At 42.6% G+C, this 244,791-nt stretch overlaps 5 protein-coding genes across 11 annotated transcripts; all 5 read right to left on the reverse strand.

Annotated features, from left to right (window-relative positions):
- Nucleotides 1-27,976: 27,976 nt before the first annotated feature.
- Nucleotides 27,977-63,634, reverse strand: mpp2b (membrane palmitoylated protein 2b). The gene is made up of 13 exons (XM_041067210.1): nt 63,332-63,634; nt 55,491-55,570; nt 43,631-43,731; nt 37,294-37,446; nt 36,884-37,039; nt 35,889-36,116; nt 32,900-33,031; nt 32,631-32,733; nt 31,495-31,563; nt 31,213-31,374; nt 30,605-30,807; nt 30,039-30,167; nt 27,977-29,490 (listed from the first exon to the last, which is right to left on the reverse strand). The coding sequence occupies exons 2-13, from the start codon at nt 55,519-55,521 to the stop codon at nt 29,314-29,316; spliced, it is 1,644 nt and encodes a 547-aa protein (XP_040923144.1). The 5' UTR covers nt 55,522-55,570; nt 63,332-63,634; the 3' UTR covers nt 27,977-29,313.
- A 261-nt stretch (nt 63,635-63,895) lies between these two features.
- LOC121201405 (peptide Y) lies at nt 63,896-66,808 on the reverse strand. The gene is made up of 4 exons (XM_041067229.1): nt 66,750-66,808; nt 66,258-66,445; nt 64,726-64,806; nt 63,896-64,091 (listed from the first exon to the last, which is right to left on the reverse strand). The coding sequence occupies exons 2-4, from the start codon at nt 66,443-66,445 to the stop codon at nt 64,067-64,069; spliced, it is 294 nt and encodes a 97-aa protein (XP_040923163.1). The 5' UTR covers nt 66,750-66,808; the 3' UTR covers nt 63,896-64,066.
- Nucleotides 66,809-71,818: 5,010 nt separating this feature from the next.
- tut1 (terminal uridylyl transferase 1, U6 snRNA-specific) lies at nt 71,819-78,279 on the reverse strand. Its single transcript, XM_041029541.1, has 10 exons — nt 78,091-78,279; nt 77,507-77,697; nt 77,118-77,324; nt 76,761-76,875; nt 76,507-76,634; nt 76,172-76,398; nt 75,931-76,040; nt 74,902-75,024; nt 74,354-74,446; nt 71,819-74,227 (listed from the first exon to the last, which is right to left on the reverse strand). Exons 1-10 carry the CDS (start codon nt 78,164-78,166, stop codon nt 73,092-73,094), a joined length of 2,406 nt encoding a protein of 801 aa, XP_040885475.1. The 5' UTR covers nt 78,167-78,279; the 3' UTR covers nt 71,819-73,091.
- Nucleotides 78,280-79,017: 738 nt separating this feature from the next.
- Nucleotides 79,018-89,909, reverse strand: mki67 (marker of proliferation Ki-67). The gene is made up of 17 exons (XM_041066510.1): nt 89,742-89,909; nt 89,213-89,315; nt 88,698-88,779; nt 88,291-88,406; nt 87,881-87,950; nt 87,697-87,772; nt 86,872-87,516; nt 86,507-86,739; nt 85,653-86,409; nt 85,232-85,347; nt 84,812-84,989; nt 84,578-84,718; nt 83,327-84,369; nt 82,948-82,984; nt 82,752-82,829; nt 81,602-82,354; nt 79,018-81,278 (listed from the first exon to the last, which is right to left on the reverse strand). Exons 2-17 carry the CDS (start codon nt 89,299-89,301, stop codon nt 79,501-79,503), a joined length of 6,192 nt encoding a protein of 2,063 aa, XP_040922444.1. The 5' UTR covers nt 89,302-89,315; nt 89,742-89,909; the 3' UTR covers nt 79,018-79,500.
- Nucleotides 89,910-91,414: 1,505 nt separating this feature from the next.
- On the reverse strand, nt 91,415-230,553 carry raraa (retinoic acid receptor, alpha a). 7 transcript variants are annotated; one of them, XM_041066514.1, is made up of 11 exons: nt 230,295-230,553; nt 212,277-212,346; nt 190,807-190,925; nt 167,086-167,890; nt 107,823-107,971; nt 100,698-100,839; nt 95,202-95,362; nt 94,907-95,083; nt 94,578-94,782; nt 94,141-94,299; nt 91,415-93,914 (listed from the first exon to the last, which is right to left on the reverse strand). In XM_041066514.1, exons 4-11 carry the CDS (start codon nt 167,237-167,239, stop codon nt 93,718-93,720), a joined length of 1,344 nt encoding a protein of 447 aa, XP_040922448.1. In that variant the 5' UTR covers nt 167,240-167,890; nt 190,807-190,925; nt 212,277-212,346; nt 230,295-230,553; the 3' UTR covers nt 91,415-93,717. The 7 variants fall into 7 exon arrangements, with proteins under 7 accessions (XP_040922448.1, XP_040922447.1, XP_040922449.1 ...); XM_041066513.1 differs by having other exon boundaries at nt 190,807-190,928; XM_041066515.1 differs by lacking the exon at nt 212,277-212,346 and having other exon boundaries at nt 190,807-190,928.
- Between the last annotated feature and the right edge of the window lie 14,238 nt (nt 230,554-244,791).

The following is a 244,791-nucleotide window of genomic DNA, read 5'->3' on the forward strand; positions in this document are numbered from 1 at the left end:
AGTATGGCGTTTTTTTCGGGCAAAAAAAGTCAAAATTTTTTTCGACCTCCAAAAGTCATAAAAAACGTCATAGTATAGTATGGCGTTTTTTTCGGCCAAAAAAAGTCAAAATTTTTTTCGACCTCCAAAAGTCATAAAAACTCATAAAAAACGTCATAGTATAGTATGGCGTTTTTTTCGGCCAAAAAAAGTCAACATTTTTTTCGACCTCCAAAAGTCATAAAAAACGTCATAGTATAGTATGGCGTTTTTTTCGGCCAAAAAAAGTCAAAATTTTTTTCGACCTCCAAAAGTCATAAAAAACGTCATAGTATAGTATGCCGTTTTTTTCGGCCAAAAAAAGTCAACATTTTTTTCGACCTCCAAAAGTCCTAAAAACTCATAAAAAACGTCATAGTATAGTATGGCGTTTTTTTCGGCCAAAAAAAGTCAACATTTTTTTCGACCTCCAAAAGTCATAAAAAACGTCATAGTATAGTATGGCGTTTTTTTCGGCCAAAAAAAGTCAACATTTTTTTCGACCTCCAAAAGTCATAAAAAACGTCATAGTATAGTATGGCGTTTTTTTCGGCCAAAAAAAGTCAACATTTTTTTCGACCTCCAAAAGTCATAAAAAACGTCATAGTATAGTATGGCGTTTTTTTCGGCCAAAAAAAGTCAAAATTTTTTTCGACCTCCAAAAGTCATAAAAAACGTCATAGTATAGTATGGCGTTTTTTTCGGCCAAAAAAAGTCAAAATTTTTTTCGACCTCCAAAAGTCATAAAAAACGTCATAGTATAGTATGGCGTTTTTTTTTCGGCCAAAAAAAGTCAACATTTTTTTCGACCTCCAAAACTCATAAAAAACGTCATAGTATAGTATGGCGTTTTTTTCGGCCAAAAAAAGTCAACATTTTTTTCGACCTCCAAAAGTCATAAAAAACGTCATAGTATAGTATGGCGTTTTTTTCGGCCAAAAAAAGTCAAAAATTTTTTCGACCTCCAAAAATCATAAAAAACGTCATAGTATAGTATGGCGTTTTTTTCGGCCAAAAAAAGTCAACATTTTTTTCGACCTCCAAAAGTCATAAAAAACGTCATAGTATAGTATGGCGTTTTTTTCGGCCAAAAAAAGTCAACATTTTTTTCGACCTCAAAATGTCCTAAAAACTCATAAAAAACGTCATAGTATAGTATGGCGTTTTTTTCGGCCAAAAAAAGTCAAAAATTTTTTCGACCTCCAAAAGTCATAAAAAACGTCATAGTATAGTATGTCGTTTTTTTCGGCCAAAAAAAGTCAAAATTTTTTTCGACCTCCAAAAGTCATAAAAAACATCATAGTATAGTATGGCGTTTTTTTCGGGCAAAAAAAGTCAACATTTTTTTCGACCTCCAAAAGTCATAAAAAACGTCATAGTATAGTATGGCGTTTTTTTCGGCCAAAAAAAGTCAAAATTTTTTTCGACCTCAAAATGTCCTAAAAACTCATAAAACACGTCATAGTATAGTATGGCGTTTTTTTCGGCCAAAAAAAGTCAAAAATTTTTTCGACCTCCAAAAGTCATAAAAAACGTCATAGTATAGTATGGCGTTTTTTTCGGCCAAAAAAAGTCAAAATTTTTTTCGACCTCCAAAAGTCATAAAAAACGTCATAGTATAGTATGGCGTTTTTTTCGGCCAAAAAAAGTCAAAATTTTTTTCGACCTCCAAAAGTGATAAAAAACGTCATAGTATAGTATGGCGTTTTTTTCGGCCAAAAAAAGTCAACATTTTTTTCGACCTCCAAAAGTCATAAAAAACGTCATAGTATAGTATGGCGTTTTTTTCGGCCAAAAAAAGTCAAAATTTTTTTCGACCTCAAAATGTCCTAAAAACTCATAAAAAACGTCATAGTATAGTATGGCGTTTTTTTCGGCCAAAAAAAGTCAACATTTTTTTCGACCTCCAAAAGTCATAAAAAACGTCATAGTATAGTATGGCGTTTTTTTCGGGCAAAAAAAGTCAACATTTTTTTCGACCTCCAAAAGTCATAAAAACCCATAAAAAACGTCATAGTATAGTATGGCGTTTTTTTCGGCCAAAAAAAGTCAACATTTTTTTCGACCTCCAAAAGTCATAAAAAACGTCATAGTATAGTATGGCGTTTTTTTCGGCCAAAAAAAGTCAACATTTTTTTCGACCTCCAAAAGTCATAAAAAACGTCATAGTATAGTATGGCGTTTTTTTCGGCCAAAAAAAGTCAAAATTTTTTTCGACCTCCAAAAGTCATAAAAAACATCATAGTATAGTATGGCGTTTTTTTCGGGCAAAAAAAGTCAAAATTTTTTTCGACCTCCAAAAGTCATAAAAAACGTCATAGTATAGTATGGCGTTTTTTTCGGCCAAAAAAAGTCAACATTTTTTTCGACCTCCAAAAGTCATAAAAACTCATAAAAAACGTCATAGTATAGTATGGCGTTTTTTTCGGCCAAAAAAAGTCAACATTTTTTTCGACCTCCAAAAGTCATAAAAAACGTCATAGTATAGTATGGCGTTTTTTTCGGCCAAAAAAAGTCAACATTTTTTTCGACCTCCAAAAGTCATAAAAAACGTCATAGTATAGTATGGCGTTTTTTTCGGCCAAAAAAAGTCAACATTTTTTTCGACCTCCAAAAGTCATAAAAAACGTCATAGTATAGTATGGCGTTTTTTCCGGCCAAAAAAAGTCCAAATTTTTTTCGACCTCCAAAAGTGATAAAAAACGTCATAGTATAGTATGGCGTTTTTTTCGGCCAAAAAAAGTCAACATTTTTTTCGACCTCCAAAAGTCATAAAAAACGTCATAGTATAGTATGGCGTTTTTTTCGGCCAAAAAAAGTCAAAATTTTTTTCGACCTCAAAATGTCCTAAAAACTCATAAAAAACGTCATAGTATAGTATGGCGTTTTTTTCGGCCAAAAAAAGTCAACATTTTTTTCGACCTCCAAAAGTCATAAAAACTCATAAAAAACGTCATAGTATAGTATGGCGTTTTTTTCGGCCAAAAAAAGTCAACATTTTTTTCGACCTCCAAAAGTCATAAAAAACGTCATAGTATAGTATGGCGTTTTTTTCGGCCAAAAAAAGTCAAAATTTTTTTCGACCTCAAAATGTCCTAAAAACTCATAAAAAACGTCATAGTATAGTATGGCGTTTTTTTCGGCCAAAAAAAGTCAACATTTTTTTCGACCTCCAAAAGTCATAAAAACTCATAAAAAACGTCATAGTATAGTATGCCGTTTTTTTCGGCCAAAAAAAGTCAACATTTTTTTCGACCTCCAAAAGTCATAAAAAACGTCATAGTATAGTATGGCGTTTTTTTCGGCCAAAAAAAGTCAAAATTTTTTTCGACCTCAAAATGTCCTAAAAACTCATAAAAAACGTCATAGTATAGTATGGCGTTTTTTTCGGCCAAAAAAAGTCAACATTTTTTTCGACCTCCAAAAGTCATACAAAACGTCATAGTATAGTATGGCGTTTTTTTTCGGCCAAAAAAAGTCAAAATTTTTTTCGACCTCCAAAAGTCATAAAAAACGTCATAGTATAGTATGGCGTTTTTTTCGGCCAAAAAAAGTCAAAATTTTTTTCGACCTCAAAATGTCCTAAAAACTCATAAAAAACGTCATAGTATAGTATGGCGTTTTTTTCGGCCAAAAAAAGTCAAAATTTTTTTCGACCTCCAAAAGTCATAAAAAACGTCATAGTATAGTATGGCGTTTTTTTCGGCCAAAAAAAGTCAAAATTTTTTTCGACCTCCAAAAGTCATTAAAACTCATAAAAAACGTCATAGTATAGTATGGCGTTTTTTTCGGCCAAAAAAAGTCAACATTTTTTTCGACCTCCAAAAGTCATAAAAAACGTCATAGTATAGTATGGCGTTTTTTTCGGCCAAAAAAAGTCAAAATTTTTTTCGACCTCCAAAAGTCATAAAAAACGTCATAGTATAGTATGGCGTTTTTTTCGGCCAAAAAAAGTCAACATTTTTTTCGACCTCCATAAGTCATAAAAAACGTCATAGTATAGTATGGCGTTTTTTTCGGCCAAAAAAAGTCAACATTTTTTTCGACCTCCAAAAGTCATAAAAAACGTCATAGTATAGTATGGCGTTTTTTTCGGCCAAAAAAAGTCAACATTTTTTTCGACCTCCAAAAGTCATAAAAAACGTCATAGTATAGTATGCCGTTTTTTTCGGCCAAAAAAAGTCAACATTTTTTTCGACCTCCAAAAGTCCTAAAAACTCATAAAAAACGTCATAGTATAGTATGGCGTTTTTTTCGGCCAAAAAAAGTCAACATTTTTTTCGACCTCCAAAAGTCATAAAAAACGTCATAGTATAGTATGGCGTTTTTTTCGGCCAAAAAAAGTCAACATTTTTTTCGACCTCCAAAAGTCATAAAAAACGTCATAGTATAGTATGGCGTTTTTTTCGGCCAAAAAAAGTCAACATTTTTTTCGACCTCCAAAAGTCATAAAAAACGTCATAGTATAGTATGGCGTTTTTTTCGGCCAAAAAAAGTCAAAATTTTTTTCGACCTCCAAAAGTCATAAAAAACGTCATAGTATAGTATGGCGTTTTTTTCGGCCAAAAAAAGTCAAAATTTTTTTCGACCTCCAAAAGTCATAAAAAACGTCATAGTATAGTATGGCGTTTTTTTTCGGCCAAAAAAAGTCAACATTTTTTTCGACCTCCAAAACTCATAAAAAACGTCATAGTATAGTATGGCGTTTTTTTCGGCCAAAAAAAGTCAACATTTTTTTCGACCTCCAAAAGTCATAAAAAACGTCATAGTATAGTATGGCGTTTTTTTCGGCCAAAAAAAGTCAAAAATTTTTTCGACCTCCAAAAATCATAAAAAACGTCATAGTATAGTATGGCGTTTTTTTCGGCCAAAAAAAGTCAACATTTTTTTCGACCTCCAAAAGTCATAAAAAACGTCATAGTATAGTATGGCGTTTTTTTCGGCCAAAAAAAGTCAACATTTTTTTCGACCTCAAAATGTCCTAAAAACTCATAAAAAACGTCATAGTATAGTATGGCGTTTTTTTCGGCCAAAAAAAGTCAAAAATTTTTTCGACCTCCAAAAGTCATAAAAAACGTCATAGTATAGTATGTCGTTTTTTTCGGCCAAAAAAAGTCAAAATTTTTTTCGACCTCCAAAAGTCATTAAAACTCATAAAAAACGTCATAGTATAGTATGGCGTTTTTTTCGGCCAAAAAAAGTCAACATTTTTTTCGACCTCCAAAAGTCATAAAAAACGTCATAGTATAGTATGGCGTTTTTTTCGGCCAAAAAAAGTCAAAATTTTTTTCGACCTCCAAAAGTGATAAAAAACGTCATAGTATAGTATGGCGTTTTTTTCGGCCAAAAAAAGTCAACATTTTTTTCGACCTCCATAAGTCATAAAAAACGTCATAGTATAGTATGGCGTTTTTTTCGGCCAAAAAAAGTCAACATTTTTTTCGACCTCCAAAAGTCATAAAAAACGTCATAGTATAGTATGGCGTTTTTTTCGGCCAAAAAAAGTCAACATTTTTTTCGACCTCCAAAAGTCATAAAAAACGTCATAGTATAGTATGGCGTTTTTTTCGGCCAAAAAAAGTCAAAATTTTTTTCGACCTCAAAATGTCCTAAAAACTCATAAAAAACGTCATAGTATAGTATGGCGTTTTTTTCGGCCAAAAAAAGTCAAAAATTTTTTCGACCTCCAAAAGTCATAAAAAACGTCATAGTATAGTATGGCGTTTTTTTCGGCCAAAAAAAGTCAACATTTTTTTCGACCTCAAAATGTCCTAAAAACTCATAAAAAACGTCATAGTATAGTATGGCGTTTTTTTCGGCCAAAAAAAGTCAACATTTTTTTCGACCTCCAAAAGTCATAAAAAACGTCATAGTATAGTATGGCGTTTTTTTCGGCCAAAAAAAGTCAACATTTTTTTCGACCTCCAAAAGTCATAAAAAACGTCATAGTATAGTATGGCGTTTTTTTCGGCCAAAAAAAGTCAAAATTTTTTTCGACCTCAAAATGTCCTAAAAACTCATAAAAAACGTCATAGTATAGTATGGCGTTTTTTTCGGCCAAAAAAAGTCAAAAATTTTTTCGACCTCCAAAAGTCATAAAAAACGTCATAGTATAGTATGGCGTTTTTTTCGGCCAAAAAAAGTCAACATTTTTTTCGACCTCAAAATGTCCTAAAAACTCATAAAAAACGTCATAGTATAGTATGGCGTTTTTTTCGGCCAAAAAAAGTCAAAAATTTTTTCGACCTCCAAAAGTCATAAAAAACGTCATAGTATAGTATGTCGTTTTTTTCGGCCAAAAAAAGTCAAAATTTTTTTCGACCTCCAAAAGTCATAAAAAACATCATAGTATAGTATGGCGTTTTTTTCGGGCAAAAAAAGTCAACATTTTTTTCGACCTCCAAAAGTCATAAAAAACGTCATAGTATAGTATGGCGTTTTTTTCGGCCAAAAAAAGTCAACATTTTTTTCGACCTCCAAAAGTCATAAAAAACGTCATAGTATAGTATGGCGTTTTTTCCGGCCAAAAAAAGTCAAAATTTTTTTCGACCTCCAAAAGTCATAAAAAACGTCATAGTATAGTATGGCGTTTTTTTCGGCCAAAAAAAGTCAACATTTTTTTCGACCTCCAAAAGTCATAAAAAACGTCATAGTATAGTATGGCGTTTTTTTCGGGCAAAAAAAGTCAAAATTTTTTTCGACCTCCAAAAGTCATAAAAAACGTCATAGTATAGTATGGCGTTTTTTTCGGCCAAAAAAAGTCAACATTTTTTTCGACCTCCAAAAGTCATAAAAACTCATAAAAAACGTCATAGTATAGTATGGCGTTTTTTTCGGCCAAAAAAAGTCAACATTTTTTTCGACCTCAAAATGTCCTAAAAACTAATAAAAAAGGTCATAGTATAGTATGGCGTTTTTTTCGGCCAAAAAAAGTCAAAATTTTTTTCGACCTCCAAAAGTCATAAAAAACGTCATAGTATAGTATGGCGTTTTTTTCGGCCAAAAAAAGTCAAAATTTTTTTCGACCTCCAAAAGTCATAAAAAACATCATAGTATAGTATGGCGTTTTTTTCGGGCAAAAAAAGTCAACATTTTTTTCGACCTCCAAAAGTCATAAAAAACGTCATAGTATAGTATGGCGTTTTTTTCGGCCAAAAAAAGTCAAAATTTTTTTCGACCTCCAAAAGTCATAAAAACTCATAAAAAACGTCATAGTATAGTATGGCGTTTTTTTCGGCCAAAAAAAGTCAACATTTTTTTCGACCTCCAAAAGTCATAAAAAACGTCATAGTATAGTATGGCGTTTTTTTCGGCCAAAAAAAGTCAACATTTTTTTCGACCTCCAAAAGTCATAAAAAACGTCATAGTATAGTATGGCGTTTTTTTCGGCCAAAAAAAGTCAAAATTTTTTTTGACCTCAAAATGTCCTAAAAACTCAGAAAAAACGTCATAGTATAGTATGGCGTTTTTTTCGGCCAAAAAAAGTCAACATTTTTTTCGACCTCCAAAAGTCATAAAAACTCATAAAAAACGTCATAGTATAGTATGGCGTTTTTTTCGGCCAAAAAAAGTCAACATTTTTTTCGACCTCCAAAAGTCATAAAAAACGTCATAGTATAGTATGGCGTTTTTTTCGGCCAAAAAAAGTCAAAATTTTTTTCGACCTCAAAATGTCCTAAAAACTCATAAAAAACGTCATAGTATAGTATGGCGTTTTTTTCGGCCAAAAAAAGTCAAAATTTTTTTCGACCTCCAAAAGTCATAAAAACTCATAAAAAACGTCATAGTATAGTATGGCGTTTTTTTCGGCCAAAAAAAATTAAAATTTTTTTCGACCTCCAAAAGTCATAAAAAACGTCATAGTATAGTATGGCGTTTTTTTCGGCCAAAAAAAGTCAAAATTTTTTTCGACCTCAAAATGTCCTAAAAACTCATAAAAAACGTCATAGTATAGTATGGCGTTTTTTTCGGCCAAAAAAAGTCAAAATTTTTTTCGACCTCAAAATGTCCTAAAAACTCATAAAAAACGTCATAGTATAGTATGGCGTTTTTTTCGGCCAAAAAAAGTCAAAAATTTTTTCGACCTCCAAAAGTCATAAAAAACGTCATAGTATAGTATGGCGTTTTTTTCGGCCAAAAAAAGTCAAAATTTTTTTCGACCTCCAAAAGTCATAAAAAACGTCATAGTATAGTATGGCGTTTTTTTCGGCCAAAAAAAGTCAACATTTTTTTCGACCTCCAAAAGTCATAAAAAACGTCATAGTATAGTATGGCGTTTTTTTCGGCCAAAAAAAGTCAACATTTTTTTCGACCTCCAAAAGTCATAAAAAACGTCATAGTATAGTATGGCGTTTTTTTCGGCCAAAAAAAGTCAACATTTTTTTCGACCTCAAAATGTCCTAAAAACTCATAAAAAACGTCATAGTATAGTATGGCGTTTTTTTCGGCCAAAAAAAGTCAAAAATTTTTTCGACCTCCAAAAGTCATAAAAAACGTCATAGTATAGTATGGCGTTTTTTTCGGCCAAAAAAAGTCAAAATTTTTTTCGACCTCAAAATGTCCTAAAAACTCATAAAAAACGTCATAGTATAGTATGGCGTTTTTTTCGGCCAAAAAAAGTCAAAATTTTTTTCGACCTCCAAAAGTCATAAAAAACGTCATAGTATAGTATGTCGTTTTTTTCGGCCAAAAAAAGTCAAAATTTTTTTCGACCTCCAAAAGTCATAAAAAACATCATAGTATAGTATGGCGTTTTTTTCGGCCAAAAAAAGTCAAAATTTTTTTCGACCTCCAAAAGTCATAAAAAACGTCATAGTATAGTATGGCGTTTTTTTCGGCCAAAAAAAGTCAAAATTTTTTTCGACCTCCAAAAGTCATAAAAACTCATAAAAAACGTCATAGTATAGTATGGCGTTTTTTTCGGCCAAAAAAAGTCAACATTTTTTTCGACCTCCAAAAGTCATAAAAAACGTCATAGTATAGTATGGCGTTTTTTTCGGCCAAAAAAAGTCAACATTTTTTTCGACCTCCAAAAGTCATAAAAAACGTCATAGTATAGTATGGCGTTTTTTTCGGCCAAAAAAAGTCAAAATTTTTTTCGACCTCAAAATGTCCTAAAAACTCATAAAAAACGTCATAGTATAGTATGGCGTTTTTTTCGGCCAAAAAAAGTCAACATTTTTTTCGACCTCCAAAAGTCATAAAAAACGTCATAGTATAGTATGGCGTTTTTTTCGGCCAAAAAAAGTCAAAATTTTTTTCGACCTCAAAATGTCCTAAAAACTCATAAAAAACGTCATAGTATAGTATGGCGTTTTTTTCGGCCAAAAAAAGTCAACATTTTTTTCGACCTCCAAAAGTCATAAAAACTCATAAAAAACGTCATAGTATAGTATGCCGTTTTTTTCGGCCAAAAAAAGTCAACATTTTTTTCGACCTCCAAAAGTCATAAAAAACGTCATAGTATAGTATGGCGTTTTTTTCGGCCAAAAAAAGTCAAAATTTTTTTCGACCTCCAAAAGTCAGAAAAACTCATAAAAAACGTCATAGTATAGTATGGCGTTTTTTTCGGCCAAAAAAAGTCAACATTTTTTTCGACCTCCAAAAGTCATAAAAAACGTCATAGTATAGTATGGCGTTTTTTTCGGCCAAAAAAAGTCAACATTTTTTTCGACCTCCAAAAGTCATAAAAAACGTCATAGTATAGTATGGCGTTTTTTTCGGCCAAAAAAAGTCAAAATTTTTTTCGACCTCCAAAAGTCATAAAAACTCATAAAAAACGTCATAGTATAGTATGCCGTTTTTTTCGGCCAAAAAAAGTCAAAATTTTTTTCGACCTCCAAAAGTCATAAAAAACGTCATAGTATAGTATGGCGTTTTTTTCGGCCAAAAAAAGTCAAAATTTTTTTCGACCTCAAAATGTCCTAAAAACTCATAAAAAACGTCATAGTATAGTATGGCGTTTTTTTCGGCCAAAAAAAGTCAATTTTTTTCGACCTCCAAAAGTCATAAAAAACGTCATAGTATAGTATGGCGTTTTTTTCGGCCAAAAAAAGTCAACATTTTTTTCGACCTCCAAAAGTCATAAAAAACGTCATAGTATAGTATGCCGTTTTTTTCGGCCAAAAAAAGTCACAATTTTTTTCGACCTCCAAAAGTCATAAAAAACGTCATAGTATAGTATGACGTTTTTTTCGGGCAAAAAAAGTCAACATTTTTTTCGACCTCCAAAAGTCATAAAAAACGTCATAGTATAGTATGGCGTTTTTTTCGGCCAAAAAAAGTCAAAATTTTTTTCGACCTCCAAAAGTCATAAAAAAGGTCATAGTATAGTATGGCGTTTTTTTCGGCCAAAAAAAGTCAAAATTTTTTTCGACCTCAAAATGTCCTAAAAACTCATAAAAAACGTCATAGTATAGTATGGCGTTTTTTTCGGCCAAAAAAAGTCAAAATTTTTTTCGACCTCCAAAAGTCATAAAAACTCATAAAAAACGTCATAGTATAGTATGGCGTTTTTTTCGGCCAAAAAAAGTCAAAATTTTTTTCGACCTCCAAAAGTCATAAAAAACGTCATAGTATAGTATGGCGTTTTTTTCGGCCAAAAAAAGTCAACATTTTTTTCGACCTCAAAATGTCCTAAAAACTCATAAAAAACGTCATAGTATAGTATGGCGTTTTTTTCGGCCAAAAAAAGTCAAAAATTTTTTCGACCTCCAAAAGTCATAAAAAACGTCATAGTATAGTATGGCGTTTTTTTCGGCCAAAAAAAGTCAAAATTTTTTTCGACCTCAAAATGTCCTAAAAACTCATAAAACACGTCATAGTATAGTATGGCGTTTTTTTCGGCCAAAAAAAGTCAAAAATTTTTTCGACCTCCAAAAGTCATAAAAAACGTCATAGTATAGTATGGCGTTTTTTTCGGCCAAAAAAAGTCAAAATTTTTTTCGACCTCCAAAAGTCATAAAAAACGTCATAGTATAGTATGGCGTTTTTTTCGGCCAAAAAAAGTCAAAATTTTTTTCGACCTCCAAAAGTGATAAAAAACGTCATAGTATAGTATGGCGTTTTTTTCGGCCAAAAAAAGTCAACATTTTTTTCGACCTCCAAAAGTCATAAAAAACGTCATAGTATAGTATGGCGTTTTTTTCGGCCAAAAAAAGTCAAAATTTTTTTCGACCTCAAAATGTCCTAAAAACTCATAAAAAACGTCATAGTATAGTATGGCGTTTTTTTCGGCCAAAAAAAGTCAACATTTTTTTCGACCTCCAAAAGTCATAAAAAACGTCATAGTATAGTATGGCGTTTTTTTCGGGCAAAAAAAGTCAACATTTTTTTCGACCTCCAAAAGTCATAAAAACCCATAAAAAACGTCATAGTATAGTATGGCGTTTTTTTCGGCCAAAAAAAGTCAACATTTTTTTCGACCTCCAAAAGTCATAAAAAACGTCATAGTATAGTATGGCGTTTTTTTCGGCCAAAAAAAGTCAACATTTTTTTCGACCTCCAAAAGTCATAAAAAACGTCATAGTATAGTATGGCGTTTTTTTCAGCCAAAAAAAGTCAAAATTTTTTTCGACCTCCAAAAGTCATAAAAAACATCATAGTATAGTATGGCGTTTTTTTCGGGCAAAAAAAGTCAACATTTTTTTCGACCTCCAAAAGTCATAAAAAACGTCATAGTATAGTATGGCGTTTTTTTCGGCCAAAAAAAGTCAACATTTTTTTCGACCTCCAAAAGTCATAAAAACTCATAAAAAACGTCATAGTATAGTATGGCGTTTTTTTCGGCCAAAAAAAGTCAACATTTTTTTCGACCTCCAAAAGTCATAAAAAACGTCATAGTATAGTATGGCGTTTTTTTCGGCCAAAAAAAGTCAACATTTTTTTCGACCTCCAAAAGTCATAAAAAACGTCATAGTATAGTATGGCGTTTTTTTCGGCCAAAAAAAGTCAACATTTTTTTCGACCTCCAAAAGTCATAAAAAACGTCATAGTATAGTATGGCGTTTTTTCCGGCCAAAAAAAGTCCAAATTTTTTTCGACCTCCAAAAGTGATAAAAAACGTCATAGTATAGTATGGCGTTTTTTTCGGCCAAAAAAAGTCAACATTTTTTTCGACCTCCAAAAGTCATAAAAAACGTCATAGTATAGCATGGCGTTTTTTTCGGCCAAAAAAAGTCAAAATTTTTTTCGACCTCAAAATGTCCTAAAAACTCATAAAAAACGTCATAGTATAGTATGGCGTTTTTTTCGGCCAAAAAAAGTCAACATTTTTTTCGACCTCCAAAAGTCATAAAAACTCATAAAAAACATCATAGTATAGTATGGCGTTTTTTTCGGCCAAAAAAAGTCAACATTTTTTTCGACCTCCAAAAGTCATAAAAAACGTCATAGTATAGTATGGCGTTTTTTTCGGCCAAAAAAAGTCAAAATTTTTTTCGACCTCAAAATGTCCTAAAAACTCATAAAAAACGTCATAGTATAGTATGGCGTTTTTTTCGGCCAAAAAAAGTCAACATTTTTTTCGACCTCCAAAAGTCATAAAAACTCATAAAAAACGTCATAGTATAGTATGCCGTTTTTTTCGGCCAAAAAAAGTCAACATTTTTTTCGACCTCCAAAAGTCATAAAAAACGTCATAGTATAGTATGGCGTTTTTTTCGGCCAAAAAAAGTCAAAATTTTTTTCGACCTCAAAATGTCCTAAAAACTCATTAAAAACGTCATAGTATAGTATGGCGTTTTTTTCGGCCAAAAAAAGTCAACATTTTTTTCGACCTCCAAAAGTCATACAAAACGTCATAGTATAGTATGGCGTTTTTTTCGGCCAAAAAAAGTCAAAATTTTTTTCGACCTCCAAAAGTCATAAAAAACGTCATAGTATAGTATGGCGTTTTTTTCGGCCAAAAAAAGTCAAAATTTTTTTCGACCTCCAAAAGTCAGAAAAACTCATAAAAAACGTCATAGTATAGTATGGCGTTTTTTTCGGCCAAAAAAAGTCAACATTTTTTTCGACCTCCAAAAGTCATAAAAAACGTCATAGTATAGTATGGCGTTTTTTTCGGCCAAAAAAAGTCAACATTTTTTTCGACCTCCAAAAGTCATAAAAAACGTCATAGTATAGTATGGCGTTTTTTTCGGCCAAAAAAAGTCAAAATTTTTTTCGACCTCCAAAAGTCATAAAAACTCATAAAAAACGTCATAGTATAGTATGCCGTTTTTTTTCGGCCAAAAAAAGTCAAAATTTTTTTCGACCTCCAAAAGTCATAAAAAACGTCATAGTATAGTATGGCGTTTTTTTCGGCCAAAAAAAGTCAAAATTTTTTTCGACCTCAAAATGTCCTAAAAACTCATAAAAAACGTCATAGTATAGTATGGCGTTTTTTTCGGCCAAAAAAAGTCAATTTTTTTCGACCTCCAAAAGTGATAAAAAACGTCATAGTATAGTATGGCGTTTTTTTTCGGCCAAAAAAAGTCAACATTTTTTTCGACCTCCAAAAGTCATAAAAAACGTCATAGTATAGTATGCCGTTTTTTTCGGCCAAAAAAAGTCACAATTTTTTTCGACCTCCAAAAGTCATAAAAAACGTCATAGTATAGTATGACGTTTTTTTCGGGCAAAAAAAGTCAACATTTTTTTCGACCTCCAAAAGTCATAAAAACTCATAAAAACGTCATAGTATAGTATGGCGTTTTTTTCGGCCAAAAAAAGTCAAAATTTTTTTCGACCTCCAAAAGTCATAAAAAACGTCATAGTATAGTATGCCGTTTTTTTCGGCCAAAAAAAGTCAAAATTTTTTTTCGACCTCCAAAAGTCATAAAAAACGTCATAGTATAGTATGGCGTTTTTTTCGGCCAAAAAAAGTCAACATTTTTTTCGACCTCCATAAGTCATAAAAAACGTCATAGTATAGTATGGCGTTTTTTTTCGGCCAAAAAAAGTCAACATTTTTTTCGACCTCCAAAAGTCATAAAAAACGTCATAGTATAGTATGGCGTTTTTTTCGGCCAAAAAAAGTCAACATTTTTTTCGACCTCCAAAAGTCATAAAAACTCATAAAAAACGTCATAGTATAGTATGGCGTCTTTTTCGGCCAAAAAAAGTCAAAATTTTTTTCGACCTCCAAAAGTCATAAAAAACGTCATAGTATAGTATGGCGTTTTTTTCGGCCAAAAAAAGTCAAAATTTTTTTCGACCTCCAAAAATCATAAAAAACGTCATAGTATAGTATGGCGTTTTTTTCGGCCAAAAAAAGTCAACATTTTTTTCGACCTCCAAAAGTCATAAAAAACGTCATAGTATAGTATGGCGTTTTTTTCGGCCAAAAAAAGTCAACATTTTTTTCGACCTCCAAAAGTCATAAAAAACGTCATAGTATAGTATGGCGTTTTTTTCGGCCAAAAAAAGTCAACATTTTTTTCGACCTCCAAAAGTCATAAAAAACGTCATAGTATAGTATGGCGTTTTTTTCGGCCAAAAAAAGTAAAAAATTTTTTGGACCTCAAAATGTCATAAAAAACGTCATAGTATAGTATGGCGTTTTTTTCGGCCAAAAAAAGTCAAAATTTTTTTCGACCTCCAAAAGTGATAAAAAACGTCATAGTATAGTATGGCGGTTTTTCCGGCCAAAAAAAGTCAACATTTTTTTCGACCTCCAAAAGTCATAAAAAACGTCATAGTATAGTATGGCGTTTTTTTTCGGCCAAAAAAAGTCAACATTTTTTTCGACCTCCAAAAGTCATAAAAACTCATAAAAAACGTCATAGTATAGTATGCCGTTTTTTTCGGCCAAAAAAAGTCAAAATTTTTTTCGACCTCCAAAAGTCATAAAAAACGTCATAGTATAGTATGGCGTTTTTTTCGGCCAAAAAAAGTCAAAATTTTTTTCGACCTCAAAATGTCCTAAAAACTCATAAAAAACGTCATAGTATAGTATGGCGTTTTTTTTCGGCCAAAAAAAGTCAACATTTTTTTCGACCTCCAAAAGTCATAAAAAACGTCATAGTATAGTATGGCGTTTTTTTTCGGCCAAAAAAAGTCAAAATTTTTTTCGACCTCCAAAAGTCATAAAAACTCATAAAAAACGTCATAGTATAGTATGGCGTTTTTTTCGGCCAAAAAAAGTCAAAATTTTTTTCGACCTCCAAAAGTCATAAAAAACGTCATAGTATAGTATGGCGTTTTTTTCGGCCAAAAAAAGTCAACATTTTTTTCGACCTCCAAAAGTCATAAAAAACGTCATAGTATAGTATGGCGTTTTTTTCGGCCAAAAAAAGTCAAAATTTTTTTCGACCTCAAAATGTCCTAAAAACTCATAAAAAACGTCATAGTATAGTATGGCGTTTTTTTCGGCCAAAAAAAGTCAAAATTTTTTTCGACCTCCAAAAGTCATAAAAACTCATAAAAAACGTCATAGTATAGTATGGCGTTTTTTTCGGGCAAAAAAAGTCAAAAATTTTTTTGGCCTCAAAATGTCATAAAAAACGCCATAGTATAGCATGGCGTTTTTTTCGGGCAAAAAAAGTGAAAAATTTTTTGGGCCTCAAAATGTCATAAAAAACGCCATAGTATAGTATGCCTTCAAAATCGGCCAAAAAAGTCAAAAAATTTTTTGGCCTCAAAATGTCATAAAAAACGTCATAGTATAGTATGGCGTCAAAATCGGCCAAAAAAAATCAAAATTTTTTTTGGCCTCAAAATGTCATAAAAAACGTCATAGTATAGTATGCCGTTTTTTTTGGCCTCAAAATGTCATAAAAAACGTCATAGTATAGTATGGCGTCAAAATCGGCCAAAAAAAATCAAAATTTTTTTTGGCCTCAAAATGTCATAAAAAACGTCATAGTATAGTATGGCGTTTTTTTTTGCCTCAAAATGTCATAAAAAACGTCATAGTATAGTATGCCGTCAAAATCGGCCAAAAAAATTCAAAAAATTTTTTGGCCTCAAAATGTCATAAAAAACGTCATAGTATAGTATGCCATCAAAATCGGCCAAAAAAAGTCAAAATATTTTTTGGCCTCAAAATGTCATAAAAAACGTCACAGTATAGTATGGCGTTTTTTTCGGCCAAAAAAAGTGAAAATTTTTTTGGGCCTCAAAATGTCATAAAAAACGTCATAGTATAGTATGCCGTTTCTTTCGGCCAAAAAAAGTCAAAAAATTTTTTGGCCTCAAAATGTCATAAAAACGTCATAGTATAGTATGGCGTTTTTTTTCCGGCAAAAAAAGTCAAAAATTTTTTTGGCCTCAAAATGTCATAAAAAACGTATTTATATATTTTTTTCACTTTATTTTTGTCAGTTTAGCTGTAATTAATTCATTGCGTTAAACAGAAAAAAACTTTCAAGTTCAATAAAAGCAAATTCTAAAATCAATGAATAATTGTTTTGTATAATCGTGATTTCATATATTTCAGATTTTAATTGTGATTATGATTTTTGCCATAATCGAGCAGCCCTAGTACAAACTGAATTCAAGGCTGCATAGAGTTTGGATAAAGTGCCATGGGTAAACTTAGTGAATGGCTCCACACTTTAACATTTCAACCTTGGGTTTAGGACTTTTAGTTAATTCTTTGTTTAAATGGCTAGAGCTATCTGTGAGGACTGTCAGAGTGTAAATGTAGTTGTAATATTTTGAGTTGTAGGGAACAGAAAATTTTTAGACAACTAGTTAATATACAGATGAAACAGCACAGGCTGTGCTGTGTGGATGCCAGATTCTTAGGCTTTAAACTTTGAGGTGTTAGATGTACCACTTAGGCTTGACAGTTTTACAAACTCTTGGTTTAAACAGACCAAACCTGTGTCAGAGAGCTGTATTCTTTGGCTGTTGGCCTGTGGTGTCTGGGTGCCTTAGTGCAAGAGTTGTTGGATGCAATAGTAAGACTTATGGGTAACTGTTAGCTGTACCACTTTGACTTTATAACTCCATGACACTCATTTGGTCTTGTGTGGCACTGCGTGGGCTGATGTACACAATAACACATCAACAGTATAGTGGACTTTCAGTGACGGAAACGTACCACCCGTTTAAATTAATCATATGGTCGTTTGAATTGATTCATCTTGTAGCAGTGTGTATGTGGTTTAAACATTCTGCCAAACTCACAGATGAAGGAAAGCACCTACATGGGCTCCACTTTGACCGTGATCACCTCAATGGAAAAAGTCAAACTTTAGTATGACCTCAAAATATGCCAAAAAACGTCATAGTATAGTAAGGCTTAAAAAGAGGCCGAAAAATACTTAAAATAAATACTTTAGTATGTCATAAAAATAAAAATTTCATAAAAATGGTCATAGTATAGTAAGGCGTACTATACTATGACCGTTTTATGACCTTTTTTGTCTATTTTAAGCCTTACTATGTATAGTATGACCTTTTTTATGACATTTTGAGGTAATACTGAAGTCTGACTTTTTTTGGCCAATTTTGACGCCTTACTATACTATGACATTTTTTGTCACATTTTGACGTCATACTAAAGTATGACTTTTTTTGGCCGTTTTTGATGCCTTACTATAGTATGATGTTTTTTGACACATTTTGAGGTCATACTAAAGTACGAATTTTTTTGGTCGATTTTGATGCCATACTATACTATGACGTCTTTTATGACATTTTGAGGTGAAAAAATTTCTGACTTTTTTTGGCCAATTTTTATGCCATACTATACTATGACGTTTTTTATGGCATTTTGAGGCCAAAAAAAATTTTGACTTATTTTGCATGAAAAAAACGCCATACTATACTATGACGTTTTTTATGACATTTTGAGGCCAAAAAAAATTTTGATTTTTTTTGGCCGATTTTGACGCCATACTATACTATGACGTTTTTTATGACATTTTGAGGCCAAAAAAATTTTTGACTTTTTTTGCCCGATTTTGAAGGCATACTATACTATGACGTTTTTTATGACATTTTGAGGCCAAAAAAATGTTTGACTTTTTTTGCCCGAAAAAAAACGCCTTACTATACTATGACGTTTTTTATGACATTTTGAGGCCAAAAAAAATTTTGACTTTTTTTGCCCGAAAAAAACGCCATACTATACTATGACGTTTTTTATGACATTTTGAGGCCAAAAAATGTTTGACTTTTTTGGCCGAAAAAAAACGGCATACTATACTATGACGTTTTTTATGACATTTTGAGGCCAAAAAAAATTTTGACTTTTTTTGGCCGAAAAAACGCCTTACTATACTATGACGTTTTTTATGACATTTTGAGGCCAAAAAAAATTTAGACTTTTTTTGGCCGATTTTGATGGCATACTATACTATGACGTTTTTTATGACATTCTGAGGCCAAAAAATGTTGACTTTTTTTGCCCGAAAAAAACGCCATACTATACTATGACGTTTTTTATGACATTTTGAGGCCCAAAAAATTTTTGACTTTTTTGGCCGAAAAAAAACGCCATACTACACTATGACGTTTTTTATGACATTTTGAGGCCAAAAAAATTTTTGACTTTTTTGGCCGAAAAAAAAACGGCATACTATACTATGACGTTTTTTATGACATTTTGAGGCCAAAAAAATTTTTGACTTTTTTTGGCCGAAAAAACGCCTTACTATACTATGACGTTTTTTATGACATTTTGAGGCCAAAAAAAATTTTGACTTTTTTTGCCCGAAAAAAACGCCATACTATACTATGACGTTTTTTATGACATTTTGAGGCCAAAAAAAATTTTGACTTTTTTGCCCGAAAAAAACGCCATACTATACTATGACGTTTTTTATGACATTTTGAGGCCAAAAAATTTTGACTTTTTTTGGCCGAAAAAAACGCCATACTATACTATGACGTTTTTTATGACATTTTGAGGCCAAAAAATTTTGACTTTTTTTGGCCGAAAAAAACGCCATACTATACTATGACGTTTTTTATGACATTTTGAGGCCAAAAATTTTTTTGACTTTTTTTGTTGATTTTGACGCCATACTATACTATGACGTTTTTTATGACATTTTGAGGCCAAAAAAATTTTTGACTTTTTTTGCCCGATTTTGATGGCATACTATACTATGACGTTTTTTATGACATTTTGAGGCCAAAAAAAATTTTGACTTTTTTTGCCCGAAAAAAACGCCATACTATACTATGACGTTTTTTATGACATTTTGAGGCCAAAAAAAATTTTGACTTTTTTGCCCGAAAAAAACGCCATACTATACTATGACGTTTTTTATGACATTTTGAGGCCAAAAAATTTTGACTTTTTTTGGCCGAAAAAAACGCCATACTATACTATGACGTTTTTTATGACATTTTGAGGCCAAAAAATTTTGACTTTTTTTTGCCGAAAAAAACGCCATACTATACTATGACGTTTTTTATGACATTTTGAGGCCAAAAATTTTTTTTGACTTTTTTTGTTGATTTTGACGCCATACTATACTATGACGTTTTTTATGACATTTTGAGGCCAAAAAAATTTTTGACTTTTTTTGCCCGATTTTGATGGAATACTATACTATGACGTTTTTTATGACATTTTGAGGCCAAAAAATGTTGACTTTTTTTGCCCGAAAAAAACGCCATACTATACTATGACGTTTTTTATGACATTTTGAGGCCAAAAAAAATTTGGACTTTTTTTGCCCGAAAAAAACGCCATACTATACTATGACGTTTTTTATGACATTTTGAGGCCAAAAAAAATTTTGACTTTTTTGGCCGAAAAAAAACGCCATACTATACTATGACGTTTTTTATGACATTTTGAGGCCAAAAAAAATTTTGACTTTTTTTAGCCGAAAAAAACGGCATACTATACTATGACGTTTTTTATGACATTTTGAGGCCAAAAAATTTTGACTTTTTTTGGCCGAAAAAAACGCCATACTATACTATGACGTTTTTTATGACATTTTGAGGCCAAAAAAAATGTTTGACTTTTTTTGGCCGAAAAAAAACGCCATACTATACTATGACGTTTTTTATGAAATTTTGAGGCCAAAAAAATGTTTGACTTTTTTTGGCCGAAAAAAACACCATACTATACTATGACGTTTTTTATGACATTTTGAGGCCAAAAAAAATTTTGACTTTTTTTGCCCGAAAAAAACGCCATACTATACTATGACGTTTTTTATGACATTTTGAGGCCAAAAAATTTTGTGACTTTTTTTGCCCGAAAAAAACGCCATACTATACTATGATGTTTTTTATGACATTTTTAGGCCAAAAATTTTTTTTGACTTTTTTTGTTGATTTTGACGCCATACTATACTATGACGTTTTTATGACATTTTGAGGCCAAAAAAATGTTTGACTTTTTTTGGCCGAAAAAAAGGCCTTACTATACTATGACGTTTTTTATGACATTTTGAGGCCAAAAAAAATTTTGACTTTTTTTGCCCGAAAAAAACGCCATACTATACTATGACGTTTTTTATGACATTTTGAGGCCAAAAAAAACTTTGACTTTTTTGGCCGAAAAAAAAACGGCATACCATACTATGACGTTTTTTATGACATTTTGAGGCCAAAAAAAATTGTGATTTTTTTTGGCCGATTTTGACGCCATACTATACTATGACGTTTTTTATGACATTTTGAGGCCAAAAAAAATTTTGACTTTTTTGGCCGAAAAAAACGCCATACTATACTATGACGTTTTTTATGACATTTTGAGGCCAAAAAAAATTGACTTTTTTTGCCCGAAAAAAACGCCATACTATACTATGACATTTTTTATGACATTTTGAGGCCAAAAAAATGTTTGACTTTTTTTGCCCGAAAAAAACGCCATACTATACTATGACGTTTTTTATGACATTTTGAGGCCCAAAAAAATTTTGACTTTTTTGGCCGAAAAAAACGCCATACTATACTATGATGTTTTTTATGACATTTTGAGGCCAAAAAAAATTTTGACTTTTTTGGCCGAAAAAAACGCCATACTATACTATGACGTTTTTTATGACATTTTGAGGCCAAAATTTTTTTTGACTTTTTTGGTCGAAAAAAACGCCATACTATACTATGACGTTTTTTATGACATTTTGAGGCCAAAAAAATTTTTGACACCACAGGCCAACAGCCAAAGCATACAGCTCTCTGACACAGGTTTGGTCTGTTTAAACCAAGAGTTTGTAAAACTGTCAAGCCTAAGTGGTACATCTAACACCTCAAAGTTTAAAGCCTAAGAATCTGGCATCCACACAGCACAGCCTGTGCTGTTTCATCTGTATATTAACTAGTTGTCTAAAAATTTTCTGTTACCTACAACTCAAAATATTACAACTACATTTACACTCTGACAGTCCTCACAGATAGCTCTAGCCATTTAAACAAAGAATTAACTAAAAGTCCTAAACCTAAGGTTGAAATGTTAAAGTGTGGAGCCAGTCACTAAGTTTACCCATGGCACTTTATCCAAACTCTATGCAGCCTTGAATTCAGTTTGTACTAGGGCTGCTCGATTATGGCAAAAATCATAATCACAATTAAAATCTGAAATATATGAAATCACGATTATTCAAAACAATTATTCATTGATTTTAGAATTTGCTTTTATTGAACTTGAAAGTTTTTTTCTGCTTAATGCAATGAATTAATTACAGCTAAACTGACAAAAATAAAGTGAAAAAAATATATAAATAATATATATGCAAATAATAAATAAATAAATATGAAAAAAAAACTATGTGGTAGTGTACTCAGTGCCACAACAAACTCCACTGCAAGAAGATTCAGCTTCTTCTGTGTCTCGGTCAGCTCCCTCATTTTTTTCCAGCTGTAGGAGAAGATGCTGACCAGTTTCTTGCAGAGGCCCATTGCATGGGTGATCCTGGGATCCCTCATTGCATTCTCTAAGATTACAAAAATATAAGTATTAACACATTATCACGATGATCAAAAAAATGTATCATGATGATCATTGTCAATTTATCATAGCTGTGAAGTACAAAGATTTGACTGTAATTTGGCTGTGTATGGAGGTATGACAGAGAAGCTCACATGTAATAGCCTAACACTTGTCCAAAGTAGTCACCAATTTCTTGAAACCCGGGTTGCTAACAGTGTTGATTGGGCTAAACTACTGTTTGTGTTCAGGGGCAGGGTGCAGCACACCGCTGTAAAAGGTAGTGTGCGCTTCTACGTTTACATCACAGAACAGAATAAGAGCAACACGGGAGCAAAGCATATGGCACAATGATCATTTTATGTACCGTAATCGTGGGAAGCCAAAATCAAAAATGTAATCGAATTTCAATTAATCACCCAGCCCTAGTTTGTACATCAAAAAATAAGCACAGACAACAAACAGACAACTGCCATTGGGTACAAATCAAGCCTTTATTTGCAAACACACCCTCCACAACCCCAACAGGAGACAAAGCTCTATACAATTATTCCTCTTCATGGCCCAGGACACACACCAACTGCCTCTGACCCAACGCTTCCTGAACTGAAGACAGAAATGGTGACAGTGAGACAAATAAACCCTCAAATGTAAAAAAAAACAACAAGACTGAGCAATGTTGAATAACATGCTTGCTCTCACCTTGTCTCTCATGGTCCTCTTGATCAGCTGCTCCATCCTGCACAATGCACAAAGAAACTAAACATGAGCCACAGGAAGAAAGAAAAAGTCTAACCTTGAATTTTGCACTCAGCTACACACTTCAGCCCACACTTCCAACAATATCTGCCCAAAGGCTTCCACACATACACAGTTGTGTCTGGATCATAACTGCGTATATGCTTCTACCTACAGACAACACTGACAACCATAAACACTGTAAACCTACACCAACCCCAATGCTTTTCACACGCACTGAATCCATCCACAACTAAGCCCTGACAATACTCAGCCAGACCCAAACTCCAATGCACCTGGATACAGAACAAAGACCATCTAAACTAAGTTGAAGACAAGCCTGCACTTCCAACACTCAGACACACACAACCAAAAACATAAAGTGTAAAATTAGTGCATGCATAAATGTAGAAAGACTACAATGTGGCTCTTGCTCACCTGGTCTCAAATGGTCCTCTCACTCAGCTCCTCCCTCCTGCTGAAAAACACAAACACATTGGTTCTGGATACTAATCAAGTCAGTGGTTGAACTTGTAATATTTTGCTTCACTTCCAGCCGCAGCAGGGGCCTTACCTGAACTCCACATTGCCCATAGCCTCAAAGTTGGATCCCCACTCAGCCAGAAGCAGCTGCACCCAGAAAGAAACAAGGATACATTAATGCATGCACAAGTTTTACTCTATATCAAGCACCAACTATGACTCACACACACTAAAGCCACACTGACCCCAGTGCCATCCATATAGTGACAAATACCCACAACTAAGCCTGACAATATTAAACTACACAATACAGCCTGTGCTTCCAACACTACCTGCTGATAGGCTTCCACACATATACAGTTGTGTCCAGATCACAACTGCATAATGTGCTTCCACATAATGATGCACTGATGCAGCAGCCTGAAAATAGCAAACCCACACTCCAAACCTAGTTTCACCCCAGTGCCCCCCCCCCCCCCCCCCCCCCCAAGAACTAATCTAAACCCCATCTAAAGTACATTGAAGACAAAAGCAGGCACTTCCTTCTTTCTGATTTTAATACACACATTCTCACACTCAGACATGGATGCATGCATGCGTACTGGTAGAAACAGTGCACAATGTGGACTACATGCACCTGGTCTCAAAGGGTCCTCTGGATCAGCTCCGCCCCACCTGCAGCAAAAAAAAGAAAAAGATTTTGGATACTAATCTGGCCAAAACTTTTTTTTTTTTTTTTTTTTAAGATTTTCCAACAGGGCTACCTGGACTCCACATTGGCTACAGCCTCATTCAAGCTGGCACCCCACTAAGCCAGATACAGCCACCAGCTGGACACAAAGGGACACAAAAAAAAAAAAAAAACACAACACAAACGGCAAGATACAACTGAGTCCTTCAGTGCAGAAACATTGAACAATATTGGATAACATGCATCCTCTCATGGTCCTCGTGAGCAGCTCCCCTATTCTGCACAACTAGTGATGTTATGCTGGACACAGTATCCATCTTTTGAAGCAGAAGCATTGAGTCAGTGGTTCCATCCCTGCTTCAGCAGGTCTACAGTCACATGACCACTGTGATTGATGAGTGCTTGAGGTTCTTTTCCCCAGGTCTTCCACTCTGATGCAGTACACACACAGATGCTGGGAGTGTACACAAATGAATCCTTCAGTGTAGAAACACTGAGCAGTGTTGGCCAACATGCATCCTCATGGTTCTCTGGATCAGCAGCTCCTCCATCCTGCACAACACACAAAGAAACACACTCAACATTAGCCATAGGTGCTAGACAAGTCAAACCCTTACAATTCAACATGCAGCAAGGGGCCTTCCTGGGCTTATGTGCTTTCTCTTACCCTCTGATGATCCTCGATACTCGTGTGAGTACCCCAGGTATGTTGTAATTCTCACAAAAAATTTTTGAATTTTCAGAAATAGTTTATTACACACAAAAGGCTTTGTGTGACTCTGATATCTAATATTGTTTGTAAAAATTACAGTCCTTTAACAAGCTTTAAACAAAATATTTCCTTTTGGCTTGCAGTTCTAACAAGCAAGCAGTGGATGAGGCAGTGGTGAACATGATCATCAAAGACTGTCAGCCACTCACCATTGTTGAAAATGAGGGATTCAAGGAGCTCCTGAAAAGCTTATTGCACCCTCATATGTTTTACCAAGCAGGAAGGTCTGTTTAAGAAATGTATGGTTGAATCAATTAATGAGTACTGTCATGTCATATATGTATATATATTCATAGTGTATTACAGTATTTGTATGGTTATTTTTAGACCATCAAGGACTTGGTGAGACAGAAATAAGGAGAAAACAAAAAAGGACCACCAGAGCATTGTTGCTGTTAGTTTAACAGCTGATATGTGGACATCCATTAATATGGAGGCATATCTTGCTGTTACTTGCCACTATGTGGACAAACAAAGCCATGAACTCCATTCATCAGTCTTGGGAGTGCAGCATTTTTCTCAGAAACACACTGCAGAAAACATGGCCACGGTTAAAAGGAGCCTCATGGAGGAGTGGGGCATAGCGGGCAAGGTCAGGTGTCTTGTCACTGATGCAGCAGCAAAAATGATTTCATGTGCTTGAATACTGCAAATACAGCAAACCATTTGTATTGCCCATTCCATGAATTTAAGTGTAAGAAAATCATGTGGTCAAATAGCAACACTAACAGAAATATGCAACAAAACACAGCAAATTGTGACATACTTTTGATCAAGCACCACAGCCAAAGAAAAGCTCACTCAAATGCAGCAACAGCTGGGAACACAGTTCCATTAATTAATAAATGACGTGCCGACACGATGAAACAGCACCTACCATATGCTGGAAAGAATGACTGAGCAGAAGAAGGCAGTCTGGGTGTCAATGGTCTCATTAAAAACTGATATCAATCCACTGACTCCTGAAGAATTTGAAATAATTGAAGAAATGCTCAGGGTGCTCGCTCCTTTTAACCAAGCCACAATAGAACTCCCTGAGGAAAAAGCTGTCAAGAGACTGAAGTCTGAGTGTGCTGCTGAAATGAGGAGCCATGAGCCTGACCCAGCAGAAGAAGAGCCTAGCTCTTCACATGGATCAGAACCCAGTTCAGGTATGAAAAACATGAACTAACGACTAACAAAGAATTGTTTCTAAAATATTTTTAGGGCGCAATCTCTGGAAACCTCTTGATATGGAGGTTGAGGAGAACAACATGAACTCAAATACTACATCCGATACCATAATTGAAGTCCAACACTACCTGGCTGAAACCAACACACCCAGAACACAAGACCAGTTACAATATTGGAAAAATAACCAGAAAACATATCCACACCTTTATCAACTCATACTTAAATTTTTATGCACACCATCTTCATCTGTACCCTGTGAAAGAGGTTTTTTTTCTAAGGCAGGAGAACCAGTGTCTTAGACGAGAAATCACCTTGGAACAAAGACACTACAAAAACTTTTGTTCCACAATAAAACTGTATGAATGAATCCATTTAGTCTTATTTCATATGATTGAACACTGAAGTTACAGAAATTCCATACGCAAGCTAAAAATTTTAATTCTGAATTTTATTATAGACAAAAGTGCTATATTTTACATACCAACTCATTTTAGCATTTACACAAGCAAGGTTTTAAGCAAATTTTACACTCTTCTCATAAGCAACTTAACTCAACAAATTGAGCAAATGAAATTACAATGATGAGATCATATTTTAAGTAAACGACCAGCAATTAAAGATTAAATATTATTGCACAAGCTGATGTTGGGTTTACAGCATGTAAGTTTTTCCATCTTATTTTCATTTCGTTTACCTGCAATGATTTTAGAACTACTGCAGAGGTCACTATTGAGTGACCAACACGGTGTCAAATATTAAATAAGAATTCAAACTTAAATTATCCACCTGCATCAAACCAAACTCTGCTTCTGTGTCCTCATTTTATTGCGTGTACTGAAGCGTGCAGTCAGCTGTCAACCTTAAAATGTTACCGCCGGGTGTCGGCGGTTGTGACGCATATTTTGAGCGACAAAAAATTTAAAAAGTTTTATTTTAATGTTACAAGATCACCATAATCTTCAAATTTAGAATTGCATTAAAAACGAACGAACTAAAATAAAAATATATTTGAAAGAAATATTTACTTTTTATTTTCCAAAGTCACAGGGAGCCACAGCAGAGGGATGAACGAGCCACATGCTGCTCTGGAGCCGCGGGTTGCCGATCCCTGTCCCAAACGGTCTCGGCTGCTCCGCTGAATCCCTTTGACCGTCCTACAGAAACCCGGCACATAACCAAGCATGTTAGCCTCTGGTCACAAATCAACTCACGCTTTGCATTTTAAACGTTCTGCGTGGGCCTTACCTGGCCTCCACGTCGGCCATTTTTACTCTTGATTGCTCCGGACACGGGAACCGCCTGTCTCGGGGCCACGCCTAAGTTCCAGCTCCTCTAGGCCTGAATCGTCGAATCTCTGCTCTCAGCCACAGCTTTCACTGTGCACCAGAAAGTACAGTGACAAATAACCCGTTAAACATGAACACACAGGCTTCCTCTGTCTACAGGTAACGACTTCAGTTCAATCCACTTATGACAAAAAGAGCTTGGACAAAGCAAAACGTTAGAGATATCTTGTATTCCACGGGAGACCCGATCCAGCGTCACCCCGACTCCTTATAAGCCGCACCTAACATAAAATTCTGCCCTGCTATTGGCTGAGCCCTCTCACGTGGTCACATGGGTTTGGTTAGCGCATGGGCAGGGACAGGTGCGACTGATTTTTAGCGCGGCTCAAACTGGACTCTGATTGGACGGGACTAACAGGTTGAGTGGTAGGAGGGACCTGCGGTGACCGCCCTCATAAAGCAGCAATAACGTCTCAATGGGTGTTTGAAATGATCACAAATTGCCAGGGGTTCACTTTCAGTCTGACTCCATGGCTTTATGCATTAAAGACTTCAATCAGAATCAGTTTTATTGGCCAAAATTATGCATACACACAAGGAATTTGAGGAGGAGGATGAGAGGAGGATGTTAGCCAAGCTGGCATCCATTATGGACAACACCTCTCACCCCCTTCCCCAGACTGTGTGTGTGAGTGTGTGTGTGTGTGTGTGTGTGTGTGTGTGTGTATATTTATTTATTTATTTACTGTCCCACAGGATCATACTCTCTACCCAACCCCATCGCCCTCGATCACCACCCACGGCCGCCCACAGCCTCAGAGGTTACCGTAGACATCCACGAACTAAACGCCATCTTGTTATTTATTTAACATAACATAACATTATTTTAATTAATAATTTGCATCAATATTAACTGTAGACAATGAAGCGAGTTCCTGAGCATTTTCAATTTTAATTTTTATATGAACATCAAAACTACAGTGTGCGTAGTTGTCCAACTGCATCTACTCACTGGCAGAATCATTAAAGCACCAAGTGTTTCTCTGTTATACTATATACTCTTTATTACAATACAGTACTTACAAGTTTTAGGGAAAATAAAATAAATATTAAATAAGTTGCCAGTATTATTTTTTTTCCTATTTTCTAAGAAGGAACATGTACAGTGACACAAGTGAAATGTTCCATGATGAAAAAATAGTAGTGTTTCCTTGGCTTTTGAACCATGTTAAGGCAAAAGTAAGTATGAAGAAGCCACTGAAATATTTTTACTGGTTGTACTTCAAAAAACAAAACAAAACTAACAAAAAAAGTGATAATCTCCATCAGTTGTAATGTTAAGTAATATGTTTGCCTTCATTATACAATCAGTGCATACTGTAGGCTACTTCTTCATTTATTTATTTTTTTTAAACTAGGGTTTAAGTGTTCTGAGTGCTACAAATACAACTCCAACAGAACCAAGCAGGCAGTAGTTGGACACTGTGACCGATCTGCTGGATCTTCTCACTGTCAAACAAACCAAAAGATTCACCAGCATAGGACAGGAAATGTACAACATAACCAACATTAAAAAACAAAACAAAACAATCTGAGACTGGAAGATTAATCCAAAATGCCACAACAAAAGACAGTTTTCCACTGCTCTCAGTGTTTTTTTGTGTGTACATAAATCAGTGTGTGTGAGTAGATGTATTGCATGTATATGCATTTGTTTATAATTATCTATTGCTGTTCATTTTTCAAATGAGTGAAGACAAGATACACATACAATCATACTGTATGATCAAATGGCAAAATATAGAGAATTTAATACAAATATGACATTTGGTATATTTCCTTAACCAATTAATCCTACCGATCCAATGTAAACATTACACTACATAAAGTATTTAAGATTTGGAAAGGCTAAAAAGTTTAATATCCTTCAACGAAAACCTCCAACAGAGCACTGTGATCTGCAAAACATACGCATTAATCTAAGTCTATTTCCACGTTTATGATAACATACACGCACTCACTCACACTATTGCACTAAACCTCATAATCAACTCTAAATCCTTCTCAACATAACAGAATTATTCCAGTTCTGACAAATAAAAATACAACATGACGTTAGGCTCAACAGAGGAACACTAAGTCTGTACAAAAAATGCTCTACATGAGGCTGGTCATCTGCACTGAAACACGACGCTTGGCCCTTCACACTAGGTCTCCGCCGCCAATTACTGCATGGACACAGCCCCTCTGGAGCTGCAAATGTTAAATCGTCCTCCGACCTTAGACCTGCGGCTCTGGCACCCTGTTGGTGAGCTCTTGGTGACTTTCAGAAGACCCAGCTGACAGGCACCCACTGCTGCTCCGTTGATAGTTTCTCCAGTGCCAACCGCAGATTTCGGAAAGCCGCCTCCAGGCCGTCGTTTACGATGCAAAGGTCAAAATAATGTCCATAGGCTCTCTTAATGCGCTCGCTCTCGTCCACCGTCCTCTTTAGTTCAGAGTCCTGTAGGGAGCGTGACGGGTAGGTGCAAAACGGTAAGATGATTAGGTGAGAATAAATGTAATGAGAAGGCAATTACTTAAATGGAACAACAGAGTAAACAGTGAAATTGGTGCGCAATTGAAATCAAATTAGTCAAATTAGATGAGAAGACTGATACCACTCTCATGTTTGTACAATAAATATGTAACAGCCTAACAGTGTAGAGTCTCCGCTGGCCATGTGGAAAATGGTCCATAGTCCCCCACATAAAGCACCATAAAACACTGAGCTGTCTTTTTTACACTGTGGTGTTTGTAGAGATTAAACAAAACAATTAGTGAGCTTTAGAGGTGCTGGTAGGTGGATTTTGTTACCTCTGAACAGAGCCAGTTTAGCTGTTTCCCCCTGTTTCCAGTCTTAATGCTACACTAAGCTAACCAGCTGCTGCCTGTGGCTTCATGTTCATCGTACAGACATGAGAGTGGAACCAGTCTTGAAGAGAGAAAGACAGCGAATAAGTATTTTTTCCCGAAGTGTCCAGCTATTGCTTCAAGAGAACACACACTCACCGTTAACTGTTTTGTGACCACCCCTGACTCAATTGCTGACCGATTCATGGCCTTAAGAACTTCAAAATCTGGGGCTTCGATGAACACAACATAGGGCAAGAACTCTGATGTCCGCAGGACTTTGAGAGCCTTTAAGAAAAAAAAAAAAACATATATAAAAAGGAGGTATAGGAGGTATTACGATCACTGCATCTCTGCACAGCAATCAGTGGCAATAGCTGAAACTGACACACAACTATAAAGCTGAGAAAGTGATTAAAATGCAACTGCAGGGTCTTCATCTAACAAATTTATCAAGCTAATGTGTGTAAATAAGATTAGCTGAGTGTTTCGAGCGAGTAATGCTGATCATTAAGAGATCCTTTCTGATGAATATTGATGATGTGCTCAGCCTGAAAATAGTTCAGTAGCAACGAGCTGTACATAATTGGCTTGAATATAGAATTTTATATTTCATCCATTTACAGTTGAAAACGTGACAAGTATAGATAGATGGGTAACAGAAACAAGAAGTGACAGCAGAGGGAAAGTGAAGGAAGATAAGAGTGTGTGTGAGCCTCCTGTACCTGTGGGTTGACGTCCAGGATGCAGATCTTTCCCGTTTCTATCACCTCGTGTATGGAGTTGATCTTCGTCCCATACAGGTTCCCGTCATACTCGCCATGCTCCAAGAAACGGCCGTTTTTAATGTCACACTCCATTTCGTTGCGGGTCATGAAGGAGTACATCTGGCCATCCCTCTCATCCACCTTTGGTTTCCTGGAGGTGACTGAGGGATAAAGATAAATCCAAATAAAGAGATGGATCAGTATCTATTTTAAACCAGTCCCACAATGTAGCACTTAAGGATGAAGTTCACTGAAGAAATTGAAAAAAACAAAACAATGTAATGTGAAGACTTTGATTTGGTTTAGGTTGTTTGCATAGTGCAAACACAGACACTAACTGGTAGAAATATGGTACAGTGCAAAGATAAACTGACAAAAAAGAGGGAAAATATATTTGAAGTGAATGAAAAATCCATTTCAACTTGAACAGTCAGACAACGGAAACCAAAATGACAAAGGAAGACATTAAAGGCAACAAGAACACTAAAAAATAAAACCACTGCATGATGCTGAACGATGATGGATTCTGTATGTGGTTTAGCATTATGATGAATGGCTGCACTCACAGGGGATGGTGGTGCCATACCGCTGGGGATCTGACACCAACAGCTTGTTCTTCAGACTGCGACGGCCGACGCCCTGTGCACCAATCAGAACCAGTGTCTTCCTCCTGAAGGGCGGGACCTTGGCAACTTCTTCATAGATCCTTAACTCATGGCGATCGAATTCTAAGAAACCGGTAATTAGGGAGAATGACACAATAAACTGCAATACACTGAGTCATTCTATCCAGTTCAGTTAAGCTGTGATGTGTAAAACTGTGATGTTACAGGGTTTTTTTTTTATACCTGCATTCTTGGTGGTCAAATACATCATCTTTTTTTTCTTCTTGCCTCCCATCCCAGCACACAGAGGACCTGAGACAGACAGCAACACAATAATATCTCCAACCTTGGTGCTTGTCTCTGCCATCAACTTCAACAAAGTCCCTGTTAAAATGATATACTATCAAGGTGAAAGCTCTGCTGCGTCTCAGGGAGTTATAGGGAGACAATACCACTAGATGGCACTGTGCATTGACTGAGCAGCCTGTGCAGCCAGTCTGCTGCCAGAGAACACCTGTGACAGCCTGATCTGCTGACCGTCTGTTCAATATGGCAGATTATTTGGCTGCTGGGGGAGAATCTCATATGTACAAAGATGTGCACAGAAACAGTGATGAGCTCGGCTGCTCAGTTTTGTGATGAATTTCAACTCAAGCTGCGGCAAGTAACAACGGTGACTGTCAACCTTAAAGCCAGACTGCTAACAATGAAATATTCTCCTCAATGTGTGAAATGGATCGACAATTTTCCGACCTCACCATCCAAAAGTATTGTGTTCAAATGTTTTATTCAAACCATACTCGCAGTTGGTATAATATGTGGAACACGTGCTAGCAGACAGATGTGTCCTTCCCAGCTCCAAGGGCAGTACAGTTGGGCTGTCATCTTCCTCTCCTCCACAAGTGAAGGGCATGCGGCTGGCTGTGACTCACCACCTGTTTTGTTGCTGCTGAGGACACTGTACGGAGCAGATAAATCTAAAGGAACAGAGCCTCTATTCACTCTGCATCTCATAAGAGATGATTATTGATCAGGCTTGTACTTATGGGGGTCTTATCACCGCTCCTCAATCAACACTCTTTCTCAGGGAGGGCTGTTTGTGAATGTCAAACCCTGCAGCTTAATAACCAGCAGATTGGATCAGGCCGCCTGAGTCACGCCGATGCTCATTACCAGTTCTCCAGTGCTCACTGACGGAATAACAGACTGGAGAGGTGAGAGCAGGATGAGTGGCCGGCGCCAGATGAAATGCTTGTATGATATGGAGAGGAACAGATGTTGTCTTTGTTGCTGGTATGTTTGTGCAGTGAGGAGCCTGTGTCGAATCTGCATAATGAGGAGTGCTTCTCTGCTCTGTTGTGTGGCGCTGCGAGGTGTACCTGTGGTAGCGAGCTCCAGATCTCTCTTCACAAACGCTTTCCTTTTCTCCTCCAGGAGCTGGCTTGGAATTAGACCTGCACTGCCTCCCTCTATGTGACAGGCCTATGAGGGAAACACACATGAACACACACACACACACATACATACACAAAACAATGAGTGATCAAGTTAACAAGCCAGTGAATAAAAATAGAAATGTCCAAACTACCTTATTAACACAATCTTGTTGACTCCCTATGTGTCTGGAAAGGCAGGGGGCTATGCTGACCTGCCACCAGTTGAGGTCCTCCTGGTTAAAGATCTGCAGAATATCTCCACTGCTGAAGCTTAGTCCTGCCTCCTTACAGGGAATCAGGTTGTCATGAGATGGGTCGTAGTCAAAGTGACACTTTACAAAGGCCTAAAAGGATCAAGACATTGAAAAGAGGAAACGTGTCAGCTAAATGAGCGAGTTAGACTAAATAAATACACATTTAATTGGAAAAACTGGCTTTGTAACATGCTTCTGCTGTGATGTATGAGGCCCGTGGTAGATGGATTGGGTGAGTAAGTGTCCATCACTATGAAACAAGCCTTGCCCACTTAAAGCCTACTCCATCTCTCAGCTCACTTTCCCGACATGTCACGGCTACAGGATTCAGCTCATAAACCAAGCCCTGCATCCCAACCCCCACTGACAGGACAAGGAGCCTGAGACACAGACAACAGAGGGAGAGAGACAGAGAGATAGACAGAGGAAGAGACACAGAAATAAAGAGAGAAAGAGAGAGTGCCAAAATCTGTAGCCATGGCAACCATCCCCTCCCCCCTGCACTTGACGCCTTTTCTCGTACTGAACTGATGCATGGACATAAAAAAAAAAGCCTGTCAGCCTTTACTGTACTCTGTGTGTGTCTGTGTCTCATTCCCCTGTAAGGACACGACGGACAGACAGACGGACACAGACACACAATTACAGTCTCCATCAGCCAAAGGGAGCTGTCAGTTGAGTTTAGTCACCATGCAAAGCTCCAGGCGTGAAACACAGACAGCTGGATTACATTCAGAGAGAACTTCTGGGAACGTCTCTAATCATCGTAACTCCTCGCACAGTACAGCATCTACCCACACACACTCCTAACTTTGTGAGCATCGCCAAATCACTCTTTAATATCTCTGACAGACAGCCTCTTTTAAGTGTTCAAGTAGGCACTTTGGTATCTGGAGCTGATATTACCAAAAAAAAGAGAAAAGGAAAACCAAGCACTTGTACCCTCTGGTTTCATAAAGCAAAAGTCTTACGACAATTTACTGTAGAAATGTCTTTTTACAGAAAGTCTGCACCTTGATTTGTATCATGAAGCCAGAGGAGACTCTTTTCAGTGAATAACCCAAAAAAATGAGAGGGTATTAAGTTTTCTTACATGAAAGCAATTTCTGTAAGATTGGCTGCTGCCCTCAGTTTCCGCAGGTCTAACCAAAGTAAAGGGAAAAAAAAGCAACTGGAAATGCGAGTTGTACATCAGCCACATTACGCAATCATCCCAGCTCCAGTTTTGATATTTTGCATGCTTTCATTTATTTTCATTTCAAAGATCACAGTGTTCCTCTACAGGCTGAATGAATTCTCTCAACTCTATGGCTAATTTAAAGACAAAAAAAAAATAACATAACTACAGCAGTGCTGGTGGCTCTGTGAGGTTATACATAGGCACAGTGATGCTTTGAGCTAAATGTTAATGCTAGAATTTTTATGACAATCTGTCTAATAGCTGTTGAGACATTTCAATCAAAGCTACAAATGTCAACCTTGCTGGCGCTGGAGGAAAAGTCAGGGGATCGCCAGTGTCAGTAGGACACATCCTCTGGGCACCGTGGATGTCTGTTCCACATTTCATGGTACTCCGACCTACAGGGGCTGAGATGTTTCTGTACAGACAAAGTGGGGGACTGCTCGTGTGGTTACACATGAATTCTGATCCAGTGGTTCCTCAAAAAACAGCAAAATCCTAACAATCCTGGCACACACAAAGCCTCTACGTCATTTCTTGTAGATTGTGTTCTAGTGTATTTTAGTCTGGTGTAAGGAATGAATTTTGCACGGCTTCTTCAGGTTCGACTGTTCTTCTTCTCTTTGGCTGAGACCGATCAGTCACAGAGCCTTGTGTCTAACACTTCTCCAGCTGGATATACTGCACCCTCCGATGTGCTCCATCCTCCCATCCTGTTGGCATTGCATCACCAGGCGAGATAACCCTTCTATTTCCCCTCACTGTAAACTGGGTCACATTTTCAGTGTGACTAGCCTCCTCTGGCTCTTAGAAAGCTAGTGTTCATTAGCCAGCATAAACCTACAGTGTGACAGCCAGAACACCAAGTACTTTTCCCCATGTTTCTTTCAGCTGTTAAAAAAAACAGAGTAATTTCCTACAAATATTTGATAATGCAACAAGTGTTGTGAAATTGTAAACAAAAAGAATGGACAATGTCTCCAGGGTCATGAGCTGTCTATGGGAGCACTCCTTTTCTCTTGTTCACGGAGGCTTCAGTTTTTTTTGATCCATTATGCATAAGCAGAAAATTACTCTGCATTTTGGATGAGTGACAAAACTGGAATGCAGGTATCATGGCCAGTGTCATCTACAAAGTTCTGCTGTAGAGATAGATATATGATTCTTGGCACAGCAGGCAAGGTTACAGACTGCAGGGGAGATGTCAGTGAGTGGTACTTATTGACTGATGAAAATGGCTATATCCTTTTAAGCTAATCATAACCTTTTGTACAAAATTCATTTCAGGATGGGTGTGCTGTTTGATAGAGTGTGAGATTCAATGGGGAAAATCACTAAAATATTTCAAACATAAGGGGATGCACACCGAGGGAATGAGAGATATGTATCCATTGTTATGAATAGATTTTACACATTCAAGTCTCTTGGGGTCTTCAACTCAAAGGAGGGTAGGATGAAGTGTGAGATAGGTATGACATTGGTGGTAGTGTTTGCAATACATATAATGAATGAACATGAAAATTTGCTTAACTAAAGTGCAAAAGTCATGATTGGTGGCTCATCACTTTAGAACTGTATTTTCTTACAGTGTTTTATTATTTCCTGTTTTTTTTGTAAAGCACTTTGTATTGTGCCTTGAAAAGTGCTATATAAATAAAGTAATTCATCTTATTATTATTGTAAGCTGATATGAGTTTAACAGTCTGTGCAGCTGTGCAGATATGAAGCACAGCATATTGGACTAAATTGTGTATTCGCCTGGCTGACCTGTCTTGGTGTGTGTGGCTCCTGGTAGCTGGGCAGGATCTTCAGCACCACACTGCCGCTGGCCTCCTTCAGCATCTCCTGGAGCACCTTGGGGTCGTTGCCCACCTCCTTGCCGTTCACCTCCTTGATGATGTCACCCACGTGGAGCAGACCTTGCTGGTCGATCATGCCGCCGTGGAGGATTCTGGCTATCACCAGCTCGCCGCTCTCTACTCGAAACGTCACTCCCTACACACACAGACACAATTGAAATATAATAATCATTTATTAAATGAACTAACTAGACCTGATCAACTGAAATTTGAACTCCCAAGAACAATAGTCTAACTTTAACAGGTGAGCAAAAACTTTAGAAGAAGGTGGGGGTGAGGTTCAGTGTTGTGAACAAGCAGCCCAGCAACTGTCATGGCTGAGTGGTGAAGCTCATCCACACATGTCTTAAGCTAATTACTGTAATGGTCACTAGGGGCTGACTGCAAAAATATCCAACTGTTCTATTAAGAATATATTTAGGCTTAAATAAAGATACACTTCAGGGTGCATTTGCTTGTTTGACAGGCATCCAAGGCTGTTACAATCGGTCGGTGTTGCTGCTCCTTATTTGTCGCATTTAGACTCCACTTACATGGAGTAATGACACTTGAGAAGCCTGAGAACGACTTCACAGACAGGTGGCAGAGAGTTTGAGGGTAGAAAAAGTGGGACAATAGAGGATCTGGAAAAGTTAGTATAGATGGTATAAATTAACAACACTTTACAACACAATTACTGTGGATAAGTCACCCCTATTTTGTGCTATAAAGCAGTATAAATCTGACGTATTCCTCTTTTGAACAATGCAACTAAATGATCTAATTACACTGAGTGCATGTGCTTCTTCCAAGGCACAAATCATACCATTTATTGCGGAGTTTAAGATTTACAGGAGGAGCTCTGTCCTACTCGAATGATACAATGTGCACAATGTGCGATGTTTCTTAACTGAGCAGACTCACCAGGTGCTCACCAGACACCTTACGGATCCCCACCATCCTGACTGCATCTGGGGGCACAGGCTGGTTGTTGAGAGCTGCGTCCATGAAGGAACAGGGGCTGGGAGGAGGAGTCTCATAATTTTTGGAGGCCACAGAATCATGGGTCTCCAGGAGGGACTGTGAGCAGAACCACAGGTGACAAAAGCACAGACGAATAAGATGATCTTGCTCTGGTCTGCACATAGCTATTGCCAGACAGTGCATGGACTGAAATACACAAACTACTGTAGCTCCAAATCAATTAAATCCATGCTAGCGCAGCATGAATCATTAAGCATAAACATCACTTTAAAAAAATAATCAGAGGTTTAGCTTGAATGCCTGTTCATTAAGGTTACAGTTTGCTACGAGGTAAGCCCTGTTCTCCAAACCTGGAAGTGGGGCTCTTTCAGGATGCGGACCAGCTCGTCGGCTGCCTGGCTCCTCTGTGTGAGCGGGCTGAGCTCCTTGAGAATGTCCTGCACCAGCTCCACATTGTTCTCCCTCACGGCCTCGAGCTTGGGTTCCTCGAATCGCTCATGAGCCTGGGATTTCATGAATAAAAAATACATTTTGCTTAGGGTGACATCTCCCATCATAAATGCCAGGATTAACTGATTACCTGATAACCTGTCTTTATAAATTCCTTATAAATTCCATTGTCTTATAAAGAAAATTTTACAAGACAAAGAATTCTTTTAGTTCCACAGGTGAACCTTCTCAGTGAGCAGTCAATGCAGAGTTATACTGATATGTTTTCCAACTTTTGCAGGTCTAGTTGTTTTGATTCACTAACACAGTAAAGGGCAGAGTAACAAACAACAAAAACAGCTGCATGAACACACAGCGTGCACTCATAAATCCTGACTGAAAGATACAAGAACTAAGAACACTAAGCACAAACTTGAGTCAAATCTTTTGCTGCGTAGGTTTGTTGGTGTGTGCTGTGAAGCATAAATATTTCAAGGAACATTCATTTTTCACTTTCTCCTCCACTGCAGCGAAGGACAGAGGAGTCTCTGCTTATTGGACACGGCGTCCCACACCTCCAGTCCAGGGTCACAAATACAAATTGAATGTCTTAAGTCATACATGTTTGATTTTGACTCATTTTGGAACCTGTACCTGGATTGTTGTTTCTGATATTTCTCCTCTATTTCTGTGGCAAATATACTATTTTTCCAAAATAAAAAAACACTACACTGTATAAACCTGTCAAAGCCCACAGAACTTAAATACATATCAACAGTTTTTCCAAACCACATGAAAATGAAATCATTTACAGTAGCACCATTTGCAACTGCACACTGAGTGATCTTGTATTGTGTTGGAAGATTCACATCCGATCCCACGGAGGATTTGTCTGATGGGACTGACTACTACTCTGGCAGCCACAATGTTTGTTTGTGGAGGAAGAGAGGAAGAATCCCTGCCAAGAGACAGGACATGGTGCACGTATACACACACACATACATATATACACACAAGGATATTCACAAATGCCTGCACGTACACTCTTCCACACACAAATCCTCATATGTACTTTAGTACATGCATACTGCACACACAGTCCACACACCCGCATAGACAAAGTTATTTGCACATGGATTAAAAAAACACACACACACACACACACACACACACACAGAGGGAGCTCTTCAGCCGTGTTCAGTGATATGGTAGCAGGACTTCGCTCATTTGGCGTTTTGGCAGAATTCTTTGTAACCTGACAGAGCGAGCTGTCAGTGTCTGGCCCTTGGGCAAACCTGCCAGCATGGACACTGCTATATGATTACACTGCTTTGAGGGCCATGGACATGACCTATAAAGTTTCTGAGTTTCTGTGTTTTTTCACACCACCTTAAATTTGTTCATTATATGTAAAGAGATAAAATGACAATGCAAAAATAACTAAGATGAGCGTGTTTTGCACAGTCCTATCATGCATTAGACAGTGTATCTGCAAGCAGTTTCAGGTTGTTGATATGCAGTCTATCACTGATACCAATTATTCAACAATTGTTCTGCCAAGCACTGACATTTTCAGGTTTTCAAAATTCCTTATCCTTTGTAATTACAAGACAGAACTAATCTTCCTCCTCTCCACCTAGACATTTCAACTTTAAAGGGTAATGAGCACTGCTGTTCTCAAGGCAAAAAGCGGATGACAAAGCTGTTTTACACTTGTATTCTGCATCTGTATTAGATATTTCTGATGGATTTTTCTGGTTTAGGAAGCTAATCTTCTCTTCCCCATTGTGAAAATGTAACATAATGTGACTACAAAGTGATTACAAGCCGCCAAAGCTCAGCAGCTTTTATTTGATCAATGTAACTCCCACTGGTCATCAAAAGAGGCAGATAAAGTTTACAGAATATTTAAAGTGAGACTTTTGAAAAAAGTACAGGTGATGCTACTGCCGTTCCCGCCAGTAGCATCACCTGACCTCCTCCTCTCCACTCACCTGTTCACCATTCCCTTATTAGCTCCCTGGCATATAAACCGGTCTGTTTCCTTTTGCTCTCTGCCAGATTGTGTTTGTGCCATGAGCCTTAACTTTCCAGCTCGCTGTTCTTTGCCTGCCTGTTTTGATCCTGATTGTTTTTTTGACCTTGTATGTGAGTTGTTTTTTTTTATTTTGCCTCAACCCAACCCTTTGCACTTTGTTTGTCTGCTTGGATTTTTTTCGTCTAAGTAAAGACTCTTTACTTCTACATTCGCCTCCTCAGTCATGCTCTCGGCTCCCTTTTCTGAGAACCATGACATACAAACCAACATACAAATAAGATGTACTACAGAATGTGAACACAAGCTTTTATGCATGATTTCTGTTTCCACTCTTTCAGCTAAATGTCAATAGCTGGCAGGAAATGGGATAATAATTGTCAGGATTTGACCCCTCGGCACATAATGTTTTGCACAAGCTGTTTTGTATAACACCAGAATTTATTGTTTTGGGAAGCCAAAAGGCATTATTTTACAAAGACCCTGGAGTCTCATTTACAGTTTGAACAGGGAAATGTGACAGAAACTAGGGTCAAAAGCACAGGGTACGGAACTAAAAGCAAGTGTCAGGTCATTCAGTCGTCCTAAAAGCCTCAACAGTTCTGACTGCTCAGTTAGATTCAGAGCCAGCCATTCGGTCTGTACCACAGTCACAACTGATAATAACTGAGCACTGTGGAAGCTCAGTTATCAGTGTCTACTCATTGTGAGCCTAATCATCATTCAGACTCATTAAAGAATTGTGGGTTGTGCTGATTGCATCATTCTGCAGTGAATGTGGTGCAATCAGCACAATTCACTGAAGTCACTACGCCATACATGCACATGCCCGGACCCTTACTCTGCCCCTCTGTTAGCGTGTCCTTTCTCCTCACTCAGCACATTAAATTATAGCTTGTTAAGTGTTTATAGACCAGCGAGGGGTCAAGAGTAACTACTGTCTTTGAAATCCTTTTCACATTCTTCGGGGAAGCATCTGAAGTCAAGGCTTGGATCAGCACATTAATCTTTTATGTGAACGCTCATCAATACAAAGTCCCTCAGACACAGGGTACAAATACTGGTGTGATGCTTCTTTGCACACTAGAACGCACTCATACATATGCAGTTTTCTTCAGAGGAAAAAAAAATCCATCAGTCCTGTGTGAAAAAGAAACCAAAAAACAAAGAGAGAGAAATAGAAATCAGGATGGAAAGGAGCAGAAGAGGCGACGTTTTCAGCAATATGGGAGGCTTTTGATGTAGTGCTCCCCACTGTTCCCCGTGGATAGTCCATCTCCAAATTTCCTGAACAGAACTGCCTCTGTATTACTGAACGATCCTGTGAAGCTTTTTACCTCCGGCTCTGTCTGGGTCTCAGTAGTAGCCTGCAGACCAACGCATCTCCCCGGACAGAGGAACCTCATGGCCACGAGGAGCTTCTGCCTCAGTGCAACTCAGCTAACACTGACTGTGCAATGTTAAAAAGATAAATGTGGTTATCCATATTAATGACTGTTGTTGGCATAAAGATAAAAGAAAAGAACGACTTTCAGTATATGGCGTGAAGTGCAACTACATTGTTTTTCCTTGCATACTATTGCAGTGCACAGCAGTGTACTTTTCCCTCCTCTTCCTGTTGCTTTTGAACAAGTCCGCATTTTTTAAAAGGCATGTGAAACTGTGCTCTCGGCAAGACGTGACGGGGGAAGACTTCGACAGGAGGGAAAGCACATGAGACGCAGTGGGATGAAACTCTTAAAAAGACTCTCTGCCACTGCTAAGCTCTTTCACTTCACTTCAAAAAGCTGTACTCTGTTACGGCGACATCACTCTCCTCCGTGTCAATATGGAGAACTGGTTGGGATTGGTTTCATAAAAGGGACTTTGCATGAAAAGTGAGGAATTTTATTTAAATGTCTATTTAAACCTGCAACATCTGAGCGCTGAGGTTATTCAGCAGAGCAGTCTGATACACAGATTAGTCTTGTCTACATCAGAATGGTTGAAAATTTCCAGGGATTTTGAGGTCGAAGTCCAGACACAAGCTTCACAGGGAAGTTGTGGTGAGGCCACAGCAGATTGTCACTGACTTAAACCAGCTCAATGAAAGAATATTTAATTATTACATAAATTGCTGGTTACACATATGTTTGGTTTAATCTTTTGGGTCCAGTCAAAACAACAAAAAATGACTGTCTGCCATGTCTGAGTTTTCTTGAAGAAAAGTATAATGTCCTTGGAATAACTTCACTCATTTGCTTCCACCCAGGACTCACTTTAATCCAAAGTCTGGGCAACTGTCCAGGAGAATTCTGGACAAATGCAACACGGATTTGAAAAATTAATCTTTTTCCTCCTTTTCCAGATATACAGGCGATGGACAACAAAGAACAATACATGTACAGTGTCAGCTACATCTTGGTGGTATGGCAAGCCTTGTAATCCTTGTTGAGTGCTGTAATACATGCTGTAATGGTGTGGATTTGAGTATTACTGTGCTGAACTACACGGTGCAGCTGGTTCTGTATATTCTCCTCTGCCATGCTGCTATAAATGCCAGTTTTGTAAAGCTCCATATGGACAGTTTTTTTGGAGATTGTTGCCTCAGAGGTACTGATTAAAATCTGTGATCACTTCACTCTCCAGCTTGTATGTTTGTGATCTTTAAAGTGACATTTCCCTGAATAACTTGTCTCCCATCTACATGAGTAACTATATACTACCCTATCTACTGTATCAGTTTGTGTCTTGGAGCAGGACAGCTGTGGTCCTTTTAAATGCCCATAATGAAAATATGTCATAGTGGAAATGTGGATTAAAACATTCATAAAAACACAAACCATTCCTGCAGCATAATGCACAGAGAGCATGGAGAATATGCAAGTGAGTTGTTTTTAATGAAGAAGTTCAGTTAAGTATTCAAACAGGTTTTTGGAATAAATAAATAAATAAGTGTAAAACCTAATGACTGCCATCCATCTCTGTACTCCACACTGATGCACAATAGCTGCTGCTCCACCTGCACTTGTCAACTTGACAACCTCAACCTTGTCAAGGATAACTGTGCAGCTGGCTGACTGCTATTTCAATCTTTTTCCCTGATTGGGAAAAATGTTGTATTGCCTCGTTAAAATGACTGACAGGTGGGAAATGCAGTCCAACAACAACAAAGACGTCTTCGTTGCATTCTTCCACTTAATATTCTTATATGCCAAACACATGGTAAAAATACATTTCCTTGAATGTCTGTGTCAAAACTCTTGTCAATATTTTGAGTTGACATATTCAACAGACCACTCAATGAACTGACCCACTGGCAATCCATCCAACCTGTGCCATCACACAAACCCTGTGGTTCACCAAGATGCCAGAGGTTTGTATCATCTGGGTTTAAGTTTGCACAGCATAAAAATATTTCCATCCTCATCTACTTCATCCACCTTCTCTGAAACTGGGAGAGATGAGCATCATTTCACGGCTACCATTTTGCCTCCTAAATCTAAACTTCAAAATCAAAACCATCATGACATTAATGTCTCTAAAGGCTCTGAAATCAACACTGCCAGGTAAAAACTATGCCAGTGATGGGAGGGAGCAGCAGGACAGGAGGGGACGGGAGGGGAGGCGTCGTTTGCCTCTTCACATTTGGGTTTTTATCTGATTTTTGCTGCCTGTGCAGCACGACACTGAACGAAAGTAAAATACCAGATGCCTCTTTAATTTGCATTTTCAACTTATGAGAAAACAATGAAGCAAGACCATTAAAATGGTAATGTGATTGCACTTCATGAATTTAAGCTGTGTTTTTGGGATAATTACTGCAAGCCGAAATTTAAATTTTAAATGTAATAAGGGCTGTGAATTTCCATTTTGGAGAATCGTTTTAATAAAGATTCTCATAATGCATGCAAAACATGTCACTGTTAAACACATTTTTAATATTTTAATCTTAAGGCATATGTACAAAATGCAAGATTGCACTGCCAATTTAATAATACTTTTAAATTGTAAATTGTGCATGCATGGACATATTAATCAGCATCCACATTAACATAAGCAGCCTGTGTTGTTGCAGTCTAATTGCGATTTATTTACATTAAAGTTGAAGTCCTTTCTCACCGACCCATCCATCAGTCTGTCCCTCCCTGGTCCACTTAGAAGCTCTGAATGTCCTATATTGCATGACACACACACATATTTCATCATACATTTAACAGTGTACAGCATAAAGTTGTTCTCACCACTGGACTCTCCATGATGCCTTTGAGGAAGATGAGGTCCAGGTCATTGGCAGTTGTAGAGCTTGTGCTGTCACTCAGTGTGTCCAGGGCCTGATGCATGGCTACACACACACACACACACACAGAAAAAAAGAAGAGAAAGAACAGAGTTTATTTCACTCCACTCTCCTCCCTATCCTACAGTTACCCATGGGAAATAGACTGAATAGATCACCTCAAAGGAAGAGAGAGAGGGTGAGGGAGTACATTTACAGTAGTTCACACTACTTGGCTGAATGAGAAGAGGCTGAAGGAAAAGTGATGGAGAGGGAGGAGGAGAGAGAGAGAGGGGATGAGAGCTGCCTCACATCTTTTCCCAAGCAATTTCACCTCTGTCAGTCACCCTCCTCTAAAGTCTGTCAGAAGCGACAGTATCTTTCTCCCAAAACTCCCAACTTCCTCTCTCTCCCCCTCCCACGCACATGTTCATATACACAAACACATTCCATCAGAACAACAACAAAACTGCTGAAGCTGCTGAGAGAATAAACATTTTTACCATTTTATATGTGCTTTTGTTGTGTGTGTCAATCGATGTTGCAGTTTTTTTTTTTTCTTCTTTTCCTGGTTCATGGAGCAGCCCACACTCATCCCTCAATGAGATGACCAATCAATCAGCAGCTGCAAGGTGACTTCAACAGTTCAGTGGAGGTCAGGGAAGGTTGCATCTTCAGGGACTATGACAGGGACTATGACGCATTAAGGTACCAAAACACACTGACATCAGGCTTCTTACAAGCAGGCATTAATTACAGCAGACTGTCTGAGGAGTGGGCATTTTTATTCACTGGGAACATTTGTCTGTTGTAATTTACTCAACAGACACCCAGGCCTTTGTTTCCAAAGCTAAAAATACAACACTGGCTTTTACTTTTCACAAAGGAAGCAGACTGGTGGTCCACCACAGTCCCTGCACGGCCCACTTCATAGAGCTTATGCCCTAATAAGGGCATAACAGAGCATTAAGAGGCTGCTGGTTAATTTTGTCTTAGAAGACCCTGTCCCAAATGCTTTCTATGGACTAGTTTTAACCATGTTTTACACATGTAGCACCTTCACTAAAGGAAAATGACAGGATGAAGTATAATCTACATACCCAGTGTGCATAATAAAATAATACAGTCTCAATTACAATGTATTAAGTACATTGATTTCTTCTACTGTGTACTACTAAAACTAATAGCTTGTGAAACTATTCTTCGGCACAGTGGTGCCTAGAGCTAAACGTAACACCAGCACGGCAACAAGCCCACAATAATAATGCTAACATGATGATGTTTAGCAAGTATAATGTTTACCATGTTTACCATCTCAGCTTAGAATGTTTTTTTTTTTTTTAAGGATGAAGGAACATGACAGAAATATGTACCTTCTTTTCCAACTTAACCTCAACACAGAACACATTCTATAAGAGAACCAGAAAAAGACCAATAACAAGAGCACAAAAAAGACCCACCAAGAAAGAAGGTTTGTAGTTAGATGTAATAAGGGTAATCAAGCATAATAACGGTGTAATGGTATATTAACCACTAAGACTTGGAAATGTACCTAAAGATCTCAAGCCGTGCTGGTCTGTAGAGACCACTTCAAAGAGCCTGGGCCCCATCATCTCCAATACAGTCCAGAAAGGGGTTTAGTTTAGCATGTTAACTTTCTAACATTTTCAAATTAGTATGACTACAAAAAGTGGCTCAGTTTTCAGTGAGCCACAGAATATCATACAGGGAGAATTCACATTTTTCTTGTGGAAAAAAAAAGGGACATGTTACTATTTGGTATAATGAATAAGTCTCTCAGAGGATCATGATTCTATTCAGTGGTTTCATTGATGTGAAGCCTGAAGCTGCGCTATTGACAATACACAACAAAATTACTTTGTAGACTCGAACACTTTCAACTCCAACCGAAAATGTTCTGTAATCCCTGAACATTTACTGCTACATTCACATTACATTCACTGCTTTTTATCACCGAGCTGTCTCAAGTTGATATGCTTTAGACTGGGGTGAAAGCACAGGTTAGGAAAGAGAAACTAATAAAAAAAAAAAAAAAAAATGCGTGTCCATTGATGCTGTGTATTTGAACAATATGGAGTAGGAGTTTCAGTAGTAGCCATTGTTAACATACAACACACAAGGTGTGCAATTCGGTGTGCAGTTCAGGTCTGTCGAGAACCTGACAAATAATGTTTCTATTGCTCAGCAGAGCGCTGTGGGAGGTTTTTTTTGTCAAGGTGCTTGAAGGGGAATTATGAGGTAATAGATATTTTGAGAATGAGTAGAGAACTATTTTTGGTCTACTTCTGTGGTGTTCTGAAAGTATTTCTACACTCTACACGGACACTTACTGTACAGACAGTCATAAAGACAAGACACTATCGTCCTCTCGGCTTTTACTCAGAAGAAAGATTAAAAGATAGGAAGCTATAAAGGCAAGAAGGCCAGAGGAAGATGACCCCCATGATTACCCAGTCCATCTGCCCACTCTCTGAATAATTTGATAAGTAAATTAAATAAATAATTACACAAGTCTTCCGCAGCGAAGCCTTGTTTTTCTTCTATTTTCCCTCTAACACCAGCTCTGATCCGTCAGGGGAGTTGCCAGATTTGTGCCTGGCAGGGAATATCAGACCAGCAGGCTCGGCTTACAGGTCCTGCATAATTCTGTTTAATCACCACAACTGTATGCCGGTGTTGTTGCCACATCGGCACTTTTCCCAATGTCAGCTTGTGTCTGCTTCACCATGTGTAGAGTTAGATTTTTTTCTTACTCCGTTTCTCATTGTTTTCCTTCTTTCCACTGTGGAGTTCTTGTTTGGATTCTTCTCATACTGTCTTCATATGTTTACACATGTCACTAATCATTTGTTCTTTTTCTCCTTGTACTCCAGCCCCCGTCTGACCTAATAATCCTTATGAAATTGACAGCTACTTCTCCACGGTGTATCAAGGATGTTGGACAAAAACATCAGGGGACAGAAATGTGCTTCACTTGCATTTAGATGCTCTGCGATATTGCCATTCTTTGGACGTCACAGAGGGATCAAGAGACGGTGTGAAAGGAACTGGAGTATAATACCCATTTTTCCAGTGCTGAGTATGCCTGGGGTCGTTCTATTATTCATAGAGATTATTAAAAATCCAACTTGTCCTCTTTCTTGGTTCTTGCTGCCTTTCTTCTCTCTACACATACAGATAAATAGGGTTGCTTTCCTGATTTTCCTCGGCATGCATCAAAGCTAGCTATGAAGGTCAAAGGTTCACACAGGCAGAGGTCTGAATGTCACGCTAAGATCAAGTGCTTTTTTCTTTCTTTTCAAACTGCTACTTTCTTTTCAAAATAACTTCCTCTTTAGCATTCAGGTGCAGTATTTCATCTTGTATACTGCCGCTGTCAAAGCCATCCTCCCTTGCATAAACCTGCATAAACTTCCAATAAAACTGCACAGCCAGGACCAAACAGCCATTTTTTTTTAAATCACTGACAGCATTTATCTTTCTCCTGCTCATGTCTCATATCAGCTCCAAAGTTGCATGTAGACATTTGCGTAATAATATACTCAGCTTTTTTTTTTTCATCCTCTGAGCCTTTACAGGTGAGAACTCAGTTGGAAGTCATTTTTCGCTTCAGTGAGTCCAAATTCCCTGTACCATGCACTGTAACTTGATACCATTAGAAAACTCCATTTAGCAGGGGAGAGCTTAAGAACACAAAAAGGGACTCAGGTGTGTGTAGACAGACTGAACCAGAGACATGTACATCATGTACTCTACAGAACCTACTCTTCCAGGGAAAGGTTGTAAACTTTAAAGCCCATTTCATACTTAAACAGGTTTTGTTTTTACAGCATTTCATTACTGTGTGTCTACGGGATTTAAGGAGAAAGAGGAGCCTGAGTAAAGCAGATAAATAATTATGACAAAAATCATAAGTTCCCCAGAGACTAAGAGGACGCATACAAAAATTCACGACTAAGAAAACTGACATTTAAGGCCAATAAACGTGGTAATGATTAATCTAGTTTTAATACCACTTTAGAGAAAACCTTCAGGTGAAAAGCTACTGTGTCAGCAATGTGTCACTCAGCTGAAATTTTCAATAATACCACTTCATGGTAGCCCTCCGCGTCACCTCTCGACAAAGATTACAACAATAACGGCTTCTTCGCCAGGCTGATAGCAGAGGACGTGTAATCACAAGGAAACCAAATTAAAGGTTCTTTTGTCTGTTAAAGTCTCATCTGAGCGCCAGTTCACCTCCAAGGAGAGTTACAATTAACTCAATGTCATGGAGGCAGCCAAACAATCTGTGCTGTTATTGTTTGTGGTTAGAGCACAGTGGGGGAACATCAACCTCTTAGCCAGCACTTAGTGAAGGTTGTTCTGTTGCTATGGAGCAGCGGTTGGGGGAAACAGAGAGAGGGTGGAGAGGGGAGCTGAGGGAGGGTGGAAAATGGAGGAAGAGACGTGGGAGATGCAGTTATGTTGCTCTTTCTCCATGTTGAAACCTCATGGGGTCTTATACCCAGAGGAGTGCAGCTGACTCTTTCCACTTCCAGTTTCTGGCTATCAAAACATTCTGGTCTGCTGAAATTTAATGAAATAAACAAATCGTCTTAAAACACAGATACATTAAATGCTCCACCGTGGAAAAATAATACGATGTAAAAGTTGCACTATCAGCAACAGGTAACCGATATAACCGATATGACCTTACTTCCAAATACAAGGGCTGGATTTCCAGCCGTCACTGCTGTGAGTTCATTTTTACCTTTAGCTTAACTGTTTCAACTGTTAATTGTTTAGTCAGCACAGGACAACAACATAATTTTTAATGATTCTGAAGAATAAAACAAAATTAATAATAAATTATTGGTGAAAATTATTGGTAAGCATTTATATGTATACACACACACACACACACACACACACACACACACACACACCAGTAATAAGTCTTTGCTTCTTACTATGACCTCATGTGTGTTAATTGATAACTGAAGAATCCTCTTTCCCTTGTGGCAGACGATTTGCCTTGTGTGTGTTTTGCATTTCTCATGTACTGATGAAGATAAATACATGGGAAGGATGCGATTTTAAACAGGTGAAGATACTTTTCATTGATGTTATTTTTGCATCCTGCACCTTTATTCTTGTGGATGTCTGCCTTGACTCTAAATATGCCTGAGCTGAAAACAAGTTTCTGACCCTAGTTCATTTTTATTCTGTTTAACATACCCAGAACCTCAATTGATTTGGCACCTATTATAAAAACACAATTCTAAACAACAGTTTTGGTTGCTAAGTCTAAATCAAAAAACAGATTTCCAAAATCCTGGATAAATGGATAAACAGGACAAGATCAACATGTCTGTTGTGCTCTACAGAAGAAAGACAACAGCTTAACACAGAACAGCTTTATCAGAGAAATGTCATTATTATTCTAGCACTGCATTAAAAGGCACCTCTAAACTAACCATGCAAACCAATTTAGTCAAAAGTATCTGATTTATGTTGTCTTGTTTCTAGTACAAAACATATTTCAATCGGAAAAATGGACTTACTATTCATTGTATAGCCAGAAGTACACTTTAAAAGGACACCTGAAAGACCTGGTGGTGATTAATCAGGGGACTTTCAATGGATAAGGTCAATGTTAAGCTTTTCAGTGCTGAGAGTGATGCTGTAGTAATAAACCTTGCTTTGTTCTGTGAAAACACCAAAAGATTTCGCAGCAGTCTTCTCCTCAATGATAATTTCAACGATGCTTTCTTAGAAACACTGCTGGAAGTCACTGCAGTCTTATTTCCCCAGCAGTCTATTAAAATGACAGAAAACAGCATGTTGAGGATGACACTAAAACTATTTCAAATTGCCAAAGTCACCTCTATATAATAAAATACTCATGGGTCTCGACAGACTTTATTAAACACTTTAAGGTTTCTCGTAGATTTGATTCTGATCCCTGCTCTCCAGCAAAATATAATTACTATCAGTCCCTCAGGCAGTGAAAGATGAATGCCTAAGACAGTGGTGGTGAAGTATATTGGATTGGTGTATATTCCATGGTGGTGTGTACCAGAACCGATTATTCATTTATGACTGACGCATATGATGACAGGATTCTTCATTCTTTCCATCTCAGTACCCTTGCAGAGTACAATCAGTATTTTCATCTCCTATTCAGACAACCACACTGAGCATACAGAAAGCAACTGCTTTAGCTAAAATGTGAATCCTGCTCTGGTCTACAAATGCTCAACTGAGGGTAATTAAGTCGACATCCTCCTCATGGAGCATCACTGAAAAGCCAAGCTGGCTCATGACAAGTTAAGAGAACACTGTGTGAATCATGTGTGGGCACATCCATTGTGTAATGTACTTTTGTGGTCAATCTGTGTGTGTGTGTGTGTGTGTGTACTTGTACAGGCTTGTCTTCAGATAAACAGCTCTCCTCATCTGGTTAGCATACAATAATTACAGACAGCTAAAAAAAAAAAAAAAAAACATACTGTAGGAAGTGACAAACAACAGTCCTGCACACCCCCACAGATATTTCCACTTGTGGCTGATGAGGCATCTGTTCAGGTTGAGGCTGGGTGGATCTATGCTAGAAAACATATGAGGCCATTAAACCCGTTGCACTAACACAATTTCTAAAGATGTAATTTTCTGGGACATCAGGTGCAACAAAGCTAACTGAGGAGTGAGGGAGAAGATGTCAGTCAATTACGATCCGTACACACCCCCACAGTCCTGAGAGGACATCTACAGTAATCAGCCAAAATAAGTGAAATCACTTGTGTGGGTGTACTATGAGTGTGCAGGGCTAGGGGCATAAGTTTAGTTTCAGAGGTGGGCGGGAAACAATAAGCATTATTCATTGAAGACATCCTGGCATGTCACAATAGAAAAAAACTAAAATTAATTATGGCTGAATTCCATCTAGCTGCTTCAGGGCCCTGATATTGTCACTCTGTCATGAGCACTTGTGAACAGAATGGACCCTTTGTTTATGTTATCAGCAACACTTGTGCTTTTCGTGTTACATCAAGTCAAAATGGTGTGAAAAGGGCCACTGAAGTCAGATGTTCTTCAACCAGAAGTTAAATCTATTTCCTACAGTTACATCAGTCAATAACCTAATCTGAAATCGTGTTGTCCATAATAACATCAGCGTAAAAAACAAAAATACTACAGAGATTTCTGCATTATGAATGCATTAAACCTATAATCATGTTCCTTGATAAATAGTTGATACTTCTGATAAATAATGCAGTTTTTGCTATTCTTACTACTACTAAGTGTTCTGTCTTTTCCTCTTATCTTTTATCTTTCTACTAGAGTATTAACGGTACATAAAAACAGATTAAATGTTTTTTTTTAGCTGAAAAACATGCAGAGGAAGAGGCAAAACCAGGGCAGACTGTAAAGCTTAACTGCTGAGAGTGCATGCCTGTACACTGCTGATCACCAGTATTCACTTCATTAGGTCATTAGTTACACTGGTAGTAGTCCGTCGTCACAAGTTAATGGTGCAGAAGAACTTTTTTGAGGGTTTTTAACTAATCCACATCACTGAAACAAAATCACGCAGAGCTAGTTTTCCTGGATATCATTGAAGTACACATGGAAATATTTCTACTTTTCTTGATGATGATCACAATTTATCCTTTTGTTTTTTTTATGTTAGAATAACTAGAACAATATCAGCAGTGTGACTGACCATCCCGTGAGAGGCCACATTTCTGGAGGAAATACTGTAACCCTGACCTCCTCTCTCTTGGGTAGCCAATCAGCAGGGCAAGGCACTTTAGAGCTGCCATTTAAGCCACCCCATCACCATGGTGATGCTTGCTCCGAGTTGGCATGGTATGGGTGCGAGCTGGATCGCCTTGTTAGCTGGCTGAAGGTCAACCACTGGAGACAACACTTGTGATATTCGTTGACATTTTGCAAATGGACAGCAGCTCCCATTACACCTCACACCCCGGCCACAGAGTGCCCAGGCAAGAGAATATTTCAAGCGAAGTTTTGTGGGAAATTAACATGAACGAGTTTATCAACTGAACCTGCTGTCGGGAGGTAAACATTTTGACTCTGTGCTGTACATCTGTTTTCCATAGAGCAGTTAATGAAAGAGCAAACAAAGATTGTCAGGGTGCGATATGCATGAAATAATTGCCAGTGTCACTGCATTATCGAATACCCTCAGCCAGAACAGAATTAAATTGTCCCATTCTCTTGAAAACCAGCGATTATCTTTGACAGCCTAATCCTACCAACACACTGTACTCAGTGATCCATCATCTGTGTTTGAACACTGCTTCATTAGTCCAGCAGGCACACAGAGTATTCCTGTGATAGCATGTGGGTTAGGTGGGAAGAGATTCTGTGTATTGTTCAGTGCAGAGAGTGTGGTGGGTATGTGTATGTGTGTGTGTGTGTGTGTGTGTGTGTGTGTGTGTGTGTGTGTAGAGATGGGGTGAGAGTGAGAGACCCAGAGAATTATTTGAAGGTTGCGAGTCTGACACTTTCAAGCGTGCTGTCTCTGATCAGAACACCGCTGCATATGAATGACCCCCTACTTACTCACCTTGAATGTACAATGTACTGGAGGTCTCTCTCTCTCATACACACAAACACACACACACACACACAATCTGAACTGACACACAGGATGCAAAAGCTTTGACAGAAAATGAGATTCATTATGGCTGTCACTGCTGTCTTGTCAAGCTACATTACAGAGCAGAAGATATCTTACAACACAGTATACTGTGTGACATGCACTAGACTTGGCAATGATGTAATCATGTTGCCCCTAAACTTGACTAATTAAACATGACACCGTCAAATCGTTGCTTTAATTCTTCTTGCCTACAATCCAAAAGTGTTTTTTAAGTGTGTGTGCATGCAACTGGCTGGTCAAAGCACTCATATGAAATGATGTTGCCAAATAACAGTACATAAATAAATATGGACACACACTCAGAAAATATAACTGTGTAGAATGTAACTCTATGCAATATTAATGAACTCCATTAATTATGAATCGGATGTATGGTACTTTCCACTCCATGCTGTGTGAGCAAACATCCTCTGTGCATTATCATTCAATACAACAAATACATACTTTCTTTTACACCGGCTCTTGCTCTTATCTTTATTTGTTTAGCTCAAAGTGCATCCCTCTCTCTCTCAATCTCTACTGCTCTCAATTTAACAGGCTTCTCATTGTGATATGAATAAAAGAAAATTTGGTGTGGATCTAACATCCTCTAGTGAATATTCTGAAGCACCTTGCTGTCTTTTCACGTCTCCTTTCCTGTCTTTGTAGTCTGCTGCCACAGATTCGTGTACATCACATGCTGCCCTGGGTCCTAATCTGTCTCTGACCATCTTCATCACACTCTGGAGGTTCGAACCAGCACATCAGGAGCAGGTGCAATGCGAATTTAAAACAACAGATAGCCTTCAACCGCCAACATGTGCATGAGCACACTGTCGCCAGCTTAGTTGTATTTTAAGTCAGTCAGTCTCAGATTTCAGCTTCTGTCCAGTATACGTTCCCTAACTTGTAAAAAAAAACATTTGTTTTTAAACCATCCTGCGTCCTTCAAACAACCAGTAAGTAGGGACCTGTGTTCTTACCTTCTCCCCCCAGCTTGATTTCCAGGCCCTCAAGGGAGTTGGCTGAGTCCCCCTCCTCTAGGGAGAGCCTTCCAAACAGGCTGCCAGCCATGGTGAACAACACCTCACTACAGTGCACACACTCACAGTAACACACCCAATACAGTATCTGAGGCAGACTGAGAGATCTCCCTCTCTCTCTCCCTCTCTCTCCCTATCTATCCCTGATTCTCTCCTCTTTCTGCCAAAACAGCTCCTCGCTCTTTCCCCCCCTTTACTCCACCTGCTCTTGACGTGAATGTGTATAAGCTGTGCCTGGCTGAGCGTCTTCTCCTCCGCATGAATGAATGGAGACGAGAGAGGGTTGTGTGCATGAGCAAAGGAAGGCGGTGGGGGGTGGGGGTGGGGGTGTCTGGGGGGAGAGGGAGGGAAGTATGATGCTTTCTCTAGGAGGAGGGAGAAAAGGAGGCAGGAAGATCTTCCCTCCAGGCTTCCCTGTGGGGGCTAACCGAGGGAGAGAGAGGCAGAAGGCTGGCTTGTAGGAAGGAGGATCAGTCAGGGAAGCGGTGCAGAGGGAGCAGACACGCATATGCGTGATGACCCTCCTATATCTGACACCACAGACACAGGTACAAACACAGACAGCTTTGCACATGTACTTCTATTTGTGCTTTCTGCTCATATCTCGAGGAATCGCACATCTGAGCTACTTCGCTGATAGGAGCTGTAAAATATCTCATTGCTTCAAATCAAAACTGACCCTTCGCTAACACTTCTTCCAGCCTGTGCAAAAAATAGCCTTGCTGAAAATGCTGCTTTCCAAATTAAAAAAAAAAAAAAAGAAAAAAGACATGAATTGGTTTGGAGAAACAATTTACTGTGTTACTAAAAACGCCAGTCATCCAAACTCAGCCCTCGGCTAGTGTACAAATCAAGACTGACTGACAGCCCATTACAAAAAAGAAACTCCACACACATTTTAACTCTCCATGGAACTGCTTTTCTCCCTCTATCCGGCAGCTGACTGCTGCAATTTATTACAGTACTATAAAGCTTTGAGTTTTAGATTTGGCCCTCTCTTAACTAACATACTCAGAGTCTAAATTTACCAGACATCTGTGGTAAGCTATGGCTTTTCAATCTTTTATGTCTCTGGATCAAGTGTCCTTTGCACTGAGTGAAGAGAAGATGCACTGAAGCACAGTGATGTAGCAGGTTAGAACTGACATAATTCATTGTGGGCTCTCAAACAGGAAAATATAATTCTGCTGTTCTCAAAGTATCACAGTTTTAATTTTGATCTCATGCCAACAAGAGACCAAGTCATCTCACACTGGCAACACATGCCATGCCAAATTTGACTTGGATTCCAGCAATTCCATGGAAACTTTTGCAAAAGGGTGTAATACATTTTTTTGTTATTTCAGGCAAAAATAGCTACATATTTTCATCCTGGGATTTTTTATATAACTAGTTTTAGATAGTCTGGGATTTATTGCAAGACAGTGCACTGTTTGAAATGGTTGCCATGTTTTCAATAACTGGAGTTCGTTATATTCTGCACTGACTGCTCTGAAGTGCCAAACTGAGCCTTTACAACGTCTTTACTTAAAATTTCCTCTTTCCCAGCAGCCTTGAAGTGGTGCCAAACTGTTTTTTATCTTGGGACTTTATCTTACTACTGAATTCTATTCTATTAGAAAGCAAACACCGGTCTTTTTCAAATAAACATCCTTGTATTTCAAAAACTTGAATTGGGTAAAAAAAAAAAAAAATCTATAATAAAAGACTGACTAATTGTTTCCAAAGAGAAATTTGAAGTTGTATGTGTGCATATGAAACTGGCCACTTCTGCAGATCTGATGTGCACGTGCATGAGTGGAGGACTGTGAAGGATACAACAGCAAATCCTCTGAGGCATGACTGATCTAAGACTGGAGTTTTAGCGCTCTATTAGCCAGCTCATTAAGTCACATTAGAACTCAGGAGATGAGATACATGTCCTGAGTGCTGGAACAACCAGAAACCGTTCAGTATCTCCTCCCTCTTTTCTCTCTCACTCACACACTCACACACTCACACACTCACACACACACACACACACACACACACACACACACACACACACACACACACACACACTTAAACACACAAAGATGCCCTCATCATAGCGAGACCAAGCCACTTACCGGAGTCAGAGCTGGATGTTGCCACGGGCATTTTAAAAATTGGTTCCTCCCAGTGTCCTCCACAAAACTTGTTAGGTCAACTGCAATGAAAGAGAGTGGAAAAACAATGAAAGGATTTGCATTGAAAACATTAATGAAGTATTGATTGTGAATATGAAGGCAAAATCCCCTGGCTGTCAGACCGCTGAGGCAGAATTAAGGCTGAAACAAGGGAAGGAGAGCAGAGCTGTGCTGTTGAGGGTTGAGGCCCTTCAAGTAAAACACAGGGATCAGTGGAAATCTTAACGCAGCAAAGACAGAGAAAACAAATCCGTTTCTTTCATAAGGACAGTCAGTGGACTTGTGCACGCTGCTTCTAATTTCTCTGAACAAGCTCCCACACATGACAACTGCGATCTAACTTTATTAATACCCAAAAATAGAATAACCAGTTGCTCTGGTAACACCCAAACAGTTTTAGCCACCATGTCCATCAGGAATATTATTATAACAGTTGGAAAGACAGAGTGAGCGGGTGAGCCGAGTGGGCAGGCCAGCTTACATTAGCTTAGTGAGGATCTCTGTTGATTCTAACTGATCAATTTAACATGAGGCTGCAAGAAAAGGCAACAAGCCTTACAGACAAAAGAGTGGGAGATGCAGCATCTGTTGTCCTGAGATCCAAAATTGGTTTCTTAGGTGAAGTGGAATTTGTGAAATACACACAGAAAATAGCAATTAGGAGCTACAGAGGGTGTGTTGGGAGCATAAACAGAACAGGCAATCAATGCTCATGGGGCTGAAGAGAGACAAACAGAAGAAACTATAAGAGGGATGTGGAGAAAACTGTGAGGCAGGAAGGTGGAAACATAAGGGGTGTGTGTGCAGGGGGTGGGGGTGTGGGGCAGACAGAGAAGGAGAGAGAGAAGGGGGAAGGAAGAGATCAAAGAAGAACAATGGTGAGGAAGAAAAAAGCGTGGCTGATGAGGGAGAGCCTGTGCTATCCAAGGATGCTAATTCCTGGTTGCCATGACAATAGCTATCCACGAAGGAACCTGTGCTGTGGTGGACAAAACCCAGCGATATCACCACAGGGTCACTGTGTGTCAACGCGTGCGTATGTCAACAGATGAAACCTGTTTCAGCCTCTTCATCATTGATCAGGATTGCAGTGATGAAGAGTCTTCACAAAGCAATCCAGCGTTTGAGAAAGTACATTAAATGGCCAAATGGGGGCGCTATCCCTCAGTAATGTTAAAAATGACTGTTACATTGTAAATGCCTTTTGTCTGGCTTCCAGTGTTATTTATTTAATGAACTGAATGAATAAATTTCTACCCTCGGATGGAATCACACTCCCTTTCTAGTCACTCAGTTGTCATTAAACATAAAAATGAAGATGTCTTCAAGCTCGGTGGTATGTATTTTTAATAATTGGATTCTCTGCGCAGGGATCGAAATATTCCCAAATCCTATTTGTTCACAGATTTGGAGGCTGACAACTTTGTGTCTAAGCATTTCATCAGCACATCCTGGTGCACCAGTTAAAGATTCATCCTATAAACTGTTACATGTGAACCCACAGGAGAAGATGTTTCATTTATAATCAAAAAATATTGATCCACCAAAATGAGGGATGCCTGGGGATGCTTTGGAGATTTTACTGCTTTTTCACACCTCTGAATACAGGCTGGAGTAATTCATTTCAAGATATTGCGAAGACTTCATCACTCTAGTGACAGCTTGGCTTTAAATTTATCCCTCTGTATCTATTTAACATCATCTATTAATCCTCGCAATAACCTGGTTTATTCTGCCATATGTCTTGATCCCGTCCATGTTTTTTGGTCTTCTATATTTAACTCCCTCTCTTTGTCTTGTGTAATAAATCTATTTCTCTTACCCCACAGACATGCCATATCATATTAGGAACAGCACCACCTGAACTCAGTGTAACTGATTCAGAGAAAAGCCGCATTTTTCAAGTGCTTTTTTTCTTTGGGTTAAGTGTAGGCGGCTTTATGATGTTTTTGAGGTTAGTAAATGTTCTTTTTTTCCTCTTTAAGTTAAACTGTTTCATTTCACTATTCTGTGATGGAACCATATGTTTACTCGTTGAACAGCTGCAACCGCTGCTACCGGTGTGACACTGAAGCACATTCTTATTTACTGAAGGACCAAGAGGTTTAGTAAAACTCTGACCTATGCGGATCCGTTCCTTAATACTGCATACCAGTCCCCCTGGCTTATCCGTGGCATCCTGTGTTTGTGCTCTGAAATGAGCTTGTTAAAAGTATGCAGAGACCACACGGCAGCTAAGAAGTCAAAGCTGATTGCAGCAGGACTTGGCTGTTCTAGAGCTGCGCTGACACACTTGGGGTAGGTGGGAATCTTTTCTGCTCTCTGCTGGCTCTTTTCTTATAATACTGATGGGGTAAAAATTGGCCAAGATCCGATCACTGATCAGATGAACAGTGTGTAAATAAGTGATCCTTCAATGAGGTAAATGTTGGCATTTTCACACTAATTATCTTACTGCTGCAGATGGAAACGACCCTGCAGTTGTGCACATTGTTTACATACACAAGTAATACCTTGCATATGTAAACTGCCCTGCTCTCTGAGTGATGTTCACTGTCTCTGTTATTCAAACCACACACACACATGCAGTTACACTCATCCAGCTCTCCATCTTCCTCAGTCTATTTCAGGAAGAGAGCAGCTCAATAGCACAGCTGCCGTGACATCACATTCGCAGACCTGCTATCATCTCTACACTGTCAATCTGTTAAAACAAGGGGCCAGCTGGGTGTGTCTTTTTAGTGTGTGGGGTTTGTGTGCATGCACACTGATCTACAATTATGTTTTTAGACACTTCTGGTGCCTAATAAGCCTTCCCAGTGTGACAACAAGCTAAGTTTAAATTTCTGCATCACCCTCGTCTTACATAACCAATAACGAGGGCAAAGGTCAAGGTTTTAGTGCCTTTAAAATATCCCTGAAATTCAAGATAATAAGCACTTCTTCCACCTTTTTTTTTTTAAACCGACAATAGACGGTTTCTTTCTACTACTCATTGAGGATTTGTGATTTATTTCATTCAAATTACTTTTCCTTTGCTCCTGAAGAATTTTGTCTGCGAGCACCACAAGCCTGCACTCTCACATGAAACCCATGTGCTGTGTGTATGTATTCTCTATCACTAAAGATCCCCAGCAATAGTTGAGGGAAGTATGTATTTCGTTATGGTAATGCTTGCAGACATATCAAAAGTACAACTGCACATGGAGCCTGCATCCAAAAATGAAAATTTTTTGAAACTGCATCTTCCAGCACATTTTGGCCTGGAGCGACAGCACAAGTGGTGGCCCAGGTGTTTGTATGCCAAGTGTAAAATGCCTTGAGCTGTTCCCACAGTGAGGCTGCATTAAAGCCTGTAAACATGCTTACACACACACAGACACGCACGCACACACACACACGCACCGGCGACCAAACAAGTCTTAATCCACACATGCAGCCTGGCGTCAGGCCTAAAAATAACCCTGCAGCTCCCACAGGTTCAGCTCCTCTCATTACTTTACAAGGGAAAACTGTCGTATCCAAGACAACCATGAGCAGCTCTTTGCCGTTTTCCCCGGCGCTTTGCCATGGCAACAAGGGAAAATGCGTAAAATAATAATAAGTTAGAGCTAAAATTGGATCTATTAGAAGGTTTGAGCTACGCTTCCATACAGAGTAGCTCTTTATCAGAGGAAATTATTTTCTACCAGCAACATGTAGCATTCACGCAACAGACAGGGGATCAAGCCAAAACTAATGATTTAACTGCACTTTCAGAATGACGGTCTATGATGACACATGAACAGCTGAACCTGATCCCACTGTTTCTACAGCTCTAAAAATCCCGAACAACAATGTCACCAGACCTGAAGAAAAGAAAGTGTGCAGCTATAAGGCGGTTTATTTAAGAAAATTAAGAGTTTCCTCAGAGCAAAATGCAATCCTCTCAGAGTTTATACTATTCTTACAAAGATACTGGAATGTCACTTAAGAGGCTTCATGGAAACTATCATAAGAGCTTCTTTTGATTATCTGCCCTCAAGTATCTTGAAGAAAGTACTAGTATGTTTATGCTTCCCCGTTGTCTATGTTCTAGACTAAACTCTTTCTCAAAAGATATTAAAGCAATTCATTCAATCTTGCCTTCTGGGGCTCACATCATCTTCCAAGTCACTACAAATCCAAACACGGTGTTGAGGTCTTTTGAAGGAGAGCATAAATTCAAACGCAGTTTAAAGCAGTCAGCGCAGCATGGTTGAATGATTTCAAAAATCAAGGTTACATTACGTGCATATTAATACACAAAATGTGCTACACCATGGCAGCAAGAGGAAACGGCATGGAAAAGAACACTCGATTTGTTTTTTCGTGGATACAGATATTAACTTCATCTTAGCGTGCCTCAAAAAATCTAATCATAAATGATTAACCTTCAGCAAACAGCTTTGGGACTCATTAGCCACCTCAGCCACATGAACTACTCAGAGGTTCTCAAACAGTAAGAAATCTAGGGTCAAGTTCATTATCTCCTGTGTAATTATTATGGGTTTTTTTTTTCTGTATTCTACATAACTAAAGGCCAGCCAGTTTTCTTCCACCATCAACAGATACATTGAAAACAAGACATGTAATACATCCTGATGATGTTGCTGTTGAGTCTTCCTTTTCCTCAGTCCTGTACACGTTGTAATTGGTGTAATTAGAATTAAATGTCATGTACATACCACTGAGAGGCTAAAGGACTCAGGCAAAGTGCTGAGAGCCACCTAGGGGGAGCATTTACAATCACCACCCTGCCTGGATTTCATTAAAGGTCCCCACTCCTTCCATTTTATTTATTTATTTATTTTTTGGAGAAAGCAGCCATGATGGAATAAACAAAATGAACGTCACTATTTCAATGTCAAATCTCTCTTGACAGAAACTCTGGGGATTATAGCACAAATATTACAGGGAGAATCTGCACTTTAAGTGATGAGCTAAGTGCTGACATGATCATAATGAAAACATTAACATTGCTGAGGTATAGTAGCTAATGTTACCATGTTCAGCATCTTAGTTTATCATGTTAATGTGCTAACACTTGTTAATTTGCTTTAAAAACACTACAACAGTACAGCTGAGGCTAATGGGCATGTCTTCAGTTTTGCAGATTTTAACTTGATGATACTGCGAAGAAGCCATTAGAATTCATTCTGAGTTGGCGATGAATGTCTGTATCAAATTTCATAGCAATCCATCCATTTTTTGTCAAGATATTTCAGTCTGGACTGACTGAAACTGCCACCCCTGGAGCCACATCGCTAGGCTAAAAATACCTTGTTTCCCTATTAAAAAGAAAATCCATATATATGAACGCAGTGGAGAAAATGAAATTATGCAGTCGTCACTTCAATGGCACTGTCTCTGTATGTGGAGATCTGTGCCGACGGGGGTGAGGTGGCAGGTGTGAGAGTAAATGAGCAGGTCATTTTTATGAATGACACCACAGAGGTTGGGGAAAAGATGCTGAGGCTGAGTGAACCGCTGCTGATTAATCTCCCTGTGGAATCGAGTGTGGACGGGCTCTACGTCTAGAGCCTTTCTCTCTGCCAGCTACAGCTGATTACAATTACTGTTTGATGCAGTAATTAATCACTCAGTCCATCAAAGCAGTAAAACTGAACAGTGCCATGGTCCGGCAGCCACTGAAGGTGTTCTTATGAAGGGTATTCTGTATGAGACATCAAATAAGCAGGATGTCCTCTGACTTATTCTGTATAATGAGATGTAGGCAAGGATCAGGGTCACACAGCAAAAGCTCTTTGAATTTTTCTGAAAGTGTGACCAATATTAAAGGATTTGTATTAATTTAACGTCATGTATGCATTATTCTGATGCTCAGACAAGTCGTGGTTACATCGTCTGCACCACCATGCTGCCATTTTTTTTTTCTGATTTGATCCAATTTCATGTCTCTTACCAAACATATTCAAACCTTCCTAAGAGAATTCAGAGTGAAGGACACATCACATATTATTCAAAGTCTAAGGAGCCTGACTTCAGGCACAGTTCTTAAATCGTTAAAGAAGTGCTTAGACGATGTTTCTGTCAACGTCAAACCAGACCTGCTGATCTTTCAGCCAATCCCCAAAGTTGTCAAAAGCACGGAAATTTATGGTAAACCTCCCACTTCCAAAACAGAAACTGATAAAGAAGGCTTAAGTTACTTTAATCCTAGTCAAAAACTCTTTGAAAATGAGACCTATCTGAATGTGGTTTGATATGAAAATCCAGCAGAGGGATTTTCATTCTAAGTAACTATAAATTATGCATCTTTTAGAGAGACTGTACTGAATGTCTATCGTGACAAGAGCTTTGATTTCAAAAGACTGTTCCAAAATAACAATATCATTATCTGCACTAAATCGGTTCCTTTGTGTAACAGATGGTATACAGACCAGTCTGTGTAGACGTGTATAGACTAAATAAACTCTTTATATAGTACAGAGTCTGTGACAATGTTTAAGAAACATTTTTATTTATGGTTTTGTTATTATTCCTGGCTGCTCTTTTGTCTGGGGCACAACTTTAAAAAAAAGTCTTTCTTCTCTTTCCCAACCAAGTACGATTGGACAAGTAAGATTTTTAAAGTTGAAATAGCTAAGGTCTGATGCTGTAAGTTATTAAATAAATTTAAATGTAAACCAAACTTGTGGTATCATAATGACCCTCAAATATTCCCATACCCCTCCCTGCCTAAGTAGTCACAACTGGATAGTACATCTCAGCTATCACTGAAAATACAATAACTTCTCTCTCACTGGCAGAGAGATATTTCCTTCACAGTGATAAAATGTCCTCACACTGCGACAGTTAAACATAAGGCTAAACAAAAAAAAAACAAAACAAAACAAAACAAAACACCATAGACATTTGAGAAAAACTGTTAAGCACAAGTTCAGGATCCTCTTGTTTTGGTGAGTGCGACTTTAACCATTTCTAACAAAAGATATAGAAAATGAAAATCATATGAAATGGATTTCCAATTAATTACAATATCAACACAAAACCAAAGCCTTTCATATTTCCGTCATTTAGGCGCAAATGTCAGGGAACAATATTATTGTGGATCTCTCTCTCTCTCACTCACACACACACACACACACACACACACACACACACACACATATAAAGAGAGAGATGTACTCTTATTAATACGCTCATCCTAACTACATTTCAGACACCTGCCCGTCTGCTGGTCCGCATGTGCTAAAACATCTGGGCACTAAAAAAAATACGTGGGCATGCGCAGTGGCAATGAACAGGTGAATGACGTCCATCCACTCTTTGTTATCAACATTATTCTTGGGTTTTATTTCCCACACTCAGACTGCCCACAGACTGTGATCATTCTAAGTCAGGCTGCCATAGATATCGTAGCTATGTTTTACCTGTAACCGCTGTACAGGTGCAAATAGCCTGGGGTCAATTAGGTTAGTTAAAAAAAAAAAACCTGGCTAATGATTGAGGCACAAATGATTACGTAGCGCTCTCGTGCCTGAATGTGCATACGCCTCGATGAAATGATGCACGAGGTTTAAAAATAAGTGGAAATGAACGTATTTTTAAAGGTAATAAGACTTCATCTCTTCAGGAGGTCTTACTCGCTCAGGAGGGATGAAATAACTGACTGCGTGTAGCCTATCAGTAGCCACCTGGCGAGCGGGGAAGGCGGACTACGTCTCTGGAAATGCTTTACTTGAAAACGGCATAAACGATATCCACGTTTCCTCCATGAAAAAAAAAAACCCGCTCACCTGAGATTCTGCAAGACGAGGTCTGAGATGTCTCTGCCGGTCGGCTCGCAGTTGCTGAAGCACGGCAGGTCTTGTTTAATCTATGCAGTCACTTTCACAACACCGAAGCCAACGGCAACCCACACAAACTGCTATCTTTAACCTAAAACGGCTCGCGTGCTCTCACAAATAGCTCCATTGATTAAAAGCCTATTGGCTGTTCTGCACGCGATGATCCGCTTTCCCCAAAGGATGCCCTGCAGGGTTTGGTGATAACAATAAATAAACGCGTCTTTTCGTGTGGTAACCCCTGTGTGAAGTTGAAGCCCGTCCGCTGCTGTCGATGTGAATCCATACAACACCAGCAATAGGATGGACCAACTTGCAAACGCAGGTTTCCTAATGATACAGTGCCATCTAGTGGCAATAAGAGCAGGCACAGTTTGTAAAAACAGAACAGCAGAGCATGTCTGTTTAATACTTTAATTCCATTCAAGTCTTCATTGTAAAGTAATTTTGATTTTGTTACAAATTATTTACATTTTTGGCCAACGAACAAATAGATATACGGAGAGGAGCAGACAAACAGAGAGAGAGAGAGAGAGAGAGAGAGAGAGAGAGAGAGAGATTTGCATGCACGTTAAATAATTAAACATGTAGAGCCACAAAGTCCAGTGCAGGTTGTCTTTTGAGAATCTCAGTGTTTTTGACCGTCGGTTAATCAAAGGATCAGGGAAGGGTTAACACTGGAGTCTTTTACCACTGATCACTGTAGTCCGAGCTGTAACATTAAAACAAATGAATTAATTCATTAAAAAAAAGAGAAAATAACTTATAACTTGATGGATCCTAATACACCAGCTCTGACAGATCACTAGCTAAACTGTCAGAACATGTGGCTGTGACATTACAATGCTGGCACGGCCAATAACCTTTTGTAGACCCAAGGTGAGATAAGATGCTCGTCAATACTCACTTGAAGATTAAAGAATATTAACATGGAGCTAAAAAAAAAAAAAAAAAAAAACACTACACTACACATCCCCCTGCAGTAAGGAATACAGCAGTAAAGCAGTTTGATAATATGCTGGTCCAACAGGACTGTGTCTTAAAGATTTTAAATAAGGCTGAGGGCAGCCAGAGGTATAGACTGCTGCTATGCTACTGTGGATGGCAGTTATAATGTGTTATCTGAAACTCAAACAGTTTGCTAATGGGAGATGAAATATTGGGCCATTTTATGCAGGTCTTGTCTCATTAAATTGCACGTTCTTCTTCCTTAATTAATGATGACAAACAGATTACTGTCACATTTAATATCATAATTTAGGACACAGTGTTTTTGCTGATCAGACCCCCTCCCCTTCCCATCCTGGTAATGGAGCTTTTCTTAACTATAGTGGTGTTTCCCTCACCGTGGTTCAGTATCTTGGCTTGAATCAGCCCCAAACAGCAGCCACGCCACCGCCTGCTCGGGGGTCGACCTCTTCCCATACCTGGAGAAAGACAAACACCAGCATGTAATGACTGCAACTCAACATTAATTGGAGATTCTCATTCATGTGAAGCTGTACACCAGCAGTCACTCAGTCAGCATTTCACCGGGTGCTCTGATGTCAGCCTTGTTATTAATTTCAGGACATCTTTTTTCCAAGACTCATCCAGCTGTGAACAAGGCAAGTTAGGCTGCATACGCCCCGTTGAGTTTTTATCAGCACTACATCTCTGCTCGATCTCTGCGGTCCAATCAAAACAAAAATCAGCTGTGCAATTATCTGAGAGAAAAGGAGAATTTTCAAGTTCACTGCCCAGTGTCCAGCGAGGCAGCCACAAACAAGCTCCTCCGACTTCAATGCAAAATCAATGCCTGGCCACTGAGGAGTAAACCTTCCTTTTGTTTGAAGATGTGAGGGGCTGCACCCTGTGGCACACAGTCCTTTGAGTCTAATGACAGATCCAAGCCTCTTTAATTACAGAGCAGGAGGGTTAATGATGAGACTATACTCAGCTGCCATCACAGGAAAGCTGCACACCCACCAGTTTCTCTAGATGGAACAAAAGAAATGTATGTGCCGCACCGGGGGGATGGTGTATTTGATGCAGTTACCTTGTCAAAACAGTTGTCGTAGCCATATTGTAGTTACAACCCATAAGAAAACACTGAAAACTTAAATATGAAGAAATTTCATTACAGGTTGACAATAAATAATAATAATAATAATAATCATAATAATAATATGCATTACATTTCAAAGTCTGAGAGGTGTAGAAAACCTACAACCATGTAGATATTATACTGTGTTATGATCCAATCTTGATTCACCTGCTATGAGTCCAGGCTGTCTGGTGTTCTCATATGTCTATTACAAGATGTGGGGTCACAGTGGAGCCATTACAGGCTTCTCTCTGGTCTGAACTTTATATACCCATCAGAGGAAAGCCAGGCTCCAACCCTCTGCCTCATTATTTCTTATAACAAGAACAGCAGTGCTTTGTAACTTCAGCGAGATGACGCAAGAGTTCTCCTCGGCTTGCCGAAGAAGGGCTGAACTTTTGACCAGCAACTAAAAGGTCTTGGTTGAGAGTGAAAAAGAGGCCTCATATGAGTGAATTCAAGCCATAACAGGAGGGCTCCATCCAGAGATTTAATCCCCCACATCAAAGGAGGTGGACTCCCTGTCCGACCCAACCCCAGGATTAAAAGTTACCAAAGCAATGCATGTTGTTCAGAATTTATTAGGTTGCTCAGAACTTTAATATTAAATAGACTCTGAAGGATCATGTGCAACCAGATAGTCTCTGTTCCCTTCTAACACTGGAGAAATTCCTGAATTGTCTAGTTTGTTTTATTAGAAAAAATAAAAAATAGAAGAGCAGGGAGATGTTTGGAAAAAAAAACACACACACACACACGCATTTGTAATGTAGTTAGGTAAAGCTGACTCACCTCTGCCTGGTGATGAGGTTAACATAATGCCTGACAGCGGCGTGGTATTTGGCCCACTCCTCCGGTGAGGCGTTGCTCCCCGGGCTCTCCGGTTTGGGAGGGTAGGCGTCCGCAAAGCTGCTCAAACACAGCAGCAGGCAAACGACGAGCGCTGCAAGCATCATCCACGATCTCAGCATGTTGGCCATCTGAGGGGAAGGAGAAATACCGTGGTAATGTAATACTGTTCTCCAAAAAATAAATAAAAAATCGAATTAAACTCGAATTAAATTTCCTTGAAGCTAAAATATTATTCTTGTGATCTTTATGGTTCTGTTCCATCTCCCATAAACACCTCGACGCGCAAAAAGTCTTTAAAGTATTTCAAATATTATATAAAACACATGAACTGATATGAATTTCACATGAAATTACTCGCAAAAACATTTTTCTTGTGGGCGCAGTTGGAAACTGAAGGTGCAGCAAAGTAAATGCAAAAGTAAGCAGACTCACTTTCTGACAGTTGTCTCCTGGTGTAGTCACCCCGGTGGTGCCCCTGCCTTGCTGCTCTCCTCTCGGTTCACAGGGTTATATAGTGTGCGATGGATACCTGATGCGCACTGAGTAACACTTAACCACACCCCTCGCTTTTCCCCCCGGCACCATCAGCGGGTCACTTATCTCTGGCAAAAGCTGGAGGACACACTCAGACCTGAACTTCACTCTCTGCCTCGCTGCGGGTTAAACGTGACACATATGCATAATCCTCCCAGTATTTCTATATTTAGTTTGACATTTGTGGTTAATGGCTTTCCTTGTGGTTCTGTTGTGTTGTTTTGAAATTTGATTAGTTATCGATTTGCATTGATTGTAAATCATAGTAATCAGTACATGAGATTGTACTCTGACTGGAAAATCCGGCTGCTCTTTCAGCACCACGAACAGCGCCATGAGACGGCAGCCGTGGTCCTGGGTCACACAGGTTAAAGGCACTTGGAAATCACACCTGTATTAAAGTTAGAATGCCTCTCAGCAAACAGGCTCATTGAGCTGACCCAACACACCAGCCATCAGAAAATAACACCACCCGGGCCTTCACACTTGAAACAGTAATGGCGGGTACAGCTCTTCAGAAACCTTCAGTGTATCAACAATTGGAGAGAGATGGGATGAGTGACCGTGCTGTCCTCCCCACATACAGCTCAGCAGCTGGGAAAACACATTATAGCTGCTATTGTCCTTTTTTTTCCACTATAACTTACCTGGAATGTGTCATTAGAGAAGGGAAGTAAGAAGTTCTGTGTACGCTTATTGAAAATATGTCACTTTCACAATATTAGCTCGATATTTATTACCTGAATATAAGATATCAACTTCAAAACGTTTGTGGTAATCTATAAAATGTATAGCTTTTTTCTCCAGTTTTACAAGTGTGTGTGTGTGTGTGGAGAGAGAGAGAGAGAGAGAGAGAGAGAGAGAGAGAGAGAGAGAGAGAGAGAGAGAGGCAGTTGGGGGGATTTCTTGCAGTGCATACAAGGTTGTAATCAGAGCCATCCAATTGTTTTATTGACTCCGGTGTACTCTGTGCATGGATACTTAATGAACAAACACATTCATCTTCAGGTAGATACACAGGATATGGGATGGGAAACACCACATTATAGACGTGGGTTCATTTAAAACAGCTTCACAACTTTTTCTTTGGAGAACACAAACAAAAAAACGTAACAGATTTTATGAAGCACTGGACAAATGCACATTAATTCATACTAATTCATTAATATGACCTGTACCTTCTCCAAGAATGATGCCGCCTAACGTGTGATCATTAGCCCGGACACCTTTAGCCTTCTATGACTCATCACTCCTGCATGCATTATTCAGATGGTGATAAGGCCTTTAATATGGTCTGGAGGTCATAGGCTACAGTGTCCACAGATCAATAATGCTATTGTGTTTCACACACATGGAAATAGTGGCAGCAGCACGCTTCAGGGAAAGTCATTTTCAGCACTGTAATCCTCTGTATGATTGAATTAAATGATTCACTGAGGTGTGGGTGGATCAAATATCACTTTTATTAACCCTTACATGCCGCCTTTCCAAATTCATATCACCACAGAGGCTCTGAGGGAGGACGTGGACCTGATGGTGCTGATATGACTGGCAAAAAGACACTGAGTACACAAATACCTTTCAGGTCTCAAGTGCTGAGACTGAGTCTAATGTAATCAGCAAAATTTATGATCGGTGCAGCGGCTCCTGTTTATCTCGGATCTTCACGGTCTACTGTTCAGTTCATAACGCCTGAACTCATCCCTTATCCTACGGTGCAGGTGCAGCCATGTCTTTGGCACTGTGTGCACATGTTGAGGGGATCTTTTATTTTCTTAATTTTTTATAGTTAACTGTTGACTGGAGTTCTGAGGTGGCTTCTTCATCATTTAAAGGCCAAATCTATGCCAGTGTCTCCTGTCACCATTAGAGACACAGTGGATGACACCTGCCATTAAGAAGTGTTTGTCTCAGGGTTTTGTGACATTGTGTGGTCTAGTTGCTTCAGAAGTTATTAACTTGGGAGGGGGATACTCAAAATTCATTGTTGTTCTTGTAGCGTTCATTTACAGTCTGTGTGTGATTGACTGATGCTGAGGAAGAGCAGTGTGTGGGTTTTTAATCATATAGCCACAATAATAGAGGCCTTTATACTTTTTGCATGTGGGAAAATCCATCCTGTATATAGTATGAGTCACAACCTATGAGGTTGAGGACTTATTAATTAATAGCTATATTAATATAGCTGCAGTTTTATTCTGCAGCTGATAAAATTGCATAAAGCAACTGGTGCAAACATTTTGTTCCAAAAAGTTTAGATGGAAAGTCAACATGGAATTACCTCTGTAATATTAATTCAAGCAATTGCTTTCCTTAAACTTAATTTGTGGGCGTTTTAGCATTTAATGATAGAACATTGCTGCAGATGTGAGAGGAAGAAACATGACGGAGACATGCTGCAGTTATCATTTCCTGTATGGTACGCATCTTAGCCATTGAGCAACATAGATACTTCAACAGTTCATTCTCTAGAGAATGAATGAACAGTACAGGCTTGTACATTCAGAGAACGCACACCAAAAAGGAATCCTTCATGATAACATTCCACAGACGTACTGTTAGATACTGCAGCAAAGAAACTGTCAGGTTGCCACACAACATAACAGCACACTACATGTTGTTCTGCTGGGCTCCCTGGGGAAGCCATGACAACTCCTTGCATGTGTTTATAGAGTCATAAAAAAAACCAGTGGGTTTTCTTTTGTCTGTCCCTAAACCCTTGTCAAAAACTTGATTTGGACATAAATCTCAACTGACAGCCTCAGTAGAGCTGCTGCTGCTGCTGTTGACAATAAACAGGCAGTTAAAGTGTATATGACCACGCCATAAAGGCTGTAAGTGGATTGTGGTATTACACATTGATTGCACTGACCATTTCTGAGCAATTATTGTGTCATAATTCAAACTGGTATTTGTGGGACAATTTGCTTTTACACACAGTGACGTCCGAAACTGATGCAAAATAACAAAACACAACCTAAATTGGAAAACTGTGGCTTTTAACACTTTTGATGAGTTGAAAAAAAAAAGATGGGGAATAGCTTGAAGTGATTAAATAATGAATAAATTAAGCCCTCTCTTGTTTTAATCACCCATTTCCCACAGCTAACGGTGGCCATCCTGAACATTTAGTTAATCCTACTCCAGTAATCAGCGTCAATGCATTCACTCCCCTGGCCATAAAAGTCGATGGCAAGAAACAACACTATGCACAAGACAAACTCATTAGCTCGCTCCAGTGTTTGTAGGTAAACACAGAGGAAGTAACAGCCCCCAGATAAGGGAAAGGACAGACAGTTTAAAGTTTTCACAGTCCAATAAACCCCAGCTAATGCTCTCCAGAAGAGCAGTTTGAGCCCCTACAGAGGGGAAAAGTGTTTGAGTTGTCATCAAGGCAAAGGTAAGAGGACCAGTAGGAGGCCACTGATTGTCAAAACATTTTTTCTCTCATCTTATTCAGTTTTACCAACTTTTCCAACCGATGTTGGTGCTAATGATGCCTGCGGCTGTGTTAGGTAAGATGTGGACAATTTACACAACTTTCTTAGCTGAGAGCAATAACTTGAACAAACCACGGCTCTGGAAATTTACTTACTGTAGGCACCTACGTGTACAACTCAAATGTAGCTCTAAAAGCTTTTCTCCTGAACCTCTGCCTTCCCTTTAGATAGTAAAGCCACCTCCGTTTCCATTTGCATCACACATGCTGCCTAGTCCAAATATGAAAGGAAGATTACACACACACAGCCGCGCACAAAAGTCCATCCTGGTGTAAGAGCAATCTCCCAGGAGAATGTCTGACTCCTTCCTGCCCATCGCAGACAGAAAGGGGGAAATGATTATGCGTTTTTATTTAGCCTTATCTCCAGAGTGGGGGAGCCACTAATATGAACAGAGTGCTTTTCAGGCAGCCAGGTCTGTTTGCACAACTCAGGAGACAAAATGGGGGGTTGATGACTGCCCACCACCACGGTGCGATAAGTCAGGAGCATGCAAATGGCTCTAAAAGGAGCCACCGAGCGTCAGCCAGAGGCGAGACACACGACTCGTTAGCAAACAATAACATATCTCCTTATAAGTTTCAGATTTTTGACTCGCACAAACACGCACACAAAATCAGCTTCTTCAAAACAGCAGTCATGTCAGCGCTGAACGACGGGTGCAGGAGTCCTCTGTGTTGGTTTCCAAAACAGAGGACTGATGCTACTCTGCCAGCATCAGCATCACTTAGGTCATTTGTCTTTCACAGAAAGCAGAGCGGACCAATTACAGCAATATCCCACCAAATGATGAGTTTATGAGCAAGCTGGCAACGGCAGCTTCAGGTAACTCAGATGGATGACAAGGCAGGTGTTAGAGGGCTCGGGAAAGGTCGACGACTTGATGGAGAGCATGTTCTCAAAGTCACAACGCATTGGTGTGCTAGTTAGGTATTTAAATGATCCCCTTGAAATCCGTAATGGCAAAATTAAGCCAGTGTCTTACTCACTTATGCTCCATATTCTACGCGTCAGACTATGGAGAGAGAGACTCGAGACTACAAGTGCTGTAAACTTGCATGACGTCATACTCAATGTGACTCAGTGTATTTACGCATCACAGTGAACTGGACAGAAGCTGCATACACATGATACTGCCTGCAAGCTGGCAAGATTTCAGGTCTCTAGGGAGTGGACTCAGGATCTCCTCCCAATGGACGCCAATTACACAAAACATGAAATTGGATTTTTTTTTTCCCTTTTATTCCTCAGGATCTCTAAATGAAGAATAGGCTCCACGGTCCGACAGACACAGGGCACACACAATTGCCCACCAGAATCAATTCTTATAGTAATTACAGCAAATGAGCTACATGTATTTGAACTGGCTGGCCATCAATACCTGATGATACCATGTCCAGTGTGTTGTGTGTTTTTACATTACATTTTTACAATACACTGAGCTTCTTGATGAAGGGAAACTTGAGGAAAAAAGGTTTCTTATGAGATAACGGTTTATTTTCTTGTTTTTGGCCAACGGCAAACACACCCCCCAGTTTTGATATCAATCACTTTGACTCTCTGGCTTAGAGGTGTGTGTGAGAGGCCATATATCAGGAGCACCGGCTGAAAAACACAGGATGGCGATATTAGAATGGCCTGGAGTGTCAGTGAAAGAAAATGGCTGATGCTCAAGTAGTATGCCATCAAAACCTCACAAAAGTAAACACAAAAACAAACCCAAAAAAAACAAGACTAAGAGAGTACAGCCATGCCGACAGCGTTGCTAAAAAGCTATGTTTTGATAATTTTTTATATAACCTTTGGAGCAGTTACTTAGATTTTGCTATTTTCTGATTATTACCGAGAAATACATTATGATCTCTGCTGGACCACAAATGTATTGAGTCCTTGGGTCATACACCACAGTTTTATCTTTAATTTCGTGGCCACAGCAAACATCTTATCAGTGACGTGGACCAGCATCAGATTTAACATGAACCCAGCGGTCTCAAACGTCTTCATCACCACAGCCATCTCCACCAGCCTCTGCATCCCCATCTAAGCTGCTGGCCATCTGTATCTCCCTTTAAAAGTGAGATGAATGATGTTAATCAGCACATGGGAGCTCTGTGCATCCCTCAGCTCCTGCTTGTCCTGCTGTAATAAAGCAGTCTGCCTGCCTGAGTAATTACTCTCATCTGTCTCAGTCCTATGAGCGAAGACCTGACTGGATAAAAGCTCCACTCCTGTGGACCTTTTCTGGCAGCACGTGACACAAGCTGAACCGAAGCGTTGACCCCATTCCTGCAACTGTGCGTCATGAAAAATTGACTGTTACAGAAAGGATGATTGAAGGAGAAATAAATGTACATATGGTCCTGACTGATCACAACTACAGCAGATAGTCAGTGTTTTACAAAGACTTTTTTTTTAATTAATTTGAAGACAATATCAGATGTCATGTACACCAAATGCCTGCAGCTGCAGTTTCTCTTCAGAGCTTTGTCATGTAAGAGCACTAGTTTCAACAGAAACGCACTAAAACCAAGCCAAACCTCATACGTTATACACAAAAATATTACAAACTGAAATTTCTGACAAAACCCATAGATACAATACTACTGGCAACGGCCAGTTGGTGGCTGGTAATATAAAGACGCCGTAAAGCTCTCTCACTCTTAAGAGTTTCATTCATCCTTGACTGAAAACAAAGAAAACCCAAATTCTTTAACTGCAACTTATGTGAAACGGATCCTATTCAAACATTACCTATTTCACTCTTTAGCAATGTCTCTACCATCTTAGGTAAGAAGGCTTCCAGGAAATGAAAGAAGTCATGAAAAACTCCTGTCTTATCACTGGTTGGCTCTAATTTGAGCACTGCCCTTGTGCTTTCTGTCCCACTCACAATCTGGGGCTGAACCTTGAACTCCAAGGGCTCCTTGAGCTCTGGCTCTTTTTCAGTGATGTGAGCTGTGACCTGGGACTCCAGCTCCATACAGCTGCCCTCTGGCCTCGAGTCTGTATCTTTGATCAGCTCCCTTCTCACTTTCCTCCTGCCAGCCCACACTACGTGCTTTTGCAGGCAGATCCAGTGGGGGAAATCAGGCTTGCCCCTTCTCGCCATTCTTGGTTTTTTGCCTTGAGGTGACATAGAAGCATCGCTGCAAGAAGACAGCCGCCTCTTGGTGCCAACCCCGGCTGTACCCAGAGGGCTGGCTTCATTTTGGGATTCAACGCTGTCACGGCTGTCGTTCATTGTTGTGTTGAGGGAAGCCGAGGCGCTTTCCATTTCCTCTGCAGCATGGACAGCCGAATCCTCACCGAAGGCGGCGTCTGTGGAGGGAGCAAGGTGACACCTGAGAACACTTTTGAGTACTCCCTCCACAGCGGCGCAGACCTTCTGAAACCACAGCAGATGGAAACCATCTCCCGCCATGTACAGCTGATTACGCAGCACTTCAGGGAGCGACGCTGATTTGAAGGGGATGCTGATGGTCAGCTGCTCTGCTTTGGTTTGTGGGACATCCCCATGGGGGGTGAATAAGCGCACCAGCCCCCATGACTTCCCCTTGGTGGATTTGCGCTGGTACTGCAGGCTGCGACAATACTTCTCAGCCTCCCGGCACTCCCTCTGGAAACAGCGCTGCGAGCGTTCATTCAGGTTTCCAGCTACGTTGTGGGAGAGTTCAAAGGGGTCCAAGAGATTTAGTGGACCCAGTTTAGGACTGTGGTGAGAGGTCGTGGTGGGTTGCTCCTCTTGCATGGCCTCCTCCTCTTTCTTCTGACTGAAGAAATCAGTGATTGGGAGTACACGCCCCTCCCTGACAGATATGACACTACTGGCAAAATCAAAAGATGCATAGAAGGAGAAGAAGCCAGACAGCAGGGTGCCTATACAGAGAAAACACACATTCGATAAAGTTGTATTTTAAATTTACGAAGAAGCTCAGTTACATGTCACAAAAAATCACTGAATAACAAATCACACATTGTCCTTTTTTAATTACTCTCACTTACAGAGGTCCTGTGTGTTCTTGCTAGGGGGCACAGAAATGGGCTGACTGGGGAAGGTACAGTTCCAGCCCTCAATCACACACTCTTCTTCCTCACCTGTAAGGATGTTAAATTAACAAACAGATGTAAAGAAACGGAATCTAACCGACATGCTAGTATAACAGACAAATCAACTTGCTAAAACAGTTTTACTGCTTGGGATTCTCTGAATTGTCTATAATATGAAAATAATCTGACTTTGTCCCAAAAAGCTGTATGATAAACAATGATCTACAGTATTTGGAAACCTAGAATGCAGACCTACTGAAATCTGACTAGTCATATCCAAATGTCCTGTAAGAAAACATATATAATGTGCATGCACTTTAAACGCTCTGAAGTCTAAATTACACTTTTGCTTTCATCTATTTTAACAGTAAAAACACATCAACACCAAAGTAAACCCTATTTTTGCTCATTAATTACTGCTAAGCAAACCTTTCAGGGTGGCTAAATTGTACAGTAATGTAGCGACAGGGAGCAAACGAATGTCACAGCAATACAGCACTTACAGGCCATGTCTTTGAGTTGGTCCACTGTGGGGAGGACAGGAGGCTCACAGTTTTGCAGGAAGAAGATGATCAGCAGTGTCAGAGCATAGTTGTTGAGGAGTGAACCGGCACCACTCGGATTCCCTACACGTCACAACGCAGAATGTGTGTGTGACAGGATGGTAATTACAGAAAGGCCACTGACAGGTACACAGACAAGAGATGACAGCACTAACATCTGCTGGGAGCTTTTGCAGCATGAGTTTGGTTCTTGTTGCCAAAAAGGAAATGTCAACGCTAAGAGAAAACCCTTAAACACAGTTTTTTTAAACCAGCTTGGTTATTCACTGTAAATGTAAAATCTCAGCAAAGTAATGTGGGAAACTGACCCTGGATCTGCCACAAATGATCCAGCCACATCTCTGGTGAGATCTCACGCAATAGTCATTGTTGCCACTTACAACCTCTTATAAACTCTTTGAGAATATGTTGCAGTTTTTATTTGGTTTAGTTGTCAGACTGTTTTGTTCGGTTATGTAATCCTTGAGTTTTGCAACCTGTTTGCATATTTTACACATTTATTGATTTGTGTGTCTTGAAGCCTGAAACACCGGCTTGTAGTCACTGCAGTAAAAAAGGTCTATTTACATTATTATTTGATTACTGGCATTTGGCAAGACAGTTCTTTACAGTTATTCCGGGTCTTCAGTTTGGATAAAAACCTCAGCTTTATGTGTAACTGATCCTATCACCCTCTGCTAATCACTGCACAAGGAGATATGCCCCAGGAGTAGAGGTAATTAGTGTGCCCTTCAGTGAAGAACACGCTCATTAAGATTTGATTTTATATCAGGACAGACAACCTGTACCATAACAACACAAAGGGAGCTGCTGCAAATCAGTGTGTCCAAACAGATCCCAACATGATCATAAGGGACAAGTGAAGTTCTGGTGACATCTGTTGACCAAAAAATGAAACAACTACCTAAACACACACATTTTAAGTTAAAGAATTGCACCTGGGCTCAGGTGCAAGTATTTTCATTTTACCAGCCAGCTGTTTCTGCTTGGCCCAGTAGCGGATGGTGTACACCAAAGGTCTCAGCCTGTCCTCCATCCCTGAACACAGCTGGAGGAAGCGGGTGTTCCTTACTGCTAGCCTAGTGAGGGATAAAGTTTTAAAAAAGAAATCCGTACAGTAATTCTGCTCACTGTACAAGATTAAACCTTTCTCACCACACCTAAAGACTGTACGCGCCACGCCTCAGCTTCCGAGGAATCATGGACTGACCTGTTGTTAATGGTGATGTCCCCCTGCAGGTTAAGCTCACGATGATGGAACTTGACCACAGGGAGACGAGCGCTGCTGACCACGTGGACTTTGTGCACACCGGGGACACAGCGCTTCAGGATCGCCGCCACAAGGTCCAGGACCTGTGCCGGTGAGGCTGTGGACAAGTCAATATCAGACAGGATGGAGTCCTCAGAGCAGCCATCATCTGACATGCCCTCCCCTGCCTGAAGACAGAGGGAACACATAAAGAAAAAGGAGAATGATTAAATACACAGAGAGTATATTTAGTGTATTTATGGTCACCAATTATTGTATATTTAAAAACATCAGACCTGTTCTGATGTGGACTTGGCACGAGCCTGGAAAACCTTGGTGTTTTCCAGGTCCAGGAAGAGGTCTAAGTCACAGGAGTGGATGCCGAAAGTGTTGACAGATGAACCAAATGGCAGAATCTGGCTGTCTGCAACCCATCCAAACATAATATTAAAAGTGAATAAAGTGATCTATCACAATGTTCTACACAATCAGCATCATGAAACACGACTTTAAAAAAATGACTCTCAGGATGTGTGTTTACAAAGGTCACCTGGAAAAAACTCTACGAAAACCTCTTGCAGGAGCTGAACCAGCAAGCCTCTGGCCTTCTTTTCGTTTTCTCCCAGCTGAAATCGCTCAACAACAAGCTGCATCTGTGCATTCACCTGGAGTAGAACAAAGGATGGCAAACAGTGCATATTTATTTAACATTAAACTACACGCTTTATTGCTAACATAAGATATATTGTTGTGTGGAACTAAACAAAGACTAAAGAATCTAAAAGGCTCCACCAGCAGCCCCTAGAGGCTTTAACACTCCTTACAACGAAGTGTACTGACCATTTTTACAAACCCACACTTTCATTAGCATAAGCCACTTATTTATATTTAACAACAGAATACTTACAGACATCAACTGACACAGCTCAGGTTTGAGATGGTCGAGAACACGTTGGAGGTTCTGGGAGTCACTCTTCTTCTTGGGAATGAACTTGAACTCCTTCTTTTCCCGGGGTTTGACACGGAGCTTCAGGCCCTTCATCTGATGCTCAACAAAGGACAGGGTTGCCTCTATACTCTTGGTGTCACTGAACTGCACGATGGCGTACACACCCTGTGAGTGCAGAGTAACATATCACAGTCAGACTACACTGGGGTCTCAGTCACTTTCCATTATGCTGCAAAGAAACTGGCCGTCAGTACTCTTGGTATGGACACAAACTGTAAAGACGGGCACTGTGAGGCTATGGACATAAATTATGATGTGAGGTGTTTCATTGTGAACAGCTGTCTGACCTTGTCTTTATCCATGATGACATCTGTGACTGACCCAAACTTCTGGAAGTATTCAGCTATGTCAGTCTGAGAGATGTCAGGCTTGATACCACTGACAAACACACTACGCTCCTCCTGGGTCTTCCTGGAGGCCCGCACGGTGCTCAGTGTCTGGTGTTTCCGCCCTTTGACATGCTGATCCAGACTTGGCACTGTCGGACATCAAAATATGAACAATGCTGAATCAGAAAACAAAAATAATCAGACGCACCAGAGTTCAGAAAATCAAAACATACAATACAGCGGTTACCAAGCTTGCTGTACAGATTTAGTAAACTATGCTAATCATGACAAACTGATCTAATGCGTTTAAACTCTGTTACTATAATATAACATAAGCTAACCGTTCAAACATTAACCTTATGCCACAGCGTTCAACCCCAAACGAAGACACAAGTTTCGAAGTAACGGGAACATCGTAATTGTGTGTAGCTTTAAGCTAACTGGGATTTAGCATCCAACAACACCAACACCAAGAAAAATGATGCGTCAAAAGTTTACTCGATTTGACTCGCAGGTGGCTAAGTTAGCTTACGGTTACTTACTGTTTGGTAAGTTGACATTGCACAGGACGCAGTGAAACCCTCTCGACGTCGTTTTTATGTCACTGTCCGATTCCATGATGGCAAGAAGTCAACTGTAACGACAGCACGGAGAACAAATCAACCGCCACGGTCCTCAGCGAAGTTCGAGGCCGACCGTTCCCCACGCGCCGCTCAAATCTCCCTCCAGCGTCTCTTCTGCGTTTGTTACCAGTCCGTCTCCAAAATCTGTCCGGGTTATTCTCCTAATTTTTTAACAGTTCCCCTTGATGAATTTCTAATGGATTAAAATATCCCGCGATAAAAAAAAAAATACATTGCAGTACTAAAAGTGAAAACACCAAAAATAAAATTATATTTAAACTTAATAGAAAACAGCCTTTTTTAAGCAAATAATTTAATTGGTTCACTTACAGCTTTCCTGCATCCGTGTAATTAGATAAAGCTTTTAAGATTAATGCAAACAATTCTTATAGGTGACCCAGCTTGCCCTCTGCACTGCCGGAACAGACTGTTAATACACTCTCTGGTGCATTATTAGGATAATACTGTACCGTAATACTGTCAAAGCAAGTAAACAGACGGGTTGGTCATCATCCTACAGCGAGACAATGATCTGAAACATAAGAAGAGAAGGAACAGATGGTGGCTTCACATGATGAAGAGCAGCACAGTCTCCGGACTTAAACCTCATGGAGCTGGTTTGGGATGAACCAGACAGAAGGTGAAAACCAAAGCAAACTACAATTGTAACACATTTGTGGGAACTTCTGAAACAGTGTTGGAACAAACTTTTTGGGCAATATTTGATTTCCACCGAAGAAAGAATATTAAGAGTGTGTTCAGCTGCTGGCTGGGTTTAAGATTTACATTAAATTCAGCTCAATAAACAAATTCCATGATTCCTATCTTCAGTTGCTTTTGTTCCATACTTTAATTTCAGAAACAGATTGAACTGTGTAAATTTAAATAACAGCTGGAAAAGTGGAGGTGCTTTAAAACTTTCAACTGGTCATGTATAAACTTCAGGTGTTGGCATCTTCATGTTGCCTCTAAAGCCATTTTGTGAATTATCATCCAAGTCATTTTAACATCACACATGAATGAACTGAATAACAGAACATTTTAAACATTCAGACTAATTCAGACAGGTTTTTCCATTGTACAAAAAATTTAATAACCACTTTTTTCCACCATAAAAATATTTGTAAAATGAGTAATGAATAACATACAGCTTGTCACAAAATAAAACAAGATTCCCTGCTGTCTTCAAGAACAAAAAAATTAAAAAAGCAGTGCTCCATTTTCAGTCTAATAAAACTACTTTCTAAAATGCCTTACAATCTAAAACATGGCAAGTACAAAATGGTTAAAGGAAAAAGTAACTGTAATTAAGAATATATACAAATGCTTTTATTTCTTTGCTGTTCTTCCTCTTCTGGTTTTTGGTTGCGCCTCAGCTTCAGCACCTTTCTTAGGGTCTACTTTGCTTGAAGACTCCGCTTCATCAGCAACCTTTGCCCCTCGCCTGGCTCTCTTGATGGGCTGAGCTTCAACAGCTTCATCTGAGAGATCCTTCTCTTCAGTTTTGTTGACGTCCTTTGACACATTTTTGCCTTCAGCTTCAACTTTGTCTCCAAGTTTTGACTTCCTGCCTCGAACAGCTTTTACAGGTGTTTGTTTTGGAATGTGAATGATTTCCAAATCTGCTTTCCACTTGACCGATCTTTTGGACATTCTGGTGTCCTCAACAACAGCATTGCTTAAATCTTCAGAGGTATTTGCCTGGTCACTGCTCACTGTGGATTCATCTGTTGTGGGCTTTGCTGCTGCCCGCCTTCCCCTTTTAGCTGGCTCTACTGAGGACGGAACAGACTCAGAAATCTGGACTGCGGTTTCTGCACTGGTCTCCTCGAGGGAAAGAGCGGCACCTCGACGTGCTCTCTTGGCTGGAACTGCTTGCAAAACCTCATTTTTCACAGAACTTCTCACCCCCCTTGCCCTGCTCGGCTTAATGACTGGAGTATCTGGCTCAGCATTTTTCTTCTCTTCAGGATCCAGCTCATGGTCAGGTTTTACCTCTTGTACTTCAGCAGTTACTCCAGCCTCTTCAGTTACTTGTTTTCCTCTCCTACCCCGTTTGGGTTTGTCTGTGGAGCTGACAGCAGGGACCTCTTGGATCTCTGTGGACTCAACAGGGACATCCCCCCCAGTGTCCTGTTTTGCTTTTCTTCCTCCTCTCCTGGGTTTTGCAGCCACAGGAACCTGTTCATTCATTTTAAGTGATTCAGCAACAGGTGCAGCTTCAGACTCCTCTGGGACAACCATTTCAGCAGGTTGGATTTCTTCTCTTGGTTCTACATGGTCCTGCTCAAGCTTCTTGGTTCTCCTTAATTTTTTAACTGGCTCCTCGGCCTTAGCAGTCTCATCCTGTTTGGCATTTCTTCCCCTCTTGGCCCTGACTGGAGGCCGAGACTGCTGCTTGGTCTCCACTTCTGCGACCTCATTTTGTTCAACAGTGTCAGCTTTTGCCTTTCTCCCTCGTCTGGGTTTTCCAACAATGGGAATGGGCTGCTGAGGCTGAGGTTCAGCCATAAGATGCTCATCACTCACAACTTCATTTTTCTCTGGCTCTGGCTGAGGTGGCTCAACAGCTGTTTTAGTTTTTCTCCCTCGGGCAGGCTTCACGACAGCTTCCTCTGCAGGGGATGCAGAATCATTTTCTTGTGGACTGGTATTTATCAGTGGAGTCTGGTCACTCACAGCTTCAGAGGGAATCTCGGTCACTGGTTGTGTTTCGACGGATTTCTCTGGCACCATTTCAGGTTTCTCATCAGAGGTGCATCCTCGAGATTTTGCATTTCTGGTTCTTGTTGTTTGTCTGACAGCGGGTGGTGCAGTAGCTTCGGTTTTCTTCCCTCTTCTTCCTCTGACTGGAGCAGGGACAACAAGATCTTCAGAACGGTCTGTTGCCTCCTGTTTATCTTCAGCTGTTTTAGATTCCAACATTTTTGCCCTTCTGCCTCGAACAGGTTTCTTCTGAACGACTGCTGCATCCGTTTTTGTGTTCATTTCAGGTAAACTCTCAATTACAGGTGCCTGGGGGACAGTGTCCGGAGCTTCTAATGATTTATTTTCCTCATTTCCACTAGGCACCATCTCCAGCTGGTCACTGCAGACTTCGCTTGCATCTAAAATCATAGGAGAAAGCAACGGAGAGACTTTATCATTTACAGCATTTAACTATCAAACAAATGATAATTAAAGTCAAGATTTTTGCTTTTTTCTTGTGAAACTATGGTAATACATGGATAAAACTGTTTCTTAAAGCACAAACTAGTTACTTATTTAGTCAACACTTGTTTGTAAATGTCCACTTAAATGTGCCCTTGTCTTGCTTTGGTAAATGACATAAATATAATTGCTAACCCAATCAATTAAATTCCTTCAATTTTACAAGTATTATATGGAAGAAATAATGAGAGCAAACACACAAACAATAAAGAGGACATACCATTTGCCATGTCAGCTTGGGGAACATCGTCACTCTGAGCAGAAGGCACATCTTGTTGCTCTGGCACTGACTGAGACTGCTCAGATTCCTGTTTAGCTTTTCTCCCTCGCTTGGGCTTTGAAACAGCCTTCTCCTGAGGTGCTGCGGTGTCATTTGCTTTGTGGTCGACATCAACTGGAGGGATCTGTTTCCTCTCAGCTTCAGGCGCTATTTCCATTTCAGTAGCGACCTCTTGCACCATTTCAGCTTGATCATCAGAAGCTTTTCTGGCATTTCTTCCTCTTCTAGGCGTAGGGGCAACTTTAGAAGACTGAGGGGCGCTTTCCTCCATTGTGAGCTCAAGATCCTTGCTTCTGGTTCTTGTCGTTTGAGTAACAGTGGATGGAGCTGTAGCTTCAGCTTTCTTCCCTCTTCTTCCTCTGACTGGAGCCAGGTTGACAGGATCATCATTATGTTCTGATGCCTTTTGTTGATCCTCAACTGCCTTAGATTCCACTCTTCTTGCCCTTCGGCCTCGAACAGATTTCTTCTGATGGTCAGGATCCGCAGCAGCTGTATCCATTTCTGTGACTTTGCCAGGAGCAGTCTCCACTTCTGGCTGTTTTTTGGATAAATTCTCGTCTGCAGCAACCACTCTGGTTACTACAGCTGCCTGAGAGAGAGTTTCCATGGCATCTGATGATTCATTATCATCATGACCACTTGGCACCTCTTCAGTGTGGTTATGAACAACAAGTTCATTTGCATCTGCTTCTAAAATGAGTAAAATAAAAAAAGTTGTGGTTCAGTTTTTAGCTCCTGAAATACTTGCATCAGGTTTCATACATGTTTTGACAGTAAAATTCCACAGGAGGGGTCATACACAATCAAACTTTCCTTAACGCTTTGAGTGAGATCTTAAATCTTTTTGCACTTGTGGCATTCAGTGTGGACAACCTGAAAGCTCCTTTAGACAATCCAAAAATCTCTACTATTTTATTTATTTATTTGTTTTAAGACGTGACAATCCATTTCTTATGTTATATCAATATGCAAAATCTCCAAAACTCCTCTCAAAGTCCATGTACTCAGGTTTTGAACAACATAAATATCATGATAGGTAATTTTAACATAAACCAATTAAAAAGGGGACAAATACTTGTAAATTTACCTTTTGCCATGTTAACTTGGGGAACATTATCAATCACATCTGATGGCGTATCATCTTGTGGCTCCTCAAAGTGTAGTTCTATGTGGAAAAACAGAGGACAAGAAAAATAAGCAGCTCATAAGTGTAATGCAGCTGATATAATCACTCCAACATCATGTATTACTTGTCTAACTCACAGTAAATGTGACCAACTAACCTTTTTCAACGACTACACCGCAATCTGGATCTTCAACCTGTTAAAAATGAATCAAAAACATTTCAGACAATGGGCACTCACTGTGAAATAAAGCAAACTATGCAGTCAACAAAAGGTTAGGTTTAGTGAAATTCAATATTGTTAGTCAATGGCTACACAGACAATACTGGGACAGTAGTAAGATAAGTTAAGACTTTACGGAATATGAAGAGTTACTAATATTTAACAATCCCAATAAGAAGCTTTTTACCATGTTCAGGTCATTGTTTTGGTGACTTCCTTGTCTGGCATGAATTTCTTTCTGCTCTCAAATGCTTTTCTCAAGCTTATCCTTCCAATAACATAATGAGAAGGTCGACGCAAGCGCTTTGATTTTTACCTCATTTGTTTCCAGTTCTCCAGAGGGATCAGTCAGGGGCTCCTCCATGAGCTCTTGAAGTCCCTCAAAGTCTTCCACTGGAGCATTACCCCTCAGCCTTGGTGACTTCATGAGTGCCTTGATGCCAAAGTTGTCCTCAACGGGTTCACCCTTCTCTCTGGGAGTTTTCATGAGCCTCTTCACACCAACCATATCTTCAACTGGAGCACTTTTCTCCCTGGGCATCTTCATCATTCTCTTGATATCCGTGAGACGCACTAATGGGGAGCTCTTCAGGTTTATAGTTTTCATGTTTGTCTTTTCAGACAGGTCTTCAGATTCTTGCACGTGTGCTGGTGTCTCCTGAAGTTTCTTCACACTGTCCACACTCACATCACCAGCCTCTAAGGTGCTGGGAGTCTTCTGAGGTTTTCCTCGAAGCTCTTCAAGAGGTTCAGCCTCCTGTTGTGGGGTCTTAAAAATTCTCTTCACTCCAGTGAGGCACTCTTGTTGTTCAGGCTTCTGTTTGGGAGTTTTCAGAAGTTTCCCTCTGAGGTCCTCAACAGGTTCAGCTTTATGTTTTGGGGTCCTCATGATTCTCTTCACTCCAGTCAGACACTCCGGCTGTTCAGGCTTCTGTTTAGGAGTTTTCAGAAGCTTCCCTCTCAAGTCCTCAACGGGTTCAGGCTTCTGTCTTGGCGTCTTCATGATCCTCTTCACTCCAGTCAGACACTCCTGTTGTTCAGGCTTCTGTTTAGGAGTTTTCAGAAGCTTCCCTCTCAAGTCCTCAACAGGTTCAGCTTTTTGTTTTGGGGTCTTCATGATCCTCTTCACTCCAGTCAGACACTCCTGTTGTTCAGGCTTCTGTTTGGGAGTTGTGACAGGGGTTGCCTTCACATCTGTGCGCTGCTGTTCACTGAGTTCAGAGTGAATCACCAAGGCAGGGATCTCACTGACGAAGCTAGATTCTTGATCATTATTAAGGAGGCGTTGCACTGCCTCCCTGTTGTATTTTCTGCCCTTCACCGTAGATGCCACACTCAGTGGAGACACCACCATTTCCCCTGTAAAATACATCACATCACATTTCATTCGTTTATGCTGGTTTAAAAACCAAACGGGTCTAATCTGCCACAGCTGTTAGTCTTAGTGAGTATGCAGAATAATAGTTATTGTGTCATGCACACACAAATACCAAGCCCACAGAGATGTTTTGGATTTGTAAAAAACAAATTGAGTTGCCCTCACTATCAATATTATCACACACTTTACCTGTCTCTTCTGGTGTGTTTAAAACTGATGGCTCTACCACAGACGTGCTCAGAACTCCCACTGGTGTGTTGGTGCCACTGTTGTCATTGATGACTGATCTCTTCCTTTTATTTACAGGAGTTTTGAACATCTCAGAAATTCCTGAAACCACAAAGCAAAACATAAGCAGGTACTGTAAAGAACAATGTCCAAAGTCCAAATGGTTCAAATGTTAGGACAGAAAATAATAAATACCAGTCAAGTCCTCATCCATTTTCATGTCCTTTTTGAAGAATGCAGTATTGGTGACCACTCTTGGTGCAGCACCAGTTGGATGTACAAACTTTTGTTTGTGTGCTCTGCCCACAACAATGGTAACAGGTGAATCTGCGTGTCCAGTGCTGACATGGCCGGTGGCTTTTCTTGCAGGGGTCTGAGAGATTGAGAAAAACGATCAATGCAAAAAAAAAAAAAAGCAAACATCACAATAAGTTATAAACCCATTACCGTGATAGCTGACAGGCAGTATGAGTTAACACGTAAAAACATGTTTACTTGGTTATAAAGCTCCTGTATTAAAGAATAATAATGATTTGTCCTTAGCAGCTTAGTTATAAATGAGTCTTTGTTAATGACAAGCATAGGCTATGTGGTTGATACAGTATCTTACTTTACCTGTGGTTTGGACACAGTCTTCTTTGTTGTCTTTTTGGTGACCACTGTTTTAGTTGGCACAGCCACTTGAGCCTTAGTTTGACCAAATTTCACAATGTCTGCCCAGGTGCTTCGGGCTGAGAGGAGGAAAAAAAAGTTATTCCATCATCTGTCAGACATAGACAGAATTATCCATTTACTGTTTTGATTTTAATAATTATAAACAACCCTGACAGATGAAACAAGTCAACCCATTTGATAAAAAATTGAATGGTAAATGTAATAGCTGAAAGACTTTCAGCTCTGTTTTCACACCTCATTCTGGTAAACACACACGCAAACCACTGACAGTGTTTGCAATTGACAAAGGTTCCTATTGTGATAAAATGCTAAGAACAAAGACATGGCTTCTAATTTAAAACATTTTCAGGGTCTGGCATACCTTTCATTGATGCCCGTGAAATGCCACTTCTTCTGCACATTGCTTTTACAGCACTCTTGGCCACAAGTGGGGTTTTCTTTGAGGTGCTCTTCATGCTCTTCCTCTTCAGAGGTATTTTAGGGGTGACTGTGGCTAGAGGCATCTGGGCAGGAACAGCATCTTCTGCAACTGGAGATGGAGTGCTGATGCGTGACACTGAGAAGCGCCCTTGCACTGTGGGGGTCAAGACTCCCGAATTAATGGGGGTTTTAGCTGGTGTTACCCCAGCAGTGGAAGCATTTTCCTGACCTGGGGTTGTAGACTTGCGTTGAGTTTTAGGCTGCTTGGGAGTTTCCATTTTGTTTGAGGGAGACCTTCCCGTTGCAGGAGATGGAGTTTTGGATTTTGGTGACTTCTTTCCAGGAGATGCTGCCTTTGGAGAAGGAGACTTAGATTTTGGTGAAATCTTCGCAGGAGTTGCTGCCTTGGTAGGAGTCTTGGACTGTGGTGACTTCTTTCCAGGAGATGATGCCTTTGGAGAAGGAGACTTAGATTTTGGTGAAATCTTCGCAGGAGTTGCTGCCTTAGTAGGAGTCTTGGACTGTGGTGACTTCTTTCCAGGAGATGCTGCCTTTGGAGAAGGGGACCTAGATTTTGGTGATTTCTTTCCAGGTGTTGGGGTCTTAGGAGAAGCATTCGTGGCAGCTGATGACTTTTTAGGTGATGGTGTCGTCTTTTTTGCAGGACTTCGCACATTTGGACTATCCTGTTCAAACTCCTATGTAAAACAAGATACATTTTAAATGAGATTATATGAGTCAAAGCAATAATATTATGTCTTGATACTTGAGCAATCATCTTCATTAAAGTCTTACCTTTATGAAGCCAATAACTGACGCTCGTCTAAGGAGTGACTGTTTGGGTTTAAACAGACACAGGCTTCTCCGCGGAGTGGCCCCTTTACGTAATGGAGAGTCAGGGGGCAGACGTTTGTCAAATAACTCTGGGCTCAGGTAACCTCCAAAGGAAACACGTTTCTTCTTCATTGATGGTGAGGACAAACTGGCCGCAGGTTCTCCACTTTTGCGGTTTTTGGACATCTCTTTCACTTAAAAAAATAAAAATAAATTTGTCACTGATCCACCATACATATTTTAAATAAACATGCTCGAATAATTACTGTAATTTGGTTAAAATGCTTCACAAATTGAAAAGAGAAACAACAAAAAGTGTTTATTACCTTTTTCAGCTTTCCCTGAGTTTCTTGGTGATGCCTTTCGAAGATGCTCTGTTTTGGGAGCAGTCATTGGCTGCTCTTCCTTTGTCCCTGCAGGTGTGGCAGGTGTGGCCTCCTTGCTCCTTCTTCTCATTGGTGACTTTGGCGTTTGAGCAGAAACTTGCTCAATAACCTCACACGCAGTGAACCTCTGCGGGGTCACACGATTTCTCTTCTGAGGTGAAGTTGTTTCAGACTTGGTTGCATGTTCAGCTTCTTCAGCTGCAGGTGCACCCATCTCAGAAGGAACCTGGAAGGAGGTCCTCTGCTTCTTAACAGACTTTGGGGTCCCATTACTGATACTTTCAACTTCCCCCTTGCTTTCGTCAGCTCCAGGTAAGATTTTAGCTTCATCTTTCTTAGAAATTCTTTTGTCTTCTGTGGAAATGGCAGTGCTTTTCCTGACTGAACCAGGTTTTGGAGTACAAAACCTTGAGGCTGGTGTTTGAAGCAGACTTGCAGAAGATCTCCGAGGGGTCTTGACATCCATGGACTTCTTGATCATTTGATACAGGTCATTGAAGGGGGAGCTGATCTTGTTTTCTTCCTTGGACTCCACCTCCACAGTTTTCTCCAGGGCTCGCTGGATGTTGTCATGATTAGTTCCATCTTTAAAACAAATTTAAAGAGTTATACTAAAGAAAAACTACAGGCAACAAACCAGCATCAACAGGACAAATTGTATAAAAACACACGTATGCCATTCATTCTTGAAATCATCAGATGCCATGTTCAAATATAATGCCCCATAATGGCTAACTCAAAATAACCACTATCATACAATCTCACCTGCAAATACTTCAGAGATCCTCTTTTCTCCTGTTTCAAAAGTGACAGAGTCCACCACTTGTTGATCTTGAAGAACCTAAGCATTTATAAAAGAATAGAATTTATCAGGAGTGTAGGCAAATTCAAGGCACTACAATGGCTGCAGAGCTGTAGTGATAAAAGCTGAATAAAAAAAATAAATTACTTTGAAGGTTTCAGCTTTGCCTCCTGTGGAAGACCTCTTCTTTGGTGTGGGGGCTGGAGGGTACTCAAACCTGAAATGACAAAGAGAGTAAGATGCATTGGTTATGAAAATTATTAATCCAAGGGCAACAAGACCTTTTTTATTTTCACTGCACCCAGTATATATTTACTGTATATTTAGGGAGGAAATTTGTCTTGTGACTAGGGTACAATACAAACAGCATTTACAGCTGTTGAGCATGCATTTGTATGCATGTAAGGTCATATTACTTAACAGCAAATGCTATAGTACACAAATCATTTTGTGGGTTTGTAGTGAAAAAAGTCTCAATAGGAACAAGAATGGTAAAATGTCTCTTCAGTCCCACAGAAAACCTCAACCAAAAGCTTTGCAAGACACCTGAAACTCACCTGAAAGAACGGTCAATAATAGTTATCACATCTCCGTGCTTCAAACGCTCAGACTGCTGCAGAACCTCCCCGTTGACACGGGTTGGATTCACTGAGCTCAAATTTGTCAAAATGATCTGAGAAAGAAACAAAAACAAATATTGACTTCAGTCTTCAGACTTCAAGTCTGCAAAGTAGCTAAAGGCAGAATATGTCAGCTAGGCTTTTTACTTCAGTCTAGGTCAAGACCTCCTGCTGTCAATTCACAAATGATTTAAGTAATGAGCTTTTTTATTGTCTACAAAAATAACACTGAGATGATCAAAACATGAAAGACAGTAATGTGACTATTCAATCACAATTCCTTATTATCCCAGATAATCACTGTGATACGTTAATGCCGTTATGTTCAGTATATGTTGTGTTACCTCTTTATTTTCATTGAAGTCAATTCTGCAATGCTCCTTGGAGACTTGGGGAAGTTGAATACGAATGTCACAGTCAGGTTTCCTGTAAAATCACCAAAAAAAGTGCCAACAAAAGAGACATTTAGCAACATGTTACGTGAATGTCACCATGTTTATGTGTAGCTGATGGGTGTTCGTATGAAGGGAATAAAGGTAAGGAGTAAATGTGTGAACTGGACATTGGAATTTACAGTATGGAGCCCTTTGTTCTTAGTGTAAGAAAAGCAGACATGTATTCATGTATTCTGACGTGAGCACCTCATGGCCCGCCTCCAAACCAGAAGCGTTTTTACAGCACCTCTGTCAACCCCAACATGAGGCCACATATATTGATCCCAACATAAATTTTGGAATAAATACACTTTCTGTACCTAACAAAAGTGCCTCGAGGTAAAAACTAGTGCAGTTTCTGAAATCTGTAAACACGACATGGCAAACTAACATCATCGCCACCAAATGCACTTTAGTGAGCTCACCTTCCAAACAAGCATGTTGCAGTAAGGGGAAACTCAGTCCCATCTCCTCCACTCCTCTTGATCACGACTATTTTTCCATGCAATGGCATTTTCTTATGGTTACCTGGGAACGCCAGCAAACACGAGTGTCAAAACTGCACAGAGCACTAGTTAAACAACAAGGAAGAGTTATGTGACCAAATGCGGACTTTCAGAGAACATAGTATTTTAACGTCAGAAAGAGACCAAGCAGCAAACTGAAGGCAGGGTGTGTGCTTAATGATATTTCATTGGCATGTTGGCTAGCTGACAAGCTAGTAGTATCTTTACTACTCACAATTCTGCGACAACCCACGTGCAATGTCGTCTCGATAGTAAGGTTATTATCTTACCAGATATAGATGTGAACGTAGAAATTACTTCAAGTGACATTAGAAACTACACTACAAACAAAATAAGTTTGTCGGTGAAACAAATAACACTAACTGATAAAACCTGTGTCGCCAAGATTATACGAGGGATCGAAAAACATACGCTGTAAGCCTTTTACCTGTACGTCCGTTCAAAGACACGTCAACTTCTGGCAATCCATAAACATCGACCGGGACGTAGCCAAAATGAATCAGCCTAAAATATATCAAACTAAAAGCACAACTGATATTCTACCATACTCTACCAGGAACATCAACGAACGGCTAACGTAAGCTACCTTAAACAGCCGTCCCTTGTCGTCTCTCGCCTCTTCCAGAGAGGTACTGTGATATCACTCCGCCAAATTACACATACGCAGTAACCCCCCGAAATAGTCGGATTAGCCGATGTCTTGGAATATAATATATGTCTTATTTTGTGCTGCTATGTATGTAAAGGTCTTTTGTTTGTCCGAATCAAATGTAACTTGCATTTACATAAAAGGGACTATTTTGTTTATGAACTTGGCGGAACAACCCCACTTCGTTAAAGGGATGGTGATTTGAAAATGTTTGAAATTCCGCGCGAAGGATTGTGATTGGTTGAAACGTCACGATCACTGTCAGAGGGCGGAGCACAGTACTTCGGGTTTTTTTCCAGGGCCCAGACAGACCAATCACTGGATTCCATTTCTGAAAATCACTAGTCCAGAATTAAAAGTCCAAATTAAATACATAATATTTATTAGAATTATAAGGATAAGCATAATTCTCATATTGTTTCCAACATTGAAAAACAACAGACCTCAGCTGAATGGAAAACGGCCACAGACACATCCAAATTGTCAGCTAGTTTATGGGTTTGACAGGAAATTGCAATATTTAGTAGCCATTATTTATATTACTGTACTTGCTGCACATAATCATACTATACTTTTTTAAATTCAAGATATTTTAACATTTTATTGCAAAGGCATTGTTAATAAAATTAATAAGGGCTATATTCCATTTAGGTGTTCAAGTTTTATGCCTTCAGCTTCATTCCTCAGACCAAGTGCAGATTTGTCTCCCTGAGCCTAGTGCATACCATCCAGTAACTTACTCTTTGATCATGGTGGTACCTTAGCCTAGACACCAAATTGTGCAGTGGGCATTACATATTGAGAAAATGACCAATATACTGTTGACTACTGCTGATAAGTAGAGGTAGAGAGTTTATATTTGATGTCATATCCTCCAATACATTCTGGCATTATTTTTAACGTGAGTCTGTGTCAGTTTTGCTGAACAGCAGCCACTGTGGCCACAGTTGCCAATTACAGGATGATGAATATAATAGCACAAGTAGAGAAAGCCAGAAATTTAGCAACCTCACTCTGTAAGGTCCCTTATACAGCAGTATATCCAAACTTTGTTAACATTAGGCTTACCATAAATGTGGTCAAACCAAACCAGCAAGGATGTAACTGCAAAAGCCCTGAGGCTGTTGAATTGAGCATTTGTGTGTTTTATTGCTTATGAGTTGAACTTTTAAGAGAAATAATGTGTTATTTCCAATTTAAAACTTACAACGTTTCACTTTAACTTTAATGCTGATTTTGATTTAGGTCACTGTCGTGTAGATTCTTCTGTCTCTTCATTGCTATGCTATTGCTACACATGAGTAAAAGGGGTTTCAGGGCTTCGAGAAAGTGTCAAGAAAGCTAGTGAATGATGTCTGATCTGTCTTTCTATGGATTTAAAACCTGCTGAGGGCACCCCAGTAGCAGAGAATGAAAAGAAGGACACACGTGAACAACACAAACACATTTAATAATTATTAAATGTTGGTTTTATTTTTTAATCTTTTTTTGTTGTTTTTTTTTTTTCAAAGTCGCTTGATAATCTTGACAAAATTGCAACATATTCCATACTTCTCAAACTGACGGTGTGTCTGTTGCTATTCCAGATTAGCTGTGGAGGGAAACGTTGTGCGCCGTTCTGGACAGGTTAAGTCTTAAATGATGAAAGCAGCTTCGACCGTACAAATAAAAACACACGAACGACTCAGAGAGACTCCACACTGGCATCCTACGTCGTAAAGCTGCGGGGTCAGTGTCTCTCTGCGCAAGCCCTGGTCTGCCAGGCCTAACAAAAGTGAGTGATTGAAGAAAAATTGAGGGGCTCAGTAGCAGAAGTGTGTGTATGTGTGCATCTGTGATTGAAGGGTTAAGGGGTGCAGCACAGAACATATACAAAGAACAGGCCAAGCACAAAAAATGATTCCTTCCTGAGACATTGGCGTGTGTACAGTAATGAAGGTCTAGATGACTTGTGTTAACCGTGAAGGCGTTTTGGCGTAAAGTGAGTCACAGGGTGTGAGGTTGCTCTGGATCCCGCAAAAAAAGTCACATATTGGTTTCTACCACAGGGAGATTTGTGAGGATTTAGTTGACAAACATCACATTTGGGACCCTCACTTGCCTGACCACTGACAGAGTAGAGGCATTACTATAATCTAGTCATTTCCCCATCTACTACAGATTCTTGATCCATTCAGTGACTACTGAGAATCACTTGTGTTTAATACAGTGTGTATGCACACCATTCTTCACATTTTAACTGTCTTTGAAGCTGGGCTGCTGTAGCTCACTTGACTCTGGCATCTAGCTCACCATTTTTTTCAGAAACGCCATCTCTTTCTGCTACATGGCCAAAAAAAAAAAGCTATGCCCCAACTGGAGTGCTACTTTTGTTATCTACTGTACGTAAAAAACATGTTTTAAAAGTGAAGGGGGGTGGGGTGGGGGCAAAGGTTGAAATTGTTTGTGAAAGCTCATTCTGAACAGCCAGTGATTGGTTAAGGGTCTGTCCAGTATTTAGTAAGACACAAAACATGAAAGAACGTCCTTCAGTAAAATGTGCTCAAAATGTCTTTTCTTGAATCACAAACCTATAAACAAAACACATAAAAGGTATTCTTAAAAAAAAAAAAAAAAATCAGGTGAAGCCTAAAACTCTTCATGGTTTCAAAGAAATGAATACAGCTTATATACACAAACTCAAAGGCTACTTAAAATACACCTTAATAATGAATCTTCATTAATTTGATTTGATTTCTTGAAAGGACCTGTGACCATATCATACAACTGGGTTCATACAATCATTTTTTTTCCATTCTCTTGGAAGCACAAAAAAAAGAAAAAAGGAAAACAAATCCAACCTGGAATAGTAGGTGATATTCATTGCGACTTGTTTTCTGTGCACATTTGTGTGTGTTTATGTGTCTGTTTGCGTGTGTTTGTATGTGTCGACTGGAGAGAAATTTCAACATCTTTTGCTTTTTGTTAATTAGAATGATGTACAAATGTGATAAAACTGAAACATCTCTCTCAATACTCTTGATGGGTACGAAAAGATTCAAACAGTGAAGCAGTACAACAATTTCTAATCTCAGAAAACATGTCCTCATTTCAACCTGCCATTCTGTTCTGGACATGTCAATCACAATAGTTCCTTAACTTTTCTATATATATTTATATATCTTTTGTACGAAATCTGTTTTTTGAAGTTGGAAAAAGAGAAAAGACCCAAAGTCTTTGAGGAGGGGGGTCTTTTGACAAGTCCCTAGCTTGCAGTCTGCCTCGGAGTACAAGAAAAAAAAGTGTCTGGTGTTTGTCAAGTCAGTCTGTATGCATTGTCCTTGTCCATATGTTTGTCCCACGATGCCCCCACCCAGTCTCAGTTCCTTTCAAAACTGGTCTCCACTGCATTTCGATTTGTTTCCATCAGTCTTTTGGAGAAAGGTGGAGAGGGGAGGAGCAGCAGTGGAGGGGAGAGTGGAGGGAGAAGGGGGAGGAGTCATCAGCAGTGTTTACGGTGTGGTCTCTCGGAGGCATCCTGTTGCCTCGGGCCTGGCCCGGCCGTACCTCCCCTCACGTCAGGACAGTGCTCCAGAGTGAGGGAAAGTAGATCAGGAGGTGGGGATTTGTGTCATAGGAGAGGAGGAGGTTGGCTCTGCCAGTCTCCTGTGTTCAGCAGTCACAGTCAAGGCCCCCCTCCTTCGACCCTCCCCTTCAAAACATCGAGGGAGGAGACAGAGAGCATTGTGAGGAAAAATAAAAAGGTGGGCCGCTACTACGGCGATTGTGTGGCTGGACTGCTTTGGGCAGAGCTGGGGGACAGACTGGGACTGCAGCTGCCTGGGGGGGCACCGCTTGGCCGGCCGCCTGCTGCGCCGCTTTCCAGACCTTCTGAGTTCTCCAGCATCTCCTGGATGAGAGGGGGCATTGAGCCAGGGATCTCCATCTTCAGGGTGATGACACGCTCAGCTCCTGTAGATGGGGTTGAACAGAGACAAGAAACTATAAGCTACCAAAGTACTGACAAAATATATTTTAGACATTAATTCACTCATTCTCTTGTGCTGTGTTTGAAATGATATGAAATGTAAAAAAGCAAGAACATTTTCAGAAGCATATCTAAAATGTCAAGATTAACAAATTGACCTTTTAAGCACAATTCACTGATAACCACTAGTGACTTGTTTGAACCACAGACCTTTAGCACTGATGCTTCTCAGATCAGTGATCTTCATCAGCATCTTGGGGAACATGTGCGGTTTGTGGGGCCTCCTCTTCCTTACGTAAATCTTCAGTGCCTCCAGAAGGGGCTCCTGCAGGACGTCCACCTTCTCTGCCTCTTCCAAATCCTGACGATCTGTGGATAAACACACACAAAGTACAGGAAAAAAAAGTGTCAAAAACTCTCCTTCTGTCATGATCACAGATAGCCACTAGGTGGTGCTCAATGAAAGAGGACAGCATTGATCGCCAGCTGCTATTTCATCTGTAGTCAGGGGTGACACTCAGTCCTTGTTTACAGGTCATAGCTTCAAGAAACTGTTGAGAGTATTTCAGTGCACGATTTTGGGCTTTTTCAAATTTTCAAAGTTGACACTGAGAATGTGCAGTGGGTTTTTAAGAAGCTTGTCATACCTCCACACAGCAAACAGATGGCACTGAGCAGCCCTGTCTCCGCATCGTCCATCTCCAGAGGAAGGAGCTGGTTGGCGAAGGCGAAAACCAGGTCAGTAAGGGGACCGAAGCCAGCGTTGTGCATCTGGGTTCGGTTTAGCGTGAGTCCATCTGAGAAAGTCATGGTGTCTTGCTCTGGTGTGTAGCGTGTACAGATCCGCAGTATCTGTGGACAGCAGAGACAGAGCGGGTTGGTCAGAGTTTAATGTGGTAACTGGTTATAAATTTGAACCAGCCCTCTACTCCTTTTTAAAAACCTGAGTAATGTAACACTGGGCTGTCGTTCATACCAGGATGTCCAGACAGGCGGCTTTGAGCAGAGTGATCTGGTCGGCAATGGAAAGCGTTGTGAAGCCAGGCAGCTGCTTAGCAAACTCCACTGTCTTTATGATGCACTTGGTGGACAGTTCACTGAACTTGTCCCACAGGTCCACGTCCAAGGACACACGTCGTTCTGAGCTGTTAGTCTGCAGGGAAGGGAAGTGGTGGCGAAAATTTTAGATGTTTGCAGGTGATGGTAATGTACAGGTAACAAAGGTGAACAAATAAAAAGGACACACAGAGCGTCAGTGTCACGCTACTGACCGTAGTGTATTTGCCCAGCTGGCAGAGAGAGGGGAAAGTATCCTGGTGTGCCTTGCGAACCCTGTCAATCATCTGCTCTGTGTCGGGACTCAGCACGTAGCTCTCTGTGCACTCCTGCTTCTTCTCATCCTTTTTCTTTTTGTTCCGGTCGTTCCTCACCGCTACAGAGAGACAAGGAGAAGAACAGAAGTGTTGGTACGGTCAAACGTAACATCTAAATTTACGTTTACATAGAGTGGTTCACACTGTAAAAAAAAAAAAAAACAGGCAACGAACCATGGATGCTGCACAGTTTGCAATAATTGGGTACACATTGCCTGAAAGGGTGTTGCAACATGCTCTCAACCTGGTCACTTTATGTCCTGCATTAGCACCACCTGACACCACCTCAAGGTAAACTGAGACCAAGTTCAAAGGCAAAGTCATAAGCGGGAAAGGATGTTGTGTCTGTAGCAACAGCAGCAGCAACCACAGCTTCACTTTTCTTATCCGATTTTATAAGACAAATGTTGTGAGACAGCTCCATCGACGAGAGCTATGGTAATGGCGGGGGGGGTGCTTGAAATAATCCAGTGTCGTTCCCCTCTGGGCGATGTGGCTGAGAATAGTCTGCTCACCCCAAATGACAAAAAACACTAGGCAAGGTGTTTAGCATCGGAATCCCATTACAGGCTCGATCCATTTCTCCTCGCCCATCCACACTGGGGTGCAGTTTAGCTATGACTGGGTTGTGTATGTGTGCGTTGAGGGTGGGGGCGGGTTAGGGTGAGATTGGGTGCTACTTGATAAATAGTGGTGGGGGATGGAGCTATCCATAAGGCTGACAAATTGCCACAGCTTTCATTAGGGGTCCCGGCTAATCTAATAACATAATATGACAAATATCCTGCCTCTAATGGTTTTAAAAGGGCTCTGCTGCTCAGCCCATGCCGGAAAAAAACCTTCCAGCTTTCTCTCTCGCTCTGTCACACATTTCTCTCCCTCTCTTGGTTATACAACACACTCTTGCTTTCCTTGTTGTCCCCTCAGTTTATTTTGTTCTCGCACACTATCTCTCCTTTCCAAAACTGTATTTCTTTTGCTTTAAATCATCCCCCCTTCCTAAAGCCATCTCGATCATTTCTACAGTGTCTGCCTCCCATCAAGGTACCAGAGTTTCCCCTAGCCGCTGACCTGAGATCAGATTTTCCTTGTCTTAATCCTAACCTTGACCATTAAGGGCCAGAGCGCTCAGGCTGATGGGAGATCAGTGTCTGTGGCAGAGGGGCCTGGCCTGGGGCCAGGCAGGGATGCACTACTCGGTGCTGCTGCTCATTCATCAGCCCACAGACAGGCCTCCCTGCCTGGGAGAACATGAAGGGAAGGAGGAAGGCGGGGGCTGGAAGTCTGATGCTGCACTATGTTATTGCTAACCGCTGCTCGCCACAACAAGAAATGAAGAAGATCCCGCTGTGCAGATAGAGCACGGCAATGCATTATTTGCCAGCATTTTATTGGTACTCATGAGGCACGCTGGTGTAACCATAGTCACCAAAACACGCAGACATGTTATGATGTGATTGTTTTATTAAGCATATTACTGAAAACCAGAATTAGCACAAAGCTTTCCACTTCCATTTCCTTTAACGAGCTAATTATGACTCAGTGAGCGAAGAAACACCCTCTTAAACAACCATCGGCTTTTGAGGCCAGTTGCATAAAACTATAGTGAGCTGCTGAACATATCTGGGCCAGCCCTGCTTATGGCACTGATTAGGAATCTGTGTCCTGTCTGCCATGAGGGGAGGGGCGGAGGGCTGCAAAACAATCGATGTCCAATTAATTCACAAATAAAAGTGGGGCATCCCTAGCGCCCAGACATTACCCGCGCTGACAAATTGGCAGCGCAATCATAAGCCGCACAACACAATTTAATGAAGTCATTAAAGAACTATTAGGCACGACTGGCGATCTGTCATGGCGAATTGCCACATGCAATAACTTGGAGGAGGGGGGACTGTAGCAGGGGAGCTCAAATGAAAGAAATACTGCCTTTCTTTTTTATTGTGTGTGTGTGTGTGTGTGTACAAACGTGCATTTTGTTGTTTGTGTGGGTGTTAACTTCAAGCAATGCATCTTTCAAAATGTATTATGAGAATATGAATGCTAATGGGGGAACTTGCATCCTGAATTGTTTGTGGTTACATGTTCATTGCATAAAAATGATTTACAAGAGCCGGTGTGTAACGTGTGCAGAATGCTGTGATAGCAAATAAACACACGCACACATACACACACAGCTATCACTCAATCATTTGTTCTCATAGTGGATTTCAGCTGCAACGTGCAGTTAATAGACAATTTCTGTTAGTGCCTCAGTGTGTACGTATTTGTGTGTGTGTTGTGCGTTTGTGTCTGTGTACAAGACAGAGAGGTGGGCAGACAGGGATAATTCGTGTGAGGAAAATTAAAGCACTGGCAGCTCGTCCATCACACAGATTAAATTCAATGGAAAGATAAAAATGTCAATGTTCGCCCCGCTCCTGCTGCTCACAGCGCAGAGCCACCGTCGACAGTGATGAAACTTTCTCCCTCCCTCTGTCCTTCATCCTCTTTCATCCCTCCTCCCTCCCTCTGCTTGCTCAACTCTTGATTTTCATTCTCCCTCGCACTGGGTTCAATACTCTTCCCTCTCTCAGCCTTCATCTTGCTCTACTATCCTGCCTTTCTGGCTGATGTTATCCTCCCCTTGCGCAGTTCTCCATCATTCTTTGCTTCATCTTATTTTACTTTTATTACTTTTTCTATCGCTGAATAACACCTTCCTCGAAGGAAAATGTGGGTGATAGTTTTGAGAGCTTGACAGTAAATGGGGAAGGGATGATAAAGGGAGGGAGACACTGAGGGGTGGTGGCTGCTGTGAACTGTAACATAAAACACATTGTGGAGATACTGTGCAACTGAACCATATGATCATCCCTAAAGCACAAAAGAAATGGAGAAGTACCAGCAGTGGGAATTAACTTTCTATAGCTGAACTGTGCTTTAAATATGGCTTCATATCTGCATACTATAACTTCTGCTTCTCATTTTTGTTTCACCTGTTTAAAAGTCTACTGGGTCAGTGTTTCCCAATATTTGTGGCTTTTGTGACCTTTGCAAAGTCAAAGCAAAGTCAACTTGCAACCTCCTGTCAAAATGTACATTTATCTATGAGCTCTTAGCATTTCATGCAAAATGATAAAAAAAAAAAATCATTTTAGAGGCACAAGGAAGTAAAGCTCTCTGGTATTTAAGGATTTAAGTATAAAAAACAAAGAAAAACATGTCTGTCTGTTTTCTGTAGCAGAAATGTTTATTTCTTTCTAATCTGTTAATCATTTTATGAACCTATGGGGTCCACTCCATAGGTTCATAAAATGATTAACAGATTTCTGACCCCCCTTGCTGTGAACCAGTGTACTAGTTTAAAGGCAAAGTATGCAAGAATGAGTCAAATACTTCCAAATATAATTCAGATTTTAGATATGATTTTGAACTTTATTTATACATAAAAACTTGTGTGGTTTACAGGATGTCGTCCTTCATTTTGGCCATAATCTTGTCTTCTTCGTTTCCTTGTAACTGTCCGCTTGCTCCCGACCTCCCACCCCCCCCCCCCCCCCCCAAGCTCCCAACGCCATCTTGCTTGGCATTGCCACCTGGCAGCAGGCCTGGCACTGTCATCTGGAGCTGTCTGCCGGCAGACACAAGGTCACCCAGACGTCCCCCCAGCACTAGCAGGGGGGTCCACCTTCTGTGTGTGTATCTGACAGAGACTGTGCGGTGCTTAAGTGGAGCTGTCTGAGTGTATTTCTGTTAAAGCTGTTTTTATTCATACCGGTTTGTGTCAGTCGCCTTATAGGTGCATAATTTGAGCGTGCGCATGAAATTATGCACTAGCATGCATTTTTATGTGTGTGTGTGTTAGCGTCTTCTTGTGTCTGCGTGTGTGTGAGAGGCAGAGAGACTCCCTGCTGGCCCCAGATGGCCAGCCTCTCCTTCCACACCAACCCAGACCAGTTTCACTAGCCAAAGTCACTGCTGAGGACACAAGACAAGAGCAATCTGCACACTCTGCACAAAATGACCACAGTCGGAAAAAGGCATAACTAAAACCAAACTAAAACCAGCTGAGCAAAGGTGGGTCAAAATGTGTCCCATAATAAAATTTCCACTCTGGAATCCTGTCAGAAAACCATTCACCGGTTTTCTTTCAGGCAGTTTTACCTCTTCACCACTAGATGGCTCTCCAATTCCAGTCTATTACTCTATTGTGTGCTGTGTGTGTGCTGTGTGTGTGTGTGTGTGTGTGTGTGTGTGTGTGTGTGTGTGTGTGTGTGTGTGTGTGTGTGTGTGTGTGTGTGTGTGCACGTGGGTGAGTGTGTAAAAGAGCTGGCTGCTGTGATCCTTCTAACCATGATTAATGGCCCCATTCAAAGGTAAGGAGCTCGGAGGATAACTTCTTTTACTGTAAACCACAGTGCTGTGGCATGGGGAGTGCTCTCTGCACTCGCTGTGCTAGAAAGATGAGGTAAATAGCGCTGGGAAGACGGGAGGCAGAGAGGGATGAAGCAATGGAGGTTGTATGCATGTGTGTTTTAACAGGTGTGAGCCTGCAAGAGGATGACAGGTGCTACGCGTTGATGTATACGCCTTATTGATATATGCCCTATTATTGAGTATTTATCTTTATGTATGGGTACAAACGTATCCCATAGACAGAAGTGAGTGTTTGTGTCTGTGTGTATAACAGATTGTGTCATGTGATCTGGCTGAGGTAAAAACCCTGCTGGCCTCTGAGTTCTCTGTGGTCAACACCTCTACCAATTACTTTATCAAGTCTGACTGCCTGCACGTATGTGTGTGTCTGAGTGTGAGTGTGTATGTTCACACAGTCCCCGGGGTGCAGTGATGGGAGCAGACGCCTGCTCTTTCACTCTCTGCAGGTGAGAACATATTCATCACAGAGGCCTGCCAAGCCTGGCGACACCCTGACTGTTACTGCCAGTCTGCATCACGGCTGCCCTTTGTCTCGCTTTTACAGGGGAAATTCTGTTCGAACTAAAACTTCAAAACCAAAGATATCACCTTAAAAAAAAAGGCAACAGCTAACAGCTAATAGTAACAGCTTTGATTTTACTCTGACAAGATGGGGTTTCCAGCTAACAACAGGATAAAGACACTGGGTATCTGATTGGACCTTTGAATACTAAGTGCAGTGGTGAATTAAAGACAAAATAAGTGCATACATTCACGTTTGAATAACTAACAAACTGACGCGTGTGCATCAGTAGTGAACGCATATACGTCAGGAGTAGAAAAAAACGTCAACAAACGCTCTGGCTTAAGGCTTCCCGCAGTGGAAACAATCATGCTAACCCCTCTGGGATTAAACAACTATGATGAAATCTGTGCTTGGCCCCGGGAGCCCTGTGGGCGCAGGGCATTCTGGGTAACTTTGGTTTTTATACTTACACTCCTTGGACATCCCGACTTCCAGGCACTTCTGCAGCCGGCAGTACTGGCAGCGGTTGCGGGTGACTTTGTTGATGATACAGTTCTTCTCCCGGTGACAAGTGTACACCATGTTCTTCTGGATGCTTCTCCGGAAGAAGCCCTGTGTGACAGAAAGATGGAGAGATGAGGTGATGAGGAGAGAGGAAAGGGTTTGGAGGAGAGATGGTTGGCAATAGAAGAGCAAAGGAAATTGGACTGAGAGCAGCAAACAGCTAAATTACTTAGCAAATACAGATACACTGTTTGCTCTTAGGAATCTGCCTGTCATATGGTTATCTATTAACACTGCTGCTTTTATTATGTGCTTTGGTTGCCTGCTGCAAATATCTTGCCCATGTTTACATTGTCCCTTTTCATTCAACCTCCGTAACAACTTGCAAGGTTAAAAAGTATTAAATTGAAAGGAGGCCATGTGGAAAGGCCATATGCAGCTGCAATTAAAAGGCAATGAACTACCAAACAGTTAAGTCCTTAAAAGGCTTAACCCTTGACATAATCTGGATGGAGACTAATAGTCAGTGAACTGTCACCATTTCATGAGGTCGTCCACCTGTTCGGTGAGGGCCACTCGAGAAAACAACAACAACAAAAAGGCTTTTCGAGATGTTTCGGGTCGGAAGTTTTTTGGGGGCAAAAGGCACAGGGTTACTGGGTGCCACAAAACCGTGGCCTAGTTTAAACAGTCAGAAACAAGCAATCCTAGATCCAGGCCAATCATATATTATTAGAGAGAGGAACACTTCACTTCCATAGGCTGGAAGTGATGTGTAAGAACAAAAAAAAAAGGAATCCCTCTTTTCCTGCATTTCCCTAATCAATCTAACTGGATCAAAACAAATCAGAGAATGAATTTAAAAAATTCAGTCCAAGCATATGAAGCGGAAGACAAATTATAATGAGCTCATCTTTGGTCACTGGGCTGAGATGGGGGATCTCTCGGGAGACAAACTATGTTTTGATTGCCCAAAAGCAAGACACAGAAACAGAGCAAAATACAGTGTGTCTCCCCCATGAAACACACATCCCTCAGTAATAATTTAGATCCTCTCCCTATGAACTTGAAGAGTGGCTGTAACTGCCAAAAATAAGTGAAGAATATTGGGTCATAAACTAACTGAGAAGAAACGTCTAAAACGAGCTATCTATGTTTTAAATAAAAAAAGGCAGCTGGGATTTCTGAAAAGAAGGGAAAAAAATGGCCGTATATTTATGACAAAATTTTGAGCTTTTGACTAAAACTTCTCAAATTATGAAATCTGTGTTTTGTGATTTTCTGATTTTGAGTGATACAAACACAGATTGTGCTTTGGAGTCAACAATGACAAACCGGTTGGAAAGCCAAGCACCTTATGCAACTTATAGTCTCCTTAATTCCATTCAGCCCCAATAAAATCAATGTTAACCTCTGTGCCCTTATTGCTTAAACATTTCTTGTGTGTCAGAAAGATAAAAAGAGGTTAATGCAAATCAGCCACAACTGAATGAATACTCAGCAAGTGCGGCTCGGGACAAAAGCAATACAGGTCAATGTCGGTATTGATGTGACGCAGTGGGACATGCGTTATATTTTGTTGGGTATGAGGGTGGGGTCAGCCACTGGGTGGGAGGGAGGAGGGGTGGGATTGGGTGGAGTGTGGTTGCAGTGGGGTAGCTGCCAAGGAGCCCCATCCCATGCCGAGGGATTAGCTTTGCTAGCCGACAGATGGCTGGTGGACCTAAGCCTGCAATTTGTCCTTCCCGGATCACCAGCCTCTTCTCGTGTCTCCCGTCCGCTACCACAGAGTGGAAGTGATTCAGGCTTCAGATGAACTACGAAGAGGAAGTGTTTACACTTTGTCATGTATCTGTTTGAGCAAGGGACCACCAGCGCGTGTGGCAGTGCCGATTACACGACAGACTTTGGCTGGAAGAGGAAGTGTTTCAGTCCTCACAAGGTCAAGCCATCAAACCTTTGTCCTGACTTCTATTAAGGCTCCACATTTGCTTTACAACATGTTGTCACATAATATACATCAGTAATGTTGGAAAACAGCAGAAACCTACAAACTCTCCTGAGAAGACCTGCTGTCTCCAGGACAACAAAGTGGACAGAACAAGACTTGTGCGTTGACATTAATTCTAGCTGCTGATGCTGAGGGATAAGTCTGTGGTCTTTGTGTGTGTCTGTGTGTGCGTGTATCATGTCTGCTTTGATCTGACGGTGCCCTGACCCTGACCCCAGTGTCACCAGGGGATTGACCCACTCCCTCCTGACACCATGAGGCTCAGGTACCCTCTCGCAGCACCTCCTGATTGGCTGTTGCTGCTGCCCCCCCACCCACCATCTCCTTTTAGGAGTCATTGCTTCCTACGGCCTTTAAGCCTCTTTTTGTATCACCGCTTAATCCACGCGGCGACAAGAGCCCACAGCAGGCCTGTCAGCCACCCTGCAGCGTTCAGAGGAGATGAGAGCCGCAAGAAGAGGGAGAGGAAGGGAGGGATCAAAAAGAGGAGCGAACGGTAACAGCACATACATGATTGCATGTGCCATGTGTGCTTCAATTCACAGCTGTCTTCCTGGTGAGCCCTATGAGCCTCATGCATTTATGAGGGTGTGTGTGCGTTCTGCTTTGCTTGTGTGTGAGGAAATGCTTTATTAAGAGGGAGGCAGGTGGGGGGAGTGTGGGGTTGTGGAGTTCACAGGGAAGCACAGGAATCCTCTCTTACGTGACTTTCACACTGTGCCCAGATTAAGAGTGCGTTCCCAGCCTCCTACTGCGTCTGTGCATGTGCGTGTGTGCCTGTGCCCCTGCCACTATTACTAAGCAGCTATTGCTACAGCCCACACATTAGTTAAGACGGATGCTTGGTAAGAGGGCCGTCAGAAATACAAAGCAAATAGGGGATATTCATGCAAGAAGTGGCGGTTAAGGATTTTGAAAATATGTTCGCTTCCCTCCCATTGCAGCTGGTAACCAGGAGGAGAGGTCACCTACTGCGTGCTAGCATGCCTCCAAGACAAAAACATAAACATGAGGGGGTGGGCATGCAAATTTAATGTTTAAGTGTTAATATCTCCAGGGGGAAAGAAGTGCAATGTCGTCGAGTATGCACGGGCGGCAGAAGTTAAACAACAAACGAATGAGCTGTCTTCAAGTAGCAGAGCTCAACATCCCCCTCCTGTTTCCTCTGTTCGCTACAGCCCCCAGGAAATGACTTTGTAGTTTGGCATGCTGCAGCAAAGCAGACGCTGCTAACCCTCAACTTACCCCAGTCTCAGATGAGGCAACCATATACATTCAGATGCCTGTAGTGTTGAATTATTGAGTATGCTATGCCAAGTCATCTCCTCTGAAGTCAGAGATACGGAGAAGGCATCCTGAATTTTTCAAATTAGCACTGCGGCTGTTGAGTGGGCAGGCAGCTGGCTCACGGACAGAAGACTAGCAGCTCTCTGTCTAACCAGGGATGTTTTCATAGTTTTAGCCAACATATCTAATGATCACACCTAACGAACTCTTTACTAACTAGCAGAGCAGGGTGCAGAGGGCGTGAAAAGAGTAGTCAGAAAGGTTAACAACAAGTCCCCAGCTTGAAAACCTCTATTTGGTGATAAAAATAAAGGTTAACATGACAATCATCTACTTTCTGGTTCATCTTTCACCTGATGCACTCATCACGTTGCGTGCATGCATTTCAATTGCAAAAACAACAAACAATTGATCATCCAGAGTTCAAGCCTGAGACCTTTGCAAGTGTCCCAAAAAAAAGTTGCCTAGCTGTTAAAAGGTTTAATTAAAAGTGCAGTCACTTCCACCTCTGCCTAAACGTAAAATCGTTTCCCTCTGTAATAAATAGATGTATCTGATTATATTGAAGTGAATGTGTTTCCCTTTTCTGGTGTTTGTGCTCAGCTCAGTCTTTTTGCATGTGGCTCCTCTCTCTGGTTAAAATCAACCTCAATCACAATATATCTGGGAAACTGATTATACCGAGCCATGGAGGTATGCACAGCTTCATGAGTCAGGGTGCAGACGATGCTTCATCAACTGATGCTAAAACCTATGTGTTAAATTAACTTGTGTCATTGTTCTGAAATAATTTGCACTGCGCGTTGTCTGTTGGCTGGTAGATTAAAACATCAGCTATATCCCCAATGTACAACAGCCTCAAAACACTAATTACAGTGTCAAATCTGGCACAAATTTCTGTGCTGTCACAGATCACTAAGGAGAAACAACTAATTACTCAATTTTACAGCTCGTCTATTGTTTGCATGTCTTTCTGTGTTTATCACAGTGTTACAGAGCTTTTTACCTACAATTATTAAGTGTCATATTGTTGTGTGTACAGTATAATATGCTGTAAATATTTCTTTTGTCTAGGAGAGACCTTTGGGATAAAAACAAATGAGATTTCACTTCTCAACACTTCAAGAATGATGAAACTTCCTGCCTCATACATTTCTACTATATGAACAATTACTAATTAATCCATCATGCACATGAGGTGTGTTTAACACTGAGCACGAAACAATCATACTTTTATACTAGTCTGACACAACCACACACAAACTCTCATCAGGAGCTGTGATTTAGCCTTATTATTCTACTTATTACCCTATTTACTTGGGCGCTCTCAGACAATGGGGGGCAGTGTTAAGTGGACACAGTAAAAGCAGATTAGGGCTTGAAATGGCTGCAGAGTTGCTGCGCACCTCCTGAGACTAAAGTCAATGCTTTTGAATACAGGACACATAAAGTAGTCAGCAGCTAGTTTGGTGGTTTCATCTGAGAGGAAAGTTTAGAGCACAATTACATAAAAATCACAGCTTGTACCAACAGCTGGAGCCTGAGCATTGAGCAAAAGGTGGGTAACATCCTGTCACAGGTTTAACACATACACACACACACACACACACAAACTAGGAAGGTTTCCCATGGCCAAATCTCTCACCTGAGCTGTGTTTCGAAATATTGAAATTGGTAAGTGTGAAGAAACACTTGTTTAGAAACATTGAACAATTATGAAACTTGATTTCATTTTCAGGACAAAATTTGGTACATCACACACTGCACAATAGTATCTCCACACTATCTTCCTTTTTCTCTGTCTTTCACACACACACGCAGAATCTTTCTCTCTTTGCGTCATAAAAATACACAGCACACACACACATATCTACTGCTGCCCAGCTGTTTCCCCCATCTCTCCTTTCTGGCTGTACTGTTATGATTTGACTGGCCTTGACAGTCAAGGATGTATTTCCACAAGCCTGAATAAAATATTAGATTTTATATATTTAACCTCATTATGTGACATAGGTTGATAGGAATCTGCTTCAGTCTAAGCATCATTTTAAAACATTTTCAACACATTTTCAACACACTTTAAACGAGGAAAAACCTATTTTACATTTGACATATTAAACAGCCACAGGACCCACAAAGCAGCACAGTCTGCAGCAGTTTGCTCACCCCTATAAAACAGCACAGGGGTCAGCTTTTATTTACTTTGTTAACTTTTTATAAGTCGCATTTGGGGAGCAGGTGAAGTTTCATAGAGCGCTCAGAGGGTTCGTGTTAAAGGGCAATGTCTTTGCATGTACGTATGTGTGTGTGCCAGACTCCTAGCTTTGCTGCGCTCTCCTCCCTTTGTGCATTCTTTATGCATTTCTCCCCCACACCCCGTGCTCTGGTGCGCTGACCGTCTTTCTTTTGGTGTCAATGAGTTCAGCTGTGGCCCCTGTACCCCGTCCGCCTAATCTGTTGCCCCTCCAACCATACCCACTTCTTTCTTTTTCTCTCTCTCTCTCTCGCTCTCTGGCTGTTCATGCCTCCCAGAGCACAGTGCGCTCTCTCTCACTCCCACTATCTCACTCCCTGCAGTCTCTCGCATCTTTGTATCGTTTTGTCTGCATTTCTGCGTTCCCCCTGGGTTCCTGCCCTTCCTTACTCTTTCATATTGTTTGTTACTGCCTCTGCTCCTGCCATCTTCAGAGTGGCTTTTTCACCCTGCTATACCCCCTGCCCCCGCCCCCGTCCCCGTCCCGCCATCCCTCCACACTACTCCTATTCCTAAAACACGGACCACAGTATTGGTTCCACACTCAATAAGTGAGAGGATACAGCAGGCACCTGTCACCGTTGGCAACACCCTGCCTGTCTTCATCCAGCCACTTCCTATCCCCTCTTCAATACACAGAGCTGTTGACACGAGTAAACCTTACACAGAGGGATTTACACACTCCTATTTTGGTTAAGACTCTTCAACTGTGTAAATCCTATTAGGTTAATTCAAGAATGTATGATTGCAAGGCACACAAAACAAGGAGGTTTCTGAAATACTGACATTGTGGTGATATAAGGTCTGCACCTGGCGGTAACATTACATTAGATTCCACAGATCCCTCCTCCTCATCCCTATCCTCTTCTGAGCTTACACAACTCTGGCTCCGAGCCTTGGGAGCAGCGAGATAAAGAGGTCTGTGTGCTCACACTAACAGGAGAACATGTATGCATGCACACAGCAAATATCAACTGATAACAGAGCAGATGGGGGTTATGAGGCCTCTTCAGCACCTGTGTAACATGGCTGTATTGATAACAGACGGCCAATGTGGACACGTCAGCAAAGATATGAGTGGAAACAACAGTCAAAAAGAGAAAAAAACCTGCACGGATGACAAAGTTTCATAAACTGTACATGATACGAAGCAGGCCCATCCTATATGTTATCTTTCTTTTTTTTTTTCTTTTACAATGTGCATAGGTGTAAGTGTTGAAAGAGGCAGCTGCAACTTGTTCAGGTCACAATGATGATTTGGCAGCTCAATAAAGCAAGCAATAAGGTTAGTGAATGATTCTCCAGAAAGAAATAGTCAGTTTTGACTTGTTACACAAAATTCCAAACATTTAAACACTGAAAAACCCACAGAAGATGCAAAATATTTCAAATGACGTGCCTCGTCCTTTTCATCGTCTAAGCTTTGGCTGTAAAGACGGCTGTGTGTGTTTCTATTTCCTACTGCAAATCACATGAAGGTTACAAGACTGCCGAACATCTTGCTTTACTGGCAGATCAGAGGGAGGCCGGGAGTCTCACCTTGCAGCCCTCGCAGGCGCTGACACCATAGTGGTACCCTGAGGACTTGTCCTGGCACACAAAGCAGGGCTTGTAGACGCGGGGCGGCGGGGGAGGTGAGGGCGGGCTTGGCACTATCTCCTCTGAGCTGGTACTCTGGGTCTCTATCGCTGTGGAGAGGAAAGAGCAACAAGAGGGGTTAGTGAGCACTATCAGATGGAGTGCTGACAGACATGGAGAATTAATCGATATCAGTGGGATAAACACACAGCCTCATGTGTACACACACACACACACACACACACACACACACACACACAGATCTTAAACAACCCAGTCCAGACAGATACACTGCTGACGACATCCAATACAAATCACCAGAAGGGGAACTATCTCACTTTCTAACAATGTGTTTAAGATTTAAAAAAAAAAAAAAAAGCTGCAAATGCGAAGGCATCTTCTTGATGAGGCGTTTTCAGATGTGCCACAGGACAGAAAATGTCTTCAAAGAACAAACATTTTCTAACACACATTCACACAGAGATCATCAAAGCTCCAATGAAAGCATCCTCTGCTGTATTCTTGTATTATTGCCGAAATTTTTGTCTTGTATGTGTGTGTGTGTTACAGCAAAGAGCTGCTTCTCTAGCAGGGTTCAAAGGCAGGTTTTCTCCTCTGATGCAAGGCCTGGAGTTGTGTTTGTATTTATTTTTAAATTGTGCGGTCTTCATAAGTACGAGTGCTTGAAAATATTAAAGGACAAATTATCATATCACCCTCACCAGTCGAAGAAGTAATGCATGTAGGCTGAGCAATTCTCTCTGCTTCTGACCAAGCAAGACAGGTCTTTGTAACTTGTTTACTGCCACCCCCCACCCCCCGAACACACTCTGTCTTCATCCAATAAAGGCTAATGCGACAAACCAAAAATATGAGCACTTTGCAGGCTCGCATATTTTGTGTGCTTGTACATAATAAACAAAGTGGCCTGGGATTATGGGGAAGTAACCTGCTGTTGCTTTCATGTAATATGTATTGGACTTTGACCTCAATATCCTGCGTGTTGCAAAACAAGGCTCTTTAATCAAATATAAAAACACACATTCACAGCGCAGGCCTGCACCCTGTGGCCTGTAGCTAACCAAATAAGTGTATAATCCCTGGTGCCTTTATGAGCTAAAGTGTGTTCTTCTTGTGAGTAAGCTGTGTGTAGTTTGTTTTTTTTTTTCATACCGACGCCACTTTAATGCCTGAGTTTTGCTATCCAAATCCAGTTTTTCATTTAAGACACTAAGTTTAACTCGTCAAATCCATAAATGATAGTGGTCTTAACAGTAAATCTACTTTATAGAACAAAATTAAAATGAAATAATCATCATTTATATCATAAAAGATCTGATATTAATAAATATGTAAAGCAGAGTATGACTAAATAATCTTTGTCCACTTTCAGTACTTGACCTGACACTTGACACAATACACAGTTCTGTTAGCACACAAAAATATATACCTCTGTGATGTATATTTGTCCTGTTCAGTCCATATTCATGCTGGTATGTTATGTGCATGTGTGCATCTTTGCAGCCCCATTGCTCCACCTGGCATCATCAGCTCAACAGAGGAGGGATTGAGGAGGTTGACAAGCAGCTCAGGAGCTGTTGTGTAAATAAGCCATCTATATTTAACAGAATGGGCTGGTTCAGCAGGACGGTAGTACAGCCGAGAACATGCTCCATGTGACGGCACCGCAGACAAACACTACGCTCGCACTGGATCCCGACATAACACACACAAGTCTAACTGCATTGCACATTGGGAAATGTAAAGCAAAGATGAAGTCTTTCCTCTGATACACACACATGCGTGTGCGCACACGCGCTTTCCGCTCCAATTATAGTGTCTGTATGCGGGTCTCAGCTTGCCAATCTCCATGCGCATACAGCATATGGTGCAGGGGAAGATTACATTCAGAACAACCAAAATAAACCAACCTGATGCCCAGATATGTTCAAGGCTTCCTGGAAAAGAATAACAGAAACAAGCAGAGTGCACCAAAATCTCGCCTCTTCAAAGCTCGGCTGTTATCTCCGCCGTCAGGAAAACACGCAGCATATCCAAGTGGGTTTCAGATGACGGGGACAGTTAAGCTAAACAGCAATAAAGCTCGCATTGCAACACCTAACAGTGACACCCAATCAGGCCTGGGATATTAAGAAGACGTTTCATTTATCAGGCCTGGATGCCATCTGTCACTTTCACACCAGCAACAACCTTTTAAATTGGTTAAGGTTGATTAAGGGTTCAGACAGTATTGATTTTAAAATATTTTTGAAAGAAATAAGAAAAAGCGTGACAGGCAACTAGTAACTGCAGCCTGGAACGGCTCGAACTTATTATTTATTTCCAAAAGCTTCTTTGTTTATTGAACAGATATGTTAGGACCTTTTTTTCTTTTGGCAGTAACAGGGGAAATGTGAAAAAGGAGAAAGAGAAACTTTTGAGATGACAGAGGGTGTAGATAAAGCGAGGAAAGCAGTGAGGGAAAAAAAAGATGTAGAGTGACAGAGAACTATGACGTGCTTGAGCAATACACAAAAATACAAAAACAAGAAGTGATAAAACTGGCACAAACACACAGGGAGAAGAGGCAAGGCTGCATTACTTTTTTCATGTTCCTCCCTTGGGTTTTTAAGATTCATTTTTACATTACACACACACACACACCTGTCAGGGTTTAACTTAAAGCCTTGAAAACAATTACAAAGTTTATTAATTTCATATGAGAATACAGCAAAGAAGCGATTCATTTTGACAGAACATGTGGACAGAGCTGCTCATAATCAAGAAATATACTTCTGTTTTACTTTCATTACTTTTGCAGAAAAGAGAGAGTATATCAAACAGCAGCACTTTTCTTTTACTGCGGAGGAAAAATCGTGAAGTGATTTTGTGCAAAAGAGATAAAGGATTCGGTGACAAAGTGTGAGGAGGACAGACTGTGGGCAGTGTGCGAGTCCGTCCTTTGCTTCTCAGTGCCATTTTATTGGTGTCATTACGGGTCATCTTTGCTCATGCCGCTGGGCCATGCCATCACCACGCTCATGTCAAACAAATTAAACTTAAATAGAACAGCCCTTACGTAACATGGCATATTTTCTCATTAGCAAAAAATAAAAAAAAAACAAAGGAAAAAAAAAACCATTCACAATTTCAGCGCTCGTCTGCCTCTCTTGATGTGGACTGATTACAGCTCTGCATTATTAGTGTGACCACAGAGCTATTCATCCACATTAAAGATGCTTTCATTAGAAACGCATAGACAAACAGATGTGCCACCCACACGCATGCACATAAACTTAAAAATCGTATCTGTACTGACATTTACGCATGCTGGAGCTCTCCCAGAGCCATTAAAAAAAGCCTCATCGGTCGGACACACGCACACACAAACACACACACCGAATGCACAGTCTTAATGAGAGCACCCATGGAAATCTGGGACACAAGGACAAGAGTCTGTGAAGGGGCTGGCGACTGTAATTAAATACAATGGCTGGCTTCTGGAGCCTTGTCAAGCTGAGGCATGGAGCAAAACAATGGCAGGCCTGTGGACAGAGAGGCAGAGAGGCTCAGCAGCGAGGACGGAGCTACTTAGCCCTTCAGCAGTCCTCACCCAGGCATTATTCAACACCAGCCTGCATCCAAACTCTGATCAACATCAACCATCATACAAGCCTGCCTATTGTGCGAACCACGAAATCATAACGCACAAACATTGGAAGAAATGACTCACACTAGCCTGGAGAGCTTCCCTCGATATCATTGCAACACGTTAACACTGGAAATTTGTGTGTCGGGCAAGGTTTCCAGGCCGGAGCCCCTCCAGTGCCTGAAAAATCACCACAGTAACTAATACATGAGCTACAGATAGAATATCATTCTTCTAGCCAAGAAAGAGAGGGAGCATAAATAGACAATAACACCCTGCTTTGCTTGGGGATACAGGCGCCGAAACCCGCAACCCTGAAAATAATGTTTAAATGAAAAACAGTAAGTTCAGTAAGGAGTTACTGATAAGGAATCTATTGTACTTTGGTGAGGAGGTGAAACACAAACCACACCAAACATATGGTCACCGCTATTGTTGTTAACCACACACACACACACACACACACACACACACACACAAGGCTGGATTCAAGTCTGCAGCCTGGTATGTTGTCAGACCAGTCCCAGAAGTGGGAATAAACAGCACAGGCTGTCAGGTGTAACCAGCGAAAACAAACCTGACACTGCACTGCGTTGAAACAGCAGAGGAGGTTGTGTCTGTGTAACATCTGACCACTCATTATGGCTGAAAACAAGCCTCGCAGCAAACTCTGACACATTTAAAGCAATAAAGTACTAAAAATGATTATGCTTCTCAGTGAATTAACAACAGATTTAGCTCATAAAACCGTTTCTGAATGGCCAGTATGTCAAAGCCCCGAGATTTCGTTTAGATTTCTCCTTTCATATTCACGCTCACACACAAGAATTACAAGCACACTGTGTGTATGTGTGCAGCCCCCAGATGTCTTAACACTGTAATTCCTCAAATAGTGACGAGGGACTTTATTTGCTCAACTGCAAAAAGTAACAGGCCTTTGTTTCTAATTCCCTCTGTTTGATAAGTATAACACACAGTTAAGACAAACTCAACACTTCCTGTAACCGTTCGCAAATTAAAAGCTCTCTAGCTTTTTAGTGGACATAACCCCTTCATACAGTGTTGAAAAGCTATAGAAATCTACATTATGCTCCACTGGCATGCACATTATTTGACAGGCATCAGGTTGCCTGTGTTTGGGGGCCGGTCTTTATCTGTCCGAGTCAGCCACGCCCTCCTGGCCATTATCGGAGACCCGGCTTTTAATTGACTCGGTTTTTATTTCAGGAAATACGGTAGCTTAATGTAGCGCGGTGTGGTGTTCTCAAACTCAGAGCCAAAGCACCGGTGATTTAATTAAGTTCAAGTGTGAGTGGTCTGTAATGCCGCTCTTCAGATTCACTTTGCATACATCATGAGCCACAAGTGCACTTAGAGCGAAGCCGCGCCCTCACAGCCACATCCTCCATAAGCAATTACCGCATGACTAGACTTAAATGGACAAATATGCACAAGACTGAAATAAAATCTATTCTGATGATGAACTAGCCTGAGCTGTAATACTGACATAAGATAGCCTGGCTAACATCAGCACTTCAAAGGCATCAGGACCAAAAGACCACAGACTGAGACACTCATACACACACACACACACACACACACTGGCATACACATAGAAGCCTACTGGCTATTATCAAGCCTCCAGACCCCGGGCTGTCTCAGCCCAGCGCTACTGAGCAGTTCTTGAGGTTCAGCTCTAGGTTAGTCCTCTGAGATTTGATTACCTTCATCCCCACTGGTTACTGGGCCCAGCTGTGAAGCATATTAATGAGATTTCACCATCATTAGAGGGAAGCTAACTACATTAGCAGGCTGGCTGGTTGGCTGGCTGGCTGGTTTGTGGTAAAGGGAGCTGGAGAAAATGAAAGCAGAGGGGATGAAGGAGGAGAAGGACGGCTTTGACAGTGTCTTTCACTTTGTTGAATCCCACTCAATCACGGCCCATTGTGTTCCCCTGGCTTCTATTAGGTTATATGGACACACTCACATGCACATGCACACACACACGCTCGCCATGTGTAAGATACATGGAAGAACATATAGAGGTCCATTTGTCTTTCCATGCAGTGAGTGTGCAGGAGAAGAGACACCAGACAGACCACCATGCCACAGGCTGCTGCATTAAGGCTTGCTTTGAAGTCTGCTTAAAATGAATGAAGTGGGATGGCCAGTGGAATAGCCCCAGGGATATAGACCGCCTTGCAAAAACCCTGGGAGTTGTAGGCCAATGTATCATGCATGTCCATAAAAACGACTGGCAGCAACTTAAGCCCTTTTATGTGCAGTGGAACAGACCAATAAGCGAGCAGAGAAGGACATCGCTCAAGCATTGTGCCTGACTTCTGCTAAATATTCAGGCTTTATTTCTGGTTTCCATGTCAGAAATGTGGGTTAGCAGCAGGGGAAAATGACACACACACACATACACATACACATACACAAACACACACACAAGAATGCTTTGTCAGCACTCTTCAATTACTGAAGAGGGAAATGGGACTATTTCCTTGCTTACAGGGAAATCCTGCCATTCTCTAACAAAGCGTCATAACAGCTCTCCACTGAAAATGGATGGGGTTGCGTTCGCTGCCTTCGCGCTGATTACTGACAGCTACGCCACACACGCCATCTGAATATAAACTGGGGTGAGGCTGGGCGTGTGCGATCACACGCTAGCAGGCACACACAGACTGACAGCTGTAAGGAGAGCGACAGTGGGCTGTGTTTGTGTTCAAACACAGAGTGTGAACAGTTATTGGACGGGAGAGGGGGAGGAATCTGGCGGCAGGGCAGACAGGCATAAGTGAAAACACACACACACACACACACACACACACACACACACACACACACACACACACACACACACACACACACACACACAGGGAAAGGAGAGCCAGTGGAGGTTAACATGGGGCAGGAGAGCAGACAGCGAGCCTCACGCCTCGCATATTCACTGTAACTAAATCCAGCCTTTCCACCCCCATCTCCCCCTTATTCCTACCTGTCCCCATTACCGAATCTGACATTCTTCTCTTCCTTGAGCTCTCTACAACTTACATCCTGTGCAAGGCGGCAAGTCAGAGGAAGTCCTCTTTCACTCACCGAATCCTTCCATCTATCCTTACCAAGGGTGACTGCTCATCACGTCGGCCACAGCCAGCTAAAAACCTTAAAATCTGACGGACAGAGCATACCTGATTCATCAATATCTGATTCATGCTCCAGCCGAAGATGCAAACAACAATTATAGAAGAGGCAAAATTATTTACGACTACATATGGTATTTTATTGCCTTGCACACTGTTGATGGGATTTTGTTTCTGAAGTTTGTTGTCACTGTTTCCACTCACATCATGCATAATATGGAAGCGTACAAATCAGCGTATATGTGGGATTCAGTGAGGACGAGTTAGGAGGATTACTGAGGATCCTCCAGGCTGGTTGTGCTCCACCTAAGCTGCTGCATGTCGATCTTGCAGTCTACCTTCTCAATGCAGGGAGAGAGAGAAGGGAGAGAGGAGGGGTGGGGGGTTGGGTGCCAGGAAATACAGAGCACTATCACTAATAATGAGTTTCCATGCAAAATAAAGGGAACACACTTGCAGTATTGCACAATAACACCATTTTTGGGGGAAAAAATCAGTCTGGTATGAAATGTGGTTTCTAACAGTCATAATATATTTCTTAATTCATACATCTGACGCGATGAGGCTTCTAGTGTAAAGGAGGGATGTGAATGGATCAAGCCGAGAGCTAAATCTGATTCTAATACAATTTTCTGTGGCAAATGATACATCACTTCCACTTAAGAGAGTATGTTGTGGTCTACATTTCAGAGAAATGACAGCCTGCTGTTTTGCAACCATTGCAGCTATTCAAATTTTGCAGCGAGAGCAGAAATGGATGGGACAGCTCGAGTTCTTTAAGGGCTGAGCAATACATTTGAAAGCTACACTGACTCTGAAACAAAAATTTTGATGGATAGTGCTCCAAATTGGGGCCAAATAACTCCCCTGTGTAGAGCGTTAGGGCAAGAAAAACACACACATACGTGAGTGATAAATGAGGGTCCGAGCAGAGGCTGAAGGGCAAGGCGGTGCAGAGTAAGGAGTCTTTCTTGCCTGCTATGACGATCCCTCCCTCGACACCAGGAAATGGCGGTGTTTGTCTTGGGCCAGAAGTGGGGAAAACACCAGGTTGTGTTTTAGCAGAAGTAATTTATGGCATCTTTACATCTGGGTGAGGTGAGGGAAGTTAGGTGTGGCTGGTTGTTTGTGTATATGGGAACATATGACACTTAATGCATACATTTTTTTTTTCTGTCTGACTGCTTGTGGAAGCACAACTAACAGAAATGTAAATGCTTGTGCAAATGAACGCATCTGCCTGTTTGTATATCTGAGTGAACGCTATGTGGTGTGTATTGTATATGTGTGTGCGTGATAGCCTGTGCGTGTGAACATCAGCATGTTCTTGTCTAGGCGAGGCCTGGTTTTTATCAGCCCAGCGGCCCCCACCATGTTCCCAAGCCCTTCTCCAGGGGCCCAAGATAACTTCCCTCTCCACGCTGCCAGGCCTCTGAAATAACAGCACACCAGGTTTTCCTATCACTGCAGCCCCGGCAAATGGAGACGGAACTGAGAACATGTGTGGACAAAGTGGAGTGCGGGGGAGAGCGGGAGGAGGGGCAGCAAATAATCAAGCAGATGGCAAAGGTGAGGTCTACAGGGGGCTAGACTTTGAGCAGCAACTTCATGTTAACTATAGTAGCTGTTCTGTGCTGCCGCATGCCTTAAGTACAGTTAAGTCTCCTAACAAAAACAGAATGCACAGGACATCTAAACCACATATAAATTTCATAAATGCAATGAACACAATGTTTATAGGCGTAATCCCAAAAAAAAAAAAAAAGACATCTGAAGACAGTTTTATTGCAGGAAAGAACTTCAAGTTCCCTGGCAACAACGCTGCCTTACAACCCCGAGTAACACGGTGTAACTCTACCCAGCAGCTGTCTGTGCCTGCTGACTGACAGTGGCACTATGTGAGTTGGCACTTGCTCTTGGGTGACTGGAGATATTTGGCATGAGCTGATGGTGTGGGACATGGTGGTGGGCACAAGGGGGCAAAAGGCAGCCTGTGTTGGCTAGAGGATGCCAGAGGATGTGGACAGGCACAGCAGTGAGTTCCAGCGGCCTGTAACACATGTCATACCAGGGGGTGGGCACGAACACTGCACTGTAAGAGTGTGTGTGTGAGAACGTGAAATTGTTTGTGCAGGTCTTCAGGATTCAGAACATGCAGTTGGCACATGGCAAGTCTATTAAGATGGTCTGACAGGCCGTGGTGTCAAAGAAGATGTGCTTTTCTTGTGCAGAGATAAATGTTGTGCATTAGGAGCAGCCCTAAAGCTTCATCACTCCGAAAGATCTTAAGACAGGGAGTATAACAAAATGGGAGATGAAAGTCTATGATTAGCGATCCTTTTCTGTGGCTCATCCACACGATGACTACATGAATACGGATCTGCCATTAAATATGAATTTTTGTTATACAAGCTGATTACACGCAGGTAACACCTGTATACTATCAGCTGAGTGACACGACTGACCCACATTAAGAGACAGAGGGAGGGCAAGAGAGAGGAGCGGGAAGAGACAAGCTGCAAGAGGAACAGGGGCTGATAAAGACAGAAAGAGTGGAGGAGAGAGCATCTGAGGAGAAAGAGGAGCTGAGCTGAGTGACAGGACTGGGGGAGGACTGTGACACCCAAGACAAACAATTCAAAAGCAGGCCCCAAATAAAAGCGGTGCATGCGGGGATGTTTGCTCTGAGACACAGCGTTCAGAGCGAGAAAAGGGAGAAAGTGTAACCACAGTGTAACCTCCCTTTGTCAACGCACTCAGAGTGAATTAATATGCCCTTCCTGGAGCATCTTACAGTCGTGATACCTTATGAAACATAATTCAAGATCAAGGTCGGTGAATCAAGTCATTGGATCATAAGACGAACACACACGAGTGAAACCGCAGCCTTTTGCAAACTGGTCTTTAATGTTACCGCTCTGACTGTGAAAATGGCTTCATGAAACATTAAGCCTTTTCCAGAGTGCCGGCATTAGTTAATTATAGAATTGTGCATGAGTGGATGACTGTGAGTGGATGATTGTGTGTGTGTGCCCTTCCCCCTCTGCGATAACAAACTGCACTCATGCATACTAGGAACCAGGAGGGTGCCAAAGCAATACTGAACCTGGGCCTACCCAATCCACAAGCTCGCTGTGTGGTCTAACAAAAGCCTTGACGTTTAACATTTTAGTCATCTGGCTGATGCTCTTTCCCAGAGCCACTTAGAGTGAGTGCAACAGACACATAAGCTTCAATTCCCTCTATTCCCGTAAAACCCAAGGTCAGCGACATTACAAGCAACCAGTAATAAGGAGCCCAAGGATGAGAGGCCTGGAAATATTCCTGTGTCTTTAAAGTTCTGGACATGATTTTAAAATGGTGAAGGAACTGAGGCTGTGAATCACAAAGTATGTCTGTTAGGAACACTGTAGTTGAAAGCTTTGGGACAGATGATTTATATTAGTGGAGAAATCACAAACACATTTCTGCCCTCAGCATTTAAAAACAATTACAGGTGAAGAAACACTGGAAAATGCTTTGAATACACCACGATTTTGTCCGACGGCGCTGAAATTACATCTATACACATTAACCAGACCCTATTCATCTTTATTGGGCTGAGTGCCACACACAGTGCCTCTCAGTGTTTGAAGGCCAAAAGACCATCATGAATGCTTATGCTCGAGTGTTTGCTCTTTACTCACTCTAACAGAGAGGTTATCTGCCCATTGATACTCGCTAATCCAATGTGACTGGCAGCATTCAAGGCCCTCCGTTCTTAAGCGCATATTCAACAGTGGAGGAAGCAGGTCATAAATATGGAGGGAGCAAAGGGCTATTTGCATTAGAGGGCTGAAATGGACTTGGAGTAGCTAGGAGGAGGTGGAGAGAGAAAAGGGGGGGAACAAGGGATCAAGAGAGAAGGGGAGAAAGAGAAGAGGCTCATGAGGATCCGGGGAAAAGAAGAGAGGATCACCAGGGACAGGCTTTGTCATGTTAAACTGCATCTCTCAACCCATGTTCTTTTCCCTCCTTCTACTTCCCCCCCCCCCCCCCCCCCCCCCCCGCCAGCCCTCACCCCTCTGTGGATAACACAATAGTCAATCACAGGGGAATAGATTACGAGGGTTTGATCTCCTCAACTTCAGAAAAGGAGCATGACACTGGAAGTGGGGGAGAGGTCGCGGGTGCAGCGTGTGCGTGACTCGAGTGAGTGTTCAACGATGCTAAATAATGTGCCTTCTCACCAGGCCGTTTCTCCTAAAATCCAGAGCCCCATTTGGGTTTGTCACTTCATGTACTCGTCAACATGAGTTAGAGCTAATAGTTAAACTCGCTTGTAATTTACCTCTGCCTTCAAGCCTCAGCAGGCTGACGCGCATTCCTCTACTGTACATGAAACCCATAATGACAACAGTTTCCTTCATAAATTAGCTCCAAGAACCGATGTCAGGTTTCCAGTTGAAAGCATATTATTGTGGGTGTAAGAGGAGGTATTTGAAAGGGCGTGGAGAAAGAAGATGCAGCACGCTTGCGATTATCCCGTCACTAGTCTGTTTAACAGCTCAGTGATGCCAGGACTCGAGGGGGTTACTAGGTCAGCGCAGGGGTTAAAATGGTCCAAAGACCCCTAGGAGACAGCTGACATATTTCGAATAGGCGGACGCAGAGGAAAACAAGCGAGCTGCACATTGATGAGACAGCAACTTACAAAACAACCACCCTGACTGGCCGCCGCTCATATACATATGGACGTTATTCTTCCGATTCAGAGGCTGAAACTAACCAAAATGGCTGCACACCTGATCAAAGTCCTCTGCATAATGTGAGGTGGCTGAATCTACCAAAGATGACAGTGGTAGCTTTGAACACCTTAGCCTCAACACTGCAAGGCCAGCCCCTGCTCTCCTGCTCATGCCCCCTAATGATGACTGATGACACACATTTGATTCAGCTGTCTGATGTGCGGCGTCGGGGGGCTCCTTAGTAGAAGATTTGGGCAGAGCGAGGGGAGAATGGGTGGGCGGAGAGAGGCAGACTCATTTGTCTTTAGTGACAGCGCTAATGCAAAAAAAAATTAATAATAAAAAAAATAAAAAAAAAGTGAGGTGCTTGTCGATAGCACCGGGAGGTTAAGTCAGCTCCGTGCTTAGGAAAAATGGCTGATGAGAACAGGCAGAGTCATCAAGGGAACGCAGTGGGATGTTACTAGAATTTAATGAAGGACATGTTTAGCTTCCTCGGGTATGATTTGTGCTTTTTCCCTTCTCTCTGTGTCTTTGCATGTGTGTGTGTTGTCTATGCCTCCACAGACAATAATTTCCTGCATGGATCCCTGACCTTTCAATGTAGCCTGGGGGGAGCCATTTGATCATGACACACACACACACACACACACACACACACACACACACACACACACACATACACACAAACACACCGTTTCCTGTGATATGGCTGCCCACCAGTCAGTGGACTGATTTTAGTGAGAATGTTGAGCTTCCCCTACAGTATGGATCTAAAAAGAAAAAAAAGGTGGTCTCTTTTATAGAATAAACACATTTTAAGGATACAAATATTTTTAGCTGACTCGATTATTGGTTGGCTTGCTCACAGACACAGCACCCTGTTCTGATATATTGGCAGAGCTAAAAATATCCCTGTCTTATTAACTTTGTCACGGTTGCCATTTATCACTGCATTTTTTGGGGGGGTTGCATATTATGCTTAATTTCTCCTATTTATGTGAGCTCAAGATCATTACTACAGTTTTGTTTTGGCTTTTTTTTTCTATGTGCAAAACAGCAATACGATGCTTCAAATATAACCCTGATATATAGGTGGGTAGGTATAGATTTATGTTTTGTTTGCAAACATAAAAGGCTACAACTTTGTTAACTGCCAGAGCAGATTATTATTTATAAGGAACACTTGAGTCAAACACTCTGTGTGTCCATGTGTAAGAGATACGCATGCCTCCACCATCTGTAAGTGCATCTGTGCGTGAAAAATACTAGTGTAAAAAGACAATGTGTGTGTTTGCACGCATGTACAGGACCATGCCTGCTGTTTATGCACACACTGGTAAGCACGCCTGCCAGAAACAATGAGTAGAAGTAACCTGAGCTGAGCCCTCAGGTGAGCCTGGTGTTAATGCTCCGACCACTTCTCCCTCCTGTCCTCTTTCCCTCTGGGGTCCAGTTAACCCCGGCTGGCCTCTGCTGACTGCTCCGTCTCCCAGCCTCGTGACCGGAGCCTCATTATGACCCTAGGGGTGACTGGGTGCTGTTTATTGCGACCTAGTTCCACTGTAAGTAGGAACGCGCGCCTCTCACAGTTAACTCTGTCCATTAAGCTAAGTGGGGCCCATTAATTATTCAAAAGTTTCCAATGTATAATTCAAGGGATAAAGGGGACTGTCATGAATAGCGACGTACACAGGTGAGGACAGAGCGCAGTGCTTTCAATTCAAAGTTCACTGTCATATTACACATCTGTAAGGCAACACGATTAGTGTGGTGAGAGGTGAGTTGGGATGGATCAACAATATTAATGTCAATCTGTGATGAATAAGTAAACAGCCGGGTGTAAGAAAGCAGAGGAGAGTGGGCTGCCACGGGTATCATAAGAACACTAACGGGTAAATACTGAGACTGCCACGCTGGAGATGTCCTGAAAGGCAAGTATTATGAGTGCAAATGGAGGCAGCCTCGCGAGAAAATGAGAAATGTGTGGAAAAAAAAAACAACAACAGTGTGATACAGACGGAAAGGACAGAGAGAGAAAGACGTAGAGTTTTATTTTGTTGCTTTAATTATGTCGATTTCTAAATCACACAGAATTGACAGACTGAGCTTAAAAGAGAGCAGGAGAAGAGAAGAAAATTAGGGCAGAGCATGAAAAGTGAGAGAAGGCAGCTTCACAGTGCTACCCCTCCGCCCCGACCCCTCCCTCTGCCGTGTAGGCGTAGGTCCTGGGGGAGCCACCGATGTTAATACAGTTATTAAGCCTCTCCACTGAAGACTGCTCCACCTCCCCAACCCTCAGCATCAAGGAGCTCTCTCTGCCTGCCAGGCAGCGGGCAAGCTCGCCTGCTTCCACAATGAGATCAAACACTCCCAAGCAGGCCCAGCTCAGGGGAAGCCGGTGATGAAGCTTCCCGCAGAGCGGCGAGGCCAGGTGGGTTTGGGTATGTCAAGCCCAAGGAGCATCCCAGCATCCCAGAAGGCTTTAGGGAACTGAGGGTGGGGGGGGGGTGGGGGGGGGTGGGGGGGGGGGGGCTGGTAGGCTTCAACATCGCTGTGGTTCCTCCTTCCATTCCTGCCTCTTTAAAGTCAGCTGACCAAGATTCCCATGCATCTCCTCCTGGTGTTGGGGATTACACCCATGAAAGGCTTTAGCAAGCATATGTGCGAGAGCGGATTTCTTCTGTTGGAAGCTTCAGGATGTATGTAGCTATAGAGGTTGATTAGAGGTGAGCAGCGCGGAGGGGAGGCTGACTGGGTGGCCGGGACAGGGAGTAACACCGTAGGCTAGACTTTAATGTGCAGCCGGGGAAACCCTCTCTCAGTGCAGGTGGGAACCTAAACGGTCACCGCTGCGGCAGAGGGACATGTGTGTAGGTGCGTGTGTCTAATCGCTGCATTACATCCAATCCATAATTCACACTGGGGGAAGGAAGACTAGTGTTGCCACTCATGCCTGTAGCCAGAAGGAGCGAATTTGGGCAGCCATGCAGATTGCACGCGAGGTACTAGGTAAAAAAGCACTAGTTGGCTTTGTGTAAGCTGCCATCCATCTGCCCTGCACCATTTAATGTCGCTATAGCTCAAATGTCTCAATCCTCAGCTAAAAACTCATGAGCCCAGACAGTCGAAACAGGTTTTGCCAAGACAACAGGGCGATACACATTAAAGTGTCATTAAAAAAAAAAAAAAGTTGAGATCATTGAGAACATTGAGCTTTTTGTCTCATCTTGACACTTGATACAAAATAAAGAAATGAAAGAGCAAAGAATGGATAAAGAGATGGGAAAGATAAAGACAAACACTGTAATGTGCTAAATAGGACGGGGATATAGGTCATTCTGTACCAGACTCGGTTTGCCAACGCTGGTCTGTTGGCAGCCACTGGATGCAGGCCAAGTCTCCATCAGTCATACTAGAACACTAATAATATCAGTCACCCAGCCAAGCAAGCTTTTCCCTCTCTCCCTCTCTCTCCCTCTCTGTTGTCTCCCTTCAAATATTTCCTCGTTCTTTTCCTCCCCGGTCGCTCTCCACTGCTTTTTGTTCAAAGGAGAAAAGGGCAAAAATCCAGAGGCCAAAAATGACATTAAACCCCCTAAAAGGCTCCACAGAGATTATTGTTTGAAAATGCCAGCTCTCCTGGAACCCCCCCACCTTTTTACTCTCCTGGTGCCTGAGATCTCTTTCTCTCTCTCTCTCTCTCTCTCTCTCTCTCTCTCTCTCTCTCTCTCTCCCCCCCTTTCCCTCCCTCTCGTTTTCTTTCAGCTGAGAGGTGCTGACAGACCAGACACAATAATCCAGCTCTATTGTGGAACCGCCACTGTGGCAGCAGTGCTGTGCAAAGGTTTCCCACGTATGGTGCAAGGGCAAAGCACGGTGTCACGTTGTGGCAGTGGCACAGGAAAAAAAAAAAAAAAACCACTGCCACAAGCAAAGGGGCTGGTCACAGTTACTACGGGGCGCCACGCTGTGCCACTTGACAACTCTGGTTCAAACTCTTGCCACCTTTTCCATTAGTCAGCTCTCCAGCTGAAGCAGAGACGCAGAGGAGCAGAAAGCCTCGCTGTCAAAGGGCTCCTGTACTTGCAATTTTATCTGTACAAAGCACAGTGGAGGCTTCTGCTTTGTTCAATCTGCTGCTATTTGGAGAACCAAACTATGTTTATGCATGTAAAATGGTAGAGTATTAAGACAGTAATGCGACAACTGTTACTCTTTGGTCAATTAAACAACTTATTTAGACGGCTCCATCATGTCCTTTAGCAGAAGTAGAGAACAAATGCCTCTCTTCATACTCTCTTTCCTACCCTGCCTTCATCTTTTTTTTTTTTCACCCACTATAAAAAGCTTTCCTCGGGTTACTGTTAAAAATCCCGTGGAATAACAGAATGTGCCCTCTCCGCTCTAAGTGCTGCATGGCTGCATATTTCCCTATCAGCCCGCCCCCTTCTCCAATCTGACGGAACATCCAGGCCAGCGGGACTTTTTGAAAAAAAAAAAAAAAAAAAAAAAGATGACTAGGAATGAGGAACAGACGAAAATGTATGCGTCAGGTTTCATCCACAGAGGAGGGCCCGTGTCATCCTGAGGGATTCATCCCTGCGTCTTTCCCAGCGATTTGTCTCTGGATATGAAACGTACAAAAAACAAACACCAGCAGGCCACTAACTTAACCCTACTGTGGCCCTTGTTCTAGCCAAGAGGGTTATTTATTTTTCACAGAACAATGAGTGCTCCTCAGCATCTGACACAACCACTTAATTATTGTGATATCTACCAAGCAACTATCTCTCTCTCTCCCTCCCTCAGCCGATGTACTCCACTAACAATGGCCCAGATAAGACACTACAGGTCGCGGCAGAGGTTAGACAATACGTCTCTCTGAAGTGAAGGGGCAGCTTGATATCCGGATACCTCCCTTTTAACACACAGTGGCCCTATTCATAACAAACAGGATCCAGTTGATTCAGTCTCTTCTCATTCACCTCTCTTAACCTACACGTGTTGGGAGCTGCTCGGCTACAGGGCATCTCTCAGTTCACACAATGCTAATATCACAAATAGGGTTACAGGGAACAAGTGGCCTGTAACCTGAGCCTGTCTGCCTCCTTCAGTCTAACATGTTGTCCTATCCATCACTATCCAGCACTCTTCCTTCCCACCTCTGCTTCACTGTTGGCAGTCTATTTCATCCCGGTCCCAGGTGGGCCTTTAAGAGTCAAATGTCAGAGGCCGGGCTCCAGCCAGACACTTAATGAGTATGAAATGATTCAGAGGGGCTGTGGGAAAGAGAAGATAGCGGCATCCAGACAGGCCAAGCACCAAGTCATCGAGTGGGACCTGACTGAGCCAGGCTGAGTGGGGCTAGGCCAGATCAAAGAGGAGAAGATACACAATATGGATTTCTAAAGTTACTTTAGAAAGAAGCTTCCATAAATCACAAAACAAAAAACTGAAAGGGCTTGTCTCCCTCCAAAACTTGTCCTGTTTGCACCCTGGGGACACTGTTAAAAGACACCAGCACCAGGTATTATGAAATCCAAGCAAATGAGGAATAATTATTAACCACAATGAGATCATGTGAAAACAGTGAGACGTCTTATTAAAAGCACAGCTGTAGCTGAAGCGACTTTTGTTTCAGTAAATAAGGTAAGTTAAGGTGATTCAGAGCTCCCGCCTCTTCTTTCTTGCATAAAACACAAACACTAGCTGGGGCAGAGCATTCTCCTGCTCCTTAGTTAACAACGCTGACTGAGACGGCAGCAACACGGTGCTATTTTTTGCCCAGACAGCAGGAGAACTGCCAGCCTCTTGTATTTTTAGCATACTAACCTCTACCCTATTTTCTCGGTTGTCCCGCTCTCTAAATAGGCGGGCATTCCATTGTGGTGTATGTGTGTGTGTGTGTGTGCGCGCGCGTGAGCTGCTTGAGGTGTGCACAGTTGTCATCCATGTGATGTTAACACAGTTCCCCAGAGGGAGACTGGGGATGAGTGTGTTGGTGGAAGCAGCAGCTCTGTGCTTTTGCCTTGAGCTAGTGGCCTGAGAGAGAGAGTGTGGCTGACTGCACAGGAGAGGCAGAGGCAGGCCGCGGTCCTCTGCAACTGATGAAACAACGCAACATTCCATGTAATCACTCTATATATAGAGGATGCTGGCGAAAGGGGGGTGGGGGGTGGCGGTGTGTTGGAGGGCAGGAAATCTTGTAAAATATGAGGAAAAATTAGGGCAGGCCAGCATTAAAGATTAATCGTGACGCTGACTGCCCGGCTCAGGCTTGCCATGCGGAGAATGCCACCATGGAGATGGGAAACAGAGAGGGAGATAGAGATAAAGTGGGAGAGAGAAAGGAGACACTTTGGGAATGAAAATGGCTCGCAGATGAATTCTGGGGTGATGAATGTCCCTGGTTCAATACCCAGATGAATTTATGTGTGTTCCATTATGAGAGGGAGGGGATGAAACATGGAGATAGAACAGAGAGATGGGAAGAGGGGGGAGAGAGGGAGAAAGAGAGAGGGAGACTGAGCCCTCTCTCAATGTGCTGGTGAGCTAGCCATGCAGAGCCCATTGCGAACAAGCCATCTGTAGAGATAAGTAAAGAAGTGATTACAACAGGCCCAGCTCAATTTCTGACAGTTGATGCTTGACTGCCCCCGTAGAGCCGAATTGATTTAAATGAAGAAGCTATGAATATTTTAGAGAGTAGAACCCCCCCCTCCCTTAACCTGAACTGTTTCGATCTCCATCCTACTCCTGTGTGTGTGTGTATATACACATACACACATGTATATATGTAACAGGACGGACACAGGAGAATGTAATTATTGATAGTGAGATTACAGCCCTATTGTGACAATGTCTGCAATCAGCTGCCTTCTTTAAGCCCTGATGAATCAATGACACTGCCTGGATCTTTTCTGTCTGCCCCGCTTTGTTCATCAAAGTGGGCTTTGCAGTGTACACCAACCCTTGTTTGGGGATTTAGCGTCAAACCAAACTGGTGTACAGTACTCTCCGACTGATGCCTCTGGCTAATTCTCTCTACAAACAAGCTGGGGCCCCATCGGTGGGTCTGAGCGTGTGTTCATGTGTGCACACAAAAAAACACTAAACAAAAAAAAAAACTGCCCAGACAAAAATATGCTGAATTTCTGACATACTCAATATGGAATGCCACGGCAATATGCCAACCCTAGGAGAAAATAAAAGTTGCCAGTCAGCTATAGTATTGTTTGTGTGTGTGTGTGTGTCCAAAAGGTAGCTGATCTGCCAGTGTTCAAGGTGATGGACCACACCCACGTACTATAAAGGAACTGAGTGATACAAGGGTCCCTATCAGACAAAACCATGTCTCTCTGTTGCTCCTGGTAACCTTGTGGCACATTGAACCATCCAATTCCGAGGGCATCTCTATTTAGTAAACGATGAATCACATTAAAAAAGGCAGCAACCGCTCTCACAGTTGGTGGCAAGGTGCCGTTTTGGGAGCGAGTGATGGCAGGTTGTGAAATGCTGCCCTGCGGCCTTTCCCAGGAGAGCGGTGGTGGCAGCGCTGAACTCCCTTCACCCCTTCGCCATTACAAACATACCTTGATGACAAAATGTGTTATGGATGTTCACCTGAAGGTGAAAGCAGACGTGTTATTGTGGACACCCTGATCCCTCTCCCTCTCTCTCTCACACACACACACACACACAGACTTGATGTGGCGTTCCAGGCATTCAGGCCACTAAATCACTGTCGCCAATGGCTGAAAGGGGGTAGGCAAACGTGGTGGACGCAGCCTGCCTGACGCTTCCCTCCACTTGAAGAACAAGGCACCTTGCCTCGGTTCTTTCTATCCATCCTGCCAGTTCCATCAAGTTGGGATCAACAAAACCCCGAGAGGAAATGTCCATTCACTCATCAGTCCGTATACAAGAGCACTGCGGTGCACACATGTTAAACAGCATGCAGAAAACTTTCTAAAGCTCAGGGACTTGGTGTAGACATAAAGGACAAACACTGCAGTGTATTGTAAGCAGCTTTGCCCCCCCCAAAAAAAAAATCCTGAGTGGATTGATCAATTGATAAATAAATACTTTATGCTCTGCCTTAATAGGTGACCCTTTTGTTTATGTCAGAAAACCCACAGTACTCCAGCCAGTTCTGTTAGGGGACAGGACGGGCCTCTCTCTGTTTATTCTCTGTTGTTCGTGTTTTTCCCAATTCTCAGCCGCACACTTGCCAAATAAAATCTGCATATATAAATAAAGAGGGGGAGGAAGTGATATCCTCAGTTCTTTCGCAAGGCCGACATCATTCTGCTGGCCTGCACGCAGTCCAAACGCATCACCCACAGTTTTCCATGTTGCTGCCTAACAGCACAAACAATTAGGGACGCTCTTGCTGTGCTGTCTGCTGCTGCAGTCTCTCAAAAAGCCAAAAGAGAAACCACATGGGTTTGCGCTTCACCAGCAAACTTTCTTGTTTTTTTTTCTCTCTTTTCAAAAAAAATAAATAAATAAAATCAACTCATTGCCTAAAATTGCTCCTGCTCTTACAGTCTGTTGCACCGGAAAACAATAAAATACCATCTGTTTTTTCTTGGCCCTTGTCTCGCTGCTAGGTAAAACAACTTCTGCACTTAAATACCACGAGTCAATTTAAGCTGCCAGTCACTCGCCCCTCAGCCACACAGCGTTCGTGTCCAGTGGCCCACTTGGCAGGCCCTGCCTTCTTAAGACAAACTAGCTAAAGCTCGCCTTTCTCTCTGCCTCGTCTACTCTCTATGGAAATCCCTGGTGACCGCTTTCTTTCGTACTGTGGACAGCCTGGGAAAAAAAACAAAAGAGCAAGAAGCCTGTGGGCTAGCGAGCATTTGAGCCCACCGTGCAATCTCTCTTTCCTCCATACCCCCATTTTTTTAGTGTGTGACAGTCATGTGAACAAGGCCATGCACATTCTTTCATGCATGAGCCCATAATTGCTGTAAGGATTCTGACAGGCGCTCAGCGAAAAAATCAAGTGCATTTAATCTGCAGGGCCAGGGCCTTTTCACCATAAAGATTCAGCATTCTTACTCCGAATATAACCAGATTAGAGGCAGCTTGCTGACACTGCCTGTGACTGTGCAAATCTGCACTGAAAACAGCCAAAACAATTAAAGCAGCAGCATCTTTGAGGAACTTATAACATCAGGAATGAAGCGTCCATATGATCTGGACGCGCGCCCAGCCACTTAATGGGTCCAGGAGGCTGTTTTAGGCCAGATTCACTTCAGCAAAGATGTCATTGAGTGCACTCTTAGAGCCAGAAGAGCTCGTCTGTAAAGCCTATAATGAATAGTTATATCCAGTGTGGAGAGGTTGAAAAAACAGAGGACCAAAAAGGAAAAGCACTGAGGGGGTAAAAAAAATGTTTAACTCCGCCAGCAATCTGTTTCTAAACCCACGTGCAGAGGATAACATACCATGAGACTACTGTCTGTGAAGCTGGTATTCTTTTAAAAAAAAAAGAAAGAAAAAAAAAGGTCAGAAACAGATAAAGCCGGCAGATGTTTTTGGGATTGCCTTGTGCTTTTGAGCCTGGTTGGTTTGGATTCCAACTGAAGAACAGGAGGCTAAAAAAAAAAAGAAGAAGAAGAAATTTTGCTCTGTTTTGAATGTTGTGTTTTCTGCCCCTATGATCCAATAAGCCTCCAAGCCACGTGATGACACTAACGGATGCTGTGCCTCTCTACTCTACAACCCCCCCCACACCCCTCCCCCCACCACCTCCACCACCACTCCCTGGTTGTGCACTAAATTTTTTATTACATTCAAGCAGTAAGGCAAAGAGCAGATATGCCACCGCCGTCCACACTCCACCTCCCACCCCCCCTTGCAACTCCTCCGTTGAGCAAAACAATGTGGAGTCGCGTAAGGGATCAGAGGTCTTTTCCTGGGCCTCCCCCAACTCCACCGCTCACCCCCTCCACCCCCCTCCACACCCGCCCCAGTCTCCCTCAGACAAGCTCACATGGTTTGAATCAATGCTGCCACAAGAGCTGTTTGGTGGGCCAGTTTGATAAATACTATCAAGCTCGCTGGATATCTGCTTTGAAAAATGTATGTGACCTGTCCTTTTGTAGCCAGGAGGATTTTCTAATCTCATCTGACTTGGAAAAACATTTAGTCAAAAAGAGAGAGAGAGAAAGAGAGCGAGGGAGAAAGATTACATCGCAAACAAAACCATTTTGAGAGCTTTTGTTGTTGCTGCCAAACATCAGAAATTCCTGTTTAAATTTCCCTTTGTCGTGTGTTTCTATAGTCTTGAGACGAGGAGGAAATTGGCCCTTAAGAGCCTGTGGAGATTCCTGCCTTTTACGCTCCTTCAGCTGTGAAAGACAACAGAGCTATCTCTTCTATAAAGGCCTGCTTGAGCTTTGTGCAGTGCAGCTCCTTTGAGGTAAAAGAATGGGAAGGGCCTCTGTGATACTTTGTTGTTGCAATAAAAACTCTCTCTTATTGCAGCCGATACAGTATCGGTGGACTGAAATCTCACATGGCTGGCAGAGGTGGGAAACCATACACCAAACAAACACATGCACAGACTAAATCACTTATCCAATCCGAGTTTTACTAAGATTTTAAAACCACCATCAGACACTGACATGCTATTTTTAGACATGACAGAAAGCCTGTCATCCCCACTCCTTGGCACATGAGCCAATGAATATTATTTTCTGGTAACGTTTATTAGAATTTAAATTTATTCTGATATTTTAATATGAATGACACAACAAAACAAAACAAAGTGAAGATATTAAGATGAATATATGACTTAAAAATCAAACTGTAAATCTAATTCTCAGAGTACAACCTGTTCTAATTGTTTCCCCTGCTTTACTAAATATAAAATCACTGATTAAAAATACATTTCATTAGCGCAAGACACTGGTTGGAACATTTAACAGGTAGCACTGTCCGGTTAAGGCCGTGCTGCTCAGGAACTGTGTGGCCTGTGGGTGCAGCTGTCCAGACTGCCAGAGGGACCGAGGGGATAACACTGGCAGGAAAGTTTGATCTGATTAACGTTGGCATGGCTTGCAAAACCTTGTTTGTATTTAGTGCATATTTTAGTAACGTGGCCTGGATCAGAGCGCCGCAGTCTCACTGAGCTTTGTTAGAAAAAAAAAAAAAAATACCCAACCTGGGCGCATACTGAGGCAGAAAAGAGGGAACCGAAAGTGGGTCAAGTATATATTATGCAGCCATGAAGCTCAGTGATGGTGATGACATGCAACGCTGTTTGCCACATATTATGGGCTTTAAATTATTGAAATAAAACAGGCTGGTGACATAGAAATCAAGGCCTTATAATAAAGATTTTAGTCGCATGATGAAAAAAAAAAAAGAAAACACACTATTGATATAGGCTATGAATACACACACACACAAGCAAGCACGAACATAGAGGCTTTAACTTTAACACCAATTAGTGAAATGAAGTTGGGGAGGCAGGAAAAGACACCTACAATGATTGGAGCCGTTCCAGTGCTGGTTCCTGATGGACGTGCTGTAAGGATGGGGCGCTCCGGGCACCAGTCCTTTCTCTGGGATCAAGCATCCTCTGCTCTGGTTGTAGTAATCCATCATTAAAAACGGGTTCGGGCTGGGATTCAGTCCCACAACGTCCACACTCTCATACATCATACGAAGCAGGACGATGGCAGGGGATTATTATAAAAAAAAAAAAAAATGAAATGAACTATTATCGCGGACGCAGGAACACACGAGCCTTGGTGGGTTTCAGCTCGCCACCAGCAGAGGTAGAAACCGAGGGAGGGGGGACCAAAACGGGGTGGGAGAAAACTGCATTAAAAAAGGGGGAAAAGTGATAAATCCAAACCCAGCGGGGACAGCTGAACATTTGGCATCTTCTTCTAGCGCTGTATTGATCAAAGACCAAATCGAGGAGTGAACCAGTGTCTGCAAAAAAAAAAAAACCTAATCGGCTGCGCTCAATTTAAAAACATAATTCAGAAGAACAGTATGCATAGTGTCCAACAGAGGAAGCCGACACACAAAATAAAAACATCTATAACAACAATAATAATAATAAACCGAAAACGACCCGAATAACTTCAGCAGAATGTATCGGTCCTGTCGGCCTTGCTCAAACACAGAGCAACATTTGAGGCTGTATCCACGCCACAAAGAGAAAACAACCCGAATAAAATCCCCGAAAAGAGAACACAAATCTCCAAAGTCCGTGTCGACAGCACAGGAATAAAATGTTTAAAAATCGACGGGAAGAAGGCGCAAATATCAAGAGAGGAAATTCCGTCTAGTTGCAGTTCGTCCTTCGGGTTTACGGTCGGTTGTCCCGTTTGCGCCCGCCGTGGGTGGACTCCTGTCAGCAGCGTAAATGAACCGGTCTCCCTCCGTGCGCTCACAACAACCGGCGGCTTTCCCTCGGTCTGAGCCCTGCTCCCTGATCCGATATCCAGGTTCGCACGAAACACGCAGCAGCACCGCCTTGTTTGTATTTGGAGAGAGGAGCCTAAATCATTCCCACACCAAACCGCGCGGCTATCATGTTCTGCAGAAATGTGACAAGGCACAGCAGCTGAGGGCTTTGGCTCCACCTCCACTGGGCTCTTTTTTTTTTTTTTTCAGCCTTCCCTCGATCTCCTTTCATGCGTTGCTCCTCCTACGTTTAACCCCTTCAGGGACGTCACCATGGATCTCCCTCTCTCTCTAAACACGGGCCATTGCATGGGATGGGACTGCGAAGAGAGAGGGAGAGAAGGGGAGGGGGAGCCCGCCGCCCTCTCTCAAATTTAGGTGCGGGGGCTTTAAATAGGCATGTATTTGAGGACAGGATGGAGTTATATAAGCTCAGTAATGACTCTTTGATATCTTTACACAGAGTTCATGGACATAATGAGTGCTGCACCACACTGTATCTCTCTCTCTCGCTCGCTCCTTTTTTTCCTGGAAGTTTCCGTCTATGTTCTCACTCTTTATTTGGGCTCCTCCTTCCAACTAATTTGACCCTTTCCCCCATGCTCTCATCAGTCCCTACCCCTCGATTTTTTTTTCTCCCCCAGCCGCTGTCTCCCTAATTTGCCTAATGCTATGCAGCTGAACTTTTCCTGAACCCAGGGAAGTAGGCAGCCTCACCTCCTGGTGACCCACTGGCTGACTCGGATTCGCCTCTCTGGTTCACTCTCATCCCACATTATTCAAGGTTTCCCACCTTGTACACTCAGTGTAACACCATTACACTTCTTCGAGTGCTGCCCACAGAGGCTCCTCACTTCACCCAGCATACATAAAGTAAGAAAAGCAAAGTCACCCAGTCACGGTAACTGATGCTTAACTTTTCTCACAGCGTCGCTACAGCTGGAATAAAGTCCAGGAAGTTGTTTGGCTTCAGAGTTGCATCACCTCCCCGATAAAAGGTTACTCCACCTTCACTCTGCAGCATTCCATGCAGCATTGCTGCAACTTGTTATGGGAACATGCAACTGTGTCACCCACAAGGCCCTGGGTCTGTGCCAGAGCTGTCACAACACAGCCATATAGGTATCAGTGTTTCCTTTTCAGAGTCATGTGATGCAAATATCAGTGCTGAGAGAACATGGTGGCATTTAGACTCAGAGTCCCAAAAACACATCCACATCAGCAGTCTCATGTTATAATTGTGACAGAGAGGTGTCATTTTGTTGGAAGACATATCACATTATATGAATATTTTTTTTTATAACAGACAAGGTCAAGAGGAGGAGAGGGTGCAGCGTCTGAGCCGACAACTTGTTTATGGCAGCAAAATGACCTGTCCCGTCCACTCACATATAGGACATGCAATCTTAAGCCTTTTTCTACTGTTGTGGTATCTCAGTGTGGTATCTAGCCTTTTCAAATATGTGGATTTGGCTGAAAACCCGTGTGACTTGTGTTGTAATCTACACCACTGCCTGAACAATACCTCTCCTCCCCCGCTCTCCCTATACCTGAGCCACAGGCCACAGCTGGGTCTGACCAACACAGTTTTTGAGAGGGATTATCTTCATGAAGCCTGGCGGGGGGTGGGGGGGTTGGTCTGCTCCGCCCCCACTGACTGTGACATTTATTTAATGCAGACCCCCGTGTGTTTACCCTGCCTGATAAGAGCCCAGTGTGCAGGCCTGGGCCGGGGCGACCCCTTGCCTGCACTGATAGCACAGCCACACATTCCTTGACAGGATTAGCCCTATGAGTAATGGCTGTCAGAAAATGCTAATTTTCCAGGCTCTGTTTTCTTCTCCGAGGGGAGAGCATTCATCCTCGGGTAATACCCTGTGATTGCATAAAACAAGCTGAGAGATAACGGATTGTTGATCATTGCTTATTACAGAGGGGGAGGGAAGAATACAAGATTAGACTTGAAAAATGTCCTTTTCCCACAGATTTCTCACATTTACTTTTGAACAAAAAAGTCAATTTTGGATATATCAAGGCTTCTAAGATCAAACAAATATGTTGGAACTGGAATAGGGTGTACTACATTACATCAATGGAAAAATGAGCACTGGTTTAGTACCAGGTGGTGTCCAGTCTGTATATGAGCTGGACTCATCACAAACATGCGCACACATAATATGAAGTGTTAAGGCATACACTCGAGAACTGGTGCTATAAATATGGACATGAGGGAAGTGGGAGTGGTCGGTGATCTCTATTGCACATCCATGAGTGTACTTTCCACAACCACGAGTACGCAGGGGTGTGCGAGGATCCGAGTGACGTCGTCATCAGAGAGTGTATGCAAGGCTCTGCGCAGACGTCTGTGTACCCACCAATTTGTCATTGTGACCACGTGGGCTTGTCTGTATGGACGCTGTGCTACAAGGGCACTAACTCTTAGCAGACTAGAAGATCAACTACCTGTCCGTGATTTCTGCTGCTGTATGTGTGTGCGTCCATAAGGGAGTATAATTGAGGCTTAAGCAGAAAGAGCGTCACAAGAGGTTCAGCCCACATTAACGTACAAGTCCAGGTGGCTGTTGTTGTTCCGGCATCAATAAGCGCCACAGTGCTGAAAGCATGGAAAAGTACTCTGGCCCTAAGCAAAGCCAGAAAGAATGAGATTTTGTCTCGATCCCATAGCTTGTCACCAAGAGGCGAGTCTCGTTTTCGCGGCTTGAGCTTCAAAGTATTGTTGCATAAAGTCCAGGGCAAACTGATGGAGCGGCCTGATTAAAGCACCATTCAAACATGGAGGCCTCGCAGAAATAGATGGTTATGTAAGTGCAAATAATAGAGGGATACCACGAGCAGTAAACATTGCGTCCTTGATTTGGAGAAAAGCTGGAACTTAGAGTCCAGCAGAGGGATGGGGGAGGGAAAGCGGGAGAGTGGGGGAGAGAGGGGAGAAGGATTTTTAGGAGGGAATTCAAAGAGTTTTATGGGCAAGGGCGGAGGGGAGATTGCTGGCTGGACCTTGAGGGTGTCAAACTATTTTTACTGCCCCACTCTCCTTCTTTCTTAGCCCAATCAAGGGTGTTAGGAAGCAGTAAAAGGTGCTTCCCCTGCCATTCCTCCCCCAAGGAGATGAGCTGACAGGTTAGAACAAACAATAGGTCGTTATGTCATTTGGATTATTGGATGTGATAAAAAAGAGGAGGAAGAGCGCCTTCTCTGTAAACGCGCAAACGGGAGTCCACAGTGTCAGAGCAGATCTCTGTTTAGCTAATGAGCAAGAATCTTTGTTGAATGTTAAGCAGATTCTGGAGACGATCCACCAACATCTGCAATCAGCTGTCCCTGGAGTCTTGTGTTCCTGCACTCTGGAGATCTTTTCTTTCTTTTTTTTCTTACCCCCTCCATGCCTATGAACATTTCCTGCACAATGTGTTTGTTATTGGAGTGGACGTTGAAATCAAAACACAATGAAATCAAATTGTCTAAAAGTCACGGAAAAGTCGAGCGAGCTCTGGTTGGCCTGGAGACACTAAACAGGCTAAAAGGCAAAGGAAAAAACAGATCAGACCTGCCGTATCGCTCAGACAACACTTGGCCCGGGTAATAGTTATCTCCTGACAAGATAAGGCCAGACATGTTCAAGTTAGAATGGCCTGGGCCTAATTTTAGAGTTCCTGTCTGCCTTAGCGACTACTGCACAAACACAGGCGCTCAAGCTACGCCCCCCACCCCCCACCCCCAAGCCCTCCTGCACATGTGCCAGCAGATGGCTAATGCCCTGACGATAAAGAAGTTGGAAACCTCGGCAAAGCTTTCTATCTTTCGTAAATCTTCCTAGCGACCTAATAAAGCAGCGCAGCAGGGAAAGACAGAGAAGCGAAATTCAGAGGGGAAGTACTTTAAGGAGTTGAAATGTGTCTTAATTTGAGAGACAGCAAGGGACGATGCCACAGTGATTGCATCTGTCCAGGTCTCTGTCACGCTGTGGGGCAAAACATGCTGTCTGCATGTAAACACCATTATCCCACGACTGTGATGAGCACCATAATCCCCCCCACCCCACTCCAACCACTGGCATGGTCCCAGCAGTAAACTTCCTCATGCCACTCTCTGACCGGGATCACATCTCCCTTGAGTGTATTTCTGTGCATGTATATGAGTGAGTGAGTGTGTGTGTGTGTGTGCCTAGGTGCATGTTTGCTTTTAAGTCTACCTGAAACCCTACCGACCTGTCCATTGCCACTCCGTTCCCCTTACTGTCATTACAGTTTCGGTGTGTGTGTATGTGCGTGTTTGTTTGCACAGCTGGTTTTGTGCAGCCTGTACAGGCAGCACCAGCCAAACCCAACAGCTGTGCTCCCCGACAGCGAGCCAATGTGTAATGAGGGGCCGACCCTTCGATGTGAGAACAAGCTGCAGTTATCGATGAGCACTGCACCACTTCCACCTCCTTTCTGTCAATCTACTGGATACACACACACACACACACAACCTGACCCAAAGTTAAACTGTTCTATAGATCTCTACATTGGTGCTTTGCTATCCTTAGTGTGTGTGTGCGTGTGTCTTTTCTAAAAAGACCCTCTTAGTGGCTAGAGGGATCTTTGTGAAAGCTACCCCCCCTCTAACCCCCCCGTCATTATCCCTTTAATGTCCCTCCGACAGCAGATTCCAGCATTTATGGTACAGGCCTATATCTGCCCATAAAGCCTTTTATTGTTTAGCCCGGCTCTATGGTGGCCGTAACCTGGTTTTCCCATTTTTTATGGGACCTTCACTATATCACTGGGGGGAGGGGGGACAAAACTGCCCACCATCGGTGTTTACCAAAGTATGGCCTAGTCATAAATCCATCATGGCCGGCGGCATTCTGGAAATACCTCAGCAGAGGGAGAGAAAAAAGAGAGAGGAGAGGGAGGAGACATAGCTTATTGTATGGCTTGTAATTGTCCACACTCTACAGCCTTGACTTAGAAAGCCCATCTCCGCAATGATCATTAGGTCTATGTTCTTTTGCACTGAGTCCATCACTCAGCAAATCAAGGGAAAATTGCTATGGATGTTACCCTGGAGGAAGGATATCCCTATATCCGTCATCCCGGACTAAGAATGGCCCCCATTAGCTGTCAGGAACAGGGAGATGTTTAGTACAAACGGATGGACACGCCACTAATTCTATTAAAAAAGACAAGAGGGACAGAGAATGAACATAGAGTATAGTATGATATGGGCTGAGGAAAGAGGTGATCTCCTGCAGGAAAGCAGAGAGAGAGAGAGAGAGAGAGAGAGAGAGAGAGAGAGAGAGAGAGAGAGAAAAACATGGGGCAGAAATGAAGGGGAGAGCAGGAAGAGGATGGAGGAGGCTGGCAGAATGAGGAGCTCAGTCCACATCTCTGCTCTGCCAAAACTCACACACAGAAATTGGCATCACTGATGCAATTACTACACTCTGTTTATCTATGTATGATATCATTAGTTTCTCCATTTCCCGCATCCAGGTTCTTGGCCGCAGCCTCGCCCTTGTGGCCTTAAGTCAGAGTTCACAAAAAAAAAAAAAAAATAAAAAGGAAAAAGAGCCATCTTCCCGTCAAAACAGGCCCGTTTCATCTCCCTCTAACAGAGATCTTAGGCGCTGCTGTCTGGGTGTCGAGGCACTGTGTTTAAAAAGCAGCTCTGGATCACTCACCCCCACCCCCCTCGCTGCTTTCTCTGTCCAGTATCTGAAGTGCTGCAGAGGGCCAATTTCCCGTTTTCCATTCAGAAGTGTGATGCTCGGGGTGGCCTGGAAAGGATATGAGAGGAGGTGGTGGTGGTGATGGTGGTGGTGGTGGGGGCGGGGTGGGGGTTTTGGTGGTTCGCTTTAAGTGGATTGCCCTGTCTTGTTGTGCCCAGCCCAAAGCATTATAACGCCTCTGTAAGTGACCTCCACTTGAGTGGTGCCCCTAACACCGGCGCCGGACAGGGCACGCTGATTGTTGTGCTTAGTACAAAGACGGAATGTGTGCCACGAACCGCGCAGAGGTTGGAGCACTGCAGGCTGAATGTGCAGTCAACACTCATGGAAACGGCTGTGTATGTGTGTGCACGCCTGTGTGTGATACAGCTCTAATCTTGCCCTTGCTCTTTCATAAAACTGACTGCTCTCTCCTGGGCACATGTGCTCTTTGCATCCTGCCTTTTATGTTTCAAGTGCACTTATGTCTGTGCTCATGCACGTTCCCGCCAAGCGATGTCGAAACGTTCAAAAGTGCCGAGCTGGTTCAGATGTTAATGAAACATGTGAAATCCCCTGCTTAGCCTGCTAGTTGGGAGCTGGGGACAACAAAGGGCCCTCGGGAGAGCAACAGACTGCCGCGGCTCAGAGCATGACAAATGCCCCTGCCATCGTCACCACTGTGGCCCCTGTTGCCCTGTCTTTTATACAGGGGTGGGAGGGGAGGCCGGCGGTGGGGGATCTCCCTCATTCTAACCTGGGGAGGGGAGCAGGAGGAGGGTTAATGGAATGGATGACTCTGCCACATTAAAAGAGAAGGGAGTAGAGCGAGGAGGGTGACGGAGGAGGAGTCATCAGCATTTCAAAAGGATGGGGCGCAGGGAATGTAGATGGAGCAGCTACTCCCCTTTCTCTGCAATCTCTCAGCCTCTCCGTAACTGTCCACCACACAACCCCAACCCAGCCCTAGTATATGTGTGTGTGTGTGTGTGTGTGTGTATATATTTATGTGTATGAAAGAGAAGAGTTAATTGGATGAGAGGCAGCGCTTTTTACCCACAAGTCCCAGAGGAGCGTCTGGGTCAGCTTCATCTGAAAGCCGAGGACAATCCTGACGGTGAAAAGTGCCCCTGTCAGGGGCACAGATTTTCCCTGTGCTGTGGTTGTTTCTGCAGTTGAAAGGTTTTCTCAGCTCAGCCACAGGCAGCGGGGAAGAGGCTCGTCCTTTGTCAGGCTCAGACAACAAACCCAGAGAACTGCTGCAAGAACTGATATCAGTGTCAAAACTTTCTGCCCTCAGGCCTCGGCTTGTCCTGCCCTTGATATTTAGTCAGTAATGCAAAAAGCAAACAGTGGAAAATGGGGAAGTACTGAAAACATGACCAGTATCACACGGCTTATCATATGCCAAAATATGAATGTGCATCTCTGTTGTGTAACACTGTTACTCGTGCCCTGTGCAATCTCAAAGACATGACTGACACTGACAAGAAGACAAGTATTGCTGTCAAAAAATTGTTAGAAGTGGAGAGGTTTGGACAGAGGTGCCCTTAATCTCTTTCCATCCATTCGATTTCACAAGGGAAAAGTAAAAGGAAATACTTATCCCTCCTCTATCAACTCAGCTTTATGTGCTAAACCTAAAATCAAAAATACTTTAAATGATCCAACTTTGCAGTCAGGGTCCATAATTCGAGCACTCCATCTGTGACAAAATTTCCAAGAGTTAATAACAAAAAAGGCACAGAGGGGCTTTGGACTGATATAAATAAAGCTCTGCAGTCACTATGGCTACCCAAACCATCTGTGTTGTGAACCCATAGAGAGGGGAGAGTCTCAATAGTAAGTAAATAGGATAATACAAAAAGTGAATGGCTCAGAAGGGCAGATCATTAGCTGGCCACATCCTACCATTCTCTGTATGATACCAGGACGGGGGGGGGGTTGTTTATACATGGTAAAAGAAGCCTGATAATATTTAACCAATGGAGATCTATCATCAATCTGGACTCGCCACCCCCCCACACATCATCAGTCCTCACCCCGCCAGCTCTGGCCTATTGTCATTCAAACCCTGGCTCCCTTTCACTCCTTATTCAATATTTTTGAGCCATTGTTCCACCTTACATGCTCCCCCTGAACTACATTACTTTTCCCACTCGGTGGTGAAAGGAGAAGGGCAACAGCCAGAAAAAAAAAAAAAAAAAAACCATAATATGTTATAGTGTCAGGAGTAACAAAAACGTCAGCCGGCCATGGCAAAAGTCTGGGTGTTGCATGCATTCTCAAGCCCAAACTCACACTGTCACGCTTTCTCCCCTCATACTTGTACACACACTCTTTCTCTCTCCTTCAGTCTCACACACACACACACACACACACACACACACACACACACACACACACACACACACACACACACACACACACACACACACACACACACACACACACACACACAGTGACCCCTGTGGGCTTTCCTGGGCTCTTTGAATGAAAAAGAGAAGTCATTTATCTGACTCATCTCTGCTGCACCTCGCAGCACCTTTTAAAAACACTCTTTATTCCTTGTGCTAAACGCTAAAGCTGCACCTTACTGACAGCATGATGGAGAGATCCATTCTGCCACCCTTTCTTATTCTCTCTTTCTCTCTCTCTCTCTCTCTCTTTCTCTCTCTCTGCTGTCTCTGGAGCTTCTCCTGTCTTTCCATCCTTGTTGCCAACAATCCTTGCAGAAAAGTGAAGGCTAAGCTTCACTGACAATGTAAGAAAGTGGAAGTCTGTGTGCATATGTGCATCTGTCTGTGTACGAGCGTGTGTGTGTGTGTGTCTCTTGGGGTTGTTTTGGCATGGATCCTTGTGTATCAGCGTTTGCATGTTTAATCGGGAAAAAAGGTGCCACAGTAAAATGTGTAAAAAGGTGCAGGGGGAGTTCACAGATGAGCTTGCTCATGTAGAGGTGAGAACAGGAGTGCCAGGGGCTGCTGGGAAGCCTGGCATGTCAGAGCTTATCAGGAGTTAACAAAATCATCCTCCAGAACCCGTCATTACTCAGTTCGCTATCCTCTCCTGTCTTTCACTGTTTCCTCCTGTCCTCCCTGTTCTGTAGCTTTGATAACGTGAACAGCGAATATTGTACATTTGCTCAACCTACAGAGATGCTATAGTGTCAATGCCCTGCACATAATGTATACTCCTGTCAACTGTATTGTTGTTGTAGTTTTACATCCAAGTCTTTTCTGTTAAATTCAGCTGATAAATAAAGCTCATCTTAACTTTATTATTTCTCACTGAGGTTTAAAAAACTGTTACACTTTGGTTGTGACATCCACATTTGTATTTTTCTACCTCTCTCTCTCTCTTCGCATTTTACTGTCAGTTTCTCCTCTCGGCTGTCAAATAAAAAGAAGAAACCGCTCAAAAATAATCGAAAAAGTCACTTTACAATGTTTTGCAAATGCATCTTCAAACATTGTTGTGTTTGCTGTGAATAAACAAGGGATGATGCATATTTCAGTTTGAACACAGCAAAGCGTCAGGCTGTCTAGACTGTGTTTGACCAGAAGTGTGCACGCTCTCAGGTCTGTGTGTATATGTGAGGTAGTCTCTATGCAACCAAGCAGACATCAACAGTAAAACCTCTAACCTCATTGGCCAGCAGCCCATCTCTTTCTATCTCTCTCTCTCTCTCTCTCTCTCTCTCTCTCTCTCTCTCTCTCTCTCTCTCTCTCTCTCTTTCTCTCTCTCTCTCTCTCCGGACAGATCATTCATCACACTCTCCCTCCCTCTTTCCCTCCATACAGTGTCCTGGTTCACAACATTAGCCCCAAAAATACAGCTGTTATTAGAGATAAGGGTCACAATCATGACAAGTTTGATTTTTTTTCCTATTATATGGAGTAAGAAAAATAAACAAGTGGAAAACAAAACAGTTAAATACAGAGTGGGCCTACAGAGGAGGAGATAACTTCAGCAGCACCACCAACAAAAACAAAAGAAAACGAATAAAGGTTTGCTGTTTCAAGGTCAAAAAAGGGAAAACGTTAGTTGTGTAACAGACTTGTAACAGTTTTAATGCTGCGATCCTTACGTGACATCAGTGAATGGATTTGTCTGTGTTCAGCTGCATCTAAATGTACTGGATGCATGGTCCCAAAACAGACTACTGATGCAGCAGCCATCTGGCTATATGAAGGGCAGATCTGATATTAAAGGGATGCAGGCGGTTCCATCATTACGGCCATTAGAAGTATTTTAGTAGTTGTTTGAGTAGGAGAGGTATGCAGCTTTAATAGTACAGAGATTAAAGAATGTACTGCAGGAGGATTGTGCTGTGGGTCTAATTCAACCAAACATCTGTGATGGGAGGTGCTGCCCCCCTCCCCCCTGCCTGAAAACCATCACTCCTTTGCCCCTAACAACTAGACTGGATTCCTGTATCACTGCTTGACTTATCAGGAAGAGGGAGTGGACACATCTAATCTGTATTTGGGGGAAAAAAAAGCATTTTGAAATTGATTTTGCAACAAAGTCCTGGGAACTGAAGAAACCCTGACACAACAGTGTCCACAAGTAATACACAGTAAGTGATGTTAAAAGACACGTGCATTCACAGCGATGACTAAAAGGTTTCTACACTTCCCTCATTTTACTGTAACTTCTCCTTGTTGCAAAATGGCTGACATCCATGTGTCGTGTATTCGCACGCAACTGCAGCGCATGTGCAGTTGTGTGGTTAGATGTGAAAACGGGGCAGCGTTAGCGGGTCAGCCGCAGTGTCCTCTGTGTTTACTGCCACTGCTCTGTTGCTCTGAGAGGCCAGGAGCTGTGTTGAAGATCTCCAAACCCTCTGAACATCTTTCCATTCTACAGTAACACACACTAATATACACTCTACATAGTGCAGTACTGCTGTCAATATATTGATAACAGTCCGTTACTATCCTATCCTTGGTATATATATATAAAAAAAAAAAAGAAATATAAAGTCTGAGGTGTGTGCGAGGTACTTCTTTTCTAATGGAAGAGAGAGCAACCATGACACGAGTGAAGAAACTGTGGGTGAATAATTCATGAAGGACAGAAAGCGACAGTTAACAGGAGTGTGCCATAGGACACCGACATCCATCTGTCCATCCATCCAGCTACTGAACCACCTTCATCCACTCCGCACCTCTCGCTCTCTCTGTTGTGGGAAGTTCAGATAAAGGATAATGGATCTGCTGACATTCAGCTGTCCCCCCCAAAAAAAAAAAAAAAAATTCAAATGAAATATCCCTATTAGTATGGGGCAGCATGCAGGTACACAAAAACGGCAGCCAAATAAAGGCACAAACACACACAACAAAACAAAGGTGAGCATTTGAACATAAACAGGTGTGTACGCAGAAACATAAGCTCACACTCAAATGCCTGGCACGTGCATCTCAAGTCACAAAAAATGTATACAGGTACACAAACACACACATACACAAATGTACCAACATGTATATGGTGTACGCCCCCCCCCCCCCCACACACACACACACACACACACACACACACACAGTATAGCAGAACAACATCTGTGCAACAGACTCACATTGATTATAATTTGTGAATGTGAAAATGCTTTGTAGCCATTCCCCATGATCAGGCAATAAAGTAGTTTAGCCAGTCAGCTTGTACACAAAACACTCCCTCCCTGTCTAGCTCTGTTTCACTCTCATACAAACATGCACACACACACACACACACACATAGACACACAATGCCCTGCAGGCCTGGTGCTGAGGGAGTTGCTCGACTACACCTCAGGGTTCAACGGTCAAACCCAGCCAGTTAACCAGAGTGCTCCGGGCTGAACTTGGAGTGATAATCATAATTTGTGTCAGACGGGCTTCTGCTGAACGACAATGGCCAATAATGCAATGACACCAATGATATCTGTGTGCACGTCACACCCACAGTTTAGACCCTGCAGATGCTACCTAATAACAGCTGAATGAGCAGTGTGTGCATCTACACAAACACACACACGCAGTCGGACACAGATGTGCACAGGCCGTAAACAGACACAAAGTCAGTTCCATGTATCCAGATAGACACGAGCTAATTAAACAGGTTGAGTCAATACACGCGTGAAAGCGATCAATGACTTGAATTAGAAGATAACTCTGAGCCACCACTGAGAGAGCAACACACTTCTGGTTCATTTTATTTTTTTTTGTCTCAGATTGTGGTCCTAAAGTTGGGAGTAGGGCCGATTTTTAAAACTTTAAAACTGGTGGTGCGTTCAAAGAAGCTCCAACCGACAAATTAAAATAATGGCAGCCATCAGGCTACGCGAGGTACTTTGTTACAGCTGCACCACGGACGTACATGTGCAGCAAATCCCTCCATCAGCAGCATGCAGGTGCAAGATCATTCCAGCAAGGAGACAACAATGGACACCCCCCCCCACCCCCAACCCCCAGCCCTGTCTCTCCCTCTCCCTCTCTCTCTCTCTATGTGCCAACAACCCAGTCGTCTGGCAAAACAGCTGAGTGGGACACATCATCCAGGGTATTTCATTTGTCCCAAAGCAGAGCCACACAATATGGCTGACACACACACACGCACACACACACGCACACACACGCAGCAATAATGGCACAGGAGCCTGTGAAAAATGTGCCTTTTCATATTTGGCTTTAAAGACAGTACTGTTAAAGTGCAAAATTATTTTTCTCTTATATTTATACTTTAATTCTGTCTTTGAGATCGTTGCATACACGTCTAAGATAGTTTGTGATGTGCAGCCTTTTGTTTAATGTATTTTAAATACACTACACTCATAATCTGTAGCTGGTTACAGCTCTTTAAAAAAAATACAGTAAGATGAGCACCTTTGTTCACATAATAATTTGTTGCATGAAGGACATATTGGGCCAAGGTAAACTCCCTCTGTGGCATCTGAATGTGGTGACACTCAGATCACCTTGATGAACCTGCTCTGAACTTTGTTCAAATTTTGTAGAGTCAACAGGAAACAAAAAGCTGGTTTTATGAGCCACCGCTGAACCACAGCAGCCACCGACACTCAGGTCGAAGGACAGCGCAACTCAATACAACATGGATAATTTAAAAATAAACGTCATGGATGCAATTAATTGCAATTTGGAAATACTATGTTTTCGCTTCCTTCTGATTTTGGGCTCAGAACACATTATTATATATATATTATATTTATTATATAATGAGTTATATAATAAATATAACTCATTATATGATACATATAATATATAATATATATATAATGAGTTATTCCACAGACGTCACCAGATGCTACAGCAGTTCCCTAAAGCTAAGGTCTATACCAGCACTATCTTTTAATGGCCTAATATCAGGCAGATTAGAATGCTGTGCAGTGTTTTCAGATGTAGGAGAAAAACACTTCACTGGAGAGTAAAAAAAAAAAAAAAATTTCCTTTCCTGTAAAAGACCGCTGTTGGCATGGTAACAAATGCAATTAGAGAAACTGTCGGACTTGAAAAAAATACAACTTGGCACCGACATCCATTTTTAAGGAAGTAAGCATTTCATTCCATAAACAGAACAGAATAGAGATTTGGGGCATAATGGGGCAAAACAACAGACCATCTCCATGAACATCAGAACATGTATGTTTATTCATCAACCAGCAGTCAAAAACATGAATCTTACTGTGACTTAAGACTGATGTTTGATTTGTTATACAGACAAAGTCTCCATCAGAGAATGTTGTCAAAATATTTATTTATTTATTTAACTTGGTCCTCCTGACCTCATTCCTCCGCATCATGTCTCATTGCCCGCTCTGCTGAGATGTTAGCTTGAGCTCAGAGTTAACTAATTCACAAAGATTCCTTCATCCTTACACGTACTGACTTGTATGTTCATTGCTTTACACGATAGAAGATCTTTGATCTTTTTTTTCTACTTCTTCCTATGTCACCGTCACCCTCTCATTCTCTCTCTGCATTCATTTTAGACAGTTCTGTCTCTCACACATAATTTCCTCCTCCTTCCCTCTCCCCTCTCTGTGCATATCTTATACTCGATTGATTTTTCTTCCCCTCCAATTGATCTCTTCCTCCCTCATAGCGTCGTCCCTCGGTTCCTCCTCAGCTCCCTGAGGAAATGTACAACTCTATATAATCAACTTAACCGCTTTGCCGTCTGCCACTGTGCTGAGCTGCCATGAGGTTTACTGGTCACACGGCTGTAGTCCCTCAGCTTGTCGTGCACCGTGCAGCAGTCAGAGGCCCAGGCAGGCAGAGAGAGAGAGAGAGAGCAGCCAGCTGCCCCTCATAACCCTCCTATTGGTGGCTGCACTGACTGAGTAGCTAACAAAGAATCTCTAAGACTGTGTGTATATGTGTGTTTCTGTGAATAAGAAATAGTGTCCTTCAGTAGATACATACATCTTAGCTAAACATGTAATATAACATGAAATTCTTCCATTCAACAATTCCACAAAGTAAACACAAAGCAACAAAGTCATTTATATGCTTATTGTGAGAGATTTTCTCACTCAACAATGAGCTTCTCTGTTTCCAGCTTCTCAAATGTGTGACTTAGATACTTTACTTTGATTTATATTATTTTTGAAGACATCATCCAGGGCTCTGAGAGATCATGGCAGGCATGTTCACAGTTTTCTGATGTTTTGTAGCATTAGTGGATAATTAATTGTGTGTGTGTGTGTGTGTGTGTGAGAGACTGAATGAGAGAGCAGGACAAATCCTATTTGGGAGGGAGGAAACCTGGTTATAGTTAGGTTTCCTCTCACTGTTAATGTTGCCAAGCTACAAAATAATGCCTGCATTACAATGCACGCCCAATTTCCTACTCAACGCCACCGCTCACATCCCCACTTTTCTGTAAGGCAACTGCTGCTGCGGTGGTTAAGACCAACTCTTCATGGTGGAGGTACAAACGTGGCACGTTTTGTCTAAATTTACAGTATAGTGTCATGTTTCTATCAACAATCCAAAATGCGGAGGACGCCCTGGGGAACGAGGAAGAAGATGAGACAAACCCCTTAGGACGGAAGGGAGGGATGCTGAGGGAAGGATGGGAGGAGGTGATAAAGAGAAGGCAAGGAAAACGGGTGCCATGGTTATGGGTGACTGTGCCAGGGAAGCACATGCACAGGGCTCTGACAATAATATCTAAGTGCTGAATGATGGTTCTCCTCTAACTTTTTCCACCTCTTTTTTTTCTCTTTCTCTTAATATTCGCACACACCAAATACTATTTATTTCCATAGATCTCTCCTTCACTTTCTTTCCTTTCACTCCCGCTACTCTGCATACCTTCCTTTTCTTTTTTCTCCCCTCCTTCTGTCTGCCCCACTGTGTTCCCCTCTGAAGTTATAGTAAATATCTACCCCCCCCTCCCGTCTCTCTCTCTTGGGGGAAGCTCAGTGCCAGTGTGGAGTTTTATTTGTGTAATTTACATCCTCTCTGACAGCCTTCTGTGCCCCCCTACAACCCTTGGCTTTTACTGCAGCCAGACCCTCGTAAAGCAGCCGCTCTTTGTGATGGGGGAGAGGGAGGGGGGAGAGAGAGAGAGAGAGAGAGAGAGAGAGAGAGAGAGAGAGAGAGAGAGAGAGAGAGATGGGGAGGAGGGCTGTCTGAGCTGCAATCCAGAGAAAGCTGATTGTAAAAACAACACACGGTCACTTGGTGTCAGCTAGCTTCCTGGCTGGTTATTTGTGTGTGTGTGTGCATATGTGCGTGTGTGTGGGCTCATGTCTCTCCGTCTGCTTGTTTGTGCGTGCCTGTCTGTGCAGTCTATATAACCAAGGCAGTTGCAGGGTTGGTTTCTTGACCAAACAAGCTTTAGTATATCCAGGGATCAAGCATTAATCCGCTAGCCATCATGTGCTTGCTCTGTACTTTCTGCCTCTCTCGGATGCAAGTTAGCTGTGGAGGTCAAAGGTCGAATGGTAATCTCATTAACAGGTGGTACGGACTTCCAACTCACCTGAAGAGGTGCAAGTCTGTTTGGACTCGGCTAACTCTTAGCAACAGCAGAGTGGCTTCATAGATACCAGGAATGATCATTTACACATTGTTAGCCTAGAACCAGTGGAGACACTAAAAACCAATGAAAGTCTATTGGCCAAACTCAAAAAAGCTTAAAGTTGGATAACTTGTATGTATGGAGAATCAAAAAAAAAAACCTCAAGGGGAGTTAACACCTGTAAAAGTCCCACCGTGAAAGAGAACGCTAACCGGAGAAAAAGAGAGAAGCACAAGAACAAAAGAGAGAAACATGAAAGACACATGAGGCAAACTAGGTAATGAGGGAAAGAGATCAGTGAGATGCTGCGTCTCAGAGAGAGAAAACACACAGATGAAGGGGAATGATCTGAAGCACAGAGACATGAAAAAAAGATAGAAACGAAGAGCCACTATGAATAAAAAAAAAAGTGAGGATGCTTACTCGTGAGAATCAGAAATGTGCTTTTTGGGAAAACAAGGTCACAAATGAATAAATCATCGAAATAGACCAGCGACCTAATCTCCCTCCTTTATTCAGACCTTTCTCAGCCTCACTTGTTGTAATGTATTAATAAGTGAGGTGCTAATCTGTTTGGGTGCACAGTGTGAGTCTGGTGACCAGGGCGTCATGGCGACTAGCATGGACTGCACGCACGCACCTACGCACTCACACACACCAGGACAGAGTCTGAGCTGGAGCTATGGGAAACAATGACCCCCAGTGGCTGCATTGGTGTTTCAGAGTGGAGTGGAGCAGAGGCACAAGTGTGTGCATGTGTGTGTATCTGTGTGTGTGTGTGTGTGTTGAAGAGGACTGAGGAGGAACTCATTAGGAGTGTTTGGCCAGTCAGTCTCTCACAGCTCACAGCAGCTAAGAATGGTAAACAAGCTCACTTGAGCACCCACTCAACAATATCACACACATGCACACACACATACAGTACAAACACACACACACACACTACAACCTGACTCTGCCTGTGTGAGACAGCATTTCAAAAGGAAATATGCCTTATCAAAACTGTACACACACACTCGCCATCCCTTCCTCTATTTAACCCTGCAGTACCATTGATTCCACACTATTTGTCGTGAGTCGGCTCTAACAGAATTATTGGAGCCGTGGTGAAAAATGTACAGCAGAGATGGAAAGGGGGTGGGGTGGGGTGGGTGGGGTGGAGTGGGAATTAAAAAGATGGGGGTAGGGGGGTTGACACTAGCAAATGTACAGCTGTTGGAGCGAGGGAATCAAAGCAGACAGGCCAACGGCACAGCATAGACATAATTAGCGAACATGAACTTGCATCATGTGTCACCGATGAATGCCATCTGCTTCAATTTATAACAGTGCAAACAGAGGAACAACACAGGGAGGCAGAGATGGAGGAAGAGAAGAAGAGAAAGAGATCAACAGACTCCGGGTTTTCACTCGGTTCTCGTGGGAAGATGAGATCCACACAATATATAGGCCATCGTCAACTTTAGCTTGTGAATAAAACAAAATGGGCATTGTGCAAATGTTTTTTGATAAGTAAAGAGGAACTGTGGTATAGAAATACGACAGACTCGGTATGTTGGAAGTGATTTCGACTACAAAATGTTTAAGGTGTAAAATGATTATTGGCCAATATTTTATTATAAGATTTTGAAAAACTCCCATAAAACTGTTGGTGCTGGCCTTGAAAATCCAGTCTGCGCAGGGCTCTAATTTGCAGTAAATGTTTTTTCACTCTTGATCAAAATGTCCAAACGGCTATAACCCGCTACAATAGGAAAACCACATGGGCCCACATATGGTCTTACACCCATAAAATCTTAATCAAGGTTAATATGAAGAATAACTCTCCCCTCTGCTGTGGCTTTACCCACACCACCAGCAACATCACAGTGGAGCCATGCCTCTTCTCAATGAAGGAGACCTGATGTGTTATTTTAATCAACTCGCCCTGCCGGGATTAATTATTCACCAGGTTGGTGAATAGGGACGCCCTGCGGGTAAGAAAGAAGGAGGGATGGGGGGGTCCCTCTGATTAAGGGCTTTAGGGAGGAAAAAAAAACAAAAAGGAAGAAAGAAGAATAAGGGAAGAGGACGAAAGAGGAGATGTAGAGGGAGATTAGGGCTACACCTCTTGTCCTAGTTCTTGTTAGCTTTTTAGTGTGTTTGTGTGTGTATATGTGAGTTTGTGGGTGGGGGGGGGGGGGGGGGGGGGGGGGGGGGGGGGGGGTGCAGTACACGTGGGTAGCCATGAGGTTGAGAACTCGTGGGGAAACAGACGAGCAGCAGAGTAATGGCAGTAATAACTGTGTATATCCAAACGTGTGGATGTGTGTGAAGCCTTAGGGTGCTTATTGGGGTAGCAGGAGGAGTGCCAGTGTGTGTGTGTGCATGTGTGTATGTCTGTGTGTGTGTATCAAAGCTCAAATCCAATCATGATACTGCATGATCTAATTCCTGATGGTCTGGCAGGGATTCCTGCCACCCATGGAGAGGGGGAACCATGGGGTAGGTGAAATGTGATTGGTGGACGGACACACACACACACACACACACACACACACACACACTCCCGCAGCACATGGAGAGCTCGTCTAGACTGGGTTTAGATGAAGCCTGGTCAGACCCTGCATGATACCATCCTCAGGCGCAGTGTGCAGAAAAACTCTTTCGTCTAAAGTCAGTGAGATTGAATGTGCATTTGCCTGAGAGTGTGTATTTTTGTGCCCACAACATAAGTGCCCAGCGAGTGAGTGTGTGTCCCTAAGCTGCTTTGAGGGTGATTCTCACAGCAGAGACAGAAGGGGGAACAGAGCGCCCCCGCTGACACTCTCAGCGAGATGACACAGAAAGCTTGTTTGGGGGCATTAAAACTTAATACATGGGAACACTGGGAGGAGACGGAGAAAAAGAGAAAATGAGGGGTGGAAAGTGAGAGTCTGACTAAAACATTGGGTGGGGGGGTGGGGGGTTAAGATGATAAAAAGGAGCGGTTGTGTTAGATGAAGTAGATGCTCAAAAGGAGAGGAGGAAGAGAGAGAAGGTGAGCGAGCATACGAGCACACGGAGGGGAACTCCTCAGGGGCAGGAAGGAAGGATGTTGCGAGGGAGAGGAAAATTCTTTCCCCTCCAATCCACATGAGGATAGTCTAAGATGCCAGAAAAGCATAACGCGGCACTAAATCAAACCGGTTAAATCATCATGTGTTAATGACTCCGTTAACCCCCTTCTCTCCCTCCCTCCCTCCCTCATCCTTTCCCCTTCACTAAAAGCCCGTACGGAGGCCTTGTCATCCCTAATTCATCCTCTCAGCAGACAGAGACAGAAGATGGTGAGAGAAGGTAGAGGGAGGTGGAAGATGAAGGGCTATGAACTCTCTCCTGAGACCCTTTTATAAATAGTTTCTGCCAATAAGATCTCAGTTTGTCTACATTTTCAATGTTGTTGCTTGGAGTCATTATGGTCCATCGCTGTGTAGCTGTGATGACAACAAAGATAAAGAACTGAGTACATCTGGCAAAAAAGAGCAGGCTTTTTTCAGTCTGGCTTGGAGAATTTGTTTCGATAAAATTTTTCAATGTGAGCAATATTGTCGCAAGAGATTTCAAAGTCATTTGCAAAGATAAAGTTAAAACGAACGTTTTGGCCTGCGCTGAACAATTTGTTTACAGGGACATCCAAGACCAAACAGAAAGCAACAATTCATAATGGAGAGAGAAGGCAGTGGACAAAAGCCTTTCACACACAATAACTGGAATGGCACAAAGCACAGTGCATATTTCTGCCAAGGCCAAACAATTCAAAACTAAAAAACAAGCCTTTTTAGCTCTAAGAAGAATAAGAGGTAAAAGTAAGCAGCCTGATAACACAAAAGATTTATTTGTCGTAAAACACAGCACAACTCTGTTTGACCTCGACACCATAAAATATGTCTGATATTTTTACATCAAGATCCATAGATTATTTTCTGAGGAATAGATGAAAATGTTTAGAAATGCCCCAAGTTAAGGAAAGAAAAAAAAAAGAAGTAAAAAGTAAAAAAAAAAAGTTCCTGGATCCGTCTCTTTAACCGTGTTCACACCAAAATGTTATGGCTTCTTGCCGGGCTTGTGTCCCATCCCTCCACCATGTTTGGTGCAAATCGGTTCACGACTTTTCGCATTATCCTGCTGACAAATAAACAAACCAGCAATCAGGAGCAAACACAGATGCTGACAGATGTTAATTATACAGAAAAAAAAACTTCATGACTCCAGTCTGCGTTAGCACCAAGTCACCGTCCGTTCAGTTCAGCACCATCATCATCAGATCATCAGTTGATCAATCAAAGCGACAGAAATTGTGTTTATCACCGTGGCTTTGCCGTTTGCCTTTTGCAAACAAGCAAAAGTGTGCAATTAGTTTTCAACAATCTCCAACAGTTGACATAATAAATTCAACAAACATCTCGATTGGCATTGGTTTATCCTGCCAATGCGTTCAAGATGTTAACAGCGTAACAATTTAATGATCTTTTTCCAGAAATGGTTCAACCCAGTTTGAGTGATTCTATATGCAAATGCAGGATATGATCGCTCTGCTCCTTTACCCTCCCAACCTAACCCCCCCACCCCACACACACAACTCCTTTTTACTCTGCCTCTCTCCACTCAGTGATAACCGCTGTCTGTTGGTCATAAATCCGGGGGGTGGGGGGCCCCTGACAGGCATACCAATAAAGCGCTCTATTTTCTCTGTGTTTGGTGGGTTTGTCAGGGGCCCAGAGGAAGTGAGATAACATTAGGAGGAGGAGGAGGAGGAGGACGAGGAGGAGGTGGCAGAGGAGGAGAAGCAATTTCATCAGTGGGGTACACGCACACAAACACGGGAACACACGCACATAAACAAACAGTGGGAAACATCCGCATGGAAGGATGAAATACACTCAGCAGCACACAGACGCGCTCGAAATGAGTGATTCATGTGCTGAGTGGCCAATACGCTCAAACCGCAAGACAGTTAGTAAAAATGTCGGCCTATAAACTGTGAGAAACACTTTTTTTCCCTCGCAAACACACACAGAAAAATAAAGCCAAGACTACATTGACAGAAACACAAACCACAACTAACATACAAGGAAAACACTAAACTCCTGTAGTCTGCAGCAAAACACAGAGGCCTCCTCATTCATTTCAGTGAGATACAGCATAATGCATGTTGTGAATTGGACCTAATAAAATACTTATTGCTTATCTCAGCAACATCAGTGTTGTAGATTATTTAAATTATTCAAATACCTTGTTTTTTTTACCTGTGCCTTGTGACAACCGGGGCACGGCAACACAGCTCCTGCGTTGTTTGCAGTAACCCGTCTCTGTCACATGTACACTAAGGTAAACACTGATTAATTTGCTTCTAATTAAACCCAATGCTCCAGTGGAATTGTGTGGTTCTCAGCCACATCAGCAGCTGGACGAATGGTTCGATTGGTTGCTCATATGTATGGTCACAGGAAGTCTAACAGCAGATGCCTGCCCATGAATTAAAGGGCCAGTCCATCTTCAGATGCTCTTAGGGTGTGGTCAAACAGAACATGAAGCACATTTTGGACAGGCAGTCACATGCAATGTCATTAGAAACAAGAGAGTTGTCACAAATGGAGACAAATTTGCTCTTGATGTTGAGACTGAAGTAAAGACATGTCCTTGTGAGTATTACTGTTTCCAGTGTAGCTCCAAAACCGTTCTTCTCTGCTTTTATTTGCATAATGTTCTTTTAAATATTCTGTGTGCAAGGATTCTGTTTAACATTCAGAGACATCTACTTTTTCCTTTGTGTCTGCGTGCCTGCGTCCATCAATCTCTAATCTCTTTCAAGTGCTTTTTCCTCTTAACCCTTTTCTTCTCCTTGAGAGGACACTCCACGCTGGCCCACTCTCTTAATTCAGTCCCTCAAACTTTTCACCTGTCTCTCCGTCTCACAACACACACTCTGTCGAGTCCATCGCTCTCGCACACGCTCGGGTTTCACTGCCGCCCCGTTCCTCTCAAGCACACTCGCCGCACTCCTTCTCCACCTTTTTTATCTTTTCATCGCTGACTGATGGTCGTGAGGGTCTACTTGCACTGGCACTGCAGGATAACACTTCCCACTACACCAAACATGAGGGCTTAAAACCAAACAAGCTTATGTGCATTTATTCAGCTAGTCGTTAATGAAGGGATGACATCTTAAAGAAAAATGCAGAGGGAGAAAGAGACAGAGACAAAAAGAGACATGGAGTCAAAGGAGAGGCTGGAAGACGAGCAAGCAAAGAAGGCTTCTGCTCTTCAAGCAGAGCCTTTCTGCTCTTAAGAGGATTCCCACCTGGTAGCAATTTAGCTTGTGCCTGGTAAAGCAGGCCCTGGGAAGGAAAAATAATGTCTGTTGGGTTAGCGGTTTCATTTTTCAATCAAATAAATCACGACCTTACAGAAAATAATTTTTGTCTTTTAATGGCCTCCCCAGCGTTTGAAGTTCCTCAAGGGACAGCAAGCTTTGAAGTCTGCGAGGGGAGGAGCGAGCTTCCATCAGTTTGTGTGTGTGTGTGTGTGTGTGTGTGTGTTTGTGTGAGCATTCATTCCATTGCCCTCTCAAAGTCCTGAAACACAACACCTGAGGTACTTCCAACCAAAGTGAAAACCCCGTGAAGCCCTTTGCATGTGGTCGCATATAAAATGGATACCAGTGATGGCAGTGAAATGATAGAAACTAAATCAAAATCAAACTCATGTCAGTGATTCTACTCATAACTTCCACCAAAACAAGCCTCACACTGATTCATGACTTTGTGAATGAACAGAGAACAGAGGTACGTGATACATGGTTATGGTTAAAGGAATAATTCAACATTTTGGGAACTACACTTATGAAAGTTAGATGAGAAGATTTCACGTCTGTATGGTAAATATGAAGATACAGTCAGGAGCTGGTTAGAGATATGAGACACTAATAGGTGGATTGCTGGACATATTACTGTCTCTATTCAATTTTTGCCAAACAACTTATTGTAACGTGGGCACAAGCTCCTTGACCAAGAACGTCTGAGGAATGGTAGAGATGGAACAAAATAAAAGGGGGATTAATCAGGTCTAGAGTAAGTGCACCACATGTGGATGAAACTGAATTAGCGAGCATCCCCCACCTCCCGCCCGGCCTTCCATCATGCCCTCCAAAGACCCACCATTAATACAAGAGAAAATAATGGGAGCAGGGCCTAAGAGCAGTAAGAGCTCTTGACCTCAGAGGGGACCAGAACAAAACAGTTTATGGAAAGAGAAAGGAAGAGGTCTGGGAGGAATGGAGAGACCTAAATGAACATCCAAGGACGCTCCTCCTGCTTTGAGGCTTGTTTACATGGAGTCTATTCAGCTACAGGCAACATGGTTCAAATGTGCCAACTTTGGGTGGGATGGTTTTGAGTCCACAGCCACACACACACACACACACAAAATAAGAAATGGGCAGATGTGCATGCACGTGCACAAACACACAAGCGCACACAGGCACCACAAGGGAAAACTACGTCAGCCTCTGGGCACACAGTACAAGCAGCCACACCAAACGTGTCGACAGACAGACGACTACCTTCATGATAAAGACTTAAAATATTCCCCTAAAACGTTTTCCCCTGGAGCTCCTCCACTACTTTCCATGTGTACCTTCAGTCCAAGCGATCTGGTTTTGACATAAAGGCTATTTTTCAAAAGGTCTGAAAGACGCCGGCTTTGACAACACATCAGCCAGGACTGTGCAGAGAGGCCATATAGTTGTCTTCCCAGCAGAAAACCACCTAATGCACTCCAGAAACATACACTCGCTGGCCTTGCACCGCACACAGCTGTGGTGTGTGTGTGTATATGCACACAAAGGGATGGGAATCAAGAACCAGTCCCAGTTGACAGCTGTAACCAAATCGTACAAACCATCGCAATTTGTATTCCTGTAAGCTTATCAATTCCTTTTATCGATGCTGGCATGTTTTTCAGACAGTTGGCGCATTGCAAAACTCATGCATCTACTTGGACGGCCCGCTCAGGTAGATTAAAGCCCGCACAGGTAGATAAAAATCACTCAGTTTCACCTTTCAGTCTTTTCAAACTAACTCATTTTTGGCCACACACCTGTTTGAGTTGTGTGGGCCTGCTCTCCACCCCCCCCACCCCCCCGCGCCCCCCCAAACGGAAAACTGATCATTACGGGAACTGATAAGGAATCAGACCGATGAGCAGAATTGATAATGGCTTTGGTATCGGTAAAATCTTAGAATTTCTCTCAACCTCATGCACACATGAATATAAACTACATTTGTGTAACAACCAAATCCTCAAGGAACAAAGAAAATCTAACTTGCACACAGAAAATTAAAAAAAAAGTGTGGATGTTTCCTGGACTTCATGAAACGCTAAAACACACTCACTCGTCCTGCACACACCCATGAGAGCCTCTGTGGGTATATTAATATAGTCAAGTCAAACCAGCTCCCTCACAATGTGTACACAGCTCAACTATCAGCCCTATTTGAAACTCACAGCCACTGTGAATGCCTGGCTGGATAGAAGGTGAGTGGGTGGACAGCTCACTGCTTATTCAGTGTCTAATATCTTTAAGGTGGTGGGTGGGGGCGGGGGGCGGGGGGGGGGGGGGGGCAGCGAGGGACAGCAGGCCAGGAAGGGAAAACAAATCCTCTGAAAGTTTGCGAAGATGAAAGGGAACAGGCCAGAAAGACGACCTGAGGGGTAGAAGGAGAAGAGATAAAACAGAAGTAGACTGAAAGCGACAAGAGTGAGGTGCTGAGAGCGAGAGTTTGGCCAAGTGCTTACAGGAAATAGTTCTGTTTGATGAGTAAATATTGAATCAGCGAAATCCCATCTCTGGCATCGCCTGACCTCTCCCTCCCTCCCTCTGTTTCTCTCTCTCTCTCTCTGTGTTCACAGTAAACAGAGACATTTAACGTGCAATCTGGGGCATAAGCAAAAAGTTTATGAAGCAAATCAGCTGACACAATTTGAACTGCGTCTGCCCAGCAGCAGACAGGCATCGGAGAAACAGAACCCCCCCCCCCCCCCCTCCACCTGCATCTTGCTGCAGGTACTTAAGTAAGTAAGTGGTCGTTTGAGTAAAGTGTGAATCTGCTCCTGATTCTTTGTTGAAGGCTAAGTCTGGGCCTGCTGTGATTTAAGATGCCTGCAGGGGCCCTTCACTTCCCTCATTCGCGCTCTCCCTCTCTTGATCTTCCTCTCCCTCTCTTCCTAACCTCCTCTTCAGTCCTGTCTCTTTTTTTCAAAGGATGAGTGATTAGAGGGGTCTCCAGGTCAGAGAGGGAGGTCTTGAGTTTGACCTTAGGTATGCAGCATCGCTCCGTCTCTTTCTCTGCGATCAGTCACCGACTGCCTCCTGCCTTTGAGATGTCCTTGTTCTACTCATGGTGAGTGTATGTTCTCACTTAACAGGTAATGTCAGTTTATTACAACCACCTTTTAATTTCAGCCATCGTTTCTATCAGTTATTGAGTGGACAGATGCTCAGGCAGTTTAACTGGATTACCTAACCAACTTTACTTGAATGTAAAACTAAATAATAATAATGATCCGCTGAATTGGTCAACCATGTATGCATATATGATGCATGCACATGCATTGCAATAATGATTTAAAATATATTCACACGTGTACACATAAATAGTGAAAAGCAGCCGTATGAAGAATAAAAAAAGAGAGTTTAAATCCACTAAATCTACTTTTTCACCTCTGCACACACCTAGTGAACCGCTGCGTGAAATGATTTGAGTTTCTGTTATTTTTCAGGAAAACTAAAAGAACTGATGGACGCCGTGCTCCCAATATTCCGACATCTGAAAAGTTTAAGGGGAGGATGTTTCAGGCGATGTTTGAACCCTCCAACGAGCACTTAATTTGAAGCGCAACGACCCCTTAAAGCTGACCATTCACCACTAAAGAACTGTGGCTGGTTTAGCCTCTCCTGACCCTCAGGACAGCATTTCCGATGACAAACCACAGCCTTCCTCGACTGCCTTGCTGTGGGAGATTTAGTCTGTTTTTGGTTTTTCCCTCAGTGCACAGTGTACACAACACAAGCGGCCGATCAAAAGACTTGCCTGTTATTGTGTAACTGTGTGGTTGTGGTGCTTTGTCAAAATGTGTATTGTGTAAGCTTCAACAACCAAGAGAGACAAGATCCATGAAACCACATGCTATTTGTGGGGTCTGCCACAATTGCAATTTGGACAATCTCCCACAGCGTATTTGACTTGAGCATGCATGTTCGTCTGAGTTATTGTAAGCACGGTCTTTGTGTGTTTCCTAAGACCTGAGATTTTATCTTGGCAATAGCTGATCAGTCAGTGTCAATGGCGGTGGAATTCCTCAGCAGCTCCACCGGATCGGATCGGTTACACAACCATCAGCAGTTTGTCTGTGAGAATGACACTGCAAATCCCACACAGTCTAATACATACAGTCTAACATAACACTGGGTTAAAATAATACAATAATAATGATATATTCCACGACAGGGAGGCTACCACGCCACCACTCAGGTGGACTGGTAGCCCTGAGGTGTGCGCTATATCATGGCCACTTCACTTTTTGTTTTATAGCTCAGAATAATTAGCTTATGACAGCGAGAGTAAAAAAAAAAAAAGAAAAATCCAAGGATAAAAATGGCCACTGTGACAGCATGTTCCTGGCACACAGTTTTGAAAGCTGCTGCGACTGTGAGAGTATGTGAACATCTGTTTGTTGCATGGGATAGACCAAATTAGGGGACTAATCAAGGCGTAATGTTGTTTAGAAGGCAATTTCAAATGGAGGGCAAAGATGTGTCACTAATCGCATCCCCTCTGTCCGTGTAGTGTAACGTAACACACATACAGGATGTCTCCGTGAAGAGGAGAAAGGCTGGGATGTGATGATAAAACAAGCATCTAAATGTGTGTGTATGTGTTAGTGACACAGAGAATGAAGAAGAATAAGAGACGTTGAGAGAGATGCTGAGAGAGCCAGTGCAAGTTCCAGGTGCCTCTTCACACTGATCACAGGCTAACTGATGAACAGATGTTTGTTGCCAATGAAAAGAAAAAAAAAAGAAAAAGAGAGGGAGGCCACGGAGTGAAAAGAGAGATCAGAGAGATGAGGAGGATGAAAAATGAAAGCTAAATAGAGAAAAGCGAAGGAGAGGGAGAGAGAAAATGGAGCCACACTTCATGTGTTGAAGCCCGGGAATTACATTTAAGCAACAGGCTGTAAACACGTGTGATTTTAAGGTATGGTAAAAAAAAAAAAACCAACAACAACATAATAATAATACAGTTAAAAAGAAAAAGTTGAGTTGTTTATTGCATACACTATAGTTAAAATAAAAACCAAATTACCTGCAGACTTTATATGATTTAAGAATTTAGTCTCCACATCTGTGTTTCATGCAGCACATTCGCAGAGGATACACTATTAAGATGGAATTTATTTATCTAGGGGAAGGTTCACTTATTTTAATATCGCATGCACTGATTAGTGATTTTAATCCCGTCTGGAGCGCATGTGTCGTTGTTTCTCTTCCCTCTACACAAGTAATAATTACAGGCCCAAATATCTACTGTTTGCTGTCACGCTCACTGGTCCTTCTGTGTTTAAGTCTCACAGAGAAAACCTTGAGGTTTTTAGTTCGTGTGCACTGTCTGAATTCCAGATGGGGCTAAACTTTAATTTTCACAGAATTTACAGACTTATTCTTTGCATTTAGACCAAAAACGCTGTCAAATACTTATGTGAGACTATACAATACTTGACGACCTTGACGAAAGAGGCAGTAAGGCTAAGTGAACAGGTACAATAACACAGACTCGTCTTTCACAGAGAACATAAAAGAAAAGAGCAACGAGCATATTCAGGAGGTGCAGTGCCGTATTAAATGTGTGAGTCCACAAATCTCTGGAATGCTAATGATTATCTAAACACAGCACAATTCATTTCGCATTAGTTGGGTGGTTCGCTTACCCCGATAATGTGCTAATGCTTTCACAAGTGCATTATCTTTCCACTCTGAGGTGGCTATGTGCTAATACTAGCAGACAGGCTTGAGGTTAAGTGTGGCCAGGGGCCCCTTAGAGAGGTGCCAAAGGAGAGCTGGTGGCCCCATAAACCCTGGGCGAACAGAGCTCTCTTAGCCCCTTTGCGCAACACAGCTAGCCATTGTGCTAGGCTGAAAAAGCACATTAGCCGCTGAGAAAAGGGCTTTCCCTCTGAAACCCCCCTTGGACAACAAGCAAAGCTCTGCTTGATAATTCAATCACTCTCCGCGCTGTGCAGGGCAGAACCGTACAACCTCTAAGAACCTTTCCTCAGCTCTCTCCTTTCCTTCCCTCCTTCCTCTCCTTCCATTAGGTAACTGCCCTATATTTTACAGATGCTGTCATTCCTACCGCTTATCAAAGGACAATAGAGGAATGATGCCTGAGAGAGAGTCATTGACATTTCAATGTATGCAGCAGTGTGAATTATGGCTGTATGCAATGGGTACCGCAAAAAGGGCATAAGAAGATAGAGATATATGTGTGTGTGTGTGTGTGTGTGCGCGTGTGGGTGTGTGTGGGGAAGAGAAAAGAGATAAAAGGAAGGAGAAGGGGGTCAGTGCGAGAGTGGGTTGAAGGAAAGGATAGGAAAGCCGTAGAGAAGGAAAGAGAAAAAAAAAGGGGGGGTTCTTATCGCTTTACCCTTGTCTTGACTTCCTTGCGGGGCCTTTGAAGAGAGCAGAAATAAAGATACTTACACTGGCACATCAGAGAGAGAGATTTAGATTATGCCAGTGTTTACCCAACTGAGTGCTGCATGGCTGCTGGCGACAGTCTGCTGGTTTTGAAGTTGTTATGGCCCAACTACGGCTTAAAGCGCTCGCTGCTCAAGACATAACACCCATGCTGCAGAGGAGGGTTTTCTCTCTCTGTGCTTGTGTGGCAGTTTGTGTGTGTGTGTGCATGTGTGTGTGTGTGTGTGTGTGTGTGGATTAGTACGCACATGTGCATGTATGTTCCAGTCGGTGTGAATGTTTATGGGAGATAGCATATGTCCTTGTGTTACTAATAGTGTTTGTGTAGTGTATTCTGCCTTTCTTTGTGAGTGTGTGTGTGTGTGTGTGTGTGTGTGTAGAGCACTTCGAAAATGGAGCCATCCATCGGATTATGGGTAGACAGCTCTTTAAAAAGGAGGGCCTGTATTTGCATAAGCAGCCATGGAAGGGAAAAAAAAAACCTATAGAGAGAAAGACAGAATGAGAGAGCGAGACACAGAGAAAGAAAGAGAGAGTGAGGAAAAGAAAAAGAGGGGGGTGGGGGGTGGACCACACTTGCCAAGCCACTCAGGGATAAATCCTGTGGCTAGGATCTAGTATTCTGGGCAGGGATTTGGCCCTGGGTCCCCTCAAAGCAAATGGAAAATAACAGGCTGAGAGTAAATAGGTGGCAGGGTAATGATAGCTCTGTCAAGTCCTAAGGTGGAGAAAGGGAGGGTGGGAAGAAAGGAGGATAACAGAGAATGAGAGAAAGGTGTATGTGTGTGTGTGGGGGGGTGAAGGTATGACGAAAGAAAGATGAATGTGGAAAGGAGACGAGTGGACAGGGGAGGATGGATCAGGCAAGAAAAGAGGACAAATGCCCACAGAGAGAGTAGTGATGGAGGGAGGGACAAAGAGGTGCGCTTGAGCCAAAAAAAAGAAGGGAGTGAGGAAGGATGGATATAAGGGAAGGCCAGAGGGCCAGTGGAGAGGGTGATGGGTTTTCTTGTGGGAGCCCCTTTTGGATAAGCTTGCTGGTGTTTTGGCACACGATACAGGCACGGGACACGGATGTTGCCAAAGCCTGTGTGTGCGTCTATGTGTGTGTGTGTGCCTGGGGCTCCCACTTCTGTCACATCTGCACAGAAAACGTGCATCTCTGTCTCTCCGGTTCTCTGTCTGTCTGTCTCACATTTTTGTCTTTCCCTTTGAGCAGAGTTTTTCCAAATCCTTTCACCACCAACCGATTTCCTCTCCTCTCCACCAGGCTTGGGCAATATTCCTGCTGTCTACACTGACACACACACACACACACACCCTTTGATCCACAGTGAAATCACCAAGGAGGCCCCTCCCACTCCCAGTAAGAAAATTCCCAAACAGAAGCACACATACACCCACTCACAGTCAGAGGCGACGCCAAAAGCATATAATGTAATGTAAAGGACCTAATTTACATGTGCCCTTTATGTACCAGTTCAGGAAGTAAGCGTGCAGAGTTTGGGGTGGTGGATGACAAAGGAAAAAAAAAAACATCACTGAACATATTCTGGTGTTTTGAGATACGAGATCAGCCAATGTTGATGTTTCTTTCCAGCAGCGTGGTTGCCTTCCTTTACTTGTCAGCAAAGATACTGTTTTTTTTTTTTTAATTTTTGAATAAATTCACTTATTTGCCTAAATGCTGTTATTTCCTGGTGTTACATGTTGGAGTTACGTGTTACAACTGTCTAAAAAAGGCTGTACAGACATTGCTCTACCATATCTAAGATAATAATCATCCTGATAATAATTTCTCAAAAATGTTCCTGTGTAAAAATATCTTCTGAAATTCCTCATCAGGTTTAATAAAAGAGGTTTTAAAACAGAAAAAGCTGACGGTAAAAGGAACTAGATTTATGTGCTGTTAGAGAAACAGGAACAGAATTATTTAAATAGTCAGTGGAGAAATGTGTTGCCCATGTGTATCTGCGGTTGTGTTACTATTAAGAAATGCATCAAACCTGCTGAAATCCACTAATTTGTAACCTGGTTCTACACAAAGGATTAAAACTCTTCAGCTACTTGTGATGTGTCAGTGATCTCAAAGTAGCATCGGAGACAATTACTTCTTTGAAAATTTAAGAATAGGACAGTCCTTGAGCTCATTTTTCAGCCTCCCAGTGCTCTGCAGTTAATTAACAAGGTCGTTAAGCTGGGGTGAATGAGTGCTATGCTGCCATGCTAGATGTGTTTGACACGCCATGTTTAATAAGCCTGCGTCTTTGCCATCAGCGTATCGGCACCCCTCAAATGACTTTCCAATAATGACAACCAGCTCCCCAGAGGCACCGTTTCTATGTGTGCGTGAAAGTGTGTCCCACCGAAGTGGCTAAATGGCTGGTACCTGGTAGCCTGAAAGAAAAAAGTGCTTCAGTCAATACAGTGTGTGTGTGTGTGTGTGTGTGTGTGTGTGTGTGTGTGTGTGTGTGTGTGTGTGTGTGTGTGTGTGCGTGGCATCCACAGACACTTTGGTTTTCTGCCAAAGGGGAGCACGTCGCAAGTGTTTCTCATGTCATTATCCTCATCCCTACCACAGAAGCCTTGTGTGTGTGCGTGTGTGTGCATGTGTGAAAATGTGTGTGTGTGTCTTGTTTTTGCCACCCATGGAGTGTACTGACATGCCCCCCCTTGATTTCTGCAGACCACCGGGGCAGAGAGGAACCACCTGTCTGTCCAGAAACCAGCACACACACACCCTCACAAACACACACTTTGCCCAACATTACCATATCCATATTTATTTATGGTCGGTGCATTCCACCATGGGCTGCTTAATGGGATAGGTGACACACACACACACACGCACACACACAAGCTTCCTTGAGGTCTGAAAATATCCTTTCATATTTCTCATACTGGCGTAAAAGTACATTCATAAATGCCATTTTGCCCCCCTAATAAGTCAAAGGAGATGGTGCTCATGTGTGTTAGCCGCAGTAGGAAATGCTCCTGTACCAAGCAATTACTGCGGCTGCTGAAACAAGAGCGCTCTGTGGGGAAAAGCCAATTAGTCCACCGTGGCAGCAGGTAGCAAGCTGGCTCCATTCATTATGATCCCTCATAACACCATGCTAATGTAATAGCACAGTATTAGCGCCAGTGACAGACAGCAAAAGGCTTTAATGATAATAACGGGATCAATAGTTGGAGTGTTATGGCCAGATAGTTCCGTATTCATACAGACGTGTGGCGTCAAGGAATTAATCGAAAACACTAATGAAAGTTGTGCACCTCCACGTGTGAGCGCGTGTGTGATGCTGGATGAGGATGTTTGACTGAGTTCAATGCAGCAGCGTGTGTGTCCGTGGGTGTGTGAGCGTGATCAATCCATGGTGATAATATTCAGTTAACTAATAAAGCTGCAGGCAATAAATGTAATATCAATATCTGCAACTGATCTGCTCCGGTGCGTAACCTAACATGATGATTTTCAGATAATGTGATGTGAAGACATAACCCAGGAGGCTGGAGCTGCAGAGACACGGTGAGAGAAAGAGAGTGTAGTGTAGTTGAACGCCTAGATTAACCCTTCTGCTCTGCTTGGTCCAAATTAATTGGTCTGTTGTGATTTGCTAAAGGAAGCCGAGGTAGAAGAACTGCACAACAGGGCGAAGGAAGGTGAGTGTGAACAGAGGAAAAAAGACCAGAAAGAAAAGAAAACAGGAAAAAAAAAGGGAAGTTCTACTGAGAAGTATTTTGAAGGCAAATGAGTTCATGACTGTTTACTGTTAACATTATCCACTTCAGGAACCACCAATAGAAGCCACTTGCATTTGAAGTTTATACCTGCATCACGTATGATTAGATTGAACTCACATAAAGCAAAAATAAATAAATACAGGTGTTCATACACCAGAGGTACATTGAGGATTGAGTCAGGCAGCCCGGGTGTAAATGCAACAACTCTCCAATCCACAAGTTAATAAATTAATTCAATGGGCAGTGATGAGGGACTAAAGAAAAATCTAACATTCTATAAAAGCTACGCTCATTTAAAAACAAACATGGGAGTTAGAATAAAAAAGCAAACATTGAGATGCTGAATGTCCTTCAGTCCCAGATCCTATGACTGAAATGAAGATTTGAGTCATAATTCAAATGTGTGTTGCTACAAACTTATATGTTTAGCACTTCCTGTAAAAACATGACCCTTAAAAAGGTCTTACAAAGAAGGAAAAAAAACTGTCTGGACAATAGCAGGGAAAACCAACAATCACAAGGTCAAGCTACATTATTCACTCTGCAAAAACACAGGGACAAGTCCACAACACACACACACACACACACACACACACACACACACACACACAGACGCACATGCAGCCATGTGGATTTAGCCTATACTGGAAGTTCTGCCACGTTGAAATCCATCAAGGCCAATGCTCGGCTTTCTGTAAGCTCCAAATAAACCGACCCCCCCTGCCCTCCCCCCTCAGCGCTCACTCTCTGTCTTTCTCCCTTTCGTCACTGCTCAGCATTGAATGGGGTTGGTAATGGCTTAGCTAAAGTGTGTGAGTGTGTGAAAAAGTGAGAGAAAGGAGAAAAAAAGAGGTGTTTGTGAAAGAGGGAGGGAGAGAGAAACGCTCTGCCAGAGAAGCACATAGGAGGAGGAAGAGAAAGGGGTGACGGCGGTGGGTTTGTGTGTCACAGTGTGGGGAAGTGTATGGAAACAGACACATGTGGTTCTGTTGCTGTGTGTGTATGTGTGAGTTATGCTTGCAGTTATCTGCATGCGAGGAAGCGCACGAGTGAGAGAAAGTGAGCCAACGTGAAGGGCAAAGATTGTGTTTATGTTTAAGAGTGTGTGCATGTGTGTGTGTGTTTGTGTGGGAGAGAGAGCATGCACTCGTGCTCGTCAGGAAGCTGTGGTGTCCCTGGCTCTCCAGTGTTTACAGACAGGAAATGTTTGTCCAGGCAAAAGGGAAGGAACCTTGCCGCCCTGCATGGCAAACGCTAGGAGAGGGGACAGACACACACGCGCGCACACACACGCACAGATATACAGAAACACACACACACAGACACGTTTGCGGCGGTGTAAAAAGAGGAATCTGACGGGAACTCCAGTCTTTGTGACTGAGGTGGGGTATCTGGTATTGGGGAAGTGGGAGTGACTGGGCTGGGCACTAACTGTTCTTCACTTCCCTCCACATTGGCTGCCAACGCAAACTCCAGCAGATAGAAAGTCAATACACTGACCCCCTCTGAACCTGTGGGAGCGAGGCAGCAGTCTGCCAGGCCTGTCCACACCAATACACACAAATTGCCTGTACATCTGCACCACCAACTGTATTCCTTTAGTTCATATTTCTGCTGCTGCCGCTGCCGTTTAATTGATTATCTGCCTTGTTTGCCGGTGTTACTCAGAATGCCGTGCGATGGCACGGATCGAGTGAGTGTAAGAATTTCAAAGCACTTCTGGGATTCTGGTTTGTAGTCAGTGAGTGGTGCATTTACATATATTCATTCAACCTTATACTTCCACTCCACTACATTTTAAACTGCAATATACTCCACTTGATACGTCATCTCTAATCACAGGTATGAATATGTTTCAAGAATCTGTGCCGAACTCAGATTCAGAGGGTGACTTGGTGAAAGCTGCTGGTATGAGGTGTCATTTTTTTCCCCTATATGTCACCACTGCAATCTGACTTAGTCTGTCTTTCATGGTATGAACATTAATCTCCATAAAACTCTTGAAATAAGTAACTTATTCAAAAGGGAAAAAAGACTAATAATTATTTAATAATGAGCTCGACCTGCTACAACATTGAAACAATGCTCATAGTTTACTGCATCAGTTAATCCATGCAATCATATAATATATGTAATCATATACTGATAACAGTAGGAAAAAGGCCATTCCATATAAAAAGCACTACTTCAGAAACTTTGCTGACATTACGTCTGTGCTTCTGCTTCATGATAATCTTGCAGAACTTTTGGCGCTGCTGTTTTTACTTGAGTAAAAGATCTGAACACTTCTCGCAGCACTGTTCATGGTTAAACAAAATTTCTTCTGTATAAATAATAGACTACAGAGAAGCCTCTCTTTCCTTTTGAAAAAAAAAAATACTTTTCTCCTAGTTTGACTTAAATAAGCAACTTTGCAAGTCTGTTCTGAAGCTTTTGATTGATTGTACAAAGGAGTTGTACCATGAAGGTTGGCTACACTGAGAGCATTTGTGAGATTTATTTTAGCAACACTTGCCAAATTTGTGTTCCCCAAATAAACAATACTCCTCTCTGGCTGTCCTGCCTCATTTCCTTGTGATCTACACTGACGTTTCCGTGTGTGTGTGTGTGTTGATGTGTGTGGGCTTGTAAATTAAGGACAGCGCTAGAGGCAACGTGGGTGTATGTGTGTGAGTCTACCGCTCTCTGTTTACCAGCACACACATCTTTCACATAGGAATGATCTAAACAGGATGAGATGAAAGTGTCCTCTTACAAGCAGACTCACAAGTACATGTACACACACACACACACACATTAGGGGAGCTCTGCAGGAAACAGTGAGCCACAGCCTCAAGAGGAAATCAGGACACACACAAAAGAAAGTAAATCTTCTCCCCACCGACTGTCACTCAAAAAACAACCTACACGACAGCTAGTGAACGGCACAGGTACAGACCACTTCGTTCATAGCCGAGCAAAAACCAGAAAAAAAGTGTAAAGTGAGAGTTTACTTACTGGCTGGCGAAGGGGTGCTGTACCCGCTGATGGGCAGTCCTGGCAGGGCTGGCGGCGACAGGCTCCCCAACATGTGGGGGAAGAAGTAGGAGTAGGTGGGCATGGGGAAGCCGTTGAGGTGGGGGCTCGGCACCGGGTTGCCCTTCCCAGCCATGATGGCTCAGTCCACCCTCCAGTCACAAGCAGACCTCACTGAAAAAACCACCTTAACAAGATCTAACAGAGCCAAAGAAGAGTCTGTGTGGATTCCTGTACTGATTTAATCCCCCATAAGGACGCGGGATGCGTAGATATTCCAAAAGACTGCCAGGCAAAGTTGTAAAAATCCTTATGGTTTGGAAACTGGTCCTTAAAATGGCTGCAGTAGATGTCACCAAGACAAAAATCCTGCTGGTTTTCGTGAATGTGTTTGTTGAGGGTTGAGTTACTAAGGACACAAAGATAAAAAGAAACACAGGGTGGCAGTATAAAAGGGGGACTGAGGAGCGTTTTAGCCTTCCTTTCTCCGGTATTGTGAAACAAGCTGAAAGGCCTTATTTGCAAGAGGCGTTGGGGAGGCAGGAAAGTAGCAGGGCCATTCCTTATCTTCAAGAAGAAGGGGGGAGAAAGAAACAGAAGGCAAGTTGAGTCAAGAACAGGTGACTTTGATGACTGCAGTCAGGAGTGGTGGTAGTGGTGATAGGGGTGCTAGTGGTTGTGATGCTTCCACTGCAGAGTGCTCCTAGGGAATGCGCAGATCACATGATGCCAAAACAAAGCTCCTCTCCTTGGACGGGCCTCCTCTTTGCACTCGCACAGCCTCTGCCTATGGAAAAAAAAAGAAACAGAGAGAGAGAGAGATCATTTAGTGCTTCAGTGACAAGGTAAAGAGATTGTTTCCCTTTGTACTTAAGTGCTTGAGCAAAACAGTTCTTTTCTTTTGACGCTAATTAATGGTAATGTCTCATCTGAAATGTTACAAAAACACCCCATCCGCCTTAATTATCTAATGGTGTGTCAAAACTCTGAAGAGAGCGGTGGGTGCATGATGTCTCCTCGCAGCTTTGTGTGCTCATACGCGCGCTCATTAACGGTAACAAACTACAAATACTGTGGGAGACGAGCCAATGCATAAATGGAGAGAGCAACACAAAAGAAAACTTTGCTAATTACACCAGTTGCAGAAGCCAGAGGTGAGACCCCAAAGCGCCGTTCTGGGACCACTAGACATTTGTGCTGCAGAGTTTACTTCCAAATTAAGACCAAGACATGTACAAACAGACCTGTAATCACCACAGAAAGCATGAGCTCACACGAGGGCACTGACAACTATACACCCCGAGAGCACAATTATCATAAAGTGGCACGCCAGCACCACAACAGACGTAAGAGTAGAAGAGAAAAGCTATTTCTTCAAAACAGCTTGTCATAACATGAGTGTAACTTATATTTTACTGTAATGACCCTTTTATGAGTCAGTGGATGTAATTCACAGCAGTAAAACTGAGACGCATTGCAACACACACAGACCTCACTGAACGAGGCATGAGGAATACAGAATGTGTCCTTGCATGAGCGGCGTTGCTGCTCAGGAATGTGGCACTCTCACATGAATCACGCCAGGACATCATGGATGAACTCCAGTAAAGAGAGAGAGGTCAGGTCAGACATCTTCGAGTGCCTGTTCCCACTTGCATGATGTACACAAAGCATGGGGATATGACAGACGAGAGGGGCGCACTGGTGGCAGCATTGTCCCGATGGGTGACAAATTAAAGGAAAAAACCAACTCAGAGTGTTTGGCCATGACAAGCCAGCAAAAAAAACCCAGCTTCATTTATCTCTGGCATGGGGTCTCAGAAAGTGGAGAGGTGAACACCGTTCTTACAAAACAATATTGCCTCCTTTGGTGTTTTAATAATGTGGTGGCGAGTGCCTGGGTTGAGATGTGGTGAGTATGAAGGTCACAGCATCTGACAGGCCACTCAGCGACCGCGAACATTTTGTTTTGTTTCTCTGCCATCTCCATATTTGATAATGCTCACCTTCATGGGTTCAGACTCACTGTGGTGCTGTCAAATCTTTTCCCGTAATCTTCACCAGAGAACTACAGTGGTGGAAAAGTTGTGAAAATGAAATTATAGAGAGTGTTTTTTTTTTTTTTTTTTAAACTAACACACTCAGTGGTGTCTGGAGTCTTTGTCTATACAGGAGCTCTGGTTCATCATAACCATCTTTCATTATGTTAAAACATTCTTTGGTGTAAGTGTCAGAAAGCTGTTCTCTGTGATTCCATACAGGCTCAGTGCAATGCCTGTGCCTGTGCCTCTGCGTGTGTGTGTGTATGACTATAGCTACATGTAAGCAAAATGAGTAATTACTTATGGGAACGAGTTACCACACTGAAATGAATGTGTGTCTGTGGGAGTGTGAGTGTGAATGTGGAGCCCTGATATGTCTCTTAATCAGACAGAGAGCTGATTTTATTGGCTTGGCCTTCTATTAGGCGCCTTATTTTTATTGATCGTTGCCAGAGTGCTCTGTAGTCACCCTGTCACAGTGAGCTGGGGTGTGTGGTGGTCAGGGGTTGAGGGCTGAAGGCTGCTCTTGTATTAGTCCGAAAGCTTTACTAGCATTTTTTAAAGCCCATGGGAGCTGGATATAGTTTTATTTGCTTTTAAAGCCCCCCCTCTTCTATCCTGAGCAGCTACCCATTAAACCAAAAGAGAGTTAAGAGTTAAAGGGAACAATATCGTTTCTGGTTCTATAATACAAACTAATACACAACCATTACCATTATGAACCAAGGCCTTGATACACTCCACTATGGCACGATCATGTAAAATGCATCAGCACTGTCAAAAATACACACTGAAGTGATATAGAGCCATATATATTTTAATGCGCCCAGAGGCCACAGATGCTGAACTGGGTCTTACAATGAGGAACTACACACACACTGGGACACTAGGAGAACCCACAGGCTGGAAATGGGCCACTTCCTTCACCATTATCATTACAGCATCTAGTGTGGGCACCATAAGAGGCTGCTCTGAGTGATAAGAGACAACACACATTACCATGCACTTAAACCAGCAGCAACTTAGTGGTGCTGCATCCACATCTAATTCTTTTTTACTGATGTCACAGTAGATAGAAAGGGATATTGTTGCTGCAGCACATTTTCTGAGGGATATAAAAACAGACTCGTAGGACCTAAAGGCAGTAAAAGTTTCTTCTCACATTTTGATTCAATATGAGGAACTGAGAAACATCCGTCAACTGCAGAATATCAAAATTCAAAATTCTGCGCTGCAAAGCATCCCTCAAGTGTGACAAAACTAATGACATGAGCCGTCTAATATCTAATTTTATTTTTAATATCCTAGAGCAGACCATAGTTGAGAAAACAATTCAGTTGAAGTATGTTGTATTTTCCTCATGCTGATTTTGTTTTATTTATCATATTATGGGTAATTAATTGCAATTTGGGATAGGAATTTGCATATATCCCATGAACGCTTTTCTAACCTATGAACATTTTTTAAAAATTTAAATATTAATGAACCCCATTTAAAAATAAAAGGTTCAAATTGAATCTTTGTATCAGAGTATTTCATGATTGAGGCCCAGTGTCTGGAACAGACAAATATTTTCTGATGTATGTAAACAATGTGTGACTGGTGTGTTTCAAACACACTATACAATCAGCAGTAAATTTTTGCACTCATCCGCATTCACACACACACACCTACACACACACACACGCAGTCAGAGGCACAAAGATCACACTCACACCTCTATATGAGGAATTAAAGCACAACTGATGGTGTAATCTGATGTGAAAAACGCACACGCAACACCAAAGCTGGGTAAAGCTGCTGACATGCACTGTACATCCTCCTTCCTGTCAACACACACAAACCAGTCACAATTCTCTCAAACAGCTGCATACTCTGATATATTTATCATATACACACACATATACAGTATATGCACATACAAACACAAGAACTGACATCTATAATTGTCTTATTACTCCATGTCTCCTCATGCACACGTCTCTCCTCTTGTCCTTCAAGCGCACACACACACACATATTAATACAGCTGCATTCACGCAAAAACACTAATCGCGCCTCCATTCCTCGGTCAGGGTGCTCTCGAATCACAGCAGCAGGTGCCTCCCACTGTATGATCTATGTGTTCTATATGATACGGCTGACGCACAAGGTCACTGATATGAAGAAGAAGCGGAGCGAGCCATTGTGTGCATAATGCTGTATGGTGAGCTGGTCTTCATTTTAGTGTAGATGTTAGAGAGTGCTGTCAAGGCCGACATGACACGTCTCACATAAAGGTGCATACGTACAAACACTGAAGATGATGAGACACGGAGGGAAATCAAGTGTAACAAACAGGAACGTGAACTTTCTGTATGCCGGTGTTACATGTACACATAAAAAATTAACTCACACACTTGCTTACTGCACATACAGCTACATAGCTGGAACATGGATGCCTGTAGACTAAAAACAGACATGGATGGAGGACAGAAGTCTAAGATGAGGAGGTGATGCAATAGTGCAGACTATGGAAGTGCACAGGGACCCTGGGGCCTGGGATCAAGGCGTTAATGTACATCTTTTCAAAGAGTTTCTAACATCTGCTCCGCAGGCTTTATTTGTATAGCATTATCTGGTCTCTTTTACCATCGCATCGCTAGCCCATATCTGCCAAATTCACTCAAGAGCACACAGACAAGGTGCAGTATAGAGGGCAGCTCCTGAGGGAATGTATGTGATCACTTACAGTAAGAGGAAAAAAATAAACAAACAATCTGGGTCACTTGGTCTTAGCTCTGTGTTTGGCATGTAACAGGCAGAGAGAAGGAAGGGTCGGAGGTCATGGGTCACGAGAGACTGTAATTGGTTGTGACAGCAAACGTTGAATTAATAATCGGAAAAAGCAGCAAATGGCAGCGTGGGGTTGGGGTGGATGGGCGGACAGCACAGCAAACAGCCACAGGGGATGGCAAATGCAACGCATGACATACAGAGACACTCTGGTGTGTACATAAATAGACAGGCGTGCATGTTTGAACGCACACACAATTCAAAAAGATGTACACAAGCGTCCACAGACGCGTGCACGTACCAGGTTCAAAGAGGTCAGTGGCAGAAAGTAAAACGGACACCAGTTGTTGTCAAGACCTTGAAGTATGAACACAACATTTGTACCGATGTTGGTACCAACATTTATAACCCATATCTCTCCCGATGACCAATTATCTATGATGTGGGTGCTGCCAGTGCTGCATATCCCTGTGTCACGAGCAGCTGGTGGTCAGTGACAGCAGCCCCACACCTCAGTGTGCTGCCAAAGCCACATGCTTAACCTAATGCTACTCAAAGCACGATTACAGAGCCCTCTCTAACACATGTCTGCTAGCTGCCGATAAGAACAGCCTAACTTCTCACACAATACGGCCAATGTCCGTTTTTAAGGAAATGTTATTGCTCTGTAACTGCGTTATCCAAGTCCAAGTCTAAAACTACGCAGCACAGTGAACTCATTATGGCAATTCTAAGTCCTCTGTAGTCCAGCTTCTAACAGCCTGAGGTAGCAAATATTGAAGAACAATAAACACATCAAGTCAATTGCTATCATGTTCTTGTATGATGTCTGTGACTTTATGAATGCTGCTCTTTTCCTGAACATGTCACTTGAACATGGCCAATGTGTAGCACCTGCCATTTCAGATGATAGATGGTATTTCACCGTTTAAGATTGAGACAGATGACTTAGAATTTCACTGTAATGGCCTAAACATAAAAAAACACATGGATTTGTTCAAAAATCTGTCCACAGGGAAGGCTACAGGCTGCTAGCCCAGAGTGGATTGCCAGTCTTTAACAGCACAGAGTGAGCTCCGACTCCAGCCTGTATGGCTTTGCAGTGGTACACATAATGGAAGTCACTGAAGCACGATGCATTGAAATTTTTATGAGGACAGCAGCGTGGGTGGATATATACGTCAGAAGTGAGACGGGACATTGCAGGAGTGAATAAGCATATGTGCACGCATGAGTGTGTACATACTGCACATTTGAGAGCTGCTGCGTGTGTGATGTGTGTTGCGTGTGCAGTCCAATGTGCAGTGATGTACATGTGTGAGACAAACACACGTACGTGTGCGTACATCAACAAGTGTCTGAGCTAGTGGGTGTTGTGTGCGGCCACGCATGTAGCCTGTGTGTGTGTGTGCTTATTAATGTGTGTCCAAGGCATGTCCTGAACCACATTTGCATGGCATCTCTGTGCCCTGAGGGAGTGTCTTACAGTACACTGCATTTACTGTACATTACTAGCTCAGATGGGATGAGTTTTGCATAAAGAGCAGACCACATGTGCAGCAGTTTGCAGAGTGGGGCAGTTTGGGGGGGGGGGGCACTTTGACAAGTCACTAACACATGGCCTCATCTAATAACTGTGAATTATTTAGGGCAGAGAGCGTCACGCAAGGCTAGTGAGAAGCTTAGAAGTTAGAGAAGGATACAAATAGTTTGCATTACCTTACCTTTTTATTAAATGATGGTGGAGATCCATTAAAAACAGACCGTAATTGGAAGAATTCCCAAAAGTAGTTAGCTTGCTAGTTAGTAACCTTAATAATATACTTTAAATAACTTAGAGGAACTTTTTTTTTTTCATTTCCTCAGATTAAGACGCATAGAGTTGCCCTGGTGTATCAGTGAACTAATATGTATGCCATGTAATTGCAACTAAAATGGTCCTCAAATCAAGTCTCAAATGGCATAAAAGTGTAGTGATACATGGTTTGTTGTCATTCTCCACCGCACTGCAGGCACAAACAGAGAGGCTTCTCCATGCAGAAACTCCGATAAATTAACTGAAGTAAAATCACTGAAGTTTGGTGAAGTGAATAATTTAATTAGTTCTGCCCAAACTGCAAAATCCAAACTGCCACAGCTTTACTGTAAGTCATCCACTCCAGCACTTAGTAAAGGATTTGCAAACATCAATCTAATACAATTTATTATCTAAAGGAACTAAAATAGTTGCTCCAGTTCACTTTATCTCTACAGGATTATTATAGAGCAGAGATTACACTGTATGATGGATTATTTCTTAATCCCTTAGTCTTCTGCTCCTCTTCCTTTATATAAGTAAAATGTAAGTGCTCCTCCCAACTCTCTGACCCAACAATACTTCCACCTCAGTGCTCCTTCCACCTGTGTTGCTTCGAGATGGTCAAAATCATTTCGAGTTGAGGCATTGTGGGTGAGAGAGCAGGAGGTGGGAGCTACTTCTCGATGACAGCCAGAAAGTGTGGCGCAAGAGGGCTAAAGGGTGCTAAGTGCACATCCAGGGCGGTGAGAATCCTCAGCCGTTTTGCCAAGGCCCCCTGTGGGGTGAATCCACTTGTCAGCGAAGGAGGCTGGGTGACATTTCTCAGAAAGGTCAGCCTTTAATTATCTCAAATGCCAGCAAGCACTGCACCTGCAAAAAATAAACCCAGGGATGAGCTGTATGTGTGTGTGTGTGTGTGTGCCAGGGTTAGATGGTAGCCCCGCTTCCTTCACACAAAATGAGCAGCACTGTGGCTGTCCGTGCAGAACTGGACCATCTGCCCACCTGCATGCATGCATATAAGCCCCATAAACACCCATACACAGCAAAGCCCTGACAGATGCACACCCACACAGCTTACTGTGTCAACCAAAGTCATTAAAATCTACAACTAAAGTCGCCCGCCAACCCACCCCTTAAATAAAGGGTATCAGATGAAGAGTGTTAAATCCCAGGAACACCAGCAGCTTCTAGGAACGTCCCCGTACAAACAGGCTGCCAGCAGTATAGGCAGACAGATTATAGACCTATAGATAGACAAGGAGCTAAATATGGGTCAGCTATAGTATGTGAAGCACAGCTGAGATTACTTTCTATTTATCAATATCATAACTCAAGAACCATGATTTAAGGAGCTAAATGGGGGGTGTTCTTGAAAAATCGTGCGCTAAGCAAGCTGGATTATTTCTGATGAGAATGCCGCTGGTAAAAAAAACTGTGGCCATATCTGGCAGAGCATGACATGCAGCGTTTGCTTTTGAGCCACTCACTGTAGCCATTCAGCTCGGTCAATATTTGCAGGGGGCTATGGTAACAGAAAAGCTCCCACACCCGCATAAACACACTGCCCCGTACGCTGAAAACTCAGCCTCACACACACACAAAAACCAACACTCTGCCCAGAAAGTCCCACTCGTGCTCAAAGGAGGTCGGAGAGACAAAGGGCCATAGATCATCGGTGCGGACGGCGTGCGGCAGGCTCCTTGTGTCCAGGTCTTTCCGGCATTTTTCTCTCGTTCTGAGAAAACATGGAGGGCCAGTCCCTATTGTTTACACAGCTGGCTCCATGGAAAGGATTGCTTAATATGAAATATGAAGAGAGTGGAGAGGTGAGAGCGAGAGAGCTGGGAAGAAAAGAGGGAAGGGAGCCAAGTGAGAGGGGTGGGGTGGGAGGGGATAAAAGGCCATCACAGAGAGGGAGTTAAAGGCTAAATGTGCTCTGCCTTGGGGGACATAGGAAGTGAGCAATACAGATAGACTCGGAGAAACGTGCTAGAAGAGGACTGTTTCCAAAGGAAACAATGCAGCAGGGAAGAAGACAGCAATATGGCAACACTAAATGTGGGAGGGAAAGTGGAGCATACACAGAATGTGCAGAGAGATTAAATGAGTGAGCGCAAACAGAACATGGAGCAGAAAGCCCTGAGGTTTCCTGGTGGTAAGGGAGTCATGCCTCCTGCGGTCTGGGGTCTGTAGTGCATGTTATTCTTTCCCAACAGTCACACACTGCTTGCACTCCTTTAGTCCTGCATCCACCAGCCCTTTGGTACTGTCCTGACAATCTCTTGTTTCCGTAGCTCTTTCACTTACGCCCTTTAATGATTTATGTGGCAAAACCTCAGGCTGTAAAAGTTGCTTTGATGCGTTATTTGAATTTGTTCTAAAAAACCAGCGCTGTAGGTTCATTTGTGTTTTCTCACAAAGGAACAGAAAGCCCAGAGATGACTATTTACAGTATCACAAAGACTTGTGTTCTCTTTGAAGGGAAGGAGCCTGTGTCTTAAGATTTTAAGATACCACACAAGCATCGCTATACAGTATGGTATAGTATGTTTCACTAAGTTCCTCAATATTTTTATGTGATGGTGGCCTGTGAATGATGTGAGTGTGCTATCACGATGAGTTATGAAAATGATCTAATTTTTTATAAAGTCCTCAACTAATAATTCTTTGGCCCATTATTTTCTTGATCAATCATTTATTCTATAAAATGTCAGGGACAGTAAAGAATGTCCATTAAATTTTCCCAAAGCCCAAAATTATTTAAATAGCTTGTTTTGTACAACCAACAGTCAAAAACACAAATATATTCATGTTTTAATCAGAGAAGACTAAGAACATCAGCACATAAATTCACTAGTAAAATATACAGAACTAGAACTAATAACAACTTAAATAATTAATTGAAACAAAACTGCAACAACCACATTTAATAATGCTGAAATGCACTGTGTACCAGTGAACTACAATGATGGACCTTAGTCTTGTGGTTTGGCTAGGTTAAGGAAAAGCTGCTTTTGGTTAAATAAATGCCTTTATAAGGTTAGAAGACCTTCATCATAATGGTTACAATAATAAACACGCAGTTAGAGTTGCGTAATAGTCTTGGTTGAAAAAAACAACGACTATTGGTTTTAAAATGGAAACGAACAGCAATCTCCCTACAATAAAACGTAGCTATGTGTCGTAATAAGCTGCTGGCACAGACTATCTGTGGGCTTGTTTTTTGTTTTCGTTTTTTTACAGGACAGTCTCATCTGAATGGTGAAATACAAGGCTGAACGCATGCCCAACATCCTGTGTCATACACAGTTTTTTTTTTTTTAAATGTTTATGTCAACTTTGGATAAAATTAGTTAGAATTCATTCAGAGTGAAAGAAAGCGGAGGCCATTCGAAAATGGAAAACTGAGTTACTAATCACTGTAAAAGTAGAGAGTCCACTTCTCTACTAGCTGGTAACAATAATACACTGTTTTATACAAGGAGAAGGGGCTGAGTGTGTCCAAACTCATGCGTAAGCACATGTATCAGCTTGTGTGTGTGTGTTGGTGTGCGTGTGTGCTGGAGTGGGGTGGCTCCCTCAGTCCACCCCCAACCCTTTTCCAGTTAGCGGGAGAGGCCCTGGCGCAAATGAAGTCCATATTTCTGAGCAAGACTCCAACAGACTCAGCACCCCCCACCGGCTGACGCACACACGCACATATGCACACACACACACACACACACACTCAGAACACCTACAGTCAAAACACTTAAGCTGTCATATTCCATATGCATAAACATAGATGGGTGCACACACCTTTACATTTACATCACTCTCTGCTCTCATAAGGGAACAGAACACAGCTGGCTCAAGAGGATGTTTCATTTTTCCTCCAGACAACACATACCACTCAACTGTGTGTGTGTAGTCACCACTTCAGCTTGTATCTCTATGTATGTGTGTGTGTGCGCGCCTGCCTATAAGGTTGTGTCACCCTTGTGTACCTATTCAGGATATCGGGCTAACAATGTTATGCGAAACACTTCGGCACATTTCAACACAGAAGATCCAATGACACGAGAGCGAATGACGTACTAAAGTGCAGGGCCCCTTCCTGTTTATGCCGCCACTCGCCCACCCGAGGATCAAACAAGATCTGCTCCTCAGAGCGGGTGTGCCCTCTTAAACGGGACAGTCTGTGATCTCTCTAAGTCTACCTGACAATACCAGTATTTTTAAAAATACCTAAACATATATTATGTCAGGAAGATGTTATATATAATTCAAAACCAAAGACAAGTAATTACAGTAGGGTTTTTTTTTTCATTTGCATCTGTACGTTTTCCTCTAGCTGTATGTGCATATGTGTGATCGCACGTGCAAACGTGTGACAACGCTTCTGTGCAGCAGCGTGTACCCATATGAGTGTGTTTAGAGAATGAATATGTGTGTGCTGCAGCCATGATTGTGGACATGTTTGTATCAAAGGTTAAAGTTTTCTCTGGCCCTGAACATGGTTTCTCACAGTGACTCACTATCACAAAGCAGTATTACGACACGGGATGGGCTGGGGCTAGCTGGTTAGCATGTTAGCTTCAGCAGCCGGAGACAGCTGCTGGAGAGCAAAAGAATAAAGTTTGATCCTGAGCTTGCAATGTTTTTTCTAGCCTGGAAAGTAAACAGCTGTTAATGCTGAAATTGGCTATTTAGCAACTGCAAAAACGTACAAACAAACAGCACCTTTAAGCATGGTGTGTATGTGTGTGTGCGCGTGTGTGCGTGCGTGTGTGTGTGTGCGTGTGAGGCAAAAAGCTGGTTTGACTCACCAGCCTAAATGTCACTGTATTTCCAGAGGGCTTGTTAGCGTCTTGTTGACAGAAGGCTAAATTCAATTACTTGAATGATGTGTCATAGCGTGTTTGTAACTGTGTGTTCATCTGCATATTCACACAGCCTCCATTGTGTCAAGTTAGACTGGAGATAGCTCACCTCATACCATATTACCAAACCCAGGGCTCTAAATAGGCCAAGGACAGATTCCTATATGCATTTGTTCAAGCATGACCTTCACAACACAACTGTTATAGGCTTAGAGCTACAATAGGTAAGATGCCTCTGAAAAACACACACAAATATATGCAGATGATGTCCCGATGTAGCAAACCCTGTCTCCTACAAATTATGTGTATGACTAGATTGTGTTTTCTATTAACATAATGAACATATTTTCTTTAATTTATGTATCTGGCAAGTCACAAATACTTTGATATTAAGCGTATCAGTAAAACATTAGTAGACAATGTATTTGTTTTCTGTCTAAACATCTGATCTTTCAGTACAATATCCTTGTAGTGGCTGCAGCATTATACTTTTCATGGTTATGTTTAGGTGCTCACAGCTCTTGGGTTGTGTTAAGGTTGTGTTAAATATCGTGGTATGGTTTAATACAGAACAAGTTCAAGGTGACTTCAGACACAACGTGCTTATTTACATTTAACCAAAACCACAGTCTTAACCTAATCTTAACCAAAGTGCTTTTGTTGCCTAAACCAAACCACAGATGGGGACTGTGGATGCAAACTCCAGTCTCTGGTGTGACTGTCGTGCACTGAACGTTGCCTATGAATATAATCCAGCCAGTGATTATATTTCATACAAAACATATTTGCTGTTGCGGTTTAGTCGTATATAAACGTCATTTCTAGGAGACAGGGGTGTTTTGGCTCCATATGGCCTTACAGTGTCCCTCACACACACCAGCACAACGGAGACAGCTTTCTGCAGTTGACTGCCAACATGTTCAACAATTTCAGGGTGCTGTTCAAACATGACACTTTCTGCTCGCTGCTATTTGGAGTTACCAACATAACTAACAACAATGGCAGTATATTACAAAAACCTTTTTGTCCTACAATAAAATGTAACCACCTCACATCATTTCTCAATCTCTTATAATCCCAAGATATGTCATTAATACTGATTCTATGCTATTGCTGTGTTTAACAACAATAGTTACAGATCCACTCATATTTATTCTGCAGTTACTACTCCATTGCAGCTATGATATTTCCTATATAGCAGGTACAGTTCTGTCTCTGGATATTAGTTAATACCTCTATATCCATGTCATAGGCCTCAGACTGCTTTTCATATCTCAAACCTTTAGCTAAAACAACTGAGGGCTACAGCAGAACAAGTGGCAACTCTTAACTTTGTTAACTTTGAGGGTCAAAGCTTTGGAGCCATTTGCAGATGTGCAGAAATGTGAGTGACAACATGTCAGCCAGTGTCAGCAGAGTGCAGTTATTCAGCAGTCTGTAATGTTTGTTGCCCACATGTCAATAGAGGATGAGATTTCCATGTCAGTCGGTGGTGCTGCAGTATGTGATCATCAGCTATCCACCAGTGTGGACACGTCAGCTGACAGCATCAACCCAGCGCTGCTGCTGCCTGTTGTGGTACTGGTCTGCTGGTTTAACACCCCTGAGCAAACTACGCTTGACTCTGCATGTCATTCTTCCCCCCTGGAGGGGAAATGCATATTTCCATAGCTCACCCACTGGTGCCATCAGCAAGACAAGCACGTCAGCAGAAGCAGTATGTGGGGCAGAGTTAGATCACTCAGAGCACTGCCTGCTGCTATGTGTGTGTGTGTGTGTTTATGTGTTTGTGCTCATATGAAACAGTGGAATGGAGGCAGGGGTTTGTGGGTCAGGGCAGACACAGATGAACACTACAGACTGGTGGCCAACATGCTATGACCTCCCTAGGACACACACGCATAAGTTAACCCTCATCGTGCGTGTGTGTGACATTGAGCTGCCTAACGACGCCTAAAGGTCACTGTAAAAATAAATGTAAAGCTGTGAGATTAAAAAACACAGCCAGACACACACACTGTATACATATATGCATGCATATAAATCCATCTGACATCTGGGAGCATGCAAAACAACAGCTGGATTCAGCTATATCCTGCTTAATAACAGGGTTCATGACCAGAATGACCTTATAGATATGTCCGTGTGTGTGCGCGTGTGTACTCCACTTAAATCAAGCATGCAAGAGAGAGAGAAAAAGAATTTGAAAAACACAAATGAGAGATGGTGTTAAAAACAAAAAAAATGGAGAAAAAGGAAAACAACCTCCCAAGAGAAAGAAAGAAAGAAAGCAAGCAAACAAGAGCAAAACTATGATACTCATCTTCTCCACTGCCTCTACCCTCCATATTCTCTCTCTCTCTTTTTTCAGGCACACTCTCTCATATACACACTCAAGGAACAAATATCAAGCACATTTCTCCCTCTCTTCCCTTGCCTTCTCTCCAGGGGTCATAAAACTCACATTTAAAAATGCATGGGCTCCATAAGCTGCCAGGAATATGACTGTGTTATAGTGTAGCTGGCTATAGCTGCTGACGGCAGCCAGGGAATGCTGCTTTCCATTAGGGGAGAGAGAGAGAGAAGAGGAGGAGGAGGAGGAGGAGGAGGGGAAGGAGGAGGAAAGGAGATGAGGGATGAGGAATGAGGGGAAAGACAGAATTTACTCATTTTTCTTTTTCCCATGGCACTGCAATCTGATGCCTGGGCGGTTGGGCATGTGGGGGGAGGACGGGGGGGGGGAGGTTGGGGGGGGGTTGGAGGGGTGATCTCAACATGTAGGTCTATGTAAGTGTAAAAGTATAAATGTGTATATATGTGTCTATGTGCGAGATTCGTGCACCTGCGTGTGAGCCTGTGGCCGAGGCGAAAAGTAATTGATTCGAGTGTTTCTGGGAGATTTTCTCCCCCGAGTCCTTAGGCGCTCACCAGATGACTATTGATTGATTAACTGATTGATTGGCACGCGGCCGACGTCGAGTCAACAACATCATCACTCTTCATATGGGCCCAGGCGCCCCTCCCTCCACTCTCTGCCACTCCTTGCTAATTCAAGAAACAGATATATTTCTAGACTTAAATTATGCTTATACATTCATTCTAGTGTTCTGCTTTTTAATTTGACTCTCCTTACTATTTTCTGAGTGCAATGTAGTGTTTATGTCTCTCTCTTTTCGACCTGCCAATTTGTGCTAGCTTCCATGTGGGTGACTGGACAACAAAAAAAAAACCCAGGACTTCCACGGAAACTAAAACATGGCTATTAAGCATGAAATCAGAACATGGCTTTATCTGACTGTTTCCATTTCACTGTGCAACCCTCCTCACCTAAGCGTCCTTGAGCAAGACACTAAACATCAACCTGCACTTGATAAGAGCATCTGCTTAATGTCTTTGAATTAAAATGTAAATGAGGCTTCGATGGTTTGGGTGAGACTTCAATGTGCCAGTGTGCATTTCTTCTCCATGATGTTTTCTCCTCTCCTCAACAGCCCCCCCCCACCCCACCCCCCACCCCTCTGTGCAGGTATAAGTCAAACAGAGACTATGAAAATGAATGAGCTAGCACCTAAAGCAGTGGTGACACTTAGGAACAAGGCTCCTGTCCCTTTTAATGGACCATATAGACAATGTCTGAGGTATTTCAATTAACAGACAATGGGATGACATGAAGTAATGACTTATAGGACACATGTGAATGAGGCGGTAACAGCAGCACCTATCCCTTTAGTGGACCATCGCAGACAATAGGAGTTAATGGGAAATGTAAAATTATGATGTAGGCGCTGTCTAAAGGGGTGAGTGACACCTGGGAGTGAAGCTGTTACATCTTAATGCACTGCTGCCACCGGGATGAATCAGCTCCGCATACGGGGGGGTGGAAACCATCTGAAGGCCGCTAATAGCAGCCGCTGTCACTTTCACATTAACCTTGAGAACAGCCAGGGGACTGTGTTAGCCCTGCTGACCTCTCTTTTCCACACACACTCACACACACACACACACACAACCCCCGTTATGACCACATGTATGACTGAAGGGTGACTGTGTGCGTGTGTGTGTGTGTGTGTGCACATCTATCCCTCTTCCTGTGTCTTATGAGCACCATCAGTAGGATTAAATCAGTCCATCACAGGCTGCTGTAACCATATAGGCTGTCTGGGCTGAAGTGAAATCACCTAAACCTTTCCGGTTGCCCCCAGGGTTAGGGTCCATGTAGACCAATAATAGCAGTCCCTAAGCTAATTTTGTGTACACAGATGTGTGTGTACATGTGTGCTCTTTGGCTCAGGATGGAAAAACAGACACACAACAATGTGCATTTGTGTGTGTTTATGTAAGCCTGACAAAACGGACAGTTAAATAGACAAATCTACAAAAATCCCAGTGTTTTCAATCAGATCCTGAGCCAAATCTGATTTGAACATTTACAAAACCTACTTATCTATTCACTTCATAATACTATACATACGTATGTATTAGGCAACCTCCAACAACATTCTGCTACTCATATCAAATGGAAATATATACAACAAATTCATTCCTTGAAGTACAAACTGCTAAAATGCAAAACAAATGGAATCAATGTCATCCTTGGCGTTTTGGAAACACATGGCAAGAAGCATAACTTCAGTGAAAGCTGGTTGTGCTTTGCTGTTTGGCCTGACTGACAACAAGGATTGTTTGTTGAGGCATGGCTGGGCAGGCCATGTGTTTTCAGTTAACTTTGGCTGGCAGAGGGAGAGACGAAACATGGAAGATAAAGTGAGAGAGGCTTAGAGAAAGAGACAAAGAATGAGGAGGAAAACAAAGAAGCATTTTTAAAATAAATTTTTTTATTGTTTGGATGGGTCCCTGGGAATGAGCAAAAGCATGATCAAAGAGTGCTGACCTAATTTTCTGCCACCCATTGCTGAGAAACAGGGAGCACAGCGATCACCAGTGTTGAGAATGCGGTGAAATCGAGGGGGGCGAACATTTTACATTTCCATGAAGGAGGCTGGACATCAGCAGACACCTCCAACAGAGAAGGTGGAGGATTTCTGATGGTAGCAAACTGAACCCTGCTCCAAAATGATTTGGCACTCCCTCAATTAAACTTCAAATATTTCTTTATTGGGCTATAACCAGACTTTCTGGCATGTTTCTAACATCTGCTGTACATTTAAAACATGAATATAAAGCCCATTTAAAACCCAATGAAAATGACATGAAATTAAAATCTAATAATCAATAGCCCCATATGGAGAGAAAAATAATGATATGACTGGTTGTGCACCATGTGACAGGCAGTTTCATCAGTCATAGCATGGACAGCTCCGGGTGCTGAAATGAAGTCTGGTAAACACAGCAGATGTGAACGCAAACACAAACAAACAATGATGATGAGATTATTTTTTTTTGTACAGCAGCTCTTTTGATGCCAAAAGAAGACAAGATGCAGAGTGGTACAGGCAAAATGAGGGTGTGACAGACACGTTATTGTATCTTTTGTCCTTTCTTCTATATTTTTTGAGAGAAGTATGATGATGCCCCTCAGTGCCTGTTGGAAAAATAAATCAGTTTAAAAACTTGCTTAGGTTTAGAATGCAAATGCAACTTGGTTATGGTTTGGATTGAAAATATTCGGGATTATGGTTAAAAGAAGTCAGCGCTTCTAGGATAGGATGCTACAGGATTTTGTCACTTGAACATAGAGTGCTGTTTTCAGACATTTGCTTTAATGTCTGATGTCCTTCTTCTTGGAGGACACCTTCAAACACTCAGGTCTGCATCTTCACTGCACCTGTAGGCCCTCTCCAACCCCTTTGGTCCACGACCAGGCCTAATTGCCAACCCCTGTCTTCTACTTTCCCATCTGGCTGTCCTCACGCACACTGGACTTCTTACGGTGCAAAAAGCTTTTAAAGGGCTAACATTTGTGCTTGAGTGGCCAGAACATTGTGTGCAGCACTGCCTCTGCCCATCGCTGTTTCCAGTCCACTCACAGTGCTGCTGTGCTACTGCGACTGGACTGGAGGGATATTTATAGAAAGCCGTTGACAATATCACGTCCCCAAACGGGTGTAATCGTATTATGCTGGAGGTGCTAAAAGCCTTGAGTTGGGAAAGCACGTCACTGGAGGAAACCGACTGAGACACACAAGCACCGCTCCCAGTGAGTCTTGAGAGCAAGGGGCTTAGAAGCAGAGTAGGAGGAGTAGATAAAGAGAGACATACATACAAACTCAGCATGTGGCTGAGAATCACAACGAGGTGGTTTCCTGACAAGTCGAGGAAGGACGAGATGCAAATGAAGCTTTTGGTTGAGAACGTGAGGTTTGCAGCTGGACGGTGTGGTGGAGGCGGCTCAGGTTGGAAGCTCGACCGCTTTGACAGTGTTTGGTATCGGCAGCCCTGAAGGTTCAAGCTGGCCATGGCGGTGATAGATGAAAGACTGAACTTTAATCAGAATGGTGCCTGGAGCATTTTCAGGGAGGTAAACAGGTTAATCAGTCAAGCCCTCCTTCCATCCTCCCTCTCATTCTCCCCTACTCTTTCCTCAGCACATGACCACTTCTGACACTGGCACGCCATTCGTCTCTTTCCCATCAGCAACTCGCCTTGCTCCTTCCCTCCTCCACCGTACACCCCTCATTTCCCCCCCCCTACCCTGCTTCACATCTCCGTAACCGGTGAGGGGAACAGACAACACCCCTCCCCTCCCCTGCAGCCCACACTATCAGGCATATCCCGCTATCATATGAAGGGGAACTTGAACATCAAAGCACTCCGTCAGCCCATTTAATATCGCACAGCATCATCCACCATATAACTGTGAGGTGGGAGGAGAGCGTTCAGCAAACAGAGGCTATTCACATGCTCTTGGTTTCTTGCATTATTCCCCCTCCACTAGCCTGTATCATGGGAGGCAGATAATCTATGATCATTCCATATCTTTAAAAAACCTTCAAACAGACCGTGCCGAAATCAAAATCCAGTGAGGCGAAGGCAGGAGAGAATAGTAGAGGGAGCAGCCAAGCATTATCCATTGTTCCCGCTGCCCCAAGGGTTTATTTATTAAAATGGGCCCTGCCTTACTGCCTCTCCAAGAAACAGCTAGGCATATTGGCCTGCATAAAAACTTGTGCAACGTGCTGAACATAGCCAAATTACTGCACGCCTGACCACCGGACATTTTAAACAAGCTACAACTGTAAAAAGGAAACCAGGAACTAAGAATTCCCACGAGTTTACGGTCCAAGCCACATTCCATGTTTCCGTCATCCTTCTCATACATACAAACCTCCCTCTCTCTCTCTCCCCCAAGAAAAATAAACAATCAACTCTTACAAACCACTTTGGCCAGGCGAGTGTGAACCTTACAAAGCCTTAACAGCTCCTGTGGAAAGAGGCCACGTCCAATCTGAAATTACCCACACCAGCTCTCCAACCACACTGCGTTTAGGCAGTTGTTGAGGACTCTGGAGGCAAGATTATACTGTGTTGTCTGGGAGTTCAACCACAGACTTTGGTGAGCAATCAACAACGGCCACCTCTCGCCAAGATAAACTTCACAGGCGGCTGCCACTCATTTGCAGACTGGGCTGCCCAACTCTTCTTCAGTGTTGCTGCGGAGCATCAAACGAGTCGCCTCGCTCGTCCTCTCTCTAGCCTTGGTTGGAGTGCAAACTGGGTTTGAAATAAATGTTCGTCTTGTTCACATTTGTCCAGGATATTGCAAAATGACACATGTTATGCAACACGAGTTAGGAAACACACTTTACAGGAGGCCTTGAAGGGGAACACGGGGGGAATGCTTATTTGGGAACTGTGTACATGCTTAATACTGGGAACTCTACGAGTGTATCGGTGGTATTACCTCCTCCTACCCACCTCCGCTTTTGTTACAGAAAGAATTCAGGATGTTCGCTTGTTTAATGATGTGAGCATCCATGCAGAGGTTTGAACTATATACACCAGCACCTCAGAGGGAGAAAAATGTTAATGAAGCCATCAATGATAGATCAGTGCATAACTCAACGTGGCAGAGAGAGAGGAGGAGGAGGACAAGTCGGTAGCATCGTCTTTTAGGAAAAAAAAAAAGAGGCATCACGAGCACGGAGCTGTGTGGGAGTTAAGAGAAAACAGGACTGAAAAGTGCCGGAAGACAGTCGTTCTGTTGTTGGGGGAATGGGAGCTGGAAAGCTGGCTAACACACATACACACCCACACACACACACACCCACGTGCACACAGGGAAACGTCTGACAGCGCAGATGAGCTAAAATGTACATGTTCACAGTACATGCATACACACATGATAAGATGAACTTTTAAAGGGGCCAGAAATCTCATGTGAGTTTACACTATCAAATCCATTCTCCAATTAGAATATCAAATGCTGCATACAGCACTGCAATCGTCTATTACAGCTGCATCAGCGCTGCCCACCTCCCTGCACAACTCTACTAGCTACCTCTTGTTTTTCCCCAAAGCCATTCTCCTCTTACCTCTACTCAAAAGTTTTTTTTTATGTTCTGTTTTCATCTCTCTTAAGGGAGCCGTGGTCAGAGGAAGTTGAAGATTCAGTAAGGACACTCATTTGCTCATGCAGGACTTATGAAATCTCTCTTTCCTGTGCCTCATATAAACTCACACAGACACACACACACACACAGGCAGAAAACACTGATTTTATTTTGACGTCTTTGCTGCAGAGCTCTCATTGTTGTAGAACTTTTTCACTGCACAGCCTGAAAATTAGTAACAGAGGGCTGTATCTTGTGATTCAACGTCTTAAATTCTGTGTTTATAAAGCGTGTGTTTCCGTAGGAGGTGCTCGTTTCTCTGATGCCATTGATGCTATCACTGTTCTTCTTTTATTTATTGAAAATATGCTGCTGATTTGCACACAGATTTGCTTGGTATAACTTACTGGAATTTCCAATATTATAAAACATTCTGACAGACACATGGAATAATACAAAGTTTGCCAGTGGGACAAGGTGCTGAACACTGACATGCATTCGCCATATCCTGAAAAGTGTCCTGGAAATCTCCACGGCCTAATAATGCATGGCAAATGGAGCCTGTCAGAGTGGGCAGCCCAGCTGAAAGTGATTTGCTGGGATGAAGAGAAAAAGCAGGGGAGACAGAGAAACTCAGGGAGGAAAAGAGGAACACAAGGAGAGAGAGATGGAGGCACAGGGAGACAGTCATCGGCCCTGTCGTCCCATCGCTCTGTAGATCGAGGGTGAATTTGTCCTGACAACACAGGAATGACTCAGACAATACCTCCTGAACCATCTGCACATAAACACACACACACACACACACATCCTACAGACATGGCCAAGAAAGAGGAGGGAGGGAGGGAGCAAATGAGGGTGTTAGTAAAGATAAATAACATAACATAACAAATAGGGACAGAAACTGACTCAGGAGTGCCAGAGAGAAATTAGAGAAGAGTGCAAAGAGAGGGAAAAAAGGGAGAGATGAAGAGGCAAGAGAGTATGACCAATGATGGAGAGAATGAGGATCAACTTGAAAGAGAGAACGTGAAATGGATAGAGTAAAGAAAGAGGGGAGGAAAGAGAGAGGACATGACGGAGAGAAAGACACACCTTGTCAAAAAGATTGAGAGCGCAGAGGAGGAAATGAACAGGGCGACAGAAACAGAGAGAAGAATATAGAGAATGAATGAAGATAGAGAGCGGGAGGGAAGATGAGAGGATGCCTTATTTTCCTCCATCTCAATTTGCACAAAACTTTCATTACCACCAATTTGGGCCAGGAGCCGTAGGCTGGACCATTAGGCGAGCCCAGCATCAATCAGCGTAATCTCCCTCCCAGGCCGCTAAATTACAGCGCCCAGTTGCTTATTAAAATTTGTCGCCCGTCTCCCAACACCCGGCACTGCTGGAGATTAGACAGGGGCCCCCAGACAAATCTGTTCCAGAGAAGAGGAAGAAGAGGAGGAGGAGGAGGAGGCGGAGGGAGGGTAGGGGAGAGGAGGGGAAGAAAGAGGGGGAAAGAAGGAAGTACAGGGACAGTCAAAGGGGAAAAAAGAGAAATTCGCTTGCGGAGACAGAGAAGATCAGAGTGGGGGACGAACACTTGGTTTGATTTATACACTCCTGTAGATCTGGCCTGCACACACACACCCACACACACATACACCCACCCACACACATAAACTCCCTCACCCTCTCTGTATTTCAACCTTTCCTCACACACTCATACATCCCAATACATCCCATATAGACTCACCGCCGCATGCCCGCCCCCCCCATGCAGTTTTCCATTCCTGTCAGCACTCCCAACACACACACACACTTGCTTGTGTAGAGAGGGTTTGCGACGCCTCCCGTTGCACACTCAATCAAACCGGCAGCCAGATAAGACGCATGATGAATGGCGTAATTGAAGGCGGCGGCAGGGTAATGCTGCATCGCTCTGGGTTTTGGGTGGGGGGGGGGGGGGGGTGGCTGAGAGAAGAAGAGTGGCGAGTGGGTGATTAGCCTGTAGGATTTATTGTTATTGCCTGTCTTATTAAAAAATACTAAGACTGTCTGCCTCGCCTACTGTAGCACACCTCCAGCGACAGAGCATATAGGACCCTACACCTCTGGATGGATGAGCACAGCAGCAGGACTGCACCTATATGGATTTGGAATGAGGGAGTGATATGAAATCTGCTCCTATCGCAGAAATCCAGCTCAGCTAAACATGTAGGCTGCAGGGAGAATATCTGGAGGCAGAAATACTATACATACCCATGAAAAAAAAAAAAAAACTAACACATTAATTCACACCCAGGAGATTTCTCTCCCCCTCTCTCGCCTCCTCTTAGGAAGGAGGGGTGGCACTTCTCTTTGCTCACTTGGAGCATCAAAAGCAATTCAGAGACAGAGAGAGAACTACAGAATATGGAGTGACGGGGGTGAGTGTTCGCCTCTAGGTCAGTGGGTAAAAGAGGGAAGAGAGGCAATTCGACTTCAGGCTGCTGTGCACTCAACAGATCAAACACTCTCCTTTCACATATCAAAGCAAAGGTCCTTGACAGGAGCGAGTTAGACAGTGTGCTTACCAGCCACACTGATGCCTCTCGCTCCCTGACAGCACACCTCTGCTGTCCTTCTGGTGAGAGAGCAGGGACTTGTCCTCAGACTGTCCACACCATCTGATGATCCTAATTTGGGGCGTTTTACTGTTCGCTGGCGCCTGATCTTAGAGGATCCTAACTTGTGGCACATGAGGAGATGATTTCAATTAGTGAGGCTCAGGATGATGTTGTTGGTTTTTGGTCTCATACTTTTGGACCTCACTGTATACACACACACACACACACACACACACACAAATTGGAAATGTTTGGGTTTTTGACAGCTGGTTGAACAAAACAATGAATCTGAGGACATTACTTTTGGTTCTGGGAAACTTTGATGGGGATTTTTAGAAATGAACATTTTTAGAAAAGTTTTTGTTTTCGAACAAAAACTGTCATCTCTAAATATAGTGCTAAAATCCTGGTCTAACTAACTTGTGCTGCAGCAGCTGAGCAGCTTTCCCTGCTCAGCTGACAGTGAGACAAAGAGCAGAAACTCACTTCCACCTCACACTTACAAACAGATTAACTGAGAATATACACAGCATGTGTGAGCGCGCACATAGGCGTCACGTGTATTATGACAAGCAAAGACACACAAGGCAGTGAAACCCCACACAAATCCTAGAACTCAGTCACTGCAGACACATACACGCATACTGCATCTGCTGCACACACCCTTCAGCCAAAGCGGCGAAAGTGTAGCAGTGTGGTTGTACAGAGCGTGTCCACTGTCAGCACATACTGACACGGTAAACGGCACAGGGAAAACCACACATGTAAACACTGCGGTCTCAGACAAAGCCCATTCAGCTGCTGTAAATAGAGGAGAAACATAACAGTTGCTTTGTCTGGAAGTTTAATTAGCACAGCACCTAGAGTATTCAAAGATAGAAGCATTGGCAGTGACGAGGAGATGTGAGCCAAAACGCTCCAGCCTGTCCGTGCTGTTTTAAAGATGAGTTTGAATTTTTGATGTGTTGCTGTTGACTCCGTCAGCTTTGTTTTGACATATAAAACTCAGTGTATCACATTTACTGCTGCTGCAGGGTGTGTGTGTGTGTGTGTGTGCAAGTGTGATTTATAAAAGGAGCTCAGCTCAGGATCTACTGCTGTATATAGAGAGTGTGTCTACCTCTGTTGTTCGCCAGCAGCCCTGTGTGTTGCTGCTCAGACTGATTGAGTGGTGTGCTGCTCGGCCAACTGGGCTTCCGGCTGGTGGACTGTCCGCATCGATTCCTCGGACGAGCCCTTCTTCTGGCGCACAGACAGAAAAGTGGAGAGAGAGGGGGATTGAGGGAGGAGGAGAGTGGAAATGAATGGTGTAAAAATAGGATAGGAAAGGGAGAAAGGAAAGGAAAGAGGGAGAGGGGGGAAGAGAGAGAGGAATGGAGGGGAGAGAAAACAGAAAAAAACATTAGCTTAAATGAAAGTTTATTAGCTGTATCACTCAGTCAGCCGGGTGGGGTGGGGGTTTTGCCCCCAGGCCCTCCATCCTTCCTCTCTATCTATTTATTCCCCCCACCCCCCCTCTTCACCCACTCCTTCTGCTTGTGTGTGTTTGTAAGGGGAGGGGTTTGGAGGTGGGAGGCAGGCATGACGGGAAAACATTAGGTTGTTGGCGAGTCGCCTGTACACCAGCCAGTAATTGGCTTGGGTAATGGTCATGTCCAGACAAATGGTGTAGGCCCTAACCGTGTTACGAGCAACCAACTGCTCCGCCTGTATTCGCAGTATAAGAGCCAGCGCTGCTCGGATACCAAACGGCTGCAGCATGTGTATGTGTTTGAGTACAAGACTTACAAAACATGTGATTTACTGGGACACAACATATTTTCACCCCCCTCCATCCCTCCCAACTCACAACTGATGTGTTCTGCTTGGCCTGTAAGCATGATTCATGACTTGCTTGCGTCCTGTGTGGGAGACTGCACTGTGATAAGGGGGAAAAAGATGACAGCACAAGCCCCGCTCACCTCGAGGGACAAACCGACATCTGCCGGTGTCCTCCAAACAGGTGAAACATAGGAGATGGGAAGGAAGAAAGAAAGAAAGAAAGAAAGAAAGAAAAAGAAAGAGAGGGGGGTGCGACGAGAGAGAGGGGGAGTAAGAGGATAAGTTCCATTTTTCATCCGTCCCTCCCTCTGCTCTGCATCACTTCGCCTTCTGTCTGACGGCAAGCTGAGCCACTAATGTCCATTGTGTCTGGATGGGCTGCAAACGCACGTCTGTGTGTGCGTGTGTGTGTGTAGTTGTCTGTCCTGCTGATGTTATAGGAGTGAGAATGAGACGTATATGCACCTACAGCAGATATGCAAGCTAAATAACATGCATGCTGAGTGCCTCTGTGTGTGTGTGTGTGTGTATGTGTGTGTGTGTGGTGAGTGTGTGTGTGTTGTGGCAGCCCCTCAGCCATCCAGCTATCATCTCCCGCCAGACAGGCCCCACCAAGCCTACCCAGCTGGATAATGAGATCCATTATGATTTACGTGCCAAGAGGACAGCCAGACAGAACAAAGACATGTACACACACACACACACACACACACTCACACACACACACTGCCAAGTGTACATGTGAGTGCATGTGCGTGGGCTCTCTATCTCTTACTGTATGTGCTGATGTGTGCTGCCACTGTTTCATATTTCTGTTTTTTTCCCATCACTTTATTTCAGTTTGTGTGTGTGTGTGTGTGTGTTAGCTATGTTAATTGCCTGTAAGGCATCATGCAGTCGGTCCTCTTTCTGTTTGCAACTGGAGAACTCAGACTGTTTCTCTCTCTCCATCTTTCCTCTCTCACATACTTCTCTTCCTCCTCTGCCTTTCTCCTGAAAAAGCAAACTCACTGAAAGATTGAGAGTCCCAAGTACAGCAACCTCTCCCAGTCTCTACCTCTTTCTCTCTCTCCCTATCTCGCCCCCATACACACACACACACACACACACACACACACACACACACACACACACACACACACTAAACCATGGCCTTGCAGGCAGAAAACGAAAGGTGAAGACTACAGCTCTGTGCTGCATCAAAAAAAAGGAGACCACACAACCTCACCCTGACTGAACAGTAACACTGCAGCACACTGGAGCCAGCCAGGGTTTTGTTCCAAGGTATTTGTGTGTGTGTGTGTGTGTGGGTCTGTGTGCAAGTGTGTGCTGGGATTTGTTAGTAGAGAGCTGAAGTAGCTGTCAAACACATTTTGGAAAAGGAGCAGGCTATTGCTTCATTTCACTTTTTGGGAGCGGGGGTGGGGATGGTGTCTCAGCTGAGAGGAGGAGTAGATCGGTCAGGACAGTTCAGGGCAGGTTGGAGCTGTGGGTGCCAGGTTCGCTTTTATAACAACCAATGCATTTACAGTGAAGGCTGGTACCTTCATGGCTGTTTGCTAGGAGCAACTTCTCCACAATGGACTCCATGCAGACATTGAAATTATTATTTGAAGCAAGGGAACGGTATTAGGACACATGACATAAACTTGTAAACTGGTGGCATAAACTTGAGTTGTAACAAATGATTTTGATTGATTTTAAAAGGACTGCAGGTGCTGATTTTCTTTGTGTGTGTGTGTGTGTTTTTTTTTTATTTCAGTAATTGTGTGTCCGTTCAGTTATTATGGCCACAATTCTTCACACTAATGAACAGATGAAGAGGAAAGGAAAATCTGCTTCAACAGAAGAAAATGTGAAACACAACACTTGAATTTTTCCAAGGAAAGACCTTTTAAGAGACTGTGTGTTAGTTTAAATGAGCTGACTCATGAGAGTAGGGAACACGAAGGGCTGCAACTAATATGGTCTCTTTATACTAATGGATTAATTGTTTAGGTCATAAAATGTCAGACAGCAGCAAAAATGCCTGTCACAGTTTTTCAGGCTCAAGATGGTTCCAAGACCTGAAGACACCTAGTTCATAATGATATAAGACAGAGACAAGCAGTAAATCCTCACATTATACAGATAAAAACCAAAGATTATTTCATATCTTGGTTTTATGAATGACTAAATTGGTTTAATTCTCTATTGATCAACTAATTGATTAATCTACTGATGGTTTCGGCTCAACAGAAATGCATTTCTAAATGTTCTGAACATTGCTTTAAAATGTATTAAGGCGATTATCTGTTTAAAATGGTTATTGTGGGTAATTTGTCGACCGCAGCAGTGCATTCAGCACACAGACCTACAGTAAAGAAAGCGGAAGGTACAAAACTGCCATTGTGAAATGAACAGGAAAAACAGATAAACAAGCAATCCACTTTCATGAAATTGCTAAATCTTTTAAATTGAATTAATCTTAAAAATATTTTCTATTTCCCTCTCTCTAAAACCCTCTCACACACACACACACACACAGAGCAGCCCTGCCCACTTTCTCTGAGTGCAGGACACAGAAAACAATGACGGGATTCTCTGCTGTTCCTGCTTTATGAAGTATTCAAGTGACGCCAGCTCAATTAGAGGCCTAAATGCCAAGAACCAGACTGGGGAGAGATGAACAGAGATTAAAGGAGGAACAGACAGAGAGAGAGAGGGACAATGAGGACACTAGGAAGAGACTGGAAGGAGGAGAGAGGAGAGCAGAAGACAAGAAGGAAAGTAATGAAGAAGTGGGGGACTATACGTAGATCTCCTAACGGAAATGGGAAACGACAACAGGTGAATTTGGGAAATGGGCAATGAGATGAAAATAAAGGACATGCAGGTAGATTGAGCTGAGGAAAGGAGTCAAACAGGCAGAGACAGAGAGATTAATGTCAACCAGAGACACAACCAGCACTATCATGACCTCCCTGAGCTGCCTGCCATTGCTCTGCCTCTGTATACACACACGTATACACATATACACAAACACAAAAATAAACGTAAAAAAACACAGTCCCCTGTGGTATGTATTTCCATCATCAAATGTGATTGGAGCCACTATTCGCAAGCCAGAACATTCACTTATCTGTGATAACCCCTGTGGGTGACACACACACAGACACACACACCCATACACTGTGCGACACTTTACTACCACTGAATACTGAAACTTCTGACTAAAACACACACACACACACACGCACACAGAGGGGGAGCACTGTGTGTCCAGCCTAGGTAGAAGATGACATGCCTGGTTAAATTAAAAGGTCAAATAAATTAAATAAACATCAAAGTGAATGAGCCTTCAGATGAACAGTGCTGCGGCTCAGAGGCTGAGCTCTAGGGGGCTGTCCCCAACAAAATGAGGAGCACCAGAATAATGTGTTACTTAATTGAAAGGATAATTCCAGTTTATTACAACTCGGGTCTTATCATTATAGTTTCGGCTGCCATTTCTACGGGTAATAATAGCACTGCAGTCACCAAGTTAATTGTTGAATCTGGGAACGCTGCAAGAAACACAAGCAGTCAGATAATTATCCGGCTTTAAAACAAACCTCTGGTTTACGCAAACTTATTCAGATGATAAAACAAAGGCAAATAGTAAAAATTTAATTCCAAACTGACCTTTACAAACACCCACTATGGTTTTTGGCCTCTTTACAATCACCATCTGACTACTTTTGACTTTGCTATAGCAATGTGATGGCATTCAGGAAAGAGTATTTGTAGTTTGGGTGGGCCCTGCTGCAGCTAAACCTCTTGCCATGCAGATATTATCGCCACTCTCTGAGCATTTACAGACAGATTTTTGTGGTTGCAATAAAATTCCCATCACTGTAGACAAAGTGTTCATCTTCTCCATGGTTAGCCACTCTCTGAACTATTTTGACTTCTAAGTTGGTATGTGTGTAGTCTGTGTGGGAGCTGAACCCACAACCCCACTGTTGTGGCATGCCCCACGCTCCAACCAACTCTGCAATCAGCACCAGCGTCACAACCCAAAACACATGCTGTAACCAAAATAATTCCCTCTAATTGAGCAGCAACAAAACAACACCGCGCCTCAGATCTTGCTCTGACAAAAACCTAACGTCAATATTTCTCCAACAAACCAAACTCGGGTGAGCGTCCCCTCTCCGCATCTCAATCCTTCTTAACAAAACAACTCTTTGCTCACTGCGGTGCCAACCCTAATCACTTCCCTCAGCGCCAGGTGGTTCTCATTGACTGGGGCCCAGCTCCTCCACTCAGCAGGACGCTTCGCCAGAGGAAATTGGCTCGTCTACACGCATTTATTGCTCGTGAGCTCAATCGAACAGAGTCGTGCGGGCCCTCCAACGCCGGCGCTGGCCTTTGTTCAGGCTCTTTGAGTGGGCCGGGTTCGTCGTACGGAAACAGCTGCTGCAGCGTGCTCTGCACCATCCAAAGAAACAATTAGAAACACCCTTTTCCTATTACTCCCCACCATTAACCACCATTGTGTGGAATTAGTGGCAGTGTATGGAATAAGTGGATTCTAATTCATGCCCTCTTTTCATGGGCCGCGGCTGCTGCAGTGGCTTTCCTCTGCTAATGAAGAGGATGAAAGAGAAGTGTTAATCAAACTGAGCATCTCATCTGTGGTAATAAGGAGCAGAGAAGAGGCCTTGGAGAGGCTCCCTCGTGATATGTGTGTGTGTGTGTGTGTGTGTGTGTGTGTGTGTGTGTGTGTGTGTGTGGAAGGGGAAGTGACTTTTTATGCATGTGTTGTACTACTCTGTTACTGGATTTAAAGCTCTATAAACTGATTGTCAGCTAAAAAATGACTAAAATAGGAATGCAGGAAATAGTGTGTGTGTGTGTGTGTGTGTGTGTGTGTGTGTGTGTGTGTGTGTGTGTGTGTGTGTGTGTGTGTGTGTGTGTGTGTGTGTGTGTGTGGGTGTGTGTGTGTGTGTTTGGGCCTTGTTTTCTAATTGCTTAGCCTCAGCCCATAAGGATGAATGCCCCACTATGGGCCATTCCCTCTCTGCTAGCTGCCTTTCATCCCTCCCAGGCTCCCTCGTCTTGGGCCACAGTGCTAACCAGCAGGGTCTGATTAGATTTAAATGTCAAGAGAGATAGGACAATACAGTTATCTTCCAAATTATGGCCCATTAAAGGGCCCAAGCAGTGTGCCTCCCTCCTCAACTAACTAATCACCGACCAGATTCATCATCTCACAGACCGGGGTATAATTTGGGGGGCTGGTTTTCCTTGCTTCTCCCTTTCTGTGTGTGCATATCACACCACGTGCAAGGGCATCCAGGAGTGTCTGTAGTGTATGATCAGTGTGTGTGCATGCTGTGTGCATGTCACCCCGGAGGGAGCTGGTTCAGCGCCCCAGGCCTGCGCCCCATTAAAGGGAAAGAGAGAGAGATGGTGTGTGAGAGGGAGAGATAAGAGAGTGGCTCCTCATTTAGACAGCAGGAGTGGCAGGCTGTGCTCCACCTGCAGCCAACCAACACACAGAAAGACAGACACAGAGAGAGAGTGCGGACGAGGACGAGCCCCCCCCCCACCCAATCAGTCTGCCTCCTCCCCCAATCTGCCCCCACCCACCCCCAATCTTCCTAACTGACTTGCTGTCCTCAGGGTGTCATAGGAAACCACACGCCAAAATAATGGAGTCTCCTTCTTCTGGTCTGCTATTCTCCATCACTTCTTTACTCTTCTCCTGCTGTCCCATATGTCATCCTTCATTTTCACTTCCTCCTCCCTTCATTTTTTTGCTCTTTAATTCATTCTTCCTTCCTCACTTTCTCTCGTTCCCTATCGTTGATCTGGCATGCCTTACAGTTTTCATCCCATCATCATATAGATTGTGGTGGTGGAGGGCGGGTGTCTTATGAAGGAATGAGGAAACTGGAAACACAGGACTCATATCTCAAGGTGGTTTCCTTCATATCCTTCGTCTCTCCTGGCTGCTTCGCCTTTTCCCCGCATCTCCATTTCCTGCCCTGCCCACCTATCAGTATTCATCTTCTTTTGTTCTTCTCCCATGCTGGATCTTCTCTCCTTCATGCTGCTTTTCATATTTCTCCCCGTTTCACCTGATCCTTTGTCTGATCTTTAATCTCTCCTCCTACTGCATGTGTCCTCTTTCTCCCCTCTTATCTGTCTATTCAAACCCCCCCCCCCCCCCCCCCGACTGTTCCATCATTGAGCCACTTATATTGAGCTCTGAATTCAAACCTCCGCTGGCGATTTATGCACAGGAGCCCGGCCGATGTGCATTAGGGGCTCCCGCCGTACGGTAACGCATTATGGATCGCACTATATATAGCTGCTGTGCGTCCTGTAAAAGCTTTTCATTACATAGAGACATTGTTCGATCAATATAAGCCCCACACTAAATCTAATTACCAAAACGACCAGGGCTAAAAAAACATCTATGTATTTGGATGGCTAGTGAAGCATAGGCAGCCAGTGTTTTGACCAAAGAGGTTTCAAGAGGATGCTTACCAAAATACATAGCCCATTTTAAGTACAAGGCACAAGAGCTAATTGGGATGTGGAGAGCATGACATAGAAAAATGGAGGACTGAGTGAGGAGGAGGAGGAGGAGGAGGAAGTGCAGTGGTTCGTGGATAATAGAGGAAGGAAAACATGCAAGGTTTAAACCCTCTCTGGATATTGTGCAAACACAGAAGCAGAGGCATACTGTCCTGCTCTGAGCATCTTTATGCACACACACACACACACACACACAACTGTACAGTAGATGCACAAACACACACATTCTGTTGCCACTGGGCCCCAGCTGAAGCTCCATGGGAGCCACTGGTCTGAGGCAGGCACACAGCAGACCTTCACATGAGCAGCAGCTGTAGGAAGACTGGAGAGAAAAACTAGAAAGAAAAGGGGGAGTGAAAAAGACAGAGGGAGAGAAAGAGAGAGAGAGAGGGAGAGAATAGTAGGAGCCCAGGGTGTCATTTCTCTCTCTGTCAGCTCCCTGCCTCCCCCATCCTCCCTCCCCTATCACCCCCCGAGATGTGGATGCTTCGTGGGGACAATTACCGGCTGACACTTCATCATGGGCTGCGCGACAGGCGCTGACGGCCCTCGTCCAAACAAATGATGCTGGGGTCGAGGTTGCGGGCCTGCCTTCGAGTCTGCCTGCCTGTAGCCCCACAGCACGGCCCTGCACTGCATTAGCAAGCTGCACACACACACGCATACACACACACACACACACACAGGAAAAAAAGCTACATTAAAAGAGACTCCTCTCAACCAACCACCTCCTTCCTTTAAGAAAAACACATTTATCAGCAGTGGGGGATGGTGGGTGGGGGTCTTCGATAGAAGGATGGAGGGTGGGTGGGGGCGCTACAGTATTGTCAAACCCTGTCAAACCCAGCTCTTCATTTTTGTGAGGCAAGGAGGACCCCCGCACACACACACACACACACACACAAAAAAAAAAAAAACAGTCCTCAACCCTCCGCATATACAACCAATCAGATAATGGGGTTAAACAGCAGCTTAAAAAAGCCAACAAGGCAAAAAAGTGAGCAATCAGCACAGTGATACCAGCGCACATCAATTAACCCTGTGTCTTTGTGGAGCATAGATAACACACTGACACCCCCCCATTCACAAGCAAAACAATCTACTCACTCCTTTGCCTTGGGTTGAGTGCAGCTAAGTTTAGATTCAAAAAGTAGGTCAATAGCTAATAGTCAAAAAAGGGGGCAGCATATAGTTTTTAAGCAGAAACCATAAAAAAAAGACAGAACAGAAAGGCATATGGAGGACCTGCTGGTAGCGGTCCCTCAGCTGTGAGTGTGAACCTGCAGATTAATAAATGCTGCCTGTGATCTCAGCCCAGGGAGGCCCCATGAACAACAATTGAGACAGACATCAAATGCTTGACTAACACTGAAACAACACTTGGTTTAAAAAAAAAAAAAAAGAAAAAAAAGAAAAAAGCTCGCCAGTCTCTGAACAGACTCAGCGGTGTGCATGTGTGCATGTAGAATGAAGAGGAGGAGAGAGAAAGACAAGACAGAGTAGAAGAGAAGAAAGAGACACGGAGACAGCATAAACAATGAAACATTTATCAAAGCCAGGAGTGCGGCATCTTCCGTGCTGCACGGGCAGACTGCTAATACAGGTGGCATTGTTGTTGTGGTACCCCGAGCTGCCACTGCTAACAGACGACGAGCGACTGTGCTTCAGGACTGCGAAAACTTACAAACAACCTGTTCCCTCTTGGCTCTTTACTTTGTGGATGCCCTCTGCGATCCTCCAAGGAACTCGCTTTGCATTATTCTCTTTTTCTCATTGTTATGCAATTTTCTCTCTGCATTTATTATCACATTCTTTTCAGTCACGCACCTGATGTTTCCCCTATTGGCAGCCCCCCTTGATAAATGTGTTTATGGCATCCCTCACGTCTACAATCCCCTGCACAAGCCGCTGTCTAAGATGAATAAAAGGAGAGCTGAGAGGGGTGGGTGGGGGGGTAAAAATGAAGGGCAGGAGAGAAAAAATACAGAGCAAGAGCCATATGTCATGTTGGAAAAGCCCTTGAGAATGCTTTCAATCTTTCCGTCAATATTCGGCGTGCAGGCCTGTATACGCCATCATTAAAAAGGGGGACGCTTCCCTGTTTATTTATCATAAGGACACATGGCTGACAGCTTCCTGTAAACAAGTCGTGTGTTTATATATGTGCATGACCATGTGTGTGCGTGTGTGTGTGCGTACATTCAATGTAGTTTTCATAACAGCTTTCACAACACACACACACGCCCAAATGCAGCGTCTCCCTGTCTTTTATCTATTACAATGGATGGCCGCAGCTTCAGTCATATGTGGAACAACTGATGGAGTTGGCCGACGTGCTTTCTGATAATGGCTGTGAGGGCTCACCACTGTATACAGAGATTGAGGTTGTTAGACACAGGAGGAAAAATGCTTTTTCCAAATTGGACGGTGAAGACAGGACCGATGAGGACTTAATGCATGAGGTGAGTGGGAACAAATGAGGCGACATTGGGTCTTTCAGGATGTTTTCCATGCTTAATAAATAACTCCAATAGCTCCAATAACAAATGCTCGAATAGTGAATGCATCATTCTCATGAAGTGACCTTGTAACATGGAGGTAAAAAGACACAGATTGCTCAGAGCTAGTAAGGAATGACACACTCAGAGTTTTTAGTACTTTCCCATAGTTTAACTGCCAGAAAGACGAAAAAAATAGTAAGTTTTTACAGTTGTTTAGTTTTCAACTGCATTTGAGCTCGATATCTACAGTATACTGCCTTCATGTGTCCATGCACTAGCTTTGTGGTCAATGGTTGGCCAACAGCTGGCTCCAGTCAGGCTTTAAGTTAGTCAATAGCACCTATAACTTGGAACTTGTTAGAGAGATAAAGAATCCCTGGTATTTAAGAGGAGCAAAGGTAAAAATAAAAATCTCCTGCAACTACTCATTTTATTTATATATCATTACAAAGGGACACTTCTGTGTTGTGGAGGATGTTTGTGCACGTCAGGCCGGTCAAGTGAGAGCAGGTGAGTGTGTTTGCATGCGTGCGTGCATGTGTATCCAGGCAGGCTGACCCACAGAGAAAGACAAATGGCTGTCGCAGGGGGCCGTGCTTGACATTTAGGTTTCATGTTGTAATGGATGCTGACCTGTCGGGGTCAGGCCTGCCAGAGAGGCAGCAGAGGGGCCCATTCCTGTGCATGGCCCCATCCCTGTAACTAGACACTAGCAAAACAGTGGTGGACACACACACACACACACACACACACATATAATCACTCACTCACTCAACTGAGAGGAAGATGGAGGGGCATCAGACGTCCCACAGGTTGGACCACATGGGTGGGGTGTCATTATAGAGAAGAGACAGATGTGTCTGGTATGTGGTTTGTGAGTGTCAGGATCAGCAGGTACTGGCAAGATTATAGCCAGGTCATGTGTGTACATATATTTCTCACATTTCTGTTTCTGATATTTCCATATCTATGTAGGTGTACACTGGTTTCTACAGCCATGGCAGCAGCTGCACTATCGGACAGGCGAGGCAGAACAGTGGTAGCTGCTGTTGTTAAGAGAGTGCCCTGTGTTCACCCACCACTCAGCAACAGGAGGCTACTTTATATACTGTTTGTGACAGCTTTGTGGTAATAATGGAGCCCGGGCCCCTGCTAGTGCAAGTGGCATGCTCAGTCAAGTGAGACTTTGCCTAAGAGAACACACATACACACACCAGGCAGCCTCCTTCACGCCTAATGAGACCACTGGGAGAGTGGAGAGCAGGAGGCAGGGAGAGGGAGATGAGTAGAGAGAGGAGAGAAAGGATGGGAAATAAAGGAATAGGAAGGGAAAAGAAGAGGAACAACAGTAGAAAGAAGGGAGAGAGAAAAAGATAAATACACAGAGAGGGGAAGAGAAGCAAGGAGAGCAACGGTTCCAACTTTTAAGGTTTGGCATTGGAGAAAGGGGAGGAAGATGGAGAGGAGAGGAAAGGAGTGATGACTCGTATTGGTGCCAAAAAAACAGGAGGAAGATGGCGAGGGGGTGTCAGAAAAAGAGGAATGTGAGTGTGTTAGAGAGAGTTGAGGTATACCTCTAGGCTTAGCAGCGGGTGGTTATGCAATGTACACAACACGGGAGTGCAGGGGAGGGGAGGGGGGATCAAAGACATGGGGTGCATACATAACTAAATCTGACACCGTAGTGCAAGAAGAGAGGATGAGCAGGGAGGGAACAGAAAGAAGCAGAAAACATTGAAATGTAAAGAGAACAGACACTCCCTAGGGATGGAGGGAGAGAGGGAAAGAGTACATTGGGTTCTGGGTACACATCATCTTTGAGTAACAGTACCGGAAGACAGGGGTAATGACATAGAAAAAATAGCCAGCAAAAAGTAAAGATAAAAATATATATATATATATATATGTACATATGCCAAAACTGCTCTATGTCTGCCTCTGGAACCATAGCAACATCTGCTCATCCAGGCAGGTGCACATTGCAGGTTGGGGGGGGTGGGGAGGTAAGAGAGTAAATAACTCGTAGTCCAAAATGGGAAAAGGATTAAATGTCCGGTGACAAGGAACACGGACAGACAAGCACAGCTGAGCCTATGGTTTTGCTTCCAGGGAAAGTGGGGCATGAATTATTAACATGCGCTCAGTTTAATAAAGTGAAGATGAGCCACTTGGCTCCATGCTCATCAGAGCAGACAGCCATGCTTGTCTGGACTACGGTGCTCAGGCCCCATAGCAGGTTACAGTGTCAACAAGTGACATGTCACCTATACAGTACCACTGCTCTGAATACTAATCTGGATATCTAGGAATAAAAAGTAGTACCGGGCAGTGTGTATGTTTTTTTTTTATTTTATTTTTATGTGCAACACTGTCTCTCCCCCTGTCCACACCATGCTCAATGAGAATGCCAAGTTTGAATGTAATGATGGCATTTAGTGGCGTTCTGATCAAATAAAGAAGGAAAACAAAAAAGAGGAAAAAAACATGCTGCACACATTTTCTGGCAGCTGGTTTGTACCCATCAGCAGAGAGTCAGCTGACTTTACTGACCACAAATTTATTGCTAAAGCATGGGAAACTTCTTTTTTCTGATGTGAGTGTGGCACCAAGCAGTAACCTTTAGCGAGTATAAAGGTTACAGTCCATACTTCATGCGCAGAGTTGGAAAAGGAAAGTTAAAAAAAACGCACTTCTGCTCCTGGACTGCGAGAGGCCTGCTGGGGATGCAGCCTCCTTTCTCTTAGCAGAAGAACCCACCCACCTCAGTCCCAGTTCACAGAGTCCCAGTCACCCTGACTATTGTGAACAGTCCCCAGAGCATTTTCTCATCAGCCTTGTGAAATCATTCCAATCTGTGTCAAACATTCAGGGATTTGAACTACAAGAGACAGTTTTCTGTATTGTTTTCTCCTTCCCACTAGTATATAAGAAGAGCCTGACCCCAGCAATAACTTGGTCCATTGACCAAGTTATTGGTCAATGGATTTATCAGCTGATATTGGCTTGTCACAAACACATCAAACGATGGGGCAGAGGACAGGATGGAGGAGATGGAGAATATTTTTTCTGCTAGTATTGCAATGTAGCTCCAGGGCTACAGTCACTGCTTGGCTGCTCTCTGCCTGCCTCCTGTTCCGGCTGTCCACATGCCACTGCTAATCCCTCATAGACCCAGAGGAAGGCTTCGGGATCATCCCGTGTGTGAGCTGGGAAAGACGGGAAGCTGGCAGGCACATCCTGTCTGGGTGAGAGGCAGTGGATAACTGCAACAAACTTGTCAGGAGAGCTCCAACCTTCTTCTGGGTGTGCACAATTTTGCAAAGCGCTGGTGGTGTTGCTGTTGGATGGTGACCTTGCTGACTAGCTAGACTCCTCCTGGATCTCTCTGCCTCAAAACCAACACTCAGTCCCTGCTTACATTGGCCCATGCACTGAAGGCTGGGTGGTGGCACTGTTCTTTTAACGGAAAAGCAGACTGTCTCCATTTGAGTTAAAAAAATCCAATGATTATATCAATGTTTAAACTGTCAACTGAGAGAAAAAAGAGATTAGATCAATTACTAGCAATTAATACATGTGTTAAGGTGCATTAGACACTGAAGCCACAAATGTCATATCATTTAATACCATGTTCAAACCATGCTTATGAGCAGACAAGTGGGAAAAACCATTCACATAAGCCTCTGACTTGCAATACCAAGTCGAGGATTTCAGGAATTTCTGACACAGACGATATATAGCACTTGGTGAAAAGAACTGCAGACATGTCAACGAACTGTAGGAGTAATGGCTGCAAATTCAGCTATACACTCTTTGTTTGAATCCAGTTTCACTTTGTAATGAAATGCTTCAAATTCATAACACAACATAAGCAGCTAAAGGTTAGCACTAGGGCTAACACCTTGGAATAACGCATGAACACAGCCCACAGGTGCGCAAATGCAACATTTGACCAGAATTATGATCAATAGTGTTGAAAAAACAGCTACTTCTGAGTCTGAGATAACAGAAATTTTCTGACAACTACAGCGTCAACAAACTTACAGCTATACACAGTTTGTTTGAATCTGGTTTCACTTGTTCACAAACATGCGTGAAAACTTCCAGTAAAATAAACACATCTTCCTATTCTTCCCATTCTAATGGTACTGTACAAATCCAGCATACAAACTAAACAAGCCGATGCTATGACAAAGCTTTCGTCAGTGTGGCAACATCTCCAATGGATGAGTGATGCACTCACAAAATGTCGACATAGAGGGATAACAGGATCCTTTAGGTTTTGAATAAAGAGATATTCTCAGGGATAATTCACCATTCTCTGCTCACACAGTACATTCAACATTGCAGTGCCATGTATTATAATTGAATGCATAATTGATTTAGCCAATATACCTTCTGTGTAATAATTCCTGAAACAACACGTTTACCTTGGCAGCAAGCAAAGCCAATTAGAGCATGTCAGCACTGCATACAAACATAAATACACATATAGTGATAAAGTATGACACAAGCGTAAAGCTCTGCCATTATGACGACAAGGAGCCTGCAGGCAAGCAACAACATTCAGGTGCTGAAATGTTTCTCTGCTACATTCAAATCAGTGAATATGTGCAATTCCACAACATGAGAGCCTGAGCAAAAGGATAACTTTATACTTTAATGAACACATGGAGGCTAGCCTGCTGCAACTAAATCTTAGTTACCCACAAACGCAGTAAAAGGCCACACCCTGAGCATGTTATACACGGCTCCTTCATCCTTTCTCTTTTTTCCTTTTGCTGCACATATTCCAGTGCAGGAAAGAGCCTATATCACTGTATATAATACATCAGCAACTACTGTCGTTCATTTTTTTTCTCTCTCCCACTCCCTCTCTCTCTCTCTCTCTTTCTCCTCAGGGGTTCCCAGTGGCTGTCCAGAGCACATGTGTTTTGGTTTACCTAGAGCAGAGCCCTATCTGAGCCCGGGCTGAGAGCAGACTGTGGGCTTTGTCTATGGCACCATTAATCAACTGTCCTTTAACAAAAACAGAAAACCAGATGAGAGACAAAGGGAAGAGACGTGGGGGGTGGGCCCTTATTTAGGTAGAGAAAAAAAGGCAAAGAAGGAAGAGAGGAGAGAGGGGGAGAGAGAGAGAGAGAGAGAGAGAGAGAGGGGGGGGGGGGGGTGCTTGACCCAGATCCAGGCCTTTAATAAATCAAGCAGCAACAATAACAAGCAAAGTTTTCATGTGGCTTGACTGATTAATCAGGCTTTTTTTTCTGACATGGGAAGCGAGGGAGTCTTTTCTTCTTTTTCTGTCTTGTCTCTCTTGTGGGAGACTGTGCAAGTCTTTTTATGTTGGGTGTTTATGTCTTTATGAAGCAAGGTTTTAGACGTGGAGGCCTGCATCGTTCATGGTTTAATGAGAGTGAGGCCTTCATTTTATGGTGCAACAGGACAATTTCGCTGAAGGTCTCCTGCTACATTAATGGGGTACACAGGAAGGCTGCCGGAGAGGTATGGAGACACACATTCATAAACACACACACACACACACACAAAGACCTATACAGATGTACAAAGGCACAGGCATGCATACACAGGTTTCTTTTCTGAAATATAAACAAGCGCTGTTTTACACACACACACACACACACACACACACACACGCAGCACACACACACACTATCTACACAGCAAGCCACAGCCACAGGATGTGAAACAGCCCTGTGAGACTCTTTGCGAGGTGCCGATCGATGGGCATTGAGTGTGGACAAGGAGGTCTCAGGATCGATAAGGGGCCATTACAGAGATGTGCCTACTGGGACCTGGGAGAGGAGGTGTAGGTGGGGTGGAGATACATCTGGGCCCTTGATGCTGTCGTCTTTACCTCATCGTTGGGAGGGTGAGTGCTGGGACACACATACACAAAGCAGAAAAGTGGACATGTACGTGCATTAGGAAGATCCTTACGTACTGAATTAAATGGAGAACGTTATGTGCTGTACGTGCACACCAGCTAATGGCATCCCTGGAGACCTGCTGCCACACCGGGAGAGCTCATCCTCGTCTCCGTCTCTAATTTGCCCCCATTTCAGTGTCCTCATCTACGATCTTCCAGTGGGGGGACGATTCTTTCTGTCTCTGTAAGTCACTTTTGGTGCTGTCTTTTCCTCTTTTTCCTCCTCTCTTTGCCGTCCTACAGTGTCACCAGAGCTGCCTGTGCTGTGCTCTGTCAGTGGAACAGCTTGATCCTGAGACTTTCTGTCACCCCCTTCTCATCCTCCATTCCTCCCTCCACCTCTCTGCTGCTCACAGAGAGCACTGACTGTTCTATCGTCTCTCTCTCTCTCTCTCACACACACACACACACACACACACACACAGACACACACACACACACACAGCTGGGGAAACGACAGCATTGTTACTTCCACAAAAATGTGTGGCAGTGACATAATCCCCCACCACTTCCTGTTTTACATGTTCTTAAGGCGTCTGCAGTGGCTTTGCATAAAGGTTTACTCATGGTCCAATGCAATTACATAGCTGAAAGGACTTGTGGGAAGGGGCTCCATTGATGGGGGTGTAACATATTTAGATTAGCAGGGTTATACAAATGTGTCAAGCCCACTTTGAAAAAGGAAATAATTTAAGGATGTGTTTACTCCCAAAATGCTATATTCATGATATCCATTACTGAAAATTCATTCCCCAATATCTAAACATAGAAGTTCACACAGATGAGCCAGTCAAGCAGGCAACTGAAACCAATGAGGCAGACTGTGAGCTGGCTCTTGTATCCATCACCACTCCAGGAGAAAAAAAAAACGTGAAAAAGAGATTCACTATTCACTCTTAATCCCCCTAGTAAGACTTGGAGGAGGAGGAGGAGGAAGACAAGGGTTTCTTCCTCCTACTCGCCCCTGCCCTCTTTTCTGTGGCCCATCTCCACCAGCTCCGCCGTCAAAGGATGGTTGAAAATAGTGCATTTGGAAGATGTTGTGGAGACTTGAGGACTATTAAAAGTCAGGCAAATGCCTTTACCAGCACTGATGAAATTGCACTGAGGTGCCATGTCGGCTCCTGCAAGTGCTGTCCAGAAAAACCCTTCTGTGGCTGATCAAAAAGAAAGTGTCTGCACACACACACACACACACACGCACACACACGTACACGCACACACACACATACACACACACACACACACACACACACACAGTTTCTGGGCTCAGCTAGCAGTCCCCATTGGTTTGGAAGGCCATAGCAGGCTATAACAACTACAGCCTGGCCGGCCTGTTAGTAGTGGGCCCTCTGTTTCAGCAATCTGGGTTCTCTTTGCCTTTGGACAGGGACCAGGTCAGGCTGCACAATACACCACTGTGTTTGGAGAGCGAGAGAGAAAGGGAAAGAGAAAACTGCAGGCGTGTGAGTGTGTGCACACACGTGTGTATAAATAGGTACTAGTGTGCAAGCATGTATGTTTTAGTTGTGGGAATACTGCACATGTGTGTGCAAGCATGTGCACGTGCGTGTATTATGACTGATTGGGCCCCACCACACCCACGCTCTCTGGATTGCAAGGCCTCCCTCCCACCTCCCCCAACCTCCATCGTTACATCATCACTGCTACAGTGTTTTTTTTTTTTTTGCTTCCTCAGCACAAACAACCATTTTGGGACCCCTAGCAACAGCCTCCCTCCCCCAGGGCAGCATTTGAATGGTGTTGTTGGAAACCTCCGCGAGGTCAGTGCACCAGGCGTAACACACATCAGTGTCAGTCTGAAACAATACAGTGGAGAGCAAATGTGTTCGACTATGTTACTCTGACAACTACAAGGAAAACAGACTACAGACACAGAGAGGGCCTGTGCCCCTTTAAAGAGTGCAGGCCGCACCTGTCCCTTTAAGATCTATTTCTCACAGCTTGTGGCTGCCGAGCTTAGCGGGCGAGCCTGAGCCGGGCTGCGCTGCGCTGTGCATGTATGGTAACAGGGGGGAACCGCGCCGCCCAGCCTGCCAGCCCACCACAGGGAATTTGTTTATATTTCCTTGATGCCAAGTTCCTGTCAGGAGGCGCCCCAAAGAGGAACTGCAGACTACTCAGTACTTCTAGCTACGCCCTCTCGCCTAGAGTGGCTCAGTTTTTCTGCATACGTATCGGGTGGTGCTTTGTAGCAACACTCAAATCCAGGGAGGTCTCTTCATCAATTTCAGAGCTCACACACGCACACACACAAACACTCCATACTTTAAGCACCCGCTCTGTTGTTCCAAAACCAGCTTTGGGAGCACTTAACTTTATAAATCAAGTTCTAACAGAAAGCTTAATTTATGACCCCAAACAGATTAACACCAATTTACTCAAAACACAGAACATAAAACACCACAAAGGCATAGTTTCATTAAAGCAACACTTTACGAGTGGCACTTTGTTATGCTGTGGATTATGGGTATTGTAAAAACTGAGCACCACCACATAAAAACACAGTAAACAGGATTGGTAAACTCATGGGCATCGAGGCAAGCACTTGTGGGAAAAGAGCTAAATCTAAATTACTCTCCCACTAATGCAAAAAAGAATAAAAAAAACAAAAAAAACAATAACATGCACAAACATTTCCTTGAATCGTGATAAAAATATGATCCATTGCTGCCAGTGAAACAATGACCGCATCACATTTGCACATTAGCACAATGCTTCAGCCTGGCATATACAGTACATGCCATTTCATGAGTCATCCGCTGCACATGAGCGGCTCCTCTGTCAGGCAAGGTCAGCAAGTGCATTCGTATCTGTATTGTGCGCTGTGGCCACCCGAAAGTTTACCTCTGCACAAAGAGGAAAGAACTCCACGCTTGCAGTTATGTCAAGGACGTGAGACGTTTGTCCTCATACCATGCATGTGTGATGCCCAGTTAGTGTGTGCGTGTGTGGGAAATAGAAAGATATACATATGTGCGAGTGAGTGGAGGAAGGAAAGGTCAGACAAGGCCAAACAAAGAGGCGTGGGACCCAGGATGGCGAGACAGAGGAAGAGATAGAGAGGAAAAAAAGAGGAAGAACAAAAGATGGAAGCATGGATGGAAAGATGTTGGCTGGGGTTGGGGGGAACCGTTTGAAAGCAAAAACAGGAAGCAATTTATGTCAGCTTGGATGGACAGCGCCCGCTGCCACTGTCCCGTGCTGGCACATTTCACTGCTCTTTGACTGTACAGGCACACACTCCCCTTTTACACACACAATGAAAGGTAAACCAATGGCTGAGTGGATGAATGCTCAGGGGAAATGCACCGGCTGCATTTGTCTGAATGAGATTCATGCTGTTGTGTCAAACTTCTCCATTTTTTTCACTGTGGGTGAAGTAGACACTCACAAGCAAATACTTAAATCAATTGAGCATCAGCACTTGCGGCGCACTTCTGCTATTTGGCGCATGGTAAGGAAGTAAAATGCCACACAATATCTTAGCTATTCAAATGCCTTACAATAAATGAGCTCAGCAGCACAAAATACCAACTGAGCTTGAAGTAGTTTATTCAACCGTAGCTCTCCAGATCTGGAGGTTTGTGTCTATCTGAAAAATCAAAGTGGTAAATCAGAAAATCTGAATCAGAATGTGTTGGAAAGCCCCCCGTGTGCAACACAATAACATAACACCATGACATAATAAAAATAAATACATTTTAAAAAGCCTGAGGAGCCAAGGGAGTTTCAAAGAAACTAGGTGGCACAAGGAAGGTAGTTTTAATCTAACATGGGTAAATCTACAAAAAAGAGTAGCTTGGACGGAGAGTAAGAAGCACAACTTTATACACATAAATGTGCATAAACAACGCATTTCATCTTCCCTTAAGTTTCCATGTGTGGAGAGGAGTTAGAAAAAAACCCAACACAAAAAAACAAAAAACAAAAAAAAACACAGGAGTCCCATTCTAGACAGAGGGAGAGGCTGCGGGCTCGGCAGCCACCACCGACCTACCGCACACAGAGTGTGAATCATTAAAGGCATGTGTTCCACATCAACTGCCGGGGCCGCTTCCCAACCCACTTATGAGACTGGATCTAAATTATGAGGGGGAGGGGGGGGTTAAATACTGCTTTACTTGGAGATGAAAACCCCAAACCTGCTAACTCGGAGACAGAAAGTGAGAGAAATTGGAAAATTACTGCGCGTACCTTCCGCCAGTACACAAAATAAAACAGCAATGAGTAAATGAAGCAGCTAATGGAATAATCTCAAGATTTCCAAGAAGTGTGATGCTTCATCATGAACAGATGAAGTAAGTAAGTTTTATGTCCTCTAAACAGCTGAAAGGAAAGCCAAGCTGAACTGAAAACTGCTCTACTTTAATTCCTACATGTCTCTCTGGCCGCTTATGCCAATATCTAACCTCCCAAAAGCTGAGACAACACAATGGTATAACGTTCTCCAAGAAAACAAATCAAAGGGTGAGGATAAAACAAAAGGAGAGAGAGGAAATCAGAGTTGTATGAATGTATGACCAAAGTGCCAGCCTTGGCCTTGTCCATCACGCCAGCCCTATGCCAGCTGGTTGCTAACAGGAGAGAGTCTGCCAGACCACTTGTCATCCCCAGTTACGATACATGGACGTCTTCTGGGGGTGTGAATGTGTGTTGGTGCACAAAAAACATACACCCACTCTGGTGTAGCCATCCAATGAAAGGCGATTTGTGGAGGGAGTCTGCATACTTCTGGGTATTGGCTGGGATCTCGGTACACATACCATCCTATTTTGCTTTTGCTAGAAGGCTGATATGGAGGAAGGGCGGGGGGGGCGGGGGGGGTGAGTGAGTCCTCTGGGGGAAGAGATCGCCTTTCCAGGAAGGGACAGAAAGGACAGGACAGGATAGGATGGGACAGGACAAGACATGACATGACAGGGCAGGGCAGGAAAGGAAGAACACAAGTTTGTATAAGCAGGAGGAGGCCAAACAGGACAGGACAAATTCTGCCTCAGTCCTGGGGACACAGTTCTATGATTGGCTGAGAGGCACTGACCAACCTTTTCAGTTTCTTTCTGTCAGTCATTATTGTGGCAACATTCTGACAAAACAGCATGAAATGAAATAAAAGGAAATGACAGAACAAAATGAATAGTGCTATTCTTTCTGCTGCTGCCACGATGTCTTGCAGCTGAAACAAGTAAGACGATCAGACCCAGTAAATTAGTCTATATTCACAGAGCGACGGTCCAAGTTCTTCAAGCCAGTTCCTAATGATGAACGGCTGTTTTTGTTTGGTCTTTGTCACTTTAACATGACGGAGCAAATCTCCTCGCTGCCAGCTCCAGCTCTGATGCAACAGACCCAGGATTAGACTTGATCCTACCACTGGCGGCACGCAGGCCACAAGATACAGTACCTCCTCTAAACAGAGTGTGTATAACTGTGTACGTGTGTTCGAAAATGATTCCACAGGTTTGAAAAGACATTCGGGCTGGGCACAAACAGTGACCTTTACAAAGGCAGTGAAAAGCAGAAGACGTGACATGGGGAAAAACACAGACAAAATGCCCAATCATGAGCCACACATTGAATACGACCACAAACCCAACATGGCAGTCACATGATGAGGAACAATGCTACTGTATAGAGAGCAAGATGGTGTTCGGTACCCGCAGACACAAGTGTGGAGTGTGGAGAAGTCCAATTACCCAGAGTTGACAGGAGCGACAAATTCGGGCTTACCCCAAAAACGTCAATCTCCCTGTCCTTGTCCAAGGAAATCTCCCCTTGAATCGATTGCAGCTCCTAAGCTCTAAGGAGAGAGGAAGAAAGAGAGAGAAAGATATTTGAAACCAAGAGCTTTGTGGTCCTTATCCACGTGCTGCAGACTCAGTGACTCCCTAGCCTCTCTGGCACAGAACTGCTTCACTACACGAGAACTCTTACACTATTTTTCCTTCCTTCGCTCTCATACTGCCTGTAATCTGCCCATCCTTTTCCAACAGATTGGACTTTTCTGACTCGCTACATTTGCGCCCCAGACATCATGTGAAAACTGGAGTAAAACAGCGCTTTTGTGGTGTGTGAATTACCTAGGGCCCAGGCAGGCACAGTAGTGCTTATGGCCACAACTCAATTACAGCAATGTGAATCAGGTGGCGGCCTAGAAATCCCCTCAGCCTGATGCACAAATAGGGACACAGAGGCGCCTTCATTGCCAAGATGGAGACAAATCTAAAGTGGCGTGTCATCTCTTCACAGAAGGACAGCTAGGCCGATGCTGTACACACGAATGGCTGCCGCAGACATTGATCTAGCGACACTGGTTTGGAGCGAGCGTGTGAACAATGCCATTTTGTTTCCGCGTGTTGCTAAAATATCATTAGTCTTTACCAACATGTCTGGTTGCAGATGTAAATTGAAAGAGTCACATGGCACTTAGGATCTCTGATAAACACAACCTTTGTGCTGCAGAAAGCATGGAAAATGCTTTGTGGGATTGTTGCTAACCAAAAACAACTGGACGAAAATTACAGGATGGTGGTTTGCACATGTTAAAAGGCACTTTGTTGCATTTCATGGATTCAACAGAAATGCCAAGATGCACAATCATGGTCAGTAATATTTGAACAGAAAAATGGTCTGTGTCAAAAGCATTCAAAACCAGTGAGTTTATCCTGTCTTTCTTTTGGAGGAGAAAACAGAGACCATCTCATTTTAGCATAGTCTGGCTACAGGATCCCTCCAGCTCCCATAAAATGTAGAACTGAGGACTAGGCCAGTTTTTTTCCAAAAGCATGTTTAAGAGAAACCAATGACATTTAAAACTGTGGTCTGTTTGAGTTTATTTCACTTCACTAGGCACTTGTCACGGTAAAGAAGAACATTTCTTTACTCCAGTTAACAAAAAAAGCCGCAAGTTAGGACAGAGGTTTTCCTGACAGGCATGCTAAGGGTTGCTCTCTAGAAGGGTCATGATACCACTAAAGAAAAAAAATCCCCTCCCTCCAGGTCAATGTGGCCTTGGCGCCATTTTACGAGAAGCAAATGAATTTCACAATAATTTGTTATCACAAATTCCCAAGGACAGTCAAACAGCATAGATATAAATAGATGTAAATACAGTGCTTAAATAAAATAATGCATTTATATATATATATATACTATATAAGACTTGTTTCTTTTTCCAGGTAACGCACTTCAAACTGGCTGTTATCCAAACCTCAATTTAATGTTCAAACCCTCAATTCAATCCCATTTTCAGATTCACACAATTTGCCAGATGAATGAAAACAAGCTTTGTTAGAGTTTCTGTGCTAGCAAATGATGCTCACATGTACTGGGTATAAGCTCACCTTCCTGCTAAATGTTCATATTTAGTCTGTGTGACAAAGTAGAAGAGGAAATGCAAAGCCATATTGGTGCTAAATGGCACATACACAGATCATTGTGATTCTAAAATTATGTTCACTATAGGCCTATGAATTGTAAACATGGCATGTAAGATTTGTTTTATCTAATACCACAAAATGTCATTAACAACAGGGTATGAACAAATGTGTCTTGAATACTTGCACCTCAACACAATAAAATGCAAATGCCCTGCAACACATAAAAAGTACGACCTAACCAGCAATCACTCAACATTTCTTGGATTTTAAAACCATACTTTCCATTTTGTCGTGGTTCATCAATCAGTGACAGAGGATAATAAAACCCAGTTAAAAAGTGCCACTGCATTTGTTTATAGTTCTTGTGCCTTCAAATGAAAACTGAATTATGTACACTAACACTACTTCCAGACGTGAAATGTGGCCTTGCATCCGTTCGCCATCCAGTGAAAGGCATGGCTGTGGTGCATTTCTGCTTTGCATGTGAACAACTCAAAGACAAACTAAAATGAAGCATTTAGCCACAAGCTAATCAGCCCACTAAAAGATCTTGGTAATGAGATGATGTTTGTTACTCCAGCTGACAATACATTAATGTGTAAGAATCTGGCTCTGTGCTACTGCCTCTGGTATCCATTCCAGCGTGACAATCAGTTGGCATGCGCCCCGGCCCTGAATGACTCCTCATCTCACTTCCCGTCTTATTACACACCCTCATGTCCTGTTGTGGATCTGAATGGTGTTTGAACGGTGTGGTTTTACTAGTCCACCAGACTACAGAGCAGCTTAATTTGGAAACATAGCAGGTAGGATGAAATGAGGACAGAGTTTACGCACATGTGTGTGTGTCTGTAAAAGTGTGTGTGTGTGTGTGGGCATGCATGCACAAGCCTGGAGCCTATACACTGATTAGAGTGGACAGGAGTAGCCTGGGGTAAATCACGTCTTTATCTTTGCTGATGGGTGAAAGCAACTCACTGCAGACCCTCACCTTTAACACACACACCAACACACACACACATATATAGATACACAAGGAGAAGAGGGGGCCCTCACTTCTGGAGCCCCGCCAGACAAGTCCATCTGCTTTTCAAATGGAACCCAATTTACCGCACCTAGAAGGTCTCAATTGCTCAGGGACCCACGGCCTCACCAAGCGGAGAGCCTGAAAGGATAATACGGCAGGGTCACCCGATCTTCAATGTACAGCCTAGCATTGGCACCTGGGACTGGGATTTGGGTTGCTCAAGTGCTGACGGTTAAAAAGGTTTGATGGGAGGCGGTCCAACGCTCAAGTGAGATCATTCATCAGCGTTGGGACATTCGCTTACTGGTTGTGACAGCAGAACCCCTGCACTGCTGCTCAGCATAAATGTGTAAAAAACTGATTGAGGGTACGACCAGCAGTCTCCAAGTGCGTGGTTACTGGGGAATGGCAGCCCTGCGGCGAGAGTCATGAGCTCACATTAAAACAGACACAATGTGTTGTTTTAACTAGCTTGGTTGTATAAAATTCCACAGGCCGCGTGCGCACACACACACACACACACACACACACACACACGCACGCACATATTCACACAATATAAACCCCTCTCCTTGAGGCTCTGGCTCTCAGCGGTGGAAACCCCCTTCAGTCACACATAGATCACATAACCTCTCTTGACATCGGAGGACAGCACTCCCAATGGAAAGATGCAGATTCACACACGCTGAGTGCCGGCCAAGGCTCCAGACTGCCATTGTCCTTCAGAGTCATCCAAACAAAACAATGAAGAGGGTCACGCAAGGCCCCCTGTGGAATGGTAAATAACCAGAGAGGGTAATTCAGAGACACTGAAACAGAGACAGAGAGGAAGTGAGACAGAGATTGAGAGAGACTAATCCACTGTGACAGTGTGATATGGAACACCAAGTGCAAATTACGATCATCTGGGGGCAGGTGAATTCCACTAATGTTCAATCATTCAAGAAGAATCTGACACTACTGGAATGGAAAATACGTCAGCTGCATGATGTACAGAGTAAAAACACCCATGTAAAGAAGGAATGTAAATTATCTCACCTCCAGGTATAAGGAATTATAGTTAGTATAACACATGGTGAAAAGACATCCATTCAACTTTGAGTTTTAGAACAATATTTCACGCTCTGTAGTAAAAATACTAGCAGCTTGCATCTATAGAGCAGGAGACAATAGTTCTTTTTACGAGTACAGTCATCTGGGCGAGTGTTGCTTTCCTCAAATCCACGCACAGACAGAAATAGGGGTTAAAATCCCAACTATATCAAAGGCTTAGATTGTGGTGATGTTAATCATTCATTAGTGCTGAGTGACCCTTATTATAAAACCATCTTTGTTGTCATTATTCATCTGGCATAAAATGCTAGCCTGTTAATTCAGACTCAGGATGTTGACAATAGGCTGCCCACAAAGGGCTTGGAAAGCACAGTCCCCCCTCCTGATTGGTCTTTCATATGCTAATGAAGGAACTGTTCTGGGTTTACTGGCCTGGTTGGAAATGATTTAGGGCGACACCGGTGCTCTGAGCCTTTATGTTTGGGCTGGCCACGGGGGCTCATATATCACCCTGATCATTAATCAATTAGCGTCTCCTAGCCACCTGTCGGACACATCGGCGCACAAAACATTCCTGCCCTTGGGCAGTTGCTAGACGATGATCATCAGTAGCACCGCTATTACCTTCCAACCCCTCCACACCCCGGCCCCTCTTTATGGTAATACCCTGATGGATTACATAATCACACCCAAACACTGCCCGCAATGACAAGGGCTCCTCTCCCAGAGAAGCAAATGTGAGTGGAAACTGTCATGGTAGTTTTTTTTTTTTTTAATGGGTCTCCCCTTCCCAAGCCAATTGAGCAGCAAGTTTTTTTTTAACATGCATTTGCCCTCAGCTGTCACAAACAGAAAAGACGGGACAGAGAAGAATTGATGCCGTCCTTGAAGGAGAATCAATAAGCTGACGGCTATTCAAAAGTGCTGAATGCACACCAACGCTGTCTCCTCCATTGTTTTAAATGCAACTGCCTCCAGTGAGGTATTGATGGTTGTTTAGTATTGATGACGTGTCACAGTAGCCAAATACATGTGAGATGGAAAGCTCTAAACTACCCGGTTCTTAGTGACATTAGAGCGAGTCCGGAAAAGTGATTTTGTTTGGACCAGATGAACTTAATGCTGACTTGCAGTAAGTGGACGGCTGAAACAAACACACAGTGGCTTTCTGACTAACTGTTCATTCATCACACATTCAGCTTCAACAACAAACACTCAGGATCCAAGTCTCTGTTAAGGAAAACGGAGCGAGAGAGGGAGGGAGAAAAAGGCAGAGGCAAAAGAAAGTTGTGTTAAATTTTTCATGGTCTGTGTTGTTTGAAAACTCCATCAGGCTTTGTGATCTCATGAAGCCACTTGAGACACTGCGGTGGGACAGACGGCGATTGAAAAATTCCTCAAAGGCTTCCGTTTAACAACTGCCTTCTGCCCAACCGCCACAAACACTGTTTTTTTGTGTTGTTGTTTTGGGTTTTTTTTCCTGGAGATTTGTATGCAAATTTTAACTCTTATGCAAAGGCCCTCACTGCCACTAGACAATCTCTTTTTCACAGCCTTGCTTCCCTGACAATATCCAACTCCCACCATCCTCCCATCCAACCCCCCAAAAACCCCTCACATTTTTCACACTTTTTTGTTATTTGGAACTAATTCTTAAAAGCAGCTGAAGAGATAAGTGGCACTAAAATTAGAGCCTAATCCGCCAACCCTCAATGTGGGGACATGGAGAAAGTAGATTTGTCAAGCCTTGATTTAGCAGTATTCTTTCATTATAAAAGTAGCACTCTTCACGCAGCTTAGCAATACGAAATGGCTCAATCAGTCTCATGTGGAACATTTAAGTTGGAAGGGGGAAGAGGATGGACCTATCTGTGAACCCAGAAAACTTAGCGTCCCACTGATGCCATTATTGTGTTGCCAGCATTATTATTCCTACCTGTGCTGCACTCTTCAACTCTGAGTGTTCTCCTTTGAAAATGAAATTCGCCATCCACTTCCAAAGGCTCCAAACAGAAGAGTTGTTTCACTGGAGGATTGTGGAAAATCTGGGCCACTGTGTTGGGTGTGTAAAGTGTGTAACACTGGGCTGGGCACTGGAGACTGGGAGTTTTTTTTTTTTGCTCTTTTTCGTCTTTTAAATCCAACCAGCTCAGGCAAAGAGCCAGCTACCGACATTATCAGGTGGATTTTCAAAAGAACAAAAGCTCCACTTCGATTCTTTACACTGCCAGTGGAAAAAAAGCAGAACAGGAACCCCATCCAGCACTGATACTTAGTATGTGTGTGTGTGTGTGCTCTTACACATTTATAGCTCCCTGCCCTTGGTATTCCAACCAAATTCATTTCTTTTATAAGATTATTTCCCTGATAATCTTACACTTTCTTCTATTTACTTATCTCTTCCATGAGGTGCTAGAAACTGGCTGTGATATTAGAAGTGCAAAGGTCAAAAACTAAAGCTGGGAACACAGAAAAGAAAGCATATCTGTTCTGGCTCGCTGTATCTAATCACATTCACAACATAAACGTATTTCAGAGGCCACAAGGCCATATAAAAGATATTTTTGGTAAGATAAATCAAGGAAAGTGCATATTTCTGTTGCCCGGTATCTGTTGGCAGACCAGCTGTGTTAGAGAGGAGAAACTATTGCTTGAGTAAGATAAAGGCTCTCCACAGTGTACAGAGGCAGAGAGAGGACAGCGGGAAGGGGGAGGGTGATGGGCAACAGGGCAAAGGCTTGACCTCCCTGGGTCAATAGGTGATTAGTAACATTTATCATACCTACGCAAGCTGCTAAATGAGAAGCCAGGCAGCTTCTCTCTGAAGAATTCAGCCACATTTCGATGTCAAAGTCCAAATGAAGGCTGGGCCTAGTACTGACAACCAGATGCCCTGTGTTTATGACAGAGACAAATATTGGAATCCCTAAGTGGAAAAACATGCCATGCTGGCACACAGCAGCGGCAGCGAAACGTTACATCATCTTGAAGATTTAATGAGCACAGCCTGGATCAGATCAGGAGTTTAAATACCTGCCAATGTCAGTATAAAAGCTTGTATTTCATGCTTCATGAGAGAGGGTAAAAAGCAAGTTTCACTTGATAGGAAAACAATGGTTGGAGGATGAAGGGGCTGCGGTTGTGGTTGAGGGGGAACAAGCAGCGCTGTCTAAGTCCTGATGAAAGCCATGCAAGGTATCTGAACGCAGGGAATCCATGGAGCCACGGCTCAGCCGCACTGACATTCACATGGAGGAAATGACAAAGGAGCAATTGAGTGCGGGGACCAGATTTGGCACAGACTTATCAGAAAACACTCCACCCCCAGGGGACTGTCCGACAGTGGCTCTCTGAAGAAGCACGGCAGCTCAGCATTGTTTCGTTGCTCTGGACAAGTGGACTGGAGCTCGAGTGGGTACCCTGGGCCGGAGGCCAACCGAGAATGAAAACACGCTGTTGTGCGGAACGACAATTAGGGCATACTCACGCAACAGACATCCATCAAAGTGAAGATGACAGTTAATTTCACTAATAAAACAAACATAGCCTTCTTGTTAGCCATTTCATAACTCTTGCATGGGCAGAAAATCTACAATGATGCTACTAGGAGTGAAATGCACAAACAAAACACAAATTAGAGATGGCATTCCATTTTCATATCCCACGCCTCCAACGCACAGAGAAGATTAACAGTTTTCTGTTGCAAACACAAGCTTCCGAGTCCTTGGAGCAAATCATTCAGAGCACTCAAGCGTTCGCATGGTCCAAACGCAGTGAAAAGTTATTTTCAGGCAGTCGTACAGGAGGTGCAGAGCTGGACTGAAATTTAACAATGTAAACCTACGGCCTCAGAGCATGCTGCTACCTTCTCACTAGAGACCAGTGAGGACAGAGGTAAGTAAAACACAGAAACGCACAGAAATACAGTATAATAATAAACAAAAAACTGCCTATTATTGTTATTTGATGTTTCAATTCAGACCTCCAACAATACTACAAGCTGAACAAAGAAGACATTATACAAACATTATATCATCAATCCTGCAATTCTGTTTCAAAAACTGACAAATATAACAGATTCAATAGCAACAGCACTGTGGACTGCCCAGTAATTTGGGGAGAACAGCGCTGAATCCAAAGACAAGGAAGCAGCCTTTTCACATGTGCATAGGTGTGACAAGGGGCAGAGCTCCAAATGCTCTGCAAACTGTTTTCCCCTCATTTTTCACATTCCTGCTTCCACCACTGTCTGTGCTCACTGCTGAACCGCACCAGTCTCCTCTGGTGTCTGGGAGCGATGGAGGAACAGTTTGGTTTTAGAGAAGAAACAAAAGCAGAGCAACTGAAATCAACATGAGCTACGCCTCTACTCCACAGTTACAGTGGCACTGCTCGTATCCCATATACACCAGGGGCCATGTCTAATTTTCTGAAGCCTGTTTATGGATCTCATGTACAACTGATTACTGCCGCTTTATACTTGGGGTCTGAAGGAAGTGCTGATGTAAAACGCTTGTTAAGGCCATATAGTTATGTACTTGTACATGCCTTCCACATCTCTCTTATCTCTGTTAATAAAGTCGGACAATGCAATCTTTGAGTTACATCCATATCACTCTTACAGTTGAGTGCAGCAAAAAAAAAAAAAATCCCTCTCTTGACACAGAAGGCCACTGTTTGCCACAGGGACTTGACATGTAGCAGACAGAGCACAAACCACTCAAGATGAGTTTTCATTCCTTAACACTGTCAATTATGTGGATCCTTTTCTTGTATTAACAGTCACATCCTGTTGTGCTTGGGTTTCCCCCGACCGGTTCTACATAATATCCCCTAAGAAATTAATATCAGTAAAAAAAAAAAAAAAAACCATGAAAAAAAAACTAATATTAATGTGTGTAGCAATTAGAATAAGAAGAAAATCAGCAATGTATTAAATGGGGTTCATGGTTTTCAGTACAGTTATACTGATATAGACATCTTCAAACAGGTTGGGCAGATACAGAATCCTCCACTTTGTCTTTGATGTTCTGTTGCAATAAAAACCATAGCCTGTGGTTGCAGCAAGCTTAAACTAGGTGTGTCCAAGGGTGATGTGCAAGATGGGGATTGAGGTCATCAAGGCATTTTTTAATGGATTATATAAAGCTCAGTCTCTTTCCGATCCTTTGTTTGTCATAATCCATTGCACCATTTAAACTCTTTAAAATCTGTTTTCCTCAACTCTGTTTTCCATTGTATTGCAAATTAATGACATGAAAGGCAGCATGAACAAATAAACAGTAGCAAGGAGTTTCAATTAATGTTTCCAAAAAGAAAATATTAGCAAGCAATGACACTTAGAGAAAAAGAGAAAAAAAAAAGAGGTAGCTTGTCTCTGTTTCAGTGTCAGTATTGAGTGCTGAATTTGAACTTCAGTGTCTTGTTCATTCTGTGGATGAGAAGAGAATGTCTAGATTTTCCTCCCACAAGAGATACACACTTTTTTCCTCCGTGGATACCAAACAAAACACAACTATCATAGGAAACTATCAAAGGAAAGCAGTGATGCAGGCTGTGTTTTCTTAATGCAAAGTGATCGAGCATATCTCTGCCTGATGTATTATGTAGGAAAATACAAATATAGAATCAGATACCCGATGTTAAATGACATCTGGGGGCCAAACAGGCATGCGTCAGTACAACTACGCACAAAAGAAAACAGCCAAATTGTGAATTGGCAATGGGCACAAAGTTGAGTAGGCAGTGACTAAGAAAACTAGGGATGGTTGATGTGTACAAATGGGAGGTCCTGCTAAAATCACCCTGGAACGCAGGGCAGAGCTGTGCAGAGAAGCCTTCTGGAACACAGTCAACACATTTCACACACGCAGAGCCTGGAAACAACACGCTTGGGGCTTCCACCTTCATTTAGATGAAAATGGACCTCCTCGAGAGGAAATAAAGCCATTTTTAACTCCCCCTCTCGCTACGAGTCGGCCTCCTGTAATGTGCCCAGTCAATGGACTGTGGGTCTATTCAACTGCAGGCAGCCCACAGCACAGCCATAAATAATGTAGGGCAGCTCACATGAAACCCTAATCACCATTGTGCTGTCACCCAACAGAGAAGATTGCTTGTTTAATTTACTGCGCCGCATCTGTCTCAGTTCTGGCCAATTTAGTTTCACAATTTCAATGAGCAAGTATTCCAGGTATTTATCAATATGCTCTTCACCCAATGCCATGAATCAATGAGAATGCAATGTTCATGTATCTAAGTCTGTGTGTGTGTGCGTTTTTGTGTGTGTGTGTGTGTGCACGTGTGTTTTGGTTGATGGTGTGTATGTGTGCCATGAAGAACAAACAAGAAAGCTGCAGCTTGTGAAACAACAGAGGCTGAGAAGAAGCCATCAACACTCAATAACCCGAGCTCATTATTGGCCATATACAACGTACTTCATTACATTACTATTCCATTAGCATGCAGACATTTGCATATTCCAGTCACCTCTTTACAGAGGCTGTTGATCATAAATGGCAGCCATATGCTGCCTGGTGCGCCATATTACAGAATTATTACTGCGACACAAAAAGCCAAGAAAAATGGAAATTATGTTGACACGAAATGAAGTACAAAACCAATCAAAGGATCCACCATTATTGATAGTGTCTCATAGTCTCACTCACTGAAAGAGTATCATTTATATCCGCGGGTTATGCTTTCTTGCTGGCAAACATCTACAGGCTGCGGCCTGGTTTGCTGGGCGCATTTCTGAGATGCTTTCCACAACTAGATGTACTGTACACACAGTCTGTTATCTGCAAATGCAAACTACAAACACAATTAATATTTATGTAGCTTTTATAGGAACAAGATACAGAAGATGAATTAGTGCTTTATAAATCTACACAAAGGTAAATGTTATTAGCCCATAATTGTCTTTTACTGCTCTGTTTTTGATGTCCACTCCTCCAGCTGCAAACACAGGAATCCAGTCATCAAACAGGCCCTGCACTGCATTTCAGCATGACAGTGATTTGGTGCGATGGCTCTTCACTGTGTCTGGCTGCACTGTGATGACAGCCAATGGAGACAGAATAAGTAGCAGCGGCTGACTAGCTACACAGACTTGGCAGGCACAAGCCAAGGCAGCAGAGCGGTACAATAACGATGCCATGAGCTGCTAGCTCAAAGAGCTAACAGCAGCTAGCAGCGAGAGTTGTATCATCTTTGTTCAGGACCATTATCTCTCCACCGTGGTGCTCACTTCACACTGATAAATATGGCCTAGCAACTCAAGCTAATGTGCAAGCAGCTGCGGCCACAGCAGCTGGGTAACACACTGTCAACTGCCACATACGCCCACACAGGAGGCACAATAGAGAGGATTTGTTCCACTGAAATCAGTGTTAAGATGCTTGGGTTTGTGCAGTGCTTTGAAACCGGACATGGCCACTGCACAGGAGACTCACATGTAGTGTTCCCTATAGCTGACTGGGAATGACACAGAGCCTGCCAAGTGTCTTAATTAGGAAGATGGCATGGTGAAGAGCAGCCCAGCTGATAAGTAACCACTACAGTGTTGTAATCTGGTTTTGTTTGATCTTTTTAAACTGACCATCTTTGCATTTTGAACTGTGGGTGGGACAAACCAGTGAATTTCATGACATCATCTTGGACCCTAGGAAACTGGGGTGGACATTTCCACTGAATTACTAAAAAAATAATAGATTAATTGGGAAAATCTGGAGCCATTCATGAGTGTGTGATGAATCTAAAATTCTCTATCTGGCACCAGAGCGGTCACTTTTATATCTTCTATTGTCGAAGATTAAAATTAGCAAAAAAAAAAAAAAGATGAGAACTACAGTCAACAGAGAACAGATATAAGTGACATAAGTGACTGCAGACACACACTTGGCTCAGATTGGTGCTCATATTATCAAGGAGCGCTTAAGGACAGATTGAGTAGTCAGACATCTGTGTAAGTGACACCGGCTATCTGGCTATCTGTCTGACTCATGGCAGCAGAGGGTTAACTTGGCAGCTCAGCTGTACAGTGCAGCTCTAAAAGGAGTATGAACAGCATGTCGCCCAGTGCTGCCTGAGAGAGAGCAACAGGGAAAAAGGAGGAAGGAGGGAAAAGGAGAGATGGAGAAAAGGCAAAGAGCAAAAGGGGGCGGGTGTGCGAATCCAATTTCCAGTGACAGTACGCTCAGGATCACTGTTTCACTGAAAGAACATATCATCTGTCAAAGTTAATGGCAGTGTCCTGGGGAAAATGAAGGAAAATAGAATGGAGACCATTCATTAAGAAGGTGGGGAATGGGGTTGTGTCGAAGCCACCGGTCTCCTCCACTGTCTCCCCGGGAAAATAAATATATACACAAGCCATTATTTGTGCGTTTACGAGGTGGCAGCACAGCCACGATCAAGGGCTAGTTCTCATGCTACAGAGATAATATTAGAGCAGATGCCTGAAGAGGAATCTGTGGGCTCGAGCACAGAGCTATCACTAGAAATGAAGAGGTCGGCCTGGCTGCCTGGTAGGACGGCTGGCAGGCTAGCTAACAGGCCCGGCCAGCCTGTCTCTCACTGTGAGCTGTGGATGTACTCAGTGGAAGCAATTGATACCATTGTTTTATGGAGAGGAGGGTGGAGGGGGATTAAGACCCAACAATAGGGCTCTTTCACTGGAAATGTCAGCCGTCACGCTGGGGGACTGTCCGAAACCGGGCAGAGACACTTTCATAAAAAGCCAAGGTACAAAATGAGTGTGGAAAATAGTATGAAACTCTGTGACGAGGGCAATGAAATGCTGTGACATGGGCCAGAACGTTCACACGCCAAATGGTAGAAATGCAATCTCAAACATGGGACAACAGGCTGTGGGAAACGCTACAGCACCGATTATGTGAAACAGAAATGACAAACAGAAACACAAGGCTTTCAGTTTATTATTGTTCTGTGTGATCTTGAAGATTTGTTTGTCTAAAAAAATAAAAAAAATAAATCAGTACAACAACTGCAGATGACTATGTCAATAATTTCGAGGTCTACCAAAACAATCTGTAAGCTTGAAACACATACCAAATCAATAACCAGGATAATAGGTTATATGGGTCTTTAGCTCAGCCTCATTAGGAAAAAAAAGGAGACAAACGTGGCCTGATTCTTCAGGCAAATTAACATAGTGAGAAACCTAAAATATCACAACCAACGATCCATTCTGGGACATTTTATTATGAGACTATAAACGGAGAGATATAAAGTTCTATCTCTGAGTGCTTTGATAACCCCACTGGCCTTGGACCTCTTTGAAAAGCTCACTCTGAAGGTTTGAGGTGAATATAAAGCGCGAGTTGAAGTGAGCTACCCTGCCGCTTTAAGGCTGGGATGAAACCAAGTTATTCTACCACTCTGACCTAATTGCTCTCTCGCTCTCCCGACACGAACACTGGGAGCTGTGCACTCTGACACGTAAAGATTATTTAATACCATCAAAGCCATAAAAAGAGGAATAAAAGGAGGTGGTGTGAAAGAGGACGGGTGGGGGGAGGTGGGGGGGGGTAACCCTTGCGTGGCTGGCAGGGCCGTGCAGGCCAGTTTGCTGTGTGGAGAGCAGAGGGAAGAGAATCAGTATGCAAAAGCAGCCCGTGTAACTGCCGCCGGCCGACGTGAGTGGAGCTCCCACATTTCAACATCACAGCAGCTCCACCCCCCCCTCCAAAAAAAAAAGAAAAAAAAAATCCCACTCGGCTTCGGCTACACTCTCCTGGTATCGGCTCCCACCCTTCTTCTCTCCTGCTTTTCCCACACTCGCCCCAGTCCCTAAGGCAATGACTACGTCATTGGGCACCACGGCCAAACCACTGTAATATCCCAATTTATTTCTACTTATTCTGACAGAGTCGGAGCCTGATTCATTTAGGTCAAGGCTGGTTTTATTAGTCTAAAGCTACACTGCTTGGTTCCACTGGACTCCATTTGTAGAAGTAACTGTTTCTCTATTAGGCAAAAAGATGTTATCTGCTGACAAACTGAACGATTGTTGTATTGGCATCATCAGTAAGTCGGCGAACCAAAACATGTACACATCGAAACGAATTCTAAAAACCTAGCCCGCTGCTTTTTTTTTTTTTTTTTCCTATTTACAGCAAGTGAAACTCTAATTCTGCAGGGCGGGTTTCAAGTGCTAGTGTTTCTTACCCCAGAAACAGAGCTACCACTGACAGAGAGTGGGTGCAACTCGGTAGAGGTGTTTACTGTTAAGCAAGAGCTGGGTGACATCTCCTGGGTTCCCTGCCATTGCGGGGATGTCTCATCTGTCAGTGCCTGATGGGTTTGTGCTGCACAGCCGTGGCCCTCTCAGTCCGCCTGGTAAGGGGGGGGGGGCAGGATGCTGTGTATAGACCACTACACTCCAAACCAAACCAAAGCCCCTGAAGATTTTTTCAGAGCCAAATTTAGCCAAGTCTTGTCTTGAAGTGGTTCCTCCTCGCTTTAAAATGTAATATATATGTATGTGTGTGTGTGTGTGTGTGTAGTGTGTGTACACTGCTGGTCTAAAGTTTTAGAAGACCCCCATTTGAAATGGGCCTTTTTCATGGATTAAGCAGTTGGTTCTCTTACAGCTAAACCCTATGGAGCTGGTTTGGGATGAACCGGACAGAAAGCAAAAATATTAAAGATTAAAAGAAAAGATTAAATTTAGTTCAACGCGAAGATTCTGCGATTCCTTGTTTTTGAATTTTCCAATTGTGCATTTTTTTTCTGTGCTGTAGTTTCAGAAACACAGCAGCACTGAATTACGTAAATCTAAATAGCAGCTGGAAAAGTGTAAGTGTTCACAAACTTTTGACTGGTAATGAAGCAAACCTGCACTTTCACCTCCTGCTATTGGGAATTTATATGTTATTTGTGAGGGATGCTATCTTGTGACTGAGATCAAAACAATTTGCATGAGTCAATATGCAGTAATTCCCATACATTGATTTATTTGTGTCGGCCCGCCACTATATCAACATTGACCACCACATATTGATTTTCTATATTTTTCACAATTTCAAATGGGTAAAATCTGATTTCATTGTAGGGCTGCGCACAGTGCATTGATTTACTCAGCTCCTTCTTGCCCCACTCTCTCTCTCTCTCTCCCCCTCCCTCCCTCTCTCACAAACACATTGACAACGAACCCGGCTGTGAATTGCCCCCCCCCCACACCTCTCCGTGCACAAGAATCAAAACATGATCATGTGCTGGGGGAAGGATTGTTGTTGGCTAGCATAGCTGCTAGTAAATATCAACTGCTTCTGCAAGTGGATAATATTTAATGTCAGTTCTTTCGACCCTGACGTTGAATGTTCGCTCTCCCAATCCAGGTGAATATTGAACAAATATTTTCAAAGACTCGAAAGGTCTCGTCCTGATGAGGCGCAAAGACAGTCTGGACCAGAGGTATTAGCAAAACAGAGTACCTAGCAGCTTAAGAAAACACACGTGGGAAAGATGAACTGTCCGACCAGCGTGATTAGCTGTCCAGTTAATTTGTTTTGAATATTTCCAGGCTTTGACTAGTGCTGCTGTGGCAGCTGAGAAAGTAAGAGAGGGTCAGGAAGGGAAAGCTGTAGCTAATGGAGAGAGAAATGTAGGAGAGGTGGAGGAGGACAGCAGCCAACATGCTGCTGAGGGAGAGCCAGCTAGGGCAGAAGCAACAGGTGAGAGAGGCAGAGCTGTATATATTGTCCACTTATTTATTTGTCACAAAGTAAATATTTAAATATACACCTAATAGGAATACGAGAAAGGAAAAACAGCCCTTATTATCTAATCTGCAACATTACAACAGGTGACTCAAAATTTCTCTGTTCAACATACAGAGTTTAGTTTTACACCTTTAATAACTCACTGTCTTTCATCTGATAAAGTCATTTGTTCCACACGTGATAAGCAAAAAAGCAAAAACTGTCATCAAACAGATGGCAGAGCTAGGAGCCACTGACTCACTACTACACAGTCTTTAAAGAACAAAAGACAAAAATTTCCTTTCCAGTGTCATTTGCGCTTGACTTTACGATCTGCAGAGGAAGGAGAGGGACATGGTGAGGGGGTGGGGGATGTGCGGAGTCAAAGTGAGTGTGCCACCGCTTCCATGATGATGACACATTTAGTACCATGTGAAACTGAGGCGTGCGAGGCCTTTAGCCGGCATTGTTCACACGAGGAGAGCACCAACTTCCCGTTGACGCTTGACAGAGAGGGTTTGCCAGTATCATCGAAATCTCTCGCCTTGTGCTACGTAACAAAACATCACAGAGGTTTTTTTTTTGTTTTTACAAACAACACCGGGCACTTTAACATCAAGAAAAACACATTCACACAGCTTTGAATATAGTGTTGCAAAAAAACAGTTCTTAATTTTCTTTTATGCTCTAGGATGAGGCAACATGAAACAACACACGACTAGAGCTGCTGTCAACAACGATTTGAGGACATAATTTCTCCAAAACTCTCTCACTGTGTTTGAACTCAAATTAACACATGAGATTTATTTCTGAATGGCAACATCATACATTTAAGATAACCTCATTCTCACCGCAGAGACAGGAACTACATGTTTAGAATTCAGTGACGGGCATGGCATGAGCTCGGGTATCACAAAAACAATTCTAACAGACGTCTAAAGGTTATTATCAAAATTATTATCATATGTGACAGTTTAGCAGGCAGGTAAACAATCTTGTATTTAGCACAAGCCCTCGCAATTACGGTGATGGCACAACCTTTAACTGTGAATCACACCTAAAGAGGAGGTGACAGAGTGGGAAAACCCTGAGAAGCAACAAATTTCCCACTGAGTGACTTGGCGTCTAATGCATCTTGCTCTGAATGTCACAAGTTTTCACAGGAAAGAGCATCTTTTTCCTCCAGCTGCCACCTCCCCCCCATCTACAGAAAAAAAAAAAAAATCTGCACTCTGCCATTTCTGCAGCCAATATCAGAGAAGTTGACTGAAGCATCATTAAATCTGTAGTACCATAAAATATCATTCAACAAATCATTCTGTGCACAACGCATTAAGTGCACTGACTTAACAGATAACCCAAACATCAGGAAACTTCCAGAAAGTACTTGTTAGAGTAAATGGACGGTAATAAGCACTGTAAGCTGTGGTTTTCTGAGATAACATTTTACAAGATAACACTGCAGGTCTCTGATGCCGCGGGCTATGTAACTGAAATGTTATAGCACAGTCCTGACATTTAATTTTGTTGAGATCCAGACACCTCAAATTGGCACATTATCTTGACAGGGGTTAATCAGGGGTGTTAACAAATTAGTTGAGATGTCTGTCAGTTTGCACTGGCACTTTCTTTTTTTTTTTTTTTTTTTACAGAATACAAGTGTGTGTCTCGGGTCATCAAGTTTCCACGTCTTTATTAGAGGGCATCAAAAGAAAAAAGGCTGTGGTTGCCCTCTCTGCGAGCTGTGCCTCCTCATCTACTTACAGCACGCTGAGGAGAGGAAGTGGGCTCCTGATATGATCGGTGTCAACAGCAAAGTAGCCTATATTATGCACTCGAACAAAGTTCACCTCATGTCTGAAGTAACCCATACTGACAAAAATCTGCAAATGCACGATGTGAATTAAAAAAAAAAAAAAAATACATATCTCTCCACATTCCGTTGCCCTGACGCTGCAAAAACAAACTCGCCCCTTGTCGGAGTGGGCACAGACGCCGAGACACGCAGCATGACATTATGTTTTTAACTCCACATATCGGCACTTTCCTGAAACAACGAGCTGCATGGTTAAGCAGGCCGCTTTCGCTAATTGTCTCAAGAAAACTGTCAGGGCTGAAATATGTCCCAGTGTCCTCACAGGCTACGCCGAGCAGCACAGGAGCGTTAGCTTGGCATGCTAGCTGCCCTAACAGACGCCGTAACCACTGAATACAACGTCGCTGTTTACAAACAAAATTCTTTTATTCTTTTCTCTTTATTTGTAAACATTGCAACCGGATATGTAAGTGGCCACTAATTACCCACTTGACAGTAGTTTCGGACTCAGGTTATTCTGTCCGTTTCTGTCAATGAACGGCATGAAAAAAGAAAAAAACAAAAAACCCTGTAACACTCGTCGCACATCATAACCGTGGCTAAGCATGACGCATTCAAAACCCTCCAGGTGAAAACCAGGGGCTACTGTTTAAACACGGTGCCCGGTTCACCCTCCTCCGGCGGCTGAGCTCTGGAGGCATGCTGTCAAATGTTGACAAGCTGTCAATGACAAGTGAATGGTAATACCTGGGACCTGTTGACTCCTCCTCCCGTTCCCCTCGGGCTGCTGGTGGAAGTTGAGCCGCGCAGCTGTATTTCTCCGCAGTGGTACTCTTTCTCAAAAGTTTTCCACCGACTCTAAAAAAAAAAAAAAAAAATCTCCAAAACGGTGGCTCTCTCTGGGGCGCAGCGTGAAATTTGCCAGCCACCCCCACCCCACCCCGGGCAAACCGTAGGTATGAGGCGGCGAGCCGCTTTCAGAGAGCAGGCAAGTTTGGCACGGCTTTCTCAAAGGCAACCATTGCAGTCACGTTCTCTGGCTGTGAAATCCAACACTACCCCTGATCCCGCCCCCTTTCCTTTTATGGGGGCCAGTCCTCAAAAGTGGATGTCCTATTCTCTCCAGATGTGCTCTCTGCTCTGCAGATATGATGTGACAACAAAAAAAGTGCAGCATTCGTATAATTTCATTTTTAAGTGTATCTCATCATTTCAGGTTTACTTTTAGCTCCTTTGAGTTTCAGTAAAATGCACAAAACTCCCTTTGTTATTCTCACTCAGGCAGCCAGTTGTCTTTGCAAGTGTGCGTGTTGCAAAAGAACAATCTTAACACTTAACCTTTAATGTGAGGTTAAATTCAGTGCTGTCTCCAGTGAATGTGTGATTATGTAACGGTGATATTTTAAAAGCAATGCAACCAAACACGTTTGCAAAATAGAGTGGAGCAAGCCAAAGGAAAACACAGCAAAATGTAAGACAAATTTTACACAAGCCTCGAAATGTGTGGAATTTTGGCAAAACAGACGAAAAATTCCTTTTTATTTTTGCAAGGAACAAGAGAGAATGATAAGTTTCACATGTAAAAAAGTCAAGAACAGTCATGCATTCATTACACAATTTATCAACTGCTGCAAACGTTTAAAGATAAGAACACATATTCTACACATTTTTAGCTGTTGTGATAATAACAGCTTAACCCCCAAACCACATATTTCTGCAGCCAGATCTCATATATGGCTTAAGCTTTAGGGGAAGTTTCCAGTGAAAATCTAGGTTTCCTTGCTGTACTTATACAGTATGTAGTCTTATGTAGTCTCATACCCTGGTTTTGTAGAATTTTTATATATTCAAATATGTATCTTTAGTATAAAATTTTAAACAATCTGGCCCCTCCTCCTCCGTTGCGTGACTATGCCTCCCCGTCCCACTGAGAACGCCATTAAGGCCTCTAAAATATCTCCCATCACAGACTGTACTGTACTCTTTTGTCACATTGCATTTGGGCAGTCAGCTTCCTCTGGAAAAGCCCCCCTCCCTGACGGCTGCAGCTCCATCAGAAGCTATAAAGCTGAACTATATGTCTAAGAGCAACCCAACTGTGTGCTCACTTAATTACTGCACACAGACTGGTTTATGACGTTTTCTATGATCTGCATCTGAAATATGTTGTATGAGATGTACTGTTGTGTACGTCTTTGTGTTATTCCTCGTTTCTGTGATGGATGTCATTACTGTGTGCATGTTTTTAATTGTGCCTGCAAAGGGACTGCATGTGAAAATTAGCTCTCAGCCAAGTGCTGGCAAGGTGAACAGTGGAGACAGTTTATAAGATCTGTAATATGTAACCAATTATTGAAGATAAAACTTGGGATGAGCGTGTCAGTATTTTGTTTGCACGCATACATACGGGCCTGTACATCAACTAGTCAACTGTAAAAAATTTTGATAACAAATAATTTAAAGCTAGGCTCATTAGAAACAAACAACAACAAATTAATCAGTAATTAAAATAACTGCAGCCCTAATGTTGTCAAGTATACTTAAGTGTGTGTTTGTGTGTGCATACAGTAGTAGGTGCCAAGGAGTGCATGCATCTGTGAGTATGTCTTGCGTGCAAGGGATTTGTGTGCCAGGGGAACGCTCAGGTTCTCTCCTGTCTCTCAGGTATAACAGCTACACTCAATAGCTTTCCGCCCCAGAAAGCAAAGTTTTGTGACAGGTAGTAGATGTGAAACCCCTTGTCCCATATGGTTGGACAAAAGGCCACCAGACAGCTAGTGACATACTTTGCCTCCACGTTACCTTCTCAGTTGCTTTTCATCTTTTCCTGGGAGCACTGACACAGCTACAGAGAGAGTGAGAGCGACAGTATCCTCCTTGTTTCCCCTGCTGCCTTTAAGGCTTTCTTATACAAAAGCTGTGAGTGGCACTAAGCTGTGTCAGTTGTCACACATCACCACATCACCACACAAGTGAGGAATGCAGTGCTTGGGGGGAGGGGATGCGTGCGTGTGTGGGGGTGGCTGGTCGTGACACAGGACACACAGGCATGCGAGTAACCACAGACTGAGGGAGTTGTCAAATGCTAAAAGCATGTACTGGCGGAAATAGTTGCTGTCATAACAGAATGGTTGAAGAGATGGAGCTGTCTTATTTCACTGACTTCTGACAGGTGGAACTGGGGCCTGCGTGTGTATAGCATGTGCTCATGTAGCCTGGGTCGACACGCCCTCGTTTACTCAACTTTAGTGCGGGGATTTGTATTGTGTAGCGTTGGGTTTCCTCTACATATCTCTAGGTTGGATAGTAAGGCCTCTGGGGTCTCCTCAGCCCAGCTGCATCCTCCACTTGTAGCCAGGTTTACACTGGAAGTTGCTGGAGTTGAATCTTAATGGCGCTCCAGTCTAGTGTAGCTCCCCTCCACTCTGAGATACAGATATAGACAGCATTTCAGCATGCACTGTACAGCCATGAGGACATGTCAAGCATAGTGAAAAGCCATGTGATGCATGTTCCATTTAATGCTTTACATAGACTCCATGTATGCAAGCAATGTATGTATGTATGTATACTCCACGTATGCATGCTTGCATACATGGTTCCACCCTCAGAATGTGAGGCTCGACACTGTAGCTTGTAAGACATGCATTAGCTTTGTGTCTGGCTACTATCAGAGTCTGGACAGCCTTTGAAGATCCAACATGTCTAATGCTTTCAAGGAGAAAGCAAGACTTTCAAGGAGCAACAAAGACGGACAGACGAGCCTCCCACTAACATGAAGGATTAAGAACAGTACACAGAGAGAGAGAGACTGGTGATTCCCAACCTGAGGGTCAGGATCTCTTAAGGGGTCATAACATGAATTTAAGGGGTCCAGAGATGATCAACAGAATTAGAAAGCAATCACAAATATTACAGGGGAGCTGGATTAATACATGTGTTTCTAATCTTTGTGCTTAGCATAAAGATACACCCAGGGTATTACTCAATACAGACACACTTTGAGATGCTATAAGAGGCATTCCCTCCCATGCAAACCATAACATCAAATAGTCCCTGTAGATGGTTATTGTTACAGGACTGTGGTGAAGTGTCTTTCTCATGTTTCATTTTATAAGGCACCTGGTGAGCCCCTCAGCAGGTGCTCAGTTTCCGACTCTAAACGTCGGGTGCCTATTTACCGTCCAGCGTGAAAGTCCAGTGCTATTTCCAAAGTATGGTAACATTACCCAGCCTGATGAATGCTTTCACCCCCAGGATGGGGCCACATACCACATGTCATGGCCTGGTTCACAGAGGGGAAAAAAAAGAGGGTGGCAGAGACAAGGGGGCCCTCCTCTGCGTAGGGTGTCACTCACACCCAAGAGAAACATTTCCAGTTCCCCAAATGTCAGTGGACAATTACAGTGGGGCATCTAATACACCAGGGCAACATGAGAGTCCCGGGGCTTGACATCAGAAAGGCCAGCAGTCCAGCACCCTCTGTTGGGTATACATTTGGAGATGATCTGAGGCCCGGTGTAAGAGAGAGAACTGTGAAGGTGCCAGGGGTTGGTGGTCGATCACCATCCGCAGAGTCCAGCTTGCTGCTGCCTTTGGAAAGCCACATATTTATTTGGAATTCCCAGAAGCCAGCAATTCATCATGCACTCTGCAACTCCCCGTTATTAGCTTGTCATCCATAATAGAGCCTAATGGTGAAATCAACAAGCAGCCATCATAGAAAACACTTCACAGCAAAGGCTGAGGGCTTCACAATTGGTCTTAGTAAAATAGCCTCTCTGGATATATCACAATAAGATGAAACTATCACACCATTTAGGTACTTATAAGAAGCTACCCTACCAGTAGTTGAATGTGCACCCGTGTCTGAAAGTGTGTCTGGACAGGCGTGCTGAAAGGCTACATAGCTTTCACGTTGGTTCACTTTATGGCGCTAGGTTGTGAAGAGTAAAAAAGAAATGAGTGAGGGGAGGAACGAGAGAGCCGACGAGATTATATCAGCCGCATGGAAACAGTTAGCCAAGCCCCAAAGCCTCCTTTGAACTGCAAATGGATGTCAAGAAACAGCTTTCACTCAGAACACATTCGAATAACATGCCACCAACATGCAGGACAACACAGAAACACACATTTCCACACACACACAGCACCACTACCACCTCCGCTGCTGCCACATACAGGGGCAGCCCTGCAAACCCACCCATATCCCTACCTAATCTCACCTGCGAGAGAGAAAACCCATTATACAGTTTAATTTTCTCTTTCTCATTTTTTCCCCTCCTGGCGCAAAAAAAAAAAGATGATTTTTCAAACCTCTGACAGCCGAGCCTTTCGCAGGATTTAGTCCATCTGAAAACATGTGGTAAGCCTTGTGGAATGTTTCAAATGATTCCCAGATGTGGGCCGCAGACAGGTTTAACCCATTCTTTTCCCGCTCAGAGGCAGGGAGGGGGTATAAAGGAGGCCTTGCCGATAGAACGTCTGAGCAGTATCAAAAAACTTTTATCCCTCTCTGTCGATTTTTGTTACTTTCAAGGCATTAGGGCGCACTGAACTGTGGCTTAATGTAATTTGCCGTAAAGCTAAAAATGGAAGTCCTCTTATGCTGCATTACCCAAGAATAAAGAATGTGTGAGCTCTGCTTTTTCCAGATGACTCAGCAATCGCAGGGACCTGACAAAGTTAAGGAAAACACCTTTGTGTGGGACAATTCATATTCCCGATATGGTTAACTTCTCTCTGCATTGCTCAACAGACTGTTTCCCTGGCTTTTTTTCCCCCTGCAAAGCAACCTGTAACAAAGCAGAACATTTCTCGTGTATCAGCAAACGTCTCTTGGGGCATTTAATATTGTCTGCTGAGCTTTGCCAATGCCATATAAAAGAAATACAAGACTTAAGCTTACTTAATGCTTCACTTGAACTTTATCATCATTGTTTACATGGTATGATTAAGCCAGGATTGAAAACGGGGTTGCTGGATCGCTTTATGAAGGACATTGTTGTTGTAGTAACCCTCCCAAAGATGGCGGTTTTGATGAGATAGGGAGGGAGGTAACAGAAGAGCCAGGCTACTAAACGGGGTGGAGAGAGTGAGCCGCTTGATATCCTATGAGCAACAAACTCAAGTGACCCCATTCCCTGTTCTCCCTCTCTATCTCCAGCTCTGTCGTTCCCTCCCTCTGCCTTTTAGTCTCTTTCTCCCTCCTTCCCTCTGTGCTTCCCCCTCTCTCACCAGCCTAGCCAACTGTGAAGCAGTTGTCCGACACACCCGTCAGCCTGCCAGCCAGCATTTTGGACTGAGTCTCATTATACACAATCATAACAGACAGAAAGGGTACATGCAGACAACTGATAGAACTGCACTAAAATTGAGGGCAGAGGAGAGCGGCAGGCAGCAAGTCGGTGAGCAAGCAAAGAAAGAGAGAGGAGCAGCAAGGGAAATAGAGATGGACCGGGAATAGTCTTGTGCTGCGAGGCTCTTAGCAGGATACCATAGGCCATATGAGGCCAGAGCAGGCTGGGAAAGATTGTTACTGCTTTGAGCTTCCACATGTGAATGCACCGCAAAACCCCCCTCTCCCTTTTTTTTTTTTTGCCTCCCTCCCACAAGCCTCCCTAAGGAAAGACCAGTGTTTTAAAAGAAGCACAAACAACTGCCAACTCCAAATTCTGCTTTTTATTTCTGAAGGGGGGAATCAAGCGTACTTTTGCTTCCTTAGCCGTGCTGTGTTGCAAGTGGTCAGATGCTCTGTTACTCGGGTCACCCAGTAAGACAGAGCAAGTTTTCAAGGCCTGGGATCATGTCCAGAAGGGATTAGGTTAAATCTGCTATAGGCTCATATTTGTGTATCTTTCATTTCCACCTCTTCCCATCAAATCTCCGCTTTTCTTGTTATCTAGCAGAGAAAGCAGAACGTGCAGGAGAAAACACTGAATGCTGGATGTCAAAAACCAAGATAACAGTCACTGCGACTTTAAGGTCAGGAGTTATCTTTAAGTTATAGTTTGACATTTTGGGAAACACCTTTATTCACTGTCTTCCTGAGAGCATGAAAAGATAAATAATATTGTCATGTGTCAAATGTTTGTTTACTTCTTCCTGCAGTTTCACATTTACCACACAGACATGAGAGTGATACTGATCTTCTCACCTAACTCTCTGTAAGATATTCAACGTACCATGCTTCTCCAAATGTTGAACTATTCATTTAAAATGAAAATAAAATCTTTTATCTTCACCTCTTACTCATCTAAGCCAAACAAACAAGCCATATGATAATATCATGTCATGAATGAGACATCCTTCCCAAACTAACCACCTGGCAGCCTCCGTCTGCACAGTCCCTTTATACCCACACATAAGGTTATGTTACACCCTCTCCCTCCTGCTGAGTCTTCCATTTTGGATCATCGGGGTGCCAGTTGCCAACATGTTCCCCTTCCCAGCATCTCATCAGAGGAAACCCAGAGAGTATGTCCCTTTAATTAGACCGCCCGTGAAAATAATGGTGCATTAATGACATTTCTATGGGGGCCAATGAGCTGGAACAACAGAGGAAAGACTAAATCACAAATCAATTCCAACAAATGTAATTAAGGCTTAATTAGCCTCCAGGGTGTCACTGGAATGCCATGGAGGGTATGGTGCAGAGGAAAAGAGAAAGAGAGAGGGGAAGTGAAAGAAATTTTGGAGAAAGTGATATCGTCATGGGTCAAGACAATGTCCGCTCTTATTGTAATGATTGCCAGCTCTATGACCGACTGCATGTATAACAATCACACTACATTTATTGTGCATCATCCTGTGCTATCACAACATTACTTCACGCTCTCGTTGCTTCGATTAAAGTCATAAGGAATGCTAGCCTCTGTGCGCTAAATGTGCGGCTCTTGGCACGTGCCTGTGCAGTTTTAAAGGGGAGGGCTGATTTAAAGGCAACACTTCCAGTGTGGAGCCACACAGCCAGTGCTGGGTAGAGAAGTGCTAATTCTCTATAAAAACAGCAGCATGTACGGTTAAGCCCAGCAACATTCTGGTGTTAAAAAGAAAGGAAGGGGGGAGAAAAAAAAAACAACAGAGGGGGAAAAAAAAAAGAAATGCAAAACCGCAGGGAGGCTTGGAGAGCACTGGCCTGCCTCGCTGGATGCCAGATCACACAAACACAGACTCCTGCGCCAATAAATGAGCTTCATAAACTGCAATTAAAACCCTGGGCACTAATTTAGTGGAAATGGCAGCCTGTAAAAAGCAAAGAGTGTCAGAGAGAGGAGGAGAGGAGGGAGAGAAGCAGAAAAGGGGGAGAGGTGGAAGTTTCTGGACTTCAACAGAAGTGATTTTTTTTTTCATCCCTTGCATTAATGCAAAACATACCATGCTCATACTTTTTCCTGGCTTGTACCACACACGGAGAAACAGATACTCGGAGCTACTCACTTTAACAAAATATCACATGCAGACAATTCTCTCTCTCACTGCCTTCCTCCTACACTTACAAACACACACACACACATTCACTTCATACACACCTATACCCTCTGAAGCGTCCCTTAACAGCCATCCAGAAAGGCAGACAGGCAGGTCTCTCATGTCAGGGGTGTTGGGCGTGGACTGGACACGGCTGATGGGAGACATCTGCCCTTGTCGAAAGAAAATAGAAGGACGTGTCAGCATTGTGATAAAACAGCCCACACAAAAACACATGAGGTGCAGGGAGGGAAGGAACCCACCGCATAAACACATCTAAATCCCCCACCAAACCAACAGATGACACAGTCTAAACTGTCAAATGACATACTTGATATAATCGTCAGGAGTGTGTGTATGTTAACGAGCAAGTCTGCAGCTGGGGGAGGGGGGTGTGTGTGTGGGGGGGGGGGTGGGGGGTCCATGTCATGCAACGCTATGCAGCTCTGTTAGATGTTGTTGCAAAGGCCCTTGGTCGCTGCGGTGCCGAGTGACAGTGGAATATCAGAAGCTGGAAAAAAAGTGCAACTGGTGCAAGCGCTACGTGTGAATTCCTTGTAAAGCAGCAGCAGCTATTTCTTTGCACAGGATGGGTGGTTTCAACACCTCTTCCTGGTTAAGATTACTGCTGAGTATTGTCTGACCTTGAGCTGGCTCGTCTTCCCCTCCATTAAGACTGATCATAAGCTGCAGCTTTAAATGTTATTCAAAGAAGTTGCATGGTCAACTGCTTCAAATGTCAGGAAAATGGCAAATATCACAGTAATGTCAATAAAAAACACTCCTGTATCGTACCTGTGACCACAGATATAAAAGCTAAAAGCGTTTGTAAATGTCATATACTTATGTGTAAGTAATCTTTGAGATATATTTTTATTTTTCATGGCTGCCGTGTGTCACATAATGCAACCATAATTCCCCAAACACACAGTCCCTGAGAAGGCCAAACATGTACTGGGACAAAGTAAGCAGTGTAATCCCTGCGCCATGCTGCCACATTTTAATTGCTTATTGATTACTATGTCATGCTGTGACAAAAACAGGGGAAACGACACAGGAAAACCTGGAAGTGATGAGAATTGAGGGGTGTAATGCATGGCTGAGCAGGAGACTGTCTCAGAGGCAGGGCCAGCTCTAGCCATTTTGGTGCCCTAGGCGAGAATAGGATTTGGACAAACATGGACAAGCTACAGCTAGCTATATATATATTTTACAACCAAAGATTTCGGATTTCCTTCCTCTTTTCCCTGCTATTTTTAAATACGCCGTGATCATCACAGGAAGCACACAAATCTACCATGTGTAGAGCGAATCACATCGTGATTTTTTGCAAACCATGGCCACAATCATAGCTCAAACTTGCATTTGCCATCACTCAGTTAGTCAGTGTTACGCCCCAGACTTGGGCTGAATCTTACCCATCATCCCCCACTTTTGATGTGCAGTGCACACAGCAGCAGTGTTTACAGCAGCAGTGTTTACTCCATCATGTTGTCATCTCGTGACAGACAGTTCAGGGGTATGTTTATTATTGTAATTAAACGGCTGTTTATGTTGACAATGTTGTTGCTTTAGCCATGATTAATAAAATGATGTTAGTAGCAGAGTCCCGCTGACATCCTGCGCCCCAGGCAACTGCCTATGATGCCTATGCAATGAGCTAGCCCTGCTCTGAGGACAACAAATGGAAAGTAAACTCTGCTGGAGAGTAAATAAAGGATATTTAAAAAAAAAAAACAAACAAAAAAAACACACCCTGCACTGACTCACTGACTGGAGGGGTCCAGCTTTAAAGGAGGCTTTTTTTTTTTTTGTTCAACACAAGCTTCTAAAATAAGTCACAGTGGCAAGAAACTGAGGCGTGTTACAGAGAAACGTAAACTTGTCCTCAACTGCCAATCTGGGCATCAAGTATGTCTTTCTTTGTGAAAGAGAAAAACAACATGAGCTTGGCGACGGAAGTTTGAGGTTCAGGCATTTATCACCACCCAAATCTTCAGCTCTATCTCTTTTGGGTTTCCTGTGTAAGTCACTATTACACTAATGTGCCCCTGATGACTCGATGCATTGGCAGTCACACCGTTTAAATAAAACACAGAGTTCAATCAGAACGATCGGATACATATATATATATATACATATAAATGTTTAATTTTAAAGAAATCGATTAACATATCACATAAGCGAGGTTCTCACTGTGGTAAGCAAAATCTAACTACTCCAACTCTATTATGAGAACTTCGTATGTTCGCGTTTTTTTTATATCAAGGGAATTGAGTAGATTTTATCACATCATGTACTTTGAACGCCCTCACTCAGGAAAATGCTTCTGTTAAAGAGAAGAACAACACTTAGTCGAGCAGCTCTAAATAACTGATCATTAATGGTGGAAATGGCTTGCAGAGCTGCAGCTGTGAAGTGACTTTTACATTTTGTATTCTGAGATATTTATATTAACACACAAGCGTGTACACTAGTTTCGGTCTCTATATTGGAACTCTGACTCACTGTCACTGTGACTCATCGCGTGCAGACACAAATGGGAAATGATACCCACATATAATGATCAGTCAGGATCAGATGTTGCTCATCTGTGACTCTTGCTGCTTTTCCCAGAGCTACAAATGCAAGAGCGGTCACACAGAGACAGACAGAAACAGGCAGTGAGGAGTGACCATAATCCTCAAATGCCCCCACTCCCCTGGGATCCACAAGGAACCTGCTGCTGATCTGATCCAAATGAGGCGGAGAAGAAAACTCCTTCCTTTGATGTCTTTCTGCAAGGAAAAAAAAACATAAGGGCAGAAAGAGTGTGCATGGTATCACTGCATAGCCATAGCTCTGGATCCAAAGACCCGCATTTAAACACGGTACAGATTTCTTTTTCCATCCAGTATCAAGTTTACCAGGACCAGATTTAATTAAACAAATATAAATAAAGTACCAAATATCAAACTTCTGTGTTTTCAGTTCAATATAATAGCAAATATAAAACACAGTTCAGCACATTTAAATTCTGCCCTTTTTTTTTTTTTTTTTTTTTTTAGATTACGCACAGGGGCATTACTAATAATACCCTTGAGTTAATTCACAAAAACACCAACACCTTTTTCCTGTTGTCTCTGCCACTGGCAGTGCGGTTTGTCTGTGCATCTATGAGCGGTGAGGGGAAGAGGAAGTAGAGTTTCTCGTCTACAGCATCTTGCTAACCTTCTCAGTATGACATGTGTAGACAACTGCAAAATAATTTTTCAAATGCTTTTTCGTGAAATCCCACACATTTGCTGTATAGGTGCACAAAGCATCAGTACTAATTCTGTCTCAGATGTATCAATACAAAGCACCCAAAAGTGGCAGGATACCACTGTGCGCTGTGCAATAATCTAAATTAGCTTCTAAATGAAAACTTCCCCTGCAGGGACAGATAATTTCCTAAAGCTAGGTAGACCCTAAGATTTTTATTGATCCTGTAAGATGTGTTAACTCGCACTACACATTTTAATCAGCCTTCCTGCACAGAGAGAACCTGCGACCTCTCTGTTCACACTGCACGAGTCAAGCCATCAATTCCAATAAAGTTTGTCCAAACAAGATGGCTGCATCGTCAATGTTGGCAAAAGAGAGAAAGGCAGCACAACTTTGTGAGATTCTACAATGAACAGAGAAGTTTAGTTTGTCCCAACATATAAATTACTACTTCAATAATGTTAAAATAAGCTCATTGCCGTTTATAACAGAGTTTTGACAGCAGCCATGTGGGAATCTGGACCGTGGCAGTGCTCACACAAGACCAGTCAGACAAAATTTCTGACATGCCAGAAATCCAACCCATCTGGTTGAAATTCGGGCCCATTCTAAAATTAGTCTGAGGCGACAGATTCAGGGCTAAAATCGGGCCGAATCCTTGCAAGGTCTGCCTGGCATTATGGTCTGATAGCTAAGATAACAGTACTTGAAAGTGGTCTACCCAGTGAGATTACAGGCATTGTACCTAAGCCAGTGATGGAAATTTGTTCCACACTGGAAGGAAAATAAAACAGAGGTGGTGTTTACAGGTCTTTAGAGGTGCAAAAGCTGCCTTTCAAACTTGGTGCCAATCTGTGGTGTCTTTAACTCTACGAAGTCACATCTCTGTAATGACCATGATATTTCCAAGAAGCGTGAAAACAAGTGGAAAGATGTGTGAGAAACAGAAAAATTTACAAATGGGTGAATGATGGGATGGATGATCAGATAATGAATAAAAAACCCTGATGGTGTGATGGAAGGATGGGTAGGCAAGAGGAGAGAGTATCATCAGGTTGGAACAGTGCCCGTGTGTCCATGTTAATCCACAACAAGTCTGAGCCACTCATTATCCTAGAGCTGATTAGGGAGTGCAGTTTAATAAAGGCTGACCTATAGTGACGTTGGGAGGAGGCTGTAAAAACAGTCAGAGATTATGACGCCCACCACGGGGCACACAGGAGTAGCTGTGGCAGGCGTGACTGTTTCATCCAGAGATAGCCAGATGTGTTGGGATCTCAGTGACAGTCACAGAGATTAAGGTCGCACTGTCCTGGCTGGATTAGCGCCAGCAGCAACATGATGCTAATGGGCTGGCAGTGCCAGGCAGAGTGAAGGCATAGGTAGGCTGGCAGATGTCGACACAAGGCTTTTATGTCTGTGCCCGGGCCCTTCCCTTCACACGGCTCCCCGTCTCCTCTGCAAGCCAGCTTTACTCTACCAAAACAGATGAGCGATGATATAAGAGGTTTGGTAGCAGCAGCTGGGGTTACGAAAGAGGCCGCACCACCCAAAGGTTCCAACCTTTTGATCTGATCGTGGATAGAGACTTGGCCTTCCTTTATTGCACTCTCTGCTTCTCCTTTGTCTCATATTCTCTCTCGCGCTCACAGACACTGACTGTTGCTTTTCATGTTTCCTTACAAAATAAATGGTTTATTCTGAAACAAGGAAAAAGACTTTGCCAAAACGTTAAGACAACCTTACCTGCTGGGTGCTGGAAAAAGATATACAGTGGGTGGACACGAGCATGTGCACAATCTAATGCAATCCAGTGCAATAGCCATGCAATAAACATTACTTTTGTGAAGTTTATTTTGCTCAGTTATTGTTGAAACAGCACCAGGGAGGCAGTGGTTCGGTCTGTCATGGTTTCTTGTGGTGTTGTATTGGATTACTTTTTATTATACTGTACAGGTAATAGTTGTTGTTGTGTCTGCTCCCTGTAGGAGCAGGTAGGTAAAAGCACTGAAGCTGATAAATGTACTGTGTTTCTAAGCTTATTGTTGTAACTGACCCAAAGCAGGACAGAGGGCAAACGGCTGAGATGTAACAAAACAAGTGAACAGAATATATGTAACACAGAAAAATAAAGTATGCAGTGCAAACCATGGCAGTGTAATGCAACGCCTTTCCTTGTTATTGTCTACCAGCACCCTAGCTGAGCTTTTACTTTATTGTGTCATGTTTGACGTCCTCTTATCACTTTTAAAATGAAACCATAAAACTCCATTTCATCTAATCTATAAAATGTCAGAAAACAGTAATAAAAGTATCCATCACAAGTTCCTAGAGCCCACAGTGACTTCTTCACACAGCTTGTTTTCTGACTGTCAGTCCAGAAAACCAAAGATATTCAGTTTGCAACTATATATAAAAACATGTTTCAGAAGCTGCAACCAGTAAATATCTAGCGTGAACCAACAATCCATTCATCTGTCTCTCTTCAAAACCAGGTGACAATTTTTTTTTTTTTTCAAATGTGCAACAATTTCCTTTAACAGCTAGTCTCTGTAATTTTTAGCGGATGTTACTGATGTAAGTAGTGAATGTTCTGGGGACTATTTTTACCCAGATTAATGTACATCTGGTGTGTTAGTAGTTAGTTATGGAAGAAGGACAGTGTGGGATTTAAAGTGTATGTGACAGACAGTGTAGGTGTTTGTATTAATGTAACAGTGTTACTCATGTTTTTTTTAACAACTGACTTTGGATATAGACACATTACTTGTCAGTAAGGTTCAGTAAACTGTTGGTTTGCTCTTTTCAGGTTATATTTTAAGAAACATACAGAATATCACCGGCCTTATCCTTTAAAGGACACAAAACCATTTTTAAAAAATGTATTTATTTATTTACAGATAATCTGTCAGCTAATCATTAAAGTACTACAGAAGATCACGCAACAGAGAAGCAGGAAACAGACAAACGACAAGGACAGTGAAGGCAGCACAGCGGACAGAAAACTGGCCGAGCAGGCAGGCAGACGGCAGGCGGGCTAGCTCCTCCGGGGAATGGTTGGAAACGGGAACATGAGTCCACATTTCTAGACAGTGACTGGCCTAGTTTCAGGAATACACTCCATGCTCTCTGTCTCTCCCTCTTTCTCCTCTGTGTCTCTCCTCACCACCACATTGGAGCAGCCAAACAAATCATGCAAAGTTAACATCAAAGTTTGCTCTGAAAGGTCACCGGATCTCTCATAGAACAGTCGACCTCTGTGCAGCTGGAGGGAGGAGGTGAGCCGATGAAGGCAGCGGTTTTGGAGGCTGAATGTCATTACTTTTTTTTTTTGGTAATTTATATATATATATATATATATATAGTTTATCCTCTCTTCCCTCATTCCCTGACCTACCACCCCTCCATCTACACATCTCATTATTTTTTTATATCCCCCCTCCTTTCCCATCCCTCCCTCCCTGCCTTTCTATCAGCCACTCACTTCCTCACATGTCCCACGTTTTAAGGACATGGGCTTGTCGAAGTG

This window comes from Toxotes jaculatrix, chromosome 21 (assembly GCF_017976425.1).
Source record: "Toxotes jaculatrix isolate fToxJac2 chromosome 21, fToxJac2.pri, whole genome shotgun sequence".
NCBI lineage: Eukaryota > Metazoa > Chordata > Actinopteri > Toxotidae > Toxotes > Toxotes jaculatrix.

Coding starts and splice junctions, on each gene's coding strand:
- mki67 (XM_041066510.1), bottom strand. CDS start 89,301: ATGCCATTGCATGGAAAAATAGTCGTGATCAAGAGGAGTGGAGGAGAT. Junction 82,985..83,326: donor GAGAACTGGAAACAAATGAG/GTAAAAATCAAA, acceptor CATTTTTAACAG/GTTGAAGATCCAGATTGCGG. Junction 82,355..82,751: donor CCAAGTTAACATGGCAAAAG/GTAAATTTACAA, acceptor TACTCATTTTAG/AAGCAGATGCAAATGAACTT.
- mpp2b (XM_041067210.1), bottom strand. CDS start 55,521: ATGCCCGTGGCAACATCCAGCTCTGACTCCG. Junction 30,808..31,212: donor GTATGGCACCACCATCCCCT/GTGAGTGCAGCC, acceptor TTTATCCCTCAG/TCACCTCCAGGAAACCAAAG. Junction 30,168..30,604: donor TCCTGGACGTCAACCCACAG/GTACAGGAGGCT, acceptor TTTTTCTTAAAG/GCTCTCAAAGTCCTGCGGAC.
- LOC121201405 (XM_041067229.1), bottom strand. CDS start 66,445: ATGGCCAACATGCTGAGATCGTGGATGATGCTTGCAGCGCTCGTCGTT. Junction 64,807..66,257: donor AACCTCATCACCAGGCAGAG/GTGAGTCAGCTT, acceptor GTCTTTCTCCAG/GTATGGGAAGAGGTCGACCC. Junction 64,092..64,725: donor AGCCAAGATACTGAACCACG/GTGAGGGAAACA, acceptor TTAATGTTACAG/CTCGGACTACAGTGATCAGT.
- raraa (XM_041066511.1), bottom strand. CDS start 131,068: ATGATGTATGAGAGTGTGGACGTTGTGGGACTGAATCCCAGCCCGAAC. Junction 107,972..130,890: donor CTGGAACGGCTCCAATCATT/GTAGGTGTCTTT, acceptor TCCTCTCCACAG/CGATAGAGACCCAGAGTACC. Junction 100,840..107,822: donor GCGCCTGCGAGGGCTGCAAG/GTGAGACTCCCG, acceptor TCTGTCACACAG/GGCTTCTTCCGGAGAAGCAT.
- tut1 (XM_041029541.1), bottom strand. CDS start 78,166: ATGGAATCGGACAGTGACATAAAAACGACGTCGAGAGGGTTTCACTGC. Junction 77,698..78,090: donor CAATGTCAACTTACCAAACA/GTAAGTAACCGT, acceptor GATGTCCGACAG/TGCCAAGTCTGGATCAGCAT. Junction 76,041..76,171: donor GACATCACCATTAACAACAG/GTCAGTCCATGA, acceptor ATCCCTCACTAG/GCTAGCAGTAAGGAACACCC.